Source organism: Zootoca vivipara, chromosome 3 (genome assembly GCF_963506605.1).
Source record: "Zootoca vivipara chromosome 3, rZooViv1.1, whole genome shotgun sequence".
In the NCBI taxonomy this organism is placed as follows: domain Eukaryota; kingdom Metazoa; phylum Chordata; class Lepidosauria; order Squamata; family Lacertidae; genus Zootoca; species Zootoca vivipara.
Window position 1 is genome coordinate 58860911 of NC_083278.1, and position 288358 is coordinate 59149268.

The 288358-nt window shown below is 42.6% G+C and overlaps 5 protein-coding genes across 8 annotated transcripts; 2 read left to right on the forward strand and 3 right to left on the reverse strand.

Moving 5' to 3' along the window:
* Positions 1-355: 355 nt before the first annotated feature.
* Positions 356-107902, reverse strand: MAP3K5 (mitogen-activated protein kinase kinase kinase 5). Of its 4 annotated transcripts, none has more exons than XM_060272706.1 (30): positions 107879-107902; positions 73658-73797; positions 71024-71047; positions 65927-66120; positions 64067-64235; positions 60212-60318; positions 57020-57190; positions 52118-52230; positions 50367-50526; positions 39668-39821; positions 38719-38826; positions 34818-34867; positions 31370-31465; positions 29529-29610; positions 28807-28940; positions 26808-26935; positions 25404-25540; positions 23013-23118; positions 21523-21680; positions 21037-21214; positions 20425-20445; positions 19834-20014; positions 19573-19741; positions 14213-14398; positions 12293-12398; positions 9731-9974; positions 6155-6267; positions 4907-5019; positions 2274-2350; positions 356-1805 (listed from the first exon to the last, which is right to left on the reverse strand). In XM_060272706.1, exons 2-30 carry the CDS (start codon positions 73778-73780, stop codon positions 1745-1747), a joined length of 3663 nt encoding a protein of 1220 aa, XP_060128689.1. In that variant the 5' UTR covers positions 73781-73797; positions 107879-107902; the 3' UTR covers positions 356-1744. The 4 variants fall into 4 exon arrangements, 3 of the variants coding, with proteins under 3 accessions (XP_060128689.1, XP_034964784.1, XP_034964782.1); XM_035108893.2 differs by lacking the exon at positions 107879-107902 and adding an exon at positions 99532-101548 and having other exon boundaries at positions 19834-20011; XM_035108891.2 differs by lacking the exon at positions 107879-107902 and adding an exon at positions 99532-101548.
* Positions 107653-167514, forward strand: PEX7 (peroxisomal biogenesis factor 7). The gene is made up of 10 exons (XM_060272716.1): positions 107653-107927; positions 109992-110049; positions 111943-112093; positions 114357-114434; positions 116002-116110; positions 135809-135915; positions 136970-137083; positions 138324-138379; positions 154531-154630; positions 163971-167514. Exons 1-10 carry the CDS (start codon positions 107777-107779, stop codon positions 164037-164039), a joined length of 993 nt encoding a protein of 330 aa, XP_060128699.1. The 5' UTR covers positions 107653-107776; the 3' UTR covers positions 164040-167514.
* A 7180-nt stretch (positions 167515-174694) lies between these two features.
* SLC35D3 (solute carrier family 35 member D3) lies at positions 174695-179394 on the forward strand. Its single transcript, XM_035111083.1, has 2 exons — positions 174695-175130; positions 178565-179394. The coding sequence occupies exons 1-2, from the start codon at positions 174695-174697 to the stop codon at positions 179392-179394; spliced, it is 1266 nt and encodes a 421-aa protein (XP_034966974.1).
* A 40683-nt stretch (positions 179395-220077) lies between these two features.
* On the reverse strand, positions 220078-233894 carry LOC118082068 (interleukin-20 receptor subunit alpha). Its single transcript, XM_035108889.1, has 7 exons — positions 233646-233894; positions 230346-230475; positions 229166-229344; positions 227864-228039; positions 226072-226210; positions 223764-223903; positions 220078-221548 (listed from the first exon to the last, which is right to left on the reverse strand). Exons 1-7 carry the CDS (start codon positions 233740-233742, stop codon positions 220523-220525), a joined length of 1887 nt encoding a protein of 628 aa, XP_034964780.1. The 5' UTR covers positions 233743-233894; the 3' UTR covers positions 220078-220522.
* Positions 233895-247771: 13877 nt separating this feature from the next.
* IFNGR1 (interferon gamma receptor 1) lies at positions 247772-264672 on the reverse strand. Its single transcript, XM_035108888.2, has 7 exons — positions 264493-264672; positions 259497-259614; positions 259170-259339; positions 256405-256574; positions 253728-253902; positions 252187-252305; positions 247772-250644 (listed from the first exon to the last, which is right to left on the reverse strand). The coding sequence occupies exons 1-7, from the start codon at positions 264578-264580 to the stop codon at positions 250207-250209; spliced, it is 1278 nt and encodes a 425-aa protein (XP_034964779.1). The 5' UTR covers positions 264581-264672; the 3' UTR covers positions 247772-250206.
* Between the last annotated feature and the right edge of the window lie 23686 nt (positions 264673-288358).

Consider the following 288358-nt stretch of genomic DNA (forward strand, 5'->3'; position numbering starts at 1 on the left):
ATTGTGTGTTGCCACTGTCCTGTCTTGTCCCTGAAATCTGATTTTACTACTTTTGGCACACTCAAAATGCCTAATGGATATATTTTTTTTGAGGGGGAACCCTCTCACTTTCAAACAGTGGACCTCTGCCTCCACACACACACACACACACACACCATCCTATTTTTGAATGGCCCTCAAGTCCAACAGCATTGCCAGGAAGAGTGCATAAGTATTTGCATGGTACTTTGGATCCTGAACATAATCTCCTGAGCTACTGCACCAGTGCAACTTTCTTCAGGGTACAAGGGCAACTCCAGGGCAACACTCATGCAGCAGCTTCTTATATCTTATCATCACTAAATTATGATGATGATTATTATTTTAAAAAAACACTACCAACTAAACCAGGCGTCTTCTGTTCTTGTACAGAAGCAAGAACTCAGACTGTGCCAGGCTTCTATTGAGAGACAAAAGCACTCAGTTTAGCTACTGGCCCATCTCAGCCCTTTTGATGATTTAAGACTAGCACTAAAGTGAAAGTATGTTAAAGCAGTTTTCAGTGCACTGGTGACTAATTAGTGTATGGTCAAGTGTACTAAAATCCTATCACTTATTTCCCCACTCCTAAAACAAATGCATCTGCACATTCCTTTGATGTACAGATTGACTGGTGGTTTTTCTAACTTCTACAGATATTTAGACACTTTCCCTCTGTACTTCTGTAAAGATGTTTCTGCCTGCTATACTTTCACTAGCAAGGCCCTTTAATTATTCTCCATTTCCTCCTGTTTGTCATAGTTCAGATCTTTCCATAACAACTTTAAACCCAGTAAGTCAAGAAATCTATCAGAATTGTGCATCATTTTTTTATTCCTAAAATGTATATCACAATGGATAGCTTTAGAACAAGCTAACAGTACTATATGTAGTTTCAGGCATATGTAACTGGTACAGTTCAGTAGTACATAAACAACACTAAAAACAAATTGCACTGTAGACCAGGATTTAAGTTACTAAAATAAAAACAATATAAACATTTATAAAGGACTGTAAGTACCAAGTATAATATTCAGCATACTAGAAGGAAAAAGCTACAGTACCAAATAAGCTTTACACAATCATTTCAGTTACGAATTCCACCCCAAATTATGAAAACATGCAAGAGCCTCAGAACAATGTCTTCAGTCTTTGGAAAGACAATACCCATGGGCCCTTGGGTCTCCCCCGCCCAAATGCTACCCCTTCCACTGAGCCACCCACCCCACCCCAGGAAAGCTCCAAAGCCACCCTGAGATTGAACTGATAGGTCTCCCATCATTCTCTTCTGCAGGCTGAGAAAAAGAGACCGGGTCCCAGAAAACACACTGCCCCCATCACAGGCTCTGGTTACACATATTAACGCAGAAAGCTAATTTTCACATTTGCTTCACTGATGTGGAATCACATGAAATTGTACAATGGGTCTTCATAATATTAAAATGGGTTTTGTCAATTATAGCCGCTGTTCCATCATTTTAGAAAAAGAAAAGATTCTATGTAAAAAAATATTTAAAACTAAAATAAAATTTAATGTTGTAGACAGGTCTCTCAGGAACATTAGGAGTAGAGGCAGCCAGAAAGCTGCAGTGTCCTTAGCAACGGTAAACAAATACTGGATTAAAGTGCAACAGCATTTTTATCTTTTTTTAATACAGAACTCCTGTTCTGGGCTGCTGGAAAGCTCCAGTTCTCTTCAGAGATGGAGGAATCTCTTCAATCGGGGTCAGGTGTGCTTCTCTCGGAAGTCAGTGATGGCCTTCCACAGTGTACATAAAATCCCACCTCTGCAAAAGAAAGTCACAGCAGGCTTTTGTTTTGTTTTGTTTTGTTTTACTTACAACAAACAGTATTTTCACTGGCAAAATGTCTTCATTCAGACACCATGTGCGCTTCTTAAGCAGAAACAATGCACATTAATTTTAGTTCCTATCAATCACTGTGAGATAATGAAATCCTAATGGAGATTTTTATGTATACAGTATCTTATAATTAAATGCACTGCACTAGCTACATAATTGATAAAACGTACTAGTTTAGTTTTAGCTATCATTAAAAAATACATTAAAAAGCAACACAATTTGTATAAATGCATTATAAATAAGGACTCAATATGTATATGTGAAAGATTATGGCAGTCTAAGAAGCTTGTAAATAAAAGTAATCGATTCACTGAAATAACAATAAGCCCTTTGATAAAATGAGTACTACAAGTTAGTTAGTTGTTTGTTTGTTTTTTAAAAAAACTTAGTTACCTGAGTCTAAGGCATTTTAGATCATCTCGAGTAACATAGCAGAGAACGTCCATTAGTGTGTAGTCTTCGGCCAAAAACTAAAACAAGAAATCTATGATGAAAGTTATGCTGATTGTGCCACTGGTTATCACTCTTTATCATGCTTTATTCTCAAGTTTATACAATATCCCTGATTAAATCAAAGTCTGTTTGTCTGAAAGATGCACAGTGCACATGCAATACTTTTGTTTAATACTTTAGAGCCAAGTAAGAGAAATATGGTGTTCTGGATTCTTTTTACAGAACTCTGGAACTTACACTGTAAAGACTATAATAAAGACAACCGAGCTTGGTCAGAGGCAGTGCATAAAGAACCAGATAAACTGCTCAAAATTAAGCAGTGTGCTAGTCATTAGCATTTTTACACTAAAGTACAGGGCTGTAGAACCTGTGGCCCTTTGGATTCTGTTGGACTCCAATTCCCAGTCAGCATGGTCATAGGTTAATAATGATGGGTGCTGGATACAGGTAGGTAGCCGTGTTGGTCTGAGTCGAAGCAAAATAAAAAAATTCCTTCAGTAGCACCTTAAAGACCAACTAAGTTTATATTTTGGTATGAGCTTTCGTGTGCATGCACACTTCTTCAGATACACTAGAAACAGAAGTGTCAGACCCTATATATATATACAGAGGGTGGTGGGGGTGGGTGGGAATGGGAGATGGGCTGATGGGAGTGGTAAACCTGTAGATGGGTGTTAATGGCTGCTGATGGCTGCAATTAGTCCTGGGCTGAGGTGCTAAAGAAAGCTTGATCATGCATAATGAGATAAGAATCCGATATCTCTATTCATCCCAGGTGCTTCCATGGTTTTAAGCTTGGTAATGATTTCCAATTCAGCAACTTCCCTTTCCAGTCTGTTCCTGAAATTTCTCTGTAATAAGACAGCTGCTTTGAGATCTTGTATAGAATGTCCTGGGAGATTGAAGTGTTCTCCTACTGGTTTTTCAGTCTTATGGTTCCTGATGTCAGATTTATGTCCATTTATCCTTTGGCGTAGGGTTTGGCCTGTTTGTCCAATATAGAGAGCTGAAGGGCACCGTTGGCATTTGATGGCATACACAATGTTAGAAGATGAGCAATTAAATAGTCCTGAGATGGTATGTTGGATGTTGTTGGGGCCAGTAATGATGTTGTCCGGGTGTATGTGGCAGCAAAGTTGGCATCTGGGTTTATTGCAGGCTCTGGTACCAGTGTCCATGTTAAGTCTGGTGGTTGTATTATTGTGGGTGAGGAGTTGTTTAAGATTGGGTGGCTGTCTGTAGGCAATGAAAGGTCTTCCTCCCAGAGCTTGAGAAAGGGAGCTGTCATTGTCCAGGAGAGGCTGTAGATCTCTGATGATGCGTTGTACTGTTTTAACTTGGGAGCTGTATGTGATGACTAGTGGTGTTCTGTTATTTTCTTTTTTGGGTCTGTCTTGCAGCAGGTTCTCCCTAGGTATCAGTCTGGCTCTGTTGATCTGTTGTTTAACTTCATCAGGTGGATATTTTAGTTCTAAAAAGGTTTGCTGTAGATCTCTTAGGTGAGATTCTCTGTCTGTAGAGTTGGAACAGATACGGTTGTAACGTAGGGCCTGGCTGTATACCATGGATTGTTTGGTATGTTTGGGATGGTAGCTAGAAGCATGTAGATATGTTTGTCGGTCAGTTGGTTTTCTGTATAAGGTGGTGTCTATACGTCCATCCTCTATTTTTATAGTAGTGTCCAAAAAATGTATTTCTTGCATAGATTGGTTCATTGTTAGGTTGATGGGTGCTGGAGTCTATCAGGAGGACCACAGGTTTCCCTACCTCTACTCTAGACGTTAAGAATATCAGCTATAAGCATTTAAAACAACAACAGCCCAACAACCGGAGTCTATAAACCATTTAGAATTTATTTTTAACAGAAGTCATGGGACTAAGCAAAGTTGTAAGTACAAGATTGCTTGTTTAGCTGCTTTGTAGATTGCAATAAAGTCCCAGAAGGTTTTATCCAGGAGTCGTCATCAAGGTTGGGGCTGAATGGGTGCCCTGGAAGAGCCAATCCAGCATTTCTACCAATGCATCCATGCAACCCTGACCTCACTAGCATCCTGGCCCATCCAGATGAGCAGTTAGTGACACCAGTGTCAAGAAGGTGACTCCTTACGACACTGACAGCTCCTGATTTGTTCACTTGCCAAAAAAAAGTGACTGTTGGGGGAAAAAAGTTTGACTTAATGGTAGTTTACAGAGATTCTTCACACTTATCAGACTGCCTATAGCTCAGTGGCAGAACACATATGTGACATATATAGAAAGCCTACAGCTCGGCTGTAGTACAGTGGCATTGGGCCAAGTAATAAATAATAAAAGTAGCTCATGACTGAACTAGTGATCCAGTGATCAAACATAATATATTTCAACACACCACGTTAATTCAAATCCAGGAGGGATGAACAAATATAGCAATTCTTTTTATGCTTTTTATACACATCACATTTTCTTCCTATTATTTGATTCCCCCCTCCCCTCATCAAACAGATAGATAAAGCAACATTTAAAAGTTTGCAAACTAAACCTCTGGGTCTAGCAAAATCACAAACAGAACATACCTAATAAAATATCTTTCCTACCCTGTTTATGGTTTCTTCATCAGCACCATGAACTCTCAACCAATTAGTAAGATCTGGATCCTCAACCCCTCCATCAGTTGTGCTAGGGTGAGACAGAGACGTGCCGGGAATAGCTGAAACAAAATTTTGAGACTGGTAAGTTAGTGCAGTTTCACATTTACATGGACCCATAAACTTCCTCCAACCTTCTTGCAGAATTTTACATCATGTGCCCTATAGTTGCCAATGGGGCGAAGTGCTAGATAAAGACTGTGAACTTCAGAACGGAGCTTCTGGTAATTATGATCGGCAGCCAATATGAAGAAATGGCAGGGAAGGACTGTACCCACTACCCATATAATCATGCCATTTGCCATTTTAAGTGACTTGATTTGGGAGAACCCATTTAGAAGAAAAATATTTGTTCACAATCCTTGTGTACATAAAGTGCAGCTAGCTAAAAATATTATGTATGGTTCAAATTTATGTGAATTGTGGGTTTTTTAAGTGATAACAAAAATGGACCTAACTCATCCACAAAATAGTTATTTCAGCAGCGTGATTGAAAACAATGTGTGCTAGAACATAAGATTAAAAGAAATCTTACTTTGCATGTATAAATAACTTAGGGTAAAGCTTTGTGAATTATAGATATGTGATTACTGAGTGGCAAAAGGCACCCAAATCTTATCAGATCTGTTGTCAGAATTCTTTCATAAGAAACATAAGGTCGAGCCTTGTGGCAATTAATTTGAACTGTTGCAGGGAAACCTCATGGGCATTTGCTTTGCTCTGTACTTAACAAAAGCAAGTTGTACTATTCCATTTTGTAGTCTTAGGTTTCTGCTCCTGCTTACTCTGAGTAAAGCTTCACAATGACCAGTGTCAGTGCTTGCACACAAATAATAAAACTAGGCATGTTACAGATTTCTTTTTTTAAAAAAAAACCAACAACCTAGAAATAAAATTCAGAGAGAATCTTGCTGTTAGCTAGTAATGTATAAATCTTTGTTCTAAGTAAGATTTGTAAAACACTTGCTTTACTAATGCTATACAGTATCTGAAATAATATGCATGCTATGGGTATATCATATGCCTGTTTCAAAGAACTAACTGCCTAGAAAATGTGATAAAGGGTCTTAAACAAAGGAGGCAAAATAACCAAAATGAAAAAGATGGGTCAGGGTGCATGTGAAGGCTTTGACTGCTCAGTCTTCTTTTGAAAACTGCTTTGAGGAGCAATTGCCTTTGAAGATTCTAGTGGAGCACCTATTGGTTGAGTCCTAAGCTTCAGGTGTTTGATCTCCTGTTCCTTTTCTTCTATAGCGTGATGCAACAGGGCTTGAAATTCTCTCTCCTTCTGCACTAGCTCTTCCAGTAGTCTGTTAAGGAAGTCAGAAAGGGAAAGAGTTACATTTCACTGTGTGTTTGTCAAGGTAACAACATGAAGTGAAAAGCAAAATAAATGCAGAACTGCATTAGTAATTCCCCAAAGCTACTTCCCTATCTTCACACAACTTCCATGACAAACAAGACTACCATAAAACAAACTCCTACAGTTCATGAAAAGCAGATTGTGTATACTTTGCAAATGCAAGAGGCGTTAGGCCTATTTCTGAAGTTCCAAAACCTATGGGACTTCCATTCATTTAAGTGAAAAGCATTTATTGTTTAATTTCTGCCCTGCCTATTGCAAATAAAATCTGAGGAGGAATGCAAAAAAATTCTAATAAAATCTCATTCAGAATCAATAAAATTCTCTCTGAACTCTCTGGCAATGCATTAGTAATGATCAGTAAAGAACAAATTCAACTGTCTGCCTAATTAAAACCTTTAATTTGTAATGATGGGCTGAGACAATTCTCCAAAGAGAAGAGAACCAATTCTGAAGGCTGATAACTGCATCAGAAAAGGTTCTATATGCTGTTCTGTGAAACAGCCCACCAACATTGAAGGATCCCAGAGCAAGTCCTTTAGAATGAAGGTAAAACATTACATGAAACAAATGCTAGGAAAGGAAAGGAAGAAATTATGAGGTGACAATTTTATGCAGTTGCAAATTATTATGCGTGACAAAGGAGTGCATACCGTGTTTCTCAGATTTTAAGACATGTCTTATATTTATTTTTACTCCAAAAAAAACACCATGGCTTATTTTCAGGGGATGTCTTATTTTTTTTGTTAAGCTTTTTAATTTTTTACCGGTATTAAGCTTTCAGAGTTTTGCTGGGTCGGGCTCGGCGCGGCGCGCGCTGCTGCCCTTGCCAGCTCCCGCTGGGTCGGGGCTCTCCCTCTCTGAGATAACTACGAGCTCTTCTCCTCCTCACCCCCCAGTCGTGACACGGCCGCCGCGCGGGCTTCCTTACCCGGGTTGCAGTGCAGCGGCGAGGGCGGCGTGGAGACGGGCGACGAGGGGGCCAGGGAAGGCTGAAGCAAAGGCGACGGCGGAGGCAGCGGCGGGTCTTTGGGGCCGCCAGCGCCCGGCGAAGGTGTGGCGGGAGGCGGCAGCATGAGGTAGCGATGCGGAGGGGGTAGGCAGCGCACGCAGAACGAGTGGAGGCACGGCAGCAGCTTGGGCCGCCGGCTCTGGATGTTCTGGCCGCACACCCCGCAAGTGTCCAACAGGTTGAGCCGCGACTCTCCGTCGGCCCGGTCCGCGGGGCCTTGCCGGCTTTCAGCCTCGTTTTCCCCACCCATGGCGACAGGACCGGCCGCGGTGGGCCCTGCTCCCACCATAGGCTCGTCCATTGTTCGGCGGCGGCGGCCATTTCAGGCGCGAAACGCCTCTCACCCAATGGCCGCTTCTGCTCTCACCCTCCCCCCGGCCTGCTCACGAGCGGAGCCCCACCCCTTCACGGCCGCTGGGAGGAAGCGACGTCGGTTGCTCGTCGGTGTGATTGGCAGGCTGTTCTGGGCTTGGTCGAATTCGGGGTGGGGGATTCATTCAAGAAAGAGCCGGCAAAGACAGCTGCGTGCGCTGTGCCGAGCCCCGACTCAGCGGGAGCCGGCAAGGACAGTAGCGCGCACCGCGCAGAGTCCCGACTGAGCGGGACCCGGGAGAAACAGCAGCGCTCGGCGAGGCGCACGCTGCAAAAGCGCCATGCAGACCTGCTCCCACTCAGCATGTCTTATTTTGGGGGGATGCCTTATATTTTATTGCCTCCAGAAAATCGTGCCATGTCTTATTTTATAGGGACGTCTTAAAATGTGAGAAACACGGTATATGTAGCAAATTGGGAGAGGAGGTGAAATGAACAAGAGACCATCAGGTCCACAACACCTTTCTCATCTTGCTTCCTTGTCCCACCCCACTGCCAACTAACTTTTTAGACAACACAGACAAAAAGAGAATTTCCCCACCTGCTTGCCAGTGTGTAATGCAAACAGGGGGTGCAGCCTTGCCTCTTAAATTGGACCTTGGATGAAATAATATGTGACATAAAGAGAAGCAAATAACCCTCCCCTACACAAATATCCCTCTATTGTTCTTCATATGAGTCCTTCACAAAAGCCTCTACTGTGATGAAAAGGAGGGCAGGACCGTGTCTGCTTCTAGTGTAATGATAGTGGAGGATCACTGGCCTTCCCCAGGGGACTTCCTTGCCTCTCTCAGGAAGGGGTGTGTGTGTCTGGCTGCAGGAGCTAACTCCCTACATTTACTCTCCCCACAATGAGATCCTAGCCCATGGAACTGATAAAAGAAGCATTGTTCCATCTCCCCACCACACTGAATGTCCCCGTATACAACACTGAACAGGAGCAAGAGATGGTGAACAAGAGCCCACCTTTAGCAGTGCACATATATAGCGAAAAAGGGGGGGATATATGTGCGTGCATATGCATGTGCACACTTCCACCACTGAACATTAATTATATGCAAAGGGGGGGGGGAATCCATGCTAACTCCTACAGAACAATCACGATAAGCAGAAATCTTAGGATTTATGCCTACTTGCCTCTATGAATGTTTCTGGAGCAAAATCAGCTTTAAAAGCAATACTTAAAATAGTTTTGGACCTGGAAGCTAACAACAGAGGGTTTTTTTATATTCTCTGTCTCACATTATTTGATATTTGTTTTTATAATTGTTTAGTTCCAAGGACTGAGTTTTCAATAGTATATTTTGAATGGAGGTCAGTAACAATGAAAACAATGCTCTCTAGGTAGCTGTGCTAAGCCAGGTGTTCAGTAGCTTGGATTTGTTCCCGGTGAATGAATTATTAAGAAGACCTGGTGGTGGTTCATACTATTATGAAAATGAATTGTTATTTAATCATGAGTTGTGAATGGCAGGAATATAACAGAAGATCTTGGAAGCCCATGTAATGAAGGAGGTTTAAAATCCCTAGGACATTTTAAAAGCAGGCTTTAGACTGCTATATCAATCTAGCTAGATGTACGATTCACATGGAAGCAGCTTTTTGTGAACCTATTATAACCAGAACTAGAAGAATTGTGTATGGACTTGTATTCAACAGTCAGATTTTTATTATTATTATTATTTAAGAAAAGCTAAAATCCTATTGATTGTCTGTTGGGGAGAAGTCATTAATGGAGTAGGGCCTAGATTTGCCCCCTTGCTCCTCCTTCCTACCAAACAGCTGATAGGTAGAACTTCATTTCCCCCCCTCTGCATGCACACAGCCCTGTGCGCACTCCACTAGATTGGAGTGTCAGTATTTTACTAGCCTCAAAAAATTAAATTGATCTGGCACAGCAGATTAAGACTTGTGTTCAAAAATCAATGAAAAAAGCCCAATGGATTATGCAACAATATACTTTAAAATGTTGCTGCAACTTTGTTAAGTGTGATAAGCTTCAGGTCTTCAACTACCTGAGACTTACCTGTTAGTTTCCAATTTTAGCCTTCCAAGTTGAACATTGAGGGATCGCTGGGCAGCCTGGGATTCATGGGATACAGTAGAACTTAGAGTGCTCACTCCTGAGGTAGCTATAGCATCTTCCAATACAAGGCAAGGCCGATGAATGGTTGGATTTGGAGGTTGCTCTTCATGTTCCTCCTCACCTTCGATGTCCTCCTGATCGGCTGTATCACTCTCAGATGCTAAACTGAAGTGTGTCCTCAATTCTGTTAGAGAGAAGGCTTGGTGTTAATTATCATAGCAATGAAATCAGAGACAAGTATGACGGGCTCTGCAGCGTCTTGTATGATGGGCAGAAAACTTGGAGGACTTGGAACAGTACGGGTTGCACCCATTCTCCAGGCTGAAACCAAGATGCAGTCTGTGAGATAACAAAGGACCCCAGGAATAATAACTTTGCAGATCTGGCACATCAGGGAACAAATAAGAAATCAAGCTGCTAAATTAGGTGCTGATCCCCAGGAGAAACTGGCACAAAGCTTGCTAGTAGCACCACCAGGAAGGGATAAGAGCACACCTATATAAAGCTAAAAGCTGTGCTCAGCTGACGAGACAGCAGCTTGTCACAGAAATTATGCTGACATAGTCCAGAGCACTTTGGCTTCCAGTAGAAGCTGAGGAAGTGTACTTATATTGAAACAGACTATATTTGTTTATCTAGTCTAGTACCCAACTTATTGCAACTGGTGGAAGTGTCGTCCAGCAAGGCCAGCTATGATCCTGTTTAATTGGGGGTGCTGAGGATCAAACCTAGACAGCTCATTCATGCTGATTCAGATCACTGATCCATCTAGCTCAGTGCTGCCTACACCAGCTGGCAGCAGCTGTCCAATGTTTCAGGCACAGGTCTTTCTCAGTCCCAGCTGGAGGTGCCAAAGATTGAACCTGAGATCTTCTGCCTACGAAGCATGTGCTGCAGGGTCCTCACCCCACAGGCTGATCTTGCGCTTTTACTTACCTTCTTTCCTCCTACCAGGCTTGTTTCACTCTTGCTTTCTTTGTAGTAATTATGTATTTAATTTAATTAATTGTATTTACAAAGATTTATTAAAAAAAACTTGGCCACAAAGCTCTCTAAGCACTGTACAGTAGTGCCTCGCTATACAAATTTAATTCGTTCCACAGGTCAATTCTTATAACGATTTTTTTTTTGCCCATAGGAACACATTAATTGAATTTCAATGCATTCCTATGGGAAACCACGATTCGCTAGATGATTTTTTTGTAAAACGAATTTGTCTAGCGAGGCAACCTCCGCTCGAAAAATCCTTTCATTAAGCGAAAAATTCGTCTTACAGGGCGTTCGTCTAGCGAGGCACCACTGTACATAATAAAACTACTATACTAGTAGACTCCACTGATCGGCCTGCCAAGCCAGCACTTTTGTCCTGCCTCGCATGGTTCTATACTCCTCTTGCTTTACATTTCATTTTATGGATATGCTTTTGCTGCAACGTTGGCATTTTATTTTGTTTATATTGTAAGATGCTTTGATGTAAGTGGGATGCAGTTGCAACCAAAAGAAACTATTACTAATTCTAACAGCCATGTCCTTTATAGGATGTAAGGACTGACACGTAGGCTGATCATTATAGGAGATGTACAGCAACCTCTGCACTACACACAGGCCTTGAGGTTTGACTAGCGGCAGCTACTAAATCAACAAGTGCTGACTAGGATTTGCATTACATCTATCAGGCAATTCATTCTTATGTCTTGTAAATACTCATTGCAGCTGCATGCAGAATGGAAGGCTTTAGGGATTTTTCAAAAATAATCTCTAAAGCTCTTTCCTGGTCACTAAGCCGGAGCACTTTTCATACAGCAAATGCTTCAGGGCTTACTATTTTTCATGCCTCTGACCAGAGTTGATCCCCCCCCCCAAACATTTTATAAATCCATCTAGACCAAACTGCACACTTTCTACCATTTATTATTATTATTATTATTATTATTATTATTATTATTCAGTAACTTCAAGAATCAGTGCCTGAATGTATTATTTTCTTCTTCCTTCCCCATTCTTCTTTTCCTTAGCTGTGTGTTCACTGATCACAGCATGTACTAAGCATTATGGGAAAGATAGAGTCTCAGATTAAATCTAATGTATTGCTAAACCTTAAAGAAAGGAAAAGAGGAGTGTAAAATTCAAGTGCCTTAATAATCAGGTGTCAAAATTTTTAGCTGTTGGTCTTAGAACACTTGCAGCTTTATGTCCTAAGGACTGAAACTATGGCCTCCTTCATACCTACATTTTAGTGGGTATATTTTAGAGACACATAGTTGGCTTATTTCTGATCCTTCAAACTTTGCTTGAGTCCTGTGCTTGTATACTCCCCCTCCCTCAGGGGTAGCCAATAACTGCTTCAAAGACCACAATTTTTTTAGGAGAACACAACAAGGGTATGCAACCGCAGACATTGACATGTAAACTTTGGTGATTTCAGCAGAATTTTCCTCCATGGTAAGTGCACTTAGGAGGATAGCCTTTGAGAACTATTTCAGTGAGTGGCAAGTGTCTCACCTGGAACCAGGATCGTAATAGCAGTCTGCACAGCTTTGCGAATTATGCTATCTAGCGCAAACATCCAATGTGGTTTGATATTGTGAGTTCTTAAAACTTTATTCACCTGGAAAGAAACACTGGAATTAGAAACACTATTAAGTTTCCTTTCTAATATTAAAGGGTAGGTGTGCGTAACAAAGAAAAGTTATTCATTGTTGGAAAGGAAGGCAATTTTGATATTTTCATGTTTCACCACCATTACACCTAAAAATAGCATCAGAAAAGGATCTTGTGTCCTAAACGACCATCAGCCTTGGTAGAATGTCAACAAAACAAGCCCTTGCCTTCCTCCCAGCATTGGGGCTGGAAAGAGGGATGATAGATGCCCGCCCTTCCACCTCGAATATTAGGAAAAGGGCTGGGTCTTATGAAGGGTTCCAGAGAGCATGGAAAATGCACATATAAAATCCCTCAGAATGTATGTCATCTGAAGACATCTTTTGGAGAAGTTTTAATATATGTTGAGAACTAGTACCTTGGAGACCAGAGTTTAAATCCTCATTCAGCCATGAAGCACACCAAGTGAATTTGGGCAACTTATTTCAGGGAGTTGTTAACTCCACCTTGAGTGCCCTGGCTCCCACTCAATGAAGAACTTGAACATAGGTTGCAGTTTCTACCAAAATCTTTAATGCTGAGATCAGTGCAATGCATAGGCAAAATGCAGATCAAAGGAATAGCAGCTACACAAGCAAAGCCACCAATACACCAACAACATGCCCCCCCGCCCGCAAGGGAATGGGGTGTACACGACTTAGCGCAGCAAGCATTTCTGCTCTGAAGTCTGGTCAAGCAACCTAGCTGAGGCTACTCCATCTGCTCATGTCTACACTGGTGTTTCTGTGACCTAGGTGGGTCACTGCCTCATCACAGGTGGATGGGACAGGTGGAACAGCAACCTCCCCTAGAAAGGCAGCACTGAACATGGTTTCTGTCAACTCCAGAGGCAGAGCTGGTGTTCCTGCAGGAAAAATGGATGAGGCAGAACCCATCTTCGACTGCTCCAGAGATGGAGAAGCCTGTGCCCCAGGGCTGTGGGGACTGATGGAGAGGTGGAATAGGGCAAGGGAACGCCCCTGCCCATTTGAACCCCTTTCAGGATTCTCTTCCTCCGACACTCCCAAGCAGAGGCCTTCTCAGTCCACTAGATCACTGGAAGGACTTGGGGCCTCAAATTTCAGCAGTGCTCTGTGGAATGCCAGAATTCGATGTCCTCCTGCATCTTGCATTCCATTCTACCTCATAGTTGCAGCGCTCCCTAGGCTCTCCACCCAGTACAACCAAACTGAACTAGATCTCTTCCTGGGGTCATGGATTTATTGGCCACACCTTTTCTCTGTCCTGGCTCAACCAGCCTCCTTGCGCACGCACGCACGCACACCCACACCCACACATGCATGCACACCCACACACCGATCTATGACATCAAGCTCCTTGGAGTAAATTGTGTGAAAAAATGTGATATGTAACTAAAGAAGGAGGATATTTCTCACACTATTCATAATGTATTACCCTGGACATTGTGTTTCTCATTCTATTCTAAACACTAGTACAAGGAACTTACTTATTTATGTATTTCGATTCCATTTTGTCTCCACTGTGTGTCCTCCACTCCTATGTTATCTTCACAACAATGTTGTGAGGTTGGTTAGAATGAAAAACAGACTTGCTCATGGTCACCCAGTGAGCTTCATATCTCAGTAGGGATTTAAACTATGCCTTCCCAGCCCTATCTGAGCACTGTGACTACTTTACCAAACTGGCTCATGATTAACTTTCACTCAATTGTGTTGCAAATTTAAGACATTCATCAGTATATCAAAAATCAGTTTATCAAAAATAGCAGAGCTCACAAAAAAGAGAGAAAGGTATACTTACTGCATCTTGGAAACCAAAGAGGACCAGCTGAACCTGGCTGATGCCATGACTGTCAAAGTCTAGTTCTAGTTTTAGCTTTGAAAGCGTATTTGCAATAATTTTGCGATCAGTTGTCCGTATAAATTCTCTGAGGCTGGCAACTAAAGTTGTGATGTGTTCCCATTTCAGCTTAGGCTCTTCAGGTCCCTGTTAGAACAAACAAAGAATATCTAATTGCCTTTGTGTAATCATGAGGCAATAGTGAAAATATTCAGTGAATATTCCTCTAGACACTACTTCCATCTATAGATTTCAATAAGGCTTCCACAATTCAGTCATTTTGCAAATACTGTGCTCTTTTAGCTAGGGGATGTATATAACAGAAATCACAGGCTTCCAGAAATGTACACAGTGTATTTGGACTTTCAGAAAAAAAACCTGATAAAAGTTCCTGACCCCAGGTATCTGAAGAAGGTATGGACAGATTACTGGTTAAAAAACAGGAAGCAGAAAGTAGGAATAAACTGAAGGTTTTCACAATGGAAGAAATGTGTTTCCCAAGGATCTTTGTTGGGACCTGTGATTTCTGACTTGCTTATAAATGATCTGCAGTTACAGATGAGTAGTTAGGTGTCCAAGTATGTGGTTCAAGTGTGATGTGATGCATATTGGGCACCAAAAATTCAAATTTCACAAATATGCTAATGGGGTCTGAACTGGTGGTGATGGACCAGAAAAGGGACCTTGAGGCCATTCAATGACAACACTCAACCCTGTGCATGGTCAAACATGTTAACAAATTGCATGCAAGGGAATATTAGGAAAGGGATTGAAAACAAAGTTGCCAATATAATAATGTTTTTATATTAATCTGTGAGGTGATCACATTTGGAATACGTTGGCACATCTTAGAAAAGGATATTGTAGAGCTGGAAAGGTTGCAGAAAAGGGAAAGCAAAATGATCCAGGTTGGAGCAGCCTCTCTATGAAGAAAAGGTACAACGTTGGGAAAGGGGGTTACTTCAGAAAAAAAGGTGTGTTAGAAAGACATGGTTGAAGTTCATAAAATTATGCTTAGTATTGAGAAAGTAGAAAGAGAGGTGCTTTTCTCACTCATTAGCACTCCCGGGCATCCAATGAAGGTATACAGTGGGAAATCCAGGACAGATTGGGGGTCGGGGGGACAAAGACTTCATTACCCAGCACATAGTTGAACTATGGAATCTGCTACCTCAGGATGTGGCGATGGCCATGAACTAAGATTGGCTTTAAAAAAGAATTAGACAAATTCGTGGAGGATATGGCTATAAATGGCTACTCATCCTGTTCACTATATTCTACCCTCCAGGACCAGAGGCCAGCACCTGAAAAGCAGGAAACAACAGAAGGAGAATACTATTGCTCTCATCCTGCTTATGGGCTTTCCATAGGCACCTGCTTGCTCATGGTGAAAAGCTGGCCTAGACAGGCCTTTGTCTTGACCCAGCAGAGGCTCTTCTTATTTTCCTATGACTTTTAGATGGCTGTTCTAGACATAAAGAGAAGCGTGACACAAGGCACAGAGGCAGGAATGAGAGAAAAAGAGCAGGCTACTAGTGGTGTACTCATTTTCCAAACTACAGTGTAGTTCATTGTCATTTATTGAAGCAGCAAACATTTACTATATGAGCATTTCCAAAACTGCAATAGAAAACGTCGTTTTCAGTTCTATTTCCTATGTTGTTGGTGGCATCTACAGGTGCAGAAGGACTTGGTACATGGCAAGATGTGAAACACAGCATTCAATGTATGAAGACATATTACCTTTTCCCTATCAACACATCTCATTCACACTTTGGAATTTATAGCCTGAACTTCTCAGCTAAGACTCTCACAGAATACTTTTAAATACGTTCCCCGTGAATGTGTGAGGAAAGCACAGTGAAAAGGATCGCATGACTTTTTGAATATTTTTGTATGAACTGCATCACTGCTTATCTGGAGAAAACTGTACTGATGCTGTACTGTTTTTAATATTCGGTTGGAAGCCGCCCAGAGTGGCTGGGGAAACCCAGCCAGATGGGCGGGGTATAAATAATAAATTATTTAAATTATTATTATTATTATTATTATTATTATTATTATTATTATTATTACTCCTCAATTCATTTTAACCACTAATTTGCTTAGGGGCACACACAGTATTGTGGACACGGGTGGCGCTGTGGTCTAAACCACTGAGCCTCTTGGGCTTGCTGAGCGGAAGGTCGGCAGTTCAAATCCCTGCAACGGAGTGAGCTCCCGTTGCTCTGTCCCAGCTCCTGCCAACCTAGCAGTTCGAAAGCACGCCACTGCAAGTAGATAAATAGGTACTGCTGTGGCAAGAAGGTAAACAGTGTTTCCATGCGCTCTGGTTTCTGTCACAGTGTTCCGTTGCAGCAGAAGTGGTTTATTCATGCTGGCCACATGACCCAGCAAGCTGTCTTTGGAGAAACACCGGCTCCCTCGGCCTGAAAGCGAGATGAGTGTCGCAACCCCATAATCGCCTTTGACTGAACTTAACCGTCCAGGGGTCCTTTACCTTACACACAGGATGAATAAATAAAGTTTGAAAGCAGCAAATAATAACTCCTGACTAATGAGAGATTTTTTGCTCCCTGGAAGGACAGATCGTGAAGCTGAGGCTCCAATTCTTTGGCCACCTCATGAGAAGAGAAGAATCCTTGGAAAAGACCTTGATGTTGGGAAAGATTGAGGGCACTAGGAGAAGGGGACTACAGAGGACGAGATGGTTGGACAGTGTTCTTGAAGCTACGAACATGAGTTTGACCAAACTGCGGGAGGCAGTGCAAGACAGGAGTGCCTGGCGTGCTATGGTCCATGGGGTCACGAAGAGTCGGACACGACTAAACGACTAAACAACAACAACAATGAGAGATTTAATTCCTCTCATCTCAGAATGGTCCGGTTTAATCAATGTGGAATTTCCTGTACATAATAATGCCGCAAGAGTAAGCCACTTTGAGGCACAGCATTTCCCATATTTGCTGCAACTTGTGGCCTGAGGTTGATAAAATTAGACTCACTGGTAGTGAAATAGATCAGATTGCGCAGCCCTAGTGCTGAGCACAGTTTAGGTATATTAGATTAGATTAGATTTCTTTATTGTCATTGTGTAATTACAATAAAATTAGATGCTATCCCATAAAAACAAAAACAAGAAACAAAACAAAACAAAACAAAACAAAAAACATATTTTCAGCCACACATTCACTGTAAAGGAGTATGAGGTGAGACAGGTATTGAGGATGGTGAATCAGAGGAAGGGTGCTGGACCTGATGGTATCACAGGAAGGGTGTTGAGGGGCTGTGCAGATCAATTGCATGATTGTATACCGTATGCCATGGTCAACTCAGATTTGACACTTAAGTTACATTACTTCACCCAAGGTGAGTCACAGAACAACACTTCATTTATCTACTAATTGCAACATCTGCAATGTGATGCTGTTAGATAGTCATGGTCATTCTCCTGTAACACAAGATGAAATTTTCTAGCACCATACATACCAAAGCTATTGAGTAAATTCCTCAAAGCAAAGTTGCCAAACTACCAGGGCTAACTGGAGTCAGTTCCTTGTAGGCCCATCACAATGGTGTGCTCTAGCAGGGTCAACTGTGTTACAATTTGGCCAGGGGGAGGAAAGTATTTTTCTGACAATTTTCTGTAAATTTTCCTCACTTTTAAATTTTATTCCCAGTTTAAAGTACTCTAATAACAGTGTGTGTGTGTGTATTTACACAGAACCGCAAAGATATTTTTGCATTTCTGTTTTCAAGTCAAACTATAGTCTCTGAGAGTCAAATAGAGCATTTGTCACTATACATATCTTGATTGACATGTTTCTATTCCCTATAAATTTTACATAATTCAGCCTTCTAGTAATTTGTTTCTGCTTTCATTTTTATAGACAAAAGCCCCCAAATATGTGAATTACTGTTTACTAGAGACCCAGAACCTGAGGAGAATTCAAGTTTGACTTGTGCACACCATATAGTATTTTACGTTTCTCTGCTTCTACTTTTTAGTACTTCTTAAAACCAATTATTTCTGAGAAATATTATTCTACTAAAAAGCCTCTGCTGTCAAAGTACATGCCTAATTTGCAGCATTTGGGTGCTTGTTACACACAATTCTTTGTTGTTGTTGTTTAGTCATGTCTGACTCTTTGTGACTCCATGGGCCAGAGCACGCCTGGCGTCCCCTTCTCCTTTTGCCCTCCATCTTCCCCAACATCAGGGTCTTTTCCAGGGAGTCTTCCCTTCTCATGAGGTGGCCAAAGTATTGTAGCCTCAGCTTCATGACCTGTCCTTCCAGTGAGCACTCAGGACTGATTTCCTTAAGAATGGATAGGTTTGATCTTCTTGCAGTCCATGGGACTCTCAAGAGCAGGCCCGGCTCGCCCATTGACTCTAGTGGCGCAATGCACCACGGCGCCTGGGCGACCAGGGGGCGCTGAGGGGCGCCCCAGCAAGTGGGGGAGCTTCGCGGCGGCCTCCCTTTTCCCTCCACCAGCCGCACCGCGAGAGCAGGGAGGGAAGCAAGCGGAACAGGGGCACTAGGACCCTGTTCCGCTCTGCAGCGCCAGGGTCATCCCTCACCCCGGTTCTGCATTTCATTGGTAGAGGTGATGCCACATGGCAGCACCTCTACCAATGAAACACAGCGCCCTGTTGGCGGGAAGGAACCCGGCATGGCCCGGCCTCCCCAGGCACCCCACTCCACTGGGAGAAGGGAGGAAGGCCGCGCGGAGCAGCGGCGCCCCCTCCCCCACTCAATCTGGCGGCATCGGATAGGCAGGCGGCGTCCGGCACAGCACGGCCCTGCTGTGAGGTGCGGGGGCCACTGTGAGGCTCCCGTCGCCCGGCACGCCGGGTAAGAGTTTTCCTCTTTTTTTAAGAGGGGGGGGCGCCCGAGGGATCCCTGCACCAGGGCGCCCGATGACCTTAAGACGGCCCTGCTCAAGAGTCTCCTCCAGCACCATAATTCAAACACATCACTTCTTCAACGATCAGCCTTCTTTATGGTCCAGCTCTCACTTCCATACATCACTACTTAAATAACTTGTTATACAGTGCACTGAACTTTATAGTTCCATGCTAGTTACTCCTGCTTAAGTGTATATAGGATTGCAGTCTTAGTCTTGCAGATATACTTGCATTTAATTATGTATCCCCACTAAGTGAGCCCCTAAACACTCAGTCATCTGATAAAAGTGTTCTAAATTATCAATCATAAACAAATACACCAGAGTAATATCAATGAAACCTTGCAAAAACTTCCAGTTTGGGATGTGCTAGTCCTCTGATTACAAGCACTTATGCTAAGGGTATTTGTTTACCTGTGCTAAGGCTTCCATCAAGTTTCTCACCACCTTATCTTGGTCCTCTGTTAGGATTCTATGAAGGGTGGCTCGCCGTTCACTATCCTTTTTGAGCATGAAGATACCAGAATCCTTCTCTTCAGGTGAAGGAGGTGCACTGTGGTCCTCAAAATTCTCATCTGGGATGCTGCGGGTATATAAATTAGAAACTGCTATTAAAACCACCAAATTTATTTGCAAAAGTCACTTTCTTTCCATGAAGCAATATGGAAGTTTTACCTTAGAAAAAGGGACCTTAGCCCCTTTACATCCTTTTCTCCACAAGATTTGGCTCTCATTTTAAAAGAGAACGGGTCAAGCTTTAATTCTGTGTCAGGTGAAACAGAGCCATATTCGCTGCTACTACTTGTATCTTCTACAACAACAGGAACAGGCAAAGATATGCTTCGAAGATATTCTGCTTATGGAAGTGAAGAAACTCAGAAAATTAGTGTAATCAAGCCTTCTGGACACAGTAAATTATAATAAACATTATCAATGATCCATCTCATCTAGCATGCAAAGCACATGTAACCTGTGGGGCCTATGGGAATTGATGTGATGCTCACACCCAAGATAACATCCAGATACACTGAACTGGACCACAAGGAAATGTGGTTTTGGTGGGGAGAGAGGGTTCATTATACCATATGAAAATCCCCTCCCACACTTATAAGTCTGGGACAAGTCCCACCGTATGAGCAGATGTCATATTTGGATCTTTCTTTCTCATTTGAACTTGTAAATGTAGTAGCTAATGACTAAATAAAACACTGAAGTTCAAATATTTCATTAAGTGTAAGAAAAGGAAGGTCTAAATATTAATCTTACCATTTGATCCAACTGAGAGTGCTGTGAGAAAAAAGAAAAGGAAAATTAATTGAAACCATCCAGAATTCACTTATGAAGCAGAACTAGCAACAGGTAATTTGACCAAATTACCGGTGTGTGTGTGTGTGTGTGTGTGTGTGTGTTAAAACAGAGGGGTTTTTGTGTTTAAAGGATTATTTTAAGACACACATTACTCAATATAAAGGCCACAATCTAGCTAGTTATCCATGACTCGTTTTCACTGAAAAAAGAATTTAACAAGCCTGTTATTACTCTCTGAAGTAAGTCTCACTGCTTTCAAGGGGAAGTTAAATATTAACAAATAGTATCATCAACATTTAAAAGCACTTATCAGATGCAAACTGGTTGGTTAAAGTTACAGGTAGGTAGCCGTGTTGGTCTGGGTCGAAGTAAAATAAAAAAATTCCTTCAGTAGCACCTTAAAGACCAACTAAGTTTTTATTTTGGTATGAGCTTTCGTGTGCATGCACACTTCTTCAGATACATTTAAGTATGCTAGTGATTCTGTGTTGAGCTTCTCAAAGAAGCTGTCAATGTTGGCTAAATTAAACAGAATTGCTAAGCTCTTTGAGCTAGGCATAAACGGGTTACCTGTTAACTTTGACTGAGACTTCCTTTTTTTGCTTGTAACCTTTAAAAACTCATCTACAAGAAGCTCCTTAGCACAGGCTCTCTTGTCTGGATCTGGTTCAAAGCAGCACAATAGGAAGGCTTTTGCCTCTGCTGACATGGATTCAGGAATTTCAGGGTGTATTTTGAACATTCCAACCTGACAAATACAGAAAAGGAAAGACAATAAAGATCTTCCATCACAGAGAGGAGTTTTCTTAAAATAAAGCATTACATAAAGTGATTAGTATTTCCATTTGAAACTGGTTTTCATTCCCAGGGAGGCATTCATTGCAATTTGAACAACTTTTAAATATTCTATCTTTAGCGTATTTTCCTTTTAAACTGAATCAATACTGCAAAACATATTATTCCTCACAGACACACACAGACAAGTGTTTCATCTTATGGCTCGTCTCCAGATCAGCATCTCTTTTACAAAAACCTAAGACATCTATAGGATCTAACCTTAAACATTGCTGCCTGCGGCTCTCCAAGTTCGTAAAATGGAGGTTTCCCTGTGGCCATTTCAATAATTGTGCAGCCTAGGGACCAGATATCTGCAGCCTTTCCATAACCTCTTGGTCCTTTATCAATGATCTCTGGTGCCATATACTGAAGAGTACCTGTTAAAAATAAGCAGGCAAGCAAAAATTCACTTAGGCAGGAATTTATTTAATCGAAAGCGAAAACTGGAAGAAAAGCACAGTCAAATATTAAATTCCCATGCTTTCACATGGTGTTTTGCGCTTTATGGAGCGTGCAAATCATTTTAGCTGTGTTGGCCCAATGTAATAGACTTTGTGTCCATGTTCTGTTCTCACCCTTCCCTTCATGTGCGAATTTTGGCTGCTTCTAATGTGATTCATTACATCAGAGTTTCCCCAATTACACCCGAACTGGGAAACTCTGGTTTAATTCCCATTTATAATCCAGAATAAACCTCAGAAGTGTTTGATTACGATGCACAAGTGAAAGGGGGAAAGGAGAATCATGGGCTCAGTGCTTGTTCTCAGTCTAATAAATCATAGTTTATTAGACCAATTTAAAGCAGACCATTATCTCAGCAATTCTTAAAACATAGGTTTTAAAAAAGGGAATTGTGAGGGGAGACCAAGAGATTTTATTTATTTATAAATATATCTAGACTTTCTCTGCAAGTCAGGGATACAGTGGGCTGCAGCAGTAGCTTACCTAAGGCCACACCGCTTTTAGGCAAGTTCTGTTTACATAAAAGTAAGACTATAATACTGAATTTAATATCACAATCACCACCAATAGCAAGTGAAATTAAAAATGAAGAGAATGGTAATCAAAATACATTCTGAACATGATTCAGGTCTGCATGTGTGAAGCACAGTCAGATAATCTGAGTATCATTCATTAGCTGTTTAGCAAGAAAGGGAAAATGAGGCAGGGAAGTAAATCTACAAAGAAACATACTATCCCAAACAACTGATCGATGCTGATACCAAAGTATCTATGGATGCATGCTGTATTGGCTGCTAGACTGAGGAATAGAACACAATTCCTCACTCATCTAAGCAGACGTATTGCCTCCAGCTATATCAGAATGTTTCCTTATAATATGGAAGGTCAGGAAACTGCAGCAGTCTGGGTTTCGCTTGATTCAGGGACCAGGAATGTTGCTGATAACAGTGAAGGAAACTGCTATGTGCGTTGCGCAGGCAGATTATTAATACTTATCTGGTGACCACAACTTGGTCAATGAATAAAGCCACACTCCTGAAAACATTTCCCAATGACTTCAGTGAAACTTTGTAAGTCAGTGTGCTTAGGATCTCAACCTGTATCAGAGTTTTCAAAAATGTACACGACTAACGCTGTAATCCTGTACCCACCTTCCTGGGAGCAAGTGCCGTATCAAATTTATGCTCCAGAATATTCTCCTTTTACTCTTAAATTAGGTGACTCTGCAATATATTTTAGAAACATACCTGTGAATGTTTCAGTGCATGGATTTATGCCAGCGAGCCTCTTTGATGTCCCAAAATCTGAAATCTTTAGCACTCCACTGTATGTGTTGATAAGTACATTATCACCCTGGAGGGGAGAACATTTGGGATTGTTATTTTTATTTTATCTTATGGCTGATCTTGAAAAAGGGTTTGCAGCTAAAATTAATGTTGAAATGGTTTGTAATAAAAGAGGAATTGTGGAAGCTGCTATTAGTCACTTCATTTCTAGTTCAATGAAACTTCATTCCTGAATGGAAAAATTACCTAGATACATTATGGAATGCATGTAATAAAAACAAGAGAATTCAAATTATTCCAAACATATTATGAACAATTGGCTATTTTGATATTTATTACGAGATTCTGGAGTTCTAGATTTCTCTAGGTTTATTACATAAAGTAACATTTGGACCCTTTTATGCTTTCTACAGAAATTAGATTTTTTTAATGAAATTAGTTTTTGGAGGCTTTTAAATTTGTTTTTATTGATTAGTTTATACAGTGCTTTTTTCTTTTTTTTAAAAAACCCCAAACACACATTTAAGGGTACTCTCATTTTACTACTCATATTGAAATACTGCCCCTCAATGAGGCCAAACTTAGATTCACAAAATGTTTAGGGTTATGCATACCCCTGCGTCCCCCCAGAAAAAAAGCACTGAGTTTATATAAAATTTCCCAATCTATTTTTCTTGTTTTGTTTTGCATTTTTAAATATCATAATGCCCTATTTTTAAAGGCGCTCTACATTAGACAAGACAGAAATGAAACCTAGAATTGAGTAGAAGTACCCCAATCTGCTATGGTTGTGTGTTTGCTGCAAAACAAATAAGTCCATGCACATCTATATATTCCTGCCAGTAATAGGGGATTTTCTGTGTCATATAACTACTTATGCAATGCTGCCTGGCAGTTGATAGCTGGCTCTGTTGCAACAGCAGTGATCCGTCTTATAACACAGGGTATATACACTGTGCTAGGGAAAAGAACTCCATATGATTTTATGCAGGCAACATTTTTGAAGAACATGAGTAAAATGGACAGTGCCATATGCACAGCCACAAAGTGAACTCATAGCTGAAAAAGAGATTTGAACTCTGTCCAAGAATCCCAACAGGTCTATCCCACTGGATCATAGTAATCTATCCAACTGGATCATTAGCAGCATCTAAGGAAACCGGTGTGGCTGCATAAGGAGCTTACAGATGAGCTTACAGATGAGCTTAAGCTGAGCATGTATAAGAAATGGAAGAAAGGGAAAAGCACAAAGGAGGAGAATACATGAGTAGCCAACAGTTGCAGGGGGGAAGTCATGCTGGCTAAAGCGCAGAATGAGCCCAGATTTGCAAGAGAGGTTAAAAATAATTTTTAAAAGGTTTCTTTGGCTATGTCCAAAGTAAGAGGATGAACAAGCAAGTGGTAGGTCCTCTGCATGGGGAACACGGAGAAATGCTATTGGGTGACTGAGAAAAGACAGAACTACTATTAATGCACTTTTAATGTAAACGTGATGTGATACTTGAGTATATTCTTACATATGGTATCCAGATTTACTCTACCAGAACAGACAAATGGTCCTGTCTGCAATGTCTTAAGAGATTGTGTTGGTTTATATTCAACAGATACGATGTTTGATGCAGCAGCAAAAAACAAAACAAAAAAGCTGTTGCTATTCCATGCTGCATCAACAGAAGTATAGTGTGCAGATCAAGGGAAGCCATAGTACTGCTCTAATCTGCCTTGGTCAGACCACACCCGGAATACTGTGTCCCATTCTGGGCACCACAAATTAAGAAGGATGTTGACAAGCTGGAATGTGTGCAAAGGAGGGCAACCAAGATGATCAAGGGTCTGGAAACTAAGGAATGCTTGAAGGAGCTAGGTATGTTTAGCCTGGAAAAGAGGAGATATGATAGCTATCTTCAAATAACTTAAGGGCTGTCAGATGGAGGAGGGAGCATGCTTGTTTTCTCCAATTAATGAGGGTACGATTTGAGGCAATAGCTTCAAGTTGCAAAAAAAGGAAAGATTCTGATTAACATTAGGAAAAACTTTCTGACAGTAAGAGTTGTTCAGCAGTGGAAGAGACTCCCACAAGAGGTGGTGGACTCTCCTTCCTTGGAGGTTTTTAAACAGAGGTTGGATGGCCATCTGTCATGGATGCTTTAGTTGAGATACCTACACTGCAGGGGGTTGGACTAGATGACCCTTGGGTCCCTTCCAACTCTAAGATTCTATTATTCATCAGCTTAAGACTCTGAGAACTGAATCAAGTTCCTCTCCATTCCATTGCATTTTGCTTCAGAGGGCGGTTAAGGAGAACTTCATGTACATTACATAAATCTAATGTTTTTGTGTATAGAGATCTACCTTTATGTCTCGATGCACTATTTGATTATCATGGAGATATTTCAATCCTTCAAGAATCTGTTTGGTATAAAAACCAATGGTCTGTTCGTTATCCTTTAATGGTCCCCATTTCGATCTCAGAAGAGCAGAAAGGCTGCCTGTAATATGGAAAAAAAAACATCAATGAAGGCAATTTTCAAATCAGGAAGATCGCCATTGTCATGAGCCCTGTGGAGATGTTCTGGCCAGGTTGGATGGAAGGGGAGCAGGATTTGGACAAGAGTATGGAACTGATCCTGGGGAAGGGCCCAGTGGCCTGGGAGGGGCTGATCTGGTCTCTGCCTAAGCATCTGGATAGGCTTGTCAATTAATCAATATCCCTTTTTATTATATAATAGAAAAAGAGAATGAATTGCTTATTGCAATTCAAATGCCTGTGCTATTTTTAGGTCATCTGATATATGCAAGTTGGCACGAAAGCAAATCCCAACATAATGGAATTGGTAAAGTTCTGTTAATCCAGCCAGGCACACTACTTCTAGATAACTGAAGTATAAAATGTCAACGTCCTAGACACATAGTGAGGAATTTCACATTGCACCAAGGCAGGGGTGAGCAAACCTTTTCAGCAGGGGGCAGGTCCACAGTCCCTCAGACCTTTTTGGGGGGTGGAATTGAACGAATTTCAGTGCCCCACAAATAACACAGAGATGCATTTTAAATAAAAGCACACATTCTACTCATGTAAAAACACCAGGTAGGCCCTACAAACACCCCAGAGATGCATTTTAAATAAAAGGACACATTCTACTCATGTAAAAACACGCTGATTCCCAGACCATCCGCGGGCCAGATTTAGAAGGTGATTGGGCCGGATCTGGTCCCCGGGCCTTAGTTTGCCTACCCATGCACTAAGGCGACTGCTAAACATTTTGGCTTGCCAGACAGAACAATTCCCCTTTCCCATTCCTGCTGCTCTGGGGGCTCTCCTGACACACCCACACACCCACACACCCGCCACTTAATCCAATTTCAGGTAGTATGGGAAGGAGAAGAGGGCAGGAAGCTCCATTGGGCAAGTGGAAGTCATTGTGCAGGGCTGCCACTGACGGGACACATTAGCTGAATTGTGCCCCAAGATTTGTATACAGTGCAATCCTAGTGATGTCTTCTCAGAAGTAAGCCCCACAGAGTTCTCAAGGGCTTATTCTTAGGTTAGGCCTATGGTCTGAGGAACAGTTGCCTATTAGATGGGTGTCATCCGTAAACACTTCAATGCCTGAGCTATTATGAAGGGTCCTGCTTTCTCCTGCTCAGTGAAAATGTGAGCGGAGTTGTGAGTACAACAATCTCTGCATCAGAACAGTGTGTGTGTGTGTGTGTGTGTGTGTGTGTGTGTGTATTCATTAACCAAAAGCTTCTTACCTCCTGGTACTTGTTCCATGAATATCTTAATGAATCCATTTTCACTAAACGAGCCAAGATACTGGACAATGTTCTTATGTTTGAGGTGCTTATGCAAAGCTATTTCTTCATGCAAAGGCTGGGAATACCTGAAAGAAAGTTCAGAGTGCCTCAACCAGCTTATTTCACTGTGTGGAGTTCCATACCCTACCATGCTATGATACAAATTCAAAAGCAACCCGAAACAGCAATTCTGCCAGTAAATACTTTAAGGTAAAATGGCACAGGAAATTGCCCAGGCAACATTTATCAAAAAGGAAATAGGTCTAAATGATAATGGAGAACAAACAAGCAGGCAGAAAGCTTGAAGGCTAAATAAATGAACCATCCCAACAGCACAGAAAAATAAAACTCAAGCTTATCTCTTTGGTTGAATAATCCAACATAAATGAAAAGCTTTTAAAGTGGGAGGTTTATAGGAAATGTCAACCATGGATGTTTGCCTAAAGTGCAATAACATTTTTCCCCCTTCTTCACTGAGAGATCTGCAGTTTTCAGCCAGTATCCACTCGCATGTGCTATTTGGCTGGCTTTTTCCAGTGATTTTCTGTGTTTCTTCTGGAAAACTAAGGTATGGAGCCTGTTTTAATGGCATGCCAGCAGCCAGCTTTTGCAACCCCACCCCTGCTCATATGACTAGTTAGCTTGTGTTCACGGTGTATTAGTCATTCCATTGTTATACTGTTCATGTGAGTAGACCACACAATCTACTAGGATTTTCTTTGGCGGCGGCAGTGGTGGTAAATCAGCAGTGTAATCAGGACTGAGTCTCTGATTTGAGGTGTTAGGGTTGAATTTTTTTACAAATCCATACATTTGAATCCTTCTGCAGTATCATGTTCCTGACCATGTGCTGAAAGTTACCAGACACGAAATCTTGAGGCACAAGACTACTCCAATTTCAGGGATCAAGTGAGCCATTTCAATAGTCTTGACATCAAGTAAGGGGAAGGGAAGGGCCCACCTTTCCCATGGCACTTCACATACTCCCATGTGAAGTCTATGGCAGCAATCAGGAGCATAGAAAGCCGTCATATGTGAGTGCTTTTGAGAACCTTTGTGTTGTGGCCCTCCCTGTGTTCTCTGATAAGGACAACAAGTGAGAGGAAGACGTTGTAGATCAGAGCCCTCCTGCTCAGGTCCCTGATTCTGAGATGAGCCCCTCCACTGAAACTCTCCCTCTGAAAGTCTTCCAGGTCCCCTCCTTCCTTGGCTTAGGATGAGGAGGTTGAGCTTTCCAGTGTCAGGGAAGCCACTTCTCTGCCAGGAGAGGTGAGGAGCTCCATGTCACAGAGTGAGTTATCAGAGGAGCAGGAAAACCAGGCGTGGTCTTCAAAGAAACAGAGGAGCATCCAGTCGGGATCACCCTCCCTCACCCCCAAATAAGGAGCACCTGGCTTCAGGCCAGGAGTTCTCAGCAGGCCAAGCATTCTCACAAGTAACTAGACTTCCCTTGTCTCTGTTTAAAAGAATGGCAGATAGTTGGGACCAGTTGTTTGAACTTCACATTCCTGTGCAGTCTGAAGTTGCAGCTCCTCATGCTGGAATCCTGACCTCTGGCCTCATCCTTTAACTGTGTTTAGGGAACCTTGAAAGAAGCTTCTCTCCTAAATGGTTTGATCTTGGCTGCATCCTTGTCACCTAAGGGCATTTGGACTAATTCCTGCTCTTCTCCTGTTGCTAAATTTGCACTGTCTGTCTGCTAGAATGAAGCTTGGCTTCTTTACTAACAAGCAAGTGCAGCTGTCATTGTTCTTGGGCAGGAGGCGGAACACTGAGAGCCTGGAAATAAAAATATTATGCAAAAATGACTATATCCTGCACACCTAAAGAAGCCTATGAATCACTTTGATTAAGCTTTTTATGGCTTACATCTAACACATCGTGCAATTGTTTAAACTTTGGAGAACTAAGAACACAGAGCACAGGAAAACCTATGGAATGCCGACCGTTACTTTACCTGCTATCTCTTTCCGGGATTTCTTTAATGGCAATTCTCACTTGATTGCTCAGATCTCGTCCTGCATAAACTACACCGTAAGTGCCTTTACCCAGAATAACTTGATCACCATTTTCATCATATTCATAATCATACTACAACAGAAAGTACAACAAAAGGAAAAGATCGGTGATTCTGGTATTTATTCCATTTAAGTACTGTCTTGTGCTTAGAAATAACAGGGGGAAGTCGTGCCTTACCTGAATTAAATTGCAGTTGTCAGCTTGGAATAAACATTTCTAAGAAGTATCTTAGAAGTTCCAAGTCTTCAAAACATAGCGTAACCTCTTATTTGTTTCTAAATTTACATCCTGCATTTCACTGGCCAACTGATATTCCCAAAGCTGCAATTCAGTATGATAACACTACTTTGCATTGGATTTTACAGCTACCATAGAGAAATCAAGAACATGACTGAAGCCAGTGATTGTAGGACATGCTTAGGAGCGCAAGATTGAAGCAAGTTTGAGATAAACTGCCTTAACAACTATTACTGGAACAATCCAGAAGTTGTTAATTTGACACTGAATTTTTTCAATATGAAAGAGGTGAGGATTTGGCTTGCTTTTTATCCACAGCAGTTAAGGCTCATCTAGCTAATTATCCAGTTAAGAAAAGGTAACCCAGCAGAGCAAAATTCTGAAAAAGTGTGAGAAGTAGCATGAATGCAAGACTGCCCTTACCTCCAGAGAGTCTCCGTCACATTCACCTTCCTCTGTGTTCTTTCCTATTTCTTCAGTGATGCTATTAACCATTTCAAAAAATCTGCCAAAAATCCATATGAAAGAAATATAGTATTTCAGCAAAATGAATCCTAGTGGTTGCCTCTTTTTTTTAGCTGTTTATGACTGTTTCGCTGTGTTCATAATAGTTTTCACCCTCCGTTTTAAGAACATAATAACGTAAGAGAAGTCTTCTGGATCAGCATACTGTTCTTAAAGTGGCTGGGCAGTTGCCAGTGGGAAACCGGCAAGCAGGATCCAAGCACAAGAGTACTCTCCCCTCCTGTGGTCTCCAGCAACTGGTATTCAGAAACATTGCATAGCCACTGTGGCTGGTAGCCATTCATAGCTTTCTCCTCCATGAATTTGTCTAATCCTCTTTTAAAGTCATTATCCTTCTCCACTCAACAGCATCACTACTGAGATACAACAGGTGCCCATTACTGTGTCCTTTTTGGAAACACAGGAATACCTGGGGAAAGGTCTCTTCCCTAGGTGATTATTTTGCATTGTTTTAAAACCTATCTTTAGCTGTCATTTTTGTGGTGTTTTTAAAGCTCTTGTAGTAGATTTTCTGTAAAGTGTCTCAAGACTCATGTGAAAAGTTTTTCATAAATTGATAAAATACATGCATGTGTGTATAAATGCGTACTCTAATAATATTGTGCTCCTGAGTACAAGCCATGATTTCTAATTATATCACAGCTGGACAACAGGAATTAACAAAATTTACCACATCCATTTTTGCCCTCTTCTGTTTGCCTTCCAGATTAATTTTTAAAATGGCAGTTGCACAATTTGCCACAGTTTTAGCTTGCATCTTATTTTCTTTACATTTCTACTATTGTAATCTTGATGTGAATGTATGATTGCAGCAAGATAATTACTATTACAATTGTTGTTGTTACAATTGCAAAGAAAAATTTGATGGATGATGATGATTAGGCACAATGTAAACTGAAAAATGTGACCAACTATTCATCTGAATACAAACTGGAAATCAAAACCAGAAGAATGTCATGTTTCCCAACACAATGGAGGAATCCTGTAAGCAAGACCAGGTAACTTGGAACTTCAAAATCCAAGGACAGATTTGGATAGGTAGAACTTTGTAAGCAACCCTTCTAAATATCACTCCATGCTCATCATTCTGTGTTCACCTGAGGCTTGCAAATGCTAACCAGTTCATCATCAGCCGTTACTTCTTTTTAGAATACTGAATATTATTTTTCCTTCAAACATTTCAATTCCTGTCAAAGAGCCATTCAATGTATTATGTAGAATGAAGTATGATACAGCTGGCAGAATTCTAGACTGTACCAAAAATTGCAGGCATATGGGTGTATCATTTTTTGAACGCTGCTTCATGTAAAATTAAGCCTGCCTGCATGTAGTTAACTAACAAAGGTATGGCATAGGCTAGCCCCCCTCCAGTGTGCTTGTTCACACATCCTGGGTTTTCTTTTAGAAAACATAAGACCAAAAGGAGACCTTGTACCTGAAGTGGTAGACTCCAGAATTCTAGTAACACTTATACCACTGCAGCATGCTTGGAGAGAAAAGGAATGTGTTCATATTCCCAGTAAAATCACTTCATCTCAATTTTATATGTGGGTCTCAATTTATTTTGATAAACATTGTGCTGGCTCTAGTATAAACGTGTCTCATGCACACACGTCTCATGCTCAGGCGGAATGTAATTGGTCAAAGATGATCCTGTCAGCTGAGGCCAAATTCCTAAACAACAGCAGCTCACAGGATCACCATCACACAAACCATATAGATAATTGGCCAAAACATACTTTTTGCAATGGTGTTCCGTACAGAAATAAATTTGGAAGTCATCCGAATTGTGCAGCACATACAAGAAACAGCATCGTTCTTCAAATTTTGAAATGCTGGAAGAGAAGCAAAGATAGCACGGGTTAATGGTTTTGTGACTCTCTGCTTCAGGCAGCTTTTGCATTTCAAAAAGAAAAATTATGTTCTTTATGCTTGCAAGAGAAAGGATAGAAGCATACTTTCTCCAGTTAGTTCCTTTTAAGTGGAAGTTGCTCCAGGGAAATTTGTGGCTGTTATACAATTGAAAAATGGGTCAGGATTTCATGGAGGAAGTGGGATAATAAATACTGCATAATGAAAATTAATGTTCTATATTGTGTTTCATGTATAATAGATGGATTTAGATTATTGTACTTTTGCTTTATTAAAATATAAAGAGCGACATTAACTGAAAAAGCTTCAAATAACTGAAAAGATTTGGACCTCAATGATTCAACAAAACTAACTGTTGCAGAAAAGCAGCCCTGAGTGTTTTCTAGAGACAAAGCTTTCCAGTCAGCGCTGAGCACACACAAAACATCAGCTTAACAATTACTTTTGCAACAGGAACATTCTGGGACGGCTATTCCCTGTAACAAACAATTTGAGGAGTAGGCTAACTTATTTATCTTACCAGAAATAAACACATGAGGAAAATACCTCTTTCTGACATGTGCTGCATAAGCTAATGTAGAAGTCTAGCAGAGTAAAAGCCCATCAACAGAATATAAGTGTAATCCATTTGCATTTTATATCTTTCTGTTGAGACAATGCCTATTTTGTACTTCTGTTGCAGGATCCTTGCCTGTTTGCTCATCTGTGTTTGAGCCAAGAGCTTCTATTCAGAATAAAGGCCAGGCACCGTGTATTTCCTACCAGATTCTATTTCTTTATTTATAATGAAACGGAAAGAGCCATCAGGGGGCACCCTAGCACAAACATATAAGTCATTTTGTTGTTCTTGAAGTAGTAAAAGCACTACCACTCAAAAACTGCTGTCACATTGTTATTCTATGAAACACACAGAAACAGAGGAAGTTATCTATACCAAGTGAGACTGCCTCTCCATCTGGCTCAGCAATGTAAACACTGACTGACAGCAGCTCTCCATGATTTCAAGCAAGATACACATTTCCAAACCTACCTGGAGATGCCAGGGACTGAATATGGGACCTTCTGAGCTACAGCCCCTTCACATATTTGGAAAGGAGTAGAGTGAATGGTAAAAAGTGCTATGCTCCCTAAACCTCCTAGGGAGATGTGAGCATAGCTGACTCCAAAGGATACAAATAATAATAATAATAATAATTTATCATTTGTACCCCGCCCATCTGGCTAGGTTTCCCCAGCTACTCTGGGTGGCTTCCAACAAAGATGTAAAACTTTTCTCCCCCCTCTGTACCTCATATTCAATGACTCCTTGTCCAGAATATGTTAGTCACACTTAAGTTCCATCAAAATTAATTGCACTTAATTTAGCGACATGGTTAGCTTGCCTGATTGATTTAAATATAACTATCTCTCTGGATTGAAATGTTTTTCTACCTCTGAGTTTTGGAATTTCTTTTAACCAGTTATTTTCTAAGTTAATTAACAATGAGAATCATTCTCCCCACCACCACCAAGAGCTGGGGGTGGTGTTTTTTTTATTAAGAATTTAACTAAAAGTTAAATCTCAAATAAAGTGAATGAGGAAAATGAGACACTGCATATCCAAGATACTAGGGTCTAATCATCTCCATGGTCAAAACTCACCCATTACAAAAAACCATTGCATTATTTTAATCCAGCAGTTGATGTAAAGATGCTAATCTTTATTTCAAGAACAGGACTTACAATGTTGTCTAGAACTGGCAATATTGAAGATCTGCAATGAGGAGATGTTTTGTGATGTGCCTCTTTTCCTTTCAGTATGGATCTTGGTGGCTCCCTTCTCATTGAACTGCCGTTCCCTACATGGTTAGCCAGTGTCAGGAGACTTTAGAGAAATTTATAAATCTTCCATTTCGGTGCTATGGAAGGGCACCACGCCATGCCTTCTGCAAGTGCCCTTGGAAGACCACCACTACAGTGCAGACCTATCAAACCGCTGCAGTCAGCAATATTTACTCTTTCTTGTATTTCAAGTTTAACAACAACTCATCAAACCTGTCTACAGGAACCTCCTGTGCAGACAAGCCCTACATAAAACCCAAGCTACTAATGAAGGGGAAAAACTGAAGAAAAACCACTCAAAACACGACAGAATTATATACACTTGTTCAGCACTCAGTGTTATACTTGCAATTGGCCTAGGTTTTTTTTAATGACACCATTCATTCTGAAGGAACAAATTCTAGTAACCATGGATTATACAAGATGATTTCAACACTCCTTTTAAAGAAGATGTCTTTTCAGAGCCATTATATGTCAGCAGAACCAAGTTTAGACTGCACTACTTTAGGCTGCATGTAGAGCTTATGTGTTTGAATGCTCCCTCGCAGAGGAAACACCCTTCTTGAACAATGAAAGCTAGAAGGGCAGGAATAATCTTCACTATAGTCATCTCCCTGATATGCTCTTTCACTTGCATTTAATATTCTAATTTTCTGAGATTGTGAATTTGGGGTTTTCTTCAGCTGTACGCCATAATCATCACAATTACAACAAATAAAGGCTTGACATATCTCACTTTGCATGTCATGAGTCTATCTCCTATATTGGCTTCACCTTTTAAGTTGCATTACTGAAATAAATGAACTTTTTGACAATATTCTAATTTTTCGAGTTTCACCTGTATCTATGTATGTATGTACAGTGGTACCTCGGGTTACGAACACGATCCGTTCCGGGATAACCCGAAATGGTCGTAACCCGAAGCGCCATTTTGCGCATGCGCGGAGTTCATAACCTGAGGTGTTCGTAACCCGAGGTACGACTGTATTTGACTTGTTAGTCACTAGCTACACAAAGATATCCAAGCAAGTTAAAACATATTTAAAACATAAACATGTATCTGTTACAATATTGATACATTCACACACAAAAAGATGCAATTCACAAAATAGGTGTAAATCTACAAGGTCCTACATTTGAGCTAACCCAATATTGATATGTGCTAGGGTCTTGTGGTTAAAGTCAGTCATTCAAGACAGGAATTCAAAAACTGCTTAATGCACATTTTGAGGATTTCCCCCACAGTTCTGACCCCCATTTTTAAAGAGTATGTTTATGTTTAGCCTTTTAAATATGTTTGTGAGAGGGAATTATTGGTTTTGTTGTTGTTGCTGCTGCTGCTGCTGCTGCTGTTGTGTATTTTGTGTTCTCGTTTTCTATTCTTCTGCCGTAAACCACCCTGAGATCTTCAGATGGATGGCATTAAAATTAATTAATTAAATAACGGCTACAGAGGAAATGCCATAGGTATCACAAATAAATAAATAACCTTACCTTACTCCTCTTATAGAGTCAGCACTGAAGTTCCATTCATGAATGCCTTTCTGTAATGAAGAAGTCAACAAAAATTACCGTTCTTGGGCATATAGCAGTACATACAAATAAATACATACAAATGTGTTAGTTTGTACACGTTTATGATCAAACAATAAAAATTATTCATTTAAAAAAGAAGCAGTGTACAACAGCTTTTAGCATATAACTTACAAAATAATGTTTGCAGGTTATTTCCCCCCACTGTGTTGGCCTGTTTGTAACTGTACACGTCACCTTCATAACAACGTAGAAATAAAAACACAGTACTGTACATGTGCACACACAAACCTGAAAAGATACAAATAATCCTAGTACTGTATGTTTCCTTCACTGAACCTCTGAAACCAAATCTCTTATTTTACCCAGTCTTCACCCTGTACTATGGGAACCAGTGTATCACATCCTTCAAAACAACCCAATAAAATTTCTCTCTCCAAACATGCCTGTTCATGTTAAATTCTTACATCAATTCAGGGCCACTATGATGGAAAAAAACCTATATGTAAATGAAGGGGTTAAGCTATAAGAACATTTCCATTTCTCATTTCTGACTTAAAACAATCTAACACACATACAAAACCACAGCCACAAGCCCAAGACATGCCCAACCCTTCAAAACCCTAGTTTCTCGTAGATTGATGTGCCCTCTTTGTTTATGCTGTTATGTTCTCAGGCTGGTGAATTCCTGGCGATTCTGCCAAATTTTCAATCCATTGGAGTAAACATTTTATGGGGACTGTCTAATTCCGACATCTGTTCTTTGGTTAATAATAAAAAAGGCAATTGGAAAACTGCTTCAGCAGCTAACATGAGAGACCCAAGTGTCCAGGCTAAGGCACTACTGAGAGCAGTAGCAATATCAATTCCAGCTGCTACCTTTTACTGTAGCTAAAGATCAGAGCCAGAAAGTTTCATGCTATCAAAACAATCCGGAGTTATGCAGAGTTTTTTAACATCCAGGATACGTCAACAAGTCCTCTCCACGTCAACTGAATATTCAGAGTGAGACTTCCCAGCCATGATGGAATCCAGGGAATGAATCATGAAGAGTTAGGACGTCAGTGTAATCCAGAGGACAGAGTAACCCTGGACCTTAGGCCTACATTCAGATACCTCTCCAGCCAGGAACATACTTGGACAAATAAGTGCTCCTGAAGTCCTAGTTCCAAATCCACAAAATGGGAATAACAGTAAATTGATGTACGGGGTTGTGGAAAACATGAATTAGATAAGGAACAGAAACAAGATTTTCCACATTATGCACTCAATGGACATTATTACAAATGTGATGTGATGTTTACAGAATCAGCCAGATGTTTAACACTGTTCAACTTGCGGTAACCTGGGCAGCTTGCTAGAAATGATTTTTGCTACATGTAATACAACACAAATAGCGATATAGATGTGTCACATGGTGAAATGAAGCAACCGCTGACCTAGTAGAAACTAAACCGGTGTGCAGTTCAAGTTCTGTATTCTTCTCTGACATGGATTCTTACTTAAGCAATCTAGACTGGCCGAATAAAGTCTAAGCAAATTAAATGAAATAGATATAAACAGCAATATTCTACCAGGTTTTGCCTTCATAAAGCTAACAAAAGCAACCTTCTAGCTTAAAAGGAGTTATTAATTCATTGTTAATGTACATATGATGTAATACTTGAGTATATTCTTAAATATGGTATCCAGATTTACTCCACCAGAACAGACAAATGGTCATGTCTGCAATGTCTTAATAGATTGTATTGGTTTATATTCAACAGATACAATGTTTGATGCAGCAGGGGAGGAAAAACCCTAAAAAAACCTATCACTATTCCATGCTGCATCAACAGAAGTATAGTGTCCAGGTCAAGGGAAGTAATTGTACTACTCTATTCTGCCTTAGTCAGACCAGACCCAGAATACTGTGTCCAATTCTGGGCACCACAAATTAAGAAGGATGTTGACAAGCTGGAATGTGTGCAAAGGAGGGCAACCAAGATGATCAAGGGTCTGGAAACTAAGCCTTATGACGAATGCTTGAAGCAGCTGGGTATGTTTAGCCTGGAAAAGAGGAGAAGGAGGGGAGATATGATAGCTATCTTTAAAAACTTAAGGGCCGTCACATGGAGGTGGGAGCATGCTTGTTTTCTCCAGTTAATGAGGGTAGGATTTGAGGCAATGGCTTCAAGTTGCAAGAAAAAAGATTCTGATTAACATTAGGAAAGACTTTCTGACAGTAAGAGCTGATCAGCAGTGTAAGAGATTGCCACAAAAGGTGGTGGACTCTCCTTCCTTGGAGGTTTTTAAACAGAGGTTGGATGGCCATCTGTCATGGATGCTTTAGTTGAGATACCTACACTGCAGGGGGTTGGACTAGATGACCCTTGGGGCTCCTTCCAACTAAGATTCTATGATTCTTTGATTGATTATGAAAGCTGAGTACACCTACTCAAGAATTTACTGCTCTTAGTTTCAAGATTGCTTCTACCTTTACTCCAGAACTAAATGTGAAAACCTCAAAGAGTGATCACCTCAAGTTTTCCATGTACAGTTGCAATAAAAAAGATGAACAAAATTAAAAAAAACACCTCCAATAAATTGCTACAAAAAGCAGCCAATGCCAGGAAAAATTCTCTGCTACATTCTTCTGTAGTGGAAGCAAAATAGAGAAGAAATAATATCTTATGGGTATGAAGAATTTGAGATGTACTCTGGAAAATAACTTTTCCTGTTTCCAACTTTCTCTCAACCCATTCGATTTACACCTCCAGTTTTCCCTCTATAACTTTTGCTTGCTGCCTCCAGTTCCTACTAACAGCCACGTAGGACCATTTTATACATCACGCAGCAGTGAAGCTGAGCTTGCTACCATTGAAGGCAAAAGCAAGCAGCAGCAACTCCTGGTTCCCTGATACCTATAGGATATATCTGCTTTTAAACACCTGCTTCTCACACATGCATTCTATATGTTTAGATATATTCTGTAAAACCATGATTTGTAAAGTAGCTCTTATAAGTACACCTCAAGGTACCAACCTGGTCTTCCATAATTTTATTTTCTGCATCTCTTTAGGCCGAAGTCACAGCACAATATTCTCCAGAGGTATAAAGGGAGAAGTCTACCTTTTATATCCAGGAGGTTTTTCAACTTCTTGTTTCTTCAGATTCCTGATTACCAATTATGCATTTACATTTCTCAAACAGCCAGTCACTCTATCTACTACAAATGGCAGCCTATACATGGAGCACTTAAGAAACAACCTTATTTTGATGGTGAAGTCTGAAGAGTTGTTTCTCATACTGTACTCTGTGCCTGTACCCTTCAGCTGTTGTTAAAACTCCAGCTCCATCACCCATGACCACCGGCCATGCTGGTTGGTGCTGATCAGACTTTGGGTCCAACAATATCTGGATATATGCATGTGCTCTGCTTGCAAAATATTCCAGGTTGAATTCCTGGCATTTCCAAGTAGGGCTAGAAAAGACTCCTGCCTGAAACAATGGAAAATCGCTGCTAGACAATATAGATTGGAGAATGCTGAGTTAGATTGGCTGGTGTTCTGACTCAGTAAACTGATTTCTTATGGATTAGTGGGTCTTGTTCCTGTTCCCAGACCTGTAGCCTGTATGGACATGTCATGCTTAATACTCCCTTTCGTTCCCAATATCCATTACTTCCTCACCCTTGGGCTGCTTTGGCTGTTCTGTGTTTCAGTCTCTCAAACATGAAAGGCTCTAAATCCTCTCTCATTTCCACAAACGCCTCCCAATTTCCTTTAAACTCCTTCAATCAAGCAGTCAGCAGTTACAGGATACAAGCTGCACATAGGAGTCAATGGTTTGTTGCAGTAAAAGTGGCGTGGTAGCAGCTTACCTTATCATCAGGCATAACATGCCAGATAGAGACTGTCTTCTCTTCAGCCTCACTATTAATGGACAGGTAAGAAGGCTGGTAGATTTTCGTAGGCTCTAATATTAAAACCTTTGAACAGAAAAAAAAATACATAGAACATTGCTAAACAATGTTACTACATTTCTTCAAAATACCCCCATAAAACTATAAAATTAAGTACTGACACTTCTCAGTTTAGCTTTTGGAGGCAAGGACAAACTGCACAAAAGACAAACTTTTACTATTTACTATAAGCAGTTTTGCATTTTGTTAGCTAAATAATTTACTGAATGTCTTCCAGCTTTCAATTTTGTAGGTCACCGTATTCTACTTTACTTTTGTTCTTTGGTTCTTACATGCAAAAATGTCAGGAAAAATGTTTTGCTGAAGAAGCAGCACTTGCCAATTTCACAAACTTCCTTAGTCCAAGCCTGATTTGCTCAGCAGCCCCCTGCAATCCCACCCCATGTTATTAAAAACAAACTCCTGATCCTCCAAAAGTCTTTGGGAGGAGAAGAGGCACGAGTAGCTACAGGGAAGAAGAAGGGACACAAATCTTTCCTTTTGTGAACTTCCTTAAGTTAGGATCCACTAGCAATATTTAATTTTTATTTTCTTTATATGGGTAAAACCTACAGAATCAGACTTGAAGATGTAAAAATCCATACATCAGATCCACCATAAGCCTGAGTGAATAAAAAAATGTCTTTATATGGCAACAGAAACTCATCAAGGATGTACCAGTAGCTGTCTGTGCCACCAGGAGAAGCAAGGCGCCTTCATAATTATTCAGCTCAGCTCATTTTGCTGTTCAAAGTTTATTGCTTTCCAAATTAAAAGTGCTTCCCTGCCCCTCAAGAAATCACATGGCAGGACAAACAGGAAATTTAAACGGTTAAAAATTAATTGGAAGAGTTCAAAACACACTCACAGGAAATCTAACTACAGAGACGTCTGACTTTGTGGCCTCAACCAGAAAGTCCATCCAAAAGTCCACAAGTTCATGTTTTGATACTTGCTGTTCTGGATTCAGTTTCTTAAAGTGCTGATATATCAAAATAGTCTCCACAATGGACTTGAGGTACCTAGGAGCAACCAACAAAAAACAAAACAAGTCTGTAGCTATTTCCAATTCACTATAACCACTATGTGCTTCATCACACTTATCTGCACATCACATTGCCAAGTTGAGAGACTCTCTTATCGGCTATATTGAAAGATGAGAAACATGGGCATGTCTGCAAAAAGCTTTATCTGGCATTGTTGCACTAGTCTAGAAAAAGATCGCACAAAAGCAAACACACAAATATAGGCACAAAGTGCAACAAGACAAGAAAATCATGCAGACTCTCTTCTTGGTTCATGAGAACAGTACACACCGTGCTGGCCTGCTAGGATCCTTTTCTGATCTGCAGGTGGACAAGAAACAAACATATTCTAGAGATCTACAAAAATTACAAAAGTACCCAGAGAGTTCTCCAAGACTTTTGAGAGCCAAGCTTATTGCATGTACGCGCAGCTGTAGAAACCCAGGCCAATCATAGTTCCTTCAGTGCGTGCACCCAAATCAAGTAGGAGGAAAAAAAGATAACTTCCAAATTCAGGATACATCACAGCTAAACAGGTGTCTACTGCTATTTCCACAGCATGTGAAGCAGCCATTTATTTGGGATATGTGTGGCTTTGTAGGACTCATTTGACAGAATGGGTGCATCGGTACTATAGCTGGGTGCTGGAGAACAAGCTTTGCATCTTCAAATTCTGGCACTTCCTGTTGAAAGGATCTCAGGTTGTGGGCCTAGGGACAGAACATCTGCCTGAGATCAGTCAGATCATTTATAGCATTGGATTAAATGGAACAATAGTCTGACTCACACTAAATCAACTCCTTATAATTGCCCCCAAAAGCTGCTTCTAGACACATAAAATGTGAGATAATACTTTTTATGGACAAACTGAGCTTTACAATTTTGTATTTTCAAATGCATGTCTTTGTAAAACTCAGATATACTTGCCTGCTCTCTATTTCTCATCACTAAGATGGTGCAGTGTCAAACTAAATTATAGGTTTATAATATAGTCATGCTGATGACAAGGTACAACATTCAGCGCATATGCCATGGGCAGCTTGTGTCATTGACAATAAATCTTGCAAATTGTCCTAATTAAAAACTTCTGGTGTCACAAACATATCTGCAGTAGCTAGGAATAGCACCTGTACACGGGTGTGGTTCTATAGCACCCACAAATTACAAAATCCTGCAACAATAAACATACACCACCATGCCTAAGAAATTGCTTGTACCTATTTCAGATACATTTTGATTGGGCTCCATCACATATTGGGATTCTATCCCACCCAGGGTTTCCAGTGGCTTTTGGACTACCATTCCCATCATCCCTGACCACTACTACTGCTAGCTAGGGATGATGGGAGTTGTAGTCCAAAAATAGCTGGAGACCCAAGTTTGGGAAACCCTGATCCCACCCAAGGTGGGAAGGCATTGCTCTAGCCTGCTGTGACTGTTCTTTACTGCATCATCTTTGAATATTCAGTGCAGATATTTTAAAACATTGAATGCGTTGGTGAGTGACTGTGTGCTTTAACTATACTTTCAAGAAACAGGCCTCTGCTAAACTGATTGTTACTAATGAGGCAGAAAACGCTGCAGCTGTTCCATGATGGATGGATGCATCCTTCCTCCTTCATATAAAAGTACAGAATCATATATTCTGCTAGGATTAGATAAATAATATTTGTCTTCCACAAATCTTATCTTAATACTGACACTGCCAACATTATCGATATGGCATCATCTCGATGCCACACTATGGCAAGACATACAGCTAAAGGTCAGCAGGAGCTTTTCGTTATAGTCGCTAAATAAGACAGTATGTACTAGCTGCTCCTTATAAAACAGGTATTATGGTCTCACTGCCCACATTTTTAATTTACTAAAACAGGTATAATGGAAACACCTTTCCATTATAAAAGAGGTTACAAGGACCTCGTTGTACACATTTTTTATTTATCAAAACATCTATATTCTGCCCTTCTGTGATAGACAGCTCATATAAAAATATATTTAAAATTGTCAAAATAAAACCAGAGCAACAGATAAATAATAATAATCAAGCAGGGGGAAATGAATTTGTTTTTCCCTCTCATAATTGCATGTATGGAGTGGAGCAAGTGGCTTGGGGCAAGCATGACGAGGGGCAGGAAAACGGTGAGTGGATAAAGGGTTAAAATACCCCCCCAACAACTGCTTATTTACTCTAAATGACCCATCTCCCAAAGCTGCTTTACCCAATAAGTGTAGCCATAGGAATATATAGCAAATACACATTCACATTATACATCTAGTTTGTGTCTTGACAGAAGAACTATACTTATTGGGCATGTTCTAGCCAAAGCTAAGCACTTAGACAAAACAAAATAAAAAAATCCTTCCAGTAGCACCTTAGAGACCAAATAAGTTTGTCATAGGTATGAGCTATTGTGTGCATGCACACTTCAGTTATATGAAGATTCTTCAGGTATCTGAAGAAGTGTGCATGCACACGAAAGCTCATACCTATGACAAACTTAATTGGTCTCTAAGGTGCTACTGGAAGGATTTTTTTAAATTTTGTTTTGACTACATCAGACCAACACGGCTACCTACCTGTAACTAAGCACTTAGAATTAGAGATGCCTGTGAAGTTATCCCTAGCCAGGCGTGGGGGGGGGGGGAAACACTGTGGGCTGATAGTGGAATTCCTCAAAGTGGAATCTTTCCCAAAGATTCTCCAACTCAGATAAAAAAAATCAACCCAGAGATGTATTCCCCTCTCAAATTGCTCATCTCTGTCAAAATCTACAATCCCCCAAAAGAGTCACATGGCAACACACCTCCAAATACACTTACCCCCTTCCCTCCCCATAATATTGGTGCAGCACAGAACAGTAGTATGAGAAGACGGCTCTCTCACACACACTCACATATGCATATATCTTCTCCATCACCCCATAGTGCTGCCTAACAGCATGCAACTCTGAAGGGAACTCTGGGAGATAGTTTCGCCCAAGGATTCTGCAATGACTCCTGTGCAGCAGTCAATATAAGGAAAGGGATTTCTGAAGGTGTAAGGGAGGGAGCATTTGGATTGGTTCATAAAATCTTTCTCCCAGGGAAAGTCAGAGAATCCCAAAGCCAACCCAGAGAGAACTTGGTTCAAATCTCCTTTTAGCCCATGGAATTCAGTGACTGACTTTTACCTAGTCTCTTATAGCTTGGAGCACAATAAATGTCATTCACATTAACCAGAGAAGGTGCTAACTTAAATGGGTTCCTAGGTCTAGGTCCAATCATGTTTAAACAACTAGGAAAAGGATGTTGAGGAAACTAGTTATCACCAAATAAGGCTGCAGGCTTATGGACACTTCCATCTACGTCCCAATGAAGTTAGTGGGGAATTAAACACACACAGGCCTCCATAAATACATGAAGTTGGAATCTACATTTTTCTGTACATGTAAACACAGAACAAGTGCATGCATGCCCTAATTAAAGGAGCTAACTTCATGTACATTTCCACACCTTCCATTTCCGAGTCCTTCAGGTCCCCGTGACCTCTTACTTCCCCAGAGACCCACCTTCCCCCCAATTTGATCTGAAATTGGCTGAGGGGGTTTGGTTGCCTAGCAACATCAAGCCAGCTTCCGCATCCCTGAAGCAACCAAATGGCTGACATTTGTGAGTCTGGAGAGGCTCTAAAGAATGACAACACTGCTGCCTGGTAGTTTCTTTCAGAAAGCAAATACTGTGCAGAAATGTCTCATCCATCCACTAGTCTGGCCCTGGCCACAATATCAAGTGGAGGCTACACTGTTAAGTAGAAAATGAAGCAACTTTATTTCAACGTGTAATTGCTATTTTATTGACTGAAAGCCAGAACCATTTTGAGCTAATAGAAGAGTTTAAAAAGAAGGGGGTGAAACTAGCAACATAATTGGCTTTAGCTATCATTCTGGATGGAGAACATTGCTGAATACAGTACTGCAACTGTTTGTAAATTGTTTACATGGGCTAACTGAATGTATTGGGGAATCTATTTTTTAAGATAGCGTGTGTGAGGGACAGGGGATATCGCGAAGTCCCTCCCCTCCTGAGTTCAAGCCAATCCCCGAGCACAGGGGGAAGCAGAGAGAGTTCCGATTCCAGTGGGGAAGCAGGAAGTCGTGTCCGAGGCTCAGGCAAGGTAGAGGAGCCAGGGTCCCAGGTGGGACAGGAAGGGGCGAATAAGGGCGGGAGACCCATCCCCCCAACTCCGGAATTACGCAGAAAGAGGAGGGGAAAGAGGATGGGTCTGCCAAAGCTTTTGTGTTGGAGAAAGACGCGCCAAAAGCCATTAGGAGGTTCTGAAACCGACTGACCACATCACTCCGTGTAAATAGCAATGACTTAAGCACTGTAAATACGCAGCACCAATAAAAGAATAAAATGCAGAGCTGCGTAGCGTCGTTACTCTGAAGTAGTCCGCTCCGGCCACTGTGACAGCAACCTCCTAATCCTTTTTGGGCTACTTTGGAGTTGCCGGGATGAGCGTGTCAGAGGCGGAGAGATGGCGGCAGATCGCGGAGCAAGCCCAGCAAGAACTGCAGCAGCTGTCGCTGCAGGCGCAGGGGGAATTGAAGGCAGCTAAAGAAGAGACTAAGAAGGTCCAGGACGACCGGCTACAACTTGCGGAACAGGTGAGAGCGCTACAGGAAAGAGAGCAGGAATTAAGGGCGGTGGCGGTAGACCTCCAAAACAAGCTGGATGCAGAGAAAAACAAGGCGGGAGGGGCACCCCAAGTCCAAGTGCTGCCAGGAAGGAGAGCCGGGACGCTAGTAAGCAAGTTTAATGGAGACCCGAAGGAATATCAGGGCTTTGAGACTGAGATTGTGTATGCTCTTGAGCTGCACCACGATGAGTTCCCTGATGATGAGCACAGGGTAGCGTTTATTGTGGAGCACCTTACCGGGGCAGCCAGGGAGTGGCTAAGACCGTTAATTGCAACAAAGAATCCTTGCATGAAGAATGTCAAACTATTTCTAGAAGGTTTGAAAACGATGTATTCGTCCGATAGTCATATGGACCAGACTAAGGAGGAACTTCACAATTTACGCCAAGGAAATATGACAGTTCGCGCGTATTGGGCGAAATTCACCATGCTGGTGCACAGATTGGGGTGGGAACTAGAGTCACCCCCAATGCAAGCGGCGTTCTACTTGGGGTTGCATGAGGAGGTGAAGGATGAGCTCTCGAGAGGTCCAAAGCCCAGTAATATGGATCAGCTGAGCAAAGCGGCTCTGGCGGTGGGGGTGAGACAGGAATCCCGGTGGAGCGACAAACAAGCAACGCGCGCAAAGCGGGCTTGGTTCCCACGGTCGCAGGAGAAGCCACCCCCCCAACAACCCTTTCAAGCCACGCCTGGGGCCAGTCAGGACCAGGAACCCATGCAGATTGATAGCGCGCGCACGCGGGCTTTTCAAACCCCAGCGGCGCCAAGACGCAAGGAGGGAAGGGGTGGGAATTGCTTTCTCTGCAACTCCCCCCAGCATCTCGTCAGAGACTGCCCACATCGCAGGGAGTGGCAAGGAAAGGCGGGAACGGTTGTGCCCTCCCCCACTGACGCAGCACCACAGCAGGGAAACGGGAAAGCCTGGCTGCAGGAGACAAGGGGCAGCAGCCAGGCACAGTCAGCAGACAACAGCCCCAGCCCACCCACCCGCACAGAGAGGAGCAGAGCCAGCCCACCCCTCCCAGAGCAGGAGTGGTTCTAGAAGTGACGCTCACGCTCCCAAATGGCTATCCCCTGACAGTCCTCGCCTTAATTGACAGTGGGGCGTCAGCGAACTTCTTCTCGAGGAACTTTGCAGAAGAGCACCAGATCCAGCTTCTGCAGCTGGATTTTCCTCTGCACGTGGCGACCATTGACGGCAGAGAGCTGCTGGGAGGGGCCATCACTCATCAAAACCCCCCCATGAAAATGACGGTGGGAAGGCACTCAGAGACACTGGCATTCAACGTCACCACCATCTCAGACCCCCCCATCGTCTTGGGCATGAGCTGGCTGGCGCGCCACGACCCCTCCATCAGTTGGCACCAGAGATGCATCACTTTTGGATCGGACTTTTGCCTGGAACATTGCATGCAGCACCAACCAGGGGAGGGGCCTCCGATAGCCACGGTGGCCACCATGCACGTCAAAGGGGGTGAGGCGATACCCAAGCCGTACTGGGACCTGCAGGAGGTCTTCAGCGAAGCGGAGTCCGACCACCTACCCCCACACAGGACTTTTGACTGCCAGATCAACCTGGTGCCAGGGGCAACTATACCCCCAGCCAAGCTGTACGCCATGTCAGACCAGGAACTGGAGGATCTGCGCGCTTTCATCGACAAGAACCTCAAGCGGGGGTTCATCAGAGAAAGCAAGGCAGCAGGGGGCAGCCCGGTCTTCTGGGTGGACAAGAAAGACACGCAACAGCGCCGTCTGGTGGTGGATTTTAGACGACTGAATTCAGTGACAGAGCCAGTGGCTTTCCCCATGCCCAGAGTGGATGATCTCCTGACAGCGGCACGCAGGGGCAAGATTTTCACCAAGCTAGACCTGAGGGGGGCGTACAACTTGATCAGGATCCGGGAAGGCGATGAATGGAAAACCACGATGTTCACGCCTCTGGGCTCTTTTGAATATCTGGTGATGCCCTTCGGGTTGCAAGGGGGCTCAGCATGCTTCCAGGCCTTCATGCACCACGTCCTGGGGTCCCTCCTCTTCAGGAAATGCTTGGCCTTCCTGGATGACATCCTTATTTACTCCAATGACCCAGTGCAGCATGTGAAAGATGTCAGGGAGGTGTTGCAGCGCCTGAAGGAGAACCACCTGTATGTGAAGCTGGAGAAGTGCAAGTTTCACACCAAGGAGGTGGACTTCCTGGGCTACAAGCTGTCAGACAAGGGGCTGGCGATGGACAAGGACAAGGTGCAGGCCATCCTGGACTGGCACAGCCCCAGGACGCGCAAAGATGCCCAACGCCTACTAGGCTTCGCCAACTTCTACAGGAAGTTCATCAAGAACTTCTCTCGCGTTACGGCTCCCATCACTGACTGCCTGAGAGGCAAGCAGAAGTTCAGGTGGACACCAGAGGCGCAAGCAGCGTTCGAAAGCCTCAAGAGGGTGTTCGCCTCAGACCAGAACCTGTTCCACGTGGTTCAGGACGCGCCCCTACGCGTGGAGACAGATGCTTCTGATAAAGCTGTGGGCGCCATTTTGTTGCAACTGGACGCCAACAGAGAGTGGAGACCCTGTGCCTTCTTCTCCAGGAAGTTGACCCAGCCAGAGCGAAACTACACGGTGTTTGATCGGGAACTTCTTGCGATCCACGCTGCGTTCCAGCACTGGAGACACTTCCTGGTGGGCGCCAAGCACCCCATCCAAGTGTGCACGGACCACAAAAACCTGGAGTTCTGGAGAACTGCCAGGGTGCTCAACCAGCGGCAGATACGGTGGGCAGAGTTCTTCTCGAACTTCAACTTCTCCATACACTACATCCCGGGAGAGCAGAATGTCAGGGCGGATGCCCTCTCCCGCAAGCCAGAGTACATGGAGGAGGAGGCGCCACCGGCACCCAGGCACATTTTCCCCCCGTCAGCATGGTCCTGCGGAGCAGCAGTGGTGAGCGAGGCAGAACTCACAGCACTGACGGCAGCGGATGAATTTGCCAACCGCATCTTCAGAGAACTGAGAGGGGGGGGGAGCAGGCAAAAGACTTTGCAGAACGCAGGGGGCTGCTTTTCTACAAAGGTGCACTGTACCTGCCCACCACCCAGCTTAGACGTACGGTCCTCAAGCAGATGCACGACAACCCAACGGCGGGTCATTTTGGGAGGGACAAAACCACTCACCTAGTCATGAGACACTTCTGGTGGCCAGGGGTGAGGGAAGATGTTCGAGACTATGTAAGGGGCTGTGACACCTGCCAGCGGGCAAAGGTGGTCAGAGCAGCGCCACCGGGATTGCTGGAGCCCTTAGCCACGCCACACAGGCCGTGGGAAGTGGTGTCCATGGACTTCATCACAGATCTGCCTTCTTCCAGGGGCAAGACCGCAGTGTTGGTGGTGGTGGACCTCATGTCCAAAATGTGCCATTTTATACCGTGTGCCAGGGCGGTCTCTGCAGAAGAGACAGCCAAACTGTTTGTGGATCACGTATTCAGACTGCATGGATTACCCTTAAGGGTTATTTCGGATCGTGGCCGCCAATTTGTTTCCAGGTTCTGGCGGCGGCTCATGAACCTCCTGCAGGTGGAGGTCAGCTTGTCGACGGCTAGACACCCGCAGACCAATGGACAGGCGGAGAGGGTCAACGCCATTCTGCAGCAGTACCTGAGATGTTACGTCAGCCAGAGGCAAACGGACTGGGTGGATCGCCTGCCACTGGCAGAATTTGCCTACAACAATGCGGTGCACGTCTTCACAGGGGTGTCGCCCTTTAAGGCCAATTACGGGCGTGACCTCAGATCTTTCCCAGAGAGGGAGGGGGAGGAGGAGGAGGAAGGCCCACAGGCTGAGGATTGGGCAGAGGAACTGGAGACGGTGCACCAGCAGCTCAGAGAACACTTGGAGAGAGCCAAGGAAGCATACAAGAGGGGGGCAGATCGCCACAGGCGACCGGGGGAGGTCATTAGGGTGGGGGACAAAGTTTGGTTGTCCTCGGAGGGCCTTCCCATCAGAGGGCGATGCAAAAAGCTGGCGCCCAGAAGGTTGGGCCCCTTCACGGTCACGCAACAGGTCAACCCGGTGGCATACAGGCTGGCACTGCCAGAGGACATGAGGGTGCACCCAGTGTTTCATAGATCGCTGCTGTCGCCGTACAGGGAAAGCAGCAGGCTCCGAGACAGCGAACAAACCCCTGAGGGAGGGGGGGAGAGGGAAGGCAGGGAGCAACTCAATGAGGCCACAGCCATCCTGGATTCAAGGTGGGGGGTGGGGGGACTGGAGTACCTCATGGCATGGGAGGATGCTCCACCGTCCCAGAATGAATGGGTCCCAGCCACTCAGATACAGGAGGAATTCCTGGTAGAAGAATTTCACGCCCTCTTTCCCCATAGACCCAAGCCCTGGCACATGGAAAGGGAGGGGGAGGGGGAGGAAGCACGGGAGAGCAGTTCACCATGGCGCTGGGAAGCGGAGTTTGAGGAACCAGAGGATGAGGTATGGGTGTCACCGAGATCCACCCAGTCAGAGGAAGGAGCAGATTGGCAGAACATTTTTACCCCCACCAGCTCTGACGCCACAGACTTTTTGGGATTCCCGTCCTCCCAGGCGGAAGGGGGGGGCTTGCAGGACTGGGGGGAGGTGTTCACACCAACGGGCTCGGAAAGCACTGAGTTCTTAGGCTTCCAGTCGTCACCGACACCTGGGGGGGACCTGGGGAGGGGTGAAGGAGAGCTTGGGAGGGGGGTGGATGTGAGGGACAGGGGATATCGCGAAGTCCCTCCCCTCCTGAGTTCAAGCCAATCCCCGAGCACAGGGGGAAGCAGAGAGAGTTCCGATTCCAGTGGGGAAGCAGGAAGTCGTGTCCGAGGCTCAGGCAAGGTAGAGGAGCCAGGGTCCCAGGTGGGACAGGAAGGGGCGAATAAGGGCGGGAGACCCATCCCCCCAACTCCGGAATTACGCAGAAAGAGGAGGGGAAAGAGGATGGGTCTGCCAAAGCTTTTGTGTTGGAGAAAGACGCGCCAAAAGCCATTAGGAGGTTCTGAAACCGACTGACCACATCACTCCGTGTAAATAGCAATGACTTAAGCACTGTAAATACGCAGCACCAATAAAAGAATAAAATGCAGAGCTGCGTAGCGTCGTTACTCTGAAGTAGTCCGCTCCGGCCACTGTGACAGCGTGAGTAAAATTTTCTGAGCAGTTATTACCAACTTTTGCAGGAGATTCTGTCTATATGGAATGTGGGGTCACCTTGCTATGGAATTGTTTGTATAGAAAGGGGGCGGCTTTTGCTTGATGACTTGGCCTCCCGCAAGAATGCCAAGAGCCCAACGTTAAGAGGCAATTGGTGTAATGGTTAGAAAGCCCCAGCCATGATGTTTACTGGGTGATCTTAGGCCAGTCAGCTGGACCTACCTCACAGGGTTGTTGTGAGGATAAAATAGGGGTAATTTAAAAATAAATAAAAAACAGTCGCTGAGCCCATATTCAAAAATCTGGCAAAGGGAAATACTGTCATTTATATTTACACTAATTACACTAGTTGTTCTGCTGGCATTTGGCCTGGAGTCAACCTGATTCCCTCCCCCATTTTCGCTTTCTTTTTCCCTTTTGTATGAGGCTGCATTTTTATTTTCTAATTTTTAATTTAATTTTGATGTATTTAGTCTTGTTGTTGTGTTGTATTTTAACCAGTTGTTTTGTATTTGGTGTTAACCGCTTTGGCTGGGGAGGGTGGGGTATAAATTATTATTATTATTATTATTATTACTATTACTATTATTATTATTTTCCTCCCTCCCCCCAGAATATTCAGACCAGAACAGATGCTAGAGTACTTTGAGTACTTTGATTCAATACACACTGATCGTACAAGAGCCATACCATGCTGGCGTCTTCAATTTGAAAAGTTTCTCTGAAGCCTGTATCACTCTTGTGTGATCATTTGCCAGAACACTAGCTCCCAGGAAAAATCCGACTTCCCAGTAACTCTGCAATTTTTCCAGGTTTCCTTTTTTCCCAAGCAGGCTGCTTATCTTTACTCCTGGAGAAATAATAAAGAAAAAATTCTCCGTAAGAATGCACTGCAAACAAAAACTCAAGTTAATGCGTACTTAAGCTCCACTGAAATTGGTGGTCCGAAACTTGCGTTATCACCCACAATACAGTTTTCTGATTTATAAACCCGTCTCCCTTCTCTTTCTGCTTCTCTCTTGCTTAACTGCAATCCAGTTTCTCAATATGACAAGATAATAGAAAGTGAGCATTTAACTGGTCGCTTCACTGGATTCTGGACTAGCACCACTAGGACATACGGTGACTGGGATGGCAGACAACCTAATTATCCCAAGAATGCAAGCTTTAAGAGATGAGGACATATTGTAGGCCCTTTAAACCCTATCCATGTTCTAGCCAATGGCTACCCAGAGTTTTGAACACTGATCCACTGAATAATTTCAGCATTTCTTCACCTATTCTTTGCATTTCCCCCCTTTTTAATTCAAGAGACTGTGACCCACTAATATAGAATAGACCCACTGAGATCAAGAAAGCCACAACTAATCTAAGCCCGCTGATTTCAAATAGGTCTGTTCTGAGTATTACTTAGTCAGATCTTGTGTTTGTTCTGTAAGCCTCAGAGACATTTCAAAATAAACACAGTGAAGGTTTAAGGAAACTCATATCCACAGAACAATCCACAAAACACTGCTACTAAGCAAGCTTAATTTAGCTCAGAGAGACTTCATTGGGAGCCCTGCAAAAATAAATAAGATTTATTTGTTGCCATATTTAGAACCCACTTTTGAAAGCAATCGTGCAGAAAGTGGCTCACAAATAACAACCACAAATGCCATTTAAAGCTTGTGCCATTCAGATATTTTGGACTATAACTCCCATCGTCCCTGACCACTGGCCTTGCTGGCTGGAGCTGATGGGAGTTGTAGTCTAAAACATGTGAAAGGCACTATGTTGGCAAAGGCTGCAACATCAATTACGAAACAACAATTTCATACAAGCAATATAACTATAATTGCTTTTGTAGCTGCACTTTAGCCACTTAGAATATTAGTCTGCTATAATAGACTCTTGATAATGTCATGCATTAACCCTAGGACCCTTAGGTTTCAGGGGAAAGGAAATGTTATAGTAAATAACTATTACAACTAATTCCACATTTAGAGGAAGTGTAAGATAATATGTAGCTCAATAAGAACAGCCAATGGGGGAAACGATGGCTTGCAGGACCCTCACTAGGATAAACCTTAGTCCTAGAGAGCCAATGAAGTTTGCTACTAGATTATTCAGAGACTAGAACTAGCAGGGTTTACTAATCGGTATTCATAATTTATCCAACAATATCACCAAGTCACCATAAAAAGCTCTTTTCATTACTGACCCTGCAAGAGAGACATTTAACCCAGAAAACTGAACTTAGGCAAGACAATTGCAACAGGCAGGATCCATGCGGTGGCTCAAAGTTATACCTTTTTAATGGAAAACCTAGCCGAAGTGCAGAATTACTAACTAACAAAGAACTCTGACTACATTCATCAGATTGTTTCCTATAAAACAGAGGGTGGTGAAAATGCTGTCATTGAATTTTATTTGCCTGTGCATCAACAGGCTATAATTACCAACTTTCCGTAGCTCAAATGAGGTATCAAACTGGTGACCAGCGGCCAAGAGGAGGACTGCATAATTAATCCCCGACTGTAATGTTGGTTCTGACTCAAATGCCTTCTTGAACCTAGGAGAACAAACAAGTTATAGACATAGATATATAAAAAATAAGACATACAAAGAGACAATTATATACATATTTGGTACTCTAAGTGCCACTCTTCAGTTTGTTCAGCCTGGCCAACCCGTTCAAGCACAAAAATATTCTGCTTATAATTTTCCATCCAGGCAGCATGGTTATTTTAAGAAGCCAACATTTACAGCATCCTCCTACTGTTTTATTCACTTGTGAAAAATATATAGTTGGTTAACAGCTTTGCTGTTTTGCACCAAGAACTATTTCTGAACACTGGCATTAAAATTCCTTATGGCATTTATACTAGAATTATGATTTATGCCCCCTCATTATAGATTAATATTGTTGTCATGAAGTTATCCTTCTCTTATTTATATTCAGTGATCCTGCGACAGTAGGCAAATCAGTACAGAGCTATGCAGTATACCAAACTAGAATGAAAAACGGAAGAGTTTTCAAATGCATATTTAATAATATCAACACCCAGTGTTTATTTGTAGAATAAATCTCAAGTGCTCAAAGTGCTTCACGATAAAACAATTCTGGCAAGGTATGTCAGGCAGACAAAGGCTGCGGGAATAGGAGCTTGCCCACAGACTCTGAAGTGCTGTAGCTCAGTGGTAGAGCATCTGCCTTGCAGCACTGAATGCCAAAAGCCCCAGCATCTCCAGGTAGGGCAGGGAGAGGCCTCTGCCTGGAGACCTTGAAAAATGCTGCCTGGCAGAGTAGCCAATACTGAGCTAGATAGACCAACAGTCTGGTTCCATATAAGGAAGCTTCCTATGTACTTAATGAATTCATAAGAGGCGGCTTTAACTGCAGGGACATCCAGCTCACAACTTACACTCTTAGGGTCCATTTACGCACGCCCCTTAAGCATGTTGTCAATGTAGCTGGGCAGGTCTTTTTTGTTTGAAAAGATATGTTGGAAGGGACTGGAGTGAGAAGAAAAAGTGTCTCCATTTTCAATCACCCTCTCTCACAGCAACTTTTCAAACAAAAGACAAAGGAACCCACCTTAGAGCACTGGTCCTTCCAACTCAGTTTAACTCATTTTATTACCTCTCTTCACTTTGCTGTACAGTCAGGCATGACAAAATGAGGAAGGACATTCAAGCTAACACAATGTTGTTTTCCAAAAAAGAAATCCTTCCCTCCCTCCCTAATAATTAACATGTTTGGCAGACACATAATTTCATTCCTGCTATACATTTTCCAGACAAATAAACTGGATTTAATCCGTCTACTCAGAATGCACTAACTTGGCACTGAATAACCATTAATTCCTTAAATTTGTAAGATTCCTTGGATCTCTTAAAATGTGACATGTTGCTAAACAGGGCAAAAATGCATGAGAGACTAAATCCAATCCAAAAAAGCATTTCTGTTCATCCAAAGTGCACACACAAAAGGAAGGCAAGCAGCAGCCTATATTTACCAGACACACCACTTCCCACTTCCCAAGACTTTTAAAACAAATTTACTGTAAATAGGCAGTGGCAGAGTTACATGGTGGAAGGCAAAAATCTTGTTTGTATGGAAAACAAGACAGCACAGTGAAAACATGCCCAGAACTCTCTGCCTGAACCCTGTCTAAAGACCACAAAAGAAGGTTAAAGGTGACTGTTTATTGCATTCCCTGTGCTCATCCAGCCTTTGCCCAGTTAAGTCCCAACAGCTGCTTTCAGAGGAGGGACAGGAAGGGAAAAGTACAGCTAAATAACCTGCATTATGCAAGAAGTTAGGAATCAAATGGGTACAGGGATCACCACCATCTTACCTCCAGAACTCAAGCGGAAGGGCTCTTCAAATACCCTAAATGCTATTGGCACAGTTTCTGCTGTTGCCACTGTTATAACCCACCTATTTTAACACTAGAGTGTTTAGAGCTACGTAAGCCGAGACCTCCCCCATCACCCTGAGTAGAAACCTGATACCCTGGGAAAGGAACAAGATGGCTCTGCCATAGAGACTTGCCAGTCCTGCCATGTTTAGGCGATTTGCAAGGCATGCTACTGCCAGCAACTACAGAAACTTTCTACATGATCAGGGTCAGCCCACACTAAATGGTTTCCCTCAATTATGTGTGCCACTCTGAGCTACCTCTATGTGCAGATGTTTCCAGAAACTTCCTCATGGTGGTAGAAATGTAAGATAAGAGGTTTCCTCACTGCTTCATTACTTCATGAAGCATCAGTTCACAAACATGCCATCAGGGAACAACTTGAGAGTACAACATGAATCCTGTGGCTAAAGGCTCTTGGGACTCTGATGCCTCTGAATGGCATATTGCTTGCTATCATGCTGCAGCTGGATTCCAATGCAATGCTAAACCATGGTTTGGTGCTACACATGCATGAGCACATGCCCTCTCCTCCTGCTGCCATATGGCCAGGAGAAGGACTTCACCAGCCGTTATTTTCAGTTTCCGCTAATCTTGACTTGAATTTGTTTGGGGAACAGGGATCATGGTTCATCACAAACCCTGGCCAGTTTCAAAAGAAGCCAAAAAAGATATTATAAAGATAGTTGCGGGATACGGGTGGCGTTGTGGTCTAAACCGCTGAGCCTCTTTGGCTTTTGGATCAGAAGGTTGGCGGTTTGCTCTGTCCCAGCTCCTGCCAACTTAGCAGTTTGAAAGCACGGCAGTGCAAGTAGATAAATAGGTGTGACGGGAAGGTAAATGGCATTTCCATGCACTCTGGTTTTAGTCACGGTGTTCTGCTGTGCCAGAAGCGGTTTAGTCATGCTGGTCACATGACCCGGAAAGCTGTCTGTGGACAAACGCTGGCACCTTCAAGCCTGAAAGTGAGGTGAGTGCCGCAACCTCATAGTGGCCTTTGACTGGATTTAACCGTCCAGGGGTCATTTACCTTTACCTTAGTTAACCAGAGGTTGTGAAGTACCATAGTTTCTGATCTGCATGTAACAACCAACAGAGATAGAGATTTCCAGGTGTGTGGAAGGAAAGAGGAAGCCCAAGACTTTGCTTGGGTTTGTTTCAGTTTGTACATGTAGTGCTAAAATCATGCTTTAGCATAATGTACAAATGCAGCTGGCGAGTAAAAGCCCTTCAAGGTGACAGACTTTATTTCCAGTCACATTCTCACAATTTATTTAAAATTAATAAAAATTGAATAGCTTTTTATATCTGGCTTTTAGGGAATCTGTCTAGGTGGAAGTTTTCTTTAGTGTGCGACAGAATCTCCTTTAAAAACTGCATATGGAAAAATACAAAATATAGTGTAATACATTAAATGCTAAAGCCAAACCTTTATATCAATACAGCACATAAAATGTCTGCCCAGCACAATAATAAAAACTCAATGTAAACAAAATAAAACTGCAGCAGCACGTCAGCCTTGTTACACCATGTATATAAGGAACTAAACATTCAGTATACAAGGTCAATGTAATGACTTAACAGCTCTAAACATTTGTAGCAGAACTCCTAGTACTATGCTGGAAGCTTGTTGTTAACAAGTCACTTACTCTCTTCAACTTCTAATATCTGTCCTCCTTTAACCCTCTTCTCTCTCTCTGCTATAGGCTGCTGTTTGGTTATGCCTGCTTGGCTATAGTCATCTACTGGAAACTGGCACAAGCTGAACCCAACCAGCTGACAGCTTTGGGCCCACACCCAGACGAGCTAGAGACTTGTTAGCCAAGCTAACAAGAGGAAGAAAACCATCTTGCCTGATTTACCCTGTCAGCATTATAGCAGCAACGTGTCTGAGAAAAATCTGACAGCTAATAATTAACTTGTCATCGCTGTGTTGATATTAATAGAAAGTCTATCACCTAGCAGCGTTCACTCTTGTCCTCAACTTGGAAACAAGCAGATCATGAGAGAAGATAGGAAGATAAGCCACATGGACTCATCAAACATGCTTCAATGGGCAATAAAAAATAATGAAACAAAATTTCTGGAAGTGAAAGAGTTGGCCCCTATCCTCCAACATCAACTGTGAAGTTGCCCAGTCTAACTGGAATCATATTTATTCACTAGATTATTAATTAATTTTATGTAGCCATGAGTTTGTAGAAATAAAAAAGGAGCCCATTTCCCACTCCTATTGTCAGCTGGAGTGTTTTTGTTAAAATTATGTAGACACTAGTATCATGAAGCCCATTAAATTAACGGGTGCTAGAATTAGCCAGCTGCCTCCTCAGCTTCCTCTCTCCCTCCCCATTTCCCACCCTCTTTTTTCTACTCCTCTTCTCTCTCTCTCTCTCTCTCTCTCCCCCCCCCCCCGCTGGTCCCAGTTGCAGCAGCCCTTCCAACACCCCCCCCCCCAAAATCCACACACACTTCCAGGGACTGATTCCCCCTTCCCCCGCGGGTGTGCCCACACGCCCGCTCTCTTGCTTTCGCCCCTCAGTAAAGGCTAAACAATCCTTCAGCCCAGCAGCCGCATCACTTGCGGCTCGCGCACTCTCTCTATCCACACCCACCTACCCTCCCTTTCCCTTTCGCCAGCACACGTCTGCCTCCTCTCCTTCCCCTCTAACGGAGAAGAAACCAGGAGGAAAGAGAGAGATCCTTCAGTAGCGCAGCAGAGGCAAGGGGAAGCCGCACACTTTTTTTCCCTATGGTTGTGTATATGCAAGCATGTAATCTCTCTCACAGTCCTGGTTTATCCCGTCCGAAGTCTCTGCGCTCCAAGTCCCAACGGCTGTCCGTGGGGCACATGCGCAGTAGCGCAATCCCACGGACACACGGACTGGACGCAGAGACACTTGCACTTTATTATAAAGGATGTAACATGGTGCTACTTACCATAAGGTGCCTTGGTCTCTACTTTCTGTATCTGTAAATCCAGAATCCAGAAAGATATCTTTGTAGATCCGTCCCACAAGGCAGTACATATCAGAAGGTACTTGACTCTCATGTTCCACTAGAGGTATCATAATATCTAGAGCTTTCTGTCTGTCTCCAGGAAGATTTCGCCTGTGTGTGTTTATATATATATATAAAAAGAATACAAAAATTTGAATTTGTCATAATTCTCTGTTGTCTCTGTTACGTTCTTTTGGCATGATTAGAATTTGAATAGAGCTGGGGGGCAAGGCAGGGAGAAAAGATAGCTGTCTCATTTAATTTAATGAAAATAACATTCTCCTTTTGCTGTTCACAGAAAATTATACTGTAGGCCTCTGGCAGTCTGACATAATGCATACGAAACAGGGAACATTTTAGTAAACTCTCTGTTCAGATATTACAGAATAGTTTCTCTTTGCAGTATGATTTTCATCTGGAGTTTTAACATAATGGGTTCCAATAAAGGTAGCAACAGGAAATGGATCTCATAATCTGTCACAGTCAGTTGAGGCTTTTTGACTTAAAAAAATAGTTTGTTGCTCTCAAGTAGGAAATCTAAAAATAAAACTACTTGCTGATTGGTCAGTGCAGGGAGAATCCATTCTTGCACTGACCAGTTTTTGAAGGTCTTCCCATTCCATGTTCTCATGATCATCAGAAACATTCATTCCTTGACTGACCTCAAAATAATGCAAATTTCTTTGAGATGCAGAATTGCTTCTAATGCAACCGATTCTAGCATACAGCATTTCCAAGTAGGAGAAAGCACACAAACCAACCATCGACTCTATAAATACAGATTTCTTTTGCTGCTTGTACAATTATCACACATGGTAATCTAGACCTTGTTTGTATAGCTGTTCTACACAGAAGCTATACGTGCAGGAAATTAGTCACATTTGAAGCATCCCTGGGTAAGCAGCCCTCTCCATATTTCCCTAGCAACACAATGAAGGAGGCATTCAAAGAGCGCCTTTCTATGCTTTGCAGCTTTGTAAAATAATGAACAAATAAAGAATGCCCAGAGAGGCAAAATCACCAAACTAATTAGATTTTCTCCACATCATTCCAACTATATTTTATCTCTGTTTTGTCCTCAACTTTCCATCTAGAAAGCTGACTGGTGTGAGAAATTTAACATGGCTATAAGAGGCTAAAGATTCACTTGATACAGAGTCCATTTCATGTCACATATGTTATGTAACCATTTTGTAAAATGCTGATTAAGTGGTGGCAACATTTGCTCCAGATTTTTTGCAGTGTAATTTTTTCTCACCTGTTTACTTCCCGGTTGCCACTTTGCTCTCTGCTTATCAAACACGCAAGGCACAAGTCCCCAAACTGGATATGATACTTTGTTCCAAATACAAGCTTAAACCCAGCAGAATCAGTGGGGGAAAAACCCCTTAGTTTAAACCAGCTTCAATGACATGCTGGAAGGTCTGGGTAAATCATTGCATGGTGTCAGAAGGACATCAGATTCAGTGCCAAGTGAGCCTCATGGGAGAGGCATTCCACCTCCACACAGGACAACTGAGGTCACAGCAGAGTCACCACCAGCTCAGCTTCAGAAGAGTGGGAGGACTCAAGGAAGGGTCATTGATGAGGACTGTAAAGTTTGGTCAGCTCAGGTGGAAAAATAGTCTTTTAGAGGTGTCTGGGTCCTAAGCTGTTTTGAGCTTTTAAAAACAACAGAACCTTTGACTGTGCTTGGTAACTGAATGGCAGCAAGTGTTTTCGTTTTTCAAAACAACTATTTCCCACAGCCATTCCCAATTAATAGTCGAGCATCCCTGTTTTGAACTGAAGTTTCTGAAATGTCTTCAGAGGAAACCCCACATACTTCAGTCTAATTTGGAGGTTACCAGGAAATGGATCCCAGTAGCCAGGTATTCTCTCCCTCCAAGGGGAATCATAGCTGATGCAAGCTACAGTTTGAGCTACAAAAGTAGACAGGAAAAATAGTTTTCAATGTAGAGACATTCCAGCAAATGTTTTGCACCAGACATGCTGTGAACAAACTGGCTCTTCCTCAGAGGGTTCGTTTTAGTTATAGCTGGAGAACTTGCCCTAGCTGGTAAAAGGTACTGTATTGCATAGATGCCAATTGGTCTCCAGTAACAAAACTGGGTGATTCAGCTCTCCAAAACCTTTTGAGGGAGTGCATCCAGAACAAGTGGAACACCACTGCACAGGTCACACAATTCACCAACAAAACCTCTGTCTTGACTGGACTAAGCTTCATTTTTTGACCCGTAAACTATCCCAGACAGATATATCAAAAACTCCACACCAGAATAGAGATGACTTAGCTAAATTGTTTGGCACAATTCATTATGTAAATTAAGACCCTCAAGCCATAAGCATTCCAGTTTCCACCAGGGAACACCATTGATGTAGATATCTAGGCTAGCTCCAAGTGAGCAAACTGCCTCCACCTCAGGTGCAATGAAATCTTAATGATATTTGATTACTGATGGCTCCGATCATAAATAAGTCACCAAGTGACTAACATACTAAAGAGGCAACACAGAGATTTCATTTCTCTTAACAATTGTACAGGCCCTACTGCGCCCTGCCATGCCCTCAGTTTGCCTCGTGCACAATTTAGAGAACCACGGCTCAAAATTTTAGCCTACCATTCTAGTCCTAAGAGAGTATTCATACAGGCTAATTCTTTCAGCCACAGAGAAGTCATGTTGTATTCTTGCAAGGGCACAAGGCCTGCTTACAATTACATGCCTACAGTACATTGTGCACATTTACGTAAGTGTGCATGCTGCACATCACGTCTGGCCAGAATTGTGCCGATTTGTACTTTATGCTTTTGAGTATGTTTCATGGATTGTTCAATCAACAATCGTCTCTTCATGTTTTCTATTTGATCAAACTGCTTTCATAATCATTTGCAGAAAGAAAAGTTAAATATCGATTTTCACACAGATGGAAAGCCAAATCTAACTCCCATGGTGTGAAGGAAGAAGAAGAAGAGGTAAAGAAGGCAGGGGGGCATGCAGAAAGAGACATATGACTCGAACAAGAAGTTCCACTGAAAAAGCTAAGAAAAGCTTCAAGCCTTTGTAGAAGGAACATTTAAGGAAATGACTTACATGAAACCAACAAAATTTCATTAGGAAGGAAAGCTCTTACCTGTTCAGTGCAAATGCATAATGAAAATTCACATGATGATGCAAAGCCAAGTCAAAGGTTGGAAGTTTTTCTAATGTCTCTACCAGCTTCACAATAGAATCATAATCCTTCCAAGAAACAGAATTAAAGGATTTATTTAAGTCATTACAGCAAGAAAGGAAAATAAGAGTAAACTTTCCTGGTGTACTTCTGACATGACAAAATGATTTAATAGTTGCACCCGAAGGGGCACAAGTTAAAGTGGACACTATAATCATAATGTTATTCATTATCCAATGAAAGAGCTCTTACTCAACCATCCTCTTTCAGCTTCAACTGCCACCTTCATTTAGGTTGCAACCCTCTGAGAGAGAGTCCCACTGAATGACTTACTTCTAAGCAGACATGCATCAAATTGCACTGTTCATTTTAAAAACACTAATTTAAGCCTGATGTCCCCAATGCAGCACCCACCAAGGCAACTTGCCCACCCACCAAAATAAGGGTTTGGGGAGGGTTGCCTCCCTTTCAGTCTGTGTTATATTGGTTGGTAGGGTAGTAGTAGATCTTGATGCCTTTTTGTGTGTTTGTGGGCTGGTTCTGAACCAGTTTTTCTTTTTTGAAATGCATATTCTGTGGTGCCAGAATTCCAAATGTGCCCCTGAACTGAAAAAAGGGGTGCAGGTGGTGATTGAATTAAGTATAATTAAGCCATATTTCTTTTTCATAGGAAAAGGAACTATTAATAGCAAATAACAAATGAGGTAAAATGAATAATGAAAGCTTTCTCCATACACAGGAATAGAAACTGACACAGGTATAATTAAGAGAGGTTATTCAAAGGGCAATTAACATAGGCTAGTTATCACCAATCCCCCACCTGTATCAGGAAGCACTAAAAACAGACTGAATTTACAAGGAGGAAATGTCTCCAAAGTAGACAGGCTGCTGCTTTACTGCAAAAATTAAACAAAATAAAATACAACTCAGGTCAAAAAAACAAAAAACCCATTAGATGCTAACAGAAAACATTGAAATGCAGCAGGCTGACAACGATGCTGTCTGGGTGCCCCATAAAAAAGTGAATGAAGGATGTGTGGGCTCGTGTGAAAGCAGCCTAAGAAACCAAGAAAATATAATGTGCAGTTCCTGGGATAGCTATATAATAATTCCAGATCTCTCACTCAAACAGCAGCTGCTCCTGTCATACCGGAAGTGGATTTCTATATAAGGTTTTGTTGGGCACAGGAAGCAGAACATTGACTGTATGGACTACATGGGCTACCATAGGCTGTTAGAATTCCACAGAAGGGCTTTTAAAATAGTTTTCATTTAGAATGATGCAAGGAGATACAAGTGAGTTCTCCTATCTCACCCTCCTCCAAGCAGGAGTTTCTAAACACCATCACAGGAACATGTGAACCAAGTACATGAATGGTGGAAGGACCATAGCTCCGTTGCAGAGCACTCACTTTACAATACAGCGTCTACTGCCAGTCAATGGGGGCAATATGGAGCAGGGCAGTATAAGGCAGCCTTCTATGTTGCACTGGGACTCCTGCAGCTTAATCTGACAGTAGTTCCTTGCATAGGCATCTGATACTATGCAAGGAACTACTGTAGGGTTCACCCTAGTAGAAGTGATCCCCCCATTCACTTTGTGAAGTGCTTTGGCATGGCATCCCCAAACTGCAGCCCTCCAGATGTTTTGGCCTACAACTCCCATGATCCCTAGCTAATAGGACCAGTGGTTAGGGGTGATGGGAATTGTAGTCCCAAAACATCTGGAGGGCAGAAGTTTGGGGGTGCCTGTGCTATAGCAAGGGAGAGGATCTAAGTCAGTATGAGAGAGCTTCCTATGTTGCACTGGGACTCTTTCAACTTGCACTAAAAGTCCCAGCATAGGCATGGAATTTTCTCACATAATTTCTTTATAACCCAGCTACCAAACTTAACACAGTGTTCTCCAATATGCATAATATAATAGACTTTTTAAAAAAGGAATTCAGAATCCTAGCCATTATACACCCACCCCTTTCCACAGGCCTAGGCACAGATGTACACAAAGTTGCCATGGCAACAAAGTTCTGTTTTTAAATCTGGCAACTGCATGAAGGCTTTCACTCTGCAGTGAGACATAAGTGCCAGTGAGCCATTTGTCCATGCGTCACCATGCTCTTTTCACTGGAAGCAGCAGCTGACCCAGATCCATTTACTGGTCAAGCATTTGCTTTCAGGATTTTCTGAAATGGGTCTCTGCAGCAGATATTAATTCCCTCTATTTCTGATGTTCCAGTGTGTGTACCACTCACTGCTCATGTAGCCAAAACCCATGTTCTGTAGCAGAGGTGTGGAACCCAAGGGCCACATTCCCTTCTGTGCAAGCTTCTGAGGGCCACATGCCCAATGGTGGGTGGGGTCAGAGACAAAAGCGGGCAAGCTAATGCAAAGTTTACTTTTGTGTGATAGGCATTACCAAGGTTGAAGGACAGTTAGTTAGTTAGTTAGTTAGTTTAGTTAGTTAATTTATTGTTGGTTCTCGACCAGCACAAACATTTATACATCAAACAATCCAATATACAATTTAAAGTATATACAATAAATATAATCTATAGCCATTATAAAAATTATTAGATAATAGAATTATCACTACTTGGGAGGGTACATATATAAATAATATGTCTAAACTTTCACCATTATAAAATTATTAGATAAAAGCAGGTATCACTACTTGGGCGGGTACAGCTAATAATGGCACTGGAGCATCTTTAGCTCTGTCCTGTAATTTTAAGTCAGGCCGAATTTTTATGGCTCTAGCACAGAACTTGGTTGCCCTTGCTGTCACATTAGAATTAGCATCTGAAAGGAGCCACTCTATATAAAAAATTTCCGAGTGTCCAGGAAGTTCAGCCAGCATCGTATGAAGGACATATTTCAACCATGAAACATTACCAGTGATGGGAAGCAGGGCCACTGAGGGGGTGTGAACTGGGAAGTGTTGTAAGGGCAGATAAGAGAGACCTAGAGCAGGGGTCAGCAAACCTTTTCAGCAGGGAGCCAGTCCACTGTCCCTCAGACCTTGTAGGGGGCCGGACTATCTTTTTTTGGGGGGGGGGGATGAACGAATTCTTATGCCCCACAAATAACCCAGAGATGCATTTTAACTAAAAGCACACATTCTACTCATGTAAAAACACGCTGATTCCCAGACCGTCCGCGAGCTGGATTTAGAAGATGATTGGGCGGGCTCTGGCTCCCAGGCCTTAGTTTGCCTACCCATGGCCTAGAGCAGTGACGTCCAAACTTGGCCCTCCAGCTGTTTTGGGGCTACAATTCCCATCATCCCTGACCACTGGTCCTGTTAGCTAGGGATGATGGGAGTTGTAGTCCAAAAACAGCTGGAGGGCCAAGTTTGGCCATCACTGGCCTAGAGGGAAAAGGTTCTCCACTGCCGCTCTAGAGGGAAATATTAGCAGGCTCAGGAAACCCACAAAGGTTTTACCTTATTTATTTGTTAAATATCTATCCCCCACCCCACCAGGAAGGCAAATGTCCAATGATAAATCAATACAGACTTACAGTAGGAGAAAAACATATTTATTGGGGGGGGGGCTTAATGGGGGCAAGCCTCCTCCAAAATAAGGGCCTTGTGTGTTTAGCTAGCCACAGAAAGCTGACTGACCGGTGTGTGTGTGGAAAACCGGCTGGGAGGTGGAACTGGATTGAAATATCTGTGGAAGAAGGCACATCTGACTTCTAGGAACAGTGAACAGAGTATGATTTTGTTACAATGGATTAAATATGTTAGTAGTGAGAAGAAATATGTTGGGTGGAGTAACAGGAGCAATACATTCAAATTAAACAATGGGAGCCTACCTGAATATCTCTGTAAGACAACAACAAGTTTATCACAATGTCAGCAGACAGAAGCTCAATGTTATCTACCCGTTGTCGTATCCTGGCCAGTTCTGTGGCTAGTTCTTTTCCCGTGTATAGGTTACGTGCTTTTCGGATATCATTAAGAATTGACTCCCTGAAGTATTGACTAGAATGGAAAAGAAAACTATCAATTTAAGCCTGAATATTCAAGGACAGCTACTTGACTACCTAATTCTATAGCAGACACAATGATGAAGTACGAATGTGGGGCTCTCATTCTACTGCTACTGGGGACAATAACTGGCAGTAAGAGAACCGGGAAGGGTAATGAAAGGTGATGTCAAGAATGATAGGAGTTATAGTCCAATAACCTCTGGAGGGACATAGATTCCCCAACCCTGCAATAAAGAGCTGCACACATGGAATGAATGCAAGAAACTGAAAGCTGATCACTTCTGTAATGCAGCCATATAACATGCTTCATCCCTTTAAATTCAGAAGAACACAAAATATTCGCAAATCATGGGATGCATTAACATAAGTCACATTCCATGTTTCATATACATAGTTCAGCATGGTAAGGGGTGTTGGAAGCTGGGAGAGAGTTGTGCCCTTCTTTTTCTTGTAGAGACCAAGGCTCTTCTGGGGCAACTTCTCATTTTCAGTGGGAGGGGTACAAAAAGAAATGGTGTGTCTTTCCCGCTCCCAGACCTAGTGATGTTAAATTCTTGAGAATAATCTTTTGGTGAATATTCTCGAGAATATGCTCAATTAATGAGAATATTAGAGAAATTTCATTTAAAATAGAATATTCATTTTAATGCATTGAAAATGATATAATTAGTTAATATACATGTTTATTCAAGGGTAAACTTGTTCAGATGGCAACCAAAAGCTGTACAGATACTTTTACTCAATGGGGCAATGCAGTGAATTCACATTCTTTGATTTTTTGCACAAAACTTGAAATTGATTGTATAGGCCTAGGTACTTTAAGTGTATTAAGCATTAAAGCTACTTTCTGTAAAAACAAAACAAAACAAAACACTGTATGCCCAAGGATATAGAATTGCTAAGAATCATAGAAAAAAGGCTATTACATATAGTTGAAATACATCCAAATTCAAATGTTCATCAAATCAAATGAATAATATTTTTAAAACTAAATTTTTTTCCCCTGTAGCTCACATTTCAGAACTGCCAATGGTGAATAACACAATGCCCAGTAATGTAAATGGATCAAAAAAAAGGTCATTATTCATTATTTACACTAGCAATATCACAGCTTGACTTATTATTTACTAGATTTTTAAAATGTGGGTTATAAAACTGGTTCTTACATTAGAATTTACAGTTTGTGGAGAATATTCTCCAGAGAATATTCTCACCTCACCTCACTTCCAGACCCACCTTTTACTTTTCAGGTAGTCCCTTCAGCTTCTTGAGCTTTTGAAGAAGGTGAGGTAGGATTGTGGGTTCTCTCTAGCTCCTACACACCAGGTTGCACCTGACAAAGTTGTCCCATTTGCATAAACGCTTGTGCTTGTGCAATAAAACATCTCCACCATCTCCTGACATGCACACATCACAAACTTGTTCCGGGACTCTCCCCAACCCTAAAGTAGAATGGTGGGAAGTGTGGGGGGATGGAAGAAGAGTAAGAGGAAGTGCAACTGCACAAGCAGAAGTCCTTGAATGAATGGGACCACTTCACTGCACAACCTAAGAACACCCAGATTCTCATCCCTTGGATGCTACTACCATGTGCTATACTTGTCTCACTGATGTTTTCCCCCCTCTTGAAAGGCTTCCGCATGTGAATTTGGCAGAAGATTGCATTATGGTGAGGATCCTTACCTTGAGCTGGCCTGTGCCACCTTCAAAAGCTGAATGAAACGGTCAACCAAAGGTAAACATATTGGCCCGAGCAGAAGTTCAAAGCTGGGCTGCATCAGCTCAGTTAGTCCTTTCATAAAACTGCTGTCACAACAGTAGACTTTGTTATGGGGAGTTATCATATATGGTACAAATATGTAGTTGCCAGTGCACATCTGCAGGAGAAATAAAAATATACACTCTGTATGAATTACGGCATGAGAATGCTTTATTAAAGCTAAACCAATGGACCCACTGAAATCAATGGACTTGAATAACATGTCAATTCTTTTCAGTAAATCTAATCTGAGTATGACTTAGTTGGATATAACCCAGTGCAACCTATATTCAATGCTATTCTGTTGAAGCTTTAAAACAGGGGTTGACAATGTTTCTTTCTGTTGATTACCACAATCCCTTGGGGGTTATCTGTCAAGGACCACATGCCAGTTGCAGTCGGGGCAAAAGCTAGCAGCTAGTGGGGCAAAGCCCAAAGAGGACAGTGCACAGCCCTTTCTCTTTCTTTCTTTCTTTCTTTCTTTCCATCATCTTTATTTTATCTGTCTGTCTGTTGGCCGAGGGCTGAGAGTCTCATAACATTAGACCAAAGGATGCAGATGGCTCACATTTGCTTTAAAACAATTCAGGTTTGGGTTTGTAAATAGTTTTTTTTGTTTGTTTTTTTTAAAGGATATTGTTCGCAAGCTCAGTGGTACACTGAATGATTACTATTTAACTTACTTATTTTAAATCTCTTTTTTTATGGTGTTTTATTCCTCTGGACCTGTATTTTAAGTACTGTACATTTAATTAGTATATTGACTGTTAAAACCCCATATCAGTCATTTTTATTGTTTATGTAGAGAATTTTGCAGAATTTCTGGTTTGATATGCTGGCTGTTTGCCGTAATAAACATTGACTGACTGACTGACTGACTGACTGACTTACTTACTTACTATTATTTCGCGTTTCCACCCATGTGGATGCAAGGCAGAGGACAACAACAGAGCAATAAAGCATTGCTAACCCAACAGCAAAAGCAAAACTAACCACAAGGATCACAAAGAGATAAACAAAACCCACCTTGAGGTGGGGGCTTGTTTTTTGTTTTTTACAATCAAGCAGTATATAAATTGTATGAAGTAAGCAAATAATTTCATTGGAACAGTTACGAGGTAAGCTTCTAATGACCGAGTGAAGGAGTAGGGCCACATGGTAGATTATTTACAGTGGATGTTAATGCCGTGTTCAGGTGTTTTGAGTATTCAGGCAAACCTCTGTATCTGTGGATTGGGGGCAGCACAGGCACTGAAGCAAGCACTGCCCTCAACTTTCCTATGTCCTCGGTTCCCAACCATCTCTATGTTGTGTGTGGAAGGCCTATAGGGGCTTCTACTCAGAGAATCCCCCTGCACACCTTCTTCATATAACAAAGGGAAGGCCAGGAACTGAGGAGGACATGGAGTGGGGCTTGCAAGTGTCCCCCTGTGCCCTCATCTACACTGTGAGCTTTCACATTTTAGAAATTATGGTTGAAACTTCATTTTGGTGTCAAAGAGCTCAAGCAGAGTAAGATCAGTTTCTTGGTATATCTACGGTGTGTCCTTATCAGTGTTATACTGCTGTAGGGAACATTACAGGTAAATCTCAGAAGATATCTAGTTTCTGTTACTGAAATACGCACAACCCTAATGAGAACTTATAGCAAAAGACTAGAATTACAAAGTCCTGTTTCCTTAAGCCACATTAGGACTTGTTTCCAAATAAACAAGCTAACAGTTGTATTATCTCTATTCCCTCTCTGTGCAATAATCACAACTCCTCTTGGCTATAAAGATCCTGCCAGCTTTAGAGAAGCTATGGTACCGGTACGTTCATTATTGAGCCTGTCACCACTACACCACGACAAGGTGGTAATCTCACAGCATTCATTATTACGTCATTCAGTACTTATGCTTGGTTAGTGTGATAGCAAAATTGCCAATATTATTATGGTGATGAGTCAGTGATGAATCAGTTCTTCTTTCTACAGCCCTTGCTGTGTCTCTTTCAGAGACCATCCATAATAACCGTATTGCGTAAGACTTATTGTTGAAAGTACTTCTCTGCAGGGTTTTCCTTTCAAACAGTTGTAACAGATGGCAAAATTTAGAGCACACTATTAAGCCCATTTCTCACATAATTTTCAGCGATCAAGTCAACATGTGCTAATATTGTGATTAATACAAATATACAGCAGAGACTCCACTTTTACAAGGAGAAAAATAGACAACTTGCTATCTAACTTGCTATCTAATAGGGATAAGACCAACACACATTTGCAGGATATTGAAATGTTGACAAACTTTCTCTTCTTTCATTACTGGAGCAATTGTCACAATTGTTTTGAGTGTGATAAGCTAGGGGCGAGGAAGCTCGCCCACACTTGTATTTCATATAGCCCTCTGGATCCCCTTCCAACCATTAGCTCTTCATCTGAGAGTTGCTAAGAGGGTTAAGAGCTTTGATGTGGTGAAATTAGAAATATCTGCTCCAAGGAAATCAAAGCAGAAGGGGCACAGTCCTCAGCAGACTTGAGTTTGTTGCAAATATGAAAACAGCAGTCCATACATTATGCAATTCCATGCATGCAATATTCAGGATGTGATTGCATTTTGAAGTTTGAGGCTTTAAATAACTGCAATGCTTGCAGTTCAGTTTTTTGCAGCCTTCTGCTGGGATTGCTGAGTCTTTGGTGCCTTTTGCACAGTCATGATAAAGGCTGTTGAAGAGCTTTTTAAAAATTTAAACTACAAGCCTTGTTTTTTAAAAAAAATTTTTAAAAAAAACTCTCAAGGAGATGAAACTTGAGTGGAATTACTAAGACTTTGTTTCCACAGGAAATCACTCTTGGTGTAAGTGTTTCAAAGGTGCACGATTTCACTTCTAAAATGTGACCCTTGAACAGCTTTCCACTAGGGCAGGGGTGTCCAATAGGTCAATCAGGATCGACTGGTCGATCCCCGGGAGGTTCTGGTTGATTGCGGGCTCCTTTTACTTTGTGTTGGTATAAGAGCATCCGGCCCCAGCCCCGGCCCCTTGCCCCGTCCTCCATTTTCGCATGATCGGTGGAATGGAAGATGGAGTTTTTGCTGTGAGGCAGGCTGTTTCCTTAGCGACCTTTTGGTGAGCAACTTTTCCCCTTACCCCTTTACTCATTTTTGACATTTTCCTCCTGAGCTGTAAAAACAGCTCAACAGATTTGAGTTGTAGCCCCAAAACGGGACTTTCCTCCCTAAACAAAAAGCTCAACAACTTTGACCTGATCCCCTCAAAACCAACATGTTGTGCATATCTATTGTAACACGGATGGGGAACCTATGCTCTTCTAGCTCTTGTTGGACTCCAACTACCATCATCCCTGACTGTTGGATAAGGTGGCTGGGAGTGATGGGACTTGGAGATCAGCAACATATGAATATGGCAGGTTACTCTACTTTGCATTATAGAGATTTATGACAGGCATCCAGAGGATACCAGTTTAACCTGTTCATGCGAGATAGAGCATATTAAGGTGTCAACAGCACAAAACACTTCAAGATCGAAAGACATGTCTGCATAATGGAAATATCCAGAAGCCTCCTGTGTCTTGTTTCTAAAATATAATCTCTTTCAAACACATTTCTGGTTCCTGATATAGCCACAAAATATATAGAATAAAAAACCAAACATTTCCTGCCCAGCTCTCTTACTGTTCCTCCTTTGCATGATTGCAGCTGTCTATAAAGTGCTTTGGGAATGCACTCACCCAATGAGTCCCGCCAGTCAAAGTCTTGTGGAAGGACTGCTACTCACACAATGGGGCTCCCCTCCATTTCTCCCCAATACTGGCTAGGTGAGGGGGTCAAGAGATCCCCCTGAGCTTCACACAAGGAGAGGAGAAGGAGGACTGTTCCATCTGACAAACTGAACAGTTTAGATAACTGTGGTGCCAACCAAAGGAGAAAACCCACAAGGCCAGCTTCCTTCCTCCTAATAAGTTCAAACAGTTTGAGGCAAATATGAAAGAAAACCATATTCAGCTAACAAATGGTTATTCTGAAAAGCTGAGGAACAAGTGTTTCCCCATTGTTGTTTGTTTGTTTGATAAAATTTGTACACCACTTGATTGTAAAAACAAAAAACCCCAAAGTGGTTTACAGAAAGGTAAAACAATAAAAGTTAACAACCATGATTACAAACATACAAAGGTTAAAATATTAAAACAGATTAAAGTTGTCATTGCTATAACCCCCTTGTCACCACCCTTCTCATTGAAAGCAGAACCACGCTCCACAATCCTATATGGTTTTGTGCACTATTTTAAAGCAGCCTGTGAGCAATTCTTCTGCCACATCCCCAAATTAACTTGACCTTCCACATTCTGCTCCAACAACAAATTGCTGAATCCTAAAAAGACTCAAGACAAGCCTTAGTCAACAGTTGTATAGTTAGAGGTCTACCTCTGAATCTCATAGGTTGAGGGACAAATGGCAACAACCTGCTTGTGGTTTCCTGGAAGCATCTGATGTTTGGATGACAACCATAAGAAACCACATGCTAGACTATATGAGCCTCTAGTCTGATCATGAGAGCTTTCCTTGTGTCATGAGGATGTTGTATGGGAATTGTGGGCTAAATGCAGTTTATCAGTCCTGGACATTTGTAAAACCAGGAAGCTTATCTATCTGTACATAGTTTCCAAAAGCAGGAACAGGAAAGCAACTTGCTTAAAATCAAGCCAAAGGGAAGAAATAAGAGTAGGAATGGGAGAAGGGAATGCATGGGGGTAAGAATCAAGGAAGTTTGCTTGTGTGAAGGAAAAGGAGAGAAATTGTAGAAAACCTGGTAAAGACAATGTGAAATGGTAAGCATGGCACTAGCAACAGGTTAATTAATGTGATTTCTAGTATTTGCTGCTGGAAATTCAGGCATTTTGACCTGAGAGATATATGGAATATGTGTGTCAGAGAAAGCTGAGTGGCATACTTTTAAACTTTCAGCTAAGTCACAGGGCAATTCATACTACAATTTACTATTTTTTGAAAAAACATACTTACATTATTCTTCTGGCAAATAATTTCCTATAAAGAAAAAAAGATAGATATCAATCTGTATAAATTACAGGTGATAACTAATACAGAACTTTGGACCTGAATGTCATTATGCTTGTCCCTGGAAACTTGCATTTATTTTATGGGAGTCCATTGCCTAGGGGAAAATTCCCTTTGTACTGAATGCAAGAGACACAGATACAGTTACTGAACCTTCTCTTGTGCCTTTAACAACAGCCTGGACCACAGAGATTAAAAAGTGACACTTTCACTAGCATGAAGATAAATGGACAGGAAAAGATTCATCATTCTGGTTTATGGACTGGTGGTGACTTGAAGGCAGGCTTTTTTGATGTTAGCACCGGCGTCCGAAATATGAGAGCCCCATCTGCATTGGCATTCCACTGTTTTTTGAAGGCACACCTGTTTACAAAGGCATTCTCTTGACCTAAGTCTCCTGTTTTAACCGCCGTGCTGTTTTCATGGAATGGTCTTATTGTACGTTTTAAATGCTGTACATTTTAACCATGTTATGTAATGTAATTTTATAATCCATTCAGAAGCCTTTTTCGGCATTAAGTAGTAGATGGATTGACTGATCAATCTGATTAGTAATGCTACATGTCAGACTGTTGTTGAAGGTGCAGGAGTAAGGAATTGTGGCAACCTTAGATACAAAACTGGGCAAATGTTACCAATTCCTGTTAGCAGCTGAAATTGCAACAATATGCCAACCAAGATTATTTGTTAATAAATCCGTTACGGTGTCCATTCTGAAGATTTGCACCAGCACAGCTACTTGACAACTATTTTTATCCAATATATTAAATACTAGTAGCTATTATTGGGAAATTCATATTCATCAGTTATCATTATGCATATCTTGCTGTGCTGTCAGTTGCCATGGACACGCCTTTGAACTGACTTAAAAGCACCCAGATGCTCCACACTATTTCTGAATGACACAATAGAAGGGATGTGAGGAAACCACAGGTTAGCTACATAACTTCATCTGTTCAATCAGCTTAGTATTTGTAGGCCTGAAGTAAGATAAGGTGTATGCTTGTGCAGAAGGAGGGGTTGTGGTTAAAACTGATTTTGTTCACTTTTATTTAAACAGTTCTATCCCACCTACTTCCCAGACAAATCAAGACAGCTAACAAGTCAAAATACAGGAGTAATATTTGAAATACAGAAAAAGCAACAAGGAAAACCCACTCATAACAACCAACAATCCTCCTCCCCACACCCCACACAAACACCACAGTAATAATTCCAACATAACCAAGCAGCAAAGTCCTTTTCAAAAAGTCAAGTGTTTACCGGCAGCCTGATACACCTCAGAATCCCATACTGATTCAGTTCTGTGTTTGATGCTCCTATATATCACAAGGTGTATGTATGTTTACATATATTTGCATCAGCTGCTGTTTCAGTTTTGTTTTTTGCTCACAGGTTTCTAAAAAGGAAGTGAGACCAGCTGGGGGGTGCTGGGGAGTGTGTGGAATGGGAGAACCAGCTGTGGGGTAGTAAAAGCAGTGCCTTAGTCATTGCTTTCTGCAGTTGTAACAACTGAATGTCATACGCTGTCAAATTAAGTCAAATACCTGTAGTAGGGCTAATGTGGAATGCATTGTGCAGGATCAGACATCTGTAGGCTCAGATAGTACAAGCACTCTCATCACACCCAGGCTTGCCCTCCATGGTTCTGTAGTTTTAATTCGCTAGGGTAGTACGATGCGGTTGATACTAGGAAAAACTCCCTAACTGTAATCACAATGAAACAATGAATTGATCTGCCTAGGGAAGTACTGCTATTTTCTCCCTTGAATTTACCAGCATATACTGGATGGGCATCCGTCTTGGATGCTTTAGGATATCCTGTCACAGGAATGACATACTGGGTTCCTTCCAACTCTGTGGGTATATTTGAACTAGAGTCTCTGTGGGCTAGTTAATTTCATTTTTTAAATTTGTTCTTCAACATGTCCCACCAGTCAGTTCTTGCCGCATTGCCCTTTGAACATTTAAGGTTCAAAGAGCAACAGGGAATCAATGCAGGCAAAAAGAGCGGGACAGGCAGGTGGACAGGCAGAGGGGCGGGGGAGGAATACAATAATTTTAAAACATTAATTTAATGCAACAGTAAAATTAGCCACAGTGGGGTGAAGTAGACATGGAATGCATTTTGGATGCTTACTGCGATTTCCAAAACCTCTGTTCCAGGTTCCTTTCACATTGAGCTTTGAAGCAGTTTGACAGCAAGCAAGAGTAAGTGGAAAGACATTTTGTGGTTCCCTTAGCATAGTATTTTTTATTTGTAAATGACTACCCTGTGACGTAGGCTAAGCCGACAGGCAGTGACTGGCCCAAGGTCACCCAGTGAGCTTCATGGCCAAATAGGGATTTGAAACCTGGTCTCCCAGGTCCTAGCCCGGCACTCTAACTACCCCACCACACTGACCCTGTATGTTTGACATCTGTTTGTGTTTTCCTTTCCAGCTGCTAAGAAATCATGATGACAAAACTGAGAATTGAGTAAGCATAGAGGACTTTACCTCAATGCAATAAGACATTTCTCTGAAATTCTCAGGTCCCCCTCCGACTTCAATCTTTTCAAGCTACAAGAGCATCACTTACCTTCAATGATTGCAGAGAGTCTGCATTTGTATCACAGTAGAGGATAATATTGTTGGCCATGCTGAAACTCTCTCGGACTCCCAGGTGATAGAAGAGGGAGGGCTGACGGAAAGCGTCACTCATCTCCACGACTGCAATATCTGCAAGGAAGAGCAAAAGATATGCTTGTCAGTCTTAGTTTTAAAATTTCAGCACTGCAAATATATTTTCAATTAACCTGACAGCTTTTCTCAATAACCATCAAAAGTAGCTGCTGTCCTGGAAGAACAGAAGTTGCTTTTAAAGCCAATTCCAAAACCAGTAACTAGAAAATGAACTACAGTGGTGAAATGAAAAAGAACTTGCAACAATTTTTTTGCTATCGAACAATAGATCTAAGCTTTTGTTCCAAGAAGGCTGTATTTTAAGGGGAAATGACAGAAAAGGAGGGATTTCCTCTTTGAAATAAATAAACAACTGAATCTTGAGTACTCTTCTAATAGCGGTTCCTCATTGCAGCGCATCTGTGAGCTACAGACAATTCTAATAGTTTGGGTTTATGGGTTCCACCTTTAAAGTGTTCTCACACAACAGGGAAGCATTATGTGGCTTTTATAACTTTCCTTTAACGGAGCCATTAGATTCCTGGCTGTTCACAGTATTTCGCTCCATGGTTAACCAGATTCCATGTAATGCTTCCACATAAAATAAAATTGAATCGTTTTTTAAAAGTCTTTCTACATCACCTCATCTACCAAAGAACCCTGTGCATTAGAGAAGATTCTGGGACATGCTATAGGGTGTACAGGCAGTTCACATATAGTGCTGGCCAGGCTTCCTGGGCATCATCCTTCCAATGCATGAAAAAAAGGGAAAACCTTAGAACAAATTTTTCCTTTCCCAGAACATTTTTTGTGATTGGTTACATGCAAGTTCTCATCCTAGAGAACTGAAATGTTTCTTGGATTAGATATTTATCAATTAAACATCCTAGAACTCTGGAACCCTTTAGCCATCCTCCTCTCCTCTGGTGATCTGATAATTTACATCATCCATATAGTGTAAATTATTTGCAAGCAATATGTAGGAGTAATATTAAATGATAAGGACACATCTTCATTACTTTAGAGTCATTATTTGTATCCTTGCTTACAGGGCTGTCTTAAGCATATCTGACACCCTGGCACCGTGGTGCAAAGATCCCTCCGGCATCCCCCCCTGCCCCGTTTCCCAGCGCAGCTGTCTAGCGGGTGCAGTGCACAGCACAGCGCCCCCCTGGCGGCCCAGCGCCCTGGCGCCTTGCGCCACCCAGCCTTGCCTTAGAGCCGGCCCTGCTTGCTTAAAGTTTACAACTTATTTATGAATAGTTGCTGTCAGGACTGGAGTCAGACGCAGGTCAGAAAGCAAGAAGCAGAGTTTGTCAGAGAAGTTAACTCTTTATTAAAACAAACAGCACACAACTCAGCAACACTTCCCAGCAAGTATTGCCCCTGTGGAGCAGTGGCCAGGACTGATGGTCCCTGCCTTCAACCCCCTCTAAGGCTCCTTCTCTGCCAGATGTTTCCTCTTGGCCCCCCTCCTCTGCTTCAGCCTCTGAGTCTGAACTGCTCCCTGTCACAGGCTCTCCTTGCTCACTAAATCCCATTGCCTCTTCAGCATCCAACACCTCCCTCCACTCTTCGCCCTCTGACCTCTTGTCAGTGTCCCACCACCAATCTCCTGGCTTTGAGCCTTCCTCCTCTGGGGTGTCCCTTGGGAGTTCCCTGGCTGGTGTCTCCCAACACTCCTCGTCATCCAGCAAACCCCTCACAGTTACATGAATTTCAGAAAGTTGAATTAAATGCAAGATTCCACATCTCAAAAGTAACAAACTAATTCAGAGGTATCCTTTATCAGATAAAGAAACTATAGATGGTAGTCTTCATACTTCTGCCTCCACGGTAGCTTCTGAATACCAGTTGCTGCAAACTGCAGGAGGAAAGAGTGTTCTTGTGCTTGGGTCCTGCTTCTGGGCTTCCCTAGGCATCTGGTTGGCCACTGTGAGGACGGGATGCTGGACCAAATGGGCTACTGGCCTGATCCAGCAGGCTCTTCTTATGTTCTTTTTATTATATTATGTTCTTACATTTCTGTTTACATTATAGTAATTACTTCTAAATCTGCTTTTCCTTTTTTCGTGATACGTGTTCTCCTTTTTGGCAAGGCATACATGGTCTCTCTAGCTGCACTCCTGTCAGTCTATCAGCTTCACCAGAAGTGAATTCACAAAGAACAACATTAGAGGTGTCTTGAATTCTCTTGTGTGGCCACACTCACGTTACAGGGCTGGTCGGTTTTAAAAGAGTGAAAGGTGTTGTCTCTGGGTAGGGTATCTACCACAAACCTGTACTATCCGTTAACATTTACTGCATAAGTCTCAGTGCCATAATTCTCCTTAGTAACATAGCTAGCTTTGTGTTATTATTAAAGCAAGCAACCCGTCTGCTCCCACAGCATCATAAAAAGGCAACATAGAAAACGTGTCTTTTCTCGTGAACATGCCACCTGTCTTTCTCACCCACAACACTTCCTTCCCCTAACCATTCAGTAAAGTGCTGATTTTCCAAAGGAAAAAAGTGGGGGAGAATCTGTAAAGAGTTTCTCAGAATCTAATAAGCAAATGGATATTTTCAGTTGTTAAAAATAGAGTAATATTTTGCTTTCAACACTATTTCTATCTATAAAGTTATAGACACTTCTACTGACAATTCAAGAGTAGAAAGTAAAGTGTCATTAGTAACACTTGTTAGATTAAGTAATTATTTTTTATAATAATAAAAAAACACCCTCAAACATTTAATTGACTGAAGAGTGCACCTGTATCAGTAGATCATTTATACCTTTTTAACACCAGGACTTATAAAAACTGCAGATGGCAAACACTAAGAGGCATCTCCCCTGGTCTCCCATATACCTAGGATGGATCTTCTAGGATGATCTGACACAACACATAAACACATCATTCTAAAACTATATTTCTTGCTTCTGAAATACTGTTTTTAATCATACGCAAATTTAATTAATGGGTTAATTTTTAAAACTCATATAACCTAAACTTTATGTTCATTTGTAAGCACAGCTTGTATCCACCAAGAGCCATGCATTCAGTATTGTGAGCCCAATTCTCTGGAACTGCCTCCCAACTGAGATTAGGTAGACCCTCTCCCTGTTGAACTTCACCTAGTGAAGTCCTATTTCATCAGGCATTTAAGTACGCTTTCTTATTTTTCTAGATAGTTTTAACTGGTTTTATCTTTGTAGTGTCTTTTTAACCTAACTTTACACCATGTTGGTGGGACCCAGGTGGTGCTGTGGGTTAAACCACAGAGTCTAGGGCTTGCTGATCAGAAGGCCGGCAGTTCGAATCCCTGCAATGGGGTGAGCTCCTGTTGCTCGGTCCCAGCTCCTGCCCACCTAGCAGTTCGAAAGCACATCAAAGTGCAAGTAGATAAATAGGGAGTGCTCCGGCGGGAAGGTAAACGGCGTTTCTGTGCGCTGCTCTGGTTTGCCAGAAGCAGCTTTGTCATGCTGGCCACATGACCCGAAAGCTGTCTGTGGACAAACGCTGGCTCTCTCGGCCTATAGAGCGAGATGAGCGCCGCAACCCCAGAGTCGGACACGACTGGACCTGATGGTCAGGTGCCCTTTACCTTTTTTTTTTACACCATGTACAGTCTTAGGTGTTAAGCAGTATTTATATATATGAAAACTAAGGTAACAGCAAGAGTCTGGAGTAATGTATAACAGTTGGTAGAGCACAAGACTCTTAGTTGTGGTTCAAACCCCACATTGGTCAAAATATTCCTTCACTGAAGGGGGTTCATTGATTATTATTTTATGTTGCCTTTTGTAGTGTTCTGCTTTAAATAGGCATATGTCAAGAATGCTTTGATGGTGTTTCCTGCTTGGCAGGGGGTTGGACTGGATGGCCCATGTGGTCTCTTCCAACTCTACGATTCTATGATTCTATGATTCTAAATGCTGTATTTTTTCCAATGTTGACTACCATGGGGTTCTGTGAGAGGAAGGGGTAGGTTATAAGAAACAAGGAGACTGGCTTCATTCTGGCTTAAGATTTTAGTCTTTCATATAGACACTGTGAACAATTCTAGGCATCTTTACTCAGATTTAAGTTACAGTGGGACCAGTGAAGATTATTTGTAGGTCTCTTAGGAGATAACACCACAATCATGAATATTTCTGTGTTTCGTTTTTACAGCAATCTTGTAAATAAAAACTCTGAGGAAGATCACATAAATTCCCTCAAGTTCTCTCAGATGAGAGGATGTACTTCACAGCAAAAAGGGGGGGGGAGAATCATTAAATTATGTAACTCACTACAAGACAAATTCATGGAGGAGCGGGCAATCAATGGCTACTAGCCCTGATAGCTGTATACCACCTCCAGTATTTGAGGCAGTATGCCTCTGAATGCTAGCTGTTGGGGAATACAAGTGGGGACGGGGCTGTTGCATTCATGTCCTGCTTGTGGATTTCCCCTACTGGTTGGCCACTGGTAGCCAGTGATTGGCCACTGTGAGAACAGGATGCTGGCCTAGATAGGCCTTTGGTCTGGGTTCTTATGTTCTTAAATATGCCTTGAATGGATTTCAGAACATAACGCTTACAGCCCAATTCTATGCACCAATGACTACTGTTTTCAAATATCTATCATATTATAATATGATAAACGGTGTAGTAAGAAAGGTGAACACCCACTATGACGAAATTTGCACTTAGCTTAAATCCATACATTTAATCATTATTTAGGCGAATTACCTAAGTTGAAGTGCTCTCATTGTTCTTTGCCATGTAAGGAGCCCAAGAACCAAATGATTACTTCCCATTTAACTATACACTCCTGTTTGCCTCCTAAGGGATATAATTTAATTTCATACAGGACAAATGAACTGAATCTATAAATGAGCCAGACCAATTTCCAATTGAGCTACATCATGGATTTTCTGGTAGTATTGATAGGACAGCTTCTCATGCTAATGCAATCAAATATTTCTCCACTTTCCCTTTAGTTGGGCTCTGTGTGAAAGGTGATTAACAGAACATTAACCCCTTGAAACTGAAAGGGGGCTAATGATTCATTTCTTTTCACGGTAGTCCTTTAGCAAACACAATAAATCTGTTACCCATTTGTGGTATACCAAGCACATCAAACGATTTGATAAAAAGAGCAGAATAGATAGAGACAGGAAGACAAAAGTAACAGCTGCGTGTCTATTAAGTTGTTGTTCCATTTCCACCAACACCCATCATTAAAACAAACAGGCAACAGCTTTATCAATCATAGTGATGTCTAAAGTTGAAGCAACTACACCTGAAACAGAAAGAAATGAGATACTAAACAGCTTGCCTAATTCACTACCTACTGGGCTCTACATACTGCACAAGGTCAAATATGAGCAATGATTAACAAACCTAAATACTAGACCTTCATATGGCCTATCAGATATACTGACTAGGAAAAAGGACACTTCTCAGCGGGTGGGGGTTATAAATCCCATTCCTAGAAGTTTATCTACAGAAGCATTCAGGCTGATTTTTATTTTAAACAAACCTGCTTATGTACAGTACAAATACTTAAGAAAGAACACTGAGAACTGTAAGGCTGGTCCACAGTATCACTGGAATTATCCAACCAGACTACAGTATCTCTTTTATTTATTAACAAATAAAACGTTTGTTATGAGGAAATTCAGCTGAGCAATACAAATAACAATAAAAACAAGAAAGCCAGTGAAATACAGGCATGAGCATGAAGAAGAAATTAAAAAGGAGGAACCCACAGAGGATGCTTCACATGTTTGGCTTGGGTAATTGGCAATATCAGTGAGGTCTATTTTTGTTTAATGCCCAATGAGATCTAGAGTTAAGAATGCTTGTAAGAAGTCTTTCAATAAGTGCCTTTGTGCTCTTTGCATCACTTTAGGAATCAGTGCTTAAAGGTTATAAGGCACTTCAGATTATATCTATGAGCACTGCAACAAGATTTAGACATGGTGTTACTGGTATTCATATGATCATTGCAGCTACGACCTACTAGCTCAGGAAGTGCTGTAGTTTCTTATAAACCTAGCATGTATGTGAAATATTCATCAGGGGTAGAGAAGCTGATCAAAGCAAATAAACTGATCAAATCACACAGGAGCAGTTCCACCAGTATGAGATTATTGCTGAAGGGTCATGGGAAGCAGAAATACCATTAAAGGTGACTGCATCACTCAGTTTAATTTGTTCTCAAAATTAAAAATCAACTTGAATTGAAGCAACCAGGTAACAAGGCTTGTGAATGCAAGCTACACCTGTGAATGCATGTGAATACAGCCACCTGGGTCTGTTTGTCCCTGTCCAACCTCTGCATTCAGAATCCTCAAAGCCCATTGGCTACCTGTTACTTTTGGTTTTTAAGAGAGCTAGGGAAGGGACAGTTACTTCCCCTTCCTTCCTACAAAGGCAAACACAATACAGTAGCTATCTTTACTGAGAGGAGCACTCACTGGAAGCCTGCTGCCTGGTTATTGGAGCCAAATGAGAGCTATGTCTCAGTTCATTAGTCTTTGTTATTCAGATGACTAGGGTGGGGGTTTTTTTTTTTTTTAGCTTTTACTTAAGGAGTTTTTTCCCAAGAGAAAAAAATGATTTGGGAATCTGAATGTGGAGTAAGAGTGCTACAATTCAGCCCATCTCCAATGTTTCAGACAACCATCTTGACTGTGGTTTGTCAATGGTAGAAAACAAGGTACTAACTTTGTACTTAGGTTTGTAATGTCTGGTTTCTTGTTAGTGTCTAAGGAACTCAGTGAGTTTCTAAAAGGATGGATTCCAAGGCTTGCCTAAATAATAATAATAATAATAATAATAATAATAAATAATTAATTAATTGGCCGGTTACTGAATCACCTTTTATACATATTTCAAGGTGATTTACAAACATATAATAAAAACAATTATAATTGTTTTTTAAATAGTAAAAAACACAACTATATACAAGTTTAAAAACAACTATATACAAGTTTAAAAACAATACAAAATGATCACCTAGAGACTTTTCATCCTGTTAGAAAAAATTTCCAAAACAAAAATGTCTTCAACACTGATGCACATCCTATTCTTCCTTCCCTGGGAAATGTTCTCAGTAATATCAGACATGTAGAAGCTAGTTGAGATTTCTCTACAACACACAGCCAGGGGCTAAATTTTCAGGGCAAAATCGTTGCAGCGAAAGTAGATTCTTCCAATTTTTTATGTTATTTTCTGTGTTATGTTTCTGTATTTGTGGTGATTTTTGCTCTTTCGACTTTCCAGTGTGACCTAGAAAAGTAATACTGAACTGTTTTCCAGCTACCAGCTTTTTAATCAGTCATTTCTTTATCTGTCCCTTTCTTTTAAAATTCATTTGGAGTCTCAGCTACTGGCTTTTTAATTACCGTAGTTGTTCCTTTCATTTGCATCTATATTACTACTACTGCTACTACTACTACTGTTTATTAACTGCTCTTCACAAGCAGGTCACAGGGAGAGATATAGAACAAACTAAAATACAGTATTAAAAACAGTTAAATTATTCACAGGAATAGGTTGGGCCCTGAAAACACATGTCTCAGGTGTCAAATGCCAGAAGTGCATCTTCAGCATTCACAGAAAGCTGAATAGTGAAGGCAAGGCGCCAGCTTCTAAGGGTGATGAGAGTACCAAGAGAGTCCCCCTGCTGACTGTAACATACAAGAGGGTCTATAGCATGGGTAGGCAAACTAAGGCCCAAGGGCCGGTTCCAGCCCAATCACCTTCTAAATCCAGCCCGCGGACGGTTCGGGAATCAGCATGCTTTTACATGAGTAGAATGTGTCCTTTTATTTAAAATGCATTTCTGGGTTATTTGTGGGGCATAGGAATACGTTCATTCCCCCCCCCCCCCAAAAAAAATAGTCCTGTGCCCCACAAGGTCTGAGGGACAGTGGACCCGGCCCCCTGCTGGAAAAGTTTGCTGACCCCCTGGTCTATAGGGACAAAGGCCATCTTTCAGGTATTTGGGGCATGAGACATTTAGACCTTTAAGCACCTTAAATTGCAAGCACCTTAAATTGGACCTGGAAATGCTGGCAACCAATGCAGCTGTTTTAGAACAGAGTTTATATGAGTTCTAAAGGCTTTGAACTTCCATCAACTCCAGTCAGTGGGGCCAATGATTGGGAAAGGTGGAAAATTCAGTTCAAAGACCTGGAAGGCACCACGCTGGCCACCCCAATATCCTTAAGCAATGCATGTATTTAGCACCATTTGGGCAGCTCACTATGACAAGGGAATGGTAGATGACAGGGCAATGACCCACCACCAATAAAGAGTGGGGGAAGCTGGCCGCCAAATTCTATCGCCACAAATGCAGCTCATTCCTCTGCCTCTTCGAGTATACGCAGCATGAGAAGAGTGGGAAATGCCACCATCAAGAGGCTAGATTTGGCCCAAGGAACTGCAGTAAGCTGACTTGTATTCAGTTGTGTAGGAGACCAAGATCAACTTGGCTGAGTACTGTAGGTATATTCATGCAAAAGAAGCACATGTGTGAAATTACCAGCATGGCAAACAAGGAGTTACTATGTATGCTACTAGACTAATATTATCTAACTTGTAATTTAAGTTATGTTAAATTGCACTTACGTATCCAATACAGAAAGCGGATATGACTCACCCGAATTAAGATTCTTAACACTATGCATGAAGGCTGTCCAACTTTGTAACATGAGATTAAACAAACATGATAAACAGGTTTGCTTTCATTTTTCACTGGTAGTGCCTGATAGCTGCAGCTTGTGACTGCAGTGACTTAGTTCTTCAGTGTTATAGCCAAAAGGTTCAGGGTATCAAATGTTAGTGATATGCAGAGCACACTCACTGAAATCAATCGACATGGCTAACTTAGGTCCACTAATTTAAACGGATCTGCAACAAGTAAACTTAGTTGGATACAAACATTAAATTCAGAGAAAAAACCTATTATTTTTACAAAACAGCTTTATTAAAAACAAGTAACTTCATTATTATTTTTGCATTCTAATGCTACAGCAAGCCACCATGAACTTTGACAGCTAGTGAAGTCATGATGATGTCATGCTCTTGAGAGCTGTCAAAGTTCATAGTGGCTTGCTGTAGCTACCAATTAGTTCTCTTCAGAGGTTACAGAGACCTGCTTTGAAAACACTCCTTTGAGTACATACTGTAGTTCCAAAAAGCCCTCCTGAAATTTACAGATCAGATTTAAAATGCTCCTTTTGTAGGAAGCAATCTTGCCCCAAACTTATATTCATTAAGATGACCAATAAAAACCTCAGCTTTTAGAGACTAATGGGCTGAGTCATTTTTAAATTGCACGGTTGCTGATTATGTTATTTAGGTATTTTATGAGAGTTCTTGTTTACATCATAATTTTATTTTACCTTATTTTGTTGTGCACCACCTGACCATGTTTGGTGAAGGGTCGTACAGAAACCTTGTAATAAAAATAGGCTCCAGAGTTACAGCAAAAAGAGGCAATTTGTAAAAATTGCTTCTTTCACCTTTAAGTGCAGCAATGAAACGTCTATGAGTGGGGTAGGGGGCACAGTCTCTTATATGTCGAGTTTCATGCATATAGCATTGCATCATGTACATTAGAGTCCTGCTGGATCAGACCAAAGGCCTATGCTGGATTAGTCCAGCATTCTGTTCCCGGATGCCCCCAGAATGCCTGCAAGCAGTACCTGAGTGTGACAGCATTCCCCCACTTCTGATGCCAAGCAACTAACATTCAGAGACAAGCTTCCTCTGATACCGGAAGCAATGCATAGCCATCATGACTAGTAGTCATTGATAGCTTGTCCTCCATGAATTTGTGAGAAGGATGCATGTCAGGGGCTGTTGCTGTTTTTATTAATTGCACTTATCGGTTTGTTTCCCCCCCCCCCTCCAATAAAGTAACTCAAAGCAACCTACAAAATACTACAAAGAATAAAACCAGCACATAGCTAAAACAGAATAAAAACCTAAAAACACAAAGCCTAAAAATACATATAAAGGGCAGGTGTAACACATTCCACCTGCAAAAAGAGGCCACAAATATATAAAACCCTTCAAATTAAGGGCCAACGGCCTGAGTAAAACGAAACCTAACAGAGTTATGTTCTGAGGCACCATCAGTGAAATCGTGTATAATTGAAATCCATTGAAAAAGTCAACAAACACCCCGTTCTACACTTATAATGACATTTCAGTGACCTCTTTATGAAGCTTCCATGACACTTCCAGGTTCAACATGATGTGCGCATACATGGTCATGCACATATTGAATGTGTAAACAGGTGGCTGCCTGCATGATTATCTCTCTTTTTGTACCCTGAAAAAATATGGGCATTAAATTAGATGGCTAGGTTAATATCACATTCAAGTTAATATAGTACAGCCTAGTTCACTTGTTGTTTTCTCCCCACAGATTGGGGGAAGGGGAGGAAGAGGGTGAGACTGCACCCAAAACTAAGGTCAGATTGTGTGTTCTCCCCAAAATATAATGCATGAACAAGCTTAGTTAAGTACTCTGCATTCTTTTACCAATATGGTCCAGAAAGCTCAAATGTTTTTATTAGTCTCACTTACGGTAAGTGCTGCAGCATTCCTTGCAGTCTTTCACAGTTATGAACACACACACACAACAGAAAAGAAGCAATAAACCCGCACTTGAAACTATGTCATAATTATACATTTCCTGTTTTCATCCAGGTGTTCTTTTTCAGTTGAGCAGTTGTTTGACCAACACATGAGCTCAAATTAAAACATCATTTATGTCATTCACAATAATCACATTTCCGTTCCACATGACAACTCTATAACAGCGCTCTACAGTTCTCTCACCAGATTGGAATCCTGCTGTGTAATAGCAATATTCACAGGATTCCTGCTGAGTAACATCAATGTGAGGCATCTGATGAAGTAAACTGTAGTCCACAGAAGGTCATTCTACGTTATGTCACAAGATCAGCCTCATTATTATTAGTACACATTCCCTTTTTGTCAATGGAGCTGCAATGCTGATGCCTTTGGTAATGTTTAGTGTATGCTTCCTTTCTGAACACTGGAAAAGATGGAATGTACAAAGCTAAAGACTAGTGCAACTACTAAAATACTAGGGAACTAACATATGGCACTTATTCATTTGTTATTTTAGTCTTTGGTAACAACATGTACATAAGAAGCACGATCCATCCAAAGTTAAGCACTGTTAAAATTAATGTGATTTCAGATAAAGACATTTAAACATCTGTGTTACTCTCTGACTGAAATCAGTGGGACTTGTTCACAGCAATCCTCTGATTATCCCACTGAGTTCAATGGGACTTCCTCACAGGTTGGTGAGCACAGAATTACAGCCTGAAGGTGCTTAACTTTGGCTGGATCGTGGGTTGGGTTGTGCCCTTTTGATGTTAGTATAACCTACAGTGGATTATGAATATCTATCTGCATGATGATCACAGCTGGAGACTGAAACACGTATTCTAGTACTATTGAATGAAAATATAAAGAACCTCCAGTGTTCCACATCTATTCTCCGGGTGTCTTGATTCTGACATACCATCATTAACAAGTGTGCTGAACACATAAAACAAGGTGGAGCGCCATACGGTAGCTACAGTAAGTGTGGCTAAAGGAGCTGGGGGAAAGCAATCTTAAATGTGTGCACAGAACAAATATCTGTGCAGGTGGAAGCAGAACAGCAGAAGCAGACACAGCCCCTAAGTTATACACACTCATTTCAATTTGTGATGCCATCCTCCGTGCATACTATATACACAGTGGGGTTGTTTTGAGTAAGTTGGAGAACCTGCTGCCCTCAAGCCACCTCCCTGCCTAGGATGTGTTTCTTTTATTTCCATTCGACTTCTGAAAAAGGTCCATAGCTTACCCTTGTACTACAAATGTAAGATTTTTCTTTAAAAAGGAAATCTTTGATGATGGCGGGGGGGGGAGGAGCTATACTATGATATGAAATAAGTGATTGTAGAACAATTGTTGGTACTTTCCCACAATATCAGACCTTGAATACTACCCACCAGGATTTACACTGTGAGACCAAAGAGTCTAATTCAGTGTTTCTCAACCTTTTTTGGGCCAAGGCACACTTGTTCCATGAAAAAAATCACGAGGCACACCACCATTAAAAAAGTTTAAAAAATTAACTCTGTGCCGCCCTATATTGCCTATATAATTATGACTGTAAGAAACACTTGCCAATTGCTGTGTTGGTTGCAATCTCCTGTAATAAGGCTTCACAAGCCGCTGATTTCTCTACCAGCACAATCCTTTGCTCAGCAAGTTTCAGGTTGAGCTCATCCAGCCAGCTTCTTTAAGTTTGTCTAAAACCACCCTCCCGTGGTGGTGGCTGTTGAGAGCTGCGCTCGCCCCGCGTCGTGACCCGGCCGGCTTCCTTTCCGGCGGGTTAGTGGTATTTATTGGCGGCCGCCAGGCACGTGACAATGCAAATCGCCCTTCTCGTCGCCGCATGTCGCGGCACACCAGCCAGCGTCTCGCAGCACAGCGGTTGAGAAACGCTGGTCTAATTTGTTATTAGCATATACTCAAAGCCCTGCTGGCCTCCATCAGCCTTCCCCTGAAATGGGAGATGGGATTCCGGAGGGAATCCACTAGATCCCAAGCCAGCCCCACTGGGCCTGATCTGACTCTGATCACGGTGCCAAATCCAGCACAGCACTCTGCCTGCCGCCCAATGTTCACCCCAGCTACCACGTGGGGCATGACTCCTCAATTCAGCCCCACCAGGCAGACACCAGTGTTACGACTGCCCCCCAAACTTGAATGTAGCCACTCTGGTGCTACAGAACCAAGCCATGGTCAAGAATAGTGTGCTACATTACAAATTGAATATTTGCAAGGTCGTGTCATATTGTACGAAGCAACCATGCAGCTCATAGTCTGAAAAAAAGTAACCTGTCCCATTGCGATACAGCAAGCCCTGTTCAACTGCTCCTGTTACTGCAAGTAGATAATTCTTGCAGCATAAAGAAAGCCAAGTTAAATTTGTACTGTAAAGGGGCCTTCAAATTACAATCAGATTGCAACCAATTTAAACATTCAATAAGCATACAATAAACTGAGCACGTGTGGAGCAAGTTCATATGTTACATTATCCACACAAATGCAACTATCACTTAATAATCTGAATTTGTAAATCTATTATTATGATTCTATCAGTCATCTCTGCCTCCTACTACATCAGTCCATTTCCAATATAAGACAAGGGTCAGTTCCAGCAACTTTTGTCTTCCCATGAAGAAGCAGTCACACAAGGGGGAAAAGAAGAAAAAACTAAAACACACATCACAGGGGGAATTCCAAAATCACAGTATTGCAGTTTTTATCTGAAAGATCTCCCTGCCCCCATGGTGTCACTTTTTTGCTTTCTGAGCCTAAACAAAGACAACAAAAATGTTCTGTATGCCAGTGACTCAATAATCAAAGCTTATTATTACAGTGTAGCCTCACTAGGCACGACTCCAAGCACTAGAAGAAGGTCCTTTTAATCTGTTTAGGAACAAACCCCATCCCAATACCGGTAGTTCTTAGAGGGAGGAAAAAAACAAAGAAAGATTAGAATAACCCCTAGCTAATCCAACACATGATGCATTGCAGATGTTAGGGAGTGGAGGCAAGCAGGCAGAGACTTCACTTAAGAGAAATAAGTAGAATTAAAAGTGAAATTTCTGCCACTGGTCCCATCACCTCCTGGCAAATAGAAGAGGAAGAAATGGAGGCAGTGAGAGATTTTACTTTCTTGGGCTCCTTGATCACTGCAGATGGTGACAGCAGCCACGAAATTAAAAGACACCTGCTTCTTGGGAGAAAAGCAATGACAAACCTAGACAACATCTTAAAAAGCAGAGACATCACCTTGCCTACAAAGGTCCATATAGTTAAAGCTATGGTTTTCCCAGTAGTGATGTATGGAAGTGAGAGCTGGACCATAAAGAAGGCTGATCGCCGAAGAATTGATGCTTTTGAATTATGGTGCTGGAGGAGACTCTTGAGAGTCCCATGGACTACAAGAAGATCAAACCTATCCATTCTTAAGGAAATCAGCCTTGAGTGCTCACTGGAAGGACAGATCGTGAAGCTGAGGCTCCAATACTTTGGCCACCTCATGAGAAGAGAAGACTCCCTGGAAAAGACTCTGATGTTGGGAAAGATGGAGGGCACAAGGAGAAGGGGACGACAGAGGATGAGATGGTTGGACAGTGTTCTTGAAGCTACAAACATAGGTTTGACCAAACTGTGGGAGGCAGTGGAAGACAGGAATGCCTGGCGTGCTATGGTCCATGGGGTCACGAAGAGTCGGACACGACTAAACAACAACAAAAGTGAAATTTCTTAATCACTCATTTTATTCTATAACTGGCCATTATTATTATGCTGGAACTGATTTTCAGCCACTACAAACAGCAGATGTTGTGGGAAACATGTATTTCTGTGCTAAGATGGGGTTTGGAAATTGCTCAATCCACTATTAATAGGGGACAACAGTGTTTTTTAAGAAGCAACTGAATGTTATAAGAGCACCAAGACAGAGAGAAAGCCTTAACATTACATTTCACCACAAATTCCAGGAAATCCAAAAATAAAATAGGAATAGTTTTGTAACCAACATTCTGGTTCAAAGGAAAAAGCCTTGGAATGTAGCATCTCCCAAAGGTAAGCAAGACACGATCAGAAAAGAATCACTGGAATTTAGAAAGAGTTGCTCTGCTTCTTGCACCCCCTATGTCCTTGTATGTAAAGCCTTTGAGTCTGCAGCCAAGCAACCATGGTACAGACTCACTTCTTTACATTCTGGACAGCATCAAAACTTTGTAAAACAGCTAAAGCCAATTTGCATTGTTTTGTCGTGTGCAGCTGTAAAAGCCTTTACTCACTGACAAGTGCATATAAAACTGCAGTGCAATTTGTTGCTGAGAAGTGCCCCCTTTCCCCATACACCCAGGGGGCAAATCACTTGTAAACAAGAAAGTGAGCCAGGCAAGCAGATGCCATAGGACCAACCAAGGGAGGCTGGCTGCACGTGCAAGTGCTCCTTATCTCTTCCATTTCCTGAAGAACCAGAATTGTCCTTCAAGGCTAGGAGGCAAGGGCCATACATCCAGCAAACTGTGGGACACAACTGTGCTCTGTCTTTAAAGAGCTACTGACCTTTTCAGATTAGAAGAGAGACAACCACACCACAACAGGGACTCCGGTGAAACACAACAACAGCTCACATAAAGCCCTATGTTCCTTCCACCAGTGGAGAGTGACGATAGCCACTTATCCCCTTAAGCAGGGGTTAGCAACCTTTTCCAGCCGTGGTGGGCCGGACTATATTTTGAAGGGAGGGAAATGAACGAATTCCTTTGCCCCACAAATAACCCAGAGATGCACATAAAAGCACACATTATACTCATGTAAAAATACCAGGCAGGCCCCACAAATAACCCAGAGGTGCATTTTATATATATATATATATAAATGGATACATTCTACTCATGTAAAAGCACGCTGATTCCAGGACTGTCTGTGGGCCACATTTGGAAGGCAGAAAGCATCAGCAGAAAGCATGAGAAGGCGATTGGGCAGCATCTGGCCCACAGGTCTTAGGCTGCCTACCCCTGAATAAAGCAGCTAATAAAAGTAAATGGTGACAAAAGCCTGCAACTAATGGCTGGCAAGTAATTTGGAACCAATACGTGAAATATTGTGATGCTGCACACACCACCACCTCATGGATGTTAGCCTTGCACAAATCCTTGCCCCGCTAACCCCAGCTTTAGCACTAAAAGCTCAGACACCCACTTCAGCCCCTATACCCTGGGAAAGGATCTCTACCAGCTGCCTCTTTATCTCAAATCCTGGTTAACCATGGGGAACTTCAGACCCAGGAATTTCTCTATACAGCCCTTGGAACACTCCCTAGGCCACACAACTCACTGGCCCAGCTTCATACCCCAAATATTTTTGCCTGGCTGGAATGCACCCTTGAATGGAGAACAGAGACGAGTGGGGGAGTGCATGCAGAAACCAACCTAAAGTGGGTGCTACTCCATCCACTTATCCTTCTGGCCCCATCCACCAGCATGTGGCCTTTGGAAGGTTTACCAGAAGGGAATGTGGTCCTCAGGTGAAAAGAGCCCCCCACCTCACCCCTTTGTTCCATTGCCTTCACATGGGTCCCCCCTCCCTCTCCACCCACACAGTGTGCAAACCAAGATTACTCTTCCACTCAGATCCCAGTTAATTGCATCATGTCTGAAATTTCTGTGACTTGCCCAGCACGAGAATACTTGTACAGTACCTGTAAATGATCCATGACATCGCAAAAACTCAGTCAGTAGCCAGGAGGGAGACTTGCAGGCAAATGAAATGTTCAACCTCTCCTTTATGTATGTGAGACAAGTCTTTTTGTTTCTCACTCCAGCTCAGAAATAAAATAATGTAGTCAATGTCTAAATAAAGTGTCCCATTTGGCCTCCATGACCTTGCTCAGCTTCCACAATACTCCTCCTGTTTCCATTACTACTTTTAAACTACAGTACTGAGCTACTCCAGCAAAAACCTATGCAAAAGGGAAGAATGGCACCAGACCACATGAACTAGTTTGATTTTTTTCTAACCTGTTAACTAGCACTTTTTATATTTCAATTCTTATTATAAGAGAAATGGGCATATTTCCCTACAGTTCACCACTTTCTCTGAGAAAGCCAGCTGCTTTAAATTCTCCTCGTCATATAGTAATTAAAATATTTTGAGAATTATTATGGTTGAGGAGAAGTAAGACAAGCGCAGTAAATTAATTAATTAAACGAAAGACACAGAAGCATCCTGCCGGCCAAGAGCTGGCAATTCTAACCTGAAGCACAAAGCGGAAAACAAAGTAGCACCTTGGGATGCACTGGCTAGAATCATGTTTTATGTAACAGGAGCTAATCCCTATGAGTCAGAAATTAACAGCTCAAGTCGGGAAAACATGTTTTAGAGATGAACAATAATGATGCTGTAAGGAGATAATGCTATGGTGAAAAAATGCACATCAATAAGACAGTGATTTTTGACTAATTAAAGTGTTTTGCATGCACTGACACACTGATTTGAAATTAACCTTTGTTTGTCTTTCAGTACTCGTGCAAGATTTACAAGGTCTAACACAGAGATGGGGAACATCATTCAGCCTATCATTCAGCCTATTTCCTTTTGGTCAACCTTTCATAGAACCATCAAATTGTAGCTTTGGAAGGGACCCTGAGGGTCATCTAGTCCAACCTCCTGCAATGCAGGAATCTCAACTAAAGCATCCATGACAGAACAATGGTTTAAAAAGTGAGAAGAGCAACAGAGATGGGAATTTTTACCTCCATGCAGTTGTTTCTGCACACACTCATACACCCCTCTATATCCTCCATCCAGAGAAGTGTGAATCATTATTAGAGTTCAAAGACACATTCGAGCCAAGCAAAACAATTCAAGGAAGGTGCAAAGCAGGCTGGCAAGGGATGTTGCCAGGTGAAAAGGTGTATGGCTACGGTAGGTGTGGCTGAGACCTGGAGAGTGTCCCAAGGTCACATTTGGCCCCCAAGCCTGAGGTTCCATCTCCTGGGTCTAATATATACTGCAACATATCTTCTATATTCTATTCTATATATGAATGCAGAGGGTCTATGTTTGTTAAAGCACACCTTTCTCCAAAACCGCTTGCCCGATCGCGTTCAAATTTGGCCACAACATCAGATGGGAATACGGGAGTGTTTCCATGGACTTAGATTGGGGAGATGTCACACCTGTGGCAGGAAAACCAGGTAAAACCCAGTGTTTCAGAATGCTAAACTTAGAGGGCTGGGGATGATGGGAAATTCTACCCGGGAACTCCTCCGAGGTCGGGGGCAGATCATGACTTGAACCAACACACCATCCTCTAACCGCCACCACGCCGAATCCATCTCAAACCGAGGGGCAGCCCGGCCCAACCCAGTCCGCCCCATAGCCTGCCACGCCATCCGACACCCACACCACCCCGAGACCCACCATACCCCGCAGATCGCCCTGCCACCAGAGACCCAAGCCATCCAGGGAGGCAGCCCTCTCTGCAACCTGCCCCACCCTCCGAAGCACGCACCGTCTAGGGAGCCAGACCGCTCCACATGCCACGCCGCCTCCCAAGACCGCAGCCATGCCGAATCCTCCTCAAAGCAAGGGGCAGGCTGGATGAACCCAACCCACACCGCCGCCGTACCCGCCCCGGGAGCCAGGCCAGACCCTGACGCCAATGTCACCCGACAACCCCACCACCCCCATCAGAGGTAGACCTGACTCCGCCGGGAATCACAGGGATGAGCCGGGGGGATGCAGGGAGGGAGGTGGGGGGAGTCACAGGGATGAGCCATGGGGTGGGGGGAGGGGATACAGGAAGGGGGGTCGAAACAGCCATAGGGATATGCCGGGGGATTTGGGGAGGGGCCATAGCAACGCGTGGCAGGGTACAGCTAGTACTATTATATAATAGGAGGTTATATAAATTCCTATAATTAATTAATAATTAATTATAGGACAGCCTTGCAAATAGGTAGTAGCCTGCATTTTTCTTTACCAACCTGCTAGATGGTTGATGGAATGGGGTGGGAGGTTGGAGAATTCCACCTACAGCACCCTGCTGCATTCATTTGCTAGGTGTGAAGTGGAGGGGGGCAGGGGGTTCTCCTCTGGCAAAGTGCCTGGTTTCCATGCTGGGTGCCATGAAGAGGCAGAACATTCCATTTCCCCCTGCCACCAGCAACAGCATTCCGCTCCCTCACCTACATGCAACTCCTTCCAGTGGCTACCAGGCTACACATATGCACACTTACATTTCTAGATGCTACTGGTAGTCCCCTGGCCCCCCAAATCTAAGCTTGATGAGGCAATGGAATACCCACAGAGCCTTATTCAAGTTCCAAGCTGCCATCTCTTTGTCACACTCCAACATGACCAAGAAATGAAACTTATGGCAGAACCTATACAGATGAAGAGGCAGTGCATGAATTCAACAGCACAAAATAAACTAGAAAGGAGTCTCATTTGTCTCTGAAAGCACTTTGCTTTCTTTGTTAACCGCTCATTGTCATTTTCCACTCACTCTCTTTCTGTATATCACAGCACTTGCATTCCTCTTTTTCTGCTTTACTACACAACTGCAGTCACATGCCCTCTTCTTTTTCTGTCTACCTACCCACAGGAGTTAAAGGTAAAGGTAAAGGGACCCCTGACCATTAGGTCCAGTCGTGACCAACTCTGGGGTTGCAGCGCTCATCTCGTGTTATTGGTTGAGGGAACCGGCGTACAGCTTCCAGATCATGTGGCCAGCATGACAAAGCCGCTTCTGGCAAACCAAAGCAGAACACGGAAATGCCGTTTACCTTCCCACTGTAGTGGTACCTATTTATCTACTTGCACTTTGACATGCTTTCGAACTGCTAGGTTGACAGAAGTTACTACAGGTATATTCCCAAATTATCTCTGTTCCCACCCCTCCTATGCAAGGGAGACGGGGAGTACAGAAAAACACATGCAGCAATCTGCACAGCGATCTGGAGCTGACTCATTTCTAGCTTGCCTGGAATTGATTGATTGTTTTAATTTTTATAGTACCCTATGACCAGAGGTCTCAAGGCGGTTCACAGAAGAAAAACAAACCCACAAAATACATAATCAATTCGGGCACCTCGGTTCCCGAATGCCTCAGTTGTCGTATATTTCGGTTCTCGAACGCTGAATACCCAGAAGTAAATGCTTCCATTTTCAAACACTTTTCACAACCCAAACGTGAGACACAGCTTCTGCTGAGTGCAAGAAGCTCTTGCAACCAATGGGAAGCCACACCTCAGTTTTTGAGTGTTTCGGAAGCCAAACGGGCTTCCAGAATGGATTCTATTCGAGAACCGAGGTACCACTGTAAAAACAACCCAATAGCCGCCACCCCCCTGTAAAAAGACCCCACACATTTTAAATACTCTTTGAACTTTGTACACATTCTAAAGTTGGCAAGACTCAGGATTAAAATGACTTTGTAATTTTTGGAACTGAGTGTGCCCATTGTTGCTCTACTTGGGAATGGACCCATCAGTCTACTTCTGGTCAGCATCAATTTCACATGTGTTCACTGGTAAATCCATTCTGTCCTCAATTCATGTATGAAGTTATCTGTGTGCACATTACGAAACATTTTATCCAGTGTACACATTTCAAAACATTTTATTCTCTCAGGCCCGGCTCTAGGGGTTGTCTCGGTGGTGTGGGGCCTACACTTTGGAACTCCCTGCCTATTGAGATCAAGCAGGTACCTTCACTTTACTCTTTTGGGAACCTGCTAAAACATTCCTAGTTAGGCAGGACATCTCAGATGCTTGGAAAGTTAAGGTAATCTTAATCTGTTTTAGTATGTTAACTTTTATATGTTTTAAAGTAGGGTTGTCCATTTTTTCTTGATTTTACGGTTTTATCTTCTGCAAACCGCTTTGGGGGTTTTTATGAGCAAGTGGTGCATAATTTTTATGAAAATAAATAAATAAATCAGGATTTCTGTTAGTTTCACTGAGACCTAGATGAAAAGCAGGGTATGCATTTTCTTAATTAATCAATATATAAACCTCAGAATTCAATGAAGTATGCCTAGCTCGCTCCAACCCTACGTGCATGTAAGTGTAAGCATGTGGGATTGTTACTCATAATATTATGATGGTCTTAACCCCGTATTCCATTAGTAAATATTATTCAGTATTTTCTGCTCCAGTATTGCTGAAGCTACAGCTGTTGACACCCATTAACACTTTCTTGCTTAACACATCACATTAAGCCAAAGTTGTTGCTATTACTATTTTAATGCCTTAATGTGAACATGCATTGCTGGTGAACACACCGCTCAGAAGTTCTTGCTGAGTTCCTGCTGCTGCCACACCAACAGGAAACAAGTCAGACTGTGGCTTGTCATGCCCTCAAACCCAAGCTTGCAGTTTCTTTTTCTCGAAGCAAACCATGATCCCAGGTTCAGATGCTGTGAGGGGACACTCTCTGGCTTGTTTCCCAGCGACTAGAAGGAAGAACACAGTGGGAACTTTAGAGCAGTGTGTACTAGTGCACTGCATGTTCACATTATGCATGGTTTCTTTAACTATGGTTTAGTGTAACATGCGAAGTAGGCCACGAGGAACATAGGAAGCTGCCTCATATTGAGCTGGACCATCTAGCTCAGTGGCTCTCCAGGGTTTCAGGCAGGGAACCTGCCTAGCCTTACCTGGAAAGGCTGCAGATTGTCACTGAGCTACAGCCCTTCCCTTATGATAGAACAACATTTATTGTGTAACCCTGGGACAACATTTCCTCACCAACGGTGGTGGTGGTCATAATAAACATCGTCACCCAAATTCTGTAGTCAGAGCTTGGTAAGGTAAACACTGAGCTAATGCTAGTGGCACGTCAGTTGTTTTTAAAAACTACAGTGACAAAAATGTTCCTTTATAGAGTTCTGACATCACAGGAGCTAAATATAAAGAAGGGGAAATTCCCATACTCCCACACCTTCTGTTGACCTTTTGGTTGGTAATTGCTTGTTAGCTTATCGTTTACAGCTGAATAATTAGTATTTATTTCTTAGGTAATTCTGTAACCGGGGGGGGGGGATAGGCATATATACATGTATTCTAATTTGCGGGGATGTTGGCATTTTTAACAGAGAACAGTTAATCAACTCTCTTTAATCATGCACACAACTAAGACTGTCAAAGATTGTGAAGGGGTAGTTGTCACCAACATGTGGACGGCAGCTGGAGAAGGAGAAGACAGAGGGAGAAGAAAGAGCTGTGAGTGTAGTAGCCTTTTCCCCACCCTTTGCACCCTCTGGAAAACTCAACAAACCTTCTACACCTGGAACTGGGTGTGGAAACAGCTGTGGGCAAGTGCCTGAGGAAGTACTGTCCACTTTCGGCTGCCCATAAAAAGCAAGCCTAGATTGAGAGACTATAGTGATGTCTGCTGTTTCCAGGAACTCTTATTGCTGTGAAACTTCTGTGGGTGAGCTGAGAGTTTGCTTGGACCCTGGGTAAGAACCCAGAGACTGAGATGGAGGGTGTGTCAGAAGGAAAATGGACTGAAAATGATTTTTATATATTAGTAACTTTGCATTGCTATATGTAACTGTGTATTTTTGTTCTATTTTTGTTTTAGCTATCTGTTGTTGCTTCAGGTTTCTGTACACTCAGAGATATTTTAAATATATTAAGTGGTATGGCAATCAAATAAATAAATCAAGTCATATGGCAATCAACTCTGTCTCCGTTCATCTGACTTGGAAGATGCAGTTGAGGTACTGGATAGGTGCTTGGAGGCACATAAAGACCAGATGTGGGCCGATGAATGGAACGTGTTATGCGTTCCAAGTTCTTGTGCCCAGGAAGAGGGGAGACAGTGTGCTATGCATGGGGTTTCACACACCCTTGCCCAGGAGGAGCAGGTCTGAAGCTTGGGGGTCACTGGAGACTCAGGTGTCCTTGGTGACTAGGAGTGCCTATTTTGAGCGAAGGATGGTTTGTCAACTACGGCCCCTTTAGTAACTCTTAGACTGGATTATTGCAGTGCCGTCTATGTGGTGCTGCACTTGAAGAGGCCTCTTAAACTTCCAGAGGTCCAAAATGCAGCAACCAGATACAATGTGGTACAATTTGGAACTTACCAAACCTCTTTTTTAAAATGGCAGCACTGGTTGCCAGTTTGTTTGAGTCCAGTTCCGGGTGCTCCTTCCCCACAGACTCTATTGGACACAAAAAGTGTCAGAGGGTGTCCTCCTGGTAGTTCCACCACCCTTAGAACTTTGGGCAGCAGTGGTCCAGGAGAGGGCATTTTTGTGTAATGCCCTCCTCAGAGAGATGTCTCCAGCATCAGCATTATGTAGTTTTTCTCTGTACACTGAGGAGGCACCTCTTTAAAATGGCTTTTGATATATATATATATATATATATATATATATATATATATATATATATATGGCTCTAACCTGTTCCCTTATCTTAAGCTGTTTTTAATATCATGCTTTTAAATTGTGGTAACCTGCCCTGGGGTCTCATGATGATTGATCAGATTCTTACCTGCCCTTCACCATCTCTTTCCTATACACTGTGGGAGGGGAGTCATGTCCTAAAACAGGGATGAGGAATCTGTGGTTTTCCAAATGTTATTAACCTACAAGTCCCATTGACCCTATCAAGCAGGGTAAATGGTCAGGAATGAGGGGATCTGTGCTCCCAACATCTGGAGGACCATAGTTTCCTCATCTTATAAGATATTTGTAGGCCAAGTAGATTGGTATATTACGCACACCTCTAAGGACCCATTCATATGATTAATCTGGCATAGTATGCCTGTGGGTTTAAGATGTTTCTGGGACATACTGAAAAAGTTATGTGTGCCAGCTCAGGACCCAACCTATATTTACCATACTAGTGGTCAATACACTTTCAGCAGCTGGTCAGTAAACACAGGCTAGGGGGTGAACTGAGTGTGGTGAAAGAGTTGCACAAATGGTCCCACCACACAAAATACTAAGCCTGGTTTAGCTCAGCCCATGTTCAAACCACACCAATTACACAGTGTCACATGAACAAGTCTAAAGCCACATCAGTGGCTCTGAAAACAGAAATAGAAAGGTGGATGAATAAATTCTGAATAAATCTTTATGTTCCCAGGGAATCCCTGGGTGTGAACAGACAAGAGTGGACTACTTATTTCCAAAGACTTCCTGCCAAAAGACTTAGCACTGAAACGCCTTTGTTTACAATCCTCAGGTACTACTGGCTAACAGCAGCTGCAGAATATGGACTGATTACTATCTTTGGAGCCAAGGAAACTATGAACAGCACAAGATGTGACAAAACACTCTAATTATTCTGTCCTCCGTACAAAAGCCTAATAACAAATACACACGATCAGCTTTCCCAAAGACTAGCCCAGGTTTACTTCACAGACTAGGAAACAGCAGAAAGCATGTCACGTGCTACCCGCCTGGACACACATGCTAGCGACCTTCGCCAAGGGACAGATCCCCATGCTAATACTTATGTATTTAAAATATTTCTAATCTATTGTTCAGGTCACATTGTCCTCGCAAGGCAGTTCACAAAAAGTTTTAAAAACAAGCAACATAATAAAAACAGGACAGATGCTAGGACTCAGTCTAAACAGGTGATAAAGAAAACATGCATGATTGGTTTGAAGGGGTGACTCCCAAATAAGGCCCTCAATTGAAAGAAAAGTTGGGTATGATACACCAAGTTATTTACTTTAGCTACACCAAGTTATTTACTTTAGCTTAAACCCAGATCTCAGTGGCTACCACAGGAATTAGGCTATTAGATCTTTACCAGGGTTTGAGCACCTAATGATTGTGACTCCCTAATATTTATAAAATCTGGATAGTGAAGGCAATGGGATCAACCCAAAGCTTAAAAGAATCATGGGAACAGTGTTTCATGAAATAAGAGAAGAAAGGAAGTGGAAAGTACTGGGTATGAAAAACCATTATATTCAGTCTCAACGAAAATATGGGGAAATTCCCTGAAAGCTATTCTCTGTTGGTACCGGTATATGACCTCAACTACCCTTAGTCATATATTTATGGTGCTTAACATCACCTAAGTGTTGGAGGAAATGTGAGGCATGGGGGACATATTTCCTAATGTGGTGGGAATGCCAATATAAGGAAAGATTTTTGAAGGATTTCTTTAAAGAATGTAGTCATATGGTAAAGACAGATCCAAAATTAGCATTGTTACCATTTTTAATCACCAAAATGCTGAAATCCCATATTAGAAAATTGTGTGTGTTTATAGTAGGGCATTTGTTAGCTGCAAAATACTGGAAGAATTCGAAAGATCTACTGACAGAAACATTGTGTAACGAAGTATGATCAATTATATCGGCCGAAAAAGTGACTGGTCAAATTTATCCATAAAGACATCAAAAGAAAACATTATGAATAATTGGGATGAGAGAAGAAACACAAAAAAGATTCATAGTGAATTGTGGAAAGATCTTCACACATTAAGTTTTTGGAGGTTTATATCTAACATCTTTTATCTAGTTAGGCAACTTATACATCTGCACTCATCAAGGAGCTGTGATTGGCTGCAGCTCTTTACCAAGCGTAAACACGAGGAGGCAAACCTGGATTTGCTATTTTATAGCGTGTGTGAAACCTCCCCTCATTTTATCTTTAGGAAGTTGCCTTATACTGAGTCACACTATTGGTCCATCTAGCTCTTTACTTGGCGCTTTCACGGACTGAACCTGGGTCCTTCTGCTTGCAAGCAAACCCAGGAAAAACAAAAATGTGATGGGTTACGTTTGAATTTCAGGCAAATAATTGCCAAACAGCATTTAAGGGCCACTTGTGTAGATGACCTCAAGACCTTACCCCATGTGCCATGTGAATGATCCGGAATAAATAACTGCCAACAAGGCCACCACCTGGATGAGGCTCAGCAGGTATGGGAAGTGCCTGGGAACTGCACTTATGCCGCCTCTGGTTCCATAACAGAAGAAAGGCGGCAGAGAAATGTAAGAAAACACATACATAATGCGTATTCCTCACTTCACCCTACGTAGGTATTGAGAAGAGGTAAATGAAGCCTGAGGCCCCTCGCTTGCCCCACCACCTGCATACGCGTGAGGAAGCCTCTCCTCAGGTAAGCGCGCTTTCGGCTGCAGGCGCGGCGGGTTTTGCCTTCCGCTCGCCGGAAGGAGCTCGCCTGCCGACTCACCCGCGTTGTAGAAGCGGTCGAGCACCGCCGTCTCGCCGAAGTCCAGCTTGCCGAAGTGCAGTGTCTGTAGGTCGGCGCCCACCGCCTCGCACGCTTCCCGCAGGCTCTGCAGGGCCCCACTCTCCGCCGCCTGCAGAAGCCCCGGACTCGCCTCGTTGATCACGTATGACACCGTGGTGCTCCTGTTGCTGGGGCCGCCGCCGCCGCTGTTGTTTTTGGCCCGGGCCGCCGTGTCGCTGGCGGGGCAGACGGTGCTGCTGTCCTCATTCCAAAAGGTGCCGGGCGGCGGCGCGCCTGGGCCGCCCAGGAAACCCCGGGCCGCCGTCCCCTCGCCTGCCGCCGGGGCTCTCCTGACGAGCCCATCCTCGTAGAGCAGCGGGCAGCCGCCGCCAAGAATGCCCGGCGGGCTGGGCACCGAGAAGCTGATGATCCCCGCCTCGCTGGTGTCGCTCATGCCGGCTGCTCGGCGCCGCGTCCTCCTGTCCCAGCCGCCTCCTTGCCCCGGGACGAGACTTTACGCAGATGCCATGCCTCCTCGGCCGCCTTTCCCCCTCGACCTGCTTTCTGCTGTTGGCTTGTGCGAGCTGCTGCCGAGCTGGAAACCGGAGCGGGAGGGGAAGAGGGAGAAAAGGAGCCCTTCTTTGATTTCAAGCTGCAGCGGCGAGGGAAACGCGGTTTCCTCCGTTGCCCACCAAAGCCACCATTGCGCACTCCTTTTCTGGGCCCCGCCGGCTCATCAGGTTGGCTATCGGCTCACCCGGCAGCCCTGGGCGCCTTTGCAAGGGTATTATTGCACGCCAGCCGCCCTTGCTCTCGCAGTTCTTCAGCAAACCCGCCGCCGTTTGCGGGAGCGCGCCTCTACGCCCGAGGGTACTTAGCGTCTACCTCGCCCGAGGGGCTTTGCCAACGTGAAAAACCGGGGGAAAGAAAGAAAGAAAGAAAGCACCCAGCCACTTGTTGCATTGCTACTGTGCAAAAGCAGCACCCTGCCCAGGAAAGGCTCCTCCCTCCTACCTTTAGCCACGCCCCCTGCCCTGTAGTAGAGAGAGAACTGCGCATTCCTGCGCTTGTAAACATAAGACGAGTGCCAAAGTTTGGTCGAGAGGAATCGTGCGGCGCCTGAACCGAGAAGTGGCTCCTGTACGATAAAGCGCCCTCTGCTGTGCTGCTCCTCTCGTCGACTTTGCTCAAGGTTGCTTTTACGCAAACGGGAGCCCGTTAGCAAAGTGGCTTCGCTTTACAGCCCCCACTTTCATTTACTTTTTAAATGCAGAGGCAGGCAACTAGTGTTGAAAGATCCTCACCGAGTATAATTTATAATTTTCAGTCCATTTTTATTTTTTTTTGTTGGCATATTCTTCTTCCCTGCCCTTCTCCCCAAGGTCCCAGGATGGGTTACAGGAGTAAAGCACGTGGCATGAACCTTATTCTTGAAATACTAGGTGGGAAATTGGATGAAGTTAAGTACATATACGAATTCTTATTCTGTTCTTCATCCATTCAAATATCTTGGGGTGGCGTGGGGGTGTCTTATTCTCCTTAGAGCTGGAAGGCAACAATGAACTGTTCTCTTTGGCAAAGGGTTGTAGCCAAGTGATAGAGCACATGCTTTTCAGACAGAAGATATTCCCTGTCCCAAGCATCTCCACAGAGGATTCAGGAAAGCCATTGTCTGAAACCCTGGAGAATTACTCTCTGTCTTTGGACTATAATGAGCTAGATTGGTCTGATTGGATAAGGGAACTAAATTTCCTATTCTTATTTATTTAGTTCTAAATCTTTTATACCACTGTTCACATCAAAGCAATCCTAGGGTTGTTTCCACCAATATGTTTAAACAAATATGTTCCAGGTTTTACTTCCAAGAACTATGGTCCTATACACTTAGGGATATAAGCATTAAAGGGCAGAGTGATCAAGGGAAGTAATATTACCACTGTATTCCGCTCTGGTCAGACCTCACCTGGAATACTGTGTCCAGTTCTGGGCACCACAGTTCAAGAAGGATATTGGCAAGCTGGAACGTGTCCAGAGGAGGGTAACCAAAATGGTTAAAGGCCTGGAAAGAATGCCTTATGAGGAACGGCTTAGGGAGCTGGGTATGTTTAGCCTGGAGAAGAGAAGGTTAAGGGGTGAAATGATAGCCATGTTCAAATATATAAAAGGATGTCATATAGAAGAGGGTGAAAGGTTGTTTTCTGCTGCTCCAGAGAAGCGGACACAGAGCAATGGATTCAAGCTACAAGAAAGAAGATTCCATCTAAACATTAGGAAAAACTCCCTGACAGTAAGAGCTGTTCGACAGTGGAATTTGCTGCCAAGGAGTGTGGTGCAGTCTCCTTCTTTGGAGGTCTTTAAGCGGAGGCTTGACAGCCATCTGTCAGGAATGCTTTGATGGTGTTTCCTGCTTGGCAGGGGGTTGGACTGGATGGCCCTTGTGGTCTCTTCCAACTCTATTATTCTATGATTATTGATTGGTTGATTGCATTTATATCACACCTTGTTTTTCCAAGAGATTTGGGTAGCATTCATGGTTCTCTCCCCTGCTCCTTTAATTCTCACAACTACCGTGTGTGGTAGGTTAGGCTGAGGTAGGTCATGGCAGAGTGGGGATTTGAACCCTGGTCTCCCAGTTCCCACTCCAACACTCTAGCAACTATAGCACACAGGCTTTACCCATTGACACACACCCCAGCATGTGCAACACAGTGTCCCTCTGCCTAAAGAATGCATGTTGTTGTTGTTTGTTTGTTTTAAAATTGTTACATATGACAAATAAGCTTATCAATAGTAAACTTTCTGTCCTAACTTCCTTCACATGCTCATTTTCTGTATGCAAGTGCATTTTGCTAGGGGAAACATTAAAAGACACCATCATCCAACCTGTTCCTTGAAACCAAGTTCAGGGACCAATCCCATGCACCCACCAACATGCAAAAATAACTTCCCTGTCTTCTTTGTGAATCTTTTCTTGCAATAGAACAAGCACTGTTGCTGATACCTCATGGGAAATAATCCCCTGGCATAGCCATAACAGATGATGTAAGTGCAAATGCAGAACTGGAGACAAACAGACTGGAGGTAGTATGAGTTAAAAGGCTATGGGAAGAAACTTTTCATTTGTATGTGAAAGAGTCATCCCCATGTTGATGGGCTTTCTATGTGGGGCTTATCTGCCCCCCCCCCATATTTTATTCAAATCAAATCCGTTTATTGTGAGGACCATGCCTGTACACAAATATCAACACAACAATAATTAAAAATATTAAAATCCATTTCATAATATCCCAACAAGACCTTCATCCCACAAAACACGAAGAGAAGGAAAACAAGCAACGAGTTAAACAGACGATGAAGGGGTCTTTACATTGTCATCTATAAATCTTTCCCTGGCTTTCATGGCCTTCATCACAAAAACCGCTACCGCATGGGTAATACGTGGGTTTGCATCAACCAACAAAAATTTTACTCTGTCTTCAGGATTGATTATGGAGTTGGGTATAATTTGCAGCATTGCGTCTCTAAAGCCCGAATAAATGGGGCAATAGAGGAGGTAATGTATAAGATCCTCTTTAATTTTCATAAGGCAAGGGCATAGACGATGTTCTACTGGGGTTTTTGTGAATCTACCGGTCAAATATGCAGTTGGCAATGTTTGAAACCGCACCATAGTAAAAGCTCTCCGAAGGGTGGGATCAGTGATCTCCACCAAGTAGTTGGCACAGATTTTGACTGCTTTTACTCGGGGAAACCAGTAGGAAAACCCAGAGTTTTTTTATCTTCGTGGTGTCCAAAAAGGCGTCTTTTTCAAATATCCATTCCCGAACTTTATCAGGGCTCCACAGTTTGAGAGTATTAAACTCAGGTAGATTGTATCTGGATAGAATATCTAATAGGTTTTGACGCCAAGTAGTATTATGTTGTAAAGATACAAAGGCTTGTTTGGCCAATAAGGTGTTCGAGGCATCTGCGAGGTTGGTGAAAAAACGCAGAAATCTTAAGTGGGCCCTGGCAGCATATTTTATTAAGAATGGAAGAGGGAGGGAAGGAAGGAAGAAATAGAGAGAGGGATAACTCATATTTGTGGGTGCCTCTGGGTGACGCTGTGATGCTGGAACTCTGCAGCAAGAGGACGGGAGGGTCGGGCAGGCGAGAGGGGGTGGCAGGGCGGGTGAGGGCGAGGGAAGGCACGGCCGCAGTCACGACAGCTCCAAGGCGTTGCTGCATATCAGCATAATATTTCAACCATGTTGTGGGTTCAAGCCCCACCTTGGGGGGAAAATCTTGCATTGCAGGGGGTTGGACTAGATGACCCTTGTGGTCCCTTCTGACTACAATTCTATGATTCCATTGATATATTACCATAGCATATGCATCATTCTGCTTTCTTGAATTGTCCTACTCCTAGGCATAGCAGCCAAATCCTAGAGGCCTAGGTGCCTCACCCCCCCCCCCAATTACTGGTAAATACCGTATTTGAAAGAGTCACCCCCCCATTTTGATGGGCTTTCTATGTGGGGCTTATCTGCCCCCCCCAGTATTTTATTAAGGATGGAAGAGGGAGGGAAGGAAGGAATAATAGAGAGAGGGATACCTCATATTTGTGGGTGCCTCTGGGTGATGCTCTGAAGCTGGAACTCTGCAGCAAGAGGATGGGAGGGTCGGGCAGGGGAGAGGGGGTGGCAGGGCAGGCGAGGGCGAGGCAAGACAGGGCTGCAGTCTCGATGGCTCCGAGGCGTTGCTGCATATCAGCATAATATTTCAACCATGTTGTGGGTTCAAGCCCCACATTGGGGAAAAATTCCTGCATTGCAGGGGGTTGGACTAGATGACCCTTGTGGTCCCTTCCGACTACAATTCCATGATTCTATTGATATATTACCATAGCATATGCATGATTCTGCTTTCTTGAATTGTCCTAGGCATAGCAGCCAACTCCTAGAGGCCTAGGTGCCTCCCCCCCCCAAAGAAATTACTGGTAAATACTGTATTTTAAAGAGTCCTCCCCCCCCCCATGTTGATGGGCTTTCTATGTGGGGCTTATCTGCCCCCCCCCAGTATTTTATTGAGGATGGAAGAGGGAGGGAAGGAAGGAAGGAATAGAGAGAGGGATAACTCACATTTGTGGGTGCCTCTGGGTGACGCTGTGATGCTAGAACTCTGCAGCAAGAGGAAGATACCGGTACACCTGTACAGGAGCCTTGTAAGCAGCTTTCTCTCTGCTTGATTTACAGCAGGCACGTCCAACAGGTAGATTGTGATCTACCAGTAGATCACTGGATGTCTGTGGTAGATCACTGCTAGATCACTGGCACCCCTAAAAAAAGCTCACCCAAATTTTTCCTCCTCCCTAAAAAAAGCTGAACTATGACCTGAAGCCCTAAACAAAAATGGGCCTCCCTCCCTCCTAAAAGAAGCTCAACAAGTTTGACCTGAACCCCCAAAACAGGGCTTCCCTTCCTTAAAAAAACTCAACAGCTTTGAACTGAACCCCTCAAAAGGGGGTAGATCACTCCCAGTTTTTAACTCTGTGAGTAGATCAGAGTCTCTTGGGAGGTGGCCACCCTTGATTTACAGTATACAGATGCAGGAGGAGGGGCAGACTGGAACACCAATGCTTTTTATAAACATCACTGTGTCTGTCAAAGCTACAGCCCCCCCTTCTTATTCACTTCCTTTTAGCCTTGCAGGGCCACCTTAGTCAAATTGAATCCTCTGCACCCTCATTAAATCGCCAATAGAACTGTTAATGCGATCCCTGAATGCCCATTAACAACTCCCACTGAATAACAATAGGGTGAATAGGGTGGACCTTGCCTGAAGGGATATTCTGCTCCATTGTCTTAACTGCTTAAGTACTGGTAGCCACTTTGCTTTATTTATTTGATGTGTTTTTGTTACAGCTGTGTTCCCGCCCCCAGCAAGTGGAGAGCTGCTCTTGCTAAAGCAAAGCCCTTTCCACTTCAGTTTTTGGAGGGGCAAAGTATTGGTTATGGTCTGTAAAATACAATAATTTTTTGCTTCTAGGGGGGGGGGCAGCTGCCCCCTCCTGCCCCCCCTGTCTACACCCATGACCACTGTTAAAAATGTGATTATCACCACCTACTTTTTTTCATTTCCTACTGACCTCACTGTTTACAATTCCCCATACACATCTCCTCAACAATGCATATTCTCCTGTGATTTAGGATAGCACTTTATGCATCAAATGAAGTATACCAGAGATAGTCAATATGTTGCTATCCCACCTTAACTTGTGGCACAGACCTTTATACCTATGGTAGCACTCTCCCAAATGAAAAGGGCTTCACACAACTCACTCTTCTTCTAATTACAGTACGTACAATCCTCCATATATGGAACAAGAATCAGTTTTAAAATGAAACTGAAGGGGGATCTCTTTCATTGCAAATGCTTTGAAATAATTATGTAGTAAACTCCAACCCCTGGGGGGAACAAAGTTTTTTTTGGGGGGGGGGTTCCTTGTTTGTTGGAACAGAACTCTGGTTATATTTTGTTGTTTTTTTGGGCCATGCAGACTGGAGAAAGCAGTCAATGAAACATTAAAAGCTCATATTCTGTGCATAGAGGTTAATTTTTTTGTAGTTATTTCAAACAACGTACATTTTGGGAACTCAAAGCTGCCTCTTTTCCATCCTAGTACGTAATGCTATTCTACTGGCAGAAAGTAAAGCAATATTCAGATTACACATTTTGCATGAGAAAGAGAAAAGGGCAGAAACAAGAGTGTTTTTCTAGATTAAAGGGGAACCATTTAAACGTGCCATGTCAAACCTGTTCACTAAAATCTGAAGTGAATATTTTATAGGACTATGGCAGGACCCCTCTAAAATTTATGGAAACGTGCTTTGACATTACTGATTAATTGCTAGGCTTCCTCTGGTACTTTTTTTTGTTAACCCTGCCTTTTTGCTTTGGAAAACGAACTTGCTAAATGCACCCTGCCACGTGCTCCTGTGCTTTTTAGAGGCCTAAAAACAATTACAATACTATGCATAGTTTTATGCTTTTTAACCTTGTAAATTACCCTGGAATCAATGCTCATGAAGATCAACAGTTTTAATTGAAATAAATTTAAAAATTCAAGAGCTACACAGCCTTCTCAACTGCTGCATCTCGGTCCCTGCTCCTGCCCACCTACCGGTGGCAGTTCAAAAGCACGTTAAAGTACAGTACAAGTAGATAAATACTGATAGGTACCGCCCGCCGGTGGGAAGGCAAACGGCGTTTCCGTGCGCTGCTCTGGTTCACCAGAAGTGGCTTTGTCATGATGGCCATATGACCCGGAAGCTGTCTGCGGACAAATGCCAGCTCCCTTGGCCTACAGAGCGAGATGAGCGCACAACTCCAGAGTCATCCACAACTGGACCTAATGGTCAGGGGTACCTCTACCTGTACCTTTACTGTCTTTAATGGCCACAAAAGCCCTGCCCACCCCTCATTCTGTTAACCCTTGTGTAGTCTGCCTTTACACTCCTTGGTAGGAGTGTGGTGGAGCCTCCTTCTTTGGAGGTCTTTAAGCAGAGGCTTGACAGCCATATGTCAGGAATGCTTTGATGGTGTTTCCTGCTTGGCAGGGGGTTGGACTGGATGGCCCTTGTGGTCTCTTCCAACTCTATGATTCTATATGGGGCAGAGCCAGCCCCTCCATGAGGCAAGGTGAGGCAACTGCCTCCGGCAGCAGAATCTACAAGGGCGGCAGATCCAGATGTTAGTCTTTAGCCCCCCTCCTTGTTGCCTGATGTAGATCTTCAGGCACCCCTTCATCCCTGGTGAGGAGGGGGAGGTCGCCATTTTGTGGCTCGCCTCAGGTGCCTCAATCATGTATTGGGCCACTCCTTTGCATTGGGTTAGTTAGAGAACACGATTAACGGCAAGGAAATGAAGCGCGCCCAACTCTGCTCGCTATTGTGTTTCACGTTTCTTCCCCGCACGTGTGGCGAAACGTCCCTCGAGCTGCGACTAGGAACCGGAAGCTTCCTTGAATAAACACCGAGCTGGCTACAAGGGCGCTTCCCCATTACCGCCCCGCCCCAGAACTGGAGAGGCGGCGCTCTTTGCCCAAACCAATGATGGCGGCGGAAGGGACTTCTGCCCACAGTTCCGGCGGCCGGAGCTGGGCGGGGCTACGGCGACGGGAGCGGGACCTCCCCACAGAGAAGGAGAGGCGGCAGCGCCTCTCCCGCAGCCGGTCCGGAATAGCTCGAGCGACGCGGTTGAGGCTATGAGCCGCGGTGGTGGTGGTGGCGCGCCAGCGAAGCCCCCGAGGGCGCAGGCCTTCCGCCTGCCCGGCCGCCACGGCTACGCGGTCGAGTTCTCGCCTTACCTGCCCGGGCGCTTGGCCTGTGCTGCCTCGCAGTACTACGGGATTGCAGGTGAAGTGGCAAGCAGAGTGCGCATGCGTCGAGAGGGGCAAAGCCTTGTGTTTTGCAGGCTGCCCGGTTCTTCCTGCCCATCGACGTTGGTTGAAGGATGTGGTTTGCCGGGCATGCAATTCTTTTAAAAAGAGTAATATAAAAAGAAATCGAATGGCAGCCCGTTTGCATGTTCGCCTCGCTTATTTAGGATTACCTTCCATCCAAGCAAGCGTGATCCCAGGATTCCCAGCCTTGTTGACTTGACAGCAAAGCCCCACAGATTTCGTTGGGGCTCGCTAGTTGCTGCCGCATAGGCTTGAGGGCTGCAGCCTTTAGATGAGTATGCGCTCATTGGGGCATACTTTCACAAGCACGCTTGTGGTCGGGCTCGCGCTTCGAAGGTTCCCACAGTGCATAGTAGAAAAAGGCAGTGCTTTTTTTCTTTAAAAATGTTTAGGGGTATTCTCATTTCTACTCAAGAAAACCACCATTTTATAGTTCAAATCTGGAAAAATAAATACAGTAAATGGAGAAAAGTACAAAGATTCACAAATGTTTAGGGGTATGCGTACCCCCAGAAAAAAGCACTGGAAAAAACTATGTATCAAAGGCATCCGAACGGAAGAAGTGTGACGTAGGATTTCTTGTAAGATTCTGAGCTGGAGGAAAGAGCGTTAAAATAGCTCTCCCCATATGTGCAGTGTCAAAACTGTTTACTAAAACACACATACCTAATCCCAATTGTTTCCATGGTTGTCTCTGCTGATGATCTGACATAGGATGTGCTTTTGAGGTACTTGTGGCTGATACTTAGGCATAAAGACCAACCTTAACAGTGTTTAAACATAAGGGGCTAAGAACAGTCCTGCTGGATCAGACCCAAGACCCAGTGGCCAACAATATGCCCATGGAAAACCCATAAGCAGGACATTCCCCACTTGTGTTCCCCAGCGACTGTTATATACAGGCATATCAACTTTTATAGGCGCTAAAGGACAACTTCATGTACTGTCTATGCTACCATCTTCTTTGTTTTAGAAAATGGTTGATTCCAAACTGTAACACTTTAGATAGGTTTGATTGTGTAAGTGAAAAAAACAACTTGAACACCAGGTATTTTATAGAATTATTTTGCATTCCTATGCATGCTTTCCTGAAAGCAACTCCTGTAAGTCAGACTTCTTAAATCACCATTTGGTGGCATTGGACCTGACATTCAAGCTTGCTTAAGATATCTAGTAATGTTCAGCTGAGGTTTTAAAATGCTTTGTATTTATCTCTAAGACTACTGTTGAGTGTCCTGTCACTTCTTACCAATCCCATACCAATGAAAAACATGGTTCTGGTCTTGCACCAGTAGCATTAATTTCATGGGATTTGTGCAAGAGAATGTCCTGGTGAATTATGTGCTTGCATGACTTAATATATAAAACAGCAGAATTCTACACAATATGTTTACGTAAAATATGTAAGGTTTGCTGTATTAAGTGGTGCTTACTTAACAGGTAAATATTCTGTAATTGACAACAATTAAGTGCATATTTATACAACTTAATGAAGTCAATGGAGTTGAACTCCCACCACTTTCTGTGGCTATTGTTTCTTTACTAAGGTTGCAAGAGTAGTAGTTTACAAACATTTTACTGTTGATTTCCCCACCCTTCTGCTTCAGTGTCTAACTTTGCATTTCCCCCATCACACATTTCTAGCAGTTGGTTCCTACCTACTATGGCATTTGGACTCTGTTTTTTTGAACTGCTGCCAGCCTGAATGGTCAGTGCAGTGTTAGATAGATAAATAGCCTGGCATTGTATAGACAACTATCATCCTAATAATTCAAGTACTTCATTCTAATCTAATTATCCTAAAAGTATAGTCTAAAGATAGATAAGAGCACTGTTTGCTACATTAAACCAGATTGAAGCTAGTCTGTTCCTGATATTTCCAGGGAACCACAATTTTGCCACACTGGGTTCTGTGGTGGATTAATGGCTATAAATTAAAGAAATAAAATAAATACTATATTCTACTATAAGATATTTCCTTATTTTCAAAGGGTAATATTTTTCTTTTCTTTTTCAGGTTGTGGAACTCTGGTAGTATTAGAACAAAATGAAGCTGGAGTTCATCTCTTCAGAAGGTACTATCGTTCTATAACTTATTAATAAAAATATAATCATATAACCTTGATGTATTGGAATTGTCTCTAACCATCAAAATCGGAGCAGTCAAATAAAGGAAGTTGTGATCAGTGTTATTTTAGAAGCTTCATTTTGCTTCCGAATCCAAGCCAAAACTTGGATTTAATGGAACAAAAATGGGATCCTTGGCTGCCTGGGATATATTTCCAAAATTAATTTCTGATTATTCTTGAGGGATAATCTTTAACTACCGGTACTTTAGCTAGGCTGTAGCAAGGAATCATTCATGTGCTCTGATCCTTCAAGGGCAAAGTACCGTAGGCTAATTCGCAGATCCAAATATATAGAAGTGCACAAACTTTGGAGTGTCTTGGTGAGCCACAAGGTAATGCCCTGTTCCCCTCACCACCTCTGCACTTTAAACTTAAGTGAAAAGGGAGACTTTCTACTTCAGGGATGCTGAGAGGGTCTCCAGCGTAGTCCAGCTGAAGGGATATGATACCCTTTTTCCTCACTAGATTCAAGTACAGGAAGAAGTCTGGGGCTTGTCACACTCATCAGAATGTGGTGAGAAACACAATGGCAAGCATGACAGTTCTTTATGGATTCTTGCAGGTGTGCTTCTGCAAAATGTGATTTGCATTCAGAAGAGAATGTGATTCTTTAGTACACTATGTGGATGGGGATACCTGTATACACCCATTTAGGTGCCAATGAGTGCTTCCATCTGCAGTATTGGTGCCTAAGTTGTGTCCAGTACTTTGTGTGTGACTACGTCTCTTGACTGAGACCATGGCATTTTAGCAACAGTGCTACTTGAATGCTGTTTAGAACATAAACCCTTTAAGCTGAGAAGGGATTTAAAAACCAATAATGGGTAAGTGACTGAGGCCTACCATTTGGCAGACTGAGGCCTACCAGACCCCAACCCTAACATAAAGTTTTAGGGCCTTTAATACAAGGCCAGGGGAAGCAACTGAGGAGGTAGGCAACAACACTCTTGAAATTCCTGACCAAGACGTCAGGCTGGTTTTACAGCCAGCGCAGGTGATGGAGGGCACACACAAGTTGTGCTGCCCCTTATGGAGATGCAGGAGAGCAAAGCAGTGGTGAGGAACCTGTTGACTCTCCGATGTTGTTGCACACCAACTCCCATCATTCCAATTCAAAACACAGGAGAGGCACCAAGCTAGGGAAGGCTAACTTTGTGAATCAGACAAGTTATTTATCAGTTTTTTTAAAATCCTGTCTTCCTCCTAAGGAGTTCAAAGTAGCATTAGTGGTTCCCATCTTATCCTTACACAATCTCTACAAGGTAACTTAGGCTAAGGCAGAATGTGTTTGGCTATAGAGTGCTCAGTGAAGCTTCATGGCTCATCCAAGATTTGACTCCTGGTTGTTCCCCAGCAGGGCCGGCCCTACGGCCAGGCTGGGTGGCTCAGGGCGCCACGGCATTGGCCCGCCAGGGGGGTGCATCGCAGCTGCGCCCGCCCGGCCGCTCTTCCGCGCAACAGCGCCCTTGGCAGTAGCGCTGCGCACTGAGCCCGCCCGCCCGTCGCGCAGCAGCGCCCTCGACAGCCGCACTGCGCCTGCCCGCCTGCCCATCGCGCTGGGAAACGGGGCGGGGGGTGCCGGAGGGATCCGTCACACCACGGCGCCAGGGCACCAGAGGTGCTTAAGACGGCCCTGTTCCCCAGTCCAAAACTATCACTCTTTCTATGGAACTATACTGACTCCTGAGAAGTAAGAGAGAGAGAGAGAGAGAGAGAGAGAGAGAGAGAGAGAGAGAGAGAGAGAGAGAGAGAGACTTAAATCTGCTATCTTAGCATATGAATTTATTTAAGTTATGTACCATTTCTCATGAACTAATGTGTTGGTTGCTATTTCTTTAGTTTTGACTGGAACGATGGCCTGTTTGATGTGACGTGGAGTGAGAACAATGAGCATGTGCTTATCACATCCAGTGGAGATGGCTCATTACAAATCTGGGACACTGAAAAGCCCACAGGTCCACTTCAAGTCTATAAAGAGCACAGTCAAGAGGTATAATACATGATGTTGTTGCATTTCTTTTCATTCACAAATAGGGACCTAAACACTTAGGCCTACTAAGTTGATAAACCAATGATAAGTGCAGTATTGACTTTACTATTAGATTTCGTTTTTCATCCTTTTTTGGGGTAATGGCTTGGAATTGGCTGTTTGAGCTGAATTCTCCTAATCTCTCTATTGGTTTCTTGCCATTGGTCTTGCTCCACTTTCTTGTGTTGTTCTTGAACAAAGGAAGATCATCTTAAAATTTAAAGAGTACATTTAAAAATGTTAACTTATTTTTGAACACAGGAAAATCATATTAAAATTTTTAAGAGAAGCTCTGCAGATTAGTTATAATTCCTTACTAAAAATTAGGAGAATTAAAGTACATCCTCTAGAAATTGTAGTGATCTATCCTAAAGTTATATATATATGTATATGTATATATATATGTATGTGTATGTATATATATATATATATATATATATCAGAGTTGCCACACATATTGAGTTAACCTGTTCATGTAAATGTGACCTAAGCAGAGCAGTGCATAGCATTTAGCTTTTCTGATCCACTGGGGAGAAAAGCCACAATCATTTCATCATCCATAGCATTAATAGCAAACACAAAAGTTTTCACATTCTATAAACTGAACTCAAAAGATTTCTGGGCTACAGAAATCATTAGCTTGTATTCTTCTATATCATATGAACTTCTGCCTTCTGAAATGAGTTATTACTTATTGGCTCTCACAAAGATGCCTATCTTCTCTTTTTTGCAGACATTGCAACTATACGGGTTTCACAGAAGCGTGCTGACTCATAATGGTCTGCTAGCCTTCTAATATCTGAAAAATCCTTCAAGAATTATAGCTAATTTTGCTGTGGTTCATATCTGCTGAGGATTGTATTGATCGTATAATTTATTTGCCCAGTGAAAAAGAATAAACTTCCTCCTAAGTATCAGACGTTAGAAAGAAATTCACTGTTTTGGGAAGACTTGTTTTTAAGCTATTCCTATGACATAGGGCTTGCCCTCTCCACTTATAAGTATCTGAAACTGGTGATTTCTGGAGACAATTTGAGACAAATATGAAGACTACGAGTTTGAGCCAAATCTAGTCTTTGTGCCTACCCTTGAAACTTTGAAGGTATATTGTTTATTGAAAAAGGAAAGGTGATTGCTCCAGAAACCACTTGCTTTTTACTGTCCAATGCAAATTCCCCACTCTGTGAAGTGAAAGTGACCCATAGTATTTGACTCCAGGGTCATCACATCAGTACAGAGGAGACACACAATCATTCCATTTGCTCTGGTGTTTGAGCCAGCATGTTGCAGTGAGATGGGCTTGCTGGCATCATCTTGGGCTTCACCTTCTAGCACAAGCAGAGTATTTCACCAGCAAGTTTCCATCAGTAAGGGAACTGGGGCACCATTTGAGGCAAGTGAGACAGAGGCCTTGGCAAAGATTGGATGCCCCTTGGGTGTTAGAGTAGTTGTTAAAATGGTGGCACAGGCTCTCAGTTCTTAGCATTAAGAAGTAGTTACAAGTAGTTTGTAACTACTTCTTAATGCTAAAATTATATTTGTAGAATACAACACAAGAAGAGACTTGATGTTCGATGTCTCATCCTTGGGGAGCGGGGCTTGAATGAGCAGTACAGAGATGGGATCCAAGGCCAGTAGGACAGAGCACTAGGGATCATGCATAAGCCGGCCTTCTGTCTCTCTCCCCACCCCAAAATGAATGTCAGGGCCACACAGCATACAAGCAGGAAAGCTGGATTGCTGCTGTGGGTGACAAATCAACATTATATAAAACTAATACATTATCTTCAGAGCAAGGATTAAGTCTTGCACATCAGATACTCAAAGCAAGATGAAATCTGTCTTCCTCCCTCTCCTTACCTTTGGGTGTCACATATCATAATTGGTGGCAGCTTGTCTATAAATATGTAAGTCTTTGCCCTAAAAATGATAATATTTTACTAAATATAAGCTTGCATCTTTATGAACATGTTACTGAGACTTCATGTATCATTAAGCCTTATATAGCAAACAGTTTAATTCCTGGTGTTAATGAGAGAAAGATTTCATTGTGGGGCTTTGTTTTGCTAGATATGTAAACGTTTCAGAAGGTTTATGCTTTAATTGATTTAATAACAAATATTCTCACTAGTGGCAGGACAGGGAAAAAAAACACTCTAACTATAGTTTGTCTAACTTTGATGTTTTGTGAACTTGTAAACTGAAATTAATCCAATATTTGCAGGTTTACAGTGTCGATTGGAGCCAGGCCAGAGGAGAACAACTAGTAGTATCTGGGTCGTGGGATCAAACAGCAAAATTGGTATGTTTGTACTTCTGGCTATTTTTGTATTAATTCAACATGCAGGAAGAGAATCATCTCTTAACGTGTGCTATTCTGTTGACTCTTTGTTTGAACAGATGCTACCTTGCTCTCTCTGCTGAAATTATACTGGGCTTAATAAAACTGAGGACGGTCTAGGTCAAGAATGTGGAATCTCAGAATTCTAACTCTCATAATCGTTGACCATTAACCATGCTGGTGGGAGTTGCAGTCCAATAGCAACTGGAGGGCCATCCCTGCTTTATTTTTTGCAAATGCCATAGGCAGTGAATGAATTCAGCATCTGGAGGCGTCACAGGACGTGGTTCTCCACATAGCAGAACACCAACTGTTCAAACCTGTGTGAGAGATTTAAGAAAAAATTGCCACCGACTCACTGGGTTGATGATGAAAATAAATGTGAACATAATATTATGTGAAGCATAATTCCTGGGAAACGAGCAAAACTACAGGTGCTGAAGTATTGCTTTTGGACCTACATGTCCTTCAGTAAGAGGTGAATAAGATGAAAACAGAAAAATAGCACTGCCACTGATACAGAAAGGATATTAGGCCTGGTCTGAGCACGCAGTGGAATGAGATAGTAGAATTCTGAAGATTGCTCCCCTTCAGCTGTAGGTGAAGGTGCCATTTTTAATCCAGCTGAAATTGCCCACCTCCAAAAAGTCTATCACTGTTCTATTTCTTCTTGAATAGGTTCTCGTAGCATGTTGTCATATGCACCAATTAAAAAAGTTTCATGAATAACGAAACCAGAAGTTTAAAGTTTGCTGTCATAAGTGCTGGAGAGAGATTTTTTTGCAACACAAACAAGTTAAGGTGGTAACGAGATTGCTCTATGCACAATGTAGGAGTATTCAAGCACTCAGGTTGTATAGAATTATTCATGCAGCAGGATGGAAAATAGCTAATTTTCAGATATATAAAGCAAAGCTGTTTAATAGGTGCACATTTCTAACAGATCTTAGATTCACATTCCTACACAGAGAAGTTGTTCTAGTGGACGATGACACCTTTTTATTTTGAATTATTTTCAGGGACAAACATGACAACAACTGTAGTTATTTTTTCTTTCGTGTTTTTTTGCAATGCCAAAAGGAAGCATTTTTCTGTCTTTGAATTGGCTCTGTTTTTAAAACTATCTGGGGCTATTTAAAAATAACAAAGTTCATCCTGTGCATGTTTATGCAAACATAAATCATAGTGATTCCAATGACAGTTGCTACCAAGTAAGTGCGCCTATAGTTATATCTTAAGTTTTTAAAAAGTCAAGGGGTGACATGACTGAATTTAAAATGAAAACCTAATAAACATCATAAAAAACAAAGTTCGTCTGTGTAGTAATTTTCCTGTACTCAGTACTACTCAAAAGTAGAAAATGCTGCCCTGTTTATGAACATCTTATAATAGGACAATAATGTATACTGTAGTGCACATATTTAGCAAAACAAGCCTATGTTTTTAATGTGAGCAAATAAAATTCAATTTATTGCCTTCAGTTATTACACTGCACAAACAGCTGTTTATTTGTTTACATTATATCTAGTGGGATCCTGCAGTGGGACAGTCTTTATATACTTTTAAAGGCCACGAAGGTGTCATTTACAGCACAATATGGTCTCCGCACATCCCAGGCTGCTTTGCATCTGCCTCAGGTAAATATTTAACTGTGCAGTCATACTCAAAAGGGGACCCTTACGTTATTTTTTTATTGCTTTCAAATCCTGTCCAGCAGGTGGTGGTATAAATTTACAGAAGTGGCAGAAGAAATGATAAATGTATAGCTATAATTGAAGTGGAGGTTCAGTAGTTATCTTTTAAATCCACTGACTTGGTCTCTCTACATGGATCAGCAATTGTCTCACTTGAGTGAGCTAGTGGCAATTTTTCACACTGGCATTCCCCCCCGCCCCCGCTTCTTTTGAAAAAGCCCCCCCCCCCTTGCCTGCCTGTCTGTATGGCAGTGTAGTGCTTTGCTGTACAATCTGGCTTCACATCTTTTACCTGATATTTCTGTGTCCATGAGATCAAGGTTTTCCCTGAAAAATGCACCTCAGCAAGGCTTTGGGTAGTGTGTTGATTAAATTTTGAAGCCTGTGGTTCATAAGAATCGAAAACCAACCATTGTGTTACTTCAGCTCATGCTTATTTCTTGTGTATCTGGGTGACTTTTTATAAAAAATGATTGGTATCTCTTGGGGCAAGCTGAAATCCTCACAATGATTTGAAAAGGGATTTGGGAGTGTAATAAAAAGGTTCACTGTAAAGATTTTTTAAAAAAAGATTTCCAGAATATTCTTTAGGCTAACACCATCATACTGTTGCACCAATTTACTTCCTATGGTTTTCTAGGATTATTGTAGTGGCGGCATTAAGACTTAATGTTTGTATCATGCTTTTGAGTGTTCGGAGTGCTTTGTTTACATTACCTTACTGCTGTTTTTGCAACAAATCACACACACACACACACACACACACACACACTGCAAAAGGTGGGGAGGTTGAAGGCAAACATGAGCAATAGTGGCATCCTATAACCAAAGTTAGTTTGCAAAGTAAGATATCAAACCATAGTTTTATTCTTGGGGGTTTTTTTTGCTCCCCAACTGCATTTTGTTAGTTTTCTGAGTATATAGCATGGAATTGTTGCTTTCAATAATGATGTCTTGAGGTTACTAATGCATGAATTACTGTGGCCTGACTATCCGGGTCTGAGAATGGCTGCAGTTGGCATAACAACCATAACTGGTAAAAGGAATTCATAGCCACTAAGCTACATGAGCTTCCAGTGAGAAAGATGGATTCAGGATCACTCCCAAGCTCCAAACCTGTTCTTTCAGAGGGAATGCTGTCTTGCCCAGAACAGGCAACCGGTCAATCTCTCGGACACCCTCTGTGCCTCCTATTTCCCAGAGTCGAAGCTCAGTTTACCATCCGTTCCATCACTGCAGCCAGATAACAGTCCAGATAATGCAGAGTCTCTTTTCACTCAGATGTTACAGGGAAGTAGAGCTGTGCATCATCAGCATACTGACGACATTTTGCCCCAAAGCTCTGAATGACCATACCCAGTGGCTTCATATAGATATTGTGAGGGACAGGGGATATCGCGAAGTCCCTCCCCTCCTAAGTTCAAGCCAATCCCCGAGCACAGGGGGAAGCAGAGAGAGTTCCGATTCCAGTGGGGAAGCAGGAAGTCGTGTCCGAGGCTCAGGCAAGGTAGAGGAGCCAGGGTCCCAGGTGGGACAGGAAGGGGCGAATAAGGGCGGGAGACCCATCCCCCCAACTCCGGAATTACGCAGAAAGAGGAGGGGAAAGAGGATGGGTCTGCCAAAGCTTTTGTGTTGGAGAAAGACGCGCCAAAAGCCATTAGGAGGTTCTGAAACCGACTGACAACATCACTCCGTGTAAATAGCAATGACTTGAGCACTGTAAATACGCAGCACCAATAAAAGAATAAAATGCAGAGCTGCGTAGCGTCGTTACTCTGAAGTAGTCCACTCCGGCCACTGTGACAGCAACCTCCTAATCCTTTTTGGGCTACTTTGGAGTTGCCGGGATGAGCGTGTCAGAGGCGGAGAAATGGCGGCAGATCGCGGAGCAAGCCCAGCAAGAACTGCAGCAGCTGTCGCTGCAGGCGCAGGGGGAATTGAAGGCAGCTAAAGAGGAGACTAAGAAGGTCCAGGACGACCGGCTACAACTTGCGGAACAGGTGAGAGCGCTTCAGGAAAAAGAGCAGCAATTAAGGGCGGTGGCGGTAGACCTCCAAAACAAGCTGGATGCAGAGAAAAACAAGGCGGGAGGGGCACCCCAAGTCCAAGTGCTGCCAGGAAGGAGAGCCGGGACCCTAGTAAGCAAGTTCAATGGAGACCCGAGGGAATTTCAGGGCTTTGAGACTGAGATTGTGTATGCTCTTGAGCTGCACCACGATGAGTTCCCTGATGATGAGCACAGGGTAGCGTTTATTGTGGAGCACCTTACCGGGGCAGCCAGGGAGTGGCTAAGACCGTTAATTGCAACAAGGAATCCTTGCATGAAGAATGTCAAACTATTTCTAGAAGGTTTGAAAACGATGTATTCGTCCGATAGTCATATGGATCAGACTAAGGAGGAACTTCATAATTTACGCCAAGGAAATATGACAGTTCGCGCGTATTGGGCGAAATTCACCATGCTGGTGCACAGATTGGGGTGGGAACTTGAGTCCCCCCCAATGCAAGCGGCGTTCTACTTGGGGTTGCATGAGGAGGTGAAGGATGAGCTCTCGAGAGGTCCAAAGCCCAGTAATATGGATCAGCTGAGCAAAGCGGCTCTGGCGGTGGGGGTGAGACAGGAATCCCGGTGGAGCGACAAGCAAGCAACGCGCGCAAAGCGGGCTTGGTTCCCACGGTCGCAGGAGAAGCCACTCCCCCAACAACCCTTTCAAGCCACGCCTGGGGCCAGTCAGGACCAGGAACCCATGCAGATTGATAGCGCGCGCGCGCGCGCGGGCTTTTCAAACCCCAGCGGCGCCAAGACGCAAGGAGGGAAGGGGTGGGAATTGCTTTCTCTGCAACTCCCCCCAGCATCTCGTCAGAGACTGCCCACATCGCAGGGAGTGGCAAGGAAAGGCGGGAACGGTTGTGCCCTCCCCCACTGACGCAGCACCACAGCAGGGAAACGGGAAAGCCTGGCTGCAGGAGACAAGGGGCGGCAGCCAGGCACAGTCAGCAGACAACAGCCCCAGCCCACCCACCCGCACAGAGAGGAGCAGAGCCAGCCCACCCCTCCCAGAGCAGGAGTGGTTCTAGAAGTGACGCTCACGCTTCCAAATGGCTATCCCCTGACAGTCCTCGCCCTAATTGACAGTGGGGCGTCAGCGAACTTCTTCTCGAGAAACTTTGCAGAAGAGCACCAGATCCAGCTTCTGCAGCTGGATTTTCCTCTGCACGTGGCAACCATTGACGGCAGAGAGCTGCTGGGAGGGGCCATCACGCATCAAACCCCCCCCATGAGAATGACGGTTGGAAGGCACTCAGAGACACTGGCATTCAACGTCACCACCATCTCAGACCCCCCCATCGTTTTGGGCATGAGCTGGCTGGCGCGCCATGACCCCTCCATAAGTTGGCACCAGAGATGCATCACTTTTGGATCGGACTTTTGCCTGGAACATTGCATGCAGCACCAACCAGGGGAGGGGCCTCCGATAGCCACGGTGGCCACCATGCACGTCAAAGGGGGTGAAGCGATACCCAAGCCGTACTGGGACCTGCAGGAGGTCTTCAGCGAAGCGGAGTCCGACCACCTACCCCCACACAGGCCTTTTGACTGCCAGATCAACCTGGTGCCAGGGGCAACTATACCCCCAGCCAAGCTGTACGCCATGTCAGACCAGGAACTGGAGGATCTGCGCGCTTTCATCGACAAGAACCTCAAGCGGGGGTTCATCAGAGAAAGCAAGGCAGCAGGGGGCAGCCCAGTCTTCTGGGTGGACAAGAAAGACACGCAACAGCGCCGTCTTGTGGTGGATTTTAGACGGCTGAATTCAGTGACAGAGCCAGTGGCTTTCCCCATGCCCAGAGTGGATGATCTCCTGACAGCGGCACGCAGGGGCAAGATTTTCACCAAGCTAGACCTGAGGGGGGCGTACAACTTGATCAGGATCCGGGAAGGCGATGAATGGAAAACCACGATGTTCACGCCTCTGGGCTCTTTTGAATATCTGGTGATGCCCTTCGGGTTGCAAGGGGGCTCAGCATGCTTCCAGGCCTTCATGCACCACGTCCTGGGGTCCCTCCTCTTCAGGAAATGCTTGGTCTTCCTGGATGACATCCTTATTTACTCCAACGACCCAGTGCAGCACGTGAAAGATGTCAGGGAGGTGTTGCAGCGCCTGAAGGAGAACCACCTGTATGTGAAGCTGGAGAAGTGCAAGTTTCACACCAAGGAGGTGGACTTCCTAGGCTACAAGCTGTCAGACAAGGGGCTGGCGATGGACAAGGACAAGGTGCAGGCCATCCTGGACTGGCACAGCCCCAGGACTCGCAAAGATGCCCAACGCCTACTAGGCTTCGCCAACTTCTACAGGAAGTTCATCAAGAACTTCTCTCGCGTTACGGCTCCCATCACTGACTGCCTGAGAGGCAAGCAGAAGTTCAGGTGGACACCAGAGGCGCAAGCAGCGTTCGAAAGCCTCAAGAGGGTGTTCGCCTCAGACCAGAACCTGTTCCACGTGGTTCAGGACGCGCCCCTACGCGTGGAGACAGATGCTTCTGATAAAGCTGTGGGCGCCATTTTGTTGCAACTGGACGCCAACCGAGAGTGGAGACCCTGTGCCTTCTTCTCCAGGAAATTGACTCAGCCAGAGCGAAACTACACAGTGTTTGATCGGGAACTTCTGGCGATCCACGCTGCGTTCCAGCACTGGAGACACTTCCTGGTGGGCGCCAAGCACCCCATCCAGGTGTGCACAGACCACAAGAACCTGGAGTTCTGGAGAACTGCCAGGGTGCTCAACCAGCGGCAGATACGGTGGGCAGAGTTCTTCTCGAACTTCAACTTCTCTATACACTACATCCCGGGAGAGCAGAATGTCAGGGCGGATGCCCTCTCCCGCAAGCCAGAATACATGGAGGAGGAGGCGCCACCGGCACCCAGGCACATTTTCCCCCCGTCAGCATGGTCCTGCGGAGCAGCAGTGGTGAGCGAGGCAGAACTCACAGCACTGACGGCAGCGGATGAATTTGCCAACCGCATCTGCAGAGAACTGAGAAGGGGGGGGGAGCAGGCAAAAGACTTTGCAGAACGCAGGGGGCTGCTTTTCTACAAGGGTGCACTGTACCTGCCCACCACCCAGCTTAGACGTACGGTCCTCAAGCAGATGCACGACAACCCAACGGCGGGTCATTTTGGGAGGGACAAAACCACTCACCTAGTCATGAGACACTTCTGGTGGCCAGGGGTGCGGGAAGATGTTCAAGACTATGTACGGGGCTGTGACACCTGCCAGCGGGCAAAGGTGGTCAGAGCAGCGCCACCGGGATTGCTGGAGCCCTTAGCCACGCCACACAGGCCGTGGGAAGTGGTGTCCATGGACTTCATCACAGATCTGCCTTCTTCCAGGGGCAAGACCGCAGTGTTGGTGGTGGTGGACCTCATGTCCAAAATGTGCCACTTTATACCGTGTGCCAGGGCGGTCTCGGCAGAAGAGACAGCCAAACTGTTTGTGGATCACGTATTCAGACTGCATGGATTACCCTTAAGGGTTATTTCGGATCGTGGCCGCCAATTTGTTTCCAGGTTCTGGCGGCGGCTCATGAACCTCCTGCAGGTGGAGGTCAGCTTGTCGACGGCTAGACACCCGCAGACCAATGGACAGGCGGAGAGGGTCAACGCCATTCTGCAGCAGTACCTGAGATGCTACGTCAGCCAGAGGCAAACGGACTGGGTGGATCGCCTGCCACTGGCAGAATTTGCCTACAACAATGCGGTGCACGTCTCCACAGGGGTGTCGCCCTTTAAGGCCAATTACGGGCGTGACCTCAGATCTTTCCCTGAGAGGGAGGGGGAGGAGGAGGAGGGCCCACAGGCTGAGGATTGGGCAGAGGAACTGGAGACGGTGCACCAGCAGCTCAGAGAACACTTGGAGAGAGCCAAGGAAGCGTACAAGAGGGGGGCAGATCGCCACAGGCGACCGGGGGAGGTCATTAGGGTGGGGGACAAAGTTTGGTTGTCCTCGGAGGGCCTTCCCATCAGAGGGCGATGCAAAAAGCTGGCGCCCAGAAGGTTGGGCCCCTTCACGGTCACGCAACAGGTCAACCCGGTGGCATACAGGCTGGCACTGCCAGAGGACATGAGGGTGCACCCAGTGTTTCATAGATCGCTGCTGTCACCGTACAGGGAAAGCAGCAGGCTCCGAGACAGCGAACAAACCCCTGAGGGAGGGGGGGAGAGGGAAGGCAGGGAGCAACTCAATGAGGCCACAGCCATCCTGGATTCAAGGTGGGGGGTGGGGGGCCTGGAGTACCTCATGGCATGGGAGGATGCTCCACCGTCCCAGAATGAATGGGTCCCAGCCACTCAGATACAGGAGGAATTCCTGGTAGAAGAATTTCACGCCCTTTTCCCCCATAGACCCAAGCCCTGGCACATGGAAAGGGAGGGGGAGGGGGAGGAAGCACGGGAGAGCAGTTCACCATGGCGCTGGGAAGCGGAGTTTGAGGAACCAGAGGATGAGGTATGGGTGTCACCGAGATCCACCCAGTCAGAGGAAGGAGCAGATTGGCAGAACATTTTTACCCCCACCAGCTCTGACGCCACAGACTTTTTGGGATTCCCGTCCTCCCAGGCGGAAGGGGGGGGCTTGCAGGACTGGGGGGAGGTGTTCACGCCAACGGGCTCGGAAAGCACTGAGTTCTTAGGCTTCCAGTCGTCACCGACACCTGGGGGGGACCTGGGGAGGGGTGAAGGAGAGCTTGGGAGGGGGGTGGATGTGAGGGACAGGGGATATCGCGAAGTCCCTCCCCTCCTAAGTTCAAGCCAATCCCCGAGCACAGGGGGAAGCAGAGAGAGTTCCGATTCCAGTGGGGAAGCAGGAAGTCGTGTCCGAGGCTCAGGCAAGGTAGAGGAGCCAGGGTCCCAGGTGGGACAGGAAGGGGCGAATAAGGGCGGGAGACCCATCCCCCCAACTCCGGAATTACGCAGAAAGAGGAGGGGAAAGAGGATGGGTCTGCCAAAGCTTTTGTGTTGGAGAAAGACGCGCCAAAAGCCATTAGGAGGTTCTGAAACCGACTGACAACATCACTCCGTGTAAATAGCAATGACTTGAGCACTGTAAATACGCAGCACCAATAAAAGAATAAAATGCAGAGCTGCGTAACGTCGTTACTCTGAAGTAGTCCACTCCGGCCACTGTGACAGATATCAAACAACATTGGGGATGAGATGAGATTGTACCCTGCAGTACAACTGAGTACGAGGGCCAGGGAGCCAAAACACAGTTTCCAATGCTACTCTCTGGGCACAACCTTTTAGGTAGGAGTGGAGCCATTGTTAAAGCAGAATACACATCCCATGGAGCCAGTCCAAGAGGATCCCATGGCAAATGTATCAAAAGCTGCTGAGAGATGGAAGAAGCAGTAACAGAGTTGCACTCCTTGTATTCTGCTCTTGATACAGGGTGACCAGGGCTGATTCAGTCCCCAAACTCTGCCTGAGCCTGAAGTGAAATGGATCCAAGTAATTCATATTCTCCAGGAACTCCTGCAACTGCTTTGCCCACCACCTTACCCAAGAAAGCAGTATTTGTGAACAGGTGTTAGTTGTTGTAAGCCATAGGACTCACATATTACACATTTTTACCTTTATAGCAATAAACATGAAATTAAAAATAAGGATTGTGTTTAAGGAAAGATGTACTGTGTGTGTGTCTGTGTGTGTGTGTTGTTTTTAAAGCTCAGCATGTTGTGGAGCTTCTTTACCTACTGAAGCAGCATAATTAATCTGTTTGATTAGTAGCAGCATGACCATTTCTCTTCTGTGTACCAAATGGATAGGTCAGCCAGATTTTTCTTTCAAGTGTAATGCCATTTAACACTTCACAGAGATGCATCTTCCTTTCCACTCCTGAACCAGAATTATTTGAAACCAAATCTAATTTGTTTCAATTGAAATCGCTAAGAAAAGCTGGCTCTAGCCCTCAGCCGCATGCAGCTCCTTCACTTGTTGCATGCCTAAAGGATACTTGAACTGCAAGATTTTGTACATTTCTTGCAATTCACTGGCTTCTATTCTTCTATTTTTCCCCACCTACCCACCATTGGTAAGGGCAGGCATGAGTCTTCTGAGCCAAGCTCCTTCAAATGTAAAACAGCAGATACGTAAATAGATGCCCTTTCACTAAACAGTTGTGCTGGACTGAAAATTTTAGACCCAAAATTGGACTACTGTAGTGAAGTGGGCATGTTGAACTGTACCTTCCATTTCCCTTGACAGGCCCTTTAAGGACTATTTAATGAGCCATTTTCTCAATCTTTTTGATTAATGAAACACATTATAGAAAGAACAAGATCCAGCACATAGGGGTAGAACACGGGCATCTCACCAGCTGTACTTCTAAAGATGTTGTCCTTTTTTGACCTTAGTGTTCCAGACTTGCTTTTTCTGCTGCAGCTTTTGCAGGGAAAATATTTTATGCTTTGGCAAACTACAGTCTCCTGGTTTTTGTTATTCTTTGTGGTACAGAGGTCGACCCAGGCTAACAAACCAACTGTGACCATTATGGACCTTGTTTTGAAGAAGATGCCATACTATCACACAGGTCTTGAGAGAAAAATTCCCAGTGACATTTATTGCTGTGCAATAGCAAGAAAAGTTCCAAATAACGAACGATCATTTTACCTGCTTGTGTTTCCCATCAGTTTGACTGATTTCTGGGATTAATGGGCCAGACCAGAAAGCAGTGTAGTTGACTACATTGGGTACTGGAAAGGCACAAAATGTATTCTTCGTTCTCTGGGCTTTCCTTTTAAGAACTGTTCTAGGTCAGAACATTGGGACATCTGGCTAGTTCTGTATTTAGTTACGAGTGTTGACAGTGGATGGGATCCAAAGAGCCACTTACTCAGTATTGGCCTTACACTGTGACCTTCCCAGTTATACCTTGCTTGATCTGATTGGTTAAGATGAGTGCTTATAAATCATTTTACTAGGAGAAAATGTTAGTCTGTTTTTGTTTGGTTTTGCTGCTTTGGATTTGCAGAGCAGATGGATCTCAAGATACAATGGTTAAGAGTAATTTATCTGGATAGTTTTAAGAGATGTATGATGGGAAGCCACAAACGATGATTTGCCGCTTATGGATGTGATGTAGAAGCTATTTCGTTCTCTGGATTATCCTGTACTATGCAGGATTGGCTGCTGTCAAACACTTGGCTTTATTATTATTTTATTATTTAAATATTTATACCACCCTTCATCTAAAGATCACAGGGCGGTGATCTTATATTAAGGCAAGATATGAATTAGCTTTTTGCACATACACATAGCCCCTTCATTCCTTCGTGACATGAGCAATCAAGCGAGGAAGTCTCAAATTAACCATAGTTTCCCATTTTATCTGGACCAGGAAACCATGGTTACAAGCTTTTGATAAAACAGGAAACTATGGCTACTTTGAGATGGCCTGATTAATTAGGGTTATTTAGAGACTGCATTCATGAACAGGCAAAAGGCTTATTCATATATTGGCTTATTAAGTTGAGAGAGGATTGTCTGAACTGGATTTATATCTTTGGTTGTTTATTCCGCATAACCTTACATGCAATCAGTGCTGATTGTCCATCTTTCCCCCTGACATCCCTTTTTACCATGTTGGTTGATGTAGCACTTTGAGATGGCATTTTCAAGGAATGACATACAGCAGCCTTCCCCAGCCTAGTGACCTCCAGTTGATTTGGATTACAGCCCCAGTCAGCACAGGCAGTTGTTAGCCTCCTGATGCCTTGGACATCAGTTTGGGGAAAACCAACCTACAGCGATGACCAAGATCTTTCACAAACTGTGAACATATAAACAACTTTCTTAGCTTGTTGTACCAAAAATATCTACGTATATTGGCTTTGTGGATTTTGTATATTTTGCTCATTAGGTTAATTATGTCAAATGGGTTGGTTGGTGCTGCTTCTCATGACAGGTGGGTAGGTTTGATTGATTGTATGTAGTTTTGCTTCTTACATTGTTTCCAGCTCAGTAACATTGGAACTGTCTGCCATACCTATGAGATTTTTGTATGGGTTTACCGGTCAAGTCACTGCAAGAGATTAACTGCAGAAATCTGTTTCATTTTAAGTTGGCTTGAAATGTCACTTGAGAGGCGTTTGTGTTCAGCATCAAAATGGGTAGGGGGTCACCACTTACTTCTACACAAGCTGATAACCAAATGGTGTACATTCAACTATTGGCTTCGTTTAAATTTAAATCCATCCGGCCTATTGCCCCTAGTTACACGGGATGCACACAGAAGTCTGTGGTCCAAAGCGGTGCATCAAAAATTACTTACATGTGGCCTCCAAGCACAGCACTTACTTAAAATGGGTCTCCCCAGGGCAAAAACCCTTATTGACCAGCGCCTGAAGGACATCGAACTGCAGAATAATCTGGCCTCTATTAAGAAATTTAGTGCTTGGTACGCTTATCTGCCCCCCTCCCACTTTGACTCTCAGGCACCATATCTGTCTAACCTAACCATCCCAAAATTTAGGCGGGCCTTTACGCTGGCCAGACTAAATATGTTACCCTCAGCTGTTCTCAAAGGTAGATATCAAAAAATTCCAATCGAGATCCGGCTTTGCCCCTGTGGATCCGGCTACGTAGAGACTGTGTCACACGTTCTCTTGTCTTGCTCCCTATATAAAGATCTGAGGGATGAGACCATCACGCCGCTCCTATCTGCCATCCCGGGCCGCTCATGTGAAGCCAAATTGTTTTCACTCTTAGCCGACCAGAACAGTTCGATAACAGAGAAGGTTGCCAGATTTATTGAGAGAGCAATGAGACTGAGAGCCGCCATTTGAATGACAACAATGTAGTCACCCGGATTCCCCGCCTAGGATATTATTATTATTATTATTATTATTATTATTATTATTATTATTATTATTATACTTCAAATTATTATTATACGTCAAATTTCAAGGAATGAGATCATTAATCTATTTTTATTTATTATCCCCTGCTTATTTGGTTATTATTATCTTTCTCTTTGTCTTGACCATCCTTCTGAGGCTATATTCACAATCTTTCATTTTGGCTGGACTCTACACTTAACCGGCCCGGAACAATATACCAGAGAGAAGGTCGCCACCCATGGGACCCATGGGACAGAGGGATGTCGATTGAATGATAACCCAGCTTTTACCATGGGTTTTAATAGGTTTAATAGGTTTTATCGGTAACCATATTTGTAATGTATTTTTGTTGGTGTTTGTCCTTTTGATGCTATGGCCTGTCGGCTATGCAAATAAAGTTTGATTTGAATCCAAATGGTGCATGTGGTGGGTGCCCACAAACAGGAGCGCCCTGCCATTCACAGGTTTTCCCAACAGTAACTGCACATAGCTGGTCATATGAATGAACCTTGAGCCACTAGCCTGAAAATGAAACATCCTTTGAAGTTATCCAAGGCTGCTCTAAGTGACGAACTTTGCTTGCTACCACGATAACAAGGATACTAGTTCATGGAAGAGTTCAAAATGACTTTCTTTTCTTAGCTGTGATTCCTGCATTGCAAGGGGTCGACCTAGATGCCCTCTGGGTCCCTTCCAGCTCTACAATTCTGTGAAAAGAGTTAAATATAAAGGTAGCAAATAACTTACTGATAAATTAGATTTTTCTATCTGCTGTTCTCCAAAGCTCTAACTGCTGGTGTGTGTTGCACACACATCCCATCCTATGCACGTGAATGGAATTGAAGCCGCAAATGGTTGTTTTATGGGAAAAATGGCATTGACAGCTTCAGGCTTTTTATGGAATTCCTCCCATTAATGCAGCAGACACTTAATCAGATTGTCAGTATATAGATATATTACAGTATGTAAATCTAAACTCTAGTTCCTTGCTTGGGAGAAGGGGAGACTATCGTAGGAGAAAAGCAAACAGAAAAATCACTGTATTTATTGTCTAAGAAGTAGAAATAGAAAAAAGGGATTAAATATTTAAGGGTCTGAAGTTGTGCAAATTATACCCATGAGCACTTATTTGAACAAGAGTAGATTATTGGGGGTGGCCCTGCCTGAATGGCCTTTCAATTAATGTGTATTCAGCATTAAACACATTTTCCATTTGGAAAGGTGCAAAGCACCTTTGCAGAGCAGTTAATACTGTATTCAGTCAGCTGCACTCCTGTGGGAACTTACCCAGTTGCTTCAGCCCTTGTTTAGAGCCCGAGATCAAGATAGCAACCATGAGTTGTTAAATCGGTGTTGTCTATTCTATTCTATTCTACCCTGTCATGATGTCAGTACCAGTTTCTGGAGTGATAAAGCTGGGTGGGAGATCAGGTGGAAGAGGCTGCTCTGGCTCATGGGCCTGATAAATGTCTGGCTGACAACAAAAGGCTAGTCATGTGGGAAATGTGATTAAAGAAATGACATAAATAACAGAACCGCCTGGTGCTTAAAAGGGTTTAATGAGTCATTGTGCCATTTGCCCAGAAGGTCCCTTCTTCCTACCTGGAAAACAAAACTGAGTACATACCACGTAAAAAAGGCCCAAATGTGTCTGATACTCACATTTGGCACTCCTGAGTTATCTTTTGCCATTCACACTTCAGGGCTAGAGGTTGTGATCCATGCTTCCATTTTATCATGAAAAACATCATTTTTATTTTCAGATACTGTCTATGGCAGACTTGTAAAGCCACAAAAGTGATAAGCCTGCAAATATTTTTACTACCTCCTCCAGGACCAGCTTGGAAATACAGGCTTGCTAGCCTCTTAATAGGCTAGTAAGCAAAATTGCTTTTAATGATACAGCCTGGTGAAGTTGTGGGCAGATACTCGTGCCTGCTCTGTTTCCATGCTGGTTGTGGTCAATACCATGTAGGGTGCCGGAGGAGGGAGGGAGGGGGTGATCTGTCTTCCCTCTGCCTGCCAGCCTACACAGTTGCCTATGTAGAATTGCTGGTTGCCTGTGGCTACCAGGACATTGGTCATAAATTTGCCACTAAGAAGCTGCTTACAAATCAGATGCTTACTTGTAAGAGGAAAGCACTCTGACACTTATAAATGAGAGCTGCTTTGGCAGCGGGAAGAAATCTGTGAAGCTTGGCATAACAGCCAGCTATTATCTTAACTGCTAGGACTTCAGTTTTAATGTTGCATTCATTTAGAATTTTAATGTGGCTATTATATTTATTTATTATAGTAAATGCAAACTGGTTTTACTCCAGCATTTTCAAGCATCCAGAAAAGAAAACGTGGACATGCATCTTAATAGAATTTAGTCACACCGAAGTTTTCCATTCATCATAATTAAGCTTGGCTTCTTGTAGTAGGGCAATTTTCTAAAGGTTTTCCCCAGCTGCAGTGGACTTGTTTTTTTCCAGTTTGCACACCAAAGTATCAATACGCACAGAGAAGTTGCAAGCTACGTAGCTCTTGAATAAATTAAATTCCTATTTCTCATTCAGCTCAAACATTTTATGTTTAAGAGTTTGACAGCAGTGTTAATGACCATAGTGCATTATGGGAAAATAATTTACACATGAGGAATCTGGAGCTGCAGATAATATGAGACATTGGCAGTCTCCCACAAGCAACTTCAGAACATCAAATTGTTAGGAAAATGTTAACAGACTTCCTTGAACTTCTCTAAGAATGGTTTTGATGGGCTACTCGTGAGTCAGTTTTAGGATGAGCTGAATACTCGCACTAGGTTCAAAAGTGCTATGTTTTGAGTCCCTGTAGATCAGAAAATTGTTTTCTCTTTTTACGTAAGGGGACTTCCGAGGCTTAGAAGCTACAGATTTTTGAGTGTATCTAGTGGCCTGTTTCTGAGGCATGCAGAGCTGACGAAAACGCTTAAGTTGAGGCATGCTGGCTATTCTGCCAGCACAAAATGTGGCATTATTCCAGCATTGCAGGTGTGTTAGTCCAGGATTTTAGGCAGACACAGCAGCATGTTCATTTAGAATTGGCTGTTTGGGTTTCCATGTAAATCAGCATGCAGCATCCTTGTATATTAGAACTGATTGAAAAGTAGTGTAATTTCTGTGTTTTACTGCTATCAAAATTTGGGGGGGTTATTGGGTTATTCTTGTTTTTATTTTGATTATTATTTATTCTGTGTTTTTATATCGTGATTTTATCCTGTGAGCCACCACCCTGAGACCTGCGGGTATAGGGCGGTATACAGTTGTTGTTGTTGTTGTTGTTGTTGTTAACAACAATGATACTAATAGTCCAATGAGCTTTTGTTCGGCTTCATAATCAGCTGCACAGATAGCAAAGCACATTTACATCTTACTTACAACCACTTGTAAGATGGATGAGTTGGTAGGTGCAAATGCAACCCAATATAAATATGCAAAGTTGGATTTCTCATTACAACACAATGGTTTGGGATTTCATCATGTATTGGTACATGCTTGCACATTACATTAATTTAATGATTATCAATAATTACTTGGTATGTTTATATTTTGTTCTATAAGCTGTTGCTTAAAATAGTAAAGTTGCTTCAATTTTGCTTAGCCTATATATTTCTAGTATACATTGTTGTTATGGCAGATGCTTTAACAGCAGTGTTAGTAACTAACTGTCATGGAGACCGAGTCTGAACTAGTGTAGTGCATTATCTATGCCCATTAGATTTGGACCGGGGAGAGGCATTTTAATGTAAAGATGCTAAAATAAGAGAAACAATCTATTTCTCTGTTGAGTCTAGATTTGTTGCTGCCAGAAGTTGCTATTAGTATGCCTGGCACCATCATTGCCTGCATTTAGGTGCTAAGCTAAAATGTTTGTTTACTCAGGAGGGAAGTGGGGACTGTTCACTTGGAGGGAAGTGATTTGTGGGTGGTGAGGAGTTGGCCAGTTTTAGTGCTCGAATTCTAGCTGGGTGGCTGGGATTTGTCCTTTTACAAATATTCTTGGATTAGCAAGTTCAGGTATGGTGTTTTACAATTGATTTATATATGGTTTTAATTTCACTTTGGGACACCCGTTTGTGTATGAAAAGTGAGACTAAAGAAAAATAAACAAATAAATAAAGTTTAGAATAAATACGGGGACTTTGACAATAACTGATGTTACATTCTCGGTAATTTCTGAGCCTAGAAAGACTGGTTTCTCTGTTGTTCCTTGAGACCTGAAGCTGTTCAGTATCTCAGACTACCTTCTAGCTCCTGTAAAGCCACTTGGTAGCATAAAAACTAGTAGTAGCCTTTTGAGACTTTACTGTGGGGACCTTGTTTTGGCCACAGCAGATATGTGAAGCGTGAACAAGAGACATATATACTTAAAAACGTGTGTGTACCCACCTGGGAGACCTGATTTGTATGCTACTCTCTGAGAAGTATACATGGGTGCTGAGGGATATGCATCTGTAAACAAGTTTGCTACATAAAAGTGTGATGTCGCCTTTAGGAGAGATGTCGAACACACAACGGGCTATTTAACAATGGGTCAGAAATCCTTAAATTATTTATTGATTTATTAAATTTGTGTCCAAGCCTTAAAGGATGATGTACACAGTGTTGTTGTTGTTTTTTTTTAAAAAGAACAACCTAGTACTTTTTTTCAGACAAGTGACACCCATTATTAAAATACAAAAAAAATCCTATCTGCAGTATGGATGAAGACCTCTTGCCTTGGCACTAGTAGCCATTTTCAGCTGCCACATACTTCATGAGTTTGACGTTAGTCAGATCTATTATATGGTGAAATGAGGTGAATATTCCATTTTGGAATGCAGCATCCCAGATCATGCCACCTTAGTAGTAAATTCAATCTGCGGGCTGCTATAATTAGGCCTGAATAATTGAGCCTTTATTTATAACCTGTCATGAATATTATGCAATAAATTAGTTTCCCCCTTTCTGGCAGTTGTTTGCTACAGAAAGTAATGTGACACAGCGCTTTGTGTATAATTTTATTTATTTATTTGTCATCTAGTAAAATGTTACTTAAATGTTGACCATGAAAATATAATGGCTTTCACTAGCCAGAAACTCACAAATACAAAAACATATTTTATATACAGTGTGAAAGTGAATCTTGTGTATAAGAGGCACGCTCAGGAGCTTGCATGAAGAGCTGAGAATCTTTAATATGTTTTTGCTTGGTTATATTTTGATAGAAATATGAAGGTGAGAAATGAATGAAAAAAATGTAAATGAGAATGAATTTTATGTCAGGAGGAGGCGGTTCTACAGTCAAACCTCAGTTGTCGAATGTAGTCCATTCCGGAAGCCCATTAGGGTTCTGAAATGTTTGACAACAGAGGCGCGGCTTCCGATTGGTTGCAAGAGCTTCCTTCACTCAAGCGGAAGCCACTTTGGATGTTCAGCTTCCGAAAAACATTCGAAAACTGGAGCATTTATTTCCAGATTTTCGGCGTTCGGGAGCCGAAACGTTCAAAAACGGAGGCATCCCGGAGCCGAGGTTTGACTATACTAGATCCACTGGCGAAGGAAAGGGAGTGAGGGGAGAGCGCACTGCCCCTGGGAGTGCAATCCTGGTGGGGTGCCATTGTGGTTGACACCCCCCTGCCCCCAAGCAGACTCTTGCTGGCATGCCTTTTGTGTATATCTGCATGTTGTTGTTGTTTTAAAAAAAGTTTGACCTTTTAGTTTTACTGCCCAGCACTGATAGGAGAGGTGATCAGCTGGGTGCCTGCATCCACAGCCATTTTTTAAAATTTCCCACAGTGCCTCTGAGCCCAGCCCTCAACATAGAAACACAACAGCAGGACCAGAGGCATTGTGGAAAAATAAAGATGGTGGCAGCTACGGACACCCAGCTAAGCCATTTCTCTACCGGTAACCATGCTGGGCCATAAGTACTAGTGTTTTTTTAAACACTGCTTTCCATTGCTGTAACAATTGCTGGGGAAGTGCTGGGGCAGCCATGGTGGGGTGAGTCCACTAGGCCACTTTTCCCAAGGACACTTTAAACTTCTGCCAGTCCTAAGGGTGGGGGTTTCTGTGAGGAAAAACAAGTTCAAATCTTCATTCAGTATGCTAAACTAATTGCAGTTATTTGGATATAAGCCAATTAAAATAGCCTGCTGTGATCTTCTCGGGTTTTATTTTTCTGACTTTAAAAAACTGATTCTGATTCTTTGCCACCAGCAAGATTACATGCTACTGCTACATCCTATAGCCAATAGACATTTCTTGGCAGCAGGTACAGACTGCCAAATAAGGGTTGTTGTTTTTTAAAAAAACCACTATCCTTTTCAGTAAACTGTGATTAGTGACTCGGGAATACAGGATAAGCAGTGGCTCCCTCCAGACTGCTACCATTCATTCCCACACTTGGGAAAGAGAGGCTGCAAAGAACATCTGTGCCCTTAGGCTAGAATGCATAGCTGTCTGCACTTGTACGGACATGCATTTTGGTAAGTGGTGGGAAACCGTTGGACCAGAATTCACCCCATCTTCTACGAATTTGTTCCCACGTGGGCTTTGGGCTTATGCCTTATCCCAGTCTTCTGAGTCATCAATACCAGGAAACTTTATTTATTTAACAACCTTTAGTATATTATTACTTGAACATAATAGATTTGGGCACATGTGGAGTGAGGCAGTCTTTCATGTTAACTGGTCCCAAGCTCTTGAGGACTTTACATACATTAAGAGTATCAACTTGAATATGGCCCAGTAATCAATTGACAGCCAGTTTGTATCTCTGAGCGAGGGTATTTTATGCTTACAAGGTATTGTTCCTGTCAGTAATTGTACTGCAGCATTCTGCACTAACTACCAAATGCCAGGGGAGGTCTGTGTTCTGTTGTCTTCATCTGGCTTCACTGAAAGCCCATAGCATTATGATATACCAAAGAGCCACTCTGGCCCTACAATGCTAGAGAGAATAATCAGGGACAACCGCCTGTCTCATCTAGACTAGGGCTTTGACAGGATTGCAAAATGTTTAGTTTTTGCTTATGGTTGCTTGTTCTCCAGGTGTCCTTGTGTCACAAATATCCAAAAATACTCATACTCCTTCACTTCTGTACTACATCCAAGTGTTTGTGTTTGTGTGTGATATTAATCAGTTAAAGGCAGACTGTCAAGTGTTCTGGGCAGCAAAATGTGGGTTATCATCAAAAATAGTTGCCTTATGACAATTTCCCACCAAGTATAATGCTGACATAAAACAGATTTTCTTTTAATTTTATCTCATCTTGAATTGTTCCCGGTGGCCGAAACAACCTCCCACTTCCATCTGGCAGTCTCACTTCTTCAGACTTTTCTGAACCCTCATCTACAGAACTATTTCTGAGCTTTACTTTTTTTCTAATTTTTGCCATTGGCTAACCAGTCACTACTTTATCCTCTCATATATTTTCCCCCAATTTTAATTTTTAATCCTTGTTACTTTTTAAAATCAGGACTTATAGCATAGATATTGCACAGAGTCATGTCATCTATCATACTTTTAAACACTAAATGACATATTAATAGCCGCATTGTGGTGCAACAGGATCGGTGAACATGTTCAGTACCAATATTGGGAAATATTTGCATTGTAGCTGGGAAAGGGCTGTAGCTCACTGGAGGAGCATGCCCTTTGTATGCAAAATGTCCCAGATTCAATCCTTGGCATCTCCAGGTAAGTATGGGAGAGATCCTTGCCTGAAACCCAGGAGAACAGCTGCCAGGCTGTGTCAGCAATAGTGAGTTAGATGGACCAATGGTCTGAGTTGATACACAGCAGCTATTTGGGTTGTATCACTGAGATAAGATGAAAATACAAGGCAGAACAAATAGGTTTTGAAGCTGTAACAGGAGTTTTGAGCCATGGAGTCCAAAGTAGTAGGGGTACAGTTCTACAGATGAAGGCAGATCACCAGCCTGTTTTAATAAGCCCTTGACCATTCTTCACCACTTCATAACACTTATGCTTATCACTGGTTAGAAGTTTTAGTTGAATTGGGTCCATATTGTCATTTATGCTCTTTTAAGGTAAAACCATCCTTTGATACTGTTGCATCTAAACAGGCCTGTGTCCAGCTTCCTTTTTCCTTTTATTGAACAGGGAGCCGCTGTGTGTGTTATAGATTTGATTGGTTCTAGAGCTGGGCAGTGGGCAAGGATAAATGGTGCTGGGCAAGGAAATTTTATAAATATTTGTAGAGCAATTGGAGTAGCCTAATGTTTAAGAAAGTGGTTGATAATGGAGTTCTAACTGAATTTGGATTCTCTGCTATATGTTTTGATTTTGCAGTTGTGCATTTACTGTCTACTGTGAACCATTTTGAAGGTGTCTATTGGGCCAATAGTAGTTGGTATGGCTTTTATTTTTAAAAAAATTATAATTACGTAGCAGATTTTAAGAATGTTACGCAGGTTGATGATATTGACCAAATCATATATCCTTACAAACAAGAAACACATACCAAAACAAGGAATAAACACAAACAATGAGAAACGAAGCTGAATCTTGCATTGGTTGTTTTTTAAATGTAGAATTACTGCTGCTAATTCCATCTTGTAGCTTTCTTATTATTTTTTATTTTGCATGTGGTGTTTGATTTGTAAGCTTTCGCAGGTACAAGCTTAAAAGCTTCACCATTGTAATTATATGAAAAATTGAATGGATATGTATTGGAAACAGGAAAAGAATTACTTTTTAGTGCCTCTATTTCAGGTGACCAGACTTTAAGAATTTGGGATGCAAAATCACCAAGACCCCCAGTGATCATTCCTGCTCACCAGGCGGAGATTTTAAGTTGTGATTGGTGCAAGTATGATCAGGTATGATAGCTGGAAACCATATATTTCAAATTTTTGGGGAAACTTCTTTTTATTCAGTGGTCATGTTTCTGGCTTGGTAACATATAGACAGGTGTTCATTCAAGGAACTTGCTGAAGTTAAGCACTTTAGACAGATCAGTGGCGGAGGAACAGAGGAACACAATCCCAGTGGGGTGCCATCTTGGCTGCCCCCCCCCCCGTGCTGGGCGCCATGCCCCTGCGGGCGGCGGGCCACACCATGCCCCCGGGATGCACGCCAGCCACACACACGCCTGCCCTCCGCCCCCCGCCAGAGCTTGAAGCTCCGCCACTGGGACAGATTTCATTGGGAGAGACATAAGCACTTGCTTAACTCTTAGATTAAAATTGCTGTCCCGTTATTAATTGCCACTATCAATATTAGTTTACAAAAAAGGAATATTTAACTTCTCCATTGTTATCCTTAATTTGCTACTTGTTTAATTCATGACCCTATGAGAGAACCAAAAGAACACCATTGTCTTAGATCAGGGTGTGAGGAACCTTTTTTGGCCCAGCGGACCAGATCTATATCTCCCCCACACTGCAGGCCAACTTTGACAACTGGGCAACTTTGACAACTTGTCAATCATATGATGTTGCAATGTCATCACTGCTCTAGTATTTAAAACATTCTTCTCAATCACATATACTGTCTGTCAACTCTAGATTGATACCAGTATTTGTCTGAGGCTATACTCAACACATTTTCATGGAAGTCCCACTGATTAGTATTAGTATTGTTAATTTCTGCCCCAGCTAACATTGTGCCCAACTGAATCTTGGTTTATCTTGTTCTGTGACATTATATTGCTTTTATTTGATCTATTTCCCCCTTTTTGTATAAGACCTTGGTGTAGTAAATTGTAAGCCTCTAAGAATTCTGCAATATAAAAAAAATGAACTCGATAGGGCTTACCATACTTCTGAAGAGACATTATAGGATTGTGCTGTTAACAACTGTTCTTTAAATTTAGCATTTGAAAGCTACACACATATATTTACTAACCCATTCTTCATTTTATTAAATTACCAGAACTTGCTGGTATCAGGTGCTGTTGACTGCAGTTTGAAAGGCTGGGATTTGAGGAACATCCTACAGCCAGTATTCAAGCTCTTTGGGCATACATATGCTATAAGAAGAGTCAAAGTAAGTTTTTTAAAAAATATATTATTAGATTTCTAGTTTGCTGTACATATATCACTAACATAGGCAGTCTATGTAGTTGAGTTAATGAATGCACAGACACCCCTTAAACATTTGTTTAGGAATCACTTTTATGATTAAAATCTGGCAGTAACCTAGCTCCATTTTTGTACCTAGTTCACTGGGGAGCACATTCTATAGACAGGGCACCTTGGCCCAGAAGGTCTTCTCTGAATCTGCTGTTCAGAAGAAAAACCACACCACTCCCATTGGGCTTGCTGACCCTTTGGGTATTCCTAAGTAACTCTTTGGACCAAAGTCACTTCAGTAGGTGATTGTGCAAAGAAGTCGCTGTGCAAGTACCTTGCTTCCATCTTGTGGAAAAAGTGTACTTTTTTGTTGATACTTTCAGATAGTATGTTGAAGTGGTGGCTATGATGAAATATGGAACTTATTTCAGATATCTATTGTAAGTTCTTGCTACTTGTTTAAAACAAGAGAGAGAGAAATGAAAGGATATTAGGACTATAAACTTTGCTGGGTGGCGGTAGTGAGGAGAATGGAAATGGTTATTTTTCACCATTGACGTGCTTGAAAATGATGAGTTAAAATTTTAATTGTGTGAGAGCCAGAAATGAGGTTGACAGAGTTTGGCTCTTGGCTGCTATCTTTGCCGCAGCCTTTGTTTCATCCCCACTGTGTCTGCCAAGGACTATAATAATATATCTACTCTCCCTTATGGGTGAAATTATGAGACTCTTGTGCTGTTGCCAGATTTCAAGCTTGAATCCAGTTTTCTTAATAATAGTAATTAAATTAGAAGAGGGTATTGGAAGAAAATATGGCCTTGTAGTAGCAGTGTAGCATCTCTCTCTCTCTCAAATGTTCTGTGAAATGATGCAGAGTGGGAAAAGGATACTGTTGCTGAATTGGGATGAGTATTTAAACACTTTGACCATCCATAGGTTGAGAACTCATGCTCATTCTGCAGCCCAAGGGAAAATGTAATAGCCACCTTGGGTGACTGTCATGTAAGGGATTATAAATGGAGCTGAGAGCTTAATTTATGGTAGGGCTGTTGGGTGCTTCTATAATAAAATAGAAGCTGGCAACTTTAAAGCAGTCTTTGTACTGAGTAATATGCTTTATAATGACCCTTTACAAAATTCTATTCTTAGTTAACTTATATCTCTCTCTCCTATATTTGTGCTGTTAATATATATATATCTTTATCTCTTTGTAGTTTTCACCGTTTCATGCTACTATATTAGCTTCCTGTTCCTATGATTTTACTGTGAGGTACTGTAATTTTAAAATTATTTTTATTTTTGTTGTTGTTGTTGTTGTCATATATACAAAATGTCTTGCAGTTTGTGAATCATGTGCTATTTTTTGCTGCTAGTCTGGGGAAACAGAATTTCTAGGGGAAGGTGCTATATTCTGTGTCTTTGGGCTTGAAAAGGTGTTGTGGGAGATAATTTGATTATAACTATGGCAATGAGAGAAAATTGGGTTCCAGGATAAGGTTTTATACTTCTGTTGCAGAAACTGGAAATGTTACCTTGCCATCCAGTTATATACTGACAGCATTACAGTTTCTCTCTTAATCCACTTTAATCAGCTTGATGCCTTTTGAGTTTGACAGATGGTTTTATAATTTGCCCTCTCTGTATCCTGGCATCTTTATGCCTTTATATTTTGATCTGTAAACTGCATATGTCATACCCAAATAATGGAATGACAAAGCAGATACAGATATTCTTTGCAGTCACTGTACATATGTACAGAGAGAGTCTGCAGGGTATGACATGAATCCTGCTCTTATGGGTAATATGAAAGGCGCTTCTACGTGGAGGCTTTTGTAACTGACTGTCATGTTCAGTCAGTGCACCTGCCACTTACAATTCATACAGGGACTTTGCCAATGCCTATAGCAATTGCTGCTAAATCAGCATGGGTAACAAACCCAGCCACCAACACTGTAGTAGCTGGTACTTTTTTGTGAAGTATTTCTTTCCCCTGTTCTTCATGTTTATAGTGCTCTTCTTCCATCTGGAAGCTTCTCGGGCCTAGTTTTTACCAGCAAGTGAAGTGGGAGGCATGTGTCTCCTCTGTATCACTTTAGTTTATTTCACTTCTTCATATTGTCTCCCACAAAAAAACAAAATAGAGCATGATAAGAGTGCATGCTTTGTTTGGAAAAGGCCTGTACTTTACATCTACAAGGTAGGACTGGGACTTCATAGCATTAGTGCAGAGGGTTCCAAACTAGTCCCCTCAATGATCTTCTGGCTTTCTAAGCATATGAATGTATATATTTTTCAGGGGAGCCTGCACCTGTAGCCTGAAGCAGTACCACTTAGACACAGGTTTACCATCTCATCAGTTATTTTTTGAAGGCTAGGTTTAAGAGGAGAAATGCATTTGTTACACTTGTAGACAGTGTTTTCTAATTGGGGAACACAAGTACTTGTTTATAGGTTTAGACTTGCAAATTTATATTTTCAAGTGCTAGCTAAAAATGTGTGGCTTCTTGCTGTTTAAAGACTGATTTGGCTTTTGGGGGGGGGGATTGGCCATCTGCCATGACAGATGCTCTTGATGAAATAGCTGTTTCAGCTAACCGGTATCCTGGACAATGTGGTGGCTTTTTTCATACATGGAACATACCAGAAATAACTTAGTTAGAACTCTTTGAATAGCAACATAAATATTTGTTATTATTAAATTGTTTGTGAGAGATAACTTAATCTGTTTCTTCTCATTTTGTAAGATAACCTTCTGTCTCCCCACCCCACCCCTTTTTGGTACTAATACCAGCATTGTGTTGTTGATAATGTTGGATTTCTTTGTAGATTTTTTAGAACATGTTTCAGAACTGAGCATATCAGTGTTTTACAATTTGATGAGTAGTGAATTAGTAGTGATACTAAGAAACGGACCCATAGTACTTTAAAAATAAAATAAAATAAGTGTTTTAGCTCCACCAATAATGAAGACATAGTGATCTCCCAATGCCTTTACTATGCCTGCCCTTGTGCTTTGAACAGAAGCTTGATAAAGTAGGGGAGGATTTTCATGGAATGATGGGCAAATGAGGCTTTCCCCATCACTTGAATTTCTACATGTCAAGTTATTATAGATCCAGAGGCAGAACCCATACCAAAGTTGGCAATCAGAAATTACCATTTAGGACTGCCATAGACATCCATATGTAAAGAGCAGCATTTGATTCTCTAAATCACATCAAAGACTCAGATACCATGCAAAGTTATAGGTACACAGGAGTATTTACCTGAAAATGGTACTAAAGCTAAAGAACAAATGTTATCTAAATCCATTTAAATATCTATAATTCAAAAAGAGAGGTAAGTTCTTGGGGAGTTGAAGACAGTATCTTTCTATAATGAATTTGAATAAATTATAGCCAAGAATTTTTTTTTTGTGTGTGTGTGTGTGTGTTAATGTAGATAGGAAAACAGTAAATTCATTCTGTGGAACATATACTTGCCTCAGCATAAATGCTTTACCTGGTGAGATTTGCCAAGCTAGGAAGCGACTACTGCACAGGAGGGAACATTCTCCTTCCCAGGTCACTGGCATATGTCCAGCTAAGTCTGGCATTTGCCAGCTCATTCAAGCAGCATTTCCCTGCAAGCTCATTAGGAACGAACATCTAGTTGGACATACTAGGCATCAAGAGTAAGTATAAAACTGGATGGTTAATGCCCCTCTCCCAGTTTGCACATAATGGCAAGCCATGTTCTGAAAGAAATGTTTGTTCTTGGCTTACCGTATGTGGCGTGCTTTGAATAAACAAAGCGTAAACACTGGCTTGCAGCTGCTCTGTGATTCGCTTCCCAGCTCCGGAAAGGGAGCAGCAAAAGTGGACCCAGCTGAGCAGTGTGCACCAGCTATGCCACTCATTCACAGTAAGCTGCCGTTTCTTTCTCACCTTACACGTGAGTTAGAGTCTAGACCACTGACTGAAGCTAGTTGGTGGTGTTTGCCTACATACTGGGTACGTGCACATTTCACAGTTGAGAACAGATGACATGACTAAGAACGGAAGAAGACTCCTGCCTGTAGTTCCAGCATCCTTTTCTCACAGTGGCCAACCAGTTGCTTATGGGAAGCCCAGAAGCAGGACAGGGATGCAGCAGCATTCTCCCTGTTCTTGTTTCCCGGTCACCGGTATTCAGTATCTGATATCCAGCAGTTTAACCACTCCATTTCGTAAAAACTTCCCCCCTAAACAGATGGTGAGCTCTTTAAAAGAAACAGTGCTTTCATCAGGAGGTTTGGTGCAGTGTCATACCCTCCCTTTGACTGCAATTCCATTTTACTAGTTTCCCCCTCCCCTCCCCCAAAGTGCCATATCTCTTCTGTTCCAAATAGAATTACATTGCCATTACAATGACAATATAAAGTTATTAATTCTCTGTAGTTGTACGCAGATGCTTTCTATCGTAATGGCTATTACGGTTTGCAGTTTTACCTGGTATTGTTCTGCAAATAAAAAACACCCTATGAACATCCCAGATAGAGTCTGTAATGCATGCAATTAAAAAAAAACACACTATGACTGTTATGCAATGTAAGTGAAATGCCAAACTGCAGCATCTTGTAGGATCTGGCAGATGGCAAGATCTGCAATAACGTAATTGCTAGGTGAGGGATTCTGAAGAAGTCTGGTGCCTCTAGAAGATAATGGAAGATGCCATTTAAACTGTAAAACCATAAATCCACAAATGGAAAATTATGAAAAGGCAATCTTCCTTTAAAGACATTAATATAGAAGTTTCCCATAGACTCTCATTCCGCCAATATGTTTTCTTGGAAGATATAATGCAGCAAGTTTTCACAACTCTTAAAGCAGCATAGCCTGTGTTCACAATCCTAACCCTTTTGAGGTGGTTTTGCCTAAAGGCTTATTCATATTGATGGAGCATGTCAACATTTCCAATTGACCTGTGATTAAATATAAAAATAAGGCACTGATACTTCAGTGATAAAACAACATTTGTACAGTAACATCTTTCATGTACATAGTTCTTTTGAAGTAGATAATTGCATGTATTATTAAGATTTACATTTCCCCCCTTGCTTTTGCACCAAAGGCGCTCTGAGCAGCTTCCAGTAAAATGTAAACATACAAAATAAAAAAATAAAATAACAAAACCAATACATCTTCTTCTAATTTTTAAACTGTTGAAATGATAGACCTCATTAAAGTAATTAAAATCAATAAACTCCATGGCCCTAAAAGACTTTGTAACAAATAAAAGTTTTGAGTTATAGCGTAACGTGGTAATTGAATGGGTCACATTAGGGAGGGCATTCCAAAGTACTGGTGCCACTAGGGAAAAATAGCTCTCTGGCTGGTTTGATTACTGACATAATAACCTGTCATGGACTTGGCTGGATGCAGAGGAAGAGTGGGAGGCACCAGCTGGGGAGCCTCCAAGGGAACCCCCAGGGGAAGAAGGCTCAGAGCCAGGGGACTGATGGTGGGACAACAATGAGTGGTCAGAGGAAGAAGAGGCGGTAGACATGGAGGAGGTGGTGTTGGAAGCTGAAGAAATAAGAAGAGCAGGTGAGGAAAGGGAAGTACCTCCCTTGGCTTCTTTGGAAGGAAGGTTGGAATATAAATTGAATAAATAAAAAGTATTTCCTGAGGTATGCTAACTGCTTAGGTTCCAGAACTGCATAGAGAATACTGTAGTTACTTTTCAAAACACTTTAATGTTAATCTGTGTAGTCCCATGCATCATTATACAAGGGTCATGTAATGTTCATTCTGCAAATCCTTTAGTGTTTCATGTTTCGGAACTCAATGCCTATAGACATACTCTACTGTTCTAGGTAGAAACAGGCTGAACACAGTTTTATTTCTGCAAGCTTACCCAGGCATATAATTTAGTTATCTATATTTAGAGTTTGGTGATTAAGAAGACTGTAAATCTTTCTAAATAAAGACTTTTGAACCTCAGATTAGCATTTGATTAGGTCCAGTCTACAACAGTGCCTCATCACTACAAAACACTTAATCAGTACACCCTTGAGCCCAGGCAATAGCACCCATCCATGGTGTGGGGTATCCTGGTTTGCTGCTCCCCAATGGGAACTTTTTGAGCAGCTCCTCCTAGCTACAGGAAGCAAGAAGCCCATATAATTTCTGGACCACCACCCTGGAATTTGTGGTGGCTGGGGACATGCTTGTACAGCAAGACAATGTTGTGGATTGGATCCCAAAACTTACATAAAGAGTTGACTCTTTTTTCTATAGAAATTATACCCTGTGAAGATTGTTTACAAAACAATAGCAGGGAAAGCAAGATGTGCATGGATTTCATAGGAAATAACCATGAGCAGGAGTAAAGTGGCATTTACATTCTGATGGCATTTAGCTCAGGAAGTCACTTTTGTTCAAGATAATCTTGTAGTGGAATTAATCTTCATGGTTTTGGCAAATGTTTATAGATTTGGGACACATGTCTTGCACATAAATGGGGAAGGGACTTTAAAATCAAACTTTGGGGACAGGTACTTTATCTCTTATCTTGACAATACCTTTCAGTATATTAAGCAGTATATTATGTTTTCTTCTAATTCTTACGAACATTTGTTCTTTAGCCTTAGTACCATTTTCAGGTAAATACCTCTGCGTGCATATAACTTTGCATGGCCTTTGATGTGATTTTTTTTTTTGTATTAATCTAATTTAATCTAACATCTAGAGGCAAGGATCATTGATTGCAATCAGTTAATTAAAATTGACTATAGATATTTAATTAGGAGCCAAAATAAGATAGCATTATTTATGATGCTGTGATAAAACTTGTAAGATTTCTACACCAGAGAGAACTGCCCTAGTGTGATCTATAATTGTATGATGGTTCATCTATGATTGAAAGCTTGTGTTGCTGATAGTGCTCATACACTACATTTTTCAGGTCATGACTTCTAGAAAAATGATTTTGTTAACAACCGTGCAATGAAGTGCCTCACATTCCCTGTGATTGGGAATGCTAAGAAATGTACTGTATTGTTCTTGCAAAGTACTTTGATTTAATTTTAATTTTGTTGCTGGTTCCTTTTTTATAATTCACATTCAGCAGCAGTTCTCAGCCATTTTTCACGGACCACATGATCATTGCTGGAGATCTCAGGAGATCTCTTAATAAACTTTTTGTTATTCAGTGCCATCATCACCATCGTCAAAACAATGAAAATCATAGTCCCTAGGCTAGTATGTGGAAATACATACATTTAGATAAAACACATATTTAAATACAATTTTGTGAGGTTTTATTTGAAAAGGTTGCAGATTAATGTGAAAATGGGGTAGAATGGCTTTATAAAAGAACACAAGAAAAATAGAATCACAGGCTTGTAGAGCTGGAAGAGACCATGAGGGTCATTTAATCCAAATTCCTGTAATGCAGGAATATTTTTGCTCAACATGGGGCTTAAACCCACAACCCTGAGATTCAGTCTCATGCTCTACCAATTAAGCTATTTTGATTGATCCATAAATCCCAGCCTAGGCCAGTTGTTTGCCTGTTTGACATATCTGGTCCTAATCAAAACACCACTGTCTCCATTGTCAGAGCCAAGTACAGATATTCTCAGCTGTTCCCCAGTCTATCTTCCACCTGAATGAAGCCCACAGACCATAGTTTGAGAACCTCTACAATAGACAGTTCTAATTCAGAAGCAAGACTTTTATCTGTGTAGCTTGTTAGCACAGACTTTAAGCTTATTCATGTTTACCTATCTATTGCTGCCTCAGTTTATTCAGTCCTTATCAGATCAGCCATGCTATGGCACAAAAGTATATGTAGAAGACTTCCTATCTATAATTTATGTAATGAACCAACACTGTTAACTCTTGAAATGCTTAATCTTTTGTTCATTCCCTATACCTGAAATTTCTTTACTGGATGCAGCTAAAGGGGTAAAGCTTTGCCAGCAATCTCTCTTCTCTTTCACCCCGTAGTTATGTGTGCCAATAGTCTGAGTGCATAGTAAAACCAGCAGCATTACTCTTCCAGTCTGCTGAGTCAAGCGGTCTGCCTCGTATCAATTACTTAATTTTATTTATAGCTAAAATATGCATCTTGCATAATACTGCACAAAACATAAGCGATGTTTTTATGTGATTTTGTTTTAGAGTACAATGCCAGTTAATAATAATCAGAGCTTTGCTTGCTTTGTCTGCTACAAAATCAATGGGAATGAAGACCTGTATTGGGAAACGCTGGTGAGGAGGGGCCTTTAGGGGATGGAGAATCATTGCCAAATAGCCACAACATAAATGAGGGTAACCTAGTATGTTGATTACATTGAATACAATCCTTCTCCTTCTTCAAAATAATAAATGCCTAGTGTTTTCTCGTAATTTCTATCAAATATTGCCTCCATGTTTTTCCCTATACAGTGGTACTTCGGTTTAAGAACAGTCCTGTTTAAGAACAATTCGGTTTATGAACTCCGCAAAACCGGAAGTAGTGTCCCGGTTTGAGAACTTTACCTCGGTCTGAGAACAAAATCTGAATGGTGGAAGGGCACCGGCAGCGGGAGGCCTCATTAGGGAAAGCGTGCTTCAGTTTAAGAACGGACTTCCGGAACGGATTACGTTGGTATACTGAGGTACCACTGTATCAAAGTGAGAGAGACTTGCATTGCGATCTTATTCATGCCTACTCAGAAGTAAACCTCATTGAGTTCAGTGGGACTTACTCGCAGGCAGAAGTGGGTCGAGCCACTGCTGTTTACTGGGAGGCAGAGGGCAAGGGAATGGGAATATCAGCAGGGTTCAGGCTCTCCCACTGGTGCACTTGCACTGTGCTGACCTCCCTGCTTCCACCCCGCACTTAGACGTGGTGTATGACAGTGATCTCAATGCTGGCAAGCTAGCATTGTGGTCCTGCCCCATCAGGCAAGCCACGTCTGCTCCCAGGTGCATGCATATAGGATTTCAATCTTATTTAAACAAAAGCTGAATACTGTATTGAGAGAGGAACCCTACATGCCTTCTTTTGGCTGCATGCTACAGCTCTTGGAGAATACAACAGACCTAGTCAAATATGTAGTATCAACAGAACATGAAGATAAAGCAATATCTTTGTTTTAGTTGTGAAAAAGATAATCTTATGGTTTCTGTTTTCATATAGAGTAGACTTGCAATCTGGGTTTATCTTAATGTATTTTGCTTCCCAGATACTCTTGAGTATTTGCTGCTTGACATTTTATTGCTGAACTTGTCCTGCTGTTAAAGAAGCAATATTTAGTTTATATGCCACATACCTTGAAATAAGAAGCATAGACCTTTGCATGAAATGCCGTATTTTGCCATAAGCACATCTTCACGTCAAAATATATTCCTCAGCCTTATTAGGGGTTAAAGATCAGGATTGAAGGGGTGAATCCTAGTTTTATTGTAATCTCTTGAAAGTAATAAATGGCTTTCTAAATTGTGAGCAAAGAAATATTGATGGCATTAAAGTATTATGTGTGATTCACTTCCCCTCATATAGACATTTGAGAAGAAAATCTGGTTGATTTCAAACGCTTCTAAATAGATCTAATTCACAGGCAAGCAACTATATCCAGAGACCCTTTATAAATGGAATGGTGAAATTCAGCCCACAATAACTTTTATTTGAATTTATATAAATGATCTGAACATACATATATTTGGGTCTTCCCCAATTTAATTGTATAAAAATTCCACTTTCACTTCCAGATTTTTGGTATTCGGCTTCCGAATCATTTGGCAGCCGAGATGTTCGAAAACCAAGGTTTGACTGTATAGATAAATAAGAATTCCATGTGCACATCTTGGAAACTTTGCAAGCATGTGTGCTTGGAGATCCCTTCCAGAACACCCAAGTAATGTCACCTTCCTCTGTTCCTTCAAAACCCACCTCTTCCAGAGGGGTTTGAGTTTGGTGTAACCACACAGTTCTCCAACCTTACTGAAATGAAACCTAAATGCTTGCAAAAGTTGTTGTTGTAGTAGTAGTAGTAGTAGTAGTAGTATTTGTACTCCATCTATCTGACTGGATTACTCAAGCTACTCTGGGTGGCTTCCAACAGATATAAAAACATAATAAAACATCAAAAACATCCCTATACAACGCTGCCTTCAGGTGTCTTCTAAAATTTGTATAATTATTTAACTCCTTGACATCTGATAGGAGGGCATTCCACAGAAAAGCCACCGCTGCCAAGAAGGCCCCCCTCTGTCTGATCCTTGTAACTTCACTTCTCGCAGAGAAGGCCTTGGGAACTGGACCTCAGTGTCCATACTGAAAGATGGGGATGGAGATGCTCCTTCAGGTATATGCTCATATCCATATCTTGGTTCCTATTCCTTGACTAAAATTAGATAGTAAATTCAGCATAAATATCTGACTTTTTGTAGGTTACCTATAGACAACCAGATATCCTGATGGCCGTATATAAGTAACATGTCTGCACTATATAAAGTACAAAATGCTGCAGTATATCCTCATCCTCTAACATTAAGGGCTCCTGTTCAGGGTTCCAGCTAACCATGCCTCCCTCTAGGATGCTAAAACTGTTAACCCAGCTTTTATCTTGGGTTTTAATAGGTTTAATAGGTTTTATTGGTAACCATATATGTAATGTATTTTTGTTAGTGTTTGTCCTTCTGATGCTATGGCCTGTCGGCTACACAAATAAATTTTGATTTGGTTTTGATGCTAAAACTGTCAGGTGTTGAAGTAGGACAATATATTACCCCACAAATGGTATTCAACATTTTGTGGTTTCTGGAATTTTAGCTTGTTGGGTTGGGGGTGGGCAGGCATTGTTTTGTAATTCTATATACCTGAAGGTTCACCAAGGTATGCAGATACCTATCCCCATTGTTTCTCAGTGGCTTTGTTTTACTCCAATCCAATAAGCATCCAACCACTTGAGTTCATCGTTAAAGGGAATTATATTAATAACAACTCTAGACCATGGCAAATGTGTCAAGATTCTGCCCCCTGCTCAAGCATTTTGGATGTATTTTAAGAAACCAGGAGAGGTTATCTTCTGTTGAAACTTTAGGTAAGCAGAGTTTGGAATATAGTGATTAAAACAACTTGAGTTTACAGGTCATTTCACAAACTAGTAGTACTGGTTTATTTTGATGGAACAATGAATACTACAAAAAGCATTTGACAGTATGATTGATTTATGTATGTGACACAGGCATGCATCAATAAATGTATTCTTATTTCTGGCCCAATACCAGCTTAGTAGCTTTTTTCTGATTTATCTGTTTACACATCTTAGACTTCCTATGTGTGCTAATTACAACCAAATACTCCTCCTTTTTTGAATGAAGCAAAAAACTACAAAACTTTTTAAAAAACAGTTTCCAGTTAAAGCTATAGTTTCCTACTATGTACACACTCCCATATCCTCTACATTCAGTGGTCTCCCACCACTAGTTTGGAAATATCAATCATGTATGTAGTTTCTTAAGAAATACTGCATTTTGATGCATTTCCCCCCAAATCCCACTTTGATCCACATTGGTAGAAAGAATGTGATTGTTTCTTAGTAAGACAAGCAATCACTTGTAGCAGGCAGCATTGATTTCTAATATTTATACTTATGATACTACCGTACCTGTGCAAGAATCATGCACAGTTAACATTTTGACTTAGTATAGTGGTTTTGGGAATTCCATAGGTTCCGGTAGTTGACTGGCTACATTTCTTTCTGTACTTGGAAGATAAAGGTTATGTGTAGCTCAGATTTGGGAAACTGTAGGAGTTACTAAACTGTTTTTATGAGGAATTGGCTCTCCACTTTTGTATATATAGAATATCTAGTCATCTGTGGAAATGAAATAACAGTTACAGTGAATGGCCACTAATATACTATAGAACAGTACAGCCCAGAACATTCTTCATACTGACTGCACTTATCAAGGGGGGAAATGCTTCTTCCTTAAACCCTGTTCTTTGATATTCAATTAAAATTTGACAGGGGGAGAGTGTTATATAAATGGGGCTAGTTCTGAACTTTCAGTAACACCTGAAATAACCTTTCTTCGGGAAAGTGGATGAAAGTTCTTTATACAAGTTATGAAGTGTAAATAGGCAGCTGGTAACACATTCAAACAGATTCTTATTTGGGACATGTAGATACTGTAGCACCATGAATCTTAATTCCATAGTAGTCCATGGAAGATTATATGCATTCTTTGAGTATTCAAGAACCTAATTAACCATCCCAGTTGTCTAGTGCTTTTGACTTTGCTTTCTCAAGCTGGGATATTTTCAAATATGGTATGCATATTTGTTTCTCTGGAGGGAGAATAATTTGCTATAGAAGTATATTTCCTTCACATGGGAATAGTCAGATATGGGCAACAACCACTTTATGTGTGTTCAAAGCACGTGCAATTGTGCACGTGCACATTACCATGAACCCGGAAGTGGCAGGGAAAGGGGGTGGGGCTTGTAGACACTCCTCCATCATGCATAATGACCTGGAACTCAACCCCCTCACAAATCAGGGGTTGCCTGTAATGTCACAATGTGCCTCTGTCTCAAGAAAATATAGGTCTGTACAAATGTAAGGACCACCCGTACAGCATAGTTTGGGGAGCGTAGAACCAAAGAAATCCCCTCAGATTGATTATCAGCTGTCATGGAACTTTGTTGTTCTATCTCCTTAAAAAGGTAAAGGACCCCTGACAGTTAAGTCCAGTCGCGAACAACTCGGGGGTCGTGGTGCTCATCTCGCTTTACTGGCTGAGGGAGCCGACGTTTGTCCCCAGACAGTTTTTCTGGGTCATGTGGCCAGCATGACTAAGCCGCTTCTGGCGAAACCAGAGCGAAACATGCCGTTTACCTTGCCACCAGAGCAGTACCTATTTATCTACTTGCACAGTGCGCTTACAAACTGCTAGGTTGGCAGGAACTGGGACCGAGCAACGGGAGCACACCCCGTCGCGGGTATTTGAACCGCCGACCTTCCGATCGGCAAGCCCAAGAGGCTCAGCGGTTTAGACCACAGCGCCACCCACGTCTCCTTACTAAATCACAATAACTTTGCCCCAAACCAAACTCTTCTGCACAAGAGTCTTGTTGGATCACACCAAAGGTCCATCAAATTTGGCAACAGGAACGGGTGCGCCACTGCTCCTCAGTACTGCAGGCTAGTTCAGAGGGCACAAGGCAGCTCTGTCTCCCAGCACTTCAGTGTGACTCCCCGTACCCTTCAGCATATGCCACCTAAGGTGGCTGCCTCACTGTGCCTAAGTAGGACCAGTCTTGTTTGTAAAAGTCTTACTTTGTCCCTTCCCTTCCTCTCCTTTTTTCTAAACTAAAGGTAAAGGGACCCCTGACCATTAGGTCCAGTCGTAGACGACTCTGGGGTTGCGGCACTCATCTTGCTTTACAGGCCGAGGGAGCCGGCGTACAGCTTCCGGGTCATGTGGCCAGCATGACTAAGCCGCTTCTGGTGAACCAGAGCAGCGCACAGAAACACCATTTTCTAAACTAAAGAGCCCCAAATGTTGTACCTTTCATCACTGGAGCATTTCCTGCTCTCATGTTGTTTTATTCACCCTTTTCTGCAGCTTTTCTAGCCTTGCAATATCTTGTTGAGAATTGGTGGCCAGAATATGTATGTATGTATGTATGTATGTATGTATGTATGTATGTATGTATGTATGTATAAAGGCTTGCTGATACTGACAGTTTTATTTTTGACTGCTTTATTAATATGTTTAAATAGGTTTTAAAGGTTAGGCTCAAATGCGTTGGTTTTTTTTCTATTTTAAATTTATCTTTTCCAGTTATCCAATAAGATAAATGTGTGATGTCATGGGTAAATGTAAGGATGTTGATCTTCATATGCGTTTGCTCTTTGGAAATGAGCATGTTGGAAAATAACCTCTCATTCTCCTGTTCCTCTAGTACTAGGAGAAGCGAAAGAGGGCTGTTGTCATAGTACATCCATTGTGTAGCCACCATTCTGGTCAGGTGATTTGCAAAGAAATTAAATGAAGATAGATTAAGCAAACTCATTCAGTTGCCTCTAGTGTTTACAGTGTGCCTAAACCACCCATGAATTGTGTTTTGCATAGTTTGGTCTTTTCTCCCTTTCTTGGTAACCACTCTAGTGGCAAAACCAGCTGTGTACATTATGAATTGCACATTGTTCTTCTTTTGTAAGCATAGCATACATATATGTTGAGAGAGAAGGGGCCCTTGGGAGAAAAAAGAAGAGACAAAATTGGTTGTAGTAGAAATCTATTGACTGTAGTGGGTGAAGTAAGGGCAAACATATCTCAGTGAAAATAGCGAAGAATTATATTTAGTGCACACTAGTTATTCGGTACTGTAGAAGGCCGTGTGTGTGTGTGTGTGTGTGTGTGTGTGTGTGTGTGTGTGTTGCAACTGGATGCGGTAAATAAACAAACACCGGATGTGATACTAGATGGAGGTTTCACTTTAAACAAAAGCCCTTATGGATGCAAAGAAATAATTGGAAGGGTAATGCCTGGTAAGATCTCAGAAGCTGTGCCACAGATGGGTTCCTGAATCAAAGGTCGGAATTTGTATTCTTTGGCTTTGGAGGGAAGGAAAGGCTTGATTTATGTGCTGCATGATTCCAAATTCCCTACCAGCAGTTTGGTTGGCATGAGAGTAGTAACACTGCACCATGCAAGTAAGCTTTAGTTACTTGATAGCAGTAGCAAATAGCCCTTAACTTTAAGTGGGAATGTCAGGGACAGATTACTGGTTAGATTCTACAGTATTTATTGCCAGGTGTGGGAAGGGAAAAAAAACACAATTCCAAAGGGGGGTTGTTCTTTGTTTAAGTAGAAGGATGTTACTCATTTAGTACTAGTTACAGGTAGGTAGCCATGTTGGTCTGCCGTAGTCAAAACAAAATAAAAAAATTCCTTCCAGCAGCACTTTAGAGACCAACTAAGTTTGTTATTGGTATGAGCTTTCATGCGAATGCACACTTCTTCAGATACACACTCATTTAGTAGTATAGCATAACTATTCCTGTTTTATATGGACCTCAAGGGAACGTCAGAAGTAGAGGGGTGACCCTGAAAGTATATATTTGTCCTTTCTGCTACAGTCTGCAATACTGTAGTGCTTTCTGGCTGCTGCACTTATGATTGTCATGTGAAGGAAATGCAAGAGATAACAGTACACCTATCATCCATGTGATCTTTTCCTTTGTTGCTTCCACTTTTATCATCCCTCCAGTAGTGATGTTTGGAACTAAGTGTTAATCCTTCCACCTCAATCCAAGTTGAAATACAGTGGTACCTCTACTTATGAATTTAATGCGTTCCGAACGCACATTCGTAAGTTCCTGAATCAAAGGTCAGTAACTAGAAAGGCTGGACTTCAGTGCCCTTCCTAATTCCTTGTCCTGCCCACAAGAATAGAAAAATATGCAGCATAGTTAAAATTAGGAACAAAGTGTGCACAAAGATGTCTGATTTATGGAATGTCTTTCATTTATGGAATCAGAATTGTCACTCTATATCTTATTTTTTAAGCACAAGGATATACCAGCAGCTCAGTACATAAGGCTGGGGTAGGGAGGCTCAAGGTCCTGGATGACTGCTCCCATCATCCCTGATCATTGGCCATGCTGGCTGATGGGAACTGTGGTCCAACAACATCTGAAGCAGACTTTTTCAACCTGGTGGTCTCCAGATGTTGTGGAACTACAACTCCCATAATGTCTGATAATTGACCATGCTAGCCAGAACTGATAGGAGTTGTAGTCCAAAACATTTGGAGGGTACCAGGCTAGGGAAGGGCCCCTAACTTAAAGGAATGATTTGGCCTACATTTAACTTATCTTATGGCTCAAACCAGGTAACAAAATGTTAAGTAATCAAAAAGAAGCCTGAATTTTGAGTACACATTCCAGAATGTAAATGAGAAATGTTTAGTCTGGTGACTTCTGTTTCAGTGTATCTGAAGAAGTGTGCATGCACACGAAAGCTCATACCTATGACAAACTTAGTTGGTCTCTAAGGTGCTACTGGAAGGATTTTATTTTATTTTATTACTACGTCAGACCAACACGGCTACCTACCTGAAATGAGAAATGTTTAAGCAGTTGAATTGTCACATAACTTTGAGAATTGTTGATCTTTTGAGTAGTATCTACTTTACCTTATACACATACAGGCATGACTGTTATAAAAAATTAGAAAATAAATTAGTTGTTTCAGTTTTATTGTTGGCTATAAATATACTTTAAACACTGGCTGCCCCACATATGTGTGTGTGTGTGTGTGTGTGTGTGTGTGTGTGAGAGAGAGAGAGAGAGAGAGAGAGAGAGAGAGAGAGAGAGAGAGAACATAATAGTTTATGTTTAGTTACTATTTTGTTAATATATTCTAGATTATAAATGGTTTATTAATGTTTTGTTAATCACATAAGACGATATGCTGTAATTGTGATGTTTAGCTTATTTTTTGCTAGTAGTATTTATAGATTGTAATTATTTTACTGATGATTCTTTAATATATTATTTCTGCTGTACTTGTGATATTATGTTCTGTTATTGTTATTTATTGCTTTGAGATTCATTTGTATGGAAAGCAGCATAGAAATTCAATTAACTATCCAATCACTGAAGATCCTAGTTAACAAGAAGGCAAGTTTAGACCTTGAAGTTTCCATGTCAAAAAACAGCAAACAGAAGGTGGGATGGGGTATGTGAGGATATGTAGTCCCTCCCAACGGCCTTACTAAGCATCATAAAGAGTATTCTCTGCCCTGCTGCCTGCTGCCTGTGTAAACAGGTTTAAGATATTAAGAATGCAGCAAGCACCTAGGACACATCTGAAAATTCCACATCTGCCTGGTATTCTTGTGTGAATTATGCAGAGCATCAAGTTTCAGACCATTGATTAAACATAGCTAAACGATGAATCAAATATTTCTGACGTAGAAAGTCCCCAGTTGCATCCTTGATATCTTCCTTAAAAAAAAAAAAGAAAAATCAGGTGTGAGACTGTGAAAGGCTTATTGGCCCTGAGTCTGTAGAAGTAGATAGTTCCAGTCTAGATGTCCCAGTTATCTGACAGTAGAAGACAGAGACAGTTCATATGTTATAAAGCTTTACTTACAGTTTAATAAAGAAACTTCAGTTTACTGTTTTGCAGTTTATCCCAATGGGAGATCATCATGCCAGCTCTGGATCTAAATCTCCATACTGGGCTGAAGGAGATGTAGCCTTAATGAAGTACTTATTTATGCAGATGAGTCAAAAGACTTGTGGCAATAGGATTAATTGCATTTCTAAAGTGGATGGGTTTGTTTTTTAAAAGCATTTGGCAGCTTCAAGCACATTAGCAGTCCAGCATTACATTTTTTAAAATGGCCTTTCAATTACCATAATTACAATATTGTTTCCATCTATAGATTCTGGGATTTCTCCAAGCCTGATCCACTGCTTGAAACTGTGGAGCACCATACAGAGTTTACTTGTGGCCTGGATTTAAGCTTGCATCACCCAAGTCAGGTAAGAGAAAAGAGAGTGTCTCCTTCTTATGAAGATGCTAGCATCAACTGTAGTTTATATAAATTAATCCTCACTTATAAGGGCAATAGAAATAATTCTCTCTGACTAGAGTCTGAGTGGTAGGTTATCAAAATCACAGCTTTCTGCCCTAAGCACTGGGTGTACCTGTTCTACCTCTGAACACTCAGAATGTGTGAACATGTGTATTGGCCCCAAGTCATGTAACTTGCAGACATTATGCTTACACATGGAATACACACAAGTCCCGGTTACCAAACACAGTGCTTTCCCAGGAAATCCTCCCTTAGGTGAGCTGATGGTTTCCATTATTTCCTATGGGAACATTTCTGATTTGTGATCTCTCTCCCATGGTTTCTTCCTAAAATGGCTGCAGCCAGCCAGCGAAGCACAAACAAGTAAGGAGGTGGGCAAACTCTGGCTGTTAGGTTATCTGAATCAACTGTGCATGTAGCGAGGTTTGGGTAAAGATAAGTGAATTTTAAAATAACAAGCAGGCGGATAGTGGGACCTGCTTGGCATTTCCTTGGCGAGGACGTCATCTGAACAAATCCAATATTAGTATATGGATAGTGTAGAGTTAATTATTTATTTTCTCTAACAGCTGGGAAAGTTGGAAGGGATTATTATTTCTCTGGCATCTAATCAAAAGCCATACTCATCAAACTTATCCCAGTGTCCCTAGGCAGAATCAGCATGAACCCATTGGTCTTCGGGGAAATGGTGGGTTTTTAAAAATATATATATATAAGCATTCCCTTTTGGAAGGGTCCACAAGAGAATCCAGTTGTCCCATCTTGCACTGCAGCAATCCATCACTAGCAGTGACTTAGTAGGAAAAAAAGTAACAAACCAAGTACAGTCGTACCTTGGTTGTCGATCGGAATCCGTTCTGGAAGTCCTTTTGACTTCCGAAAACGTTCGACAACCAAGGCATGGCTTCCGATCGGCTGCAGGAGCTTCCTGCATGCAATCGGAAGCTGCATAAGCCCTGTCGGACATTCGGGTTCCAAAGAATGTTCGCAAACACTCACTACCGGATTTGCGGCGTTTGGGAGCTGTCAGGGGGCCTGATATGGCTACTCTAGAGTAACGACTCCAGCATGGTCTTTTTAGGCTTTTATTAAGTGCTGATTATTTACAGTGTTCAGAGCGGTAAATATGCATCCTTATGGTGAGGTGTCAGAACCTCCGAATGGCGATTGGCGCGTTTTCTTCCAGCACAGAAGCTTTGGGAGACCCAACCTCTTCCCCCTACGTTTGCATCGCAATTCGGGAGTTGGGGGGATTGGCCTTCCCCCCGGGCCCCCCACTTCCTGTCCCACCTGGTGCATGGGCTCCGCAACCTTGCCTGAGCCTCGGACCCCACTTCCTGACTCTCCGCTAGAGGCAGAGCTCTCCCTACTCTCTCCAGCGCTTGGGGATGGGCTGGAACTTAAGATGGGAGGGACTTCCCTGTATCCCTTGTCCCTCACAGGAGCCAAAACATTTCAGTTGCTGGGCGTTCGGAATCCAAGGTACGACTGTAAAAGCAGCTTATTTTATTAAACCACATTTTGTATATATCTCACCTTTCAGGATATAAAACCTTCCAAGGCAGCCTATAAGTAACATCAAGTTATATATTTAAAAAATGCATCAGGATCCTTCCCACAAGGCAGTTTATGGTACATCACGCTTTGGGGAGAAAGGCAAGGGGTCACCTGGAGCGGGCCCTGAAATAACGTTTCCTGCCTCTCTCCTGGAATCCTTCCAACAGGGCTGTTAATGGTAGATGACCCTGCTTGAGGCAGTGTGTGTGTGTCCAGGTAGAGTAGGCCCTGAGGTGGTCTTTGCCTGTCTCCCTCTCTATCCTGGAACCCTTGCCACCCTTTTAGGAATTGCATTTTCCCCTCCATTTTTGTGTGGAGACATCATTTTAAAATTTGTATAGCATAAATAGTACCCATTTAAATAAAACGGATGAACTCCCCTGCTCTTGCTTCAGCGACCAAATTCATCTTTTCTCAGCTGAATATGTTACTTTGAAGATACAATGGAATGAGGGAATGTTTCTTCGCTTATCATAAAGGGGTTGAGAGGATGGTATTTTAAGACTGCTAATGTAATAAGCCTGAATAACATTCAACCCCAAAGTAAGGGAAATAAATGTAAGTCCTGGAAACTCTTTCTTTAATTCTGCACCTAGTTTTCATCAGGCCTTCTCATATGCTGCTGAGATAATTGGCTACCATACCTAAATGAATGCTTTCTGTTGAGCAAGGTTTTTTTTTCTATAGCTGTTGTCTGCCTGAAAGCAGGACTCGCTGTTTGAAGGGGTGCACACAGGGATATTCTCTTGTAAAAGTTCTGTGAAGTATGAACCATGATTCGGTTTTCTAAATTGCAGTTTTTAAATTTATTTCAAAAGCAGCTCTAGTAAAAAGAACATACATACAGTATATTCTACCTCTGCACTGAAGAACAAGACACATGCAAATACGCAAGTGTTACATTCTGCAAAATATATTGCCGAGAGCATCTCCGAGATTAAAATTAAATTCCAGGTTTGGACCCCCTAGAGTAATAAATTTATCCCTACAGCGGCAAAACATTGATTTTAATGGTGCAGGTTTGCAGGGGCCATAAACAGCTACTAACTTTCCTAGAGGTTGAAGAGCCACTTACATTTTAAAAAAGTTATTGTTAAGTGGTATATAAATCTTAATAAATAAATAGATAAATAAAACATTGATGGGTAAATAAAGTAGCCCTATTTTACTGGCAAGACCAGTTACAACAGCTGCTGCTCTTTCTGCATCTCACGAGGAAACCACCTGCACACCTCTGTTGCCGTGTTAGTAGCTCTAGATGTTGAACAAAGCTGTTAAACTGAAGCAAGAGTTATTTCTACGTGGGTATTAAATATGCCATAATTTAAATGTGCAGGAGTTTTCTTTGTTGCCTGTACCAAGCACCTCCAGTCATTCTATAGTATTCATTTACTTCACCATTAATTTATTGTGCGGTGCACAGCACCTTTTCGTACATGAATGAATCTGTTGAACCACTGACAGTTGCAACCATGAAGACTGTTATATTTAGAATTGGAGACATGAATGCAAAATATGCAAGCTTGGGCTGCAATGTGCTGATAGAGAGACAAGGAAGCATATATACACTTAGATGGGCCTTTGTCAGTAAAACAGCCATCATGCTATTTTTGTGAACTGGTAATTGAAGCTTTCAAAAATTCTGAATGATTCCTGCCAGAACTTCTAATAATAATGTTGATATTGGCCTACAACATTCTTTCCAAGGATTTATTTCTCTTCAGGATAATAATGTTAAGTTTTATGTCATTAAAAATTGTTCGTCTTAATTTTCCCCATTGCCCAAATCTATTTGTTCACGAATAAATACAGTCCTATACATGTCTACTCAGAATGAAGCTCCATTGAGTTGAAAGGGACTTAACACCCAGTTACCATAAATGAGAATAGGGTTGCAGCTGGGAAGAGAAATCTCCTAAGTTTAGGAAGCCAGTGGAATGTACGCAGTCTTAAGTTAAAGCCAGCACAAGCTACACCTGTTCCACACTCTTTTTTGTTGCTGGATGAGCCTGGTAGAAGGAAAACAACCCTTTAAAACAGAGTTTGACTTATACCACCCTTTTTGCTAGTGTGAGTTCCACCAGATTGCCCAATGACATGACTGAGCTGGAAGAGGTTTGGAATAGTTTCTCTCCTTGCTCCACCATGCCCCCAGAATGGTGACTTATGCTGATGTATGTTCTGCCTTCTTCAGTTCCACCAGCTGAGCTCCAACTGAACCATCATTGCCCCAGCTGAGCTGCGTTGAGGTTATGTCACTATGCCAGCATAGCCCTGTTTCAGCCAGGACAGCCCAAGGTCTGACTAATCCAAACTTGCTTATCCTGCTGGAGCTTGGATTTGGATTGCACTGTAAGTGTTTCCTGACCCACAGTCTCCAGTTCTTGGTACAAGTATATCAGCTATTCTTGTAGGATATTTTTCCTCTCTCCTTAAGCAATGAGAAGATAGTGTGTCATTCAGGTAATTTCAAAAGGCTGGACAGATTAGCTTAGGCATCAGAAAAGGACTGAGCAGCAAAATAAGACTGTAATGATAAATGGCTGATTGGAGACCTGTCAGAAAAGTAAATCAGCTGGCCAGTCAGTAAAAACTAGTGCTAATTAATGAATGGCAACTGGCTTCTACACTGTTGGTAGGAAATGGTGTAGCAAAGAGAGAATTTTTTAAAAAATGGGATGACTTTCACTTCAGTAAACTGAATTTTGAAGTTTGTCAACCAACATTTATTCAGAATTTGTATTCTTTGGCTTTGGGGGGGAGGAAAGGCTTGATTTATGTGCTGCATGATTCCAAATTCCCTACCAGCAGTTTGGTTGGCATGAGAGTAGTAACACTGCACCATGCAAGTAAGCTTTAGTTACTTGATAGCAGTAGCAAATAGCCCTTAACTTTAAGTGGGAATGTCAGGGACAGATTACTGGTTAGATTCTACAGTATTTATTGCCAGGTGTGGGAAGGGGGGAAAAACACAATTCCAAAGGGGGGTTGTTCTTTGTTTAAGTAGAAGGATGTTACTCATTTAGTACTAGTTACAGGTAGGTAGCCATGTTGGTCTGCCGTAGTCAAAACAAAATAAAAAAATTCCTTCCAGCAGCACTTTAGAGACCAACTAAGTTTGTTATTGGTATGAGCTTTCATGCGCATGCACACTTCTTCAGATACACACTCATTTAGTAGTATAGCATAACTATTCCTGTTTTATATGGACCTCAAGGGAACGTCAGAAGTAGAGGGGTGACCCTGAAAGTATATATTTGTCCTTTCTGCTACAGTCTGCAATACTGTAGTGCTTTCTGGCTGCTGCACTTATGATTGTCATGTGAAGGAAATGCAAGAGATAACAGTACACCTATCATCCATGTGATCTTTTCCTTTGTTGCTTCCACTTTTATCATCCCTCCAGTAGTGATGTTTGGAACTAAGTGTTAATCCTTCCACCTCAATCCAAGTTGAAATACAGTGGTACCTCTACTTACGAATTTAATGAGTTCCGAACGCACATTCGTAAGTCGAAAAAAATTGTAAGTCGAATCCCATAGGAATGCATTGGGAGAAAAATTCGTAAGTAGAAGCAACCCTATCTAAAAATTTGTAAGTAGAAAAAATCCTATCTAAAACGCATCCAAGATGGCGGACGGAGCTCCATTCGTAAGTAGAAACATTCGTAAGTAGAGCTTTCGTAAGTAGAGGTACCACTGTACTCTCTGCAGATCCTTGACTCAGATTACTAAAGGTAAAGGGACCCTTGACCATTAGGTCCAGTTGCAGATGACTCTGGGGTTGCAGCGCTCATCTCGCTTTACTGGCCAAGGGAGCCGGCGTATAGTTTCTGGGTCATGTGGCCAGCATGACTAAGCCGCTTCTGGCGAACCAGAGCAGTGCATGGAAACGCTGTTTACCTTCCTGCCGGAGCGGTCCCTATTTAACTACTTGCACTTTGACATGCTTTCGAACTGCTACGTTGGCAGGAGCTGGGACCGAGCAACGGGAGCTCACCCCGTTGCGGGGATTCGAACCACCGACCTTCTGATCGGCAAGCCCTAGGCTCTGTGGTTTAACCCACAGCGCCCCGCGTCCCTTATATAGCCAAAATGCAGCCACAAAGAGCAGCAGACTTTGGAAACCCCCAAGGTTTGCAGAAGTACAAAGAAAAAGCAAATAAAGGAGCAAAACAATCCCAAAGTAGCCTAGTGAATACTGAGCATACTCAGTGGGCCTAGAACAGGGATCCCCAAACTAAGGCCCGGGGGCCGGATGCGGCCCAATCGCCTTCTAAATCCGGCCCATGGACGGTCCAGGAATCAGCATGTTTTTACATGAGTAGAATGTGTCCTTCTATTTAAAATGCATCTCTGGGTTATTTGTGGGGCCTGCCTGGTGTTTTTACATGAGTAGAATGTGTGCTTTTATTTAAAATGCATCTCTGGGTTATTTGTGGGGCATAGGAATTCATTCATTCCCGCCCCCCAAAAAATATAGTCTGGCCCCCCACAAGGTCTGAGGGACAGTGGACCGGCCCCATGCTGAAAAAGTTTGCTGACCCCTTGATTAGAAGATGGCATCTGGCCAGACAGAGCCATGAAGAGATATGCTACACATTGCAACGTTTTCTTGCTGGTACATTTAAATTGCCACTCTTTCTGAAAGATACGTAGAAGCAACTACTAAGGGCTTGCAATTCTGCATGTTTTATTGTAGACTGTGGCAATCTTAACATGCCATACACAACTGAAATAAGAAACAAGTATATTGTACCCTGGTATTGATATCTATGTGCAAAAAGTATTACGAAGAAGTACTCCTGAGACAAAACCAATGACAAAAGGCAGCTGTCCCTTGTATAGTTCTCAAAGGAAAAGTAATTAGTAGAACTATGTGGGATTACGGCATAATAGAGGATTCCTTAGGAGTGGGGAGAGTCTCTAAAAAGTCTAACTTCTTTTAGTAATATTGATTTTTTTAAATTCCCAGAATAATTAATCACAGGGAAAAATAATTTACTACAATTCTGTTTGTTTATAATATTATAATCAATTACAATTTTCCTTAATGAGCCTGTGACTAGTACTTAGTTAATTTATGGTAATTCATTGAGCAAATGAAGAACCATTAATTTCCTGAGTCAATTAGCTCTAATCCTTAATCAGTTCTTACCTTTAATACTTGGTATTACGGATAAACTCTTAATACTGCAATTCAGAATTTATCGTAATTAATTCACACAACCGTTTTCTTAATCATCATCTTCATTCTGACTGCTCTGTTTAATCAGTTTCATTCTCCTTTCATGAAGGGCTAAAGAGCCATAGCGACCCTTTCCTTGCTCAGGTAAAAATTATTTAAAGGTCTTCTCTGTGGTCCAACTAAAGTTAGTCATGAGCAAGATCCATTCTCAATGAAAGATCACCTCCAGGAAGGATGGTGCAACCAAAGATTCCCTGTGATTGGCAAAACCTAGCCAGTTAGGAGCATAAGTCCACATTAATTCATATACAAGTGGAAGTTTCATAACAATCCACACCTATTCTACTTTCAGCCGTGTCTTCCATTCTTTGGCTCTTGGCCCATTGTGTGCCTGCACACTTTGATTGTGCCACTTGCATAAAAGGTTTCTGCCTCTTCTGCATCATATTGGGTGGGCCATCTGTTTGGGCTAGACTAGTGTCACGTGTTGCTTTAGCTTGGGTGGTACCAGCTCCTAAATCACTCGTGTGCAGTGTGGACACTACCTGAGAAACCACGGTTTGCACTTCAGCACATCTGTGCTCATACTGGGTTACCTTCATCAACTTACAACCATAACAATATGGATGAGCTATAACAGAGGTCTCCAAACTTACCTGGCCTTGGGCCGGTGCCTCAAGCGCCGATCGTGCGGCAGGCCGGAGGGCGCACCCATACACGTGTGCACACACAATTTCCAGCACACTTCCAGGTTGCCAGAGCGTCAGAAATAGCTTGTGCACATGCGCCAGCATCATTTCCAACGCACCTCCGGGTCGCCGGAACACCAGAAATAACTTGTGCGCATATGCATGGGCCTCCTCCGACCCGGAAATGATGCTTGTGCATGCACACAAGCTATTTCCGATGCTCCGGAGACCAGGAAGTGGGCAGCCACGCCGATAAGAGCGGACAGCGGCGGGGGTCTCCAGAGGCTGGATAAATTAGTCTTGTGGGCCGTATCCGGCCCCCGGGCCGTAGTATTGGGACCCTAAGCTATAACCAGAACTTGTGCAAATGGATGATATGTTTATGGTTTCCAGTCCTGAGCTTTAGGAGTTCAGTAGGTTTCAAATCTTAAAATGCAAATACTGATCAAACATTCATGAGCCGTTAATTGTAATTTTCCCTTTGTGCCTTCTTAAGTGATACAGCGCCAAGCAACAAGCTTTCTCTTCTCAATCCCATGTGTTGCTCCTTTTATAGCATAAAGATTTTTAATGACGTAAAACTGTGCTCCCTCTTGAGGACTGGTTTCTGTCTGTCAGCCTTCCAAGAGCACACAATTATTTATCAGAATGATTTCCTATTGACATTGTTTGCTCTCATTGCTTAGCTACCCTTAAGTTTTCCCTTAAGTCAGAAACAAGAGTTGGACTGAATTGTACAAATTGCTTCTCTGAAGTCTAAATTTTGCAAAAATCCTGTTTGCTCTCCCTATGTTTTGATGAAATTATTGTCACTGTATTTACGTTCAGGAGCTACTGCATGATGCTAATTAAGTTGATCACAGGTGGGAATTCCCCAAGGATTTTGCAGATGGTGTTTTATGTATTGTTTCCTCTTGGCAATTGAACATGCCAGAAGAGACTTATTTGCTTGCTCGTTTCTGAATATGATGCTTGCAAAACGGCGGGGGGGGGGGGGAGAGTCAGTGAGTGACAAAGCTGTCATTTTAAATGGAGAGTAAAAAATCATGAATGATGGGGAGCCATTTGTTCCATATACAGTACAGATAATCTTTTTCATAAAAACTCTGCTCCCCAAATAAGCAATTCTTCTTTCTTTCACAATTGGAACATATAGCAACATAATTTATGACTACAGCTTTTGTGGTTTAAACTGCTATCTGCAATACATTACAGATTGTAAACTGTTTTGAGGGTTGTCGTTTTTTAACAAGCAGTGTATAAATTTGATGAAGCAAATAAAAATATTTTTATTTGTGTTTTAAATTGTTTTAATGTCATTTTAATGCACATTTTACATTGCGTTGAGGAGCAAGGGTCAGCTATCATGTTGAAATGATGGGTAGATAAATAAAGGTGACACACACATATATATATATATATAGCATATGGTGATATTCAACTAAATAATTGTGCTAAGACAAGGGTTAGTGCAATGAAACACAAATTTCTCCCCTTGCATGAACCTTAGACTATCCCTATTCTAGCTCCAGAGGGTTGGGAGAAGCCAAGAACAGATTTCGGGGCGCAGAGGAAGAATATTCTGTTGTGCAAGTAAAAATCATTGCATTGAGAGAACATTTTCCTTGGCACTATGTTGAAACAATTGTTTTGAATGTATCTGAAATTGTCTTTCTTTTTAAAATTTATTTTTTTATCTATTTCAATGTCTGTCAGCTATCATTGTAGGGATGCTGCATTCAAGTTGGCAAGATCATATGGGTTTCTCTTCTAGTTTACGTCATGACAGTTTCTTGTGTTCTCCCCCCACACTAGTAACTCCTGTCTAAAATGGACTGTGTTTGCTCTCCATAGGTGGCAGATTGTGCTTGGGATGAAACGGTGAAAGTCTATAGTCCATCTTCATTGATAATTCCGTTATAGAAAGAGATTCTCCATGGAAGACAGCTGATTTGGAAGAAATTGCTTCTCCTTTCTCAGGGCAAGGCAGAACTTCCATGGAATGCATTGTTAACCTTGATAACAACCTTATTTAAAATATGTCATTTGATGTTTTAAATCAGGGAAAAGAAATCTCCAGATGTATGATTCTAACTCCTATGAGTCCCATCCAGCATGGCCAATGACCAGGGACAAGTTGCAGTACAGCAACATCTGGAGGGCTATAAATTCACCCAACCATTGAGATATACAGCTAACATAGGACTTCTTTCGCAAAAACTGTGTTGGACTGGTAAAATAATAACAAATTAGCTGGTCAGACCAAAAACAGAGAGAACTCCTAGATATGTATAGAGCATCTTGCAACCATTCATGTAAAGACTGGGTGATTGGAACTGTATCTTTATATCTACTGAGGGGGGAAATGCAAATCATTGGTGTTCAAATTAGAATTTATTGTAGAACAATGTAGCATCTATCTGATGCCTATAGCATTCAATTAATTTTGTTAGAGATACATTTTACAATTGATGTTACATTATAATATTCCACAATGTTGATGTACAGTAAATTACATTATCTAACTCGGCTTTGTTGACCTTCTGTCATTTTCAGGTAACTATTCTTTAATCAGAAAATAAGTTGTTTCACTTTGTATGTGGGTTCTATGAAGATTGTGCTACGGTCATTTTCCTGAGTCAATAAATTTGGGGTTGGAGTTCAGAATCAGTTGCGCCTGAAATAGGGTTGCTAACATCTGAAAGATAAAATACCTATTGCTCCCTTTCCAACCCCAACCAGGTGTTTCTCAGGGAAGCATGCAGAGGGTATCCTTTGCAGGTATGTGTAGGCAACCTCCTGATGCATACAAATATTTATGTTTTGTGCTAATCCCAATACTGGCAAAATATGAAAATGAGTATACCATCCTCCTACAACATGCACAAGGTTAAAGCAGTAGCTTTCTCTATGCAGCTTTTCTACAAATCACTTTGAAAAATCCATACCCACAAATCCAAGACGAATTGGTTCTCTGCCAGAGGCATTCAGCCTACTCAGATTTTGGCTGTTGGAACTTTGCACCCTTTCAAATACAGTACCGCAAACATTCCAAGAGAGGCCTTGGCTTCCACTGCAATAAAGGTTTGCAAACTGGAGTGAAACACTTGAACCATTTTGTTTGTGTCTTGTCCATGGTAATCTGCCACATTACATATCAGTGATCACAGATCAGTGATCACCGTGTCCTAATCCTAGTTTTAAATTAATGTACTAGATAGGGAAAAGCTAAGATACAGGAAGTCTCCACATAATTGGGAGATGATCAATAAATGGATGATATTATAGGGGAAAATATTTATTGAAACTTTTAATGATATTTTTAAAATAACACTTATGGGTCAGGCACACAGCTGTTTTCCTTTTGCTGCCAGATATCTGCTATATATAGTTTTTTAAAAAATCTGTTAATTGCATTTTGAACTGTAAAAACTTTAGCCGACCATAGTTTGTTTTTTTTAAAAAGTATTGTATGGAGTACAGTGTCTTCATACCTAAAATCATCTTACGTTCTACAGCAGTATTAACTATGGGACAGACTAGCTTCTTTCAGTTGTGGACACAGACCAGTCCAGAAATATTTTCAGGTGGCTGGGCAAAGCAATCCCAGAGAACCCTTGCCTGTATACATAAGGAATTACATCCACTCATCTGTAAATCCATCCTTCATTTGTCCGTTGCTAACTCTATGATGGTGCATAAGATGTAAGGTAAAACCCTGGACTGTTAAGTCCAATCAAAGGCGACTATGGGGTTGCAGCACTCATCTTGCTTTCAGGCCGAGGGAGCCAGCGTTTGTCCGCAGACAGCTTTCCAGGTCATGTGGCCAGCATGACTAAACTGCTTCTGGCACAACAGGACACCATGATGGAAACCAGAGCGCACAGAAAGGCCATTTACCTTCCCACTACAGCAGTACCTATTTATCTACTTGCACTGGTGTGTTTTTGAACTGCTAGGTTGGCAGGAGCTGGGACAGAGCAATGGGAGCTCACCCCGTCACGGGGATTCGAACCCCCGACCTTCCAATCGGCAAGCCCAAGAGGCTCAGTGGTTTAGACCACAGCGCCACCCGCGTAAGATGTAGAAGCAGTTCACGCCATCCATTTGTTCACAGTGACATCCTGTGTTGTTGTTCAGTGTTGAGAGACTGAACACTCCCAGTAATGATCTTTATATGTTACCAGCTCCTTTTGTTGCAGAGGGGTGCATACAAGGGCCTGACCGCCAAAGTGACCACCTGCAATGTAACAGCCAATATAATCCCAAAGACCATTTGCCCCAAATCCTGGACCTTTGGACAACTCCACTGAAAATGAATTCTCTCTCTACTTTCTTGCGATGTAGCTTGAACACTGGGAAGCTGTGGAGCTGTATACCGAGTTGTATCGTGTAATTCAGTGAAATGGGTGCAGCTTTTCTTTAATGGCACTTTTTATGTATACTTAAAAATATGTATATGTATGTACATGCAACCTTTGACACTTAAATATTTTCTTATTCTGTTTCACTTCAGTATCAGCAGAAATTTTAAAACAATGATTCAACTTGGTTTCCAACAAGGGAGAGAAAAACCAAGGTATGTTAGGGTTTAGGAACCTGCTGCAAGACAGACCCAAAAAAGAAAATAACAGAACACCACTAGTCATCACATACAGCTCCCAAGTTAAAACAGTACAATGCATCATCAGAGATCTACAGCCTCTCCTGGACAATGACAGCTCCCTTTCTCAAGCTCTGGGAGGAAGACCTTTCATTGCCTACAGACAGCCACCCAATCTTAAACAACTCCTCACCCACAATAATACAACCACCAGACTTAACATGGACACTGGTACCAGAGCCTGCAATAAACCCAGATGCCAACTTTGCTGCCACATACACCCGGACAACATCATTACTGGCCCCAGCAACATCCAACATGCCATCTCAGGACTATTTAATTGCTCATCTTCTAACATTGTGTATGCCATCAAATACAACTTATCACCAACAGTGCCCTTCAGCTCTCTATATTGGACAAACAGGCCAAACCCTACGCCAAAGGATAAATGGACATAAATCTGACATCAGGAACCAGAAGACAGAAAAACCAGTAGGAGAACACTTCAATCTCCCAGGACATTCTATACAAGATCTCAAAGTAGCTGTCTTACTACAAAAGAATTTCAGAAATAGACTGGAAAGAGAAGTTGCTGAATTACAACTTATCACCAAGCTCAAAACCATGGAGGGACCTGGTTTGAACAGAGATATCGGATTCTTATCTCATTATACATGATAAGCGATCTTCAGCCATCTCAACCCTTGCTTTTTCATGCAAAACCATTTGCAGTCGTTTTCGGTCATCAACAGCTATCAGTCAGTCAATCACCCACTTCCACCACCCTTCTGAGTGAACCCCCCTCCCCTCCCCATCCCCACCCCCTCCCCACCCCTTCTCTACATAAGTGCCTGGGGACTCCTATTTCACTGTATCTGAAGAAGTGTGCATGCACACGAAAGCTCATACCAAAATAAAAACTTAGTTGGTCTTTAAGGTGCTACTGAAGGAATTTTTTTATTTTACTTCGACCCAGACCAACACGGCTACCTACCTGTAACCAGGGTTTAGGTATGTTAGGGTTGCCTCCTGGCTCATTTTTTAGTCCCAGAAATATCTGGCATTTTGTGGTGGTGATTATTATCACTATAAAGAGGTCTATTCTTTTGGGAAGAGCAGAAATTGCTGTATTTTAATTCTCTCATCAGGAGGCGGTAGCTGTTGCTTTTTCATTTTTGCTATTTCATTTTTGCTATTTTAACTATGCCTACAAGCTGAATACTGTGTCTGGGTGTGTCAACTGAAACAGGGATCTGTGTATACCTTGTATGCATACCTGTGCCAATTAATCTTTCCCTCCACTGCAATGAATGGATATGTCTATTGAGAAGAGTTTTGTGCAAATTTCACATCTCCTGAACTGGAACAAATTTCAGAATTTGTTTACTATTTAACAAGTCTGTCTTCAAAAGTCCCATTTTCTGTTTTTCTTGACAGGATGTTGCAGGAGACTGAAGTGTCACAAACATTTGCAAATTTATCAACCGAGAAATTGCAGAGAACCATAAAATGATTGCATATAGCTTTTCGTAATATTCAAGGTAATAAATGCTAGTCCTTTGCAATAAAACTGATCATTTCAAGCCTTAGCAGTTATCCCTTTTATCTCATCTTCCTATGCAAGCAATGTAGTAGTGAAAATTGAGGTAATGGAATATTTTGCAAACCAGGTGTGCATGATTGAGAGATACCAGGGGGAAAAAACCTCAACAAGCTAGGCTTAAAACCAGACAATAGTCAAGTATGCAGCCAGAAATATCGGACTTTTATATGCAAATTTCTCACTTTGATGAGAGGGGTTCTGCTGCCTGATCTTTACGTCCAATGGATAAATTAAACTCTTCTGTCAGCCATGCCATTTGCTAATGTTTCTGTCACAAGTTTCTAAGTCTAGATGTCCTTTTTAAATACTGAATATATATAGCCCTGTATATGTACATTAAATAAATGTAGTTTGGCTTTTAACCTTTAACAACTAATTTCTAAACCTGGAAGGATATAAACATCCTTGCAGAACAGTGAAAAATGTTTCATCAGCAGTAATTGAAAGCCAAATTTTAATTTTTCAAACATAATCATTTTTTAAAAGCAGTGGCTTTTAAGGTTCACAGCAGTATCTTAGGGTTCTCCAGTAGCTATATTCACAAGTGGCCTTTTAAGTAGAAATGTCATTAGTATTTAATCCTTATTTTAAAGGGCACATTAAAGTTCTTTCATATTTATCCCTTGGCATGGCTTTGCGCATGCCGTGAAAATGTGAGATTCCTGTGAAACTGCTCTGAGTGTTTTATCACAGTAAGCTTTTAAATTATTGTAATTCCACATTAAAATTAGTAGACTAATTCACAGTCTGTACTTAGCTGGAGTAGACCCTTTGAGACAAATGAGATTTTGCCTATGTAAATGAAGTGGCAAATCTAGGAAAGATTTAAGAGGCGTTTCCATTTGCCATTTTGCTATTCCAGCAAATAGTGAATTATTTGTGTGTGTGTGTGTGTGTGTGTGTGTGTGTGTGTGTGTATTCATTGGTTGGGGGGGGTAGATTCCTCTGGGGTATCTGATACCTGAGTATATAGGCAATGGACTGAATCAAACATTGGTTCTCTTCAGAGTAAACCCATTAAAAATAATTACTTGACTTGGGTACATTTATTTCAATGGGCAAACTCTGAGGAGGACTAACATTCAATCCAACTGGCTGGCAGATGCTAGCTTGTCATGCGGTTCTTAGGCTGATATATTGTTTATCTTGCCATCCTTACAGAAAGGACTCTGTATATTCTGGAATAGCGTTATCAGATTGTACTAGCTCAGAACTTGGCGCAAACAAAACCTCTGGCCCTCCTCATGATGTGGGTCTCCAGGTCCCATCAGCCTTAAGCAGCATAGCCAATAGTCAGGCATGGTGGGAATTGTCCACCCAAATCTTGATGGCTGGAGGTTCCCTATCCCTGTAGTCCTTAAATTTGAGAAGACTGGCTGGGGGGGGGTAATGCTTAGCCAGCTTTTAGGAGCAAAGGTTAAGTGATATCCAGCAGTCCTATACAATGTGAATGAATGATACAAAAGTCACATTTTCTTAGTGCAAAATTTGGGATATGTACGTAGTATTGTGGTACCCCACCCCTTAGGGAACTGCTCTGAAGTCCTTCAGTCTAAACCACCACCTACTCTTTCTTGACTGGTTCATGCAACAACAGCAAGAAAATCTCTCAGTGGAATGTGATTGAATGATCTGTGTGAATGTGGCTGGAAAAACCTTGCCGCGGGAACAGAAAATCTGGTGAGGTTTTGGCAGGAAATACCTGTGAACATGAACCTGAAGAAATGTGATGCCTTCACGCTTTCCTCCTTGTGAAACTTCCTTTCCAAAACACTCTTTGAGATCCTTAAAAGACTGACAACAGGCCAATGACACACGTCCTTAAAATCTGCATGTGCTAATTTATAAGTATGGATGCCACCTTCCCAGAGGGGAAACTGCCCTGTAAGCAAAACTTTGAAATATTAAAAGTTTTTTAAAGGGGCTTTGAAGGACTTGGGGCTCAGACCACCCCCCCTGCTTGGGAAAGTGAGACATGGTGAGCCAGTGTTGCAGCCGCCGCTGCTTAATTTTTTCCCCTCTCAGAAACTTTGGCCAGTTTTTGCTCAGGAATCTCCAGTGGTACAGGTTTTATTGTATCTGTCCTTGTTGGGACAAGAATAAACACCCCAAACGGTCTCATTCACTGTGCCAAATTCCACAGCATCCTCAATGCTAATAGCAAACGTGTTCTCCCAAGTGTTAAGTAGCCAAAATGGCATCGTCCAGGCACAAGAGGCAGGCAACAGCAGGCTTGAAGGTTTGTAGTGGTGGAGGGGAAAGAAACACATACACACACACCCCGCATAAGGTTTTTGGTAGAAAATCCCCAAAACAGCCCAGTGAAGACTTAGTGACCATGGAATACTGTCTGGTGAGTTGAAGGGGTATGGAAACCAAAGGAAAGGGAGGAAAGAATGGAATATCCTGGGAAATTGTATGGCTCCATGCTCCAGCAAGCTACAGGTCCCAATCTGAATGTACATTATTTACTTTCTTCATGGGGTGGGGCAGGGGCTCATAAAATAAAAAACCAGCACCAGCACCATCAAAATCCATTGCAAAGCAAAATTGGTGGAAAATGTCAGGGCCAAACCTCCCTCCCTCCCTCCCTCCCTCCCTCCCTCTCTGTGTGTGTGTTTCATGTTACTTTTATTTTCCTGCAAAGGGATTCATCAGATAAGGGTGATTAATGTCAATGATTAAATTATAAAGAAGTGTAGAAATAGAGCCCTTTTTTGCCTCCATGGTGTGTGCGTGTCCATGTGTATGCCTGGGTCTTCTTCCACCAGCATCACCATGAAATTGAGATTTCAGAGGAAAAGAGATTATCAGCCCCTCCACTGGGTCCCTTAATGCAATTTAATGGTGACTGGCAGCAGTGTGTCCTGGTTTCATTCAAGATCTTATCTAGAATTGGTGTGCTGGTGCTCTTCATTCTGTTCTACATTTAACACGCTTGTCCATCCCATAATCCTCAGCATGGTCACAAAAGCGTGAAATTGTAGTGAGGAAATTCAGACCGTGCATTAAGGTTATGCTAACAATATTTAAAACAAATCATATCAAGAGAGGCATGATGTCGCAGACAGAATGTTGGATTTGGAGAAGGGGAAATGAATTCAAATCTCCATTTAGCCATGAAGACCACAAGGTGACTCTGAACCAAGTTGCTATCTTTTAGAGTGAGGGGGATGGGACCTTTTTTCAGCCAGAAGCTCACAATCCTCCAGAGGCCAGTGATGTGCGGGACCAGAGGCAGAAATAGTGGGTGTGACTCTTGCCTCCATACAGTTGGCTAAATTCCAGCCATGGAAAAATAATAGTTTTCTATACACATGGACACAAGTCTCTATCTGGGCAAGCAAGGGGCAGAAAAATAAAATAATGGGGGACATGGAGTAAGGCTGGTGAGGGATACGACTTGGGGAGGAAGGATAATCTATGGTTGGGATAGGGAACCTACAGGCCTCCAGATGTTGCTAGACTACAACTCCCATCATCCTTGATCATTTGTAATGCTGGCTGGAGTTGATGGGAGTTGGAGTCCAACAACATCTGCAGGACCACCGGTTCCTCATCCTTGGCCCAGGGAGAGTCTTGAGAGCCAGGCAGGACTGGAGGGCTGTATTTGGTCCCTGGGTCACTAAAGAAAAAAACCCTCCCCCATATCTCATTGTGACTAGCAGCTCTTGCTGAATCAATGGGGGCTGTAAACTATCATATATTTGCTGCATCGTTTGTTTAAAGGGGATGAGTGGTATTGCTAGGAAACATTATTCCATATAAATTGAAAACATTACCATCACAACTTTTAAAAACTGCACTAAGTTTTTTGGGCATGAGTTAATGGGATTTTGTAGCTGGTCACTAGGGATGTCTCCAGCTCAGCTGTCAGCTTGTAAATCCTAAGGATGCAATAGTAAATTAGTGAAATTTAAAAGCAATTTGTTTAACATGCTTACAGTAGTTGTTTTATTTTAAATTCATGTAGATGCCCATCAGTAAAATTATCCAGGCAGCATACAAAATAGGTACAAGATTCCACCAGGCATCTATCTATCTAGCTGGCAGCTGTGAAGAACAGGCTGCTGGGCCAGATTAGCAGTCAGAACTGCTCTTGTGTTCTTCAAATAAAACAGCACAATGGTATCAATAAATGTAGTAATGCATCAATATAGTAATTATTTGTATTTTTGCCCTGGTGGGTGTCTACCACATTTTTCTCAGGCCAGGGTTTGTGATTCACCCACAACTGGTGTGCTACAAAAAAGAGGAGGGGGGGTTGAGGCTGCTCCTCTCCCCGCTCAAGGTGTGACGAAATGGGTTAGGGGAATGACCGGCGTTCCCGCCCAATTCTTTATTAGCGACTAAGGTTTAGACCACTTGGAAAAGGGATTACCCATGTCTGATAGAACCCAGGTCTATCTGAGGCTGTTAGCCATGCGCAGACCCAACGGAGCCCTTAGTATCAGTTGCTAGGGGACTAAAACCAGACACAGGATCCTGGATTTAGGAGGATACTGTATTCGGTTTCACCTTCTTATCTAAGTAAAGCCCACGGAACAAAACGAGAAAAGATGCATAGGATCGGGCAGCACATTGCCAAAGAAAGTCCTAGACGCTGACTGTCAATCGTATTCGCACAGTTAGAAAATGTACAAATCTGTGCAGCGGGTTGTTTGTTCAAATAATCGCGTAGAAGTAGCTTAAAGTTAGCCTCTTGGTCTTTCCCCATGCGCTTGGAAAATCGATCTTTTAATATCCGTGCGTAATCTTCTCACTTGCTGTTTCCGTTTCAAAGTCCTTTGGGGTGAGGGTGGGGAGCAGGGAAGAGAGTAGAGAGATCGCGATAAGTTTTCTACATCCTCCTCCAATTCTGGTGTCTTCTTCTTCTTCTTCTTCTTCTTCTTCTTCTTCTTCTTCTTCTTCTTCTTCTTCTTCTTCTTCTTCTTCTTCTTCTTCTTCTTCTTCTTCTTCTTCTTCTTCTTCTTCTTCTTCTTCTTCTTCTTCTTCTTCTTCTTCTTCTTCTTCTTCTTCTTCTTCTTCTTCTTCTTCTTCTTCTTCTTCTTCTTCTTCTTCTTCTTGCAGTCCTTTGGATGATGGCTGGTGTCAGACGGCGGAGTCATTCCCCAGACGCGCTTAGGTGGCTTGCTGAATTGTTACGGCTGAGCGCTTGTGGATGTTTGGGCTGGGAGTTCCACGAAGGGTTTGCCGGAATCATCCTAGAGGTGGTGTATGTAGTAGTTGCAGCTCAGGGCATCTCCAGTCGGCTGCTCCCTTTTAGATCCTTCCCAACTCCAAAGTTCCCATTGGGCACTTTCCATTCCCTCTGCTCATACATTGGCAATTGCTTTTCTTTTGTGGTGAAATTTCAAAGCGAAAGCGTTATTTTAAAAACAGAGATAATATGCCATTCAGAAACCACCGCATTATTTAATTACATTAAGCTTTGTGGTGCATTCATTGACAATGTGCCGAAGCACTGAGACTCCAAACACGCGCACACCTCCCCGTGAAGGGTTAACTCTTTGCTGCTGCTTTCGAGGCACCTGTTTCTTTCTGTCGATTGCAGAAAAGCGACCAGGCGCAAGACTGGATCAATATTTGTACTGCCTTATAAAGGACCCTACCCACATTCATTCAATAAGGATGGATGCCTATTCCATTAGCGTAAGTGAACTGCACGGAAAAGCCTAACCTATAAATTGGAAGTTGTGTTTTGGGCTTTCTGTGTGTATGGCTTGATATATTCGACGAGGAACGCCAGGACCTTGTTTGTTTTCCCGTGGAAGGAGAGACAAAACTTAATGAGGATTCCTCCCTCCTTTTAAAAGATAGAGGTTGGGGGTGGGGGGTGGCAGTTGGAAGGGTGTGGAGGGGGGATTCCACCTACCCCTCGATCTTTTGATTCAGCCCCGCTCCTCCTCCCCCCTTTTTCTTCCAGGAACAAAGCGAATCCATGATTCACGCGGGTCAAGAAGGAAGCGCGGCCAATGCACTCCAATTGTTCCCATTTAATTAAGGTAATGGGAAGCGCCCGGGCAGCCAACCCCCCTCTGCGTCAGCAAGAGGAGCTGCTGGGCGATCGTGTAGGCAGCAGGTTCCCGAGCCTGCAGAGGCATTTCCCCGCGGATCCTGTCCCCCCGCCCGCCCGCCCCTATTGATCACTGTCCCCGTCCAGTCCGTCCTCCGCGCGCGCTCTTGGCTCACAGCAAAGTTGCCCTTTCCAGCCTCGCAGCTGCTTCGGCGCGGAGCCCTCCAGCAGCGCCAGGCGAGGGGCGGGAGATCGCGGCGTCCTCAGCAGCAGCAGCCGGGAAGGTAGCACCGGCGGCGGCGGGGTCCGGCTCCGGCTCGGGAGGGAGGGAAGGAAGGAAGGAAGGAGGACGCACCATGCAGCTGTGCCGGGGCCGCGCGTTGGGCATCTCGGTGGCGGTGGCGCACGGGGTGTTCTCGGGCTCGCTCAACATCCTGCTGAAGTTTCTCATCACCCGCTACCACTTCGCCTTCCTGACGCTGCTGCAGTGCCTGACCAGCTCCACGGCGGCGCTCAGCCTGGAGGTGCTGCGGCGACGGGGCGCCCTGGACATGCCGCCGTTCGGCTTCAGCCTGGCGCGCCTCTTCGCCGGGGTCACGCTGCTCTCCACGCTCCAGTCCAGCCTCACCCTCTGGTCCCTGCGCGGCCTCAGCCTGCCCATGTACGTGGTCTTCAAGCGCTGCCTGCCCCTCGTCACCCTCCTCATCGGCGTCCTGGTGCTCAAGAACGGCATCCCCTCCGTCGGGGTCTTGGTGGCAGTCCTCATCACCACCTGCGGGGCGGCTCTGGCAGGTGAGTGGCGGAGAGAGAGGGAAGCCTCGCCACAGCTCCTCCTCGGCTCATTTCACCAGGATCCTGCGGGTTCTACCCTGTCCTGCTTCGTCCCTTCGATTAGTCCCCTCTCATGGCCCCCTCCCCCCCTTCATCCTCCACCCGCTGCCGATTATATCCAGCTCCTTGGCATGCCCAGCACAGCCACATCACCTCCCACTCTGTCCTTTCCTCACCCCACCACTTCCCGGCTCATCAACCCCATCACCCACCACGTCCCTTTTCTCTCTCCACTCTGGTCTTTCGCTTGGTTTCCCACTGACTCCTGCTGCGACCCTCATGCCACCTCTATCTTATCTCCTTCCACGCTACCTTAGCTCTTATTATTACATCTCTGAATCTGATCATCTCTAGAGCTCATCATGTTTCCACAACAACCTTCAACACAGCAGTTTTCCCACCCCTTAAATATATTTTTATGTTCATGTATTTTCAACCTAATATCACTTAATAAAGTGATTATAAAGGTTGGAAGGTGGATGAAAAGATAGAGATGTAAAAACATGCAATATAGTCCTTCCTTTAAAGTCACTCCTTCCCATCCCCCTCAAATGCTTTATTCAACACCTACCGTACAAGCCTCAACCAATTCCCATTCCATCTCCACCCCTCAAAACACCCTAGTAAAGCCATCACTTTCTTTTCAGCCTCACAACTTTTTCAGCCAGCATTATATGAAGCTTAGCAATACCTCGCCAAAGTTCATAACTTCACACTCTTACCACTGCTCCTTCTCCCATGACTCCTTCTCCCATCAACCTCCCAGTGGCAGGGTCTTGTCTCATCCTTCCTATTCTACACTCAAGCATACAGTTCTGCTCATTAGCACAGGCTGCCCTCAGGGCTGCTTCACACAGTATGAGCTCCCTTACATGGCTAGTTTTATGTCAGGGTACACATCTGTGTGCCATTCTCACATGTATGTGCACTGTTTGCATTAATGCAAACTATGTCCAAAGCTGCCCAGGTTCTAACCCAGACTTGGCCCTCCCTCCTCCCCTCTATCTTCCAGCACAATTTACCACCCCCTTCCCCTATGTTTGTATCCATCCATGGTTGGTGGCAGTCATGGGGTTTCTATTTCCCCCCCTCTATAATAAAGAGTTCAGTGAAGGCTCTTTCTATCTAAAAACACACATATCTGGACAGGTAGATCACCTCCATGTAAGAAGCAAAATATGTACACTTGAGTACACCTGCAGCCTTTATACATCTGTCATCACAGTCGAATTTGCACTCCTGTGTTTTCCATGCATGACCCATGGACGTGATTTTTCCTTTACGGGGATTATCTCCGTGCAGGAGAAATGTCATGTCTGAAGTGGCCCAGCTGATTTTCCCCCCAAGCCCTCTTCTTCCGCTAGCCCCATTTTATTTGCAGCTGCCTGGCTTGTCTGTCACATGGCAGCTGTTGTTAAGGATGGGGAAAAACTCTTGAGAAAATCCACATTATGGATCCGTCAGGCAGTGCCACTCTCTCTACAGTCTATAATTAAAGTCTATTACCAGTGCCATTAATAGACAGGGGGGAATTCTATTTAGGAATAACTGGATTGCCGAATTCATGTATACATGTATGCATGTTCAGAAGTGAGAACTAGTTCTGAATCCTCAAGGATACTTAAGCTGGGATGAATATGACTGAGTTAAAAAATAATAATGCTTTAGCTATTGCAAGAACTGTGCAGATAAGAATAATTAGCCAGCAATTCCCAGTGTCTTCTTATCTGGTTATTAAACAAAGCGGGATGCCATATTTTCCCCCACCTTGGAAATAAACTCTTGCTTAGTTTAAAAGGATATGAAAGAATGAAGCACACTAAGAAATATTTGCCCTACAAAGAGATCATTTTATTTTATTTATTAGTTAAGAGGATTTATATACTACTTAATGATCAAGACCTGTAAGCAGTTTACATAAAATCACTATGAGATAATGACAGCCAGTAGCTTAACTTCTATATTTTTTCTATATAAATATTTGTGCCATTTTCCCCCTATTTGTTTGTTCACAAGAGGGTGTTATCTAGAGACAGATTGCTCAAGTTGTGTCTGTTTTCCTTAGAAGGCAGTAGTGCAGTTGGCCAAAGTTGGATTCTAGACTTAGTATGTTTAAGGGGGCAGCACTCTTTAGATGGTAATGTGGACCTTTATTCACCTCACAATCTGCATTTGAGTACCCTCCTACTCATTCTGCTAGACCAGGCCTTGGACTTCCACCCTGCTCACTTCGATAAGGATTCAGCCACAGACAGCTAACTAACATGGGCTGCTGTATTAATTGGATGTCTTAATTGGATGGCCCAGACTGTGTTCAGGTGCTCATTTCTGTGGAGCAAAAGGAACAGCTTCCTCTCTTATGGTACCTGCCCTGATCCAGCATAAGTACCTTGATCACTGTACAATCACAGGGGAAGGAGATGGGGAGATAGAAACCTTGTTGCAGGAAGAGGAAGAAGCTTGTTCACTATCTTTTCTTACTTTTCTTTGCCACACTTGTTTGCTCAAGTTCATACAAATTGAGGGAGTGTTAAAATTCACCAGAGGAGATGCCAAGCATCTTCTGGCACAGGTGATTTGGTTTATCTTCAAAGGATAATTTTTAAACAAATATACAGGAGTGTATTTGTGAATAGGTTACCATCACGATCTATTTTTTTTAAACAGCTTTAAGAGTGCTATGGGAGTTGGAAGAGGTGCAGTGTGTTCATCCCAGACCATATCCAGCAGGTGTACCCTATAATCTTTTTTTTTAAGTGTATATATATATTTTGCAGCAGTAGCCAAATCACCTGCTACTCTTGGCTTTTCTGGGCTACACAAATCTGCAAAACTTTTTTGACTGGTGAAACTCAGAACAAAAACCATAACCGCATGTAAAAACAAGCAATGACTGCTCTGTCATGGTGCCTCAAACTAAGCTACTGTATTGTCAAACACTGCACCGTCAAGCCTTTTGTTTCGCTCAAAGGGAATGCAAGCAGATATCGGCTCTACAATATTACATATCCAGCTGAGTTAATTCAAAGCTCTTTCTATTCAAAGCATTATAGGAATGAATGTAACAAGTGGGCTTTTGCATGTATTTGTGAGTAGATACTTGCTAAAAAGTCATTTAAATGAGGACTGAATATGAACATTAGAGACCCCTGTGAAATCTTGCATTTGTGCTGAAGGCAAATGGCCCGAGATTCAATGTCTTATTCATTGCTACTGCTACCATTGCTCTGGCACTGACCTTATCGCTTGCTGTAGGAGAAGAGGGATGATCCTGCAGAACTAGACATGTGATCTCTCTGAAATGTCCCTACATCCTGGCATGTAAAAAAAGCATAAAATAATATACAAAACCCTTGTAAATGCATGTTTCTTTATCTTTCTTTCAAAATCGGCAGGTGCGGGTGACCTGACTGGTGATCCTATTGGGTACCTGACTGGAGTGTTGGCTGTGCTGGTGCATGCAGCCTATTTGGTAATCATTCAAAAGACGAGTGCAGATAGTGACTATGGGCCCCTTACGGCCCAGTATGCCATTGCTGTTTCTGCCACACCTTTTCTCATCATCCTCTCCTTTGCCAGCATGGATGCCGTCAATGTCTGGTCCTTCCCAGGATGGAAAGATCCTGCCATGACCTGCACCTTTATTGTGTGTGTCGTGATTGGCTGTGCCATGAATTTTACCACTCTCCACTGCACCTACATCAACTCGGCTGTAACCACCAGTTTCGTCGGGGTCGTGAAGAGCATTGCAACCATCACGGTTGGGATGGTGGCTTTTAGCGACGTAGAGCCTACAAAGCTGTTTATAGCTGGTGTGGTGGTAAATACCATAGGCTCCATCATTTATTGTGTGGTCAAGTACATGGAAACGAGAAAGCAGAGTCATTACGAAGACTTGGAGAAGGAAATGAGGGAGGAGGAGGAGAAGAAAGAATGTGATGGAGAGCAGCCGCCTTTTGTAATGGAGGAGATCTCCAAGGACACAGAGCATGGAGAGACACCAATGGAGGAGTCAGCAAATGGAAGTGACCAGCAAAGCACAGAGGAGAAGGACAGCATTGTGGGACAAGGAAATGCGGCCACTGTCATTCATGGTGGCAACTCTGAAGGAGTTACCAACAGCTCATTAAAGGACGCCTACCTTGGAGTATGGAGGTTGGTTAGGGGGGCTAATTATATGAAGAAAGATTACCTAGTAGAGAATGAGGAGCTACCAAGTCCTTGAAGAATAATTTATTAGCAAATAATCAAGGATATGTGCATTGTTTTCCTTGTGGTGGGAGTACAGAAGGACAGATGCTTTCATATGTTCACAGACAAATCTTAATTGTTTATTAGCAAGATTTTACCTCATTCTGAAGGAACAAAGGCACCATGGTCATGCTTAGATTCAGTGAAATCCCATTTTTTGTGGACTTTCACTGAAATCAAAATCTCTGAGATCAAAACCAGGCCTGGACCACCAAGCTAGTGTCCCCCACCACACACCACAGCTTGCTTTTATATTCACATAAGTCAACTTGATTGAATTACTGTAATAGTGTGTCCCTCTGTATGTACTCCCTGAAGTACGGTACTAATGGAATTACTCTCAGCAGTTAAAGGCATGAGACCCAAAAGCAAAAGCTAAAAAGATTTGTCCAAAAAGGTAATTCAAAAGGAAGTATAACTGGATTCTCTGTGGTTTGAAAGCTAAATGAATGGGAAGTGCAAAAACCATGAGTCATCTCATGGATCCCACTTGCCATCTTCCAGATATATTGCAGGTCCCACCCCTATGCGGACAGCCCTTGTGGTGAATGAATGGAAGTCAGATAATAAGATCTTCCTGATAATTGGGCACCATCCCACTTTCTCTCTGCCTATTCCGCCTTTGCTGACAAGATGAGAGAGGTGTGGGAGGTGGACTGAGGCTTCTATATCCCAGCTGGCCTCAACTTTCTCAACTAGTCTATTTTTAGTTAACATTCATGGTAACAGGCAAACTCGGTGTGTTCGAAAATACTTTGTGCACTGGAAAGTTCGGAAGTCGTGTGTTATTTTAAAACGTATTTCCAGTGCAGGATTATTGAAAGAATAAACCACTCTGAGGGTTTTCCCCCCACCCCTTACGATCCACAGGTATATAAATTTTATGAAATAAATGAATAAACGTAAGCCATCTGTCCCCAAACTGGTGCCCTTGAGATGTCGTTGGATTCTAACTCCCATCAATTCCAGTTAGCATGGCCAATGGCCAATGATCCGGGATGATGGGAAATGTAGACCAAAATATATGGAGGACACCCAGGTTGAGGGAATGTGGGCATAAAAAGTCCACCTAGCACAACATCCAACCAGGTGCATCCAGGAAGTGTACAAGAAGGTCTTGAAGGGAACAACCTCTTCCACGGTTGCTGTCAGGTGATATTCAACAGCACACTGTTGCTGAAAATGGAGGCTGTTGTACAGCCATTGGCAAAACAAACTTCCATTAATCTGCTGAATTCCCCTTTCAAAGCCCTCTGTGCTAGCAGCCATCCACAAACGTTGTGATAGTGAATGTTATACATTAATGATGTGTGGTATGAAAAAGTACTTTCTTTTGTCTTATAATAGAAGCATAACAAGGTGAGTGACTTGGGGCTGCATTCAAAAGGAAAGTTTGTAGAAAGGAGTTGATGAGGTCAGGTGTGAGGGGCAGGGATGGGGTGGGGTGAGGCAGTGGCAGTGAGGTCAGGAGACCTCCGCCGCCACCAACCCAGAGCTTCCCTCAACCTTCCCAAGCAGCAAGTTATAAATCGAGGCAATCTTCTCACACGTCCAAGTCCCAGCAGCCTTAAACTGAATTAAGTTCCTCTTGTCCACCTGAATGCTACTCAAGAGCTGAACGGGATGCAAGAAAATATTGATATGGTCAGGCTCCTTTTAACATATGTATCCACTAGAAATTATTCACACACACACACACACACACACACACACACACACACACACTTGCCTCAACACATCAGCCTTGTTTGCACTAAACAAAATGTGTTTCTAACTCATGGCAGGGTTGGGGTTGCATGTGTAAGACTTGAGTTCATGGACAGTGGCTGTAGCAAACTTAAGTATCTGCAAGCACATTTTACTGCTTCAGGCATTGGCCTGGTTTGCACAACATGGTAAGCCAAACTATGGCTTGTTGGGCTGTGTGAAAATGTAGGTTCCTGCAAAAGAGCTCACAAGTCCACTTTGCTCCTCAATTATTATTATTTTTTTACTCCTGCACTAAGCTAAGCCAAGGTTTATCATCATCATCATCATCACCATCATTCATCATTACTTATTATTAATGCCCTGCCTATCTGGCTGGGTTTCCCCAGCCACTCTGGGCAGCTCCCAACAGAATATGAAAAACACGATAAAACATAAAACATTAAAAACTTCCCTAAACAGGGCTACCTCATGGTTAAGCTCTAATCACATTCTGTAGCATGAATGAACCTTGGCTGCAGCTCATACTTAGTGAGAGAGCTTAACCACAACCCTGTGTTTGGACAACACACTAAGCCAAACTTTGGTTTACTCTAGTTCAGCACGGTGCTGGGGTAAAAAAAAGACTAAGGAAGAACAAATTGGCTGCAAGCTCTCCTTTGAGCCCCCACATATTTACATGGTCCCAGTAAACCATAGTTTGGCTTAACTGTGCAAATCAGCCAATATCTGAAGCAGTAAACTGTGCTTCCAGATCCTGAAGTTTGTTACAAACAATGTCTGTGAACTCAAAGCTTGCCCATGCTATGCCAGTCCTGCTACACTACAAACTAGGAGCATGCCACAAATTGTAGATGAGTCACACAAAAGGCAAGCACATGTATGCTCTTTTTAGTTCAAAGATAATAGGCCTGACATCTACATGAAAGCCTCTTCCACACCTGTTGCTGTGTTCCCCATGTCCCACTCTCAAATTCATTTGCAGACCATTTCTCATGGTTTGGGTATTGTGAAGAAGGGAAGTATGAGAAAGCAAGGTGCTGAAGCAGGGAAATTGGCCTTCCATCCAGCATTCCCCAATGACACTTTTCCCTTGAGATGCTACTGAGAACAATCAAAAGGCCAAAGTCAGAGACTATAGGCAAAATTCGCCAGCTAACCATGCTTTTTCACTGCGGGCACAATTTTCAGTGCTATGTAGGCAGAATTCAATGCAACTCCCAGCCTGCCTATTTATTTCACCAGGCTTTGTGCTCACTAAAGCCTTGTTGAAGCAAGTGGAGGTTAGGTTATATCTGTGCTTGGTGGGCTTTGCCCCATAATTGTTAAATGGCTTCAGACTAGAACACACTGTGGCTGCATTTAAAACTTGACTGACATCAATAGAGTACTTGGCTGTGATGTGAATGATCCCCTTCAGCATCATACTCAGAGCTCAGTGTGCCAAACTGAGCACATACTTTGTGTGCAGAAGGTCCTAGTTTCAATTCTGGGCAGCCTCCCGTTGAAAGATCTCAGATTGCAGGACTGAGGAATACTCACCAGAGACTTTGGAGAGCTGACAGCACTCAGAGTAGACAAGTGGCTTTCAAATCCTGATCCAGAGAACCTTGTAGTTCCTCTGCTTAGGTGCCCCAGGTATCCTGCACTGAGAAGATCAGTAATGGTGGTCTAATTTCACTGAAAGTTAGATTGTCCACCAATCTTCCATAACCAGCCATGTCTAAACACAAGAGAACATTGACTGTGTTGGTGAAATGACAATGAAGCCCAGAAGGCCTAACCAGTGCACATGAACCCAGTATTTTCTCCAAGACAATCCCCCAGAATTCCCTTCAACATACAAGGGTTCCATGGGAAAGAAGCTCCACATTTAACAAGGATTCTTGGAAATGAGGACATATGGATCACTGGTGTTGCACACACACAAAACATACACGAATTAATGGCCTGATTTGACATACTTCAGTTTCAGATATTCATATGCTTTCCTTCTAGCAAATCCATTGCTTTACCGTTCATTTAAACACGTAGTTATTTAATAACATTGTCTACCCTGGAATATTAAAATAGGCTCATTCTATTATATGCATGAAGGTGCGGTTCAGTAAATTAGAAGGCTTCATTACTTTGTAAATTAGTCGGCCAAGGCACAGAATAGTGATTCCAGATCCCTTTTTAAATATGTTCAACAAGCCGTGGAGTATAACATGATTTTTGACCACACAACTCTTTTGGTACCTGGAGGCCCAAGGGAATGTGCTATGGAGTGCTAACTCACCGCCAAATATGGTGCCTTTTCCACATACTTTGTGGGAAAGTCCTGGTTTGCTGCTTTTAAAAGTGCTAGTAGAAATATCTTAAAGTACCAACAGTATTGGACACTTTAAAGTGTGCTGGTGAAACTTTTGTATAGTGTAAAAAAGAGAGACAGAGGAGAATGCATGGTTATGCTCTATCTCTGTTCATAGTTTAACATGGGCGTTTAAGAATTCCCAGCTTTTAAAAATGGGGATTTGGTAAATGCAGCCCAGAGGAGTTTTTTTTTTTTTTGGTCAATGAAAGAGACTGTTGTAACGTAAAATGATATAACTATTGCCTCGTGCTGAGGCATTTTTAATTGCATAAATAGAAGACTTCAATTAATCTGGAGAATGAGACATGGTAATAAAATGCATTGCTTTACAGATGCCTTAAGAAGTTTTTATTCTTGTTGGGGCAGTGAGGAGAGGAGTAAGTGGGCTTAAACTTTAAATTTACTTATCTGATGTATTTGTGATCCTGTGATGTGTGTAAGAACGAGACAGAGAGCATGACATGCCTTTTGTAGATTTAGATGTATGTTTTGGGGCATTATAAGGGACCCAGATGGCGTTGTGGTTAAACCACTGAGCCTAGGGCTTGCTGATCAGAAGGTCGGCGGTTCGAATCCCTGTGATGGGGTGAGCTCCCGTTGCTTGGTCCCAGCTCCTGCCAACCTAGCAGTTCGAAAGCACATCAAAATGCAAGTAGATAAATAGGAACCGCTACAGTGGTAAGGTAAACGGCGTTTCCATGTGGTGCTCTGGTTTGCCAGAAGCAGCTTTGTCATGCTGGCCACATGACCTGGAAGCTATACGCCGGCTCCTTCGGCCAATAATGCGAGATGAGCGCGCAACCCCAGAGTCGGTCACGACTGGACCTAATGGTCAGGGGTCCCTTTACCTTTACCTTTGGGGCATTATACACCACTGCTTGAATCTAGCAAAGAAGGCCAAACTTACATGACTAGCCAACACAGATGCATATTTTGATGTGGATAGGGATATGCATTTTGTGTACAACTAATTGCATGTGACTTGATGCTGGATGGGCCCCCACATCTATATACAGCATAATCTAGGTAAAGGTAAAGGGACCCCTGACCATTAGGTCCAGTCGTGACCAACTCTGGGGTTGCGGCGCTCATCCCGCTTTACTGGCAGAGGGAGCCAGCGTACAGCTTCCAGGTCATGACTAAGCCGCTTCTGGCGAACCAGAGCAGCGCTCGGAAATGCCGTTTACCTTCCCTCCGGAGTGGTACCTATTTACCTACTTGCACTTTGACGTGCTTTCGAACTGCTAGGTTGGCAGGAGCTGGGACCGAGCAACAGGAGCTCACCCTGTCACAGGGATTCGAACCGCCAACCTTCTGATCGGCAAGCCCAAGGCTCTGTGGTTTAGACCACAGTGCCACCCGCGTCCCTGCATAAACTAGGGGTTCTCAAACTGTAGTCCATGTACGACTGAGCTTCATTCAGGTGATTCACGGTGTGTCTGTGGGTTTATGGTTGAAAATGGCACATCCATCACATTAAATATTCTCATTGATTTTTAATTGCTTTTCATTTCTTACATTGTATTTTATTGTGTTGCTGAATTCCATGGAATTCAAATTGTAATGCAACAGAATGCAAAATGTTAGATATAAAAGAAGCGATACAATGAAATACAATGAAAAATCATACAGCATCTAGCATGGCACAGGCTGCAAAATCATTAAATGGCCCACCAAGATCCTTTGTAATTTTCAAGTGGCCTGTAGGAGGAAGAAAGCATAGGAATCACTGACATAATCAATGCTGAAGCAATTAGTTAATGGGGGGGAAGTAGTGTACTACAATTCCAGAACCGATGGAATCAAGAGGATAGTCACAGGTTGATAATCAAGCCCAGATTGGTTTGGCATGGGACTGTTGCCCTGCTGAGACCAATTTCATGCCGCATGGCGTTCAGTCATATGGTAAACATAAGGCAAGATGCCAGTCAGAAGGGTGACTAGGAGTAAATGATCACTTTGTAATATATAGGTGGAACTTCCTACATCTATCTCCCATTAATTGGTCACTATCTGCATTTCCTGTATGATTACTGAAAGCTCTTGGCATGAAATTGGCCTCAAAGTCAGCTCATCTCAGTCATGTGAAAACATACTGCACTGTACTATAGGCATTGCTTTCTTGGAATGATTTTGCTTGGTGCCGTTTGGCAAAAGAACTGTCAATCATTGGCCATTGAGACATTCATTTCTATTAATAACAGTGCCTGCAGACCCACACTGCTTAGTACCGTTTAATATGTATCAAAGAGTCAGCACTCTCCTCTGGGAACAGCAGTTGCCATTCTTCAGACTAAAGACATGGGTGAGCAATTTAACATGAGAATATTTTGAAGGGCACACTGCCATTTGGTCTGGCAGTTATAATAGGTGATTGAGAATTGAGGGAAACACTTATTGCCGACAGAAGTAGGCACGGGAGAGAGAAACTGAAGAAAGAAAGACAAATTCTCATTTTGCTGCCATAATAAATGAGTGGTTGTGGTGCACAATGGCATTCTTCAAAATAAACATTAATTTTTGTGTCAATATGGCATATTGAATATGCTATTGAGCAGCAGCTGCTGTTGCTCTACAAAGCTGGGCATTATAAGAACTCAGACAAGGAAACCAGCCTAGCTATTGCTTTGGGGTTTTTTTTTTGGGGGGGGGGGGGAATACATTTTACAAAAGGCATACAGATGTCCATGTGCCTTTGGCTGAGATGTCCATGTATCTGGCTTAGTCCCTAGCAATCATTGTAGGATTTTGGAGAGAGAGTAGGGAGAGAGAAACAGTGTCATCAAAGGACTTTTGCACAAAAACGGTTTGGCATTGCAAGCTTCAGTTATCACAACCCAACACAGAATTAAACATGCTTAAACCCATTGAAATAAAGTTTTGGTTGGACTGTGGCATCTGCCTAATTTCGTTTAGAAAAAAATCTACCAGAAATAAAATAAAGGAACTGACTTTTAATATGCATTAACATAATATGCATTAACATACCTACGATTACTGCATAATTTTCTTGGGACTTTTTTATGGTCATCGGTCTTGCATCCACATCCCTTGCCCTGCCTTCTCCTCCTTGCTCCCTTATTTTGTCATTAGTATCTTCCACTACCAATTTAAAGTAGCTTTAAAATCACAAGGAAGGGAGATAGCATCTTTCATAATGTACTAATGCCATTTTCATTGCATCTCTCAGTTCTGGAAAGCTGGGGACAGGCATAAGAGTGGGGCTGAGGAGAGTGTGATCCTAGGCACAATAGCACCGTCTAGTCTCTGTATGTACCGAGCTATAACAAGTAATGTGAGCAAGTAAGTAAATTAAGAAGAAAGAACATTTTGCTGGTATAACCTCTAGATTAATTATTCTTTTATAATGCAGAACCTATCACATTAAATATTTCCAGCAGTTGTAATACTCTTGAATGCAGCTTGTCTACTTAGCTCTGCTTTCCCCATTGCTGCCTCTGGTTTTTTAACCACAAGCCTGTTCAAGTGCAGGAGAGGAGGAAGCAATCAACTCTGCCCATCAATTAGTTCTGTGTTCATGCTTGATGAGTTTGCTGGAGGTCATCTGAAAGCTGTTCATTCAGAGCAGTCATTGTTGTAATCAACGTGTGTGCCGTCTTGCTTCCCTTTCACCCTCTGGAAGGATGTCAGTCGGGATAGGGTGGGGTGAAGGAGTGTGGTACTTACCCACACAAACACAGTTCATATTGCTGGACTAATAGAGCCGATAGTTTACAATGATTTAAGTCAGGGATGGGGAACTTCTGGTCCTCCAAATCTTGTTGAATTCCAGCTCCCATCAGCTCCAGCCAACATGGCCAAAGGTCAGGGATGATGGCAGCTGGAGGCCAACAACATCTGGACAGGTTCCTCATCCTTCAGTCAAGCCAGCTTGCCAAAACGCCTCCCTCTTGATAGTGAGAGGAGGGTGTTTTGGTAGCGGCAGCAGCAGTGGGGCAGAAGGAGTGCCACCTCTTGCACTTTTGCTACCTAAAGTGGGAGCTTCACACTCCCTCATGGGCAGGCCAGTTCTGATTCTTGTGCTGTTCCATAATCAGAAGATAACTTACAATATGGATTAAATTTGGTTCAGGCTTAAAACAACAACAATGACAACAACCAACAACAACAACAACAACACAGTGATATAAAATGTTTTCAGGGTTTAGCTTTTTACTAAATAGCACCTGAGAATTTTAATTCAGATTACTTGATACATGTGTGCTGAAATCAGAAACAGAGAATCTGCTCCAATCAATGACAGTCCTGTATTGAATATGAGATACCATCTTTGAAGGGATGTCTGGTGGAATAATAATAATAATAAAAATGCCAGTACACTTTGGGGGGAAAGGAGGGCACATCTTTGTTGTTCTTCACGGCAAGACTACCTCCTTCTGTCTCTTACATTTAGATGATATGTCTGTCTATTGTGATGGTATAACTTGAAAGGGAACTGGGTGATTATGTCATAATACTAAAAAGCATCTTCCTCCTCCTCCTCTCACATATCATGTAGAAAGGGCCAGACTCTCAGATTCAGAATTGGAAATCAGGATTGGACAAAGGCCAAGGGCAGAGATTCAATGCTTACTGATAAAAGGTACCAGACCCACACAAAAGTTTGCAAGGGAGGTCCTCCTCCTATTGCAGAACATAACAACAAGCAGTGTTGTAAATGAATTGTGCAGCTGCCTCACCCTGCAACTCCAATGAAGTAGAGATTCCTTTCCGGGGTGGGGTGGGATGGGGGTGGGAACCCCCAGAGCACCTGCCTAGTGAATTAATTAAAAGAAATGAAAAAGCTGAGTCTTAGATATTGCAGCACTTACAATTTAATTAATATGGTTTTAGGTCTGAGATTTGAATACAGTATGTGATTTGAAAGTGAAATTATGGAGTAATGTCCATTAGAAAAAATACTTACAACATAATACAGTGGTACTTTGGTTTAAGAACAGCTTAGTTTATGAACAACTTGGATTAAGAATGCTTCAAACCTGGAAGTAGGTGTTTTGGTTTGTGAACTTTGCTTTGGAATAAGAACATGTTTTACTTCCTGTCGAGTGTGTTCCATTTGTAAACTGAGTCCCCCGCTGCTATGGGAAAGCACGCCTTGGTTTAACAACGCTTTGGTTTAAGAACAGACTTCCGGAACGGATTAAGTTCATAAACCAAGGTACCACTGAATATTAAATACAGAATAGGAATGATATCCTGCCAACCTAGCAGTTCGAAAGCACCTCAAAATGCAAGTAGATAAATAGGAACCGCCACAGCGGGAAGGTAAACGGCGTTTCCATGTGCTGCTCTGGTTTGCCAGAAGCGGCTTTGTCATGCTGGCCACATGACCTGGAAGCTATACGCCGGCTCCCTCGGCCAATAATGCGAGATGAGCGCGCAACCCCAGAGTCGGTCACGACTGGACCTAATGGTCAGGGGTCCCTTTACCTTTACCTTTTAGGAATGATATCAATCAATGGCTTGAGCTGTAACCACCAAAATAATGCCACAGCATAGTTCTAATGCATCTTTTATCCAATCATTTTTGCTTCAGCTATACAAATAGAAAAATAATATATATATTTCACAAAATTTGAAACCTATTATAAAATAACCACCTCTAAATACTGTAGCTGTTCATTATCTCGCTCCTTTTAGTCTCTCATGCAAAAATTACAACACCTAATAAGCTCCCTGTGGAAATAAAGCCACAACCATAAGAAAGCAAGTGTGTCAATGCAATTTATCACAAGGAAGATAAGCATCATAATCTCCATGAGAAAAGAATGTTCTCTGCACGGATCAATTGCTTCACAAGTCTGAATGCAAGGCTGCTTATCAGGAAGGGGGAATTGGTGCAATACATTGATATGGTTCTCTCTTCATGAACAACCGATACCAAAGAGGCATCCATTCATAAACTTGTGCACATAACAAAATTGGGGAAATGTGCACATTGCCCTGCACTGGATGCATCTTCTGGACTGCAGTCATAAAATTGAGGGTTCGATAATAACATGAGGTTGACAACTTTTTGAGGGTCCGTGGGCACATATGGAGAAATTGTCTTGATCACCATGCAATATCGCAAAAACACAGCCATGCAGCCACACACTACAACCAGGCGCACATATATGCATGGCAAACATACACACCACAAGCACATGTGTGCACACTCCTTCTCCCTACCAGCCATTAGACTTGAAAAAACCCTGCTAGAGATTATAATACAAGGCTTTTTCCATTTAATTTCAGCAGCGATTAGTGGGAAGGGAAACGTCAGGTGCTATGCGGGCACAGTGCTGCATTAGCAAGCCATCACATAAGGGCTTAAGTACGGCCTTGGAGGAGACCAAAGTGGCACAGTCCAGAGTTAAGCTTCTGATAGCACTCATAAAGACACTTAGACGATCGCAAACAAGTCTGAAATTCAAACCCCACCTACCTGGGAGTAAAGGTAAAGGTAAAGGGACCCCTGACCATTAGGTCCAGTCGTGACCGACTCTGGGGTTGCGGCACTCATCTCGCGTTATTGGCCGAGGGAGCCGGCGTACAGCTTCCAGGTCATGTGGCCAGCATGACAAAGCCGCTTCTGGTGAACCAGAGCAGCACACGGAAACGTCGTTTACCTTCCCGCTGTAGCGGTACCTATTTATCTACTTGCACTTTGATGTCCTTTCGAACTGCTAGGTTGACAGGAGCTGGGACCGAGCAATGGGAGCTCACCCTGTCATGGGGATTCGAACCGTCGACCTTCAGATCGGCAAGCCCTATGCTCTGTGGTTTAACCCACAGCACCACTCGCGTCCTACCTGGGAGTAAGGACCAATTATTTCCATTGTACTTACTTGGCTTGGCTTTCAGCCAGTGGCCTCAAGGTGATGGCCATACCTTCTTGATTTTTCAGCATCAAGCACACTGAGGTATATTGGCTTAGAGGACGGAAGCTCCATTACAGCTATTATGGATACCAGCCATTCATTCACCCACCTTCCATTAATCTGTATAATGCCTTTTAAAGCCATCTACCTAAGTGACCATCACCATTTTGCTACAAACACACCAGTGCTTCTGGGCTTTCCCATTCACTTGAATGGAAGAGCTGACTTCATGCTTGCAAGGTTGTGTTGGTATTGCTGGTTCTAAGCCTGACATGCAGCACTCCAAACTGCCTTAAGCACCCCAGCAGCAAAAGTCAATTCTACTTATTTTGAACGATCTTCATTCAAACCTGAAGCTGGAGCAGTAGTTGAAACCTGAAGCTCTGCCAGATGGAGACGGATGGGGTTCATGGGATTGCTCCAGGCCTGTACCTCAAGATTAGACTTGAGCACTGCACAGTCGTCAGCATTTTGTAGGTACAGATTCTGGAGAAGGGGTGAGTAGACAAGGCTGGGCCATCATCAGTGGCAATGATGTGGGATTGCTGATGATCCTTTAGCCTAGTCACCAAAGGCAGAAGCCAAAGTACTTGCCAAGGAGGGCAGGGTTGCAGGTGCAGCACAGTCCAAACAAACCAAAGTCAAGCACAGGGAATCAGCCTAAGTCCAAACACGATCCAGGAGCAAGGTGAGGAAACAGTCTAAGGTGAATAGAACAGGGAGGTCGGAGAAAGTGCAATGCAGCAAGGCAGAGAGACTTGTGAGCTTTGGGACAGAGAGTTGCCTCTTGCTTTGCTGTCTCTGAAGAAAGGTGTTGGAACTTAAAGTCACCATGCCCTCATTTGTCAAGCACTGGGGATTTCCTGCTTGGTTATTGGGCAGTAGTAGTGGGTTAGTGACTGTGGAGAGTTCCAAGGAGAAATTATCCTCATAGTCAGAGAAGAAGGAAGAGCTACTACCTCCAGAGAGGTAGATACTGGTAGTGTGGGTTCTGGGGTTCCTGCCCGAGAAGTAATTCTAGGACACACTCTAGTTGGGATTCCTACCCCAGTTTCCTCCATCTTCTTTGCTACCAAGGTATGTGTCCATGGCACTGATCTTCCTACACCACCATTCTCACCCAAATACGTACGCCGTACTAAGCAAAAGCTTTGTGCAACACTGCTACACCAGTTATTGTGGCAATGGCTGCAGTTGATGTAATAGACCAGTTTGTGCCAGGGTAATGTCAGTAGGCTCATAAAGTGTATCGGTCCGATGCAGAAGATACTGAAAATCCATTGGTTGGTTTGCATACGTATTTTTGCTTTCCCTCCTTATTGTATCTGATAGTGAGTTTCTGGGGAGTAGGGACTCGAGAACTTAACCCAATTCTCACAAGTTAAATAATATTAGGGACCACTTTGAAAGGTATTGACATGGCTGGTTTCTACTGGGAGAGCTGATTTGCGAATCTTTTAGACATCAGCTTCAAGAGGCTGGTTGGGCAAATGAAGATCTAATGGCAAGCAGTGTAATAAAGCAGGCGCTCGGTGACCCTACTTGACTACACTTAACGTTAAAAGCCATTTGGGAACTCGGCTTAAGGAATATATTGCTTTTCAGCTGACTTGACAATTTAATTTGGCTTCTTTACAATGCGCAGCCTTCTGAATATAAAATGCCATAAATTGAATCTTTTTACTGGATAAGCAATAACCAGCTAAGCCCAGTGGATGGAAGACTGGTATTCATGGAATACTGGAGCAGTCTGCTAGGATGAGGGATATCTAATTTGGGTGAGTGCATTTGCAGCGACTTGGCATCCACAGGATGTCTGTGGGTAATTGCCAGCAGATCCATATGCAATCAATTCTATATATTCACCCAGAAAACTGTTTTTGAAAAGGAGAAAAAAAAACCTCATCTCACTGTGAGTCCTGCAAGACCTGATCTCTCCTTATTTGGCCCATTTCCAACTGGCCTGAGAGGATGGGGCCTCCTTGACTGCCACCAGCAACAAAGGTTGCTTCTGCTGTTCAGGATGCCTGGAGACCATCAGGGTGGAGAATTGTTATGGGGTATTTGCTGTGGTCAATATTTAGTATTGGAAATGCATTGTTTTTGCTGTTTACATGGCTTATGGCTTAAAGTATTGTTATTCTTATTATTTGTTTGACCGTATTCTGAATTACCAGTCGATTTATTTATTTTATTCTACATTTATTAACATAATAGGTTTTCATTCATTTGTTGTTTATATTGCTATTGGATTTTGTTATGTCTTGTGGCTGTTAGTGAATGATGCAAAACGTTTTGATGTTGTGAGCAGCCTTGAGCATGGTTTACTATGGAAAGGCAGCATGATAATGATGCCATTATAACTCAGCAAGACAGCAGATAAATTATTTGAGCCACAATCTCATCTTTTCTTCCCAATCTAAAATATTTCCTATATATCAGGGATGCACATTTTTAGTGCAGGGATGGGGAATCTGTGACTCATCAGGTATTTGATAGATTACAACTCCCAACACCCCTAGCCATTGGCCTTGCTGGGGCTGTTTGGACTTGGATCCCATCATCATATGAATGGCCAGAGAAGAAACTATTGATATGGATACTTTATACAATCATCTAATCATAAAAACATAAGATCCATGCTGGACTAGACCAAAGGCCTATCCAGTCCAATATTCTGTTTTCACAGTGGCCGATTAGATATCTATGGGAAGACATGAGTGCAACAGCAAATCTCCTGCTTATTATCTCAAGCAACTAGAATACAGAGAGGAAAATGCCTCTAACATTGGAGTTAATACATTGCCATTAATAATGGTAACCACTGATAACCTTTCCCTTCATAAATTTGTCTAATGCCATCCAAGATGGTGGCAGACATCGTAAAGATCGTCAGAGCCAAATGAGATACCTGAAATATGGTCAGAAGGAGCTGGCTACTGCAGAATTGATTGCATGTGGGAAGTCGGGCTTGATATATGGCTGGCAAAAAGAATTTGGCTCAGTCCCTGGTCTGAAGGAATCCTTCTAGACTTAAAGACTAGAGACATTATTACAGAGGACAGTAGTAACTGTTTATCTTCCCAATGCTGTTTCTTTTCCTATGCTTGGGAGTAAATCTAAAAGAAATTGGCAGGATTTACTTCTGATAGGGCTGCCCTACTAGTAACATTAATGTAGCAACAAACACAAGCGAACACACGGCCCTTGCAAATTTGTGCCTGGAGCACTTCGTAAAATGCAGCAAAATTCAATAAACTCATAAAATGTTAAAACATTAGGAAAATAAAGGAAGGGAAAATGCAATGGGATGTAAGCAACAGATGATGTAAAACAGGGATGGGGGAACCTGTGGCTCTCCAGAGGCCGCTGGCACCAACTCCCACTTAGCCCTCTCAGCATGGCCGGTGGTCAGGGATGATGGGAGTTGGAGTATAATAACACTCAAAGGGTCCCTGCTTCTCCACCCCTAGCCTAAAGCAGCTGAAAAATAGAAACCTTTTGCAGGTGGTTTTTAACAGTGGTTTTTTTAAAGGTGAGAACGACCAGGGCTGTCTTAAGCATATCCGGCGCTGTGGTGCAAAGATCCCTCCGGGGCCCCACCCCCCCTGTTTCCCAGAGTTGTCAACCTTTTCCCAAGCCTCTGCGGGGATTGCTCTCCTCCCATGGAGACTTGGGAGGCAAGCTGCACGCCCACCAGCCATATGGTAGACGGGGCGCAGCTGGCGTGCGTGCAGGGAAAGGCGAGGCCACTGGCGCCAGCAAAGCTGCGCAGCTCCCCCACTCGCCAGGGTGCCCCTGAGAGGCCGGCGCCCTGGTGCAACGCATCAGTAAGCCCAATGGGAAAGACGGTTCTGAGAAGGACAGGCATTTAGAGCAGGGGTGGAGAACTTGAAGCTCAGGGGCCTCGCTATCTGACCTTCAGGATTCTTCCCACCTTCCTGAGCCACAACCCTTACCAGCCCTACTTTGCTCTCACCTTAAGTGTTTTTGCCTGACTGGAGTGTGTCCTTGAACTCTGATTGTAGGCACCTGCTTGGCCACGCTGAGAACAGGATGCCAGACTACATAGGTCTTTGGTTTCCTGCAGCAAGGGTTCTTCTCAGGTACCAACTGCTGTGTTTCAACTGCTTCTATAAATGTAGTTGAATTACAAAGTGTAATGCAAGGAGTCCAGAAGAAAAAGCCCACAGGTATTACCAAGTCGGATACGCTTCCTCTCCAATTGTATTCTAGCATGTGCAATATTTCATCCTTCAGTATCTTCAGCAACATTAAGATACCGATTTCAAATCACCACTTACCCAAGATATAGAAATAAAGCTAATGGAAAAGCTCACAGCTGTATCGGTAAGATAAACAACCCTACAAAGTTCTATAGAGAATAAAACAGTGCTCAGAAGTGCTATAAATTGTAAAGCGAATGCTTTTTAAATCTGTTTTGTGATGTTTACAGTGACTCTCACATGGGATTATAGGTCCTGGAATGTGTACCACAACCAAATGGATTTATGTAAACTACCCCATTGAACCAATCTGCCCTTGCCCAACTCATCTGATGGAAAAATCATATTCTCATATACAGAAAATATGAACAAAAATGGCACAGTTTCCTGTGTTTCCCCAACTGCTTAATATGGACACATTCGTCCAATCTCTAATCTTATGCAGGGTTTGCTCTTTTAAAGAGCTGTCCCTTAAATGCTTTTTAACACACTTGGGAGGGCACAAGGCCTATACCTTCAGAAAAACTATGTGGTACAAGTTGTTCAAAAGTCACAATGCTCCCCATGTAAATTAAATTAGTAGATGATACTACTAGAAACAAGACATGGAACTTAATGTAGCCTTTGAAAGAGAAAGTGTAAGAGGTATTTTTTCCTAATATACTGCCATTCTTTTGAGAAATACTAAAAAAGACAGTTCTGAATACTAAGGCGAGTTTGAAAATAATTATCTGGAGAGGGAAAATAGCTAATCCACAATGATACGGCATTTCTGTACTGCAACTGGAATTTATTTCTCCAAAGCCTTTCTCCCCTTTGAAGACAAGAAACTGTAGGGTGAGGACATGCTGCTGTGATCTGATCTCTTCCACATCATGAAATTGCTCTACCAAGATGATAAGTTCAACATTGCATTAGATAGGAGTGATTGAAGTTGGCTTTCCTGTTCTCATGGAAGCCTTTTGAGTGGTTTTGAAATGTAACGGTGCCTTTCATCTGCTGAGAGGATAGGCTTGGGAGAGTGAAGTGTACAAACATGTACCAAAACAACATGTGTTTCAAGTGGAAAGCCTCTTCTCCTCTAGCTCTGCCATATATTGAATCAGTTAAAATTGTTTAAGCTAATTTTAATCTTGCTTTTGTTTTATATTGTTGTAGCTGTGGTGGAAGGTGGATAAGAAATCTAAATAATAATGATAGTGATAGTCTAGCCCCCCCACAAGGTCTGAGGGACAGTGGACCAGCCCCCTGTTGAAAATGTTTGCTGACCACTGGTAAAAACAAACAAACAAACAAACATTATTTCACATATCTGAGTGCTGGTGTTTATGTAGCCAAAATGGCACCATTCACACACAAGAAGGCTTGAAAATGTTTCACGGTCTGAAATCTGAGCATGCTCAATGTGCACAAGTTAACATGGCTGACTATTCATGGGAGAACTGGGAGGGAGGTGGGGATGAAATGGAGTGTCCTGAACAGGAATACCCTACAATGCAACATTTTGTGGCAGGATAGGAGAGGTATGTTCATGTAGTTGTACACAGAAGTGCTTGTGGAGTTTGTAATATAGTAATGGGAATTGATGTTGTTGGACTAAATGACTCACGGGTTATTCTCCAACTCTGCAATCCTATAGCTGTAAGACTGGGGCCTGGAGCAGAGGAAGATTGTGGAAATACCAGTAGTCAAGCCAATTTCTTTTGCTAGGTAAGGCCAGTTCAGTTTAGTAATTCCTTTGTCATGTAAGTTGGGGGCAATATGTTGCCACAGAAACTAAACTGAGGTCTAGCTGCAAGAGACTTCTGGCGGTTCCCTCACTGCAAGAAGTGAAGCTACAGGGAACCAGGCAGAGAGCCTTCTCGGTAGTGGCGCCCGCCCAGTGGAATGTTCTCCCATCAGATGTCAAGGAAATAAACAACTATCTGACTTTTAAAAGACATGTGAAGGCAGCCCTGTTTAGGGCAGTTTTTAATGTTTGATGTTTTATCACTATTATTATTATTATTATTATTATTATTATTATTATTTTATTATTATTTTGTGAGCCACCCACAGTGGCTGGGGAAACCCAGCCAGATGGGCAGGGTATAAATAAATCATCATCATCATCATCATCATAACAACAGCTGGAGACACTTCAAGAAGGTGATACCAGTACAGCAAAAGGGATATATAGTTTTCTCTGCAACCCCTCCTCCTAGTTGGAGATGATGTCATCCAGGTGTATGTGTGAAAGAGAAAGACCCACCCTTTTTGGAGTGACACAAAGTTGAAGACAGAGGCTGAGTTTTAGACTCTGGAAGCTACCTCTCATAAAAGCAGATGGGGAAGCAGTTGACTTTGGGTCACCTGTCAGAATTACATCCATCTCTTCCTATGTTCAGTGTGTGTGTGTCATAGCTGTCAAGTTTTCCCTTTTCTCGCGAGGAAGCCTATTCAGCATAAGGAAATTTCCCTTTAAAAAGGGAGAACTTGACAGCTATGGTGTGTGCGTGTGTGCGTGTGTGTGTGCGCGTGCGTGTAAAACCACAAAAATACCATAAGTTTCCAGTGACCTAATTCCAAGAAAACAGAGTTCTTGGAGTACTGGGCTGTGTGCAACAATGTTCATTTTGTGTGTGTGGTTGTCTATCCACCCTTGCTGCCCTCTGTTTAACTGGGTCGAGGTGTCTGTTTCTCAACTTGAGAGTGATGCTTGAATATAATGAAAAGATCAAAGATATATATTGTAATCCAAGAAGCATATAAAACATATAAAACATAATTTATCACAAGAATGGAAGTGTTTTTAAATTCACTTTAATATGTCATGCAGTAGAGCTTTTGTGTCTCTGCTCATCAAAGTATTCCAAAGCTTCTTTGATTTCCCCCTACATTCCCCAGACTCTTTTATCATCCTTGTGTTGAGATCCACTAGGTGGCACCATTAGTATAGGCTGATGTTTATTTATTTATTTATTGGGGTTATTCACCCACTGACAAAGTTCCTTTGTCAAATACCGGTAAGTTTAAAAAGGACTGCACAGCCTTCCACCCACATGACGTGGTCCCAAACAAGAGGAAAACATGAGGCTAGCAATGGAAGTTACATATTTTTGTTGTTTTGTGTGACTGGGGTTGTGTGAATTTCGGATCGATAATTTTTGGACCGGGCTGGGTCTTACTATCTCATCAAAAACAAACACTCGTGATTACCTAATTGTAAGGATTATGTTATGAAAAGCTTCACCCCTGATTTCATCACTCGTGTAACAGGAACAGGCCTTGCTAGTGGGTAGTCTATTATTTGTTTTTCTTGCCTAGCCAGTTGGCAACCCTGTGTGGGTGTTGCACAGGCTATTATTTTTTCATCATTTATTACCTGCCATTCACCCTAAGGTCCAAGGGTGGGTTACAACAATAGAAAACCATTTTTTTAAACAAAGAGTTTAAAACAACTTACAATAAATAAATAAGGTGTGTGTCCTAAAAATATGCATCTCAAAATGTCAAAAGCCAGGGTAAAAAGTTGTATCTTCAGCATTCGGGTGATTTCTGCACACATCATCACTAGGCCTTCTTGACCTAGCTGTGCCATTTAGAGTTTCTCCCTTTCTCCCTGGGCTGTTTTCTGTTGGGCTCCAGCATCTCTCCCCAAAACATTAAAAAACAAAACAGTCTGGTAATCTTCCACCAGCAAGGCTCCTTCCTCTCCTCATCCCATCATAGCCCTACCTGTCCATGATATTGATGGCACTGCAGGAGACTACTGAGTCTCCAGTACAGCACTAGCTGCCTACAGCGAAGGCTCCATTAAAAATTGTTTGCACTTTAAATGGAGATGAAATTTGGAAAACATGGTACAAGAAAGAGTTTCCAGGTGCAATTTATTTCTCATTCCACCTCCTGTAATGAAGTCCCTTTATTTCAGAGCACCCGCAATCCAAAGAACCCCACAGATTAGACTATGTGTGCCTTAAGTGTTATCTTGTTAGTGGAAAAATTGATCTGGCATTGATTCTCCGCCCCCCCCCCCCCGACTTACTGCCATGATTAAAATATTTCCTTTAGCGGCTGGCAGGAGAAGAGAAGGAAAGTGGGAAGCTATTTTTGTAATCAAAATCTGGAAAACAAAAATACACTTGACGATAGCCTCTCAGTTTGCATATTAAACACATGTGCCCTGTCTAATTTACAACCCAGTACAATGCATATTAACTCAGAAGTACGGTAAGTGCCATTGTAATCAGTGGTAGGAGTGTATACAATTGCAGTCTTATTTATTTTATTGAAGGCATTTGCATAACACCTATTTAATAAATTGACCTAGCTTACACAACCATAACATAAACAATTGTTATTTCAGCTATCACCACAATTTAGATAATGAAAGGGATTTTTTTTAATATAAAGAATAATAGTCTTGTGGACAGAAATGGGCATAGGCCAGTGGCTCTCAAACAGCCGGCAGGACCCCATAGGTTTGGACCCCGGCAGGACCCCATAGGTTCGGACCCCGGCAGGACCCCATAGGTTCGGACTGCAGAACTTGTAGTCTTCTAGGTGTTGTTGAACTCAGTTTCCCATCAGCTTCAGCCAGTGTGACCAGAGGCCAGGAATGACAATGGTTAGAGTCCAACAACATCTGGAGGGCATAGCTGCCAAGTTTTCCCTTTTCTCGCGAGGAAGCTTGGCAGCTATGCTGGAGGAAACTTGGCAGCTATGCTGGAGGGGCATAGATTCCTCATGCTTGTGTAGGGGGAAATGCCAGAGAGAAACAGAATCCAGGGGACATTTCCTTGCCATTGAAGAGGCCTAGCATGGTAGTCATCAAAACACCCTGCGCTGACTGTGGAAATTGCATAGAGATATGAAAGGCTTATGGGAGTTTTTGGCTGCAGAGTGCCTTCTCACCACCTCCTTGAGATTTCCAGTCCAAGTACTTCTGCAGTGCTAGAGTTAGATTAGTATCCCACTTGACAGGTCCTTATACATATAACAGTGGGCGGTAAGCGTGCAATTCTCTGCAAGGATTATTTGTGCTTGCCAGTCACACACTAGGCAGACAAAGTTTAGAAGGGGGAGGGAGCAAGTTCAAAAGTTATGGGAAACATTGGCTTTAGGCAGGCCCGAAGCCAGCGTTTCGCCTGGTCAGGCACTGGCCAAAGGCCCCATGACTCATCTGCATCTCAGCCTCACTTGGTCCTCACCAGGCCCCTTTTCACCTTCTTTCTCTACCTCACTGCTTTGCCTGGGCTCTGATAATGGGCCAGGCATTCTGGGTGAAGTTGCCAGGCATTGCCTGCTGCACCACTGTCATGATTTGCCACAGAGGCAAGAAGGGTATTTAAAACTTAGGTGGGTTTTTTAAAAAAAGCCACCACCACCACCTGTAAGCTTAATATGTTTTTTCCAGCTGCCCTGGCCACCTTGTGCAGAATGCCTGGCACTGAGGAGAAAGACATGCTTGGCCATTTCTTGGAGCCCAACTGGCAGGGAAACACAAAGAGGCAGGGGGCGGCAGTCACACCTTGCTAAGGCCCCCCTGAAGTACAGAGTCAGCCCTGATGTGACCAAGTAGAAATGTGGAGAAAATGGACTAGCAGAGGCATGCTTAGGCTTTGCATTTAATTCTGCTTTGCATTTAATTCTGTGGCTGTGAGTTTTTGGCTCACAAGTGTGCTACAACTCACAGTTTGACTGTGTTCTAAGAAAACAATTTTGGCTAGAAGCCTAATAGCCGGTTTAAACACAGCCTTTCCTTCATCGCACTGTGTAATATCCAAATAAATAACAATTCATTCTGACTCTTCTACAGCGCAGTCCTATGGGCTACATATCCTGCACCACCAACCACATCACCGAGAAGCAAATCTTTTATTGTAAAAGTAATAATAATTAAAATACCAACAAGCAATGAATAAACGTTTTTTTTAAAATGCTCTGGGACTGCAGAGCTGAAGGAGTGCTCACTTTGGTTTCAGCCAGGGCACCAAGGACCACTGGGATGCAGCAGGTGCTGCCCCCCCCCCGGAAGAACATCATGGCAAAGGAAAGACTAGCCTGGATTCATCCCAATGAACTTGGTTCCGCCAGAAAGCAGGCTCGCCCTGCTGCCCGGCTGAAGAGAAGCAGCCTTGGCCACCAGACCTAGGAACAAAGCACTGGCTGGGTTAGTTCATGGGTAGGCAAACTACGGCCCGGGGGCCGGATCCGGCCGAATCGCCTTCTAAATCTGGCCCACGGACGGTTTGGGAATCAATGTGTTTTTACATGAGTAGAATGTGTGCTTTTATTTAAAATGCATCTCTGGGGTATTTGTGGGGCATAGAAATTCATTCGCGCCCCCCCCCCCAAATAATACAGTCCAGCTCCCCACAAGGTCAGAGGGACAGTGGACCGGCCCCCTGCTTTAAAGGTTTGCTGACCCCTGGTGTTAGTTGCAGTGTCTCTGTCCATGGTGTCTAAGTTATGCCTTCAGAATACCAGTTGCTGGGAGTCACAAGTACAGAGAGTGCTGTTGTTCTTAGGTTCTCCTTTGGGGCTTCCCATAGGCAACTGGCCTGACACTGTAAAAATAGGCTGTAGCCTAGGAGTGCTTCTGGTCTGACCCAGCAGGTCTTCTCCCCCAGCAGATCAGCCTGCCAACAACTGGATATGAATGGCATGCCTGTTCACAACTCAACATGGTGTTCTGGCATTGTCAAGCTCTTCCTCCACCACTACCCTTCCCCTTATGTGTCTTGTCTGTTTACCTTGAAAATTTGAGAACCGGTCATCTTTTTTAAACCAACAACACCATTGATGTGAGTCCTTTGAGAAAAAAATATTTTTCTGAAAAGCAGGATAAAAATTAAAATGAAGTAGGCATCTAGAATTGGCCAATGCAATGCCTTCCACCCAGAGCTTGAATGTTAGGCTGACCGCAGGAAGTCTGCAGGGGCACACTTTGAACAACCACAAGAGAAAAGGGAACTGAGAGGTACAATGTGTTAGTTTCCTTTTGTTAAAGTGAAATAAAGTGGGAGTCCCTGTCAGCAGTTACTGGAAGCCCTGGTCTAGTTGTGGAAGAATATGTCCTAAAGGGGGGGGGCAGCTCTGTGGTGGATGAGTCATCTCAAGAAGCCAGAAGGATCAAAAGAGAAAGCTGAATTGAAGGCCCACATTACCCAGCTTTCAAAACAGAGGGGCTGGAGCAGACCTGTGCTTCCATGCAAGGGGCAGGTAGAAATCAGCCACACATAAGGGCAAAGAGACTGAGGTGGTGATGGGGAAAGCTGCACTTGCTGCTTTTGCTGTCTGTCATGCAGCTTGCAAAAGCACAGGAGTCTTGCAAGGATGCAGGAAAGCTTGGCCAACCCCACTCCTCTTTGTGGCTTTCAGAATTCACCTCACCACATATGCATTTTAAGGAAAATGTTGATGGTTTGAATTGAATTTTTAAATGAGGAATAGTAGGTAAGGAGCCTGGCTACCTGTTTCTTGCTCACCTCAGCTTTCTTCAGGATGGGGCAGGCATTGGGAGGGAGGGCACAGGATACTGAGGCAGTATATTACCAGGGGTGTGTGGGTGTGAGTGGGTGTCTTCCCAGCCTTTTGTCCTGACAGTCTGCAACCTGGGATAATGCCTGGAGTCTCTCATCTGCTAACCCTGAACTGTTCCACTGAGCTACAGCCCCATGAAGTATCAGTCGATATGCGTGTTTGGGGAAATCCTACACATAGGGTGGAGAAGGACAGAAGATGGTTGTTTTCAGGGAGGGTGTTAATGTTGCGCAGCGGTAAATTAATCGATGCAGAGTCTTGTTCATAAACAGAATAAAACTTTTACTTGAGAAAATAAAGTTGTTCATAAACAGCATAGTTAAAGAGCATACACAGAGTGCTCATAGCAGTTATTTGACTCTTCACAGAGGCACAGTCCTAGTTTCTGATTTACTAGAGTCCTGGAGCTATTCGTCTGCAACAACAACACAACACACACACACACAGGCTGAGGCACACACACAGATACAGTGGTACCTCTAGTTGTGGACACAATCTGTTCCGGGTGCTCTTCACACCCCGAAAAGTCCGCAACTAGAGTGGCGCTTCTGTGCAAGTGTGGAGTGCAATAGAGCGCTTCTGCGCACGCACGCACGGAAGTATACACTTTCGGGTTTGCCGCATTCGCAAGCCGAAAAGATGCAACATGAACCTAATACAACACGAGGTATGACTGTACACTGACTCTGAGCCCCACAGAGAGGCTGGTTACTTTTATAGGGTGTATGAGTCACCACTCAAGATGAGTTACGAGTCACAGTGACTTAGCAGTTTGCTGTTAACAGTTAGCAGTTAGCAAGCTTAAATGATTGTGTAGGCCTTTTAGGCCTTACTGCTTCTGTTCTCAAGAAACTTTGTCTCATGACAGTTAAATGTTGGGAGACTGGAAAGGATGGATCAAGAGATTCCATGGTGCCTGCCCCTCCCAGTGGGCTATGATATGAGCTGTGTTGAATGTGGCTCTGTAGGTTTCTCCTGCCAGCATACTTGTGTCACAAATGGCTTGTGTGAGTTAATCCTAGCGTTCTTGCAACTGGTTCCTTCCATGCACCAAACAATGTTGCAACTGGATAATAGCAAGGGAGTTGCCAGGGTGTTTGTAGGAATAGCCTTCGTTCTTGTGCCTTCTCTGCACTCTCATATATCTCCAGGTGTTATTTTGTTTCCGACATTACTGGGGAATTGGGGGTGGGGTGGGGTGGGGTATTGCTGAGCTATGTCAAAAGCTGCAGCATAGCAGTGGCTATCAATGATGGGCTGCAGAATTGCATTAGCTGTTGTTTTCATTTTATATAAGGTTGGGGAAGTGGATCTGGCCGGCGGTTTGGATTCAGACCTCCCCCAACCCCTGTGGCCCATTTTGACAGGTATGTGGGGCTGGATACCTGGCAGTCACCTAGCATCACAGTGACACCAGGCGAAGCATTTTCTTCTGCACATGCAGTTTGAAATCAAACCTCACAGGAAAGGAACAAAGCTTTGCAAGTGCCATCGTGGCATCTGCAGAGCCCTATTACTCTGCTAGTGCCAAAGATCAGCTAATTGTCAATGTGGTTTGCAGGTGCCACCAATTGGGTGATTGGCGGTGTCTGCAAAACCCTCTTTAGACAGGAAACCATGAAACCCACACCTGAGTCATATATAACAGATGTAGGACACATAGATGCAGCTTGGGGAAAGCACCCTTATGGGTCAAATTAGGACTGCTGCTGGAGTTTCTCATGGCTAGAAGAGACTCATTTGCTTTCACATATGCAAAATTATCTTTGATTCCAGCAGCCAGCTTAACTGAAAAGGCTTCTATACTAACAGCTTGGTCTCCTTAAGAGATGTGTCCTCTCTCCTTATCTTGCTTCATTCCCTTTCCAAAGTGGCAATGTTGTGTTTCACTCTTATCAACTGAGTTTCTGTGGAGCTGTTCGCGTTTGCAAAAACATTGTTTAGTACTGCAGCTGGCAGTACTGCAGCCAACCTCCGTGGCTTGGCTCCAGCAATTTATTAACCACAGTTCCCATGGTTGCATCTTGGAAGAAACCAACCTGAGTGTTGGCAAAAGAAGCACCACCTCTTAATTTGATTGCTGACACACGCAACTATTAAAAGTTACTCTGTTGTCTCTGTGGGTTACATGTTGGCTTGTGGCCAGCTTTTGCTATAGCGTTCTCACAGAAAATAGATTGTGAAAACAGAACACAAAATGTACTGGGAAATTAGCAGGTCTGAATGATTATGTAGTGGGAAGCATTTGGACTACAAAACCCATGATGCAGTGAGATTTAGAACAGAACACACCCACACACACCTACTTTTGTAATTAGAGTGGGTTATATTTATTTATTTATTTATTTCCTTATTTCCTATATTTTGTGTCACTTTTCAGACAATTACTGTCCACCAAAGCAACTCTCTCCAATTTGAGAGAGAGCTTGAAACGGACAGCCAGAGGAAGACACTGCCCTTACAGGTTTTCAAAGACGCATAGTGACCCGTAGTGAGCCGCTGTGGCACCCGGGGGTGGCAATTGCCATGCACCCAGGGGGGGCGTGGCATCGCTATGTGGTGGGGTATTGCCGCCCCCCCACACCTCCAAAGCTGCGCGCCTCCAGCTCCAAACTCCAGGTAAAAAGCGCCGAGCAGACTTTTTATCAGGAGGCTGGAGGCTCGGCTTGGGAATCGCAGGGGTGGGGGTGCCAAGTGGTGCCCCCCCTGAGTGGAACCCGAGGCGGACCGCCCCCATCACCCCCTTGTTATGCCCCTGAAAGGAAGGAACGTGGAAGGAAAGACAGGTGAGCTGTGTGCCTCATAGCTGCCAAGTTTTCCCTTTTCTCGCGAGGAAGCCTATTCAGCATAATGGAATTTCCCTTTAAAAAAGGGATAACTTGGCAGCTATGGTGTGCCTTCATATCCAGTTGTGGCCAGGCCAATTTTCCTTGAATAGCAGCTGTTGGTTCTTGCTTCTTTGACTGATGGATGTGGCCAAGAAGCCTTTCCCCTTTGCTTCTGCAGTTTCAGGGCAACTGGCAGCCGGAGCTGATTATTTCCTCCAGCAGCGAGTGGGGAAGTCCCTGCAGCTGACTGGAGCCTGGCCCAAGAAGTTGGGTTGATAGGGCTTGACTGGCTTCCTTCCTGCCATGATATTTTACCTGGGAGGTAGGAAGGAAGCAGCTTCCCAGTGGCCCTGGGTCCCCTGGTTGACGACACAGGTCAGACTGTGTTGCCTTCAACCCTGAAGACCCCGGAAACATAATGTTGTGTGCCACCCCAACCTCCAAGTGGTGCGAGATTCCAAGGGTTCTACCCAGGATTTGGTGTCTTCAGAATGAGGGACAGCAGAGACTGTGGTGCCTTTATGATATACGGTTTATTTGTACGTATATAGAACATGAGCCTACAATGGAGGGCCCCACAGCATTAACATTCCAAGAAGGTCTTGCTTCTTTCAAAGCCACGCCGGTAATTTCTAGAGCAGCAACAAGCATCCCACTCCTTTTAGTTCATTTCACCACAATTGTAAGAGCAAAGATAAGATAAGATAAGATATCTTTATTGTCATTGTCCCCTTGTGGGAACAACGAAATTACTCGGTTGCTACATCCACTCAGATAGAGCATTCCACATAATCCAAAATTACAAAACCTAATTAAAAACAGTAAATATAATACAAAATAAGTAAAATAAGATGACTTCAAAGTCCAGACTTTCCATTTAAGGCCAAAATCGCTCTAGAGAAGAAACTGTTCCTGAGACGGCTCGTTCTTGCCTGCATAGTTCTATATCTCCGTCTCCGAAAGAAATGGTGACCAGGGTGCGTTGGATCTCTTGATATGTCTAGTGCTTTTCTATGGCACCTGGTGGTATAGATTTGTTCTAAGGTGGAGAGTGAGCAGCCAATAATGCTCTCTGCTGTTTTAATAATTCTACACAGCCCTGCTTTGTCCTGAGAAGTACAGCTTCCGCACCACACACATAATTCTGTACCAGCAGCCAATGCACACATCACCTCATCATTCCACTAGTTCATTTCTTAGGGTATGATAAGCTCTCACTTTCAGCCATACTTAATGGAAAACATTCACAGCGCACTTCTATGCATAGCTATTCAGAAGTAGGCCCCACAACATTTAACAGGGCTTGTTCCTAGGCAAATGGTATGTGATTGCAACACAAGTGACATCTGTGTCTTCCTTTTGGCCATCAAATGGGACCATATTGGCTGTGAGTCCTGAAAGAACTGCTCCCTGCCTTGTGGGCCTTTTCCCACCTGGCCTGGGAGGGCTACGCCCTGACTGACTCACTCCAGCTACAAAAACTAAGGCTGCTGAACAGACACTTGGGCTGGGATATTGTTTAGAGGTTTTTGTTGAGGTGTGTGGGTGTTGCTGTTGTTATTGTTTTGTATCTTTATCTTTAGATCTTACAATGATTTATGTGGAAATTGTTCAGTTACGTCTGTGTGCCTTTTCATGTGTTTTATTTATTGTCTATGGCTACATTTGTTACCCGTAAATCTTCTCCTGTAAATCTCCACCTTGAATGTGGTTTTAACTACAAATTAAATGATGTGATGAAATGCGCTTTTCTGGAATGACAAGGACATTTCTGATGGTTTTAACCTGTGGAAGTTGCTCTGTTAGGGCAAATGGGGCACAGCTTCACCAACTTCATCTTACCTACAGCAACTGCAGTGGGTGGAGTCAGCATCTTTCTCCTTAGTCTCAACTGTTCCTGTAGAACTTAGCATCAAGGAGGATGGGGACAAATCTAGAATTAGTTGGTTCTACCTGTCATTGACTCTGGCTCCACCTACCCTTAGCCTCCCTGCATTCTGCCCACCCAGTCCCAATGAACACCAGCTGCCACTCTTGTAAACCTATAATCGGTCCAATAGACAACACAGCAGGGAGCTGGTGTTGATTTTCCTTTCACTTGGTTCTCACCCCTGGGATTTTTGATGAGACAAAACAAAACTGGTTTCTTGGTATGGATTGCATGTAGCTCCAACATCAGCTTTCATTGCATTGACATCAACCTGGATCCCATGCTAGTCTGCCTGAAACCCAAGGGAATCTCCGCAAGAGAGTACTGAGCTAGATGGACCAACGGTGTGGCTCAGTATGAAGCAGTTCCCTATGTCCAATTGCAACTAAATTTGGATAGGGGTTGAGGCAACACTTTGTTCTGGGACTGGTGCCAGTCCCTGGAGGGAGCTTGAAGATGTGCTCAAATGCCCAAGAGACAACAGCGTGGACTGCTGTGAGGGTTGTGAGCTTTCTCCCAGCTCTATGCTGCTTCTCACGTACACTATTGGAGGGCAGGCAGAGAAGTACCAAGTAATCAAATCAAGCCAAACACAGCAGAGCCATCTGCTGCATTATCACAGTGATCAGAAGTTAGAGAAGAAGCTAAATTTACAAAAGCAACATTAACGAGACTGCTTCTTTGATTCCCTAAATAAATCTCTCCAGAACGCTGATCTCAATGCAGCAGTGATGTGGAGATACATGCTAACCACATTAAGAAACCACATTTGCTTTGCCATATTGAAAATCCTAGTAGTGGGAATCCAAGTGAAAATAAAATGAAAAACCGCTCCTCATTACCATGCATAGCTGCCAAGTTTTCCCTTTTCTCGTGAGGAAGCCTATTCAGCATAAGGGAAAATCCCTTTAAAAAAGGGATAACTTGGCAGCTATGTTACCATGCCATCTTATCAATTGATTTTGATTGTGAAGCCTTGCTGTGCTTACAAGGATATTTGGCTTCCAATCCAAAATGTCATTGTAATGCTGGGAAAGAGCACTTGAGGACCAAAAAGAGTCTTCACCGCACTCTGAAGAGGCCGGTCATTGCATTAACTGACCCATCCCTCAAGCTGTAAGTCGGGGCGATCTCTCATTCTTATCCATGGGACTTAAACAAATGTCATACTCATAAGGTGTGAGTTTCTTGCAACAAAAACAACAAAACATCTCAAGGTATTTCAAACCTTGAAACAAACAAATACATCAGGAGGTCTTTAAGCAGAGCCTTGACAGCCATATGTCAAGAATGCTTTGATGGTGTTTCCTGCTTGGCAGGGGGTTGGACTGGATGGCCCTTGTGGTCTCTTCCAACTCTATGATTCTATGATCATAGCATAAACTTTTGGACTCTAGTCCACGAAAGATTGTTCCATAAGAAACCTGTTAGTCTTTACAGTGCAATAAGACTCTTTATCTTCCTTAAAGTATTGCAATCCTTGGTCTCCATCTAATTCATGTTTCTTTCTTGGACAGAGACATGTCTTGAAGAAGATAGTAGCACATGGGTTCCAAGATAAAATAGCACATTCCTGTTATCCCCATGTATAGGAACATAACAGGCTACCTTACACTGAGTCAGACCACAGGACTATTTTGCTCAGTATGTTTACACCGATTGACAGTGGCTCTCCAGGATTTCAGAGAGTGCAAATTTCTAGCCCTATCTGGAGATATCTGGGATTGAACCCAGCATCTTCCAGATGTAGAGCAGATGCTCATCTGCAGAGCTATGGCTCTTGCTTAGTTTAACAGTGAATAGCTGTTAATGGCCATCTTTATAGGCTGCTATACTGTGTTGGAATAAAGAAACAGCTGCTGCAGATGCCTCTTTCAACATCTTTATCAATGACTTGGGTGATGGGCTTGAGGGCATCCTGAGCAAGTTTGCAGATGACACCAAATTGGGAGGGGTGGCTAATACCCCAGAGGACAGGATCACACTTCAAAATGACCTTAACAGATTAGACAACTGGGTCAAAGCAAACAAGATGAATTTTAACAAGGAGAAATGTAAAGTACTACACTTGGGCAAAAAAAAAATGAAAGGCACAAATACAGGATGGGAGACACCTGGCTTGAAAGCAGTACATGTGAAAAGGATCTAGGAGTCTTGGTAGACCACAAACTTGACATGAGTCAACAGTGTGATGCAGCAGCTAAAAAAGCCAATGCAATTCTGGGCTGCATCAATAGGAGTATAGCATCTAGATCAAGGGAAGTAATAGTACCACTGTATTCCACTCTGGTCAGACCTCACCTGGAATACTGTGTCCAGTTCTGGGCACCACAGTTCGAGAAGGATACTGACAAGCTGGAATGTGTCCAGAGGAGGGCAACCAAAATGGTCAAAGGCCTGGAAACAATGCCTTATGAGGAACGGCTTAGGGAGCTGCGCATGTTTAGCCTGGAGAAGAGAAGGTTAAGGGGTGATATGATAGCCATGTTCAAATATATAAAAGGATGTCATACAGAGGAGGGAGAAAGGTTGTTTTCTGCTGCTCCAGAGAAGCGGACACAGAGCAATGGATTCAAGCTACAAGAAAGAAGATTCCACCTAAACTTTAGGAAGAACTTCCTGACAGTAAGAGCTGTTTGGCAGTGGAATTTGCTACCAAGGAGTGTGGTGGAGTCTCCTTCTTCGGTGGTCTTTAAGCGGAGCCTTGACAGCCATCTGTCAGAAATGCTTTGATGGTGTTTCCTGCTTGGCAGGGCGTTGGGACTGGATGGCCCTTGTGGTCTCTTCCAACTCTATGATTCTTTTGGCCATCTGTTTCAGTTCCTGTTCACTGGCTGGGAGAAGCTATTGCTACCAGACCTGTCAGGAGTATGGGCAGGAGTCAGGCTCTGGGGCCTGTAGTGCTTTGCAGGACTGGGGCCTGCCTCAGCTTGTGCTGGAGAAGCAAGGAGTGGCCACACAGGTGAAGACCTCAGCTTGTGCTGGAGAGGCAAGGAGTGGTCACTCAGGTGAGGCCACTTGATACTTCACTGCACCTGGTGGCAGGAGCTGGGAGGGATAAAAGCTCAGCATTTCCCTTCAGCTCTTGGCCACAGCAACGCTATCCCTGCCTGGTTGCATCTGGCCTCTTGATCCTTGCTCCGTGGACCCTTGCCTTGCCGACGTCTTGATCCTTGCTCCGTGGACCCTTGCCTTGCCTACGTCTTGATCCTTGCTCCGTGGACCCTTGCCTTGCCGACATCTTGATCCTTGCTCCGTGGACCCTTGCCTTGCCGACGCCTTGATTCTTGCTCCGTGGACCCTTGCCCTGCCGACGCCTTGATCCTTGCTCCGTGGACCCTTGCCGACGCCGACGCCTTGATCCTCGACCCTTGGACCTTCGCCTTGCTTCTTGTTCCTTAAGCCTTCGCCTTGCTCCTTGCTCCTTGGACCTTCGCCTTGCTTCTTGTTCCTTGGACCTTCGCCTTGCTTCTTGTTCCTTGAACCTTCGCCTTGCTCCTTGCTCCTTGGACCTTCGCCTTGTCAACGCCTTGCTCCTTGACTCCCAGACCTTCGTCTTCGCCTCTGCCTTGCTCCCTGACCCTGTGACTGCCTGCTGCTGGACCCTCAGCCCTGCACCTGTTCCTGCTTCTACACCACCATCTTGCCTCTGGTCCTGACGCCCGCCAACCGGACCGTGACAAGACCCTAGTCCATTCCAACTGACCTCACCGAAGGGCTTTCACACGCCACTACCATGCAAAACTGTCCTGCAACCAGGACCGACCCACCCATGAGGCAAAGTGAGGCGACCACCTCAGGTAGCACAATCCTCAGGGGCAGCAAATGTGGCCTCCAAGGAATGCATCACCCATTGCTTCTGCCACAGCTGACATTGCCACTGTGGCACGTTCCTTGGAGACCAGATCTGCCTCCTCCTAGGCAATCCCCCATGCCACCTCTACAGCAACCTCTTGGCAAATAGGAGGCACTGCTGGTTTTTCCTCCCATCCCTAGGGAGGAAACTCTCTGGGATCTGCACCTGCCTGGTATGATTTGGAGTTGGCTGCTTTCCCGCCAGTGACCTTTGATTCCCACTCCAACTGTTGGGTAAGGTTGATTTGACCCCTCAGCCATTCCCAGTGTTGATCACCACACACTGTTCCTGATGTAGATCTTCACTCACGCCTTCTTCCATGGTGTGTGTGTGTGTGTGTGTGTGTGTGTGTGTGTGTGTGCCATTTTGTGGATCACCTCAGGTTTCAAAATGCCTCAGGCTGCCCCTGCCTGCCCCTAAGCATGCGCTAACAAACAATGCCGGGATTTATTTCCACAATAAATGATCCTGAGCCAAAATCCAAAGTACATATTCTGCCCCGAGCTGAAAATAAATCAAAACTGCTTTACCAGTTTTTGAAGCGAAGCAGCAAAGATCTATCTGAGCTGTAACAAGAACATTTAACATAGTTTGTGCACATGACATCAGCTTGTTTCCTTGGTACTGGAACTGGCAGCATTTGCCATAGGGTAGCATCATTTGCCAGTGCACTTACTTTAATTAAAACAGAACCATGTATGTCCCTAATTATATTTATTGGACAAGTTGCCAATTTTGTTTTTGAAGGCAACACATTATTAGCAAGGAAAGGACTGAAATGACATATCAGGAACTTTCTCCCCTCTCCCCATAAGCTGCAGATGGGCATTTATTAATGCTTGATTTGAACACTTGCAAAAAGCTTGCAAGGTGTTTGCAAAATGCCAACCTCCCCCTCCAAACCCCCAGTAACTCACTTTGGGGTAGCAGAAGCAACTGCTGCTTCCCAGGTCATAGCAGAGCCCTGGGGGAGGGGGGGGGTCTTCTCTTTGGCAAAAATGGCATGTATAGCATCCGACTCACTCTGAGGAAGTACTTTCACCTCCACCAAGCCCCAGCCTCACAGAAAAAGGAAACACATTAAACTCTTGCTCAAGCCCATCAGCTAGAAGAGAGATGAGCGCTACACCCCACAATTGCCTTTGACTGGACTTAACCACAAAGGGGTCCTTTACCTTTACCTTACCTACTTCCCCAAGTACCACATCTTTCCCACCTGTATTCGTAACTATTTTGGGTGCACTCCTAAACAGAGGAATCTTTTTATTCTTTTGATCCCTCAGATTTGCACAAAGCCAGAAAACTGCACAAGCAAATTTACAATTGCCTGAGTGCAATGTCCAAATTTCTTGGACAGGAAATTTCCACACCTATCTGTGCCCATGCCCTGCCAGTAAATAACTGGCATAATAAAATCAACAAATTAGAAGTCGGGGGGGGGGGGAATAAAGGGAATGCCTAGTGGTATGAATGGGAAAGATGGAAGTGGCCTCAAATACAAATTCAAATATATATGGATATGCCCTACTCCAGTCTAATCCAAATTGGGGGGGGAGCAGATTAACAGCTAAATAATGCTCAAATGTGAACAAGCTCTTTCTCACACTCTCCCCCTCATCATTTTTACTGCATTCTAGTTTTCCTATGCGTCCCCATGTATGCTTTAAGAATTAACATTTGCAATGGTCTTAAAGTTTTTGATATTTAGCCTGTTATTAGTGTGCTGTATGCAGATTCTGCTGAATGTCTTTAGTAAGATCATTCCACTCTTGTTATAATAAACATGCTTATTATCTCTGGTGTCTGTATTATCCCTAAATAATACAGTGCCAGGATTGCATGTGAGAGTTGCAGGCTTGCATGCAAATTGCCCGCTTCCTAACATTAGCGAGGGTCACTCAGGAAGTCCTCCAGCCATATTCTCTCCAGGCAGTACTTCTGCAGTACAGAGGCATCTCACTTTAGCAGCAAAGAAACCACAATATGTGCTTGCTGAGGACATGTTATTCCATTTCTGTCGCTACCACTGTTTTTCTCTAAAGAGGTTTTCGTGTGCTTGGCAGTTTCCTGAGTGTTTCAGGGGCCTACTGGAAACTGCCTGTAGATGCCAATGGTGAACAAGTGAATACATTCTCCCATACAAAATACAATGACCTCTTATTATACTTCTTGTTGCCAAATAGTTAATATACTTCTGTTCTAAATTTGCTGGATGGGCCCTTTCCCTCTTAATAAGCGAAGCACAGAAGTGTTCCTATAATCCTGTAAAGCGAAACATAACTAGCAGCTTATATGTCCCAACCAATGCCTCACCATTTCATGGCACACCTCTCCTCCTCTTATAAAGCAGCAAAAGTGCCATCTCCCCATTATCAAGTATGTGTAAGAACCTGTGTAAGACGCTCTCTTCCACTACGTGAGAACTAGACACAGTGCAAATGGTGTTGGGTTGGTGCCATCTGGAATGTTCGGTAAAGAATAAAATGCACTTGGATCATGCTTTTACGGTCTGGATAAAACTTTAGCTACAATGTTTTCATAGGTTCTGTGAACGAGGAGACTTGAGACTTGATCTACCATTGTGTTAGAACTTTTGGAATAATGCAGCAAACCTTATGGGAGTAATCCAATGCATAGAAGTACAGTCAAGTTGATTCAGTTCCAGTTCTAGTATCTTTGAGCCCTGTCTTCTGTATTTCTTATGAACTGAGCATTAAGTAACTGAGCTGACAGGGTGTTTTTTTACCCCAATACTTAACTTAACTTTTATGTGTGTATGTGTGTGTGTGCACGTACCCACCCACCCCTATATGGACCTCTCAAAGCAGCTCACAAACATAATAAAAGAAAAAGGACAGTTTAAAAAGAAACTACTAACTTACTAAGAATTGTATCATCATAATAGACAAAGCTCTGGGGATCTGGCAGCATAAAAATTATGTGACTTTTGAATCATGGGTGTATCAAGAAACACACCTCAAAATTCTTGGCACATTATCTAGAGCTGATGAAGTATTTGAAAGAGATATCGTTTTCCCACGCTCCCATATCAAATACTCCTTCTCTTCCCTGTGATCCTTTAATAACGTTGGCATTTGCAGATGCTCATCTGACTAATCAGAAAATTGTTATAATTAAATGGTATCAAAGCTAGCCATGGATGTAAATAACGTTCAAAATGTTTCCTTTTATTGGAAGACGAAGAAGTTCTAGAAGTTGAAGGTTTCAGAAATGTAACGGGGTGGCACACATATCTTTTTGCAGGAAGACATGAAGAAATTCAAACAATTCCCAGACCATGTAATTAAAAAATCGATTCTTAAAGTTTGGAGGGATTTTAAGGATTTATTAGAGCCTAAAATACCCTGGTGGGTCTCCCCCTTGGAGATGACATCAATGGGAGGCAGAAGCAAAAATGGGAGATGGCTAACGTACAAAGACCTAATAGAAAAAGATGAAGAACAATTAGTATTAAAATCTTATGATCAAATTAAATTAAGTTGTACGAGCTGGTTACAATATATTCAATTACAAAGTTTATTTAAAGAACATCAAAAAATTGGTTTTGGGAAAGAGAAATCCAAATTACAGGAGTTGTTATTGGAAAACACCGTTAAACCATTATCAAAGATTTACAAATTTCTTTTGGAATGGGAGCTGAAAGACGAAGAAATTAAATGTGTCATGGTTAAATGGGCCCAGGATTTAGGAAGGCCAATTTATAAAGCCCAATGGGATAAATTATGGAGAGTTACAATGAAATTTACGGCCTGTGCTAGAATAAAAGAAAATATGCTTAAAATGGTTTATAGGTGGCACCTAACACCAGAAAGGATGTCCAAAATATATAAAAATGATGAAATAAATTGTTGGAAATGTCAAAAAAAGGGGGAAATTATATGCATTGCTGGTGGGGGTGTACAAAAATTAAGGAATTTTGGGGGAAGGTTTATGAGGAATTGAAAAAAATGTTAAGGACCACCTTTAAAAAGGACCCGGAATATTTTCTATTGAGTCTGGTAGCTGGAAACCTCCCAGAGGACAGGATAGATATTTTTCTTTACTCCCGTGCAGCAGCAAGACTGCTGATCGGCCAGAAATGGAAAAAAGAAGAGATACCCACAATTCAGGAGTGGCAGTTAAAATTAATTGAATTTATGAACCTTGATAGAATGACAGCGGCAATTAGGAACAAATTGAAACAAAGTTCTAAAAGAAAATGGGAATATGTAGAGGAATATTTTAAGAAAAAAGATATTAAAACAGAGTTGGCGATCTGTTTTGACTAGCTGACCACAAGGGATCTTAGTGGGAAATTTGATAAGAAGGGAACCTAAATTCAGTGTTTATCTTAGGGGAAAGTAACGCAAGTAACCGAGAAAATTTAAAGTAAAGCGATGTGTTAAAGTTCGGAAGTGGTTTTATTTATTATTTATTATTGTACAATGAAATGTATGTTTTTTCTTTCTTTGTATGAATTTTAATGTGAATTAATAAAGTTTTTTTAAAAAATTTTTTTAAAAAAAACGTTCAAAATGTTTCCTTTTTACCATAAATTTCTTGAATGTCTTGGTGCTCATCATCATCATCATTTATTAAACTTCTATACAGACCTTCAGCCAAAGATGCTGGTGACAGTATAAAAACACAAAAATGCATACCATAATAATAAAAACTATACTCCCGACAGTTTAAAAGACCATAGATTAATTAGCCAAATGCTTGCCTGATGGCAAGAGGCTCAGCAGGTGCAAGGCTTGCAGGAGGGAGGGGTAGCTGTAGATGGTGAGAGGACTGAAGTCTATCCTGCCCCTGTCTCTGCTTTATAAGACTGTGAAGCAGTAACTTTCTTCAGTTTTTAGATCTATAAGCACCCTTTGTCCAGTAGGATGTAGAGGTGTAGCCCCTTTGCCTTTCAAGGTTCTACTCACTCTATCCTCCATTAAGACGGGCAAGAAGTATTATCTGAATCCCTGGGCACATGCCAGCCAAGAACACTCAAGGAGGGTGCAAAGCAGAGCTGGATTGGGGGTGGGGTGGGGAGTCCCAAGGCCCAGAGAGGTCTCTGGGGTTGAATTTGGCCCTGGTTCTGAGGTTCCTCACTCCAGATCTCTAGAATTTAAAACTGCATATTAACAGATAATTTCACCTTCATTCCTCTCTAGATAGCTTTCCCTAAACCTTGGCACCACATACACAATCATCACTTGATGAATACACCACCAAAAGGTGACTAGTGGAAAACGAGTCACTATAAGAACTGCTGTGTCACCTCAGACACAAATACCTTTTCATGGATTAATTGAGCCAGCAAGTGACAAGGAATCAAGTTGTGTACATGTATGTAGGAGATGGTTTTCTTATGTCCCACATTATTTTCCCTTCATATCCTTACAATTCACATTTGCGAAAGCTGAGTAGACTAGTGTTTGAGTGCTTGGAGAAGTTTTAGGTAAGCAACTTTGCCAGACGTGCCTCAGACACACACCTGTTTGTTCATACAAGATGCTACTGTTCTGCTGTTTTCCTTCCTATCTTTAAAACACAAATAGGGAAAGGTAAAGCTATGGCATCAACACTAAATGCCAACAATATAATTTCAAAAGCCAGCAGCATGTACAATATGCATTCATTCTTCCTACATGTGTGACATTGCATTTGACCATGTTCACACAGCCAATTACATGTAATTTACCAACATGCTGTAGCCAAACTCTCAAACTCAAGCTAGTGAATTCTTCTATTACCTTGAATTGTCCATGTAATTGATTATTCAAAATTCTTCAAAATATTGGATGCAACTATGCTTTCATATGGAGAGGTTCTGACTGCTGCCAATTCCTCAGGTTGGATGAAAATGTCAGGCCTGATTACTTTAAGGTGATCAGAATGCTTTAGGCTAATAGAGGTGACTTCCTCCAGGATGTTGAAAGTGTCAACATTGATTTACTCATACTGTGTTGATGCAGAAATGGGAAAGTGATATATTTTACGCAATTAATTGCTTCAGAGCTATACTGCATGCAAAAGGTATGGGGCAAAAATGACAAAATACTATTTTCATTTGCTAAAGTTCTCTGCTTTTTCTGTCTATTAACTGATCAAGGCTAACCTCACATTTCTTATAAAGGCTTAATAGACTTCTGTTTCCAAAGACTGGGGGTGTATTTTTCACATACTTGGGACATAACAGGGCCTATGGGGTTTCCCCCTTTGTTTCCTATATGTGCTATTCCCAGCATACACCAGTCACAATGTGTGGTGTTGCACGAATGCAGTAGCCAAAAAGCAGAGGAGAGTGGAAACCAAGCTACAAGAATCCTGTTGGATCAGACCAAAGGATCTGGGGTCAACCAGATGCCAATGGAAAGCCCACAAACAGGACATGCCACCCCCTCCAATTGTTGTTTCACTGAAACTAGTATTTAGAAGTATGGTGCTTTTGATCCTGGAGATAGCATATAGCAGTCATGTCTGGTAGTCACAGGCAGATCCATTATAATGTTGTATCTACCAGGGGCTGTTAGTTGCTCTCTGCCAAGCGATTCCTGCCCCCAAGATTTTTATTGGCTGATTTACAGCAAATGACACTATCACTTGATTCAACTCTAGCTACTACCCCACTACCCTAGGACAATGTCATCTCTGAGGCAAATAGATAATCTCAAAGCTTTTTGAAAATCCATTTCTTTTCAAGATCAAGCATCTTCCATCTGTAGTACTGAAATTGACAAGTATGTACTCTATTGTATGTGTTTAAGTGGTGTTGGTTTTGTGTTTTTTTTAAAAAATATTTTGGTTTGAATCAATGCAATTCTCTCTTTTTTATTTATTTATTTATTTCAATTTTCTTTTTCTATCATTACATACATCTCATATCCATAACATGTATTTTACATTCCCTCTCCCCTCCCCTCCTGGGCTTCCCCCAACTTCCACTTCTGATTTGTTTTTCCCTTTTTACACACTGCTGTTTCTTAAAAAATACACTATATTATTTCTTAATATTCTACATATTTGTTGTTTGTAAAGGTGTGAGTGTTTATTTAAACCTTGCAATCAAGTCAATAGTCTTCTTTTGTTTCTGCAAATATACTATAAATTGTTCCATTCTCTTTCAAAGTCACTGTTGTCTTTCCCCCGAAGTCTGTCTGTCAATTTTGCCAGTTTTTCTTGCCATTGCTCTTTAGTTGGCATTTCTCTGGGCTTCCAATTTTGTGCTATCAAAATTCTTGCCGCTGTAGTAGCATACATGAATAGGGTCCTCTTCTCTTTAGGTACATCTTGGCCTAAAATACCTAGCAAGAAAGGTTCTGGTTGTTTAGCAAATGTTATTTTCAACATTTTCTTCAATTCATTATGTATCATTTCCCAGTACATTTTTACCTTTTTGCAATCCCACCACATATGATAAAACGTACCTTCTGCCTCACATCTCCAACATTCTTTCTTTTCATTTTTATACATTTTTGCCAATTTAACCAGTGATATCTACCATCTGTACATCATTTTCATATAATTCTCTCTCAATAATACACAATCCGTGAATTACAAATTTACTTTCCACAGTTTTAGCCAATCTTCAAATTGTATATTGTGACCTATGTCTTGTGCCCATTTAATCATTACTGATTTTACTTCTTCGTCTTTAGTTTCCCATTCCAAAAGGATATTTTTTAATAGTTTCAAATTTTCTTCTATCACTTCCTTTTGGAATTTGGAAACTGAATATAAAAAGCCTTTCTTATTGTCCTCTTTGAAAATATCCTTTAGCTGTCTATGGTGCAACTTTGGAGATGTTATTTTATTTCTTCATATTCTTTCAGTTTTAGTTTCCCCTCTTGTTCAACCAGTAATTCTCTATATGTTGGCAATTCTCTCCCCGCCCCCCAATGTTTTAAGTGACAATGCTTAAATTGGTGATAACCACTAGGGTGTCTTGGGTTCTAGTAAGTCTTTATATTTTTCCCACATTTTGAACAATGATCTCCTTATTATATGATTGTGGAACCCTTTGTGTATTTTTGCTTTTCCATACCATAGGTAAGCACACCATCCAAACCTGTTATCATGTCCTTCCAGTTCTGTTATTTCCTCCCTTTCTAACTTGATCCAATCACGGATCCATATTAGGGATGCAGCTTCATAGTACAATTTTAAGCCTGGAAGTGAGAAACTGCCTCTTTCTTTCACATCTGTTTGTACAGTATCTTATTTTTTATCCTTGGCTTTTTCCCATTCCAGAAATATCTTGAGATCTCTCTCTGCCATTCTTTGAATCGTGCATTCCCCATTATTACTGGAATGGTTTGGAAGAGAAATAACATCCTTGGAAGTACATTCATTTTTATAGTTGCAATTCATCCTATTCCATATTTCATCCTATTCAAAACACTTCTGTCTCAAGGTTGCTCCACCTCCTTATCTCTTTCTCACTCTTAAACTTGTATGTAGAAATTCCCCCATAAGCCCTATCACAGCTCAATTTTATTCTAGTATATATCAACAGTTTCACTTTTAAAGAAATTTCAGACAATTCCAAAGTAATCCAAAAGAAAAGGAAAAATCACACATATATACACAATTTAAAGAAAAAAAAGAAACCTGGTAGTTATCACAGTCCACAAATAGTGTTGCATTGTTCCCTTGCTTTCAAAGTCTCTGGTCGTATCTTATAGTCCACATGTATCTTGTAGTACAAAATGTTCCCACCTATTATTTAAAATCCAATATTTTCCCGATGTAAATTAATTTTGAATTCCAAATTGTATTTGTAATCCAAATGGTATTTATAATCCAATATATAATGTTCTCCTCGGTTTATATTCCAATGTATGGTCCTGCTCATTTAAAGCTTTTCCCCTTCCTCCTCCCACTCTCCCAGGCACTTCTCCTCCCTGAGATTTCTCCCAGTTATTGAAAAGTGTTCCCCTGTTGAGCTTTGGTAGGATTTGCCAAGATCCAGGGTCCTTTAACATTTATTTGATTCCCCTCCCCCCAATCCTTTAATCACTTTCATTCATGGAAACAGCTTTGTCATTCATAAAAAAAACCTGAGGGTACTCCACTCCATTCATGTATACTCCTTTTAAAAGTTCAAAGAGCAACAGTTAATTTCTTTGTATCCACAAAGAGATGGTTTGCTAATAAGTAACAAAGTGCAGTTTTAAAAGTAGCAAAAGACTGATGCGTCTCCGAATATCTTTAGTCCCACTCACAAGTCTATACAGTACTACAGAAACTGTCCTTCAAAAGATGGTTAACTTCCTTTTTAAATTCTGTCTTTGCCAAATTCATTTAATCCAAAAATTTTATGTTTTTAAAGTCTAATAATCTTGGCAAAAAAAGTCTGCTGCTTCAGGTGGCGATTCGTGGTTTTGGATGTTTACACTACGCTGGAGCCACGGGCAGACTCAAGCCGCTTCTCTCCCCCCCCCCGGCTCACTGCTGATGCCCGGCTGGTCCCCTCGAGACCCCACTTGTCTAACCCTGGCACGCACCCCTATCACTTAGAAATCCCGGCAGCGGTCGTCTCTTAATCAGGCAACCCGCTCTGCACCGCCATTTCCTTCCGTAGTCAAACCAATGCAATTCTCAACAAGTACATGCATTGGTGCATGACTACTGAATGAATAAAAGTAGATTACTTTGTTGGAGTTCCCCAGTAATTAAAACCTTTCATAGTCATTGATGGTTTGATGGTCACCAGCTTCATACTGTAAACAATTAATCATAACTATTAAAATAATTCTATTTAGTAGCAAATTAAATCATGATGGGAAAGCAAGTTAGGTTTGCATTTGTATATGCAGTCCCCATTGTTCTTTAAGGTGCAGGAGATATCTTTCTTCATCTCTCTCTAACAACTCAACAGAGCACTGTCTCTCATAAACTCTGGACAGAAGTCCCTCCTCCAGAGAATCTTCATACTTTTTATTCTCAATTATTTCATCACTTATTAAATTAGACAAGGGTATATTAAGTATCCCAGTCTGCGGGTCCCAATCTATTATTATGCTCTGCTCATCTTCCACTTCTGCTTTCTTTGCTACCTCCTGGTCCTGGGTGGCCCATGTTTGATGGTTTGATGTTGTGCTTCTCATCACTACGTTTGCAAAAGTTTGTGGATTCTCAAGTGCATCTCTTTTCTCTTTTTGATTATGTGGCAAACAAGTATCTGCCACCACACTGCATTGAGGACAAAAAGTTTGGCCTGGTTTATTGGCAACCAAATTTTGTGAAGGAACTTGGAGGCCGTTATGTCCAGAACCCATCTTATTCAAAAGGGTCTCTCTTGGTTGCTCTTCTGAACGGATACCTGGAGCTCCCACACCAAACTGGGGACAGTAGGCCTGTTCTGTTCCATCAGTTATTAAATCTGGAGGCACTTTTTTCAGTTTGTGAAGCAGTCCCTCTAGTGTGCAAATACCATCTTTTAAGCTCAGCTTCTCTTGAACCAGAGTTGTATCTTCAGCCCTCAAGTCAAATTCATAGACCACAACTTCATCCTCGTGCTTCTCACCTGAAGCCCTTTGAGATACAAGCTTCATCTCATCTTGCTCATTTTCAAACATAACTTCCTCATTTAGGCAAGTGTCTTGAGAATCTTGTTGTACTAGTTGCACTTCTGAAGCTTTTCCCTCAACACTGTTTCCATCACAACATCCATCTCTGCTGTGGGCACTGCCTAGTAAACGAGTGTCCTCCAGAGAGGTCTTCTGCTCTTCAGCGATATTAACAGTGATGAAGTTAATCACAGTTTTTTCAGAAGGAAACAAATCGCTTCTCTCACATTTGTCACTATACTTCAAAACCTGGGGAGGGGGAAAAAAGCAAGCTATAATTTAAAAAAGAAAACGGAGAGATCCGTTAATTGCAGTCTCTACTTTTAAGTTAAAGCCCCAACCCAGCTAAAGTTAATTACTTACTAAGGCTGTACACACACCACTGTGTTAATGTGCACGTGGGCTGTAGAGATCTGATTATCCCTTGGGCACTCTTCTACATTTGTCTATACATTAGCATTCCAAGTTGACCTCGTCTCAATGCTTCCCATCCCGACAAGCTCAGGGTCAATGAATCCTAGCCTAGTTCAGCCTCACTGCCTCTCCACACTTGGAACACTCTATTTCTGGGCCTGATGCTGGCTACTGCCACTGTTTGGTGGGTGGCAAGGGGAGATCAGTGGTGAATGGCTCTGCCAGGAGAGCTGGGTGGAAGGGCGCTTCCAGCTAATATGATGTCTTCCCTTCAGCATGGCATAAGGGTGTGTGCATTGGATTGCTCTCAAAGTCTCACTGCTTTTACTTGAATTTAGTCCTGAATAATGTTAGCTGGATTAGGTCTATGTATAAAATTTATGTGCTTTCACACTGCAACTATTATGCAGATTGGGGAGTATTGCATACACCCCCTTTCCTTTCCACCAATTTGTGGAACAAGTCAATACTATCTATATCAGTGCTTTTTTCCCTAAAAAATGTTTAGGGGTACTCTCATTGCAATATGGCCCCTCAATGAGGCCAAACTTAGATTCACAAAATGTTTAGGGGTATGTGTACCCCTGCGTCCCCCCCAGAAAAAAGCACTGATCTATATTATTATTTTGCTGCACAAACAATAGCTTGGAAAGTTAGGAAGCCATCTTTGCTGAGACAGACCACTGGCGCCATCAGCTCACTGTGGTTTATACTGACAAGTAGTTGCTTTCCAGGTTTTCAGACAGTAGCCTTTCCCATCCCTACCTGGAAATAACAGGGATCAGATTTGGGACCCCATGCACATACTCTGCCACCAAGTTGCAGCCCTTCCCCACAGAACCATCCTTCTAATATAATGTATAAATAGTGGCAGTAGTCTTCCAATTATGTTCAACAAGGAAAACAATTAAAAGGAAAAAAAATGGTCAGGGGCCATTACTTTTATCCTCTTTTGTAGACAAAAAGCAATGAATTGCATTTGTAGATTTTTAATTGAACGGAGTGGTTCCTATGCTTGGTTGCGAGTTGAAAAAATGTTTAAGAAGATTGTAGTGCATTTAAAATGGCAGACACTAAAGCCAGGTACAGTAGTTTGCTGGATATATGTGTTGCAAATTCCAAGGGCTGGAATAGCTGGGGACAATGTAGATCCAGTTCAGTGCTTCTGCATTTCTTAATTTCTTATTTTTCTCAGCAATTAATTCATCCATTCATAATTTGTGGTCATTGATTTCTTTTTTTAATGCATCTTTATGTGCAAATATAGCCTTGCTGCTGGCTTCTCAGTGTTTTTTGCCCGAGAATACTTTAGTCCTTGCTTAAGGCAAAGATTCTTCCCAATAATTTTCTGTTTGATGCTTATCAGCAAGTTTGTGGAACTAAGACTACTAAATATTAGCCTATTAGGTGAAATAAGAAAATGCAGCACATGCACATTGGGTGGGTGGGTGAATAATAAAATAATAGAATTGTAGAGGATCATCTAGTCCTACCCCCTATGGTGCAGGAATCTTTTGCCCAATGTGGGGCTCAAACCCACAACCCTGAGATCAAGAATGTCATGGGGAAGGGCCACAGCTCAGTAGCATAGCACTTACCTTTCTTATATAAAGTACTAGTTTAGGCTCTGACATCTCCAGTTAAAAAGGCTCTCAGCAGAAAACCCCTATGCCTGAGAGCCACAACCAATCGGGGGTAGCCAGCATTTGCCTTTTCTTGTACGTCTTGAAAAAAAACCCAAACTAATTAATATGGCTTCATACTAAATATGATGTAGCAATAACATGGGGAATGAAGCAGTGGCAGCCCCCGCCCCCAATATGGACTGGGGGCATGATTATGGGGGGAGGAGGGTTCCAACTCTTTGCCCCAGTTTCTCGACCCCAATCCAAGTAACCGAGCCCCAGGCGAAAATGTTCCTCTTCAACCAGGCCTTTGTCTGATTAATATTAATTAATAAATATTTTCACATGGAGAGTTTTTAAGTGTATGGACTGGGCCTTAACTATGTGATGCATTACATACTACAGGGATAATAAAGAACCCTTACCAAGTTTGTAGGGTACTTTTGCTTTGTGATATGAATGTACCTATATACACAACAGCTTGACACCAAAATAATAAGGACTATTAGAAGGACAGGCAAAATATATCCGAGTAAGATTGTCGCAGTCTCCTTGAAAGCCGAGTCTGTGGAGAAAAATGTGCATTAGATGCTGTTCACTTTTCCAAGTATCCAGCAGTCATCAGCATTTATCACTTGTAATTGGATATGGAAGTCTAAATAGGCTCCATTAAAAAAAGAAGACAACAATAAAAAGGATATCAATTATTAATACAAAACATTAAAAAATACATGCCACAACTGAACAGTATTTTACAAGTGGTTGAGATTTCAACAATTTTAGTACAGTGGTACCTCGGTTTACGGACATAATTGGTTCCGGGGAGCCGTTCGCTCCCTGAGCAGTCCATAAACAGACCACCTCTTCTGTGCATACACGAAGCATCGATAGAGCACTTCTGTGTATGCATGCGCCGTGCAGATCGTTGCTGCACATGCGTGCGCCGTGCAGATCGCTTCTGTGCATGCGCGCGCCGCGGAACCTGGATGTAAAGACTTCCAGGTCCGCGGCGTACTCAAACTGAACGTTCGCAAACCGCAGCGGTCGTAAACCGAGGTACCACTGTATTATAAATTATTGTAAGATTTTTGAACAACAGTGAAAATTATGAAAGCCAGCCAGAATGGAAGAAATGTTGCCTGTAGCTTCAATAAAAGCACTTTGACACCATTCTTTCTCCCAATTTGTTCACTTATAAAACAGCATTTGGGAAATTTTATCCCTTTCAAAGTCATATGTATGCAGTAAAATAAATGCACTCTGTAACTTTTTACTCGTAGAGCAGCTGGGCTAGGTTCTTTTAAACTCTATATTTAGGCTGTTCTTCCCTAGCAAGTTATTGAGGTCCTTGCCAGCAGATTCTTCTTTGCCTAATTTCCCCCAATTATTAGGGATACACAGATTGCTAACAGGGACTAAAAAGGGCTGACTTGCTGGTTTCTAATAAAAGATTCAAAATTATGCTCTTCAGAATCGAATGGAACCAAAAGGCAGCCACTTAATACGGCAAAGCTGAAAAAGGAAAGCGGTAAGAAGTGGGCCTATTTCTGCAGCTCTAACCTGAAATGGGTGCAGCAGGCAATATATAACTTTTGATTTTCCTTCACTGAAGAGTGGAAAGTGGAGACCAGTAATTTTTTGGAGGATGGAGCACTAGGCTATTGTGGGTAATTTACAGGTTGAGAGGGAATGGATGGGAAAATGAACACGGCTCAAAGATGCTTCTCCTAAGCAGGCCAATAGCCAGAAATGTTGCGGTGATGGTGACAGAACATTGGAGAGGCATTGCAAATCAGGGTGGGAAAAGGAAAACCTAAAGGACAAGCTAGTCAGGGTGACACAATTCAAAGCAAGCCATTATGTAACCTCCTGGTGCCTTTGCAGTAATTGGACAGAACACTGGAAGATCTCTGCCTTAGCAGTTTCCCGGGGGGGGGGGGGTTGAGGATAATGCCTGCACATTTCCCATTATCACCACATAGGAAAGAGAGAGGTGGCAGAGGTGCTTCCAGGTCTTCTGACATTGAAGAGAGTAATTTTTTTTAACCAAGAAAAACTTTATAAACCTGGAACATATATGAACATAAGAAGCTGCCTTATACCAAATCAGACAAGTGGCTCATCCAGCTGCCCATGACTTTTTTGTGACTTACATTATGGCCTGTGATAATCCTATAGCTTTCTTGTAAAAGAATGCTCAGTGAGAATGACAGTATTGTTCCTTTGAAAATTCTTGCAATGGGGGTGGCAGCAGTTTCTACCTGGGCATGATCTATGCTTCTGAGCAATGATTCCTCCCCTTCCCCTACATCAGGCCCACTCCTGCAGTTCCAGCACTTGTTTTGCACTAATCTAATCTGTGGTTTACCAGTTGGGCATATTTGGATGATCCTTTGCCTCATTTGAGTGGCTGGGTGTCTCTATAGATCCATGGGCTCTTTAATGATCTATTAGAACTTCAAGGGAGGAGGTAGTAGCTCTTAGCCTATTGTTAAGGCACAGATCTAGCAATTAGGGTTGCCTGGAGATACGACTTATCCTCAGCTGACTGTTATTTGGAAAGCTTAACTAAGAAACAAGGTTATATACCTTAGTAAAGCCAAGAGCATCTTGTCATGACTTGTACAAAAAAAGGATTTCTCAACTGCTTTTATCTATTTTTAGAACTATTTGATATTAAAGCAACAAATTTGCATCCTGTATTGGAGATGTGTTTTATAGTTCTTTGCTTACCTTTCAAAGTAGCAATGCAATCTTTGGAGACTCCACTGAACAGGAGTGGAGTAATATATACCTGCACTGTGACACAGTACACTGTATTCGACTCTAAATGGAACACATCAAGTCTGTTGCTTTTAATACAGAACATCCACTAGGGTAAAGAAGACATGGTCACACTTCAGAACTTAACTATACAGCAATATATTGGAGAAACACAGGAACATTCTACCTATGTCGAAACAAAATAAAAAAAATCCTTCCAGCAGCACCTTAAAGACCAACTAAGTTTTTTTATTTTGGTATGAGCTTTCGTGTGCATGCACACTTCTTCAGATACCTGCATGCACACGAAAGCTCATATCAAAATAAAAAAATTAGTTGGTCTTTAAGGTGCTGCTGGAAGGAAATTTTAAATTTTGTTTCGACTACGTCAGACCAACACGGCTACCTACCTGTAACATTCTACCTATGGTTTCATCTATGAACCAGACACCACAGAGTGGAGAAAAACGTGCATCTCCATTCAGATTGTTATACCTTAAGGCTTAATCCTACATATAAGGAGAAAGCAGGCCTATATTTTGAGATTAAGTGAGCTAGCTAAAAAACAGTGCCATCAGGATAGAGACGATAGCCAAAGAACAGGATCTCTCTCCTTTCTTAGCTTTCAATTTCAGTCTCTACTGCTGGCTTTCTTTCACGTCACATCTTCACTTTCTTCCCAGCCACCACAGTCATCGCATAGTTCAGGTAATTGGAAAGATAGGATCACAGGCATCTGCTTGGACATGGCACCCAGCCCTGGGTACCCAGGTTGGCATTTCTTTCTTTGCCACAGCTAGTTCCTGGCTCTTCCTCTTGTTGGGACAAAAAGCAGTTTGGGTGAGGGGAAGGTTTTAAAGGTGGAAAGCGTTAAATATCCCTTCCCCACATATAATCTTCTGCTCCAGATTTGTAACCGCCCACAACTGTCTTGCGCGTGTAGCGGTTTTCTGTCGTCGTTATCAGGGGAAAGTCATTTACATGACTAAGCACCATGTTATTTGTGGGATGGAATACTGGGGCAGACAAGTCACAACAGTTCCCAGAGTGTCCACATGGAGGAACACCTGACCAAGTCAGTTTCCTGTCCCTCCACACATGCAAATGAGATGGGAAAGGTGGCAGATAAATTCACTGGCCAGTAGCTATTTCCCTCTCTTGGACCACACACTTCAGAGAAGCAACATCTTAGATGCAGAGTCTCTCTTGGCCTGCTGCCAAGAGAGAGACCAAATGGAGTCTTACTTTACTAAGTAGTCTCCACATGTACAGAAATGTAACTTTTCTAAGCAAGCCTGCCTTTCTGAGATTATGCTGTTAACTCAGGATGCCATGTGAGTAAACTCTATCTTATTTTAAGACTATTGTGTCATGTATTTCTTTTAAGAGGAAAAAGGGGGATTTGCCAGGAAGTATAATATTGTTGTAGAGGTTTTAGCAAACCTAAACGCTCACGTTTTGCTGCGCACAAAAGGGGAATGTCACTCTGCTGATATTGGAAGCTTGATAACACAAGCTTGGATAGGATCTATCTAATAATATATCCTAAGCCACATCCCTAATATTCCCACATTATTTTCACTCTCATTGCTCACACTCCCCATTATGCTGTGCTCCCAAGAACTATCCTTCATCTTCATCACCTACCCATCCACATACATATCCGCAAAGCAGAAAACTGCCCCTTAACATCCTAATAACATGGCCATCTCCAATTAAACCAATTTAAATCGCTTAATATCCCTTTCTAATCAAGTTTTACCTGTGTCTTTTTCTTAGTGTTGAATACAGATACGTTATATTGTAGGGTGGGATATATTTCATGCAGATAATTAGGCTCCTTTCTGGAGTTTCTGCTCCATGTCTTAGGTGCAGCCACAATGACTGAAATAGATTTTTCAGCAGAAGACAAGGCAAACGCGGGTGGATCAATTTTAGCTGGAAAAGAAAAGCATATATTAATGTGTGTATAGTGACAAGAAAACAACTATAGCCAACTGTGATAATATTCCCTCATCAGTCTATTGTTTTGATGTGCAGTTGCAACGCAGCGTGTGGGGCACCTCCCTGCTCCACCATCCCTGCCTAAGCCTTGATTTGTAACACTCAAAAGCTGGTGAAGGTATTTTAGCAACTGAGGCAGAAAACTCCATAAGCATCTCTCTCCCCATCAACCTTATGATAAATTGTTTGATTTATTGCCCTTTCATGGCACCCCAAGTCAACAGCTCAACGGGCTATCACACTTTTCATAAGAGCAGAGTGAGCCATTGTGGATTACAAACTCTTATTAACTCCCTTGAACTTTTAAAAATAAATAAATAAAAACAAAATACTTTTAGGCTGCCTTTAAAGGCAAAAGCCCCCTTTAAGCTAGTTTACAAATATAAAAAATCCAAAATACAGTCACAATACAAATCATACTTTAAAAACAGATTCCAACCAATAATATTAAAAGCAGAATTAAATTCCCACCCCCAGACTTGACACCACTCACATAGCAAAGATGTGTGTGCTAGCTGCTTTCATGCAGTGCCATGAGGCGGGGGCGGGGGCGGGGGGAGTAGTAGCTGTGTTTTTTTGCCCCAGGTGAAATCTCCAGAGGGGCACCACTGAGGCTCCCAGCCTCTCTCTCTCTCTCTCCCCCTCTGTGTGTGTGTGCGCAAATGCGTGTGAGCAGGGTGCCAAATTGGGTTTTTAACCCAGATTAAATAAAGCCTACTTTGCCCCTGCTTTCATGCAATTAATGCTAAGACCAGTGTGAACCTCAAAGAAGTTGGGCAAGCAGGCTGTTCATGCAAATGACAAAGGTGTGATTCAAATCCAGTGTTGACACAGGATCACTGGATCAAAGCCCTATTCACTTTGCTATATAGAAGGAATAATAAATGCAATTTTCAAGCCATGTTTAAACTAGTGCCTGCTTAAGCAACCCTCACATCACATTTTATCGCACACATTTTAGTGGAGTCTGTTGCACAACATGAGTTCTGACTGGTAATTTGCCCTCTGGAAACTTTCAATACTATTATGAACACATAGCATTCCTTAGGCGTCTCCTTACTGTCTGTTAGTGGATTAAACCGAGGAGATTCGGTCCAGCTGGAACAACTTCCATTCAGAAAGGCTTTTACTCTGGCATGATATAGCTCCTTATGGTTACTTGTTCCACGTGAGAGGTCACACCAGGTCTGACTGATATTTCGGCATTCTGCATCCTTAATCCATCTAGCTGTGCCATATCTGAATTTTAAATAGTCAATAGAAAGAGAAAAGGTCAGTGCTCGTTCTATGATCATGGCTACTAACAATTGGTAGCCTTATCCTCTAGCAATTTGTCTAATCTTTTAAAAAATTCCTCTGGGTTGGTGGCATAGCTGCCAAGTTTTCCCTTTTCTCGTGAGGAAGCCTATTCAGCATAAGGGAAAATCCCTTAAAAAAAAGGGATAACTTGGCAGCTATGGTTGGTGGCCATCACTACTTCTGGTGGGAGTGAATTCTATAGTTTAACTATGTGCTGAAGTGATTATGACAGTATGAACTATTCATTAATTCAATTTATAAGGCACTTTCAAGCAGTGCCATTGCAGTGGCTTGCAAGAACTAAAACAATATATATATCATTTAATCAATGCAAGTTAAAATGTTTAAAAATCAATGTAAGGCAGCTCAGTTGGTAGAGCATAAGACTCTTGATCTCAGGGTTGTGGGTTCGAGCACCACAATGGGCAAAAGATTCCTGCATTGCAGGGGGTTGGACTGAATAACCCTTGCTGTCCCTTCCAACTCTATGAATCTATGATTCAATTAATTCTTGCTCATACATATCAGACCAAAGTTGCTTGGGTGTTTCCCTACAATGTCCAGTGATTAATTTTGGATTATCATACTGAAAATGTGCAATGTAGCCAATGCCTCTTACTGCTATGCTTACGTTCAATAATTCATATAATATCTAGAACCATTCTTGATTTTCCCTTTTAGGTGCTAGCAAGGAGAGGGCATGTGGGCGAGACAGACAGAGACGCTAGGGACTCGTGAGCACTGTCTTGCCAGAATCCAAGATCTCTTTATATTTTAAAGGAGCCGGTCTACTGAATGAAGCTACGCCAGCTTCAACTTCAACCTTGAGGTTACTGCTGCAAAAGAAAGCACGATGAAGCATGTTGCACATTTAAAGAACGTTAAAAAAACAAACTCACAAACTAGTATTGGTAGTACAGAAAAAGCAACAGCAAACATACACTAAATACTTCACACTATAAATTAAATTGTCCTCAGGAATCCCTTCTGGCGGCAACCAGTGTAAGACATTCTTCAGGTTTCTGGAGACAAAATGAACATTCCTAGGGCTGGGCAAAGTACAACGCAATGCTGTTGGGAAAAACAAAGAAGTTAACATGTGTGGACAATTAAGGGGGCAAAATCACTACTAAAGAGATCATTGTGATCTATGCAGCAAGAGTCATAATCAGGGATGAGGTGAAAGGAGTGGCATTCTTGCAGCTGCCACAAAGCAATTCTAAGAACAGCAGGATGGATCCCAGCAGGGATAGCCCAATACATTTTGCTGCCTCTCTAGTTTCATGTACACAGGCTGACTGGACTGGCAGACGAAATCTTCCCCTTACACAGGCAATGGAATAGCATCTTCCACTGCACCAGAGGACAGGAAGCTAGTTTAGGGGATGCACAAAAGGCCATGCGGCCACATGACACACATGCCTGACTTCCCAAAGAAGGAAATGCCTAGCCAGGGAGCTCAAGGACTGGCTGGGGTGCTGCCAATGCTGCCTCCAAACTTTTGCTGCCCAAGGAGATTGCCTCTTTGGCCCTGGACCCCAGCAGCTGTTTGAAATAATTGTAGAAATGGTTTAACCCTGAGCCACTTCACACGTTCCTCAACCATTTCCCTTGTAACTGCCCCAAAGAGAGCAGTTCACCAAATCCTGCAGGTGGTGCAATAAGGATGTTACTCCCGAAAGGACCTCCAGGGCCACAATTTGTAAACGTGTGTTTTGAAAAGCTGATCATCTGGATGAACAGGCCAACAGATTTTAAACATTGGCCGGTTTTCCCTGTCTGCAGAGACAGTTGCCAAGGATTCTGGCTGATGGCAATTCAGGTTTCTGATTGCAACCAAAACTGCCTTGTTTTTATGACCATGTTACATTAGTGTAGTTATAGCATGTAAACTAATCTAGGTGTCCCTGGCATTGTGGTGCAGTGACTCTTGCTATCACTTTGCTCAGGAAAGAAGCATGGCACCAGCACTTCCTAACCAATGATGGTCTCTTTTAACAAACGTAAGGTAAAAGGTGAAGGACCCCTAGACAGTTACCGTAAGTGCAGTCAAAGGTGACTATGGGGTTGTAGTGCTCATCTCACTTTCAGGCCAAGGGAGCCGGCGTTTGTCCACAGACAGCTTTCTGGGTCATGTGGCCAGCACGGAATGCACGGAAATGGCGTTTACCTTCCTGCTGCAGTGGTACCTATTTATCTACTTGTACTGGTGTGCTTTCAAACTGGGACAGAGCAATGGGACAGAGCAGAAGCTAGGACAGACCGATGGGAGCTCACCCCGTCACACAGATTCAACCACCAACCTTCCGATCAGCAAGCCCAAGAGGCTTAGTGGTTTAGACCACAGCACCACCCACGTCCATTTAACAAAGGCCAGGTAACCTGGTCCTTTAGTAGAGATCAGACTTTCCCCTTCTTTGGTATAGATGGCACTTGTGTCCTCAGTATCCTTCACATCTACTGAACAAAAAAGTGTGGATTATATGAGCTGCCCCTTATGCTGGTCTGTGACCGCAATAAAGTAAATTCATTCATATGAGCCTCACCATGCTAGCTGCTACTATTTGTACTCAACTTAAAAGGACATCACCACCTCTATATATGATTTATTGCTGCAAAAGTGATGCTATCTCTTGCTCAGGGATGGAAAAGCTTTCACTCTCCTACTTTTCTATGTAAAACGGAAAGCTGACCAACCATGGACCCCGCTTCCTCAAAATCTGACTTTTGACAAAATAGGCGTGCATTGTATGTAATATGAATTGCAAAATATGAATACTGTCTTTAGACTCTTAGCTGTCAAAGCAGCATAGAGGATGCAGAATTTCCATCTCATTGAGACACACTGTGCTGCGTAGTATTGCAGGAACCCTATTTCGCAGCATTTTCTATTAAGGTGCCAGAAGACACCTATAATTATCTTTATGATGCATTTCTTACAGATTTTAAGAGAGGTGTCAAGAGAGGACAGTGGGAGTGCCCAAGAGTATTCAGTAAGGAGAGTGGATTCAAAACAGTGTGTGTGTGCACGCACGCACGCACGCGCACACACACACAAAACAATTGTTTTTACAACTTCAAATAACTACAGAAACTTTACTGCATTTGTGCCTTTGGCATGCATACTTGGGACTTAAACCTATTACAGTTGCAAACCCATACACTTACACTTAAAAAGGTAAAGGTAAAGGGAGCCCTGACACTTAAGATCTAGTTAATTCAGTGGGACTTACTTCTAAGTAGTCATGCATAAAAATAACCTGTTAACTTTAAAAGAAAAGGCAGTACTTGTTATTGTATATATCCAGCAATCTGGGCAAGAGTGCCAATTTGAATAAAATATTGGGGTGGGGAGAAACAGGTAAGCCCTGCCCCACATAATCAACTACAACAGGCACCCCCAAACTTCGGCCCTCCAGATCTTTTGGACTACAATTCCCATCTTCCCCGACCACTGGTCCTGTTAGCTAAGGATCAAGGAAGTTGTAGGCCAATACATCTGGAGGGCCACAGTTTGGGGATGCCTGAACTACAAGATGCAGCACACACACACCATTTGAATGGCAATGCCCATCAACTGGGGGGGGGCGCTCCCTCAAATATTTTATTGTGGGGCAGAAGGGATCTTGGCCCCTAAGAGTTGGCTCCCATGAATGTAGGAAACCTTGAGGAATAGAGGGGGCAGGGAGCGGAAGAGAAGATTCCTCTCAGAGCTCTCTGTCCCATCAGGACTCTCCTGTGCTTTGAAGGCTTGCACAGCACTTGTGATCCGTGCGGTGGCGAAGATACTCCGCACGTGCTCAGAAGCACTCTTGTTTATCCGCTCCAAATTGGAATAGCGGCATTTAAGCAGCTTCCAGAACCGAGGCCAGAATCAAACTACCCCCAGGTAGCTCAGTCCAGAACATCGGACCACAAAGAGCCCACAGGACAGGAGACAGGATTCTTAAGAAGTGCTGCAGAAGAAGAAGAAGAAGAAGAAGAAGAAGAAGAAGAAGAAGAAGAAGAAGAAGAAGAAGAAGAAGAAGAAGAAGAAGAAGAAGAAGAAGAAGAAGAAGAAGAAGAAGAAGAAGAAGAAGAAGAAGAAGAAGAAAGCTACACTTTCATCGCCATGGTTATTATTCTGCCAGCTGACCTCGCAACCTTCGCTGAGATTGCAGACGAAGCCTTGAAAGAGCGCAAACAGAATGGTAGAAACAAGCGAGATAGCGCGATGCGCCTTCTCTACTTCCGGGACTCACCTGAAGCCGCCGGCTCAGCAGGGGCGGGAAGGACGGCCAGGCGCAGCAGCAGCAGCCCGAGAGCCGAGATCCATGGCAGGGCTTCGGCGTCACACATCGAGAGCGGGCGGCGTGTGCGCCTGTGTGCGTGGTCACATGGCCGCCTGGCGAAGGGGGCCGCGTGCCGCGCAAAACCGGGCAGAAACAGGCGCGAGTACAGCTTGCAGGCCTGCCTGAGGGACCGCTTGCCTCTCTCTTACTAGGTCTGAGCCTTTTCTCTCACGGGAGGACGGGGTGGTTCCCTCCTCCACGGAGAAGGTGGAGCAGACGGGACGCCTTGGAGGAAGAGTTGCGGGACCGAGCGCCTCCTTTGACGTGGGAGCCACTTACCTCCGCCCTAACCCTTAATAGGAGTCTGTCTGTGGGACGATGCCTGAGGCGGCTGTTAGGAGCTGGCAGAGTACCTGCTGCAGAGAAGTTGCTTCCAGAGTTGCATAGTAAGATGGCAACACATGTTGCACCCGCCCCAGATATGTCTAACTTTCTGTGTGAATGACTACTGGTAAGTTGTGATGGGTCGCAGCTGAACAGTGTGTGTCTGCACAATATGTGCACGTGTACAGGGTTTTGTATTGATTTGCAAGGGTCCAGGATAGCTTATTCATTAGATTCCTGCCCGATCACTGAGCTGTTTAGGGGAGGCTCTGCTAGTGGCCTCCAATGACTCAAGCACATTGTGAAGGCTAACTTTGAAAATGGACAAGTTAGACCAGATATGCTCAGAACAAACTCAACGAACATTTCATGTAACATGTGAAATTGCAAGTGGGGTAGTTGGCAGTGACTTGCGCAAAGGGAAAGCAGTGGGCCAGACTCAACTCCGTACCCAACTCAGGCATTTTTTAAACCAGAAAATAGGAATGGGCAATATGTATGTACAGTGGCACCTCAGGTTACAAATGCTTCAGGTTACAGACTCCGCTAACCCAGAAATAGTACCTCAGGTTAAGAACTTTGCTTCAGGATGAAAACAGAAATTGTGCTCCGGCGGCGTGGCGGCAGCAGGAGGCCCCATTAGCTAAAGTGGTGCTTCAGGTTAAGAACAGTTTCAGGTTAAGAACGGACCTCCGGAATGAATTAAGTTCTTAACCAGATGTACCACTGTATTATCTGCTCCGGTCTAAATTATTAGTAACCACCCTACATTCCTCCAGGGGTTAGACTCTTGCATTGGGCAATCTTTCTCCATGCTGGGGGCACCCCATCTATCTTGGTGCTCAGTCTCAGTCAACTCAGCTCTGTCAAGTAACTCTGCATGCTGTCCTGTTGCTTGAGGTGTGGCTAGGTGTGCCTCAAGTTACTGCAACTTCTCTTGCAGCAAGATGGCCAGCTTGCACTTGCTACAAAGTGTACTGTTGCTTGTTCTCTGGTAGAATGACAAACATGGCACAGGTGTTACAGGTCTCTGTAGCAGCTTCCTCACTTTCCATACCTCTGGTCCTAACCCTGTTTCTCCGAAAATAAGCCATAGCCATAAAATAAGCCATAGTAGGATTTTTAAGCATTCAAGGAATATAAGATATATCTCAAAAATAAGCCATAGTGATAGACTTGTCACTATGTATGGTACAGTTAAACTACAAGGTTAAACTGTACCATTCTTAATATATATAAAAATAAGACATCCCCTGAAAATAAGCCATAGTGGGTTTTTTTGAGGAAAAATAAATATAAGACGGTGTCTTATTTTTGGAGAAACACGGTATGCACACCAAGAGACAGAACTCTAGCAGGGAGGATTAAGCGGGAGGGTGCCCCTGTTTGCAAGCTCCCAGGATCTGCACACTGAGCTAAGTTTGACTGCTGCTGGTTGCTAACTCCCCTCTCAGCTGTAACTCCTCCCCTTCAGATCCTGTGTTCCCACAGAGTTATCAGCCTCACACACCTTCTTACTGGAAATAAGCTCCAGTGAACTCAGGAGAACTTGCTTCTGAGTAGACATGTGCATGGGATTGTGCCGCTAGCCATATTCTACCAATAGCTGGAGGCCCCTGTTTGCGAGCTTCCAGGATCTGCACTGAGCTAAGTTCACTGCTGCTGGTTGCTAACTCTCCTTTCAGTTGTAACTCCTCCCCTTCAGATCCTGTGTTCCCACAGAATAATCAGCCACACACACCTTCTTATGGGAAACAAGCTCCAGTGAACTCAGGAGAACTTGCTTCTGAGTAGAGATGTGCATAGGATTATGCTGTTGGCCATATTCTACCAATAGCTGGAGGGCCAGCAACATCTTTCTCACTGACTAATTCAGCACAAAATTAGACATGGCTTGGGTGTCAGTTGCACATTCCCACTTGCCAGGTTGCTGGCTGGCACACAGGAATGAACAATGGGGTTGTATAGGAGCTGGGGGACTTTTGTGGCATACGGAACTCTTGCAGAATTTCTGTTGCTGTTCATACTGAGGGAGATTGGGTTAAGCAGCCCTTTGTCTCTGCTTGGATAAGATTAGCTGGAGATCCAGAGTTGTGTATGTGTTTGAGGGATGGGAGTGTGCTGTTGTGATCAGGGTCTATGCTTGGGGCCAGGTGGGAAACATTTGTGGCAGTCCATGATCTCAATTTGCTTTCTTTCCTGGACAGGTGATGCACAGGTGAAGCATCCCAGTATGGACAGATTACTATCTAGATAGGATTAAGCTTCTGGTGGCCTCTGCTCTCTGCAGGGGTACAGAATTTAGTAAAATGGTTGGCCCCAGGAGGGTGTGAAATTGGGTGGCTTCCTGTTGTCTCTCATGGGTATTTTCCTCTGGGTCCTGGTCAGCACCATGGTTGACCTGTGTAGAGGTGGTGGAACAGGAAGTATATCTTCCCAGTTATACTTTTCTGCAGAATTGGGAGCATTTCAATTCTGTACAGAGAAGGGCACTTCGGCTTGCTTGCCCAACTGATCTGTGCATTGCATGGCAACTGTCCATGCAGAGCAAGGGAGAGAGGGAACTTCGGAGGCAAGCACCCATATTATTCAAGGTTGTGATTAATGTACTTTTATATCACACAGTGCCATCATAATGGTACCCATTCCCTGAGGGTGAGCTCGACCCTCTCCAGAAGCAGCTGGGAATGTTCCCTCTTAGGGGGCCGAAGAGGAGGTGGAACTGGGCGATTGGGGGACATCAGTCTACGAGACCTGTTGAGCTCTCTATTGTCATTTCGTCAAGCTTGGAGGGGACAGCAGAGGAAGAGGGCAGGGCTGAGGAGATGGCAGAATTGGAGAGCAAATGTAGGTCCATACTGAAACATTGACTCACATCTTTGTGTGAATCGTAGCTATGTGACCATAATGTTCCCCTGGGAATGTAGGTTTCCTGCACAAAGAGAATCATAGAATTGTAGAGGTAAGGGACTCAAGGGTAATCTAGTCCAACCCCCTGCAATGCAGGAATCACAGCCCTACTTCCTCCTCCCAGCTGGGTTTCTGAAGCTACAGCACCAGCATCCAGTCATACCCCTGGACCGAGAGCAGCCAAACTGATGCAGCTTTGCTGCAGCAGGAGATCGCACATGACCAGCAGAAAAAGTTTAGGAATATGGGTTGGGTTCTTGTGGTTCTGCACCTGGTGCTTTCCCACATGTGCACATGCACTTGTTGCTACTTGTAGTTGACCATCCTCCTTTCTGCTCACTCTGCTGGAGGTGGGGCATTGGAAGAAGCCATGCCCTGTACAACTGTGGTTGCAAGTCCAGCTGTGTGCTCATTCCTAACAAGATGCTGAATCAAAGAAGTAAACAGAATAGTAGTACTGGATTGGGAGAGTTTGAAAGAGACTGAAGTGTCTTAAATGGACAGAACATGCCTAATTGAGGGAAAGTAAGAGTACACCTAATTTTGGCACTTTTTAGAGCATTCATGAAGGAAAGACATAATATGGATACAGATAAGTTGAGGAGTTCTCAAATGATTTAATTGATCTAAATTGTAACTAGTGGCATGAAATAGATTATGAGATTAAGGTTGATGAGTTGTTTATTGTTGGATATATATAGTCATAATATTCACCATATTTATTAAAAGAGGATATTGTTAATTACAAATGGTTTTCTTTATTGCAAATTTGTGATATGTTTGATAATAGATGTGAAGGGGAAAATAAGTAGTAAATAAGAAGGAAAAAAGGAAGAAAAGGAGAAACTAATTAGCAGTAAAAATACACTTAGGAACCATCCTTTCATATTATGTCTGCTGATGGGTCTTGTCCTAATGATGGATTTTTCACATTGAAGAAAATATGACTATCTTCTCTAGGACTTTAAATTATTTATCCTTCAGTTTTACCAACCCACCTGAATTTTCCAAGGGATTTCAGGGACAGAAAAAACTGAATGGGCCAAAACAAAATTGTTTTTCAACATGACCAAAAGATTTGATGGATGACTCAGATTTCGCTAGACATGAATTTATAGGCTCAGTATCAAACACTATTAGATCCTATTTAACAATCGTGATTCAATCTTATTTCAAAAAGCAAAGCTGCCAAAAGAATGCTTTCATTGTCATGCAGTTTCACAAGGCACTTGTGTCATCTATTATAAACACAGAAAAAGTGTTTGGCAATGAAATAGGACAGACACAGCCTGAAAAGATCCCAAATAGAAAAGCAATAATGGGAGCCATTTTTCCAGCACAATCGAGAATGGGGGAAAGATGCAAATTCTCTCTCTCTCTCTCTCTCTCTCTCTCTCTCTCTCTCTCACACACACACACACACACACACACAGAGAGAGAGAGAGAGAGAGAGAGACCTGATTTGTGAGGGGCCTCAACTTGTTTTCTTTTCCCTGTGGTGGGCATGATTTCAGCCTGAGTTGAATCATGTTGACTCCTAATTCATTTCCAGGATGGTGTTACTAAGCTCCTGGGACCCTGACAGCTGCCCTAGGGTGCTGGTGCCGTTTTCTGTTGAAGATTGCTAAATTGCCAGAGACCGGAACTAACTCAAATACACAAGTGGATGGTGGAAGTACATTTGTCCAGAGGTCATGAGACAAGAGTCTGATTTTGCTATCATCTCCAGCTGTGGGTAGTGGAGACAGAACAGCAAGGCATGCTAAGATGGTGACCCCTGGGTTGAAGAAATGAAGTCAGTGCATACTTTGTGGTGAGACATGTTGATTTTTGAAGGGGGATACTGAACTCCCCATCTGATTCCAGATCTGCTCTGTACCAAAAGGATGTATTAGACCAGGTGTATTAGACCAGCAGTGGGCAACCTCAGGTCTGGAGGACAAATGCAGCCCTCCAGGGCTCTGTATCTGCTCCTGTGAAACCTCCCCAGGCCAAAACCATCACTGGCCCAAACTTCATACCCTGAAGTTGGATTGTATTCTTGAATTCTATCTGATAATAGCACTTCCTTGTCAGGTTGAATTATAGAGAGGGTTGTGTGGGTTGTGTTAAGAAACTATGATTTACGTTTGTTCTCCATCCACTTATGCCTCTAGCCATGTTCACCACATGCATGTGGCGGCCCTCACAAATTACTTAGAAGGGAACACAGATCCAAGTATGTGTAACAGTGTCTTCTCATCTTAAGGTGAGAGAGCAAGCAACGAGTTTGGAAACCACTGTGTGAGGGAGAATAAGAATGACTTATTGATAAGCATTGTCAGCAGACTCTGTTGCCTCCATATGCTGACTATAAAGAACATTCTGGTTCACTGATAAACAATATCAGGGATGTGTGGGAAGGTGTAGGAAGAAGTGCAACTATCAGCAGCATTTTGAAAGCTTTGTGTTGTTTTTCACCATTTGAACTTATTAAAGAACTTATTAAAATTGACATTTTTTTGCAGCAGAAATGCTAGCATCACAACCCCTTTGCCTTTTGCAGTGATGATACAAGCATCTCTTCAGATGGCTAGTATGCACTGAAAACCTGTGTGATGTGGTGATCTGATTGCCAGGGCAGAACTGTGGGGACCCTGGTTCAAATCATACTCTGCCATCAAGGTGATTGGATGACCCAGTTGCTTTTATTATTTTTTAATCTAACCAACCTCACAGTGTTGTTGCGTAAAAATATATATCCTTCCAGTAGCACCTTAGAGACCAACTAAGTTTGTCATAGGGGTATGAGCTTTTGTATGCATGCACACTTCTTCAGATACACTGAAACAGAAGTCACCCTCAGCCATCATCAAGCAACCTTTAATCTGAGCTTTTAAACCATTATCAGTTTGAGCGTCGATGTCTCTGTGCAATGAACTCCATGGGGACTCAGTCTGAAGTTAAACTGCAGTCATTTTCAACATGGAGCCATTTTATTTTGCAGTTGCACCTGGACATAAACCTTACTTTGGATGCTGAAGGGAACATAAAGGCTTGGATGGAATAAATTAAACTAAGTAGAGCACTCGCCATTAATCAGGCAACTAAACTAGCAGAAGCTCCAGAGAATGACCCCAGCTGCCACTCAATTTATCTTGCAGTCAAAACAAGAATGAGAGGAATGGTTTGGCCATGCCATGACTTTCATAAACATCCATTAACAGAAGGGCCTTATCCTACCCCACCCTGATTTTCTATTAGTCTTCTGGAAATGGTTAACGTGTTTGAAATCAGACTTTGATAAACTGGATTATATGTTGTTATCTTTTGAATAAGGTAGATAATTCCTTACCTGATTTAATATTCCTGAGGCAGAAATGATTTCAACAGATACATTTCATTGAAACTTGTCTTCCTTTATAAAAGTCTGTCTTTATGCAATCTTACGCATGTACTTTGTATACAACCGTTTGAAAAGTGATTACTATTACACTTGCAGTAATAGCAAATTGGTTTGTTTGATGATGGTGAAACCTAGGCCTTGAAGTGTGTTTTCTGTTTATAAAATTATGCTACGAAAATATAAAATTGAAAAGATTATCAATAATTGGCATTAGGTTATATGTACTGTTTTCATTCAAACCGGTCATTATAAAAGCTTACGGTAGTTCACTTAAGAACTAGTGCCTGAGTTTTCTTGTTTTCTTTGTTCCTTCCTATCTTTTCCTTTGGTGTTGTGCCTTTTTAGAATGCAAGTCTGAACTCATGAACTTTATTATTTTAAAAAATAAATACTGTACATGAAGTAAAATTTAGGCATTTTATAAATTATTAATGGTAACAGTGAAATTCTGTCCATGATAGTTTATTCACAACTACAATAATCTCTTAATGTTCCAGATGTTGTTTGATGGACATGTGTGAACCAGAGATAATAGTCAAAATATATATCCATTATCTATTGTTCAAATTGAAAAGTAACCTCTGTTTCTGTGGAGGCGTTCGCTTGCTGAGGCGTTTGCTTGCCAAAGGCATGGTTCTGATCACGCGCGCACTGTGCAGATCATTTCTGCACACGCACGAGCTGCGTAGATTGCTTCTGTGCATTTGACGCTGCGGAACCCAGATGTAAACACTTCCGGGTCCACAGCGTTCGCTCGCTGAAGCGTTCGTAAATGGAGGTAGTCGTAAACCAAGGTTCCACTGTATAATAGTGTGTGTTTCATGGAGGCAGGAGTATTGCCAGCCTAAGTAACAAACAAACACCACATTGTTACTCAGAATAATAATAATAATAATAATAATAATAATAATAATAATAAAAAATTATTATTATTATTATTATGAGTAACAATGTGGTGCTTTAGAGCATGGGTAGGGAACCTGTGGCTGTCCAGATGTTGTTGGGCTTCCAACTCAAGGGATGATGGGGTTTGTAGTCCAGCAACATCTGGAGGGTCATGGGTTCCCCTCCCTGATTTAGGATAGACTTAGGCTGCAACCCCATACATATTTACCTGAAAGTAATCCTATACATATTTACCTGGAAGGGATGCGGGTGGTGCTGTGGGTTAAACCACAGAGCCTAGGGCTTGCCAATCAGAAGGTTGGCGGTTCGAATCCCCGCAATGGGGTGAGCTCCTGTTGCTCAGCCCCTGCTCCTGCCAACCTAGCAGTTTGAATGCCCGTCAAAGTGCAAGTAGATAAATAGGTACCGCTCCAGCGGGAAGGTAAACAGCGTTTCCATGTGCTGCTGTGGTTCGCCAGAAGCGGCTTAGTCATGCTGGCCACATGACCCGGAAGCCAGTAAAGCGAGATGAGCGCCACAACCGCAGAGTCATCTGCGACTTGACCTAATGGTCAGGGGTCCCTTTACCTTTACCTTTAATCCCATTTAACTCAATCGTACTTACTACTCTGTAGACAATGCAAAGGATTGCATTGTTGGACTGTAACTTTATGACAATTTGGGGATATGGGGAGAACATTGGTTTATTGAGGGGATTATAGCTCCGCAGGATGAGAGGCTCAGATCATTTATTTATTTAATTCCATGGTAATCTTCACTGCAGTTAATTTTTTTTTAAAAAAAACCCATTCATTTATAGTGCAAACACCAAACATGGATTTTTGAAGATGTTTTAGGAGGGCATTACCTAGCCTGGGGATGGAGGTTTCTCCAGAAAGCGAACCATTAGTTATTAAAAATGATTTGATCTAGAAAGCTAGATGTGTTCTAGTAAGACCAATGGTACAACTCAACTACAGTCATACCTCAGTTTAAGTACGCCTCGGTTTGAGTATTTTCAGTTTAAGTACTCCGCGGACCTGTCTGGAACGGATTAATCCACTTTCCATTACTTTCAATGGGTAAGTTCGCTTCAGGTTAAGTACGTTTCAGGTTAAGTACAGACTTCCGGAACCAGTTGTGTTTGTAAACCGAGGTGCCACTGTAATCTGGTTCTAGTTATTTTGATGAACACAAGCCCATAACGTAGTTAATCTCCATAAAAATCCAAGTCTTTATGACTTGGAAACATTAATTCATACCTCAGCAACATTCTTTCCTGATTATTATAATTCTAAGTGCATTGCCTTACCATCTGCTTATCTGCAGAAACTGCAGTCCCATTGAATTAAATTGTCAGAAACCCAAGTTGTACAAAGAAATATGAGAATACCTGCAATCTTTTCTGCTTGGTTGATGGCAGGGTTCTTTTTTTTTTACAAAAGAGGTAGCTGAAACAATATACAGTATTACTCTGAACTGGCTTACGAGTTGCTTCCTTGCCTTGTTGTGCTCTACCACAGAATTATAATTGCACAGGGCATGGCAGCAATATGAGCTTTGTCACAGAGCATCAGTGAAAGTCAAAGCTTTTCCTAACCATAATCTTCCAGATAATTATAGGATAATGCATGATAGTTCTAGCAAAATGTGCACCAGCACAAGCAGCATCCCTTGTGACCTTGTGCTTTTCTTCTAGGAAAAAAGGTGCCAGTACTCACCATGAAGTTGTTACAGGAAGTGCCACACTTATAAGCAGTGCTTTTCTTTTAGGGGGAAAAATGTGCTGGTACTACATACCTCTGAGTACCCCAGGAAAAAGGCACTGCTTGTAACCAGTGATGTGGATTGGAAAATGGTGGTTCCACCTCACCCCTTCATAGGAAGCTGCCATTGAAACGTAGAATTATGGATGTAAGGGTTTTCCCGCTGCACTATGCTTGTGGGAATAGAGGCCTCCCTCCGAAGGAATGTTGTTAATTTCATTTCTATACCACTTTATATTTTTGAGGAAAAATCTCAGAGCAGCTTACAACACATTAAAACACCAAATAGAGCACTCCAGAACAAAACATTACTGAAGAAATTCAGATATAAAGTATACATTCAGAGCAACATAGTTAACAGGAAACCAACATGGTGTGATTCTTCTCCTGAACAACATCACACTGGCCTAGGAATCAGGTACTCAACACCTGCCCCAACAAAGTAGACTGATTGAAATCAGTGTGATAGAAATGCATAGGAGATTAATTTGGGATACTTTGTGGACATTTGGCTTTGATGCCTATGCCATGCTTTTAATTGGGTTATTATGCAACTCGGCTGTGATTGTGGAAAGGATATCTGAAGGTAATCTTCAAGATAAAGTGGTAATAGAATCTATACGGTAGTGACATTGTTTTCTTATTTAACTGGATTAGCTGTTGACGTACGTTTGCACTGTAGGAAAAAACAGACTTTTGGATCAATCTTATCTACAGATCGTGGGTGAGAGTTGCCTCTTACAGCAGGTTGTCCATAGTATTGGCTAGAGAGGGACAACATTTTTAAAGTGCAAAAGTCATTTGGCCAACATTGCATACATTTAGGAGCCTAACAAAGCAATCCTAAGCATGTTTATTCAGACCTAAGTCCCATTATTTTAAAGGGACTTCACCCTATAGTTGCTGGGCATATGACCTTGCCTGGGCAGCACAATCCTAACATGCTTGTGTAAAATAAAATTCCATGTAATGCATCCACAACTAGATAGTTCAGTTGATGAGAGCATGGTGTTGATAACGGCAAGGTTGCAGGTTTTATCCCCATATGGGACAGCTGCATATTCCTGCATTTCAGGGGATTGGACTAGAATAGATGATACTCAGGGTCCCTTCCAACTCTAAAATTCTATGATTCTATTATTCTAATAATAGTTAAAGCTATGCAATCCTGCAATGGGGTGAGCTCCCGTTGCTCGGTCCCAGCTCCTGCCCACCTAGCAGTTCGAAAGCACATCGAAGTGCAAGTAGATAAATAGGGAAGGTAAACGGTGTTTCCATGTGCTGCTCTGGTTCGCCAGAAGCAGCTTTGTCATGCTGGCCACATGACCCGGAAGCTGTCTGCGGACAAACGCCGGCTCCCTCGGCCTATAGAGCGAGATGAGCGCCGCAACCCCAGAGTCGGACACGACTGGACCTGATGGTCAGGGGCCCCTTTACCTTACCTTTATGTCCGTATAGTTAAAGCTATGGTTTTCCCAGTAGTGATGTATGGAAGTGAGAGCTGGACCATAAAGAAGGCTGATCGCCGAAGAATTGATGCTTTTGAATTATGGTGCTGGAGGGATTCGAACCGCCGACCTTCTGATCAGCAAGCCCTAGACTCTGTGGTTTAACCCACAAAAGCCACAACATGACTATGCAACAGGCATGCTAGCTCAGAAATTAGCCTCTGGCTCTGTGGCACAGGTAGTGTGCTCACAAGCTAAATTGCTCAATATAGAGTAGAAACATGTACCTATTCTTTCTGCATTATGTAATGATTTAAAGTTGATAAATTGATACACACACTTGTAATTAGAGAGGGAGAGCTGGCTTTCTCACTCCCCCATCCCATCCCTGACTGAGCAAAATTTGAATATAAGGAGAGATCTGACGGTCAATTCCACGCTTTGTTGATTTCACATATTTGTTCTCATTTCATAATTGGGTGAAGAAACATGGGCTGCCTCTATGCATTTTGTTACCTTCCTGTCAAGAGGAGAGAGAGCTCACACAAAGCGGGGGAGTGTTTTAACACTAGTGTCCTGAAAATGTATCTAGGTTCTCATCGTGTGCTGAACCCTCCACCCACCCAGCACCAAAATCTGCCTCCATCACCAAAGCTGGTGCCATAGATTGCATTGCAGGGAGCAGGCCAGGCTCTAGGTGCAGTCCTGGTGGCACGGGGCGCCAGGGCGCCGGGCTGGCAGGGGGGACGCTGCACACTGCGAGGGCGGGGGCGCCGGAGCGATCTCAGCCCCAGGGCGCCCGACCTGCTTGAGACGGCCCTGGCAGGGAGAGCACATGAACACTGCCAGATATAGTTCCCACTTCAAAGGCTTATTTTATTACTAGTCTGTTTCTACAGGAATAGAAAAAAACACACACATTGGGTTGAAAGGATGTTATATTGTTGGATTAATTCTATTGGCTTTTCCTTTTTGTTGATGACTCGCCAAATTTTGTTTGGTATCACTGCTAATTTAGGTATAATTCTCAATGATTGCTGCATCACTCTACATCCAGCACCCCATTTTCCACAGTGGCCAACTAGCTGCCTCCTGTCTTGTGCAGGACATGAGCACAAGAGCCCTCTTCCACTATGGTTCCCCAGGAAGAGGCATTCAGAGGAAGGCTGCCTGAACCTGATGGTAGGCTTGCAGCCTTGATTTGTAACTCCAGCGGTGTACAGTGACCGTCTTTTCCCACCCCACCTACCTTTGCAGGAGAAATAATCTAGAGGCACTATCTGGTTTTGGTGTTCATTTTGGCACACTCCCTGAAGCCTCAGCAGAAGAACCCACTCAGCCAGCTTGGAGAAGAGCTAAGTCCTAGGCTTGGTTCTGCTCTTAGGGTTTGCGTGTCTTAGGAACAGCTTGGCTAATCGGTACAATCAGTACAGTGTGATTTCTTTTATGGAACTTGCATACCTTTCCCACGGGGCTCCTAAGGTTTTAAACAGATGTTAAATGGCAGGGTGTGTCAGGCCAACTAAGGATGCCAAGGTGCAACAAGTGCCGACTTATGCCACGCACCTTACTGAGAAATACAGCTGTTTTGAAGACAAAAAATGCTGCCGCTCAATTATGGCACCACAAGTCCAGGCTTGCAAGGCAATTGGGGTAAGCCCATAAACCACTTTATGCAACAATGTTTTGTGTTCCAAACCAGTGATGGGGAAGCGATGAAGCACAGCAGACCACTAGGTTCTTAATGCCAGCACAACAGGCCTTCAAAATCCACAGGGGTATTTTGGGGTGGGGAGTGGGGAGTAAAACTTGAAAAAGGGGGAGCAGGCTAGTTTCTCACACAATAAAATTGAGAATATTGCCTGTACATTTTGTATGATCTCCGGTTCTGCCAATGCCAGAAACTTAACCTCTTAATAAAATGTTTAAAGCTGGGAATTATTTTTCAACTGGAAGGGGGCACAAATGCCCCTCTTAACCCCCCTCCGCTGGATGACCATGATCCAATCTCAAGTCTATAGAGGTACTGAAGATATTGACTTGTTATAGAATTGTAGAGTTGGAAGGGATCCTGTGGGTCATCTAGGGCAGTGTTTTTCACTAGTGTGCCGCGAGATGTTGCCTGGTGTGCCGTGGGAAAAATTTGATTTATATATAGTCAATATAGGCACAGAGTTAATTTTTTAAATATTTTCTAATGGTGGTGTGCCTCATGATTTTTTTCATGAAACAAGTGTGCCTTTGCCCAAAAAAGGTTGAAAAACACTGATCTAGGGTCTTTCCTCCTGCAATGCAGGAATCTCAGCAAAAGCATCCATAACACGGCAGGGTATATTCTCATTAAATTGTTGGGGTATAGATGGCATAACCACAGAGGAGACACCAATACCTGTGATCTACATGGATGAAGTCCGTTCTCTGTACTTCAGTCTAAATTGTTTTTTTGGACCTGTGTGGAATACTGGGATGGGGAGACAGCGAGAGAACATCTCTCTCTCTCTCAACTATGGAGAAGTGAGGCCTCAGTCCTCTTCATTTTCTCTGCCACAGTAAGGAATCACTTGCTGCTGCATCGGCAAGGGTGACAGAGTATGTGCTTTGCATCCAGAAGATTCCAGGTTCAATCCCCAGCACCTTCAAGTGGGACTGGGAGAGACCCTCCTGAAATCCTGTAGACAATGTTGAACTAGATGGACTCTAGGTTGCCAAGCTTCCAAAATGCTGCAGAGATGGAAGCTCTCTGCACACGAAAGGGTACTTTGCTGATGAGGAAAGAGCTCCCCCTCCATTTCCTTTTGTTTTCATCACAGTTCAGGAGGCTTACATGGTATATAAAGTGACAAAAGGAAATAAGATACTGAGCAGTGTTTGAGTATAATTTAAAAAAGAAAAAGAACCCAAGTACATTTCTTCAATTTAACAGAGACAGAAAATTTTAGTACATATTAGATCAACTATGTCTATAAGGTAGCTATTGTGAAGAACAGAAACTAATCATAGCTTCCTTGCCTTAGCTGGACTCAATTACTGTCCAGATGCTAGTCTGGAAAAGACAGAACAAGAGTGCCATCTATCGGCATTATTTTTTTCCATGGTTTGGCTAGACAAATTTGCTTTAACTTTTTAGTGAACTAAGGCTGTTGAAGTGTCCCACCAGTTTATTCAGAATATACCAAGAACTGTTATCACTATACATCCTTTCCCTTACATTAGTGATCTTGTTGTACTGAGATGTTCTTCCTTTTTGGTGCATGCACTTTTAGGTTTATTTCAAAACAAATTCCATGCAGAAATATTTATGTAATTGGTTTCTTCCAGAAGGAACGTTTATTTTGGCTTCCAGCCAATAGTCACTTATGAAAGTAAGAAATATAAAGACACACACACATTTTTATAACAAACATGTAATTAAAAACAAATCCGTATAAAAGTGCTTTAATGTTACAAGCTTGGATTATAAATTCCATGCCCATAATTCAAACACAGCATTTTTAGAACTTTGTGGCTAATGTTGGTCAAAGGACAGAGAGGTGGGAGATAAGCCACATTACAGATCAGTGCTAAACCCTGGGCTAACCACAGATATGGCTCTCAGATATAAACAGAGAAATAATCAGAAATAAAATAAAAGCTGCAAACTTGAAGTTTAACTGGGAGCACCATATTAATCACCCACCTGTAAAGAAACCAGGACGAACTTTTTTGCTGCTGAATAGTCAGTCAGTAGCTGCTCTGGCACATATTCCCCTTTGTCCACTGGAACTGCTTCTTCCTCACAATGTGATCTCATGCAACACAATGTGGATGCGATGGCATCCCCAACACTCAATAACCCACCTGACTTGGCACTGTGACATCACTGAGGGCTAATGGAGCCAATTCAGAATAAATGGTGCACTTCCTGTATCATAGGTTTATAGTGTGGGTGGGTGGCAGAATGCCTACCTTTCAGGAGAGAGTTATTGTGGCCCTTATGGTTACTTGTCACTTCCTCCCCACCCCCAGCAAATGTAGGTACTTCCCAATCTGTGGTTACATCTCCTACGACATACTACTGGCAGGATGGGTGGACACTTCAGCCATCTGCAGAGCCAGCCTATCTGTAGATTGTTGAAAAATCCAGAACACTATTTAGATGGCTCCCAAACGCCTTGATAATCTCAGGTACAAATGAATATTTTGCTGAACAGTTCATTAGTTTAGGAAGGTCAAGCAGCTCTTCCTGCAGTGGGTAAGCACACACTGCAATGCACATACACAATGAATCTGCAGTAAAAAGGAAGACTATACAAAAATCCTCCGACTTTGTCTATTCAGTTCCCCATGTGACGCCAGTTTGTGCATTGCTTCCCCATTTTGCTGTCTTGTCCCTGTTTGACACTGTGTGGTGTGTGCCCCCCCCCCCTGTATCAGGCCACATTTGTGTCTTATTATAGGTAGACTAGACTAGACTAGACTAAGGAACAATACAAACTGGGGAGAAAGCCCTGAATATAAATAACCCCTAAAGCAGAGCAGATATATAGGAAGTGGACAGGGCTGACCAGATGCTAGACCATATGATAAACACCAAGAGTCATGGTGCAGTATAAAAAACTGGGCATTTATATTGTACAGCTGGCTATGCATAATCTTTTCCTAATTTATGAGGCTGGAGCATCTGGTGTGTTATTGTCATTCTATTAGGCTCCCCCCCTTTCCAAGTGAGCTGTGTCTTGTTATGAGTATCAGATTTTTAAACGCTGCCTTGCCAGTGGGCGAAATGAAAATGCAGTTTGGGGAGATTCATTATTGTGAACCTATTGCTCATAATAATGCCATGTTCAGAAGTGAGCATGGTACCTGAGAACAAACAAACAAGGGTGTGTGATTTCTATCAGTTCACACATACTTCATTTTATACATGGCTGTAGCTCACAGGCTTTGCAGTCGCAAGGGACGCGGCCTGTATTTGCACCCATCTATGTGGCAAAGAGAGTTTTATCAGTTCCAACTATCAGTCCAAAGAAAAGGAAGCGTGAACTACACTAGACCAGAAAATATCCTCTCTACACAGTTAGGGGAAGGTATCTAGAGAGGCATTAAAATCAGTTGACCACAGACCAAGGCCCAAGCATGCTGGTGGGGAGGGTACAATTTAATGCTAGAGGATATTTATGGAAACTTATTTATCTGTATCTATATAGCTATTATTAGAAAAGTTAGCTGAAGCCCTTCTCTAGAGCAGTGTGTGTGTAGCTGTACAGTTAAACTAAGTCTTTGGTTATAATAAAACTGTCAGATCTTCTTTGAGTGTTAGCTTGCAACGTACATTTTTTTAAAGATCGGGAACTCATAGTTTCAAATTTCACATCATAAATCATGAACGCATATATTATGAGAAGTAAAAAATTGCAGTAAGTGGTTCATCAAGGTCTGAATGCTGTTCTCATGGTTAGTTGCCCAAGCAGATGCCTACAGGAAGCACACAACCAGGGCCTGAAACACAGCAGCATTTCACATCCTGAGGTTTCCTGCAGCTGGTATTCAAAAAATGCAGACTGCCTCCCACAGTGGGGGCAAAAGATTATGATTCTTGCATTGCAGGGGGTTGGACCAGTTGACCCTCGGGCTCCCTTCCAACTCTACAATACTTCAAATTCGTAGCAGAATACTTCAGATAAGCCAAAGTGCTTATAAACCTTTACAATGGATATTTGTGATAGTCAAAAGTAATTGCTTCGCGCTCTCTCTCAGATTGAGAAACGGATCTCTTAGGCTTCTGATATGTCACTGGAACTCTGTGCATTCAACCGTTCTTCCACATCAGGAGGAAGCCAACGATGCCTGTCATAGCCAGAAATGTTTCTGCAGCTATCTGGGAGTGTGGGTTGTTCCACATCTGCATTGGGAAGATCCAGATTTGGAACACTGCTACACATCTCTTCTTCGCCACTGAGATCTCTAAAATAATTTTCATTTTCTTTGGCGCTCTGTTCACCTTCAGAGATTTCCACAATAATGCCTTCAGGGAGACTTGAAGTTCTCCGAGAGTGGAGTGTATCTGCTTCTTGGTCAGAGTCACTGAGGCCTGTGGCCTCTCCTGAGGGATCCGACTCTGGCTTAATGTCTGGTTCAGTTATAAGAGCAGCATGTCTGCCCTCTGGCTTGGGGTCAAAGTTGACTGGGTTCATGTTTCTTACCACAGCAGCCTTAAGAAACAAAAAAAGGAAATGAAAAAATTAGTGGCAAGTTATTTTCCTTGGAAACAAAAGATAATGCAAAGCCCATTTCTCATCCATTTTAGCATGCATGAACACATGGGAGTGCATCAGTTTGCTCATCTTCCAGCTTCTTCCCTGTCCATTTCATTTCGCTTTTAATTTTTATACTGCCATGAAGAGCAAAATATAATAATCCGGTCCAACACAAATAAGTCATAATAAAATATGTGATAAATTTGTCATACAGCTCCCATGTTTAGTTATCATAGCCCTATAAAAATTGTAAGAGGAGCAAGGAAGTCCAAGTAATCCATAAGTTTATTGAAAGATTGGAGTTCATAAATCACTGGAATATGAGATTTCAAGATAATATACTCAATGTTATGTTTTGCTTAAATTGATATGATGCATTGTAATCTTTTATTCATCATTTGAACATAAATGTATATTTGGATATTTAAAACAAAAAAGTGGGATAAATGTCATAAAATCAATTGTGGGGAATTAAAATGGCTGCCACACCAGTGAATCTGGCTGTGGAGGCCTTCACTTTTGACTGCTACTACTGCTAGATAGGGACGCGGGTGGCGCTGTGGCTTAAACCGCAGAGCCTAGGGCTTGCCGATCGGAAGGTCGGCTGTTCGAATCCCTGTGACGGGGTGAGCTCCCATTGCTCGGTCCCTTGCCAACCCAGCAGTTCAAAAGCACGTCAAGTGCAAGTAGATAAATAGGTACCGCTCCAGCGGGAAGGTAAATGGTGTTTCCGTGCGCTGCTCTGGTTCGCCACAAGTGGCTTAGTCATGCTGGCCACATGACCCAGTTGGCCAATAAAGCGAGATGAGCACCACAACCCCAGAATTGTCTGCGACTGGACCTAATGGTCATGGGTCCCTTTACCTTTACTGCCAAGTTGTGTCAGGCAGCACAGGGATGAAGATGTGCACAGGGCCCCATGCGGCTGAACTTGCTGACAGCATTTCTAATCTCCCCACAATGCAGTGCTATGCCATGGACACTGCATTTTGGAGACCGTGCCTACCATCTAGTAGTCACTCAGGCCCATCATTTTTGTCAGTGCTGCATCAAAGCATTTTATACCAGCAGCGGAAGGTTTTTCTTCAGCTCTGGGCCTGAACAGCCGAGGTTATTATGAATAAAGCAGTCCTCGCTTACTCCAGGCATAGGCAAACTCGGCCCTCCAGATGTTTTGGGACTACAACTCCCATCATGCCTAGCTAGCAGGACCAGTGATCAAGGATGGTGGGAGTTGTAATCCCAAAACATCTGGAGGGCCGAGTTTGCCTATGCCTGGCTTACTCAATGTGTTCTACCAAATCTGCATAGTGCGCAATATTATAATTGTATATGACTGTATTCTGGAAACTTTTGCAACCCTCTTTGAGAGTCTCTTGAAGCTATAAAGCAGCATGTAAGTTTTCTAAGAGAACCAACGAAATAAAATTTGAGTCTGTTAGCTATTAAGACATTATATATGAAGAAAAGAGCTTTAGGCTCCTACAGAGAACTTACCAGAGACTTAGGAAGTTTAATTGTTCTCTGTTTCTTACTGAACCATCTGTAGATTCCTGCAAAGATTCCCGCCAAAAGAAGAACTGCAAGAACACCTACAGTTATAGGCACTGTTAAATCTACAAAATTAAAGAGACAGACATTTGATACAATAACAAGGCATTGGGTCTAATACTATTAATTCACAGATATATGTATGCTACACATTTCAAAGTAGTATGGATATTTTTCAGTAAATTAACAGGTCCTTCCTTGGCAGCGCAGAGCTATTTATAAAACAGCCTGGAGCACAATCTGGATACATGGACAGGGACACACACACACACACACACACACACACACACACACAGTTATCCATGAGAGCATGCTATCTATACAGTCGTACCTTGGAAGTCGAATGGAATCCATTCCGGAAGTCCGTTTGACTTCCAAAATGTTCAAAAACCAAAGTGTGGCTTCTGATTGGCTGCAGGAAGCTCCTGCAGCCAATCAGAAGCTGAGGAAGCCCTGTCAGACATTCAACTTCCAAAAGAACATTCGAAAACAGTCACAGTCACTTCTGGGTTTCGATCATTCAGGAGCCAAAACGTCCAAGAACTAGGCTGTTCGAAAACCAAGGTATGACTGTGTAGCATTTCTAGCTTGAGATGGGCAGTCTTCCATCAGTAGGGAGTTCTATTGACGGTGTGGGTGGGAGAACAATTCTGAAGAAGCTAGACTGACATCATAGGTTCTCTCACAAATTAGGAACCAGGAAGCTGCATTTTGAAACACAGAACTTCCCGGATGTGTTTGTGGGCTGTCCCATAACTGCAGCAGTTGAACAGCTGGAGGTTATTAAGACGTAGCAGTCAGAAAAAGCTGAAATGGCACCTGTGAATCTAGACAGAATGGCAACTGCGCAAGTACAGTCGACTTGCAACTTGCACGATCACAGCTTTATGCACCTGGTGGCTGGTCACCCGTGATCACACAAATGCACGCAAAGCAGAGAGCTGAAAAGTGCTGGTGCAGAAAGCACCATTAAGCCCTCTGCCTTGCTTACTGGGTTCTGAGAGGCTCCTGACACCTTGTGTTGCAGGCAAGACCTGCACAGTGTGCCGGCACTGGAAAGGTAGGGATGGTCGGGTAGGAGTGATTCCAGGGTTGTTTTAGTGACACACAGTTTTGACTATATGTACAATCTCAGAACCTAACCTCCGTTCAAGTTGTGATCCCCCTCTACTCCAAATTATGAAGCTGAGTGACCACGGTAACCACTGAATTCAGTGGTGGTTACTTCTAAGTAAAGGAGGAAAGAGACCATTTTTTGCAAAGATGTGGAGGCTGCAGTCTACCCCCACCCAGTCAATCATGTGACATCACAATGATGGCAGATGACTAAGGGGTAGCTGACTTGCCAACCTGTCCAATTTGGTTTATGAGGCAGATTTTGTTTAGACTGTGGCCCATGGAGCTGCAAAGGTTCCCCACCCGTCTATATGATCCTCTGCTCTGAAGATTATGAGGCTTTCAAAATAGTGAAGAATTAACTTATTTACCTGATGAGTGTTTAGGAGGAATGTCAATACATCTTTCTTCAGATTCTTCACTCTGAATGGCAAACTCTTCTGAAAATCCTTGAACTGAAACACAATACAAGCTTTCCGAAGAAGGAACATGAATATATATGGTACATGATGTATCACTACAGTCCTCTGCCTCAAATTTTTGACGCTGTAAAAAACAAACAAACAAATGTAACTTGTAAAAAAATTGTTATGCAAATACAATATATGCAAGGAAACAGAAAGGGGCCTGCCAGCTGATTTAAACCCTGCCTACTAACAACCTAATTTGCTACTGAAGATTTGCAGAGTGGAAAAAGCCTTTTTTACGGGCTCCATGTTTCTCCACTGCATGATTTATATTGTATGTGGCTTACTTCCCTGTTCCTAAAATGATGCAATCAATCTTCTCATTTCCCCCTTTCCTATGTCCTCCCCTCCACCTCCATTCCTACTTCATGTCAGTGGTGTTTCACCTAATCAGGGTCCTGGTCCACATTCTTCCTTTCTAACCTCATTGCTATTCAATACGCAGCATCCCTCTTTGTGCTCTTAAAAGCCATTGGGATTTTTTTGCTTAACAAAACCAAGTTATTCTCATCAACTGTCTTCTCTTTTACTGAAACACTTATTTAGCCCCACAGTGTTAGAACAAGAGACCTGTGGTATATTTAAATCAATGACCAACATATTGTGGGGCATATACCTAGATACATGAAAATACATATTGGGATTCCGCCCTGCCCCCCAACTGTTTCAAATGAAATAACTAAGAAATATATATTGAATTTATAGCTCCTCCTCTTTACCTCTTCCCTCCTCTTAAGTCTAGTTCCATTATTACTGTCTCTTTTTAAAAGTCTATTTAAAAAAGAGACAGAAATTCCTATCTTTTCTTCTTTACCATTACATTATCCTGACTTTTGCATTTGTTGAATATTTCCAAATTTCATTCAGTTCTTTCTCCTCCTACAACTAAAACATTGGTTTATGCTGATTTTATGCTACTTCTATTACTGAAAGCATCAAGCTTGCCTAATCCCCTCCCCAGGTATGCTTAATTCTCTTCTCCAGCCTCTATCTTGAGTTCTCAAATCTGCTACTCATCTTGCCCATCCTGCCTCATGGACTGACCACTTCTGTCTTCTTTACTGGCTCCCCTTTCATTATGACATTCATTTTAAACTTTTGCTCTTTGCTTCTAAGTGCCTGCATACTCTTGTCCTTCATTTTGTCTTTTCTCTCACAATGTCGCCCTCCCTGTTCCCAACATTTTGCTAGCACTCTCTTCCTCACCAAGTCCCTTTCTTCCTTTGCTTCCCACCCCCATTTCCATTCTTTAGTGCTCGTTATTCTAATCCAGAGGGATGCGGGTGGTGCTGTGGTCTAAACCAATGAGCCTAGGGCTTGTGAATTGGAATGTCGGCGGTTCGAATCCCCACGACGGGGTGAGCTCCCGCTGCTCGGCCCCAGCTCCTGCCAACCTAGCAGTTCGAAAGCATGTCAAAGTGCAAGTAGATAAATAGGTACCGCTCCGGTGGGAAGGTAAACGGCGTTTCCATGCACTGCTCTGGTTCGCCAGAAGCAGCTTAGTCATGCTGGCCACAAGACCCAGAAGCTGTCAGCGGATAAACACTGGCTCCCTCAGCCTATAGAGCAGGATGAGCGCACAACCCCAGAGTTGTCCGTGACTGGACCTAATGGTCAGGGTCCCTTTACCTTAACCTTTATTCTAATCCAAGGTAGAAGCACTGCCCCAGGTCCTCAGATGGCAATATGCAGCTGGATCCTACATAATTTTCACAAATCTCTTCCTCCCTGGTGTTTTCTTCTCTTAAACTGTAAGGTAGGTGTGTGTGTGTGTGTGTGTGTGTGTGTGTGTGGTAAATTAATACCTTATTTTAAAAGGCACTATATACTATTGTAGCAAAATTAAACCATCAGTACTCCAAGAGATAAAACTTTGTTTCTTTAAAAAAATGTGGAGACTGAAACTTTAACTGTACCCTAATGTACACGTAGAAACCTGTTTAACCTAAATTGTTATCAATGTATTGTTTTCAATTGTCTTGCTGTGATGAGTAGCACGTTGAACAGTCCCATGAGATTGTCCATTAAAAGCTCTATGCAGTACGCCTGATTCAGAGACACATACATAGATTCTCAACACAGTAAGTAACAGGAATGCCTTGGGTAAAGAATTCCAACTGTCAATTGCAAAACTGTCAATGCTTCAGCATAAATGAACAGGTCAATCATGTGAATTTATGTTGTTGAAGTTTGCAGCACTTATCAAAAAATAAAATCTAGCCAAGTATGCTCTTAAGGGGAAATAGTGCCATCAGTGGTACACTTGTAGACAGAGAGAAGCAAGCACACACTTTGAAAGAAACACATTTTTCCCCAGGCCTTTACCTTCCCCATGCTAATATCAAAAAGAAAAACAGGATGTCCCTTCACAATGAAGTATACAGCATGAAACAGGAAACAAAGCACACCCAGAAGTCTAGCCATTAGGCAACTTCCAGTTTCCTAAAAAAGGTGTGGAATATACTTCATGTGCCTGCTGGAGAACTGAAGCTCATCAGAACTATGCTGAAATTGATCTCTGAGCATCACATCAAAAACCGCCTCTACATTAGGGAGAGAAGTTGATACATCTTAAATATACCTTTTTCGGGTGTCCTTTTTCCCAAAGGAACACTCTGGAGGTGAAGTCTGTGATGTTTGCCCTTAAAGTAAGTGGGAACTTCTTGCCATATGGAGTGAGAGGAATTTCAGTATCCACTATTATTTCATGCTTCTCAATGTAGATATTAAATTTTGGTGGTGCTATTCGGCCTGAAACAGTTAAACTTTTCCTATTAATATCAAACAGTTCACAGTACTGCAATTCAAAAAAGTTAGCTACAGACAACTTTAAACATTTACCAGCGTGATTGAAGCAGTATGGGTGAATCATCAGATCTTTTCTGGGGAACAACTTGTAGACAGAATGCAACCCTCAGCCCATTTGTGTTGGCTAAGATTCTACTGTATGTACGGATCAGGCTGCCTGGGCCGTGCCACTCTCTTAATATACCTCAAAGTGTTGTGCTGCAAGAATAACAACTATACTTTTCTTTTAACTCTGTGAAGTACTACAGAAGTAATTAAAATGATAATCAATAGAGAGAGAATCGACAGCACATGAAGATATTCAGTATGGAAATCTTGAAGCTATCCCTCATGAATCATAATAGGAGCATTAACAAAGCCATTTTAATAGGAGGCAGGTACTATTTGTCACAGGCTGCTCACCTGTGCTACACACATCTCCCCTTTAGGGCTGGGCGATACCAGCTTTTCGACATCATGGTGTATCGCCAGCCAAACACTGCGGGGTTTGGCGACATACCATGATGTTGAAAGAACAAGATGCACTGGCGAAAGCCGAGGCAGTTTCACCCACGCTTGCAGACTGGGACAAGGCAGCTTGTTTGCGCTGCTCAGCTGAGGGGAGAGCGGTTGCCGCTCCCCACAGCGAGCAGTTAAAGCAGCCCCGATGCTCTTGCCATTCACGTGTGAGCTGCGAGAGCACCAGGGCTGTCTCAGATGGAGGGGAATGTTCCCTCCCCACAGCTGAGAGAGCCCCGATACTCTCGCTGCTTGTGCAGGGAGTGGCAACTGCACTCCCCTCAGCTGAGCAGTTCCAGAGCCTCCCCCCCACCGCTGGCTTGCGGGAGACAGTGCCAGGCTGGGGGCTCTTGCCGATACAGCTTGCTTCTCCCTCTCTGTTGTATGAGGGCAGACTGGGATGGCAGTTTCACTCAGCGATATATCGCGGGTGAAACCACCGCCCGTCGCTCCTGAGTCCCTCAGCTAGCAGTGCCCGCTGGAGGAAGGAACTCTTGACTCCCTCTAGTGGATGCTGCTAGCAGAGGGGCTCAGGAGTGGTGGCGGTTTCACCAACTTAAGTGAAACCAACATCGCGGTCGGCTCCTCATACCGGTCCTGGGCGATAAATCGATATATCACCCAGGCCTGCTCCCCATGCTCCACTCTTAAGCCCCTGAGCTTGGAGGCTTAAAGGGGGAGCATGGGAAGCCTTGCAAAGGGCTCTGTGAGTCTCCCTGCTTAAAGTTCATGATCTCAAGAGGCTCACAAGGGGAATAAAGGGATCAAGCCTGACTTGATCCTGACTTGTTTTTAGGAGGAAATTTAATTATTGTTATTATTTTATACGAATGTTATATATTTAATGTTAGCCGCCCTGAGCCCAGTCTCGGCCGGGGAGGGCAGGATACGAATAAAAGTTTGTAATAATAAATAAATAAATAAATAAATAAATAAATAAATAAATTATTATTTTCCAAGTCACCTTGCACTTGCCTTCTTAGCCTCCAAGATTGGGGAGTTAAAAGAGGGAGATTTACAAAAGACTTTAAGAAAGCTGTTTCCCTTTGGAGGCTCAACCCTGAGTGCAGGGACAGGCTTAAAGCCTTTGCAGAAGTCTCTTTCAAACAGGTTGTGTGTAAGAGCTGCTTCAAAGGGTGCTTTTGGACAATCAGTGCTTTTTTTCAGGGTACTCAGTGCTGGCACTTTTGTTGTTGTTGTTGTTGTTGTTAAAAAGTGTGGCACTTACTGTAACAACTTCATGGTGAGTACTGGCACGCTTTTTTTCTAGGAAAAAAAGCACAGGCTTTAATTCTCACTCAGATGAGTGATGATTAAATCCTGTTCTGTGATCTTGCTCCCTGCTGGGAACTTGACAACCAGTGAAGTATTAAACATCTGTGTGGGTAGGGAGTTCCACAGCTTAGGGGCTACCACACAGAATGCCCTCTCCTGGGCCCCCACCCCACCCCTCCCTGAGCCTCTTACAACTACCAAGAGGGCCTTTTCTGCTGGTCTCAGCACCATAGAGGGTCTGTAGGGAAGGAAGACAGTCTTTCAGATATTGGGGGGGCCTGAGTCATTTAGGGCTTTAAACACCAATGTGAGTGCACCTTGAATTGGGCCCAGAAACAAACTGGGAACCAATGCAACTGTTTTAAAACACGACTGTAGGAGATCAAAATGGAACCCCAGTCAGTAATCTGGTTGCTGCCTTTTGGACCAACTGAAGTTTCTGAGTCATCAAGGGTATCCCCACGTAGAGCATGTTGCAGTAATCCAATCTGGAAATTACCAGATATTACCAGAATATAGTGGCCAGATCACCTCTGTCCAAAAGGGATCAGTAGCTGGTTCACCAGCTAGAGCTGAATAAATGCTACCTTAGCCTCCCATGACTGTGTCAAATACAGGAGCACCTGCAAACTGCAACCTTGTGGGCTAAGTTGGACTCCCTTGTGAGCTCTGATTGCCCTGCGGCCTGGAGATTCCCCTAGCCCATTGCAAAGGATAGCCCATACTCAAGATCTAGAAGCCTTACATATTTCAATGACAACTTACCATTCTCGAACAGATGATATCGGTCTGAATATGTATAGTCAGATTCATGCAGTCCATTAAGAGCTTTAACCTTCACCCAGAATGTATCACACAACTGATCAACCTTGTGGGTGATATCACAATAGTGTTGTGTTATGTTTACACAGTTATCAACTTCCATGTCACCATCCCTATGTAAAAGAAAAGAAAACATTCGAAGTTCATATTCAAATTTATAAAGTGTGATAAAATTGCAAAAAAATTTTTCCTGTTAATCTGCTGATTCGTTAGAAGACAGCACTGAACGAACAAACATTTGGGGGAGGTACAAAGTCAAAACAGTCTTACCCTTCATAGCACTTGATGCTCACAGTGAAGAGAGTCTTTGAAGACACACTTTTGTAATCCCACCGAACAGAGGTGTTGAAATTATATGAATCTATGACAATATTGCTTGGTGAAGGCACTGAAAAGGCAAAGATTATTACTACTCTGATGCAACTGAATTAAACGAATTTTGAAAACGGCCAACCAAATGACTATTTATAATTATAGCAGAAGGATATAAACAGAACACACTGGGAGTGGGGTGGACAGCAGAATTGCCCTGTGTGTTTCTGCAGCCTCCCGCATGTCACACACATGTGCATTCCTATACAGGTAGGAAATGTCTGCAAAGGAGGTCTGTCCTGCCTGCACTCAGCCCACTTTATGCATTTCAGGACACATGCCATTAGGTCTAATAAGGTGATAATTCAACTGAAACTTTCTACAAAATAATATACCAACTGTAGCTCTGCAATTATACCAGCCTTCAAAAATTGTACCACCCTGCATGGCACAAGGTGGCACAGACAGCTTGAGGTTCATGAGCTACTTCCCTCACTATGAATTAACTACTAAAAACCACTCCGAATTTAAATTATTAATATGCTGCTCTTTAGTAAGGGGGGGGGCTCCCAGAGCACCTTGCAAAAAAAAAATCAGCTGTAAGATCATCCTTGTCTCAGGCATATGATCTAAAATGGAAAAATGGATTTTTTTGGGGGGGGGACAAACTTAGTTCTTAAAGTTATATTGTACTTTTTAATAGCCTCACTTCCCTCCCTAGTTGTTTTTACAGTACCTATTTCCTATATTTCAACATTTTCTTCCAATTTCTTCCCACAAAACTTTCTGTACATCACGACAAACCAGGGGTAATAATCCCGTATAATCCTGCTAAATCACCCTCTCTTGATGTGGTTCCCTCCATAGCTCAGTGGAAATGGGTTGGCATCTTAGTCTTGCCTGCTATGCTGAGCTGCTGTTCTGGAGCTCACGAACAAATACAACTTCTCCTGACTCCTGCTGCTTCCTGGTACCGGTATTTGGGCAGACCCCTTGCAGGTTTTTTTTTGCACACAGTGGGTACCCCTGTTAAACCCCACAGGTTGCTTCATCTACAACTGTAAAAAAAACAGCTAGGACTTCCCCTTGCACTGGCACCCACAAGTTCTGTTTTTACTCATATTGTGCAATGTAGGTGCAACATTTTAAGTTCCAAATGAATGTCTTTGCGTCTTCCCTTGGATAAAAGGGAAGATACATTTTACTTAGTTGTAGAGATAACCACCTTTCGATAAAGCAGGCAACATAATACTTATCTCTATCAGGGAGCCATCGTTTAAACTCTTCAGGAACGTAACCAAAAAGAAGAAAAGGACAGTTTGCTAAACTGACAATATCCTTTCCAAACTCAGGACGACGTGCTATGTGAAGCTAAAAGTTCCTAGCTTTTAGTAAACCACTATTCCTTAGAGGACTTCCAAACTTGAGTTACACAATTGTTTTGCAGCTACAAGCACACCAGCTGTTAAACGATTCTAAGCTGGGGATCTCTAACATATTTACAGAAAATACGCAACTAGAGTTCCAAGTGATTTCCCAAGTGCCTCTTCAAATACTTGCTCCACATCTGTTCCTCATGCCTTCCTACAGAGCCAAAGGCCACCCTGAACCATAGTCAACTCTTCAGAGCATGTATGTCAAGATAAACATGACAGCCCAAATGCAAAAGTGGCCATAGTGAGAACAATTTTAAAAGCTGCTTTCCAAAAGACTACACTATTTTAAATCAGAAGACTAGGTAAAGGTAAAGGGACCCCTGACCATTAGGTCCAGTTGTGACCAACTCTGGGGTTGCACGTTCATCTTGCGTTATTGGCCGAGGGAGCTGGCGTACAGCTTCCGGGTCATGTGGCCAGCATGACTAGGGCGCTTCTGGCGAGCCAGAGCAGCGCATGGAAATGCTGTTTACCTTCCCGCTGTAGCGGTACCTATTTATCTACTTGCACTCCGACGTGCTTTCGAACTGCTAGGTTGGCAGGATCTGGGACCAAGCAATGGGAGCTCACCCCGTGTCACAGGGATTCGAACCACCGACCTTCTGATCAGCAAACCCTAGGCTCTGTGGTTTAACCCACAGCGCCACCTGCGTTCCCCAAATCAGAAGACTATACGGTTTTAAATCATATTTGGTTAAATTCATACAGAATAAAAACTTTGAGGGATCTTAGACCTCTCTCTCTCTCTCTCACACACACACACACCTGACATCATGGCATCACAGTAGTGGTCAGTGTTATTTTTTTAACACAGTATCAAATTTAGTGGGGCCTTTGGGGATTCACAAACAACCTTCCGGTGTCAATGTCACAGGAGACCTATGGAAGCCCTTATCAAAAAATAAAAATCTTGACAAATTTTGGAGAGCTCATGGCATCACAGTAGGAAACCCACATGTGTAAAACTAACAAACTAAAAGCACATTAAAACAACAACAGATGACAAATTTGAGGGTCTTAAAGACCACAAAAAGCTGCTTGGTGGAACAGAGGCAGCCTGTGAGTTAGCTATTCCTGATACAGAGGATGTGTAGAAATCTTACTAGACCGATTCAATAGGTTAACACTAATAATGTATCTTTAGAATTCAGAAGTACTGTGAAAAGAAAGAGTTTGCATTCATTTCATGGGTCCAGGGCCAGCTGATTTTAAGTGACCTTTATGGACAAGTTGGTTTAGTAGCCTACTATGCTTAACTTGCAGAGAGCAAGATTGATTCTTTTCTTCTTCTTCTTCTTCTTCTTCTTCTTCGATCACTCATAGCCGAGTAAGATTGTCTTCCATAAACACGGTTTTAACAATGGGTGGATAAGTTACTGTGGAAACCAATTCTGGATCCACAGGTCCTTCCACAGTGGGGACATTGGTTTCCAGGCGGGATCAATTGTACAGCTGCTGAAGGCCCCATATCAACACAGTGTGGTTCCCCACCCCCCACCCCAGAGCACAGGTGTAGAGAGCAAAGGTGCACATCTACTGTGCGGCCTCACCCTGCACACATCCCTATGCTTCAGTCCATGACCTATCCCTTGATCACATGCACCAGCATGAGCAAACAAACCCATGTGTTACTCTGATTAATCTATAGCTCTGTGCGCCTAATATAGTCTTTACCAATGTCGTGACCTTTTTGGACTACAGCTGTAATAGCTGTGGCTGATGGGAATTGTAGTCTGAAACATTAGGTCAACAAAGGGTGACATAATACCACACTGATATACCTAATGATTCATACCTAAGCACTAACAGCCTTTTGCACAGCCAGTTTGGGAGCAAAAAATCCACAGCAAATACAGTGCTAAAGGCCATATCACAATAAAAATATGCATGGCTGAAAAATTTAGGACTTGGGGCATTTGTAAAACTTTCTCTCATATTAAGTTAATGACTGCCATTCACTTTAATAACAAAAATAGCATTGAAATATATTATGCTGGACACATTTGACTTCCATGAGTGGCCCTGTCCCAATTTAAGAGTTCTCACTTTAATGAAATTGTATTAATTTGGAACTAATTGGTATTGTACAATTGGGTTATAATTAGAAAACTAATAAAAGAAGCCACTGGGTGTGGCCTTTTGGCAAAGATTTCTTACAATTCAGTCACAGGCGCCTTGCAGATTATTGTGTGCTAGTTTGAGTGTGAGCACAGTTAACATTGGGCACTAACCAGGTCCTTTGTTCTACAATATTTTTAATGGATTTATTGTATGCTTTAATATTGTTGTAAACTGCTGTGATACATGATACAGCGGTAGATAAATACTTTTATTTTTTAAAAACACAATGTAGAATCTGCATGAACTGGGAATTTATAACAGAATGCTTCATTGTGAATCAGCACACCAAAAGGAGATCTTCTGAGTTATGGAAGATTCTGCCTGAATATTGCTTCACCTATAGCAACAAAAATCCAGGCAACAGTTGGGCCTACAACTCACATGCTATGTGGCATATTTACTTTAACTTAAGTAAATTTGCTTATGCCATGTTGCTTTAATAATAATAATAATAAAATATTATATATACCCCACCCATCTGGCTGGGTTTCCCCAGCCACTCGGGGCAGCTTCCAGCAAAATATTGAAATACAATAATCTACTTCAATATCTACTTCCTTGTATGAATAAGCGCCAGAGAACCTACTTCTTCTGTAATACAATACAGGATGAAAAAAAAAAGACAATCACAAACATTTTCCAAACCACAAAGCCTTACAGAAGAGCCGAACACAAGCAGGGGTCTGAAAGTCACTTAAAACTCTGTGACCTGGAAGCACTAGCTGCATATTTGACAATATGTGGGAAGTAAATGCAGTGCTGGCTAGCAAGGCAGATCATCTTAGTATATTCAACTGTACTGATTTGAGGCCTCACAATCAGCTCTAACAAACCCTGACTCACTTGAACGGGATTGCGAGGGGCAAGATAAGTCTTTCGTGCACACCTGATACCAAGGTACATGCACTGCACACACACACAAAATGTGGGATATAAAAACGCAATGAATAAATAAATTTGACACGGATAAATAATGTCCCCATTATTATTTTTTGGCAGCCCATTAAAGATGGGCAGATTTGAAAGGTGGGCTTCCCGTTTGCCCGGTCGACTTTGCAACGAAGATTAGCAACTAGAGACGATGCCTCCTTCGAATTACTTAACCTACGGGACAGGCAGACAGTGTGCGTAAAATCCAAAGAGGGAAGCGTGGAGAAGGCGCGCCGCTGCCAAGACGAGAAGCGAGCAAAAGGGACCAGCGCTGAACCAAGCGAGCTTTGGCATACCGGAAAACGAATTCCGGAAACCAGATCCTAAACCCACAGCCCAGGCCTCTTAATCCAGGAATCCTTAAGAGTAGAATTCGCGGAGCCAGCGCGCTGAACAATGCGCCAGGCTCCGGCGGCGCCTCGCTTCGGGAGGAGGCCGAACCCGGACCCGTTCCCCTCCCGCGGTACCTTTCTCCGGCGGTGCCGGCGCGCCAGACCCGCCGCGGAAGGCACACGACAAGACTGCCAGGGCGATCAGGAGCTCCGCCGGCCCCATTTCTCTCACCCCGAACCACAACAAACCGCGGCAGGGCAGAAAGCAGCGTCGGCCGCCGCCGAGCTTCCGCTGCTGGAGCCGCTCCCTCGGAGAAAGCCCCACCCACCCAGCCGGGCTCCCACGTAGGGGCGGGATGGCTGGAAAGGGACGGCCTCCGGACTTTTCAGCTGGAGAGTCCCTTCTCTGGGGTGAGCAAAACAGCAATGGGTGAGCAAAACAAAGCTGCAGCTGCCTCTTGTTCTGTCTGAGATAGTACGGTCCAAAACAACCTCAAGTTCTGGTGGTTCTCACCAGAGAGTTGATGTGAGCAATACGCAAACACTTAAAGCAACAGAGCTTATCCAATGCCCAGGCTTGGATCAGCTAAATGTTAAGTTGCTAAAAAGCAATGTAACTAATCTGAAGAGCGTTTGTTGTGGTTATTTGTTTTGACCTCGCAATAGCTAGAGCAAAAGGTCAAACAGTCACCCTTTCTTTTCTTAAGTTTCCGTGTGTGAGCACAAATCATACCCAGCCATGGCTACACTACGGTAAGATTCTGGATTTCGTGAACATTCACATTTATCGGCAACCAAAGAAAAAAGACAGCCTCAAAATGAAGCGGGAAGTCCCCTCAAAATAAACCACAAGGTTCCTTTTCCATTGTCTGAAACTAGAGAAAAACTACAAGCTCAGATACAGGTATGCACAATACAGTTTCAAAGTGAACCAGTACGTTCCTTTGACATTGACTAAAGAAAGTACATCCTAGTTCATTTTACAGTTTTGATCTGCTCTTGACTTTCCATGTGACCCTAGAATTCTCTGCATCACATCACTTACTGGCTAAAAACACTGAAAGGTGGTAGTGAAAGCAGAATGCTGGACTAGATGGGCTTCTGTTCTGATTCAGCAGGCTTCTTACCATATTTTTAAGATTCATGCAAAAGAGACAAGTGTCTGTTTTGGAGATGCTTGAAATATTAGAGTCCAAAAAAAAAGGACTGGGGAACTTCTCGTACTCAGGCTAGATGTATTTAACTCTACCCTCCCTGTCTGAAGCGCCACCCTTAAAAAAAAAAATCCCTTGTAAAACAGCTAGGCTTTAAAAAACGGTTTGGATTTGCTGCAATGGGGAATTTAATGATGTCAAGTCTAATTGCAGAATCAAGGGGAAGGATGTCATAGCTCCGTGTGCTGTGACCACTCTTGAAATTAAAAAGGTGCTTTAAGTGTTCACGTATTGCTCACATCAACTCTTTTGTGAGAACCAGCAAAACTTGAGGTTGCTTGGGACCGTCCTATCTCAGACAGAACAAGAGGGTTTTATTGCTATGCCACTGTACAGCTATAAACACTTACTTGCAAAGCTTGTTTTTCCTCATAGCTCCAATGAGCAGGGTCTCTACAGCAAAAAATTCTAGAGCCTGTTTCCTTATTGGCTCATAAACTCTGGAAGGTTAGCCACAAAGGAATGTGACCCTGTGGCTGGGAAATTTCCCCCACCCTTGTCTGAAAGATGCTTTCCTGTGTGAAATTCTGCTCTGTATTACTGGTGCAATATGCAAAAACAATAGTAACTTTTGTACATTTATGCTTTTATCAGGGAAGTAGAAATAACTATGCTTATAGTACACACATTCATAAACGACTGAGCATACCAAGGACACTGTGGTGCTTCGTTCGTTTGAAGCAAATGTCTTGGTTTTTTTCAAAGTCACCACAGCACAGGAAATACTGACCTCATAGTTAAAAAGTGTTAACCTCACCTATTTCACTTTCCCAGTGGTTTCAACAGTTATAATAAATGCCTATTCCAATTTCAAATTACATCCCTTACTGCGGGAGAGGCCTCCAGATGTTTCCACACCATAGCTCCCATCAGCCCTGACCATTGGCCCTGTTTACTGGAGCTAAGCGAAACTGGAGTCCAACAACATCTGGAGTGGGAGACCCTAGCAGGACGATTTGGTATGAAATTGTGAATATACTATAAAGAACTTTAAATTTTGAAGTAAGATTCAATGTAGCATGAGTGGGTATAAGCTTGTACAATGTGGCTCCTTCCTCTCTCCCCCCCCCCCTGCAGCCCTCCAAAATCTAGAGTAGATTTTGGGTCCATGTGATGATCTGTAAGGAGAAGAGAAATGGAAAGTCCTGTTGCACATGCATATTTCCATTGTGCAAGTGGTTGGATATTGGATGTGTCCCTTCAGCTCCAGGATAGAATAATTATGCTGCTCAACACTGCCTTGCCCTGGTGATTGAGAGAGCCTGCGCCGTATGCCGTGCTGATGTCATGCGCACACACCACTCAATGTGATGATGTCACTCGCGCACACCACACAATGGGCTGCCATGGTATTTTGAGGGGCCCAACCCCCCTCCTTGAAAATTTGGGAGGCTGTCAGACCCCCGCCCCCCAGGTGGCGCCCCTGTTGCTGCTGTATTGACTCATGAATTGTCTTGCACATTACTTGCTCAAGGCTGATGCCACTGAACTCTGTGAGACTCGGGCTGATTTGTGCATTCACTTTATTATGCTTCTGCTTGCATTTTCACAATGTAGGTGAGGGTGACACATTTTATTTATTTATTTACTTATTTTAAAAAGTATTTATATATCATCAACTCATATATAGTATCAAGGTGGCATAAAGCAATATATATATAATAAAACATTAAATATCATAAAAACAATACAAAACAATCATTAAAATGATTAATCAACACAGTTTAAACCAGGCATAGGCAAACTCAGCCTTCCAGATGTTTTGGGAGTACAACTCCCATCATCCCTAGCTGACAGGACCAGTGGTCAGGGATGATGGGAGTTGTAGTCCAAAAACATCTGGAGGGCCGAGTTTGCCTATGCCTGGTTTAAACAGCTGCATAGGCCTGTTGGCATAAAATGTTCTTCAGGAGTCAATAGCAAAGACAGAAGCAGTTTTAGCATATCAAGACCAGTTTGGCCACACTGGGCGCCGGTGATGTGGGGGGTACCACAACAATAATGTAGAATGGCATGCTAAAGACGGAGGGGCTGGTGCCGAATTTTGGTGTCTGCTGAAATTTGAGAGCCCAAATTTCAAGGGCAAGGGTGAGCAAGGATGCCTACCAAAACTCTGCTGGAAGAGTGTGGAACGAATGACACTAAATGACCTCTGGATGGCCTTAGTGACTGAGCTTGACTAGTAAAGATAAAGGGACCCCTGACCATTAGGTTCAGTCGTGACTGACTCTGCAGTTGCGGCGCTCATCTCGCGTTATTAGCCGAGGGAGCCGGCGTACAGCTTCTAGGTCATGTGGCCAGCATGACAAAGCCGCTTCTGACGAACCAGAGCAGCGCACAGAAATGCCGTTTACCTTCCCGCCGGAGCGGTATTTCTTTATCTACTTGCACTTTGACGTTCTTTCGAACTGCTAGGTTGGCAGGAGCTGGGACCGAGCAACGGAAGCTCACCCCATCGCGGGGATTCAAACCGCCGACCTTCTGATCAGCAAACCCTAGGTTCTGTGGTTTAACCCACAGCACCACCCGTGTCAGAGCTTGGATATTAGGGCTCAAATGGTCCTTAAGGTACCCTGGACCCAAGTTGTTCAGGACTTTGTACAATAGCACAAGAACCTTGGATCTGACCTGGTGCCATATGAGTAAACCAGTGCAGATGTCTCAGCAGATGTGTCACATGCTGTTGACTGTGTACCCCCATCAACAGTCTAGCCACTGGAGTCAGCTACTGAATTTCCTACTAGCTAGAGATTCTGAACCAGACCCAATGGCAACCCCACATATAGTGCATTACAGTAATCCAGTCTCAAGACTACCAATGCATGAAGTACAGTGGCCAGGTTATCTGATACGCACCAGCTGAAGCGGGAAAAAGGTACTCCAAGTCACACTGGTTGCTTGGATGTCTAATGAAATAGATGTATCCAGGAGTATCCCCAAGCTACACACCTGTTCCTTTAGAAGAAATTTAACCCCACCCAGATCAGGCAATCGCGAATCTTCCAGACATGGGAACCACCTACTCACAGAACCTCCATCTTCCCAGGATTCACACTCCATTTATTGACCCCCATTCAGTCCGTCACTGCATTCAGACACTGATTCAGGGCTTGCACCAACACTCCTGATTCAGCTGTTAGGGAGAAATAGAGCTGCATGTCCTAAATTCCTAACCACTTCTCACAGTGGCTTGATATAGATGCTAAATTGCATTGTGGACAAAAGAGTGTCATGCAGAACCCTAGAGCACAAGTATTAGGGGGCCACAGAACACTAGTCCAGTCAGGGTTGGCATTAGGGATGGGTGAACTGGGCTGCCAAGCTTGAGTCCAGTGGCTTTTTAAAATGTACTGTTCACAGTAAGCTAGGGTGGCAAAAAGCAAGTGGCACACATATGGTGGACTTCTACTGGACCAGCCACACATCATTCCATTATTAACTGTTCTTCACTGCTTCCCCAGTATTGCTGCAGTATTGCTATTGTGCTACAGTGCATGAAAAGTGGGACACAAACAGTTCCCTGGGACATTTAAAGACCGCTTTGAGATGACTGTGATCAAGCAGTATACAAATTGCTGAAGTACGTAAATAAATATATTTGTGGCATGAAAAGTTACAGGATTTCAGCAGGAAGTTGGCATACGCCAGCTGGTAACAAAGCAGGCCGGAAGCTTTTGCAGGGGCAAACAGTATTGAAATTGGGATTGTGTATAACCACTCCAATACCATCATGAGCACAAATAATCGTGAATGCATAACAAATAGGATGTCTGGAGGAGTCCTAAATGTTGCAATCGGTTCCCCAGTGTACTGAGCTCCACAGGCAGAACCATTCAGGGGCAGTTAATTAATGCAAATCCCCATGTGTCTCTCCATAAGGAGAGCAGGGAGGATTATCATACTGTCATGTACACTAGCAATTTGTGTGCAAACTGCTCAGTGGAAGATTTCCCTGCCAAAATGGACTGCCAGGCTTCAAGCCACTGCCAATTTTGTGAAAGGCATAGAGGAAATAAGGTGTCTGGAATTAGTTACACCACACTCAAATATGAATGTGCTTGGTGCTTTCAAGACCGGCTCTTTGTTAATGCATGTTTGGCCCTGATCCATCAAGAGGCAATGCGTGTGAAGCCCCCAAGCACCGAGTGTGGGCTCCCCACCCAAATAGCCCAGCAAGATAATACAAAACTAACAATAACATAAGTTTAAGGGTAGACAATTAACATAATAAAGACAGCTATCATAATAATACTTTTTAGAAGTTGGACCTAAAACAAAATATTGCAGTGTGGAGTGTTCCTGTTCAAGCAGGGTTCCTGCCTGCCAGCCATACCCTTTCTTAGGATATTCCATTCCATTTCCCATCTCCTCAGTTCTCCCAATCCCACCTCTCAGCATTTTGCAGTTACTGGGCAGTGGGCAAGCCTAGACATCACTGAGCTGTTGGACGGATCCTTGCCGCATTTAGAGGTTGCTTTCCTAAAGGTTCTTTTTGTGTACTTGGGTAAAGGTAAAGGGGCCCCTGACCATCAGGTCCAGTCGTGTCCAACTCTGGGGTTGCGGTGCTTATCTCGCTCTATAGGCCGAGGGAGCCGGCGTTTGTCCGCAGACAGCTATGGTTTCTCCAAACCTACTGTTGCCTCCCCTGTGCATAAATAGTGTCATTTTAGCTCAAGAAGGACCCACAGCGAATGAGTTCACTATTACCAAGCAGCATCTTTTGTGTATGTGTGCAGGATCTAAGCTTGCCCTCCAATATGCAGATTGCCCTCACCCTATCAGAGTGTCTACAAACATACAGAGAGGATTTATGAATATAAGTTAAATCATATAATCATTTTTGTTGGGTTGAGGTTTACTTTGTAAATCTGTTCATATTCTAAGGTACTGTACTTACTTAGAAAATCCACTTGGAGTCACTCTAACACAGCAACCAGCTCAAGTCTGACTTTTCACCAGCTATCTGTCTAACATGAAGACCTTGCCAAAAAAGTATGGTTTCCATGCTGATAATGTCTACAAATCTGCATACATTCATTTGATGTCCTGAAATGTTTAACTGGAAATTACACAGAAAAGAGAAACACTCATATTTTATGATTAGTAACGAAACCAAGCCACATTAGTCTGTACTTATCCCCCCCCAAAAACTCCCAAAACTGTAAGGCTATTTTTAATTATTTTGGCAGGCTTTTATGGGAATTTGAAGGTCATATGCTGTTTTCTTGTTATCGATATATATCGTAATATGGAATTATTTTTGTTACTGTGATTTGGTTTTCTTGATAGATTTTATTATTTTGGAAATCAATTTGCAAGTCAGGCAAATTATGAGTAATGGTGTGGCATCATAGGAATTATCTGGTTTTCACCTCAAATTCTTTATGTGTCTACTCAGAATTAAGACCCATTGAATTAACTTCCAAACAAGTGGGTCTGTATCTAAAGCTGCAATGCTATTCCCATTTACCTGGAAATAAACCCAGGTGAAACTCAGTGGGCTTACTTCTGAGTAGGCATGCAGAGGTGTGCACTGTTGTTGAGAGATGAAATCCCCTAGGCACTGGCTTTCTTATCGGATGCATGCTATTTCTTGAAGCAGTTGATAACATGACAAATATGAAACATTTTGCAATATTCTCGTTTTCAGAAATGTTCAGTATAAAAATCTTAGATAATAAGTCTTAAGGTACCTGATAAAAAGCAATATTTCCTGTTGTGATGTTTTACATGTGGCATTTAGTGTTTCAATGCATAAGGCACGAGGCATGGCTAGATGGAAGAAGGAGCTTTAACTTGGGGGGTATAAAGAATGAGAGTAAATCCTTGCATTGGATCTCATATCTCAATCCTAGTAGACTCTGACGTATTCCAGAGCAGCTGTCCAAACTTTTTTTTTTAGTAATGGAATAGCTAGACCAATGGCTTAACGTTCAAGTTTTAAATATATATTTTATATAATTGAAGGTGGAATTCGTTTTCTCTCACATATCAGGAAACTTTGAAAAACCATAAAGTTTGGGACTCTCCTTATAGGGAATTAGATTACAGTCACCTGATCCAGCAGCTGGGGTAAACAATCCCCAAAGAAAATGGATATCCTTGTTGTCAAGGGATGTGGAGAGGAATTGATATCTGTGCTGTGAAAAAGATTGCCAGTTTGCAATTATTAAAACAAAACAAAGCAGGTGCTTCAGTGCTGGAGACGGAGAGCACAGATCCTAGAGCTATTTCCAGAGGAGGGAACATCCGTCCATTCATTGAAAAGTTAGGGCAGGCTGTAAGAGCAGGCATAACTTTTTCAGGCTTTGTTTTTCTTTATAAAACATTGATTGACTGCTCTTGCATTGGAATGATGCAGTGGCAGGTGTGCAGACTCGAAAGAAGCCAAATTTAAAATAAAATATTTACAAAGGGGGATGGTGCCACAAGTATTGCTTATCACAGTGATGTTAGTAGGTGCCACTAGCCAGGAGGGGCTCATAACACCCATATAATCACATTCTTCCAAACAGTAGACCCAAAACAGTAAAACTGCATTTTTTTCACATTGGCAGATTCTTATTGTATGAGACCTGGGAAAATGTAATTGCTGAACCACAGAACGCTTACTTGGGAGAAAGACTTTCGAATCTCCCCTCCCAAATTACTCAGTTAATCAAGTAGCAACTGTAATTATTTATACAATGAAAAGAGTGTTTGCAAAAGCACTAACATATCTACTCCAAAAGGTGTAGAAGCATGCCCTGCCCTGAGATATCTGAAACAAAATATAGATTTGAAACAGAGGTAGTTGAAGCATTGTGGAGCTATCAGATTGATTGAATAGTTTTTTCCTCTGCATTTTGTCAGTAATAGTTATTGGTGTTGATAAATAAATGGATATAATAGTTTTTTTATTGCAGGATGGGAAGATCACATATAGTAAATCAAGTATTTACTATATTTTCCGGTCAAGAACACTGTAAGAAAATGTGTAAACTTATGTGTCCACTTTGATCAGCCTGGCTTTGATGATTTCAAAAGCGAAGCCCTCTATGTTTCTCTCTTTTGTTTCTATCTTAAATATAGGCAGTGAGCAATATGGTACTTGATGAGTAATTTTCCCTATGCAAAAAATAATACTTCCAGTACTCTGCTTGCTGTTTTTTCTTTCACTTTTCATTCTGCCATTTTAAAATAAAATATAATCTATACCATGTTACTGCATTCAACCGTGTTACTTGCATTTTTAACAAATGCATTCCGATGTTGACATTAAGATCTCAAGTCGTACTTTTCTCAATAGAACTGTATATTTATATTCCATTGAATCTTAAATTGGGAAGAAAATTACACCCAACCACTTTTGTGATCTACTGGAGTAATATTGAACTAATTTATAATGTTAAGCAACCCTGCTCTTTTCTGCAATGTAAAATGCCTTTAAAATACTTTTTTTAAAAAATGGCAGCCTGTGGGATAACTTGCATCCTAAATAAAATTTCAGCTTTTTCTGATATTTATGAAATTATCCTTAAACTAGTGTTGAACTGTACTGAAAAGCTATACAGAAGATTGAATGTTCTGATGTTGATGAGCCATGAACTTTGTGTATAAATTTAAACTGAAAAATGATTGCAGTAACATCATTCAAAGGAACATTTAATGGCTATTTTAAAAAAACAAAAAACACCCTAACAGTGGATCTGGCATAATGAAAGACAATTCAGACATAATGCTTGGCAGTACATTTTGGTGATAACAGACCCACAGAAATCAATGCGTCTACCCTGAGTAGGATTTAGTAGTTTACAAGCCATTTTGAATTTCTACCATAGGAACACAGAAAGCTGCTGTATGCTGAGTCAGATCATTGGCCTATCTAGCTTAGTATTGTCTGCACTGACTGACAGCAGCCCCCGGGGTTTAAGGCAGCAAGACTTTCCCATCTTACTGGATATTCTGAGGACTGAACCTGGGAACTTCTGCCTGGTAAGCTGATGCTCTACCTTTGAACTACAGCCCCTCCCAGAGATGTATAGTATATTTTTGGTTTGTGGGTGCATACAAATAAATTATGCACAACAAACTGTTTCTGCACTGTTTTCCCATTATACTTTTTCCAGTTGCCCAAGCAAGGCGTGCTTAATTTGATGCATGTCATTTTTTATTTTTTATTTTGCTTTTTCTGGTATCTGAAAAGTTTTAATTAGAGAAAGTAAAGGATTTAAATCAAATGGATATAATCTGAATCTTGAAGAACTTGGTTACTTTGATAGCAAAGGCAGGCAGCCTGTTACAAATATTTAAGTTGCTATGGCCAGGGAAACGTTTCTTGAATTAGAATCCATGAGCTTAAAGTCCTGACTTCCTATGGCCAAGGCTGAGGAATCTTGTTGGGCAGCTAATGAAATTTCATGCACTGTTTCTGTTGCCTAATCAGCTAAGCAGCATTCCTGTTTCAATACCTGAAACGGGAGGAAGAAGTTATCATGAAACGTAACTACGGTATGTGCTCAGTGTTCAAGCTGAGCTAGCTGTGAAGGGATTCCATGGTCACTTGATGACATTTTAAGTAAGGGATTGGGGGGGGGAGCACAAGCTAATTCATTCTCACTGTCTTCTTCCTGGCTCCTTTGGTCCAGGCTCCTTTCAGCCTTATTCATGAGCTGATCAGTGGGAGAAGAGAGGAAGGAAAAGTTATTTGCATTATATCTCTGCATTTAAAAGCTATAAATTACGGGAAACTATAAATGTTCCTCCTTAGTAAATGTTACTGCTCATAAAAGCCGCGTTTGCATCTGTGCCCTTATTGAAATTTCTCCTGGCTCCAAAATAGATGCAACAACATTATTAAAACTTATGGATTCTAATAGCATATAGGAGGGCGATCTTTTGTCTCCAGCCTTCTCCTTGATGTATTGTTGTCCCCTGGCATGAGATCAGGCAGACCTTAAATTAGTGGGCCTAGAAATGCTGCAGGAAATCAGATTGGGTTGCTTGTAAAACAACAACAAAAAGTCCTGCTCGGGTTTTGCAAGCAGAATCAAGGTGAGAAGCACTGCGCACCTTGAGGAGGCTGCTACCCAGTTCTGCTTACAGAGAATCCTGATGATGTCAAAGAAGGATCATGGCAGAGAAACAGCAGCACTGCCCCTTTGCCGCCAGGACTCTCTGTTCACACTGACCAGCAAGACTGGCAGTTCCTATCCACTTGGCTGGTATGAACACTGAAGTTATTTTTTTCCTATTAGTTCTTATGGGGTGTATGAAAAAAGAACTATGAGAGTGAAATTAGAGGGTGGGGGCTCAATGTCACTCTACTGTGAATGCTGCATGGGGGTGGCTTTCAATGCCCACCTCCCAGTTTACATCCATTGGGTGGGATTCACCTCTTGAGTCCCATCAGCAGCCCTGTGCAAGGATTTCTTGCTTGCACAGTGGGGCTTTCCTCCCTCTTCCAAACCCATGTGTCCCCCACCAGTTTGAAGTGTACATGGCCCAAGGCAGTCAACATAATGAAGCTGTCGGGGCTGTTGGGAAGTGGTTAGTTGGCCAACTGATCCGCCGGTTCACCAGCCAGCCAGGAAGCTCAGCTAGTACATGACTAACAAGTTTCTCAGTTTGAGAACCTAAGAGGATCATCAATGTGATGAGTCCTGGCTTTCCTTCCCTCCCACCCCCATGGTAGGGGTGTTCCCTGGCTCAACATTGGCTGCGGATCGAGGGGCAGGTGTCAGTGTGGTGGGGGCAACACTATGCTGTCATGACCTCTTCCTCCCCATGATGGCCTTAGCAGGGAAGCCATGGCCTGAGGTGACTGGAGGTGGCCACCTGGCCTAGAACTCTGCTCAGGCGGGTGGCAGCAAGGTCCTCATGGTGCTGCATCCATGACTGAAGGAGCAGCAAAGGCGTACCAGGGAACAGGGTTGCTGTGCGAGGGTCACAGAGACAGGAAGCAAAGGGAAGCCCGTGTGCTCAACCAACAACACTGGCACCATCTTTTTTTACTCTGCCCCCGCCCCTGCTGTCACACACCCCACCACACACTGCCACCACCCTGCCTTTGCCCCCTACTGCTTTGCTCCGCCATCGTCCAACCTTTGCCCCCCCTCCACTGTCCGCTGTCACCGAGCCTTCACAGCCACCACCACCACCTGGGCTCCCCCCCCCCCCCGCCGCCGCCGCCTCACCTCTGGTGCTCAGGCGCCCCGGCGACGACTGAACTGGGGCCTGCACCTGAACTGCAGGGCCCACTGCAGCCATGGACGAAGGCCACATGGTGTACAGAGGCCCCATGGCAAAGGTGCAGGCCTCGGTGCAGGCGCAACCATGGTGCTGGAGCACATGTGTGTGCGCCACTGGGGTACCACTGTGTGGGGCCCAAGTCTGCACTGCTGACTAGGAATACACCAAATCTTTTGCCCCTCACAGCTCTCCCCAGAGTGTTGCCTGGGGCAACTGCCTCAGAAAGACTAATAGTAGGGCTGGCCCTACTTAGTCTTTATCTTAAGCCAAAGAGTTTTTGGTCTTTTGGGACGGCTTTCACCCTTTGCCCTCTGCTGTGGCTTCAAGACGGTAACTACTTGCAATTAAAATGCGTACTCTCAGTATAAGCAAGCAGGAGTCAGTGAAAATGATCATTCAAGTATCTGTTGGGAGGGGATAACCTCTCATGGGAATGGTTTCAAACTTTACTTTTTTCTCACCACAGTTCACTTTCAGTGCTTCTAGGTGGAGGCTTAATACTGTAAATTAGCTGTTCAGATATCATGAACGAGACATTGGCAACAGGTTTTTTATAATTTATTGATTTTTTTTCCCTTGAAGGGGAAATTTAATCTGGGAGGAGCAGGGAAAATATGGCAGACATTCTGTTGCCAACAATATTGTATGAAAACTGGGGAAATGTGCGTGCATGAGGAGCACCTATCCCACAGTAAACCCCCCACCTGGAAGTACCTCACGAGATGGTATCCGTGAGGTAATTTGAAAGGTCTTAGCAAAATGGCAGTCCAGTTGATATGCTGAGTGTCACTTCCCGAAATTTCTTCTTATTTCGTATTATTATAAGTACCTCTGCACTCCAAAGCTTCAAGCTTCCCCTTCAAAGGAGAAATTTTAATTGTTGAAATGTTAGAGTTGTCTGCTGTCTTTCAATCTTTCTGAGGGGTCTTCCCCTGGAACAAAGATAGTATTTGGTTGAATAGTAACATTCATATGAGAACTCTCAGGACAACAGAACTTTGGGCATCCAAGCATGAAATGAAATTTCAAGGGTCAGGCAGGACAAGCAATTTATTCTGCTATTGGTGTTTTTTCATGCCTCTTAAAAATAAGGGGTCATTTCCTACAACCCTATTGGGTTTTTGGTGACTATATTTTCATACATGATTGAACTATGTAAGGACTGAAACAGCTTTCTCTATGCTCCTACTATTTAGGTCCGCTTTCATATTCAGAAAGATGTGGGGGCTCCTGAAAAATATTTTTTAGTGTGGGAAGAATTCTACCCTGTTGCCAGGACTGTATGCAGACTTTACTATGATGGTGGAACATCCACACCGATATGGCACACTTGAGGGGCGAGAAGGCAGAACACCAAGGCGGGTGTGGGAGTGTTTCTGTTAGGGTTGCCACATGATCAAAATTTCCCAGACATAGCTGTGATTCAGAAACCGTGTCCAGGCAGAAATCACTGTAATGTCCGGGAAAATCCAGACATATGGAAACCCATGTCGGAAGTGTAGGATTTGGTGAATGTCCTTTTAAAAAGCTCAAAAACTTTTGTGTCCGGATTTTCACTTTTTGAATTATGGCCACCCTAGTATGCTTTCCAATCTTGCTTTTAAAGCCCACTTATTAGGCCACCACTAACCCTTCCAAGAAGAATATAAGGGAACTAGGGGTATGGCAATAGAGAGAAAGGAAGATCTAGCCTCATTAAGACAAGGGGAGAAAATCAGTTCTGTTTGCGTTTCCTGTGAACCAACCAAACGTTTGAAAATCATGTATAACTGGGAGAAGTTATTTAATGGAAATAGCATGCAAAAATATATTTTCTTTCTTTGTTTATTTAAAAAAAAATATTGTATACCACAATTTCATTAAAAATATATCAGAACAGTATACAACAAATATAAATACAATAAAAACCACATAAAATCCAAAATTTCAGATATCTAAATCACAGCTAAGCACCGCAAAAATACATTTTTTTTCTTTAATTGACAGCATAGGAAAGTTTCCAGCAAAAGTTTAGAAGTTAATACAGAAGAAGCCTGCTGAATCTCTACTGGAAGAAGATTTTACATGATTGGACCGATAACATGGAAGGCTTGGTTTCAAGTTTATATCAGATGAGGTTCATTAACATGGGAGATAACTTATCAATGCGCTACAGATGATCTCAGCAATCAAATGGGGATATAAGGATTCAGGCGCTTCCTGAAAAATTGCTTGCTGAAATCTGTAGGTTAGTGAAAAACTGCATACAAAAAATGTGTATATTGGGAGACATTTCAACTAAAATGTTAATGGCTTCTCATGATAACTTTTTAAAAAGATTAGACTGCTTTGGAAATGTGGATAAATGAGTTCAGGTGGGGAAAACGAAGACAATAACAAAAATCAAATTTGACAGTTTTGTCCATCGCTATTTCAAATGATTAAAATTCAGGCAAAGTGTTAGGATAATGTTGCCATATTTAAAAAAGTAAAAACCAGGACACCTCAAAAATGGTTGCGTTTGGTTTTTTTTTTTTAACATAAACATGATTTTTCGATTGACTTGCCTAAAATCCAGGACAAAACGCCGCCTTTTGGAAATCCCACCCTGGATGTCAATTCTGCCTTTGAAATCCCGGTAATGTCCCAGGAAATCCAGACGTATGGCAGTCCTCTGTTAGGGTGAATGGTATGCATGGTCAAAATAAGCCAGTATTCCCCTAGAGAACTGATTACTAAACTGAAACTAAATTTGTGCTTGGAAGTGATTGAAAGTGTTGGATGTGGGCCAATAAATGGAAGGTGAATCCCAATAAGAGATAGGTGTTATTTGTTCAGAATTATTGGACCTGAGAGGTAGGGAGGTGGCTTGTTCTGGGCAGAGTTGCACTTCCCTAGAAGGAGCAGGCCTGTAGCTTGGGAATACTCTTGCTGGCCTCTGTGGCTAGAAGTTCACCGGCTACAACCTTTAGGATAGAGATGGCTTTGCAGTTGTACTCCATGCTCTGGTAATGGCCAGACTGGATTACAGCAACAAGCTCTATGTGGAACTGCCCTTGACAATAACTCATAGTTCATTTCTGATCTTTCCAGTTGTGATTTGGAAGACTGTCCGAATTTATCAGTTAAAGAAAGATAGATAATGAATAAGACATCGAGTATTTAAACCACAAGCATTCCATTTCAAAATGAAAATAGATAGCCTACCCATCCTGCAGTGTATTAGCTAAAAGCTCAAGGCAAGGCAATACCTAAACTCTGGCTCGTTATATCTTAACCTTGAATCCCATATAAAATAGTCTGCAAAAAGCCCCAAAACAAACAAAGAATAAACAATGTGACAGGTGCTTTTAAAAAGAAAACATATGATTTCACTGGCAGCCTGGGAAGCATATCTCCTGTATTAGCAACTTCTGTGTTGAGAGTATTAGTGGCTCAGGCAACCTTTGATTAAAACATGAAGCAGCAGCAGCAGCAGCAGCAGCAGCAGCAGCAGCAGCAGCAGCAGCAGCAGCAGCAGCAGCAGCTCCTTGCCAGCCCTTTCCTGACCAAGGGGGAGAGACCAACCCCTATAGCTGTTCATGAGAAGCGCCACTCTCTCGGCAGGGAGAATGAAATGGGCTAAGCCCGCAGTTCACAGCTCCTTTGTTAATGGCATCCAGCCTCTGGCCTTGGGAACTGACTGACGGCAGTTTGCAAATGTATGTGCTTGGCTGGGAGCCTGCCGTTCCCTTTGTCCCGGCAGGGTAGGGGGTCTAATAGGGAAGCCGGAGCGTGTCATCCCTGACCGCCAGAGCTTCCAAGCAGTAACATGATGGGCAACCTTTCAGACAATATCCAACATGAACATTCAAGGCTTGATCTATTCTTCTTCTAGACACTGGGAGTGACTGATTCCTCAGGCCAATTTCCAGGCCTTATTGCCTGAGAGGAGCTCCGGAGACTGAATGAGGGCCCTTGCCTTGCCCTTTAAAGAGAGAACCTGTGGAACAGAAAAGGTTGACATTCGTAATATTCTTTCAATGATTGATTGGTACCAGAAAATTAGTTAAACATACCTATGTGGAGATAAGCAGAGATATAGTTTAGTGGAAGGTGTCCCCCCCCCCCGGTGATAATTTAATCGCTAACAGGTGGTGGAGGAGACTCTAGAGAATCCCATGGACTGCGAGAAGATCAAACTTGTCCATTCTTAAGGAAATCAACCCTGAGTGCTCACTGGAAGGACAGATCGTGAAGCTGAGGCTCCAGTATTTTGGCCATTTGGCCATCTCATGAGAAAAGAAGACTCCCTGGAAAAGACCCTGATGTTGGGAAAGATGGAGGGCACAAAGAGAAGGGGACGACAGAGGACGAGATGGTTGGACAGTGTTCTTGAAGCTACGAACATGAGTCTGACCAAAGTGCGGGAGGCAGTGGAAGACAGGAGTGACTTGCATGCTCTGCTTCATGGGGTCATGCGACTAAACAACTAAACAACAACAACAGGCTTGAAGGAGGATGGGACAGAAACCCCAACTTTGTGGTCTAACTACATCTCTGTACCAGATGGGCAATAAATACAGCACTGGCTCTCAGCATAGCCCATAGCCCATAGCATCATGTAACAAACCACAGCCTGATCACAGAAAAGGCAGGAGTACCTGCCTTCTCAGCATCATAATCCCATTAAATAAGCTTCCTTATGTTGTTGGGGGTGGAGGAACCAAAATGACTTGTGAAAAAAACACTGTTAAGGGGACAATTTGCTTCATCAAATGTATGAAACAGACTGAGTCAGAGGCACACCTGTGTAGACATAATCATGTGCAAGTGACAAACCTGTGGCACGAGTTCTACAGTGACACAAATGATGGATGCAGAAGGGCCTGTGGGCTTGGTAATGGCATAGAGTTAGGCCTGCACTCCTGCCTGCTTCACCTGCTACTGTGCTGCTTCCTGTTTCCTTGGCCTACAGACTATGGGCAAATGACGGTCAGGCATGGAGGGCTGTATATGCAATGCAAGTGTGCATTAGAGGGGCTACTAACACTTGACACTTAACTTGTGGCGCACTTGCTAAAAAGGTTAGTCATCGTCCCCATTGACAAAGGATGTTCAAAGGTGCCTACAACGTCTGCTGCCTTTCAGTCCCTGCATGGAGTTCTGCCCACTTCCTGCTCCTTCTTCCCAGAAACCCCTGTTCCCAAAACCTCGGTTGTAAAAGGACTTCCTGCTCCTTCTTCCCAGAAACCCCTGTTCCCAAAACCTCGGTTGTAAAAGGGCTCCCTTTCCCCCCCTTCTCTGGTGATATCATACCCCTGCTACCCTGGCACCTCCCCTCAATTCTTCTGTTTCTGTCCACTTCGCAGCCAGAAGGACAGCATCTGCATGGTCAATTGTTCTTAAAGGCTTGGTACTTGTTCTCCTTGCATTCCTAATGTCGTCACTATCAGTGATCTTCTACTCCTTTCCTAAGTATAGGTTTTGGGGGAGTCCGCTTTCTTTGCAAAATCCATAACAGCACATTGCCTAGAGAACTTTTGAGGCAAATTTACTACTAAAAATTTACTACCACTCCCTTGTTTTTTTAAAATCTTTCTCACCCTACTACCTTGCTAGCATGTAGTAGTAGTAGTAGCAGCAGCAGCAGCAGTTTATAATCCACCACCAGATTATTTTACGCAACCACAATTATTGGTTATATAGCAGAAGTTCCTAAACTTGTGCTAGTAAGAGTATGCCAAGACTTGATTGGACCATGCCTGCTTAATGAATAGAATAAATTTTCTGCTGAACTGTTCATGAATTCATAGAGGAGCATGACCAGGAAATGACCTGTATCTGAAGAAGTGTGCATGCACACGAAAGCTCATACCAAAACAAAAACTTAGTTGGTCTTTAAGGTGCTACTGAAGGAATTTTTTTATTTTACTTCGACCCAGACCAACACGGCTACCTACCTGTAACCAGGAAATAAAGAGAATCATTCCCAACAAAGACCAACTGCCCTGTTCACTGCTTCCTTTGAACACATGCAATTTTGTGTCCATGACTGTAAATACTGCCAGGTGTCTAGAAAGACAGAGGGCTCTGGTCAGAGGGCTGTCATTGCATCCTTTCCACCATGCCACCAGTGGCACCAGATGCTTCCACCAGTGGTGAAGCATCTGATCTGTTACAAATGCTGAGAAAAGGCCAACAGAAGCTGTTTCCTTTGTAGAAGTAAATATATTGGCAGAGTTGGCAAATCAGCCAATATATCTTTCGAAAGGGAGATGGGATCTCATAGGGTTCCATCAGGAATACAAAGTTAAAGTTGCTAAGTAAAAATGCCAGTAATAAGGGACGCTATGCAATTTGTTCCGTAGAGCTTGGGTGTTCTAGAGTTTAAGAAACAACAATCAAGACAAAACACTCATTGTTAATAGAAAACAATATCTTCCAGGAACACAGTGAATAGCCCCCCACTTTGATGTTTGGGGTGATTTTTTAATAGTGCAATATTGTGGTAATAGCAAAAAAAATGTTGAAAGCAGAAGACTTTTTTCAACACAGCCAATCATGATCCCTGAAAATAGTAACAGATAGACAGTCCCAACTATTTCTGAGGGTATTTAAGTTACTTTAATAAAAAAATTCCTTCAGTAGCACCTTAAAGACCAACTAAGTTTATATTTTGGTATGAGCTTTCGTGTGCATGCACACTTCTTCAGATACCAACCATGAAGTGTGCATGCACACGAAAGCTCATACCAAAAGCTCATACCAAAATATAAACTTAGTTGGTCTTTAAGGTGCTATTGAAGGAATTTTTTTATTTTGCTTCGACTCAGACCAACACGGCTACCTACCTGTAACTAAGTTACTTTAGTTACAAAAAGTATAAATTGTGATATAAAATGTAACATTTTGATGGATCATTACTGACAAAGGAAAACTATTTAGGATTAAAAACAAGCATTTATTCTGGTGTGGCCTTGAGGAATAAGGGAAGGGTAACCAGTTTGGACCTTTATTTTAGCTGATAGAACATTACTTGATGCTTTTACTTGATATGTGTGATGTTCCGATATCTTGATTTGTGCTTTCCCTTCACAATTGCTAAGCAAGTTGTTTTAGAACAGTGTGGGCAATTCCTCAGTTACCGTGACCTGTAACAAAATTTCAGTTGCATGGAGGAAGTAATTTCTGAAACATGCCCAAGTTGACAGGTGCCACCTCTTGGAGAAAACTCATGACAGTATAGTAGCTTCATATATTATTTTCTCTGCATGGTTGCATGGGCCACTGCACACTCAGAGAATTAAGACCTGGCACCTCATAGTGCGTGCATTCTGTTAGCTATGTTTAAAGCTCCTTAAACTTTGTTGCTGCATTCGTGTGGCTGAGCTTAAAATCCTGGAAGCAGAAGTGATGTCATTCAAATATCACTCTAATGGGACAAAATTGATTTTATTTTTGTCAAAATGTATATGAAACACACGGTTTCCGGTTCCAAATTCTGGATATGTTCTGATATACACAAACGGTAGTCCACAGTTGGTTTGGACTTTAATGTTAAGGGCAACCACTGATGCACATTGGGAATATACCGGTATTGCAGAGCTGCTCCCATTGTGGAAGTAAAGCAGGAATCCATTATGCACATCTGCGCACATCTGAATTCCAATATTGTGCATAAGGAGCGCCTTGATCATGCTGCATGTATGTGTAGTAAAAGGCTATGTTACTGATGGCCGCATCATTAAATTGAACTTTGGGCATACGTAGATAGCACCTTGTCACTTAAACAAACACCTTGGTTAACAACTCAGTGAGTGGTTTAATTCTGCATTATTCATAACATTTCACAAAGTGCAAATTATTGCATTCTGTCACAGGCAAACTCAAAAGTAAAATATGAAACTATAGACGTACCGTGTTCAGTCACAAGAGTTTCTAAGTGTTGCTCTTTACTACAAGAAAGTGACTAGTTAACTCGGCTTTGACCAAAGATTGCTAACTATTTATTTAAACATTTATTATCCGTTCCATTCTGAGGGTAAAGAATGAGTTCGAACTATAAAAGCTGAGCCTGCAGGAAGCCCCATCAGTCTCTCCACACTTCTGCTGTCATCCCTATTGTACAGGAAACATTATTCAAACGGCAGGCTCCAAACTCCCAGGTAACTGAGGACAGCAGGATATCAAGTATATTCTTCATCAACCTTTTTGTTGTGATGGGAAGAAATGAACTCACTTCACTTTCATCTTGCTGTGTTCTTGCATCACCCAGTAGGTGAATTGGCCTTGGCCAAACCCTTTGATAGAACACTGCCCTTTGCAGTCATAAATTTTCCATCTCTCAGACAAGGGTGGTGGTGGTTGTTCCTTTCTATATACCGTGTATCTAGCCACTAAAAGATGTGATGCACTTTCTGAAATTACAAACAAAACAGCTGTTTGCTGAAACCCTTGCTCTTCTTTAGATGACATGAAACAACAGCCACGGGAACCCTAGTAGTGGGGTACATTTTACTACCTAAAACTTAGAACTGATGAACGATTTTAAGTGGCAGTTGCCATTGCCATCAACCTCTAGTCTAAAACAAGAACTTTATTTTCTAGGACTAATAACACACATTTAAATAGTATTTTACAGAGCACTTTCAGACCTCCCAAGTGTCCATATTTTCCAGGGACAGTCCCAGACTTTACAGAAGCTGTCCCAGTTTCTGATTTGATCCTGCTTTTCCTTAGGACGTCCCTATTTTCATCAGAGAAATGCTAAAAGGTATGGAGTTATGCGACTCTCAAGTAAATAACTATATAACCTTTAGAAGACATCTGAAGGCAGCCCTGTATAGGGAAGTTTTTTTAATGTTTAAAGTTTCATTATGTTTTTATATATGTTGGAAGCTGATCAGAATAGCTGGGGCAACCCAGTCAGATGGGGTATTATTATTGTTATATTATTATTATTATTATTATTATTGATGTCCCTATTTTCATCAGAGAAATATTGGAGGGTATGTGCTTTATGTTCATTACAACAACCCTGTAAGGCAGAAGTGGGGAACCTCAGTCTTGGGGTCCAAATGCAGGCCTTCATGGTGTTATTTTGGCCCTAGGGACTTGTTCCAGGCCACACCCTCCTTGAATAGATATACCTAGCTAGAATGTGCCCTTTAACTATAATAATGCCTCTCGCTTGTTGGAAGGAAGATGGTGTGTGTGTGTGTCTGTCACTCTATGTTTTGCATGTGTGGAATGTAACCTACTGTACAAACATAAAAGTCACATCCATTGCTCAGCCCACTTTTGCATCTGGTATGGCCCACCACTGGTATGTGGCCCTTAGAAGGTTACCTACTTCGGAATGTGACCCACACAGATGTGTGGTCAGATCACTTTCTCTCCACCCCTAAATTTAACACAACTACACCTTTGTAAAGAAACCAGAAGCCTTCTTACTTGGGATAGTTAGAGAGGAAATACCCAATAAAGATGTTACATTTTTTCTGTATGCCACAACAGCAGCAAGAATATTATTAGTGAAGAATTGGAAGAATGAAGAATTACCAACGATAGACAAATGGCAGAAGAAGATGATAGAATTTATGGAACTGGCAGAGCTAACTGGGAGACTCCAAGACCAGAGGGAAGAAGCAGTGGAAGAAGACTGGAAAAATTTAAAGTGTATTTAAGAAATAAACATATTATTGAAAAGAATTAGTAGAAGTTTAGGAGGTACAGGGAGGTTGTAGAAATAAAATATGTTTAGATAAGTATTGATATGGAGGCGTAGTTATAAATATGTGTGAGATTTTGTGTTATAAGATTAGAAAAAGAATAGTTATAAGGTAAACAAGGTATAAGAATAAGATTTAGAAATTACTACAGAGGATTTACAATGTAACGTAGTTGGAAGGGACATGAGGAAGTCACAGCTATTAGAATTGATACAAGTTGAAGTTTTGAAGTTTTTGTTTTTGTTTTGTTTCTGTCTTATTGTATTTTGTATTTTGGTGTTTTGTATTTTTTGCATTCTGTATTTTTTTCTATTTTGTATTTTACCAATTTTTCTTTGTCTTTCTTTGTTACAAAATAATAAATATATTTGAAAAAATAAATAAATAAATTTAACACAACTTATAGGGTGCCTGTACTGACGCCTACAGCATATATTGGTGGCAGGTCAGATTTGTGCTAAATGAAATGGACCTTAGCACTGATCTGTAGCAAGCATGAATTGCTGAGAAGCTCTTTGAAAGTAGACAATGTCAGATAATGCGACACACCTGACACATAAATTTTACATATCTGGTGTAGGTCAGGGGAGGAAACAGATTGTTGCGCACTTGACCTGGTAAACATGGCTTCAAATACCAACTTAGCCATGGGATTTGCTTGTTGGCCTTTGGAAATTAAGAGCCTAGCCACTCCAACCCCCATCCCCATGACGTTCATCTGTGCAATGGGAGCATAACTTCCCTTGGGAACGCCCCATGAAACAGCTTCAGTGAAGTGAATGGCGTGGCCAAGGTCATTTCCCTCAACTGAATTAACTGATGCACAAGCCAATCAAAATACAAGTCCTTTATACTACCCTGCTGTGTATTCACCTGCTTGGTAGAAAAGACTCTGCTCCTCTCCACTTGTGCACCTGTTAAAGAGCATCTACAGTAGGACTGCATAGAACTTGATGGTGGTTTATGTCTGTTGACATCATACAGTGCATCAAGGTGATTGGTTCTTGTTTATTAGGATGCATAATTTAAGCCAATTCTATTCTAAATCAAATCAGTGACAGACTTTCCACTGATGGCACTAACTTCAGGTTAGTGGTTGGCCATTGTGAAAACAGAATACTGGTCTAGATCGGCCATTGGCCTGATCCAACAGGCTCTTCTTATATTTTTGTGTTACATATTGAATTACCTGGTCTTTCTATTGTTAAAAACATGCCTAACAAGTTCAGTGGTGCCATTTTGCAGTTTAGAGGCAATATCGGATGATTTATGGGGTATACAGCTTTTTTTAAAGTAAACTGCTCTACAGTCCATATTTCAGTCATATTTACTACCAGCTTTCAACTATTTCTATTTTGTAGATGACAAATTGTGGAAGAAAGCTAGCATAATGACTGGCACCAAAGTTCAAAGTTGTTCTAAAGTGTGAAATCTAGACTATGGTTGTACTCATGCTTATTTATAAATTAATGGAACATGCTTCAAATGTATTAATTACTCCAGTTATTTATTAGTTACTTTTCAGGGCCAATCTCTCACAAAGCAACATGCAGAAAGAAATCAAACAATAGAATCTCAGGCATAGCATGAAACACTGAGTGGAAGCAGCCAAATAGATGCATGAAAAGTAATTTGATCACCAAAATTCTCATACAGAATGGCAATGGTAAAAAGTTTTAAAGGCCTTTTTCAAAGCCAGGGGTTGGGTAGTGGCGAAGTCAGAGGTATTTGGGGGGTTTGGGCAAAATGACAAGAGCACTAGATTTAGACACAATGTTGCACCAGCTCTTCTTCATTAGGCTTTATAGCAGCTTCTTGTTATACAGTTGAATTTTATCCTGGATGCAATCATAAAAAATAAGCAGCTTAAGACCCATTGAAATGATGAGCTGTGCATGTAAGTGACTTTTAGGCATACAAACACCTTTCTGTTGTAACCAAATGGTATTAGATATGAGTATTTCATTGGAACTTCACGGATGTAAACTATGTGTGAGACAAGAATCAAGCCCAGTGTTTCAAAATAGGGAAGAGCAAAGAGTAAATTAATGTAATTAGTTCAATATAAACATTTGGATGGGCCAGCTGGCCCATGCCTTCATGCAGTAACTTGTCATTTGTGTGTGACCTGAGTAATATTCCAGGGCTTGATTGACAGGATAACCAGGCTGTTAGTAGTACCTGAGAAAGGTGTCTCAGCCACACTTCTTAAAATCTGAGGATGGTCTTCAAAATGAGACCAACCTTCGACCTGCAGCCATCATTTTGGCCATCAGGTCAACAGTTGTTTCCCAGAACATCAGCAATTGTCTTTCTCCTTATGTCAGGAAGCTCTTGAAACATTATACAAGGATAATTAAGTGGTGAATAAGGGTCAGACTGGACAAATAAATCAATGGAATAGTTTCAACACAGGCTGGTTGAGCAAAAACAAGGAATTCCGCCATGCCTGTTACCGCTGCTCTTGATGTTAACTGACTTTGTTAACATTACATCCAAAGGAGGCAAGTGGGAAAGCTTTGTGAGGAATCAAAAGCTGAGCAAAGAGACATGGGCTTTAATTGTTCAGCTTTATTTCTGAAATAAAGACATGCAGGGCATCAATTTAGCTGACTTTAATGGAGCACAAAACTGGAGCCATTCTTTAGAATGCTAATTGAGTTAGAAGGTTTTTTTTTTAAAATGCCTCTCAGAGAACAAGGATGCAAAATTGCCCTTACCATAATCAAGTGTAAACTTGTGAGGGTTGTGGGCAATGAAGACGCTATACAGGATATGGTAAACCTAGGACTGGGTTGGAAAATATTGTTTTACAAATTCACCAGATGGTCTGTTTGTCTTAATGCTTTCATGTTCAAACACTAT

What these genes read in the sequence shown, in the direction of transcription:
- MAP3K5 (XM_035108891.2), bottom strand. Translation starts at nt 99,985, where the DNA reads ATGAGCGACACCAGCGAGGCGGGGATCATCAGCTTCTCGGTGCCCAGC. An exon ending in AAATTGAAGACGCCAGCATG is followed by an intron (nt 39,822 to 50,366) that starts GTATGGCTCTTG and finishes GGTTGCTCCTAG; the next exon opens with GTACCTCAAGTCCATTGTGG. An exon ending in GTCTCAGTCAAAGTTAACAG is followed by an intron (nt 20,446 to 21,036) that starts GTAACCCGTTTA and finishes TTTTTCTCACAG; the next exon opens with CACTCTCAGTTGGATCAAAT.
- PEX7 (XM_060272716.1), top strand. Translation starts at nt 107,777, where the DNA reads ATGAGCCGCGGTGGTGGTGGTGGCGCGCCAGCGAAGCCCCCGAGGGCG. An exon ending in ATAAAGAGCACAGTCAAGAG is followed by an intron (nt 112,094 to 114,356) that starts GTATAATACATG and finishes CAATATTTGCAG; the next exon opens with GTTTACAGTGTCGATTGGAG. An exon ending in GGGATCAAACAGCAAAATTG is followed by an intron (nt 114,435 to 116,001) that starts GTATGTTTGTAC and finishes CATTATATCTAG; the next exon opens with TGGGATCCTGCAGTGGGACA.
- SLC35D3 (XM_035111083.1), top strand. Translation starts at nt 174,695, where the DNA reads ATGCAGCTGTGCCGGGGCCGCGCGTTGGGCATCTCGGTGGCGGTGGCG. An exon ending in CTGCGGGGCGGCTCTGGCAG is followed by an intron (nt 175,131 to 178,564) that starts GTGAGTGGCGGA and finishes CAAAATCGGCAG; the next exon opens with GTGCGGGTGACCTGACTGGT.
- LOC118082068 (XM_035108889.1), bottom strand. Translation starts at nt 233,742, where the DNA reads ATGTGTGACGCCGAAGCCCTGCCATGGATCTCGGCTCTCGGGCTGCTG. An exon ending in ACACTAAGAAAAAGACACAG is followed by an intron (nt 226,211 to 227,863) that starts GTAAAACTTGAT and finishes TCTTTACCCTAG; the next exon opens with TGGATGTTCTGTATTAAAAG. An exon ending in AAAAGTACCCTACAAACTTG is followed by an intron (nt 221,549 to 223,763) that starts GTAAGGGTTCTT and finishes CCCCCTCCCCAG; the next exon opens with GTTTTGAAGTATAGTGACAA.
- IFNGR1 (XM_035108888.2), bottom strand. Translation starts at nt 264,580, where the DNA reads ATGGGGCCGGCGGAGCTCCTGATCGCCCTGGCAGTCTTGTCGTGTGCC. An exon ending in AGCATCAAGTGCTATGAAGG is followed by an intron (nt 259,340 to 259,496) that starts GTAAGACTGTTT and finishes TCTTTTACATAG; the next exon opens with GGATGGTGACATGGAAGTTG. An exon ending in ATATCATCTGTTCGAGAATG is followed by an intron (nt 256,575 to 259,169) that starts GTAAGTTGTCAT and finishes TAACTGTTTCAG; the next exon opens with GCCGAATAGCACCACCAAAA.